Genomic DNA, 238259 nt, shown 5'->3' with positions numbered 1-238259 from the left:
TATAGAAACGATCACAACATTTATATCGGACCCAATGAAAGGTCTAATCAGAAACTGCCCGCGGGCTCCTTTCACCAAGCTGCCGCCAATGACCTCACAGACAGGCAGCAAATTCAACTGAAACTATTGTATTGGCAAACAGGTGACTGAATGCTCGTGTATTTCAACTGCTATAGTCCGGGATATGTGAAATATGTCTGAGTTTATATGAAGGTTTATACAGGGATCTATCTTCTCGCAAGTCAAATTATTTTCCCAATGCAATCGAGGGTAATCTTCAGGTAACTAGTGTATCTCTCATGGCGTTGCTCAGGGTGAATACAATCTGGTGTGGGGGGTCAATGATTACTGTGATTGAAAAATGTTAAATGGTGATTTTATTATGCACCATTATAGGAGTGTTAATATTATAGGGCTCAAATTCTATGAGCATGTGCAGATTTGCATAGAAGCTGTAATCAGTGGCCTTGATTATAATTAAAAATTCATCTAACTATGTAAAAAATAAAATTTAAAAAAAATAATAAACCCCGGTGGGGGACACGGGCTGCTCACACCCCGAGTGTGGCCCCAGGCCCCATTATTAAAACACTCAACATTATCCGCCTCCCCACAACTACCCGCCAGTTTAAGACTCAAACTCCGGGACAACCAGGAAGTGCTGGGAAATCCCCAGCGAGACAGGCAGTGCCTGTAAATGGAGGAGAAATGGTGACTGGTCAGGGAGCGTCTGTAAATGGAGGAGAAATGGTGACCGGTCAGGGAGCATCTGTAAATGGAGGAGAAATGGTGACTGGTCAGGGAGCGTCTGTAAATGGAGGAGAAATGGTGACCGGTCAGGGAGCATCTGTAAATGGAGGAGAAATGGTGACTGGTCAGGGAGCGTCTGTAAATGGAGGAGAAATGGGAACTGGTCAGGGAGCGTCTGTAAATGGAGGAGAAATGGTGACTGGTCAGGGAGCGTCTGTAAATGGAGGACAAATGAGGACTGGTCAGGGAGCGTCTGTAAATGGAGGACTGGCAGCTCAATATTCCGGGGTATAGAATCTTCAGGCGAGACAGAGGCGGGTGTAAATGAGGAGAGGGTGCCGCAATATTAATCAAGGAGTCAATTACTGCAGTAAGGAGGGATGATATCTTAGCAGGTTCCTCTAATGAGGCCATATGGAGAGAACTTAAAAACAAAAAGGGGGCAAGCACTTTGCTGGGAGTGTACTATAGGTCCCCAGTCAGGGGGAGATAGAGGAACAGATATGTAGGCAAATCACAGAGAAGTGTAGAAATAATAGCGTAATAATAGTGGGGGATTTCAACTTCCCCAGTATTAACTGGGATAGTCAGAGTGTGAAAGGCTTAGAGGGTGCGGAATTCTTAAAGTGCATCCAGGAGAGCTTTTTGAGCCAGCATGTAGAAAGTCCTACAAGAGAGGGGGCGGTACTGGACCTAATTCTAGGGAATGTAGCTGGACAAGTGGTAGAAGTGTCCGTAGGAGAGCATTTTGGTGACAGTGACCATAATTCGGTGAGATTTAAGGTAGTCATGGAAAAGGAAGATGGACCGGAAATAAAGGTTCTAAATTGGGGGAAGGCCGATTTTAATATGATAAGGCAGGATCTGGCCAAAGTGGACTGGGATCAGCTACTTAGAAACATAGAAGATAGGAGCAGGTGTAGGCCATTCGGCCCCTCGAGCCTGCTCCACCATTCAATGAGATCATGGCTGATCATCCAAATTCAGCACGCTGTCCCTGCCTTCTCCCCATATTCCTTGATCCCTTTAGCCTTAAGAAATATATCTAACTCCTTGAATATATTTAATGAATTGGCCTGCACTGCCTTCTGTGGTAGAGAATTCCACAGGCTCACCACTCTCTGGGTGAAGAAATTCCTCCTCATCTCTGTCCTAAATTGCTTACCCCTTATCCTTAGACTGTGACCCCTGGTTTTGCACTCCCCGACCATCGGGAACATCCTTCCTGCAACTAGTCTGTCAATGAGATCCCCACTCATTCTTCTAAACTCCAGCGAGTATAAGCCTAATCGACCCAATCTCTCCTCATACGTCATACGCCATCCCAGCGTATCAGTCTGGTGAATCTTCGCTGCACTCCCTCCATGGCAAGAACATCCTTCCTCAGATAAGGCGACCAAAACTGCACACAATACTCAAGATGTGGTCTCACCAAGGCCCTGTACAACTGCAGCAAGACATCCTTGTTCCTGTACTCGAAGCCTCTCGCTACGAAGGCCAACATACCATTTGCCTTCTTAACCGCCTGCTGCACCTGCATGCTTACCTTCAGCGACTGGTGCACAGGGACACCCAGGCCTCGTTGCACTTCCCCTTCTCCCAATCTATTGCCGTTCAGATAATAATCTGCCTTCCTGTTTTTGCCACCAAAGTGGATAACCTCGCATTTATCCACATTCTACAGCATCTACCATGCTTCTGCCCAATCACCCAACCTGTCCAAATCATACTGGAGTTTCTCGGCATCCTCCTCACAGCACACACGCCCACCCAGCTTTGTGTCGTCTGCAAACTTGGAGATATTACATTTAGTTCCCTCTTCTAGATCATTTATATATATTGTGAATAGCTGGGGTCCCAGGACCGATCCCTACGGTACCGCACTAGTCACTGCCTGCCACTCGGAAAAAGAGCCGTTTATTCCAACTCTTTGCTTCCTGTCTGCCAACCAGTTCTTTATACAAGTCAGTACCTTGCCCCCAATCCCATGTGCCATAACTTTACATGCTAATCTCTTATGCGGGACCTTATCGAAAGCCTTCTGAAAGTCCAAATACACCATATCCACTGGTTCTCCCTTATCTATTCTACCAGTTACATCCTCAAAAAATTCCAGTAGATTAGTCAAGCACGATTTACCTTTTGTAAATCCATGTTGACTTTGTCCGATCCTGTCACTGTTTTCCAAGTGCTCTGCTATTACATCTTTTATAATGGACTCGAGCATTTTCCCCACTTGTAAAAACCCCTCATCAGAGCAGCGGGAGTCTTTCAGAAAGGAAATAGAGAGAATACAATGCCAGCATGTTCCCGTAAAGGTCAAGGGTGGGACCAACAAGCCCAGGGAACACTGGATGGCAAGGGATATACAAGAATGGATTAGGAAAAAAAGGGAGGCTTTTGGCAGATACAAAGAACTAAAAACAGTGGAAGCCCTAGAGGAGAATAGAAAGTGCAAAGGTGGGTACTTAAAAAAGAAATTAGGAGAGCGAAGAGGGGGCATGAAAAAACACTGGCGGGCAAAATAAAGGAAAATCCCAAGGTGTTTTATAAGTATATTAAGGGCAAGAGGATAACCAGGGAAAGAGTAGGGCCCATTAGGGACAAAAGTGGCAATCTGTGTGTAGAGCTGGAAGAAATGGGTGAGGTTTTAAATGGATATTTTGCATCTGTGTTCACTATGGAGAAGGACGATGTACGCATAGAAACCAGGCAGGGGAATTGTGATTTACTTGAACAAATTAGTATTGAGAGGGAGGAGGTACTAGCAGTTTTAGCGGGCTTAAAAGTGGATAAATCCCCAGGCCCAGACGAGATGTATCCCAGGTTGCTGTGTGAGGCAAGGGAGGAGATTGCAGGGGCTCTGACACAAATTTTCAGAACCTCTATGGCCACAGGGGAGGTGCCAGAGGACTGGAGAACAGCTAATGTAGTACCATTATTCAAGAAGGGTAGTAGGGTTAACCAGGGAATTACAGGCCAGTGAGCCTAACATCAGTGGTAGGGAAATTAGTGTAAAAAATTCTGAGGGACGGAATTAGTCTCCACTTGGAGAGGCAAGGATTAATCAAGGATAGTCAGCATGGCTTTGTCAGGGGGAGATCATGTCTAACCAATTTGATTGAATTTTTCGAGGGGGTGACTAGGTGTGTGGATGAGGGTAGTGCGGTTGATGTAGTCTACATGGACTTCAGTAAGGCTTTTGTCAAAGTCCAGCATGGGAGACTGGTCAAGAAGGTAAGAGCCCATGGGATCCAGGGCAATTTGGCACATTGGATCCAAAATTGGCTTAGTGGCAGGAGGCAGAGGGTGATGGTCGAAGGTTGTTTTTGTGACTGGAAGCCTGTGTCCAGTGGTGTACTGCAGGGATCGGTGCTGGGTCCTTTGCTGTTTGTAGTGTACATTAATGATTTCGATATGAATGCAGATGACACGAAAATTGGTGGATTGGTAAATAGCGAGGAGGGAAGCCTCAGGCTACAGGACTATATGGACAGGTTGGTTAGATGGGCAGAACAGTGGCAAATGGAATTTAACCCTGAAAAGTGTAAGGTGATGCATTTTAGGAGGACTAACAAGGCAAGGGACTACACAATGAATGGTAGGACCCTCGGAAGGACAGAAGATCAGAGGGACCTTGGTGTGCATGTACATAGATCCCTGAAGGCAGCAGGACAAGTAGATAAGGTGGTTGAAATGGCATATGGGATACTTGCCTTCATTAGCCGAGGCATAGAATATAAGAGCAGGGAGGTTATGATGGAGCTGTACAAATCGCTAGTTAGGCCACAGCTGGAATACTGTGTGCAGTTCTGGTCGCCACACTATAGGAAGGATGTGATTGCATTGGAGAGGGTGCAGAGGAGATTCACCAGGATGTTGCCTGGGCTGGAGCGCTTCAGCTATGAAGAGAGACTGGACAGGCTGGGGTTGTTTTCCTTAGAGCAGAAAAGGCTGAGGGGGGACCTGATTGAGGTGTACAAAATTATGAGGGGCATAGATAGGGTAGATAGAAAGGAACTTTTCCCCTTAGTAGAGGGGTCAATAACCAGGGGGCATAGATTCAAGGTAAGGGGCAGGAGGTTTAGAGGGGATTTGAGGAAAAACTTTTTCACCCAGAGGGTGGTTGGAATCTGGAACTCACTGCCTGAAAGGGTGGTAGAGACAGGAACCCTCACAACATTCAAGAAGCATTTAGATGAGCACTTGAAACGCCATAACATGCAAGGCTACGGACCAAGTGCTGGAAAATGGGATTAGAATAGACAGGGCTTGATGGCCGGCACAGACATGATGGTCTCTTTCTGTGCTGTATGACGCTATGAGAAATAGGGACTGGTCAGGGAGCGTCTGTAAATAAAGGAGAAATGGAGACGGGTCACGGAGCGTCTGTAAATGGAGGAGAAATGGTGACTGGTCAGGGAGCGTCTGTAAATGGAGGAGAAATGGTGACTGGTCAGGGAGCGTCTGTAAATGGAGGAGAAATGGTGACTGGTCAGGGAGCGTCTGCAAATGGAGGAGAAATGGAGACTGGTCAGGGAGTGTCTGTAAATGAAGGAGAAATGGTGACTGGTCAGCGAGTGTCTGTAAATGGAGGAGAAATTGTGACAGGTCAAGGAGTGCCCCTCACCAAAATTGTGAGATATTACAGAAGAAAAGCTTATAAGGAAGGACAGAGTATTGGAAAGGTTAGAGCCAGAGTTAGCACCTTCTGGGAAGGAGAACCAGTGAGTGTAGAACTGAACCCAGCCAGAGTCAGCACCTTCAGGGGAGGAGAGAGAGGGGAACCAGTGAATGTAGAACTGAACCCAGCCAGAGTCAGCACCTTCAGGGGAGGGAGAAAAGTTGGCTGAAAGGAAAAATGTTGGAGATGGTGCAATGGGTTTGAATTTCAGCACAGGGAGGAGGGAGAGTGTGTGGGACGGAGATTTACAGCTTTTGGGAAACGAGAGGAAAGAATGTTCAATAGAAACTAAAATTGTCTGTTCTGAATTTCTATCCTTTACTTAGAATGATGACTTTTGTAAACTCCTTTTACAGGGTATTAGAAGGGGAGGATTTGCAGATGGGAAACTCAAACCAATCATCACATCAAGATCTGACAGAGTCACTCCATTCATCAGGACCTGACTATCATCAGCCTTTGAATGTGGAAGGAGAAATGTTTCTCTGTTCTGTCTGTGGGAAAAAATTTCAAACATCAGTGTGACTGGAAAAGCACCGAGACACACACACCCGAGTGAGAGTGTTCCAGTGCACTGACTGTGGAAAGAGCAGTTACACAGCCTGAAAAAAGATCACACTGTTCACAGCGGGGAGAAACCGTACACGTGTTGTGTGTGTGGACGAGGCTTCAACTGATCATCCAACCGGGAGAGACACAAGGACACTCGCACCATGGAGAAACCGTGGAAATGTGGGGACTGTGGGAAGGGATTCAATGCCCCATCCCAGCTGGAAACTCATCGACGCAATCACACTGGGGTGAGGCCGTATACCTGCTCCGTGTTTGGGAAGAGATTCACTCAGTCATCCACCCTGCTGAAACACCAGCGAGTTCACACTGTGGAGAGGCCATTCACCTGCTTTGAGTGTGGGACGGGATTCATTCAGTCATCTGACCTTCAGACACACCAGCGAATTCACACTGGGGTGAGGCCGTTCACCTGCTCCGTGTGTGGGCAAAGTTTTGCTCATTCAGCCAACCTGCTGACACACCAACGAGTTCACACTGATAAGAAACCTTATAAATGTTCTGACTGTGAGAAGGGCATTAAAAGCACAAAAGATCTGCTGACACACCAACGCACTCACACTGGGGAGAGGCCGGTCCCCTGCTCCGTGTGTGGGAAGTGATTCACTCGTTCATCCAACCTGCAGACACACCAACGGTGCACATGTGACTGCGGGGCTGGATTCTGCTGTTAATCACATCCAGGAGTGAACCATGCTCATTCTGACAGTTGGGGTTTGTTTCAGCTGATGTCAGTAACCCCTATAACTGGGCTGGAGTTTAATCTGTATCAATGTCAATTAAATGAGCTTTGTTTCACACACACGCAGTGTGTCGGGTCCTTGATATCTCGACAATAAGACGAGCTGATTGAGGACTTGTTACAAACTGAGTGGAATCATCTGAGAACTGAGTTCCCACAACTTGTTAAAAGATGGATCTACAAGATGTCCAAGTCTGACAGGACAGAAAATTCTATTATATCACAGGGTCCACTTCAACCCTCCAGGGCAGTGAGTCCCTGTAACATTGGATTTTAACCTATGGGAAATATTCTGATAATCTGTTATTGTCACGGGGCAAAGCAGCCTTGTTACTTTAACATCAATTTAATCAAACTCAATGGACAATCTGATCTCCAAAGGGAAACGTCTCCTTAAAGCTGACGGTGTCGGCAGTTCTGCAGCTCATTTCTCAGTGTGAGCGTGTCAGAATGAAAAGCTTTAACAACAGCCGATGTTTCACAAAGGGAGACCTCACCAGACCAAAGGCCATTGGTGGAGTTTAATGGGCTGTTTGTGTCACTGGGCTACAGGAGGCCATTTTAAACCAAAGGAAAACTGGTCACAGCAAACAGAGAGTTTAACAGACTGTCCCTGGTCCAGTCGAACCCCCACCTTCTCTCTCTCACTATTTATGGGCACTGCTGCAGTAATTGCTCCTCTGACCTTTCCTCCCTTGTCCCTCCTACACCCCTAATACATGGCCCGACACAATCTCCCTCCCCCTACATCCTCACTGTGCTGGAATCCATACCAGTCTCCCCATCTGCTCCTTGTTCTCTCCCTGGATCCTAAAACTACTGAACTCACTCTTCCCCTCCTGAAGTCTACAGGCTCTAAAACTGAAGCTTGGTGTCCCTCAGTCCCGACTCCTTGATTTACCTCCCCTTCTCTCCTCCTCTTTCCCCCTTGGTTGTGTTCCACACTCTGGGCCTTGGGCCTTCCCCGGGGATTCTCAGTATGAACAGGTGGGATGTGTTTAGAGACAGGGTGTCCCGGCTCTCCACCTTTAAAGGGACAAGGAGACGACCAGCTGGGCTGAATGGCCCTGCTTTATGACATCACTGCAGTGCCTAGCAACCAACCTCCCTGAGCCCTGCTCATTATGGGCTGGGTTTAGCTCAGTGCTGTTACAGGAAGGGAAACAGGAGCAGGATTCGCCCCGTGTGGAGCCCAGGATTAATGGGGAGAGGTACAGGATCAATTTATACCTTATTGAGTGAGAAATGTCATTGTCCCGGACACTCCCTGTCCCTCGGTATCTGTGTCGGGGAGCGGCTGATGGGTTTACTCTGTATCTAACCCGTGCTGTACCCGACTGGAGAGTGTTTGATGCTGACACTCGGGGCTCAGCTCCACGAGCACAACATTTAACCCAAAGATGATCTGATAAACCCATCAGCTTCTCCCCTGGACACAGGTCCTGAGGGACAGGGAGTGTTTCTGATATTTTGGTCAGTGTCGTTGATCAAGTTTAAACACCTCGCTCACACCTCCTCTCACCCTGCTTTGTTCTAATGAGAAGTGCCCCAGTTTCTCTCGTCTCTCCTCCTGGGAAAGAGAAGTTCGCCTCAGTTAGAAACTCAAACAGGCGCTTCACTGCAGACAGGTCATCATGAGGAAACATTTCTTTACCCAGCGAGTTACTATGATCTGAAATGCACTACCTGAAAGGGTGGAGGAAGCAGATTCAAGAGTAACTTTCAAAAGAGAATTGGATAAATATTTGAAGGGAAAACATTTACCGGGATATGGGGAAAGAGCAAGGGAGTGGGACTAATTGGATAGCTCTCCCAAAGAGCTGGCACAAGCACGATGGGCCGAATGGCCGCCTTTTGTGCTGTATCATTCTATGATTCTCTGATAACTAAAGCCTCTCATCCATGGTATAACCTCAGTGAATTTATTCTGCAGCCTCACTGTGGTCCCGACATCCTTCCCAGTGTAAGATGCCCAAAACTTATTCTAACTGCAGCCGAACCGATGATTTTGTTTTCTACGCCCCATTTATAAAAAGCCTCGGGTAACATTTTTAAACCACTTTATAAACTTGTCCTCCAACTTTTAAAGATTTGTGTATCTGATCTCCTGTAGATTTTAGAGATATTACCATAACATGGCTAAAATACATTGACATCAAATGTCTGATATAATGTGTATTATGGGAAAGAGAAGTTTAGTCTGAGTTAGAAACTCAAACAGGCGTTTCACTGCAGACAAGTCACCATGGCAACACTGATAAGACATTCCATTCACTGAATCGACTGGTTGGAATCTGTAATCAGATCAGGGGAAAGAACAGGGTTTGTCTGTTATTAACCACAATATAAGCTTAGAATCATAGAATGGTTACAGCACAGAAGGAGGCCATTCAGCCTGTCGAGCCCGTGCCGGCTCTCTGTAAGATCACTTCAGCTAGTCCCACTCCCCCGCCCTTTCCCTGTAACCCTGTAAATGTTTTTCTTTCAGATACTTATCCAACTCCCTTTGAAAGCCGTGATTGAGTCTGCATCCACCACCCTTTCAGGCAATGCATTCCAGATCCTAACCACTTGCTGCTTAAAAAATTTGCTCATATCGCCTTTGGTTCTTTTGGCAATCACCTTAAATCTGTGTCCTTTGTTTCTCACGCTACAGACCCATCTCCCTTATCCTGTAATGGACCAGGGTTCCTGGGGACAGACCCCACAGACCCATCTCCCTTACCCTGTAACAGACCAGGGTTCCTGGGAACAGACCGCACAGACCCATCTCCCTTATCCTGTAACAGACCAGGGTTCCTGGGGACAGACCCCACAGACCCATCTACCTTATCCTGTAACAGACCAGGGTTCCTGGGGACAGACCCCACAGACCCATCTCCCTTATCCTGTAACAGACCAGGGTTCCTGGGGACAGACCCCACAGACCCATCTCCCTTATCCTGTAACAGACCAGGGTTCCTGGGGACAGACCCATTTCCCTTATCCTGTAACAGACCAGGGTTCCTGGGGACAGACCTCACAGACCCATCTCCCTTATCCTGTAACAGACCAGGATTCCTGGGGACAGACCCCTCAGACCCATCTCTCTTATCCTGCAACAGACCAGGGTTCCTGGGGACAGACTCCACAGACCTATCTCCCTTATCCTGTAACAGACCAGGGTTCCTGGGGACAGACCCCACAGACCCATCGCTCTTAAATTGCAACAGACCAGGGTTCCTGGGGACAGACCCCACAGACCCATCTCTCTTATCCTGCAACAGACCAGGGTTCCTGGGGACAGACCCCACAGACCCATCTCCCTTATCCTGTAACAGACCAGGGTTCCTGGGGACAGACTCCACAGACCCATCTCCCTTATCCTGTAACAGACCAGGGTTCCTGGGGACAGACCCCACAGACCCATCTCCCTTATCCTGTAACAGACCAGGGTTCCTGGGGACAGACCCCACAGGCCCATCTCCCTTATCCTGTAACAGACCAGGGTTCCTGGGGACAGACCCCACAGACCCATCTCCCTTATCCTGTAACAGACCAGGGTTCCTGGGGACAGTCCCCACAGACCCATCTCCCTTATCCTGTAACAGACCAGGGTTCCTGGGGACAGACCGCACAGACCCATCTCCCTTATCCTGTAACAGACCAGGGTTCCTGGGGACAGACCCATCTCCCTTATCCTGTAACAGACCAGGGTTCCTGGGGACAGACCCCACAGACCCATCTCCCTTATCGTATAACAGACCAGGGTTCCTGGGGACAGACCCATCTCCCCTCCCAATGGTGACTCAAAGATATTATGTAAACCTTCACCTGAATGGGTCTGATTCACCGATCCCCACCCGGTCAGACAGACTCTGTCTGAAGGAGACTCAGATAAAGTCCGATCTTCATCTTTCGTATGATAGTAACAAAGCAAATCAAATCTCAATATCTAAGTCAGATATCCAGGCCAAAGCTTCCTGTGAAACAGTGTGGGTATCTTGTCGGCTGCCTGTGAAATTCCTCTGAGGGCAGTGCTCAATGATGGGCTCCAGGGTCTGATCAGGAGCTCCACAGTCACATGATGGGGATGCTTTAATCTTCCATCTATGGAGAAGGTGGCAGCATCTACCATGACCGTTTCTGAGGCAGTTGATGGTTGTCCACTGTTTGCGAGGAAGGTTTGATCCGATGACTATTAAACGCTCCCCAGGTTGCAGGTTCTGTGGCTGATCCCAGCCCTCGCCCTCTCCGTTCGTTCTCAGAAGACTTTGTCCCGAGTTGAGAGTCTCTCTGGAGATGGTGCTGGAGTCGATGGGGTTTGAAACATTCACTCAGTGGGTCTCCTCACTGTGCTCTCACCCTCCACCTTTAATGATCACCAATGGGATTGGGTCTGTCCCTTTTGAACCATTCAGGGTTCTGGGCAGGGGGTCCATTGCCCCCCTGGTGTTTCCATTGACTGTCGAACCCTTAGCTGTGAGTCTATGCACTTCCCCAGATACCTGAGGGATTCGAGTGTTGGGAGAGAACACAAGGAGTCTCTTTATACAGAGGGTGTCCTTCTTTCACCCGACTGGGCATCAAGGGGTGGAGGAGGTGAACCCGGGGTGGGGGGCTGATGCTGATCTGGACTTGTGTGGAGGGAATGAGATATCGGGGCTGAAACTCCACTCCTGGTCCATCGCTACCACTGGTGCATTTCACCCGGTGAATACGGCGGACTCCCCGGGTTTACACTCTCCCCTCATTTAAACATAGATGGTGCAGTGTGGGAGGTGAGGGAGGAGTCTGCTCATTCCCGGGGCAGATCAGACAAAGTGCTTTGAGTGGTGGGTCCAGCAGTGAAACTGAAACCAAACCAAAGGGAACAAATAAAGATCCAATCCAAGGGAACAAGCAACGGGACAATGGGAAGAAACCACAACCGGCCCAAAAGTGGGATAATCTCCCCAAGAGGTCGGTGCGGACAGTTAGAAACTCCTCCTGGTGACTGTGTGCCTGCAGGACTCGGCTTCACTTCAGTGTTTAAAGGCACAGAGCGCTGGCCTCACACCCAGGGGGCAATGTGTGGGAATTCCAGGGGCAGCGAGGACATGCCCGGAAATACCCCGGAGCAGTGAAAGCCAACTGGGCCCCAGGACAAGCTCATCGGAAAACCCAGGTCAAGGGCAAATTCAAAACGCAGTTTGCAGGCGTGATGCTCTATTCACATATCGAAGGTGAGAGAGATGCTGTGGGACACACACTAAGCCCAGTAGCTGAAAGTGATTAACAGACTGGGTTTGTGTTTAGTGATCCCGGACGTGTTACCGATACCTTCCTGGATACCAAGGCTGGGAGAGGCACTCTGGAATGTATGGGGAGCTGGGACTTGTCCCTGAGAGTAACCGAAGGTATGAGAACTGAAATAATCTAGAGTTAGAAAGCAGAAAAGGCCCAAAAATGGAGCAGTCGGTAACAGGACATCAATTAGTCTCTTATCTTGGAGAAATCAAATACTCGACACACTGTGTATTTGAAGCAAAGTTGATTTATTTGACATATATAAGAATATTAATCTCTAGCCCAGTTATAGGGTTATTAAGATCAGCAGAAACAAACCCCAAATGTCATAATGAACATGGTTCAATTCTGGATGTGATTAACAGCAGCAATAATAGCAGAATCCAAGCCCTGCAGTCACTTGTGAACTCGCTGGTGTCTCAGCTGGCTGGATGAACGGGTGAATCCCTTCCCACACACGGAGCAGGTGAACGGCCTCTCCCCTGTGTGAACTTCCTGGTGTGTCAGCAGGTTGGATGAACGTTTGAATCTCTTCCCACACACGGAGCAGGTTAACGTCCTCTCCCTAGTGTGAGTATGTTGGTGTCTCAGCAGATCCTTTTTGCTTTTAAAGCTATTCTCACAGTCAGAACATTTAAATGGTCTCTTCTCAGTGTGAACAAATTGGTGTTCAGTGAGGCTGGAAGAGTTAGTGAATCCCTTCCCACACTCAGAGCAGGTGAATGGCCTCTCCCCAGTGTGAACTCGCTGGTGTCTCAGCAGGGTGGATGACTGAGTGAATCCTTTCCCACACTCAGGGCAGGTGAACGGTCTCTCCCCAGTGTGAACGCCTTGGTGTTTAATCAGTTCCTCAGAGCTTTTAAAGTAGTTCCCACAGTCAGAACATTTAAACAGACTCTCATCAGTCTGAACTCGCTGGTGTTTCGGCAGGTTAGGCGATTGAGTGAATTCAATCCCACACACGGACCTATTGAACTGTGTGGCAACAGTGTGAACACCTTGGTGTCTGAGCATGTTATATAACAGACTGAATCCCTTCCCACACACGGAGCAGGTGAACGGCCTCTACCCAGTGTGAACTCGCCGGTGTGTCAGAAGGTTGGATGACTGAATGAATCCCTTCCCACACATGGAGCAGGTGAACGGCCTCTCCCTAGTGTGACTGCGCCGATGAGTTTCCAGCTGAGACTGGTAACTGAATCCCTTCCCACAGTCCTCACATTTCCACGGTGCGGGTGTCCTTGTGTCTCTCCAGGTTGGACGATCAGTTGAAGCCTCGTCCACACACAGAACACGTGTACGGTTTCTCCCCGCTGTGAACGGTGCGATGTTTTTTCAGGCTGGGTAACTGGTTAAAGCTCTTTCCACAGTCAGTGCACTGGAACACTCTCACTCGGGTGTGTGTGTCTCGGTGCTTTACCAGTCACACTGATGTTTGAAATCTTTCCCCACAGACAGACCAGACAAACATTCCTCCTTCCACCTTCAAAGGCCGATGATATTCGGGTCCTGATGAATCGAGTGACTCTGTCAGATCTTGATGTGATGTTTGGTTTGAGTTTCCCGTCTGTAAACCCTCCCCTTCTAACACCCTGTAAAAGGAGTTTACAAAAGTCATCACTGTAAGTACAGGATAGAAATTCAGAACAGACAATTCTAGTTTCTATGGAACATTCTTTCCTCTCTTGTTCCCCCAAACATGTGGTCCAATCAAACTAAACCTGGGACTGTACATGGGGATTGCAACCCTGGGACTGTACATGGGGATTCCAACCCTGGGACTGTACATGGGGAATCTAAACATAAGACTGTACACGGGGATTCTATTCCTGGGATTGCACATGGGGATTCTAACCCTGGGACTGTACATGGGGATTCTAAACCTGGGACTGTACATGGGGATTCTAACCCTGGGACTGTACATGGGGATTCTAACCCTGGGACTGTACATGGGGATTGTAACCCTGGGACTGTACATGGGGATTCTAATCCTGGGACTGCACATGGGGATTCCAAACCTTGGACGGTACATGTGGATTCTAACCCTGGGACTGTAGCTGGGGATTCCAAACCTTGGACGGTACATGTGGATTATAACCCTGGGACTGTACGTGGGGATTATAACCCTGGGACTGAACATGGGGATTCTAACCCTGGGACTGTACATGGGGATTCTAACCCTGGGATTGTACATGGGGATTCTAACCCTGGGACTGTACATGGGGAATCTAACCCTGGGACTGTACATGGGGATTCCAACCCTGGGACTGTACATGGGGATTCCAACCCTGGGACTGTACATGGGGAATCTAAACATAAGACTGTACACGGGGATTCTATTCCTGGAATTGCACATGGGGATTCTAACCCGGGGACTGTACATGGGGATTCTAACCCTGGGACTGTACATGGGGATTCTAAACCTGGGACTGTACATGGGGATTCTAACCCTGGGACTGTACATGGGGATTCTAACCCTGGGACTGTACATGGGGATTCTAACCCTGGGACCGTACATGGGGATTCTAACCCTGGGACTGTACATGGGGATTCTAATCCTGGGACTACACATGGGGATTCTAACCCTGGGACTGTACCTGGGGATTCCAAACCTTGGACGGTACATGTGGATTATAACCCTGGGACTGTACGTGGGGATTATAACACTGGGACTGAACATGGGGATTCCAACCCTGGGACTGTACATGGGGATTCTAACCCTGGGACTGTACATGGGGATTCTAACCCTGGGATTGTACATGGGGATTCTAACCCTGGGACTGTACATGGGGAATCTAACCCTGGGACTGTACATGGGGATTCCAACCCTGGGACGGTACATGGGGATTCCAACCCTGGGACTGTACATGGGGATTCTAAACTTAAGACTGTACACGGGGATTCTATTCCTGGGATTGCACATGGGGATTCTAACCCTGGGACTGTACATGGGGATTCTAAACCTGGGACTGTACATGGGGATTCTAACCCTGGGACTGTACTTGGGGATTCTAACACTGGGACTGTACATGGGGATTCTAACCCTGGGACTGTACATGAGGATTCTAACCCTTGGAATGTACATGGGGATTCCAACCCTGGGACTGTACATGGGGATTCCACCCCTGGGACTGTACATGGGGTTTCCAACCCTGGGACTGTACATGGGGATTCCGGCCCTGGAACTGTACATGGGGATGCTAACCCTGGGACTGTACAGGGGGATTCTAACCCTGGGACTGTACATGGGGATTCTAACCATGGGACTGTACATGGGGATTCTAACCCTGGGCCTGTACATGGGGATTCTAACCCTGGGACTGTACATGGGGATTCTAACCCTGTGACTGCACATTGGGGATTCCAACCCTGGGACTGTACATGGGGAGTCTAACCCTGGGACTGTACATGGCGATTCTAACTCCGGGACTGTACATGGGGATACTGACCCTGGGACTGCACATGCGGATTCTAACCCTGGGACTGTACATGGGGATTCTAACCCTGGGACTGTACATGGGGATTCCAACCCTGGGACTGTACATGGGGATTCCAACCCTGGGACTGCACATGGGGATTCTAACCCTGGGACTCCACATGGGGATTCTAACCCTGGGACTGTACATGGGGATTTCAAACCTGGGACTGTACATGGGGATTCTAGCCCTGGGAGTGTACATGGGGATTCTAAACCTGGGGCTGCACATGGGGACTCTAACCCTGGGACTGTACATGGGGATTCTAACCCTGGGACTGTACATAGCGATTCTAACCCTGGGACTGTACATGGGGATTCTAACCCTGTGACTGCACATTGGGGATTCCAACCCTGGGACTGTTCATGGGGATTCCACCCGTGGGACTGTACATGGGGATTCCAATCCTGGGACTGTACATGGGGATTCCGGCCCTGGGACTGCACATGGGGATGCTAACCCGGGGACTGTACATGGGGGTTCTAACCCTGGGACGGTACATGGGGAATCTAACCCTGGGACTGTACATGGGGATTCTAACCCTGGGACTGTACATGGGGATTCTAACCCTGGGACTGTACATGGGCATTCTAACCCTGGGACTGTACATGGGGATTCTAACCCTGGGACTGCACATGCGGATTCTAACCCTGGGACTGTACATGGGGATTCTAACCCTGGGACTGTACATGGGGATTCCAACCCTGGGACTGCACATGGGGATTCTAACCCTGGGACTGCACATGGGGATTCTTACCCTGGGACTGTACATGGGGATTTCAAACCTGGGACTGTACATGGGGATTCTATCCCTGGGAGTGTACATGGGGATTCTAAACCTGGGGCTGTACATGGGGATTCTAACCCTGGGACTGTACATGGGGATTCTAACCCTGGGACTGTACATAGCGATTCTAACCCTGGGACTGTACATGGGGATTCTAACCCTGTGACTGCACATTGGGGATTCCAACCCTGGGACTGTACATGGGGATTCCACCCCTGGGACTGTACATGGGGATTCCAACCCTGGGACTGTACATGGGGATTCCGGCCCTGGGACTGTACATGGGGATGCTAACCCTGGGACGGTACATGGGGAATCTAACCCTGGGACTGTACATGGGGATTCTAACCCTGGGACTGTACATGGGGATTCTAACCCTGGGACTGTACATGGGCATTCTAACCCTGGGACTGTACATGGGGATTCTAACCCTGGGACTGTACATGGGGATTCTAACCCTGGGCCTGTACATGGGGATTCTAACCCTGGGACTGTACATGGGGATTCTAACCCTGTGACTGCACATTGGGGATTCTAACCCTGGGACTGTACATGGGGATTCTAACCCTGTGACTGTACATGGGGATTCTAACCCTGGGACTGTACATGGGGAGTCTAACCCTGGGACTGTACATGGCGATTCTAACTCTGGGACTGTACATGGGGATACTGACCCTGGGACTGCACATGCGGATTCTAACCCTGGGACTGTACATGGGGATTCTAACCCTGGGTCTGTACATGGGGATTCCAACCCTGGGACTGCACATGGGGATTCTAACCCTGGGACTGCACATGGGGATTCTAACCCTGGGACTGTACATGGGGATTTCAAACCTGGGACTGTACATGGGGATTCTATCCCTGGGAGTGTACATGGGGATTCTGAACCTGGGGCTGTACATGGTGATTCTAACCCTGGGACTGTACATGGGGATTCTAACCCTGGGACTGTACATGGGATTCCAACCCTGGGACTGTACATGGGGATTCCGGCCCTGGGACTGTACATGGGGATGCTAACCCGGGGACTGTACATGGGGATTCTAACCCTGGGACGGTACATGGGGAATCTAACCCTGGGACTGTACATGGGGATTCTAACCCTGGGACTGTACATGGGCATTCTAACCCTGGGACTGTACATGGGGATTCTAACCCTGTGACTGTACATGGGGATTCTAACCCTGGGCCTGTACATGGGGATGATAACCCTGGGACTGTACATGGGGATTCTAACCCTGTGACTGCACATTGGGGATTCTAACACTGGGACTGTACATGGGGATTCTAACCCTGTGACTGTACATGGGGATTCTAACCCTGGGACTGTACATGGGGAGTCTAACCCTGGGACTGTACATGGCGATTCTAACTCTGGGACTGTACATGGGGTTACTGACCCTGGGACTGCACATGCGGATTCTAACCCTGGGACTGTACATGGGGATTCTAACCCTGGGACTGTACATGGGGATTCCAACCCTGGGACTGCACATGGGGATTCTAACCCTGGGACTGCACATGGGGATTCTAACCCTGGGACTGTACATGGGGATTTCAAACCTGGGACTGTACATAGGGATTCTATCCCTGGGAGTGTACATGGGGATTCTAAACCTGGGGCTGTACATGGGGATTCTAACCCTGGGACTGTACATGGGGATTCTAACCCTGTGACTGCACATTGGGGATTCCAACCCTGGGACTGTACATGGGGATTCCACCCCTGGGACTGCACATGGGGATTCCAACCCTGGGACTGTACATGGGGATTCCGGCCCTGGGACTGTACATGGGGATGCTAACCCGGGGACTGTACATGGGGATTCTAACCCTGGGACGGTACATGGGGAATGTAACCCTGGGACTGTACATGGGGATTCTAACCCTGGGACTGTACATGGGGATTCTAACACTGGGACTGTACATGGGCATTCTAACCCTGGGACTGTACATGGGGATTCTAACCCTGGGACTGTACATGGGGAGTCTAACCCTGGGACTGTACATGGCGATTCTAACTCTGGGACTGTAGATGGGGATACTGACCCTTGGACTGCACATGCGGATTCTAACCCTGGGACTGTACATGGGGATTCTAACCCTGGGACTGTACATGGGGATTCCAACCCTGGGACTGCATATGGGGATTCTAACCCTGGGATTGCACATGGGGATTCTAACCCTGGGACTGCACATGGGGATTTCAAACCTGGGACTGTACATGGGGATTCTAACCCTGGGACTGTACATGGGGATTCTAACACTGGGACTGTACATGGGCATTCTAACCCTGGGACTGTACATGGGGATTCTAACCCTGGGACTGTACATTGGGATTCTAACCCTGGGCCTGTACATGGGGATTCTAACCCTGGGACTGTACATGGGGATTCTAACCCTGTGACTGCACATTGGGGATTCTAACCCTGGGACTGTACATGGGGATTCTAACCATGTGACTGTACATGGGGATTCTAACCCTGGGACTGCACATGGGGAGTCTAACCCTGGGACTGTACATGGCGATTCTAACTCTGGGACTGTACATGGGGATACTGACCCTGGGACTGCACATGCGGATTCTAACCCTGGGACTGTACATGGGGATTCTAACCCTGGGACTGTACATGGGGATTTCAAACCTGGGACTGTACATGGGGATTCTATCCCTGGGAGTGTACATGGGGATTCTGAACCTGGGGCTGTACATGGGGATTCTAACCCTGGGACTGTACATGGGGATTCTAACCCTGGGACTGTACATGGGATTCCAACCCTGGGACTGTACATGGGGATTCCGGCCCTGGGACTGTACATGGGGATGCTAACCCGGGGACTGTACATGGGGATTCTAACCCTGGGACGGTACATGGGGAATCTAACCCTGGGACTGTACATGGGGATTCTAACCCTGGGACTGTACATGGGCATTCTAACCCTGGGACTGTACATGGGGATTCTAACCCTGGGACTGTACATGGGGATTCTAACCCTGGGCCTGTACATTGGGATGATAACCCTGGGACTGTACATGGGGATTCTAACCCTGTGACTGCACATTGGGGATTCTAACCCTGGGACTGTACATGGGGTTTCTAACCCTGTGACTGTAGATGGGGATTCTAACCCTGGGACTGTACATGGGGAGTCTAACCCTGGGACTGTACATGGCGATTCTAACTCTGGGACTGTACATGGGGATACTGACCCTGGGACTGCACATGCGGATTCTAACCCTGGGACTGTACATGGGGATTCTAACCCTGGGACTGTACATGGGGATTCCAACCCTGGGACTGCACATGGGGATTCTAACCCTGGGACTGCACATGGGGATTCTAACCCTGGGACTGTACATGGGGATTTCAAACCTGGGACTGTACATAGGGATTCTATCCCTGGGAGTGTACATGGGGATACTAAACCTGGGGCTGTACATGGGGATTCTAACCCTGGGACTGTACATGGGGATTCTAACCCTGGGACTGCACATTGGGGATTCCAACCCTGGGACTGTACATGGGGATTCCACCCCTGGGACTGCACATGGGGATTCCAACCCTGGGACTGTACATGGGGATTCCGGCCCTGGGACTGTACATGGGGATGCTAACCCGGGGACTGTACATGGGGATTCTAACCCTGGGACGGTACATGGGGAATGTAACCCTGGGACTGTACATGGGGATTCCACCCCTGGGACTGTACATGGGGATTCCAACCCTGGGACTGTACATGGGGATTCCGGCCCTGGGACTGTACATGGGGATGCTAACCCTGGGACGGTACATGGGGAATCTAACCCTGGGACTGTACATGGGGATTCTAACCCTGGGACTGTACATGGGGATTCTAACCCTGGGACTGTACATGGGCATTCTAACCCTGGGACTGTACATGGGGATTCTAACCCTGGGACTGTACATGGGGATTCTAACCCTGGGCCTGTACATGGGGATTCTAACCCTGGGACTGTACATGGGGATTCTAACCCTGTGACTGCACATTGGGGATTCTAACCCTGGGACTGTACATGGGGATTCTAACCATGTGACTGTACATGGGGATTCTAACCCTGGGACTGCACATGGGGAGTCTAACCCTGGGACTGTACATGGCGATTCTAACTCTGGGACTGTACATGGGGATACTGACCCTGGGACTGCACATGCGGATTCTAACCCTGGGACTGTACATGGGGATTCTAACCCTGGGACTGTACATGGGGATTCCAACCCTGGGACTGCATATGGGGATTCTAACCCTGGGATTGCATATGGGGATTCTAACCCTGGGACTGTAAATGGGGATTTCAAACCTGGGACTGTACATGGGGATTCTATCCCTGGGAGTGTACATGGGGATTCTAAACCTGGGGCTGTACATGGGGATTCTAACCCTGGGACTGTACATGGGGATTCTAACCCTGGGACTGTACATAACGATTCTAACCCTGGGTCTGTACATGGGGATTCTAACCCTGGGGCTGTACATAGCGATTCTAACCCTGGGACTCTACATGGGGATTCTAACCCTGGGACTGTACATAGCGATTCTAACCCTGGGACTGTACATGGGGATTCTAACCCTGGGACTGTACATGGGGATTCTAACCCTGGGACTGGACATGGAGATTCCACCCCTGCCACTGTACATGGGGATTCCAACCCTGGGACTGTACATGGGGATTCCACCCCTGGGACTGTACATGGGGATTCCAACCCTGGGACTGCAAATGGGGATTCTAATCCTTGGACTGTACTTGGGGATTCTAACCCTGGAACTGTACTTGGGGATTCTAATGCTGGGACTGTACATGGGGATTCTCACCCTGGGACTGTACTTGGGGATTCTAATGCTGGGACTGTACATGGGGATTCTAACCCTGGGAGCGGACATGGGGATTCTAACCCTGGGAATGTACATGGGGATTCCAGCCATGGGACTGTACATGGGGATTCCAAACCTGGGATGTGCACGGGGATTCCAACCCTGGGAATGTGCACGGGTATTCCAACCCTGGGACTGTACATGGGGATTCCAACCCTGGGAGTGTACATGGGGATTCCAACCCTGGGACTGTACATGGGGATTCCAACCCTGGGGCTATCCATGGTGATTCAAACCCGAGGATTTACATGGGGATTCTAACCCTGGGACTGTACATGGGGATTCTAACCCTGGGACTGTACATGGGGATTCCAACCCTGGGACTGTACATGGGGATTCTAACCCTGGGACTGTACTTGGGGATTCTAACTCTGGGACTGTACATCGGGATTCTAACCCTGGGACTGTACACTGGGATTCTAATCCTGGGACTGTACTTGGGGATTCTAACCCTGGGACTGTATATGGGGATTCTAACTCTTGGACTGTACATGGAGATTCTAATCCTGGGACTGTACATGGGGATTCTAACCCTGGATCTGTACATGGTGATTCTAACCCTGGGACTGTACATGGGGATTCTAACCCTGGGACTGTACATGGGGATTCTAACCCTGGGACTGTACATGGGGGTTCCAACCCTGGGACTGTACATGGGGATTCCAACCTTGGGACTGTACATGGGGATTCCAACCCTGTGACTGTACATGGTGATTCAAACCCTGGGACTGTACATGGGGATTCTTACCCTGGGATTGTACATGGGGATTCTGAACCTGCGGCATTACATGGGGATTCTAACCCTGCGACTGTACATGGGGATTCAAACTCTGGGACTGTACGTGGGGATTCTAACCCTGGGACGGTACATGGGGATTCCAACACTGGGACTGTACATCGGGATTCCAACCCTGGGACTGTACCTGGGGATTCCAACTCTGGGACTGTACCTGGGGATTCCAACCCTGGGACTGTACATGGGGCTTCCAACCCTTGGACTGTACATGGGGATTCTAACCCTGGAACTGTACATGGGGATTCCAACCCTGGGACTGTACATGGGGATTCCAACCCTGGGACTGTACATCGGGATTCCAACCCTGGGACTGTACCTGGGGATTCCAAACCTGAGACTGTACATGGGGATTCCAACCCTGGGAATGTACATGGGGATTCTAACCCTGGGACTGTACATGGGGATTCTGACCCTGGGACTGTTCATGGGGATTCTAACCCTGGGACTGTACATGGGGATTCCAACCCTGGAACTCTACATCAGGATTCTAACCCTGGGACTGTACATGGGGATTGTAAACCTGGATATGTACATGGGGATTCCAACCCTGGAACTGTACATCTGGGGTCTAATCCTGGGACTGTACTTGAGGATTCTAATCCTGGGACTGTACATGGAGATTCTAATCCTTGGACAGTACATGGGGATTTTAACCCTGGATCTGTACATGGGGTTCCTAACCCTGGATCTGTACATGGGGATTCTAACCCTGGGACTGTACATGGGGATTCTAACCCTGGGACTGAACATGCTGATACTAACGCTGGGGCTGTACATGGGGATTCATCCCTGGGAGTGTACCTGGGGATTCCAACCCTGGGACTGTACATGGGGATTCCGGCCCTGGGACTGTACATGGGGATGCTAACCCTGGGACTGTACAGGGGGATTCTAACCCGGGAACTGTACATGGGGATTCTAACCCTGGGACGGTACATGGGGAATCTAACCCTGGGACTGTACATGGGGATTCTAACCCTGGGACTGTACATTGGGATTCTAACCCTGGGACTGGACATGGGGATTCTAACCCTGGACCTGTACATGGGGATTCTAACCCTGGGACTGTACATGGGGATTCTAACCCTGTGACTGCACATTGGGGATTCCAACCCTGGGACTGTACATGGGGAGTCTAACCCTGGGACTGTACATGGCGATTCTAACTCTGGGACCGTACATGGGGATACTGACCCTGGGACTGCACATGCGGATTCTAACCCTGGGACTGTACATGGGGATTCTAACCCTGGGACTGTACATGGGGATTCCAACCCTGGGACTGCACATGGGGATTCTAACCCTGGGACTGCACATGGGGATTCTAACCCTGGGACTGTACATGGGGATTTCAAACCTGGGACTGTACATGGGGATTCTATCCCTGGGAGTGTACATGGGAATTCTAAACCTGGGGCTGTACATGGGGATTCTAACCCTGGGACTCTACATGGGGATTCTAACCCTGGGACTGTACATGGGGATTCTAACCCTGTGACAGCACATTGGGGATTCCAACCCTGGGACTGTACATGGGGATTCCACCCCTGGGACTGTACATGGGGATTCCAACCCTGGGACTGTACATGGGGACTCCGGCCCTGGGACTGTACATGGGGATGCTAACCCGGGGACTGTACATGGGGATTCTATCCCTGGGACGGTACATGGGGAATCTAACCCTGGGACTGTACATGGGGATTCTAACCCTGGGACTGTACATGGGGATTCTAACCATGGGACTGTACATGGGCATTCTAACCCTGGGACTGTACATGGGGATTCTAACCTTGGGACTGTACATGGGGATTCTAACCCTGGGCCTGTACATGGGGATTCTAACCCTGTGACTGCACATTGGGGATTCTAACCCTGGGACTGTACATGGGGATTCTAACCCTGTGACTGTACATGGGGATTCTAACCCTGTGACTGCACATTGGGGATTCTAACCCTGGGACTGTACATGGGGATTCTAACCCTGTGACTGTACATGGGGATTCTAACCCTGGGACTGTACATGGGGATTCTAACCCTGTGACTGCACATTGGGGATTCTAACCCTGGGACTGTACATGGGGATTCTAACCCTGTGACTGTACATGGGGATTCTAACCCTGGGACTGTACATGGGGAGTCTAACCCTAGGACTGTACATGGCGATTCTAACTCTGGGACTGTACATGGGGATTCTAACACTGGGACTGTACATGGGGATTCTAACCCTGGGACTGCGCATGGGGATTCTAACCCTGGGACTGTACATGGGGATTTCAAACCTGGGACTGTACATGGGGGTTCTATCCCTGGGAGTGTACATGGGGATTCTAAACCTGGGGCTGTACATGGGGATTCTAACCCTGGGACTGTACATGGGGATTCTAACCCTGGGACTATACATGGGTATTCCAACCCTGGGACTGTACATGGGGATTCCGGCCCTGGGACTGTACATTGGGATGCTAACCCGGGGACTGTCCATGGGGATTCTAACCCTGGGACGGTACATGGGGAATCTAACCCTGGGACTGTACATGGGGATTCTAACCCTGGGACTGTACATGGGCATTCTAGCCCTGGGACTGTACATGGGGATTCTAACCCTGGGACTGTACATGGGGATTCTAACCCTGGGCCTGTACATGGGGATTCTAACCTTGGGACTGTACATGGGGATTCTAACCCTGTGACAGCACATTGGTGATTCTAACCCTGGGACTGTACATGGGGATTCTAACCCTGTGACTGTACATGGGGATTCTAACCCTGGGACTGTACATGGGGAGTCTAACCCTGGGACTGTACATGGCGATTCTAACTCTGGGACTGTACATGGGGATACTGACCCTGGGACTGCACATGCGGATTCTAACCCTGGGACTGTACATGGGGATTCTAACCCTGGGACTGTACATGGGGATTCCAACCCTGGGACTGCACATGGGGATTCTAACCCTGGGACTGCACATGGGGATTCTAACCCTGGGACTGTACATGGGGATTTCAAACCTGGGACTGTACATGGGGATTCTATCCCTGGCAGTGTACATGGGGATTCTAAACCTGGGGCTGTACATGGGGATTCTAACCCTGGGACTGTACATGGGGATTCTAACCCTGGGACTGTACATAGTGATTCTAACCCTGGGACTGTACATGGGGATTCTAACCCTGTGACTGCACATTGGGGATTCCAACCCTGGGACTGTACATGGGGATTCCACCCCTGGGACTGTACATGGGGATTCCAACCCTGGGACTGTACATGGGGATTCCGGCCCTGGGACTGTACATGGGGATGCTAACCCGGGGACTGTACATGGGGATTCTAACCCTGGGACGGTACATGGGGAATCTAACCCTGGGACTGTACATGGGGATTCTAACCCTAGGACTGTACATGGGGATTCTAAGACTGGGACTGTACATGGGCATTCTAACCCTGGGACTGTACATGGGGATTCTAAACCTGGGACTGTACATTGGGATTCTAACCCTGGGCCTGTACATGGGGATTCTAACCCTGGGACTGTACATGGGGATTCTAACCCTGTGACTGCACATTGGGGATTCTAACCCTGGGACTGTACATGGGGATTCTAACCCTGTGACTGTACATGGGGATTCTAACCCTGGGACTGTACATGGGGAGTCTAACCCTGGGACTGTACATGGCGATTATAACTCTGGGACTGTACATGGGGATACTGACCCTGGGACTGCACATGCGGATTCTAACCCTGGGACTGTACATGGGGATTCTAACCCTGGGACTGTACATGTGGATTCCAACCCTGGGACTGCATATGGGGATTCTAACCCTGGGACTGCACATGGGGATTCTAACCCTGGGACTGTACATGGGGATTTCAAACCTGGGACTGTACATGGGGATTCTATCCCTGGGAGTGAACATGGGGATTCTAAACCTGGGGCTGTACATGGGGATTCTAACCCTGGGACTGTACATGGGGATTCTAACCCTGGGACTGTACATAGCGATTCTAAACCTGGGACTGTACATGGGGATTCTAACCCTGGGGCTGTACATAGCGATTCTAACCCTGGGACTCTACATGGGGATTCTAACCCTGGGACTGTACATAGCGATTCTAACCCTGGGACTGTACATGGGGATTCTAACCCTGGGACTGTACATGGGGATTCTAAACCTGGGACTGGACATGGAGATTCCACCCCTGCCACTGTACATGGGGATTCCAACCCTGGGACTGTACATGGGGATTCCACCCCTGGGACTGTACATGGGGATTCCAACCCTGGGACTGTAAATGGGGATTCTAATCCTTGGACTGTACTTGGGGATTCTAACCCTGGGACTGTACTTGGGGATTCTAATGCTGGGACTGTACATGGGGATTCTCACCCTGGGACTGTACTTGGGGATTCTAATGCTGGGACTGTACATGGGGATTCTAACCCTGGGAGCGGACATGGGGATTCTAACCCTGGGAATGTACATGGGGATTCCAGCCATGGGACTGTACATGGGGATTCCAAACCTGGGATGTACACGGGGATTCCAACCCTGGGACTGTACACGAGTATTCCAACCCTGGGACTGTACATGGGGATTCCAACCCTGGGAGTGTACATGGGGATTCCAACCCTGGGACTGTACATGGGGATTCCAACCCTGGGGCTATCCATGGTGATTCAAACCCTAGGATTTACATGGGGATTCTTACCCTGGGACTGTACATGGGGATTCTAACCCTGGGACTGTACATGGGGATTCCAACCCTGGGACTGTATATGGGGATTCTAACCCTGGGACTGTACACTGGGATTCTAATCCTGGGACTGTACTTGGGGATTCTAACCCTGGGACTGTATATAGGGATTCTAACTCTTGGACTGTACATGGAGATTCTAATCCTGGGACTGTCCATGGGGATTCTAATCCTGGATCTGTACATGGTGATTCTAACCCTGGGACTGTACATGGGGATTCTAACCCTGGGACTGTACATGGGGATTCTAACCCTGGGACTGTACATGGGGGTTCCAACCCTGGGAATGTACATGGGGATTCCAACCCTGGGACTGTACATGGGGATTCCAACCCTGGGACTGTACATAGTGATTCAAACCCTGGGACTGTACATGGGGATTCTTACCCTGGGATTGTACATGGGGATTCTGAACCTGCGGCTTTACATGGGGATTCTAACCCTGCGACTGTACATGGGGATTCAAACTCTGGGACTGTACGTGGGGATTCTAACCCTGGGACGGTACATGGGGATTCCAACACTGGGACTGTACATCGGGATTCCAACCCTGGGACTGTACCTGGGGATTCCAACTCTGGGACTGTACCTGGGGATTCCAACCCTGGGACTGTACATGGGGCTTCCAACCCTTGGACTGTACATGGGGATTCTAACCCTGGAACTGTACATGGGGATTCCAACCCTGGGACTGTACATGGGGATTCCAACCCTGGGACTGTACATGGGGATTCCAACACTGGGACTGTACCTGGGGATTCCAAACCTGAGACTGTACATGGGGATTCCAATCCTGGGAATGTACATGGGGATTCTAACACTGGGACTGTACATGGGGATTCTGACCCTGGGACTGTACATGGGGATTCTGACCCTGGGACTGTACATGGGGATTCTAACCCTGGGACTGTACATGGGGATTCCAACCCTGGAACTCTACATCAGGATTCTAACCCTAGGACTGTACATGGGGATTCCAACCCTGGAACTGGACATCTGGGGTCTAATCCTGGGACTGTACTTGAGGATTCTAATCCTGGGACTGTACATGGAGATTCTAATCCTTGGACTGTACATGGGGATTTTAACCCTGGATCTGTACATGGGGTTCCTAACCCTGGATCTGTACATGGGGATTCTAACCCTGGGACTGTACATGGGGATTCTAACCCTGGGACTCTACATGGGGATTCTAACCCTTTTGCTGTACATGGGGATTCTAACCCTGGGACTGTACATAGGGATTCTAACCCTGGATCTGTACATGGGGATTCTAACCCTGGGACTGTACATGGGGATTCTAACCCTGGGACTGTACATGGGGATTCCAAACCTGGGACTGTACATGGGGATTCTAACCCTGGGACTGTACATGGGGATTCTAACCCTGGGACTGTACATGGGGATTCTAACCCTGGGACTGTACATGGGGATTCCAACCCTGGGACTGTACATGGGGATTCTAAACCTGGGACTGTACATGAGGATTCCAACCCTGTGACTGTACATGGGGACTCTAATCCTGGGACTGCAGATGGGGATTCTAAACCTGGGACTGTACATGGGGATTCCAACCCTGGGACAGTGAATGGGGATTCCAAACCTGTGACTGTACATGGTGTTTCCAACCCTGGGACTGTACATCGGGATTCCAGCCCTGGGACTGTACATGGGGATTCCAACCCTGGGATGTACACGGCTATTCCCATCCTGGCACGGTAAACGGGGATTCCTACCCTGGGACTGTACATGGGGATTCCAACCCTGGGACTGTACATGGTGATTCGAACCCTGGGACTGTACATGGGGATTCTAACCCTGGTACTGTACATGGGGATTCTGACCCTGGGACTGTACATGGGGATTCTCACCCTGGGACTGTACATGGGGATTCTCACCCTGGGACTGTACATGGGGATTCTAACCCTGGGACTGTACATGGGGATTCTCACCCTGGGACTGTACATGGGGATTCTAACCCTGGGACTGTACATGGGGATTCCAACCCTGGGACTGTACATTGGGATTCCAACCCTGGGGCTATCCTTGGTGATTCAAACCCTAGGATTTACATGGGGATTCTAACCCTGGGACTGTACATGGGGATTCTAACCCTGGGACTGTACATGGGGATTCCAACCCTGGGACTGTACATGGGGATTCTAACCCTGGGACTGTACTTGGGGATTCTAACTCTGGGACTGTACATTGGGATTCCAACCCTGGAACTGTACATCTGGGGTCTAATCCTGGGACTGTAATTGAGGATTCTACTCCTGGGACTGTACATGGAGATTCTAATCCTTGGACTGTACATGGGGATTTTAACCCTGAATCTGTACATGGGGTTCCTAACCCTGGATCTGTACATGGGGATTCTAACCCTGGATCTGTACATGGGGATTCTAACCCTGGGACTGTACATGGGGATTCTAACCCTGGGACTGAATATGCTGATTCTAACCCTGGGACTGTACATGGGGATTCAACCCTGGGACTGTACCTGGGGATTACAACCCTGTGACTGTACATGGGGATTCCAACCCTGGGGCTGTGCATGGGGCTTCCAACCCTTGGACTGTACATGGGGATTCTAACCCTGGAACTGTAAATGGGGATTCCAACCCTGGGACTGTACATGGGGATTCCAACCCTGGGACTGTACATCGGGATTCCATCCCTGGGACTGTACCTAGGGATTCCAACCCTGGGACTGTACATGGGGATTCCAACCCTGGGAATGTACATGGGGATTCTAACCCTGGGACTGTACATGGGGATTCTAACCCTGGGGCTGTACATGGGGATTCCAACCCTGGAACTCTATATCAGGATTCTAACCCTAGGACTGTACATGGGGATTCTAAACCTGGATATGTACATGGGGATTCCAACCCTGGAACTGTACATCTGGAGTCTAATCCTGGGACTGTACTTGAGGATTCTCATCCTGGGACGGTACATGGAGATTCTAATCCTTGGACTGTACATGGCGATTTTAACCCTGGATCTGTACACGGGGTTCCGAACCCTGCATCTGTACATGGGGATTCTAACCCTGGGATTGTACATGGGGATTCTAACCCTGGGACTGTACATGGGGATTGTAACCCTGGCACTGTACGTGGGAATTCTAACCCTGGGATTGTACATGGGGTTTCTAACCCTGGGACTGTGCATGGGTATTCTAACTCTGGGACTGTACATGGGGAATCTAACCCTGGGGCTCTACATGGGACTCTAACCCTGGGACTGTACATGGGGATTCTAACCCTGGGACTCTACATGGGGATTCTAACCCTGTTGCTGTACATGGGGATTCTAACCCTGGGACTGTACATAGGGATTCTAACCCTGGATCTGTACATGGGGATTCTAACCCTGGGACTGTACATGGGGATTCTAACCCTGGGACTGTACATGGGGATTCCAAACCTGGGACTGTACATGGGGATTCTAACCCTGGGACTGTAAATGGGGATTCTAACCCTGGGACTGTACATGGGGATTCTAACCCTGGGACTGTACATGGGGATTCTAACCCTGGGACTGTACATGGGGATTCTAAACCTGGGACTGTACATGAGGATTCCAACCCTGTGACTGTACATGGGGACTCTAATCCTGGGACTGCAGATGGGGATTCTAAACCTGGGACTGTACATGGGGATTCCAACCCTGGGACAGTGAATGGGGATTCCAAACCTGGGACTGTACATGGTGTTTCCAACCCTGGGACTGTACATCGGGATTCCAACCCTGGGATGGACACGGCTATTCCCACCCTGGGACTGTAAACGGGGATTCCTACCCTGGGACTGTACATGGGGATTCCAACCCTGGGACTGTACATGGTGATTCTAACCCTGGGACTGTACATGGGGATTCTAACCCTGGTACTGTACATGGGGATTCTGACCCTGGGACTGTACATGGGGATTCTCACCCTGGGACTGTACATGGGGATTCTAACCCTGGGACTGTACATGGGGATTCCAACCCTGGGACTGTACCTGGGGATTCCAACCCTGTGACTGTACACGGGGTTTCCAATCCTGGAACTGTACATGGGGATTCCAACGCTGGGGCTGTACACGGGGATTCCAACCCTGGGACTGTACATGGGGATTCTAACCCTGGGACTGTACAGGGGGATTCTAACCCTGGGACTGTACATGGGGATTCTAACCCTGGGACGGTACATGGGGATTCTAACCCTGTGACTGTACATGGGGATTCTAACCCTGGGACTGTACATGGGGATTCTACCCCTGGGACTGTGCATGGGCATTCTAACCCTGGGACTGTACATGGGGATTCTAACCCTGGGTCTGTACATGGGGATTCTAACCCTGGGCCTGTACATGGGGATTCTAACCCTGGGACTGTACATGGGGATTCTAACCCTGTGACAGTACATTGGTGATTCTAAACCTGGGACTGTACATGGGGATTCTAACCCTGTGACTGTACATGGGGATTCTAACCCTGGGACTGTACATGGGGAGTCTAACCCTGGGACTGTACATGGCGATTCTAACTCTGGGACTGTACATGGGGATACTGACCCTGGGACTGCACATGGGGATTCTAACCCTGGGACTGAACATGGGGATTCTAACCCTGGGACTGTACATGGGGATTCTCACCGTGGGACTGTACATGGGGATTCTAACCCTGGGACTGTACATGGGGATTCCAATCCTGGGACTGTACCTGGGGATTCCAACCCTGTGACTGCACACGGAGTTTCCAACCCTGGGACTGTACATGGGGATTCCAACACTGGGGCTGTACACGGGGATTCCAACCCTGGGACTGTACACAGGGATTCTAACCCTGGGACTTTACATGCGGCTTCTACCCCTGAGACTGTACATGGGGATTCCAAGCCTGGGACTGCACATGGGGATTCCAAACCTGGGACTGTACATGGGGATTCAAACCCTGGGACTGTACATGGGGCTTCTTACCCTGAGACTGTACATGGGGATTCAGCCCCTGGGAGTGTACATGGGGATTCTCGACGGTACATGGGGATTCTAGACGGTACATGGGGTTTCTAGCCCTGGGACTGTCCATGGGGATTCTAATCCTGGGGCTGTACATGGGGATTCTAACCCTGGGACTCTAAATGGGGATTCTAAACCTGGGACTGTACATAGGGATTCTAACCCTGGGACTGTACATGGGGATTCAATCCCTGGGACTGCATATGGGGATTCCAACCCTGGGACGGAACATGGGATTCCATCCCTGGGACTGAACATGGGGATTCTAACCCTGTGACTGTACATGGGGATTCTAACCCTGGGACTGTACATGGGGAGTCTAACCCTGGGACTGTACATGGCGATTCTAACTGTGGGACTGTACATGGGGATACTGACCCTGGGACTGCACATGGGGATTCTAACCCTGGGACTGTACATGGGGATTCTAACCCTGGGACTGTACATGGGGATTCCAACCCTGGGACTGCACATGGGGATTCTAACCCTGGGAGTGCACATGGGGATTCTAACCCTGGGACTGTACATGGAGATTCCAACCCTGGGACTGTACATGGGGATTCTAACCCTGGGACTGTACATGGGGATTCTAAACCTGGGGCTGTACATGGGGATTCCATACCTGGGGCTGTACATGGGGATTCTGACCCTGGGACTGTACATGGGGATTCTGACCCTGGGACTGTACATGGGGATTCCACCCCTGGGACTGTACATGGGGATTACAACCCTGGGACTGTACCTGGGGATTCCAACCCTGTGACTGTACACGGGGTTTCCAACCCTGGGACTGTACATGGGGATTCCAATACTGGGGCTGTACACGGTGATTCCAACCCTGGGACTCTACACAGGGATTCTAACCCTGGGACTTTAAATGCGGCTTCTAACCCTGAGACTGTACATGGGGATTCCAAGCCTGGGACTGCACATGGGGATTCCAACACTGGGACTTTACATGGGGATTCAAACCCTGGGACTGTGCATGGGGCTTCTAACCCTGAGACTGTACATGGGGATTCTGCCCCTGGGAGTGTACATGGGGTTTCTAGATGGTACATGGGGATTCTAGACGGTACATGGGGTTTCTAGCCCTGGGACTGTCCATGGGGATTCTAATCCTGGGACTGTACATGGGGATTCTAACCCTGGGACTGTAAACGGGGATTCTAACCTTGGGACTGTACATAGTGATTCTAACCCTGGGACTGTACATGGGGATTCAATCCCTGGGATTGTATATGGGGATTCCAACCCTGGGACGGTACATGGGGATTCCATCCCTGGGACTGTACATGGGGATTCCAGCCATGGGACTATACATGGGGATTCCAAACCTGGGATGTACATGGGGATTCCAACCCTGGGATTGTACACGTGTATTCCAACCCTGGGACTGTACATGGGGATTCCAACCCTGGGAGTGTATATGGGGATTCCAACCCTGGGACTGTACATGGGGATTCCAACCCTGGGGCTATTCATTGTGTTTCTAACCCTGGGATTTACATGGGGATTCTAACCCTGGGACTGTACCTGGGGATACTAACCCTGGGACTGTACATGGTAATTCTAACCCTGGGACTGTACATGGGCATTCTAACCCTGGGAATGTACATGGGGATTCTAACCCTGGGACTGTACATGGGGATTCTAACCCTGGGACTGTACATGGGGATTCCAAACCTGGGACTGTACATGGGAATTCCAACCCTGGGACTGTACATGGGGATTCCGACCCTGGGACTGTACATGGTGATTCAAACCCTGGGACTGTATATGGGGATTCTAACCCTGGGACTGTACATGGGGATTCTGAACCTGGGGCTGCACATGGGGATTCCAACCCTGCGACTGTACATGGGGAGTCAAACTCTGGGACTGTATGTGGGGATTCTAACCCTGGGACGGTACATGGGGATTCCAACACTGGGAATGTACATTGGGATTCCAACCCTGGGACTGTACATGGGGATTCTAACCCTGGGACTGTACATGGGGACTCCAACCCTGGGACTCTACATGGGCATTCTAACCCTGGGACTGTACATGGGGATTCTAAACCTGGGACTGTACATGGGCATTCTAACCCTGGGACTGTACATGGAGATTCTAACCCTGGGACTGTATATGGGGATTCCAACCCTGGGACGGTACATGGGGATTCCATCCCTGGGTCTGTACATTGGGATTCCAACCCTGGGACTGTACATGGGGATTCCAAACCCTGGGAGTGTACATGAGGATTCCAGCCATGGGACTGTACATGGGGATTCCAAACCTGGGATGGACACGGGGATTCCAACCCTGGGACTGTACACGTGTATTCCAACCCTGGGGCTGTACATGGGGATTCCAACCCTGGGAGTGTACATGGGGATTCCCACCCTGGGACTGTACATGGGGATTCCAACCCTGGGGCTATTCATGGTGTTTCTAACCCTGGGATTTACATGGGGATTCTAACCCTGGGACTGTACACTGGGATTCTAATCCTGGGACTGTACTTGGGGATTCTAATCCTGGGACTGTATATGGGGATGCTAACCCTTGGACTGTACATGGAGATTCTAATCCTGGGATTGTACATGGGGATTCTAACCCTGGATCTGTACATGGTGATTCTAACCCTGGGACTGTACATGGGGATTCTAACCCTGGGACTGTACATGGTGATTCTAACCCTGGGACTGTACATGGGGATTCCAAACCTGGGACTGTACATGGGAATTCCAACCCTGGGACTGTACATGGGTATTCCAACCCTGGGACTGTACATGGTGATTCAAACCCTGGGACTGTACATGGGGATTCTAACCCTGGGACTGCACATGGGGATTCTGAACCTGGGGCTGCACATGGGGATTCCAACCCTGCGACTGTACATGGGGAGTCAAACTCTGGGACTGTATGTGGGGATTCCAACCCTGGGACGGTACATGGGGATTCCAACACTGGGAATGTACATCAGTATTCCAACCCTGGAACTGTACCTGGGGATTCCAACCCTGGGACTGTACCTGGGGATTCCAACCCTGTGACTGTACATGGGGATTCCAACACTGGGACTGTACATGGGGCTTCCAACCCTTGCACTGTACATGGGGATTCTAACCCTGGAACTGTACATGGGGATTCCAACCCAGGGACTATACATGGGGATTCCAACCCTGGGACTGTACATCGGGATTCCAACCCTGGGACTGTACCTCGGGAAACAAACCCTGGGACTGTAAATGGGTATTCTAACCCTGGGACTGTACATGGGAATTCTAACCCTGGGACTGTACATGGGGATTCTGACCCTGGGACTATACATGGGGATTCTAACCCTGGGACTGTACATGGGGATTCCAAACCTGAACTCTACATCAGGATTCTAAGCCTAGGTCTGTACATGGGGATTCTAAACCTGGAACTGTACATGGGGATTCCAACCCTGAAACAGTACATCGGGAGTCTAATCCTGGGACTGTACATGAGGATTTTAGCCCTGGTACTGTACATGGAGATTCTAATCCTGGGACTGTACATAGGGATTTTAACCCTGGATCTGCACATGGGGTTTCTAACCCTGGATCTGTCCATGGGGATTCTAACCCTGGGACTGTACATGGGAATTCTAACCCTGGGACTGTACATGGGGATTCTAACCCTGGGACTGTACATGGGGATTCTAACCCTGGGACTGTACATGGGGATTCTAACCCTGGGACTGTACGTCGGGATTCCAACCCTGGACCTTTACCCGGGCATTCCAACCCTGGGACTGTTCCTGGGGATTCCAAGCCTGGGAATGTACATGGGGATTCTAACCCTGGAACTGTACATGGGGATTCCAACCTGGGACTGTACATGGTGATTCCAACTCTGGGACTGTACGTCAGGATTCCAACCCTGGGACTGTACCTGGGGATTCCAACCCTGGGACTGTACATGGGTTTTCCAACCCTGGGACTGTACATGGGGATTCTAACCCTGGGACTGTACATGGGGATTCTGACCCTGGGACTGTACATGGGGATTCTAACCCTGTGACTGTAAATGGGGATTCTAACCCTGGGACTGTACATGGAGATTCTAATCCTGGGACTGTACATGGGAATTTAACCCTGGAACTGTACATCGGGATTCAAATCCTGGGACTGTACTTGAGGATTCTAACCCTGGGAATGTACATGGAGATTCTAATCCTGGGACTGTACATGGGGATTTTAACCCTGGATCTGTACATGGGTTTTCTAACCCTGGATCTGTACATGGTGATTCTAACCCTGGGACTGTACATGGGGATTCTAACCCTTGGACTGTACATGGAGTTTCTAATCCTGGGATTGTACATGGGTATTCTAACCCTGGATCTGTACATGGTGATTCTAACCCTGGGACTGTACATGGGGATTCTAACCCTGGGACTGTACATGGGGATCCTAACCCTGGGACTGTACATGGGGATTCCAAACCTGGGACTGTGCATGGGGATTCCAACCCTGGGACTGTACATGCGGATTCCAACCCCGGGACTGTACATGGTGATTCAAACCCTGGGACTGTACATGGGGATTCTAACCCTGGGACTGTACATGGGGATGGTGAACCTGGGGCTGTACATGGGGATTCTAACCTTGCGACTGTACATGGGGATTCAAACTCTGGGACTGTACGTGGGGATTCTAACCCAGGGACGGTACATAGGGATTCCAACACTGGGAATGTACATCAAGATTCCATCCCTGGGACTGTACCTGGGGATTGCAAACCTGGGACTGTACCTGGGGATTCCAACCCTGTGACTGTACATGGGGATTCCAAACCTGGGGCTGTACATGGGGCTTCCAAACCTTGCACTGTACATGGGGATTCTAACCCTGGAACTGTACATGGGGATTCCAAACCTGGGACTGTACATGGGGATTCCAACCCTGGGACTGTACATCGGGATTCCAACCCTATGACTGTAGCTGGGGATACCAACCCTGGGACTGTACATGGGGATTCCAACCCTGGGACTGTACATGGGGATTCTGACCCTGGGACTGTACATGGGGATTCTAACCCTGGGACTGTACATGGGGATTCCAACCCTGGAACTCTACATCAGGATTCGAACCCTAGGACTCTACATGGGGATTCTAAACCTGGAACTGTACATGGGGATTCCAACCATGGAACTGTACATCGGGAGTCTAATCCTGGGATTGTACTTGGGGATTCTAACCCTGGGACTGTACATGGAGATTCTAATCCTGGGACGGTACATAGGGATTTTAACCCTGGATCTGTACATGGGGTTTCTAACCCGGGATCTGTACATGGGGATTCTAACCCTGGGACTGTACATGGGGATTCTAAGCCTGGGACTGTACATGGGGATTCTAAACCTGGGACTGTACATGGTGATTCTAATCCTGGGACTGTACATGGGGATTCTAACCCTGGGACTGTACATGGGGATTCTAACCCTGGGACTGTACATGGGGATTCTAACCCTGGGACTGTACGTCGGGATTCCAACCCTGGACCTGTACCTGGGCATTCCAACCCTGGGACTGTACCTGGGGATTCCAACCCTGGGACTGTACATGGGGATTCCAACCGTGGGAGTGTACATGGGGATTCTAACCCTGGAACTGTACATGGGGATTCCAACCCTGGGGCTGTACATGGTGATTCCAACAATGGGACTGTACGTCAGGATTCCAACCCTGGGACTGTACCTGGGGATTCCAACCCTGGGATTGTACATGGGGATTCTGACCCTGGGACTATACATGGGGATTCTAACCCTGGGACTGTACATGGGGATTCTGACCCTGGGACTGTACATGGGGATTCTAACCCTGGGACTGTAAATGGGGATTCCAACCCTGGAACTCTACTTCGGGATTCTAACCCTAGGACTGTACATGGGGATTCTAAACCTGGAACTGTACATGGGGATTCCAAACCTGGAACTGTACATCGGGATTCTAATGCTGGGACTGTACTTGAGAGTTCCAACCATGGGCCTTTACATGGAGATTCTAATCCTGGGACTGTACATGGGGATTTTAACCCTGCATCTGTACATGGGTTTTCTAACCCTGGATCTGTACATGGTGATTCTAACCCTGGGACTGTACATGGGGATTCTAACCCTGGGACTGTACATGGGGATTCTAACCCTGGGACTGTACATGGGGAATCTAACCCTGGGAATGTACATGGGGATTCTAACCCTGGGGCTGTACATGGGGATTCCACCCCTGGGGTTGTCCATGGGGATTCTAACCCTGGGACTGTACGTGTGGATTTTAACCCTGTATCTGTACATGGGGATTCTAACACTGGGACAGTACATGGGGATTATAACCCTGGGACTGTACATGGGGATTCTAACACTGGGAATGTACATGGGGATTCTAACCCTGGGGCTGTACATGGGGATTCTAACCCGGGGACTGTACATGTGGATTCTAACCCTGGGACTGTACATGGGGATTCTAACCTTGGGACTGTACATGTGGATTCTAACCCTGGGACTGTACATGGGGATTTTAACCCTGTATCTGCACATGGGGATTCTAACCCTGGGACTGTACATGGGGATTTTAACCCTTGATCTGTACATGGGGATTCTAACCCTGGGACTGTACAAGGGGATTCAACCCTGGGACTATATATGGGGATTCCAACCCTGGAACTGTATATGGGGTTTCCAACCCTGGATCTGTATATGGGCATTATAACCCTGGATCTGTACGTGGGGATTCTAACCCTGGATCTGTACATGGGGATACTAAACCTGGGACTGTACATGGGGATTCTAACCCTGGGACTGTACATGGGGATTCTAACCCTGGGACTGTACATGGGGATTCTAACCCTGGGACTATATATGGGGATTCCAACCCTGGAACTGTATATGGGGTTTCCAACCCTGGATCTGTACATGGGCATTATAACCCTGGATCTGTATGTGGGGATTCTAACCCTGGATCTGTACATGGGGATACTAAACCTGGGACTGTACATGGGGATTCTAACCCTGGGACTGTACATGGGGATTCTAATCCTGGGACTGTATATTGGGATTCTAACCCTGGGACTGTACATGGAGATTCTAACCCTGGGACTATACATGGGGATTCTAACCCTGGGACAGTACATGGGGTTTCTAGCCCTGGGGTTGTACATGGGGATTCTAACCCTGGGGCTGTACAATGGGATTCTAAACCTGGGACTGTACATGTGCATTCTAACACTGGGATTGTACATGTGGTTTCTAGCCCTGGGGCTGTACATGGGGATTCTAACCCTGGGGCTGTACACGGGGATTCCAACCCTGGGACTGTACATGGGGATTCTAACCCTGGGAATGTAACTGGGTATTCTAACCCTGGGACTGTACATTGGGGCCTAGAAATTGGGTTTTGGCTTAGCCAGTGCTTTAGCGCCGGAAGTTAGTGCTGGCGCTAAGTCCCCCTGCGCGCGCCAAAAATTCAGTAGCGCCGCGCTCAAACGGCTGCCGGCGCTACTGAAGGGTCTTAGCGCCTGGAAAAGGGCGCTAAATGCCGTTTAGCGCCGCAATTCCGGCGCTGCGGCACCCGATGCGGTGCGGCAGGCTGGGGAAGTGCAGGCCTCCTCCTTCCATTAAGGAGGAGCTGCCTGCACCCGGCTGCGGCCCGCGCAAATCTGTTTAAAAATGAGCCCGGCACCTCGGACAAGTGCCGGGCTTGCATCTGTTCCGGGGTGGGGGGAGAAGTCCGGGGAGGGAGCTGCGGGCAGGCGGCTGGCGGGAAAGCGGCCGGCCGCCGCGGGGCCTTTAATGCGCCGGCGCAAACACATGTTGGACTCTGTTGCCAGAGTCTTAGTTGCGGCTGCCACGGGCGAGGCGGCCGCAACTGAATTTCGGCGCTGGGGCCCGTCAGCATGGCAACCGGGACGCTGCGCACACCGATGACGTCATCGGTGCCGGCGCAGCGCTACCGGTGCAACGCCGCTTTAGGGCCCCAGGGAATTTTTCAACTGGCCATAACTCTGGCGCTAGTCCCTCTAGCGCCTCAAAAGCGGCGATAAGACTAGTGAATTTCTAGGCCTGGGTTTCTAAACCTGGGACTGTAGATTGTGATTCTAACCCTGGGACTGTACATGGGGAGTCTATCTCTGGGACTGTACATGGGGATTCTAACCCTGGGAATGTACATGGGGATTCCAACCCTGGGACTGTACATTGGGTTTCTAACCCTGGGACTGTACATGGGGATTCTAACGCTGGGACTGTACATGGGGTTTCCAACCCTGGGACTGTACATGGGGATTCCAAACCTGGGACTGTACCTGGGGATTCCAACCCTGGGACTGTACATGGGGATTCTAACCCTAGGACTCTACATGGGGATACCAAACCTGGGACTGTACATGCGGATTGTAATCCTGGGACTATACATGGTGATTCTAAACCTGGGACTGTACATGGGGATTCTAACCCTGCGACGGTACATTGGGATACTGACCCTGGGACTGTACATCGGGATTACAACCCTGGGACTGTACCTGGGGATTCCAAACCTGGGACTGTACCTGTGGATTCCAACCCTGGGACAGTACATGGGGATTCCAACCCTGCGACTGTACAGGGGGATTCTAAACCTGCGTCTGTACACGGGGATTCCAACCCTGTGACTGTACATGGGGATTCCAACCCTGGGACTGTACATGTGGATTCCAACCCTCGGATTGTACACGGGGATTCCAACCCTGGGACTGTACATGGGGATTTCAACCCTGGGACTGTAGATGGGGATTCCAACCCTGGGAATGTACATGTAGATTCCAACCCTGGGTCTGTACATGGGGATTCCAACCCTGGGACTGTAAATGGGGATTCCAACCCTGGGACTGTAAATGGGGAGTCCAACCCTGGGACTGTACATGCGGATTCCAACCCTGGGACTGTACATGGGGATTCCAACCCTGGGACGGAACATGGGGATTCCAAACCTGGGACTGTACATGGAGATTCTTACCCTGGGACTGTACATGGAGATTGTAATCCTGGGACTGTACACGGGGATTCTAACCCTGGGACTGTACACGGGGATTCTAACCCTGGGACTGTACATGGGGATTCTAACCCATGGACTGTACATGGGGATCCTAACCCTGGGACTGTACACATGGATTCTAAACCTGGGACTGTACATGGGTATTCTAACCCTGGGACTGTACATGGAGATTCTAATCGTAGGACTGTACTTGGGGATTCCAAACCTGGGACTGTACACAGTGATTCTAACCCTGGGAATGTACATGGGGATTCTAAAGCTGGGACAGTACATGGGGTTTCTAACCCTGAGACTGTACATGGGGATTCTAACCCTGGGACTGTACATGGGGATCCAACCCTGGGGCTGTACATGGGGATTCCAACCCTGGGACTGGACATGGGGCTTCCAACCCTGAGGCTGTACATGGGGATTCTAACCCTGGGACTGTACATGGGGATTCCAACCCTGGGACTGTTCATCGGGATTCTAACCCTGGGACTGTACACGGGGATTCTAACCCTGGGAGTGTACATCGAGATTCTAATCCTGGGACTGTACTTGGGGATTCGAACCCTGGGACAGTACATGGGGATTCTAACCCTGGATCTGTAAATGGGGATTCTAACACTGGGACTGCACATGGGGATTCTAACCCTGGGATTGCAAAGGGGATTCTCACCCTGGGATGGTACATGGGGATTCAAACCCTGGGACTGTACCTGGGAATTCCAACCCTGAGACTATACATGGGGATTCCAAACCTGGGACTGTACATGGGGATTCTAACCTTGGGACTGTACATGGGGATTCCAACCCTGGGACTGTACACAGGGATTCTAACCCTGTGACTTTACATGCGGCTTCTAACCCTGAGACTGTACATGGGGATTCCAAGCCTGGGAATGCACATGGGGATTCTAACCCTGGGACTGTACATGGGGATTCCAACCCTGGGACTGTACATGGGGATTCAAACCCTGGGACTGTACATGGGGCTTCTAACCCTGAGACTGTGCATGGGGATTCTGCCCCTGGGACTGTACATAGGGCTTCTAACTCTGGGACGGTACATGGGGATTCCATCCCTGGGACTGTACATTGGGATTCCAACCCTGGGACTGTACATGGGGATTCCAACCCTGGGAGGGTACATGGGGATTCCATCCCTGGGACTGTACATTGGGATTCCAACCCTGGGACTGTACATGGGGATTCCAACCCTGGGAGGGTACATGGGGATTCCAACCCTGGGACTGTACACGGGGATTCCAACACTGGGACTGTACATGGGGATTCCAACCCTGGGACTGTACATGGGGATTCCAACCCTGGGAGTGTACATGGGGATTCCAACCCTGGGACTGTACATGGGGATTCCAACCCTGGGGCTATTCATGGTGATTCTAACCCTAGGATTTACATGGGGATTCTAACCCTGGGACTGCACATGGGGATTCTAACCCTGGGACTGTACATGGGGATTCTCACCTTGGGACTGTACATGGGGATTCCAACGCTGGGACTTTACACAGGGATTCTAATCCTGTGACTTTACATGTGGCTTCTAACCCTGAGACTGTACATGGGGATTCCAAGCCTGGGAATGCACATGGGGATTCTAACCCTGGGACTGTACATGGGGTTTCCAACCCTGGGACTGTCCATGGGGATTCAAACCCTGGGGCTGTACATGGGGCTTCTAACCCTGAGACTGTGCATGGGGATTCTGCCCCTGGGACTGTACATAGGGCTTCTAACCCTGGGACGGTACATGGGGATTCCATCCCTGGGACTGTACATTGGGATTCCAACCCTGGGACTGTACATGGGGATTCCAACCCTGGGAGGGTACATGGGGATTCCAACCATGGGACTGTACATGCGGATTCCAAACCTGGGATGTACACGGGGATTCCAACACTGGGACTGTACATGGGGATTCCAACCCTGGGACTGTACATGGGGATTCATAGAGATAGGAACAGGAGTAGGCCATTCGGCCCTTCGAGCCTGCTCCGCCATTCAATGAGATCATGGCTGATCCTCGTCTGAGATCATAGCTGATCTTACCAGTTCAGTACCCCGTCCCCGCCTTTTCTCCGTAACCCTTAATCCCCTTAGCCTTCAGAAATATATCCAATTCTCTCTTGAAAATATTTATTGAATTAGCCTTCACAGCCCTCTGTGGCAGGGAATTCCACAGGCTCACCACTCTTTGAGTGAAGAAATTCTTCCTCATCTCTGTTTTAAATGATTTGCCCGCTATTTTTAGACTGTGGCCCCTGGTTCTGTGCTCCCTGGCCATTGGAAACATTCTCTCTGAATTCAGCCTGTCCAGGCCTGCCATAATTTTATATGTTTCGATGAGATCCCCTCTCAATCTTCTAAACTCCAGTGAGTACAAGCCCAAACTATTTAATCTCTCTTCGTAGGTCATTCCCGCCATTCCAGGTATCAGCCTGGTGAATCGCCGTTGCACTCTTTCCATGGCAAGAACATCCTTCCGCAGATGGGGCGACCAAAACTGTACACAATACTCCAGATGCGGTCTCACCAGCACCTTGTACAGCTGTAGTAAGGTATCCCTATTCCTATACTCGAACCCCCTTGATATGAAGGCCAACATACCATTTGCCTTCTTAATCGCCTGTTGCACCTGCATGCTCTCCTTCAGTGACTGGTGCACAAGAACACCCAGGTCCCTCTGCACTTCCCCATCTCCCAATCTATTGCCATTTAGATAATAATCTACCCTCCTGTTTTTACCCCCAAAGTGGATAACCTCGCATTTATCCACATTATAGTGCATCTGCCACGTATCCGCCCATTCCCCCAACCTGTCCAAATCGCACTGTAGCCTCCTGACATCCTCATCAGAGCCCACCCCTCCTCCTAGTTTAGTGTCGTCAGCGAATTTGGAAATATTGCATCCAATTCCCTGATCCAGATCATTTATATATATTGTGAACAGCTGGGGTCCCAGGACAGATCCTTGCGGCACCCCGCTGGTCACTGCCTGCCACTCTGAAAACGAGCCGTTTATTCCAACTCTCTGTTTTCTATCCGCCAGCCAGTTCTCTATCCACGTTAATACTTTGCCCCCAATCCCATGAGCCTTAATTTTGCATGACAATCTTTTGTGTGGAACCTTATCGAAGGCTTTCTGGAAGTCAAGGTACACCACATCCACTGGCTCTCCCCCATCTATTTTACCAGTTACTTCCTCAAAAAATTCCAGCAGATTAGTCAAACACGATTTACCCTTTGTAAATCCATGTTGACTCTGTCCGATCCTTTCCCCATTTGTCAAGTGCTCCGCTATTTTATCCTTAATAATGGACTCTAGCATTTTGCCCACAACCGATGTAAGGCTTACTGGTCTATAATTCCCTGCTTTCTCTCTACCCCCCTTTTTAAATATTGGGGTAACATTAGCTACCCTCCAATCCACGGGTACTGTTCCCGAGTCAATGGAGTTCCGGAAGATGATCCTTAGAGCATCTGCTATCTCCAGGGCCACCTCCTTAAGTACCCTAGGATGTAGTTTATCAGGCCCCGGGGATTTGTCGGCCTTCAGTCCCCTCAACTTACCCAACACCATATCCCTAGAGATACTAATTTCTGTCAGCTCCTCCCTCTCATTAGTCCCTATGTTTGCCGATATTCCTGGGAGGTTATTTGTGTCCTCCTTTGTGAATACAGAACCAAAGTATGAGTTTAATTGGTCTGCCATTTCCTTATTCTCCATTATATATTCTCCCGAATCGGACTGCAGGGGACCGACTTGGGATTTTACCAGTCTTTTCCTCCTGATATACCGATAAAAGCTTTTGCAGTCTGTCTTTATTTTTGCTGCAAGTTTACTTTCGTATTCTATTTTCCCCTTCCTGATTAATCCCTTTGTCCTCTTCTGCTGTATCCTGTACTGCCCCCAATCTTCCGGTCTGGTGCTTTTTTTTGCCAGTTGATATGCCCTTTTTTTTGATTTTATGCTGTCCCTAATTTCCCTCGTTATCCACGGTTGAGTCACCTTTTTAGGTTTATTTTTATGCCAAACCGGTATAAACATGTTCTGGAATTCTTCCATTCTATCTTTGAATGCTTGCCATTGTCTATCCACTGTCAATCCCCCCAGAAACAACACCCAATCAATCTTACCCAATTCCCGTCTCATACCCTCGTAATTCCCTTTATTTTAGTTCTGGACCTTAGTCTCTGATTCAATTTCCTCACTCTCCATCTCGACTGGGAGTGTACATGGGGATTCCAACCCTGGGACTGTACATGGGGATTCCAACCCTGGGAGTGTACATGGGGATTCTAACCCTGGGACTGTACATGGGGATTCTAACCCTGGGACTATACTTGGGGATTCTAACTCGAGGGATGTACATCGGGATTCTAACCCTGGGACTGTACACTGGGCTTCTAATCCTGGGACTGCACTTGGGGATTCTAACCCTGGGACTGTATATGAGGATTCTAACCCTTGGACTGTACATGGGGATTCGAATCCTGGGACTGTACATGGGGATTCTAACCCTGGATCTGTACATGGTGATTCTAACCCTGGGACTGTACATGGGGATTCTAACCCTGGGACTGTACATGGGGATTCCAACCCTGGGACTGTACATGGGGTTTCTGACGCTGGGACTGTACATGGGAATTCTAACCCTGGAACTGTACATCGGGATTCTAATCATGGGACTGTACTTGGGGATTCTAACCCTGGGACTGTACATGGGGATTCCAACCCTGGGGCTCTTCATGGTGATTTTAACCCTGGGATTTACATTGGGATTCTAACCCTGGGACTGTACATGGGGATTCTAACCCTGGGACTGTACATGGGGATTCTAACCCTGGGACTATACTTGGGGATTCTAACTCTGGGACTGTACATGGGGATACCAACCCTGGGACTGTACATGGGGTTTCCAACCCTGGGAGTGTACATGGGGATTCTAACCCTGGAACTGTACATGGGGATTCCAACCCTGGGACTGTACATGGTGATTCCAACTCTGGGACTGTACCTGGGGATTCTAACCCTGGGACTGTATATGGGAATTCTGACCCTGGGACTGTACATGGGGATTCTATCTTTGGGACTGTACATGGGGATTCTAACCCTGGATCTGTAAATGGGGATTCTAACCCTAGGACTGTACATGGGGATTCTAACCCTTGATCTGTACATGGGGATTCTAACCCTGGGACTGTTCAAGGGGATTCAACCCTGGATTTGTACATGGGGATTCTAACCATGGGAATGTACATGGGGATTCTAACCTTGGGACTGTACATGGGGATTCCAACCCTGGGACTGTACATGGGGATTCTAACCCTGGGACTGTACATGGGGATTCTAACCCTTAGTTTATATATGGGGATTCCAACATTGGGACTGTACATGGGGTTTCCAACCCTGAATCTGCACATGGGTATTATAACCATGGATCTGTACGTGGGGACTCTAACCCTGGATCTGTACATGGGGATACTAAACCTGGGACTGTACATGAGGATTCTAACCCTGGGACTGTACATGGGGATTCTAACCCTGGGACTGTACATGGGGATTCTAACCCTGTGGCTGTACATGGGGATTCTAACCCTGGGACTGTACATGGGGATTCTAACCCTCGGACTATACATGGGGATTCTAACCCTGGGACTGTACATGGGGTTTCTAGCCCTGGTGCTGTACATGGGGATTCTAACCCTGGGGCTGTACAATGGGATTCTAACCCTGGGACTATACATGTGGATTCTAACCCTGGGACTGTACATGGGGATTCTAACTCTGGGACTGTACATGTGGATTCCAAACCTGGGACTGCACATGGGGATTGTAACCCTGGGACTGTACATGGTGATTCTAACCCTTGGACTGTACATGGGGATTCGAACCCTGCGACGGTACATTGGGATTCTAACCCTGGGACTGTACATGGGAATTCCAAACCTTGGACTGTACCTGGGGATTACACACCTGGGACTGTAACTGGGGATTCCAACCCTGGGACAGTACACGGGGATTCCAACCCTGTGACTGTACACGGGGATTCCAACCCTGGGACTGTACATGTGGATTCCAACCCTCGGACTGTACATGGGGATTCCAACCCTGGGACTGTACATGGGGATTTCAACCCCGGAACTGTAGATGGGGATTCCACGCCTGGGACTGTACATGTGGATTCCAACCCTGGGTCTGTACATGGGGATTCCAACCCTGGGATTGTAAATGGGGATTCCAACCCTGGGACTGTACATGGGGATTACAACCCTGGGACTGTACTTGGGGATTCCAACCCTGGGATTGTACATGGGGCTTCCAACCCTGGGACTGTACATGGGGACTCCAACCCTGGGACTGTAGATGGGGATTCCAACCCTGGGACGGTACATTGGGATTCCAACCCTGGGACTGTACATGGAGATTCTAACCCTGGGACTGTACATGGAGATTCTAATCCTGGGACTGTACATGGGGATTCTAACCCTGGGACTGTACACGGGGATTCTAACCCTGGGACTGTACATGGGGATTCTAACCCATGGACTGTACATGGGGATTCTAACCCTTGGACTGTACACATGGATTCTAACCCTGGGACTGTACACGGGGATTCTAACCCTGGGACTGTACATGGAGATTCTAATTGTTGGACAGTACTTGGGGATTCTAACCCTGGGACTGTACACAGTGATTCTAACCCTGGGACTGTACATGGGGATTCTAAGCCTGGGACTGTACATGGGGTTTCTAACCCTGAGACTGTACATGGGGATTCTAACCCTGGGACTGTACATGGGGATTCCAACCCTGGCACTGTACATGGGTATTCCAACCCTGGGACTGTACATGGGGCTTCTAACCCTGTGACTGTACATGGGGATTCTAACCCTGAGACTGTACATGGGGATTCCAACCCTGGGACTGTACATCGGGATTCTAACCCTGGGACTGTACACGGGGATTCTAACCCTGGGAGTGTACATGGAGATTCTAATCTTGGGACTGTACTTGGTGATTCTAACCCTGGGACAGTACATGGGGATCCTAACCCTGGACCTGTGCATGGGGATTCTAAACCTGGGACTGTACATGGGGATTCTAACCCTGGGACTGCACATGGGGATTCTAACCCTGGGATTGAAAAGGGGATTCTAACCCTGGGATGGTACATGGGGATTCAAACCCTGGGACTGTACCTGGGAATTCCAACCCTGAGACTGTACATGGGGATTCCAAACCTTGGACTGTACCTGGGGATTACACACCTGGGACTGTACCTGGGGATTCCAACCCTGGGACAGTACACGGGGATTCCAACCCTGTGACTGTACACGGGGATTCCAACCCTGGGACTGTACATGTGGATTCCAACCCTCGGACTGTACATGGGGATTCCAACCCTGGGACTGTACATGGGGATTTCAACCCCGGAACTGTAGATGGGGATTCCACGCCTGGGACTGTACATGTGGATTCCAACCCTGGGTCTGTACATGGGGATTCCAACCCTGGGATTGTAAATGGGGATTCCAACCCTGGGACTGTACATGGGGATTACAACCCTGGGACTGTACATGGGGATTCTAACCCTGGGACTGTGCATGGGGATTACAACCCTGGGACTGTACTTGGGGATTCCAACCCTGGGACTGTAGATGGGGATTCCAACCCTGGGACTGTACATGGGGATTACAACCCTGGGACTTTACTTGGGGATTCCAACCCTGGGATTGTACATGGGGCTTCCAACCCTGGGACTGTACATGGGGACTCCAACCCTGGGACTGTAGATGGGGATTCCAACCCTGGGACGGTACATTGGGATTCCAACCCTGGGACTGTACATGGGGATTCTAACCCTGGGACTGTACATGGAGATTCTAATCCTGGGACTGTACATGGGGATTCTAACCCTGGGACTGTACACGGGGATTCTAACCCTGGGACTGTACATGGGGATTCTAACCCATGGACTGTACATGGGGATTCTAACCCTGGGACTGTACACAGTGATTCTAACCCTGGGACTGTACATGGGGATTCTAAGCCTGGGACTGTACATGGGGTTTCTAACCCTGAGACTGTACATGGGGATTCTAACCCTGGGACTGTACATGGGGATTCCAACCCTAGCACTGTACATGGGTATTCCAACCCTGGGACTGTACATGGGGCTTCTAACCCTGTGACTGTACATGGGGATTCTAACCCTGAGACTGTACATGGGGATTCCAACCCTGGGACTGTACATCGGGATTCTAACCCTGGGACTGTACACGGGGATTCTAACCCTGGGAGTGTACATGGAGATTCTAATCTTGGGACTGTACTTGGTGATTCTAACCCTGGGACAGTACATGGGGATCCTAACCCTGGACCTGTGCATGGGGATTCTAAACCTGGGACTGTACATGGGGATTCTAACCCTGGGACTGCACATGGGGATTCTAACCCTGGGATTGAAAAGGGGATTCTAACCCTGGGATGGTACATGGGGATTCAAACCCTGGGACTGTACCTGGGAATTCCAACCCTGAGACTGTACATGGGGATTCCAAACCTGGGACTGTACATGGGGATTCTAACCTTGGGACTGGACATGGGGATTATAACCCTGTGATTGTAGAAGGGGGCCCAACTCTGAGGCTCTTCTGTTACAATTGTGTGGGATGCAATCTGTAAGCTCTGCACCTACCTGCACCTTTAGGAGAGATGGTGAGAAAACCGATGTGTGGAGAGTGAGAATAACATAAACGAGTCAGTGTGTTTCTCACGAGGGCACTAAGACCCGGTTGGTAACAGACCCTGATGCCCGGCCCCGCTTTGTTCCTGTACCAAGATGGCCATGCGTGAGCTGTGCTACTTCCTGAATTATGTGGGCTCGATACTGAACAGTCCCGCCTTCCTGCACAAAGATGGCAGCTGTAAACCTGGTCCTTTTACCGGGAGAAAGCCCGAATCTGCAACCGGGGAACTTTACGTTATTTTTTGGAACTTGGAGCCTACACCAGTTGTTTATGCAGCCTCCACGCCCACCCACCGGCTCCCTTACTCCCCTACACCCTCCTGCCTCTTACCAGCTGCCCGGGGCCCATCTCCACCATCGGTCCTTCTCCAGACTGTCTCCCGTAAAGCGCACTGCGCATGTTCCAAACATTGCTCGGAATTGTGCCTGTGCACTGGGCTCCTGCAGTCTGGGTGCGGCACATTCCCCACCACCCGGAATGCTGGGTAAAAGCCCCCCCATTGAAAGACCATATTAGTGAATAGAACATGATTTACTGTGATTGCATTGAGGACTGAACCATGTTCATTCTCGTAGTTATGTGTCCCCTCGTGGGGGAATCTAGAACTAGGGGGCATAATTTCAGAATAAGGGGGTACCCTTTTTAATCGGAAATGAGGAGGAATTTCTTCTCTCAGAGGGCCGTGAATCTTTGGAATTCTCTTCCCCAGGGAGCTGTGGAGGCTGGGTCATTGAATATATTTAAGGTGGAGATAGAGAGATTTTTGAACAATAAGGGAGTGATGGGTTATGGGGAGTGGGCAGGGAAATGGAGCTGAGCCCAAGATCAGATCAGCCATGATCTCATTGAATGGCGGAGCAGGCTCGAGGGGCCAAATGACCGACTCCTGCTCCTACATCTTATGTCCTTATGGTTCATTTCTGCTGATCTATAACGGTGGCATAGTGGTTAGCACTATTGCCTCACAGCACCAGAGACCCGGGTTCGAATCCGGCCTCGGGCGACTGTCTGTGTGGAGTTTGCACATTCTCCCCGTGTTTGCGTGGGTTTTCTCCGGGTGCTCCGGTTTCCTCCCACAGTCCAAAGATGTGCGGGTTAGGTTGATTGGCTATGATAAATTGACCCTTAGTGTTAGGGGGATTAAATACGTGGGGTTACGGGGATAGGGTGGGATTTGTGTTGGTGTAGCGGTTACGGGGATCGGGTGGGATATGTGTCGGTGCAGGCTCGATGGGCCGAAATGGCCTCTATCTGCACTGTGGGGTTTCTGTGATTCTGTGAATACTTGGGCTGAGATTAATATTCTGTATAAATATTGAATACATCAGCTTTGTTTCAAACACTAATATAAAAGGAAAATGCTGGAAACACTCAGCAGCTCGGGCAGCATCCGTGGAGAGAGGAGCAGAGATAACGTTTCAGGTTGGTGACCTTTCATCAGAACTGGAAAAAGTTAGAGATAACTGGTTTTAAGCAAGTGAAGAGGCAGGGAAAGGGGGGAGGAAAGACCAAAAGGGAAGGTCTGTGATAGGGTGGAAGGCAGGAGAGATTAAATGACAAACAGGATGATAGTACAAAGCAAAAGGAGATGGTAATGGGACAAGTAATGAAACAAAAGATGAGTCGATAAGAGGTGTAAATGGGAATGGCAGAATCATCAACAACTGCCATGTGAAGAAATAGGGGCCGAGGTTATGGTCTGAAATAGTTGAACTCGATGTTGGGTCCAGAAGGCTGTAAAGTGCCTAATCGAAAGATGAGGTGCTGCTCCTCGAGCTTACATTGAGCTTCATTGGAACAGTGTAGTAGGCTGAGGTCAGAGTGGCAGTGGAGCAAAAAATTAAAGTGACAGGCAACCGGAAGCTTGGGATCACACTTACAGACTGAATGGAGGTGTTCCTCAAAGCGGTCACCCAATCTGCATTTGGTCTCCCCAATGTAGAGGAGACTGCATCGTGAGCAGCGAATACAGTATACTAGATTGTAAGTGTGATGAAATATTCCATTCACCACTGCCTGTGACTGAGATCGGTTTCAGTGTCATTTCCCTTCCCCCAGACCTCATTGTATTGTGTACTGGAATGTGCTGTATTGTATACTGGAATGTGCTGGAATGTGCTGTGTGTAGGGCTCCGCCCATACCTGGCCCCGTTTGTAAGCTAGTTCAGTCTGGCCTCAGTCTCCAGAAGGAAAACATCTCTCTCTCTTACGTGTTACGTTCTAAGTTAATAAAAGCCTTGTTTTTGTTCTGCTAACTTCGAGTCTCGGAATTATTGAGGCACATCAATTTTATTAACTTATTTTTCAACACTATGGATCAACTCCTGAAACCCGAACGTTTGGATTTGGATCAACATGCTCCGGACGCATCAGCACGCTTCGGACACTGGTTTGAGTGTATGGAATTCTTCCTGGACAATTCCGCAGCCGTCAAAGACGCTACGGACGCTGCGAGGATGAGACTCGTAATTCTGCGGAATTGGGTAAGCCACCGGGTTTACCCCCTCATCCAAGACGCCGAGACGTACCTGGCCGCCTGCGACATCTTAAAGGCGCATTACCAACAGCCTACGAATGAGGTGTATGCTAGGCACCTGCTCGCTACCCGCGCACAGCGACCTGGGGAATCAGTGGAGGAGTTCCTAAGCACCCTGAAAATGCTTGGCAAAGACTGCAACTGCTGAGATGTAAAAGCCGCAGTGTACACTGATGAGCTTGTTCACGATGCCTTCATCACAGGCCTCAGCTCCACTTACATCCGGCAAAGACTGCTGGAAAAAATGGGGTTGGACCTGAAACAGGCTGCGGACACCGCGCGATCCCTGGATGTGGCCCAGAGAAACTCGGACGCCTACTCTTCAGCCCGCGCCGTCCACGCCGCCACGTGTGCACCGAGGGCGCCGCCATCTTGGAAGGCATCTTCCCCGCCCGACAGCCCGACACCGGCTGGGCCCCGCTCTCCCCCCAGAAGCCCTACGACAGCCGCGACGCGTCAGGGACCCAACTGCTACTTCTGCGGGCAGCCAAAGCACACCAGAAACCTGTGCCCGGCGAAAGGCACCACCTGCTTTAAGTGCGGTAAGAAGGGGCACTTCGGGAAGGTGTGCAGAGGGAACCCCGCCGGAAAACCAACCGCCGGAAAACCCGCCACCGCCGCGTGTGCGCCGTGGGAGCGTCCATCTTGGACGCCATCTTGCCCGACCTCGTGGGGTCCGCCATCTTGTGAGCAGACAGCGTGGACGCCATCTTGTATCGATCAGGGCCCTACAGTGGCATCGGTCACAGTGGACCAGACCAGGCCGCACCCGCTATCCAGATCAATGGTGGACATCGAGGTAAACGGGTGCCGGGTTAAATGCTTAATTGACAGTGGAAGCACGGAGAGCTTTATCCACCCAGAACTGGCACAACAACTCTCCCTAAAGGTGGTCCCTACTCAGGGTACCATCTCTATGGCTGACAAAACCCAGACATCGACCATTCTGGGTTACTGCACGGTACAATTGTGCGTTAACCGAACTGTATATGATAATTTTAAAGTATTAATCATGAAGAACCTATGTGCGAGCGTGATCTTGGGCCTGGATTTCCAGTGCAACCACCAAAGCATCACGCTCAAGTACGGTGGGTCCCAGCCGCCCCTCACAGTGTGCGGTCTGGCTACCCTGAAGGTAAAGCCGCCTTCGCTATTCGCGAACCTTACCCCTAACTGCCGGCCAATAGCGACCAAAAGCAGGAGGTACAGCTGGGAGGACAGGCGGTTTATCGCGACCGAGGTAGACAGGCTCCTGAAAGAGCGCATTATTGAACGCAGCAACAGCCCGTGGCGCGCCCAAGTGGTAGTGGTAAGGGGTAGCGAGAAGAAACGGATGGTGATCGACTATAGTTAAACGATCAACAGGTACACCCTACTAGACGCCTACCCGCTACCCCGCATATCAGAAATGGTGAACCAAATCGCCCAATACCGGGTGTTCTCCACCATCGACCTCAAGTCAGCGTACCACCAGCTCCCTATCAGACCAGAGGACCGCCCGTACACCGCCTTCGAGGCGAACGGACGCCTCTACCAATTCCTCAGAGTCCCCTTTGGGGTGACAAATGGGGTCTCGGTCTTCCAGAGGGAGATGGACCGCATGGTCGATGACCACCACTTGCAGGCAACGTTCCCCTACCTCGACAACGTCACCATCTGCGGTCACAACCAGCAGGATCATGACTCGAACCTCGAGAGGTTCCTGAAAACCACACAAAAACTCAACCTCACCTACAACGAGGACAAGTGCGTTTACAACACCACGCGCCTCTGCATACTAGGCAGCGTGGTGGAGAATGGGGAAATCGGACCAGACCCCGACCGATTGCGCCCCCTACGGGAGCTGCCCCTGCCCAACACTCCCAAAGCCCTGAAAAGGTGCCTGGGGTTATTTTCTTATTATTCCCAATGGGACCCCAACTACTCCGACAAAGCCCGCCCCCTCTTGAAAGCATCCTCTTTCCCGCTCTCTGCTGAAGCCCACGCCGCCTTCAAAAGCATTAAGCAGGATATTGAGCGGGCCACGCTACAGGCAGTGGACGAGAACACTCCATTTCAAGTGGAAAGTGATGCGTCTGACTTCGCCTTGGCGGCCACCCTCAACCAGGCGGGGCGGCCCGTAGCTTTCTTCTCGAGGACCCTCCAAGGGCCCGAGATCAGACACTCCTCCGTGGAAAAGGAGGCCCAAGCCATCGTGGAGGCAGTGCGCCACTGGCGCCACTACCTAGCCGGCAAACGCTTCACCCTACTTACCGACCAGCGGTCGGTAGCGTTTATGTTCAATAATAAACAGAGGGGGAAGATTAAAAATGATAAGATTCTTAGGTGGCGGATCGAGCTCTCCACCTTCGAGTACGACATCATTTACCGGCCAGGGGCCCTTAACGAATCCCCTGATGCCCTCTCATGAGGGATGTGTGCCAGCGCCACTGGGGATCGGCTACAGACCCTCCACAACGACCTCTGCCACCCAGGGGTCACGCGGCTGTTCCACTTCATAAAGTCCCGTAGCTTACCCTACTCGATTGAGGAAGTTCGGTCCCTGACCAGGAACTGCCGCACTTGCGCTGAGTGCAAGCCTCGGTTCTACCGCCCAGATAGAGCCCACTTAATCAAAGCTACACGGCCCTTTGAGCGGCTCAGCTTAGATTTCAAGGGCCCCCTCCCGTCCGTCGACCGCAGTGTTTACTTCCTGAACATTGTGGACGAATACTCCCGGTTCCCATTCGCCTTCCCCTGCCCAGACATGACCAGCGCCACGGTCATTAAATGCCTCAACAGCCTGTTCTGCCTGTTCGGTATGCCGAGCTACATCCATACGGATAGGGGGGCGTCCTTCATGAGTGAAGAGCTACGCCAGTACATGCTGTCCAGGGGGATCGCCACGAGCCGTACCACCAGCTACAACCCCCGGGGTAACGGCCAAGTGGAGCGAGAGAACGGGACAGTATGGAAAGCAGTCACTCTAGCTCTAAGGACCAAGGGCCTCCCTATCTCCCGCTGGCAGGAAGTCCTCTCGGATGTGCTCCATTCGATACGGTCGCTATTGTGTACGGCCACTAATACCACGCCTCATGAACGAATGTTTGTCTTTCCCCGGAAATCCACCTCAGGCATATCCATGCCGTCATGGCTCTCCACCCCAGGTCCGGTACTCGTGTGAAGGCATGTGAGGGGCCACAAGACGGACCCTCTCGTGGAGCCAGTACACCTACTCCACGCCAACCCCCAATATGCATATGTCCGGCACGCCCACGGAAGGGAGGACACCGTGTCCATAAAAGACGTCGCCCCAGCCAGCATCGACAACAATCACGGCAATAGCGGCAATGACAATCACAGCAACTCTTACCCACCCACTACTCTTTCATCACCCCCGGAAGAACACCGACCAACGGCACCCCCACCAACTACCCCTTCAACAACCCTGGCGGCACCCCCGGCAGAGACCCAGGAGGCTACCGGGGACACCCAGCCGACACCCGCGGCACCGCAACAGCCACGTCGGTCGCAGAGGACTATCAAACCCCCGAACAGACTAAATCTATAGAAGGGGTGAATGTGATGAAATATTCCATTCACCACTGCCTGTGACTGAGATCGGTTTCAGTGTCATTTCCCTTCCCCCAGACCCCATTGTATTGTGTACTGGAATGTGCTGTATTGTATACTGGAATGTGCTGGAATGTGCTGTGTGTAGGGCTCCGCCCATACCTGGCCCCGTTTGTAAGCTAGTTCAGTCTGGCCTCAGTCTCCAGAAGGAAGACATCTCTCTCTCTTACGTGTTACGTTCTAAGTTAATAAAAGCCTTGTTTTTGTTCTGCTAACTTCGAGTCTCGGAATTATTGAGGCACATCAGTAAGAAGTACAAGTAAATCACTGTTTCACCTGGAAGGAGTGTTTGGGGCTCTGGAATGGGGGAAGGGAGGAGGTAAAAGGGCAGGTGGTGCATCTTGAATGTTTGAATGTGTGTTCTGTTTGAGTACACGGCTTGTGGGTGTTATAGACTGAACTGTTGTGTTTCACTTTACAATAATCTGAAATCACGGAAGCCCTCTCCTGGTCCCTCAATACCTCCTCTCTGGTGAAGAAGGCCCAGCAGTGCCTATATTTCCTAAGGAGGCTGAAGAGATGTAACCTGTCACCCCTGATCCTCTCTAACTTTTACCGCTGCACAATAGAGAGCATCCTGACAAACTATCACAGTATGGTATGGCAGCTGTAGCTACTATGACCGGAAAGCCCTGCAGTGGGTAGTCAAAACTGCCCAACGCATTACCGGCACCCGGCTACCAACCATAGAGCACATATACCAGAAACGCTGTTTACAGAGGTCACGGTCCATCATCACAGACCCTACCCACCCCAGCCACAGTCTGTTCACCCTCCTGCCATCTGGGAGACGCTACAGATGCATTCGCACCCGTACGACCAGATTTAGGAACAGCTTCTTTCCCAGGGCTGTCACCCTACTGAACTCCACAAATAAACTCTAAAGCCTGCACATCTGCCAATGCACTTTATTAGGGTTATGTTTATGTTAATGTATTACAAGCCAAATGTATGTTGAATGTTTAAATGTCTTAATCTAAATGTACACTCTCGGGAGCCGCAAGCCTACATTTCGTTGTACTGCACTTGTACACTAACAATGACAATAAAGTTGATTATGATTATGATATGATATAGAACTATCTTGCATAAGATTTGAAATCTGTTATTTTCTGTATCATTTAACATTTTTTGGATATGCTTTAGTAAAACGCCTTCACACATATTGCACATAATAGCCTTTGAAATGTTCTGATCTTTGTAATTGTCATTGCTGATTTTGATGGTCTCGTTGATTTAATCTCTTGTTACTAACATACCTTGCACTATTTCTTTAATCAAGATAATTGTTTCAAATACTTCCTTTATCAGGTCTTTAGCTCCTCCATTGATCCCTGTCAATAATCCATGGTTAGGCGCTGGGGTTAGGGTGTAGGTTTAGGGGTTAGTGGTTGGGGCTAGTGGTTATTGGTTAGGATTGGGGTTAGTGGTTGGGGCCAGTGGTTATTGGTTAGGATTGGGGTTAGTGGTTGGGGCCAGTGGTTATTGGTTAGGATTGGGGTTAGTGGTTGGGGTTAGTGGTTACTGGTTAGGGTTGGGGTTAGTGGTTGGGGACAGTGGTTGCTGGTTAGGATTGGGGTTAGTGGTTGGGGGTAGTGGTTGCTGGTTAGGATTGGGGTTAGTGGTTGGGGTTAGTGGTTACTGGTTAGGGTTGGGGTTAGTGGTTGGGGACAGTGGTTGCTGGTTAGGATTGGGGTTAGTGGTTGGGGGTAGTGGTTGCTGGTTAGGATTGGGGTTAGTGGTTGGGGTTAGTGGTTGCTGGTTAGGATTGGGGTTAGTGGTTGGGGTTAGTGGTTACTGGTTAGGATTGGGGTTAGTGGTTGGGGTTAGTGGTCACTGGTTAGGATTGGGGTTAGTGGTTGGGGTTAGTGGTTACTGGTTAGGGTTGGGGTTAGTGGTTGGGGTTAGTGGTTACTGGTTAGGGTTGGGGTTAGTGGTTGGGGTTAGTGGTTACTGGTTAGGGTTGGGGTTAGTGGTTGGGGTTAGTGGTTACTGGTTAGGGTTGGGGTTAGTGGTTGGGGACAGTGGTTACTGGTTAGGATTGGGGTTAGTGGTTGGGGTTAGTGGTTACTGGTTAGGGTTGGGGTTAGTGGTTGGGGCCAGTGGTTATTGGTTAGGATTGGGGTTAGTGGTTGGGGCCAGTGGTTACTGGTTAGGATTGGGGTTAGTGGTTGGGGCCAGTGGTTATTGGTTAGGATTGGGGTTAGTGGTTGGGGCCAGTGGTTACTGGTTAGGATTGGGGTTAGTGGTTGGGGCCAGTGGTTATTGGTTAGGATTGGGGTTAGTGGTTGGGGCCAGTGGTTATTGGTTAGGATTGGGGTTAGTGGCTGGGGCTAGTGGTTATTGGTTAGGATTGGGGTTAGTGGTTGGGGCTAGTGGTTATTGGTTAGGATTGGGGTTAGTGGTTGGGGCTAGTGGTTATTGGTTAGGATTGGGGTTAGTGGTTGGGGCTAGTGGTTACTGGTTAGGATTGGGGTTAGTGGTTGGGGCCAGTGGTTATTGGTTAGGATTGGGGTTAGTGGTTGGGGCTCGTGGTTATTGGTTAGGATTGGGTTTAGTGGTTGGGGCTGGTGGTTACTGGTTAGGATTGGGGTTAGTGGTTGGGGCCAGTGGTTATTGGTTAGGATTGGGGTTAGTGGTTGGGGCTCGTGGTTATTGGTTAGGATTAGGTTTAGTGGTTGGGGCTAGTGGTTATTGGTTAGGATTGGGGTTAGTGGTTGGGGCCAGTGGTTACTGGTTAGGATTGGGGTTAGTGGTTGGGGGTAGTGGATATTGGTTAGGATTGGGGTTAGTGGTTGGGGCCAGTGGATATTGGTTAGGATTGGGGTTAGTGGTTGGGGCTCGTGGTTATTGGTTAGGATTGGGTTTAGTGGTTGGGGCTAGTGGTTACTGGTTAGGATTGGGGTTAGTGGTTGGGGCCAGTGGTTACTGGTTAGGATTGGGGTTAGTGGTTGGGGCCAGTGGTTACTGGTTAGGATTGGGTTAGGGTCGGCCACTTGGCTCTTCGAGCCTGCTCCGCCATTCAATGAGATCATGGCTGATCTTCTCACTCATCTCCACTTTCCTGCACTATCCCCATATCCCTTGATTCCCTTAATATTCAAAAATCTAGCGATCTCTGTCTTGATATGCTCAACGGGTCAGAGAGTACTGCCAGATGATTACAGGTAATCTTTCTAACTGCCCTTTATCACACCTTGGACACACGAATCTCCATCAAAGACGGACACCTCAGCACTTCACTCTACCGCAAGCCCACGGACAACCTCAGGATGCTTCACTTCTCCAGCTTCCACCCTAACCACGTTAAAGAAGCCATCCCCTATGGACAAGCCCTGCGAATACACAGGATCTGCTCAGATGAGGAGGAACGCGATGGACACCTACAGACGCTGAAAGACACCCTCATAAGAATGGGATATGATGCTCGACTCATCGATCGACAGTTCCAATGGGCCACAGCGAAAAATCGCATAGGCCTCCTTAGAAGACAAATACGGGACACAACCAACAGAGTACCCTTCGTCGTCCAGTACTTCCCCGGAGCAGAGAAACTACGCCATGTTCTTTGCAGCCTTCAACATGTCATCGATGATGATGAACACCTCGCTAAGGCCATCCCCACGCCTCCACTACTTGCCTTCAAACAGCCACCTAACCTCAAACAGACCATCGTTCACAGCAAATTACCCAGCTTTCAGGAGAACAGCAACCACAACACCACACAACCCTGCCACGGCAACCTCTGCAAGACATGCCAGATCTTCAACACAGATACCATCATCACACATGAGGACACCACCCACCAGGTATATGGTACATACTCATGTGACTCTGCCAACGTTGTCTACCTCATACGTTACAGGAAAGGATGCCCCGGAGCATGGTACATCAGCGTAACCATGCAGACACTGTGACAATGGATGAACGGACACCGCACAACAATCGCCAGGCAGGAGTGTTCCCTCCCAGTCGGGGAACACTTCAGCAGTCAAGGACATTCAGCCTCCGATCTTCGAGTAAGTATTCTCCAAGGCGGCCTTCGAGACACACGACAATGCAAAATCATCGAGGAGAAACTGATAGCCAAGTTCCGCACTCATGAGGACGGCCTCAACCGGGATCTTGGGTTCATGTCACACTACATGTAACCCCACCTGACGTAGAGTCATCCAGACTCGAGTCGTCATTGGTTTGTTCTCTCTACACAGATGCGGCCAGACCTGCTGTGATTTCCAGCAAAAAAATAGTTTTTTGTTTGTTTTTTGTTTTTCATACGGACCATAGCATCTGCAACATTTGTCCCCTTGTGACCCCACCTCATTGTTCTTTGATGTAATGTTTTCCTGACTGAACTGTTTGGACACCATTCACACCTTTGATTGCTGTGATTATCTCTCTGCCGAGGTGTGATAAAGGGCAGTTAGAAAGATTACCTGTAATCATCTGGCAGTGTTCTCTGACTATATAAGTTGTGCCTATATGCATCTCTCCACTTCACCTGACGAAGGAGCAGCGCTCCGAAAGCTTGTGATTTTAAATAAAGCAGTTGGACTATAACCTGGAGTTGTGTGACTTCTTACAATCAAGTTAGCCTGAGAGAATACATGCAGCCCGACACTAATTAACTGAATTCTGACCACAGAAAGCACATTCTCCTCAAAACCAGATGGAACAGAAAGTTAAGGCGGAAACACTAGCAGATGTCACTTGGCAGCAACCTCGCCTCTGACTCTGAAATTTGTGGATTCAAATCCCACTGCGAGTTTCAGCCAATGAGGGAGCTCCGGACTGGGCCCCACCCACTGGGTGCCACAATCCCCGCCCCTCACACACTCCGATTGGTTGGAGGACCCACCGCCGGCTCAGTCCTCCAGCACCGCCCCGCTCTTCCTATTGGTCCGGAGCTCCCATCAATCACCCGGGCAGTGTGAGCTGAGCATGCGCGGACCTTGGCAGCAGCTGCTGACACATCAGGTGAGAGAGCTCAGGGAGCGGGTTCATCAACCCTGGGGGGATGTGGGCTGCTCACACCCCGAGCTCAGGGAGCGGGTTCATGAACCCCGGGGGAGGCTGCGAGATTCTCAGCAGCTCAGCTCAGCTCTGCTCGGTGCTGTGTGAACGGGCTGCTCCACACCCCAGCTGCTCACGGGGAATGCCAGTGCGGAGGGCCCAGTGCAGAAGGCCCAGGGTGGAAGACCCAGAGGAGAGTGTCCTAGGCGGGAGGCCCAGCACGGAGGACCCCAGGCGAGGGGCCTAGGGCGGAGCGGCTGATCGACAGAAGCGGAGTTGAAAGATGCTGTGGGTGACCATGCTGTACAGTTTCTAAAGGTGAAGAACGGTCTCCGGCCCGAATGAGTTCCAGCGGCCCCGTCTGTGCTCCGTCTGGTGGCAGCTGTGAGGCTTTGTTTCGGTGATGGGATCGGGTTTGTGTGCCGCCATTTGGTGGAGGAAAGACAGACTGTTCCCATCTATAGTATGGTGCTTGAGCAGCCATAAGATGGGAAAAGAGAACGGGATAAAAGTGAAAAAGGAGAAAGGAAAATAAAAGGCAAAACAAAGTAATATCGGCAAGGAATAATGAGTGTCTTGATGGCCGTGTCCTGTGAGTGATAACAGCAAGAAGAAGGAAATTTGAGTAGTCGTTTTCTTCTTTTACAGGATTTGAGAAAGTGGTCGGCTTCTTTTCTGTGGAAAGGTTGAAGACTGTGGACAAGGATCATGACATTATATGGTTGGATAACATCAAGTGAAAACAAGGAGTTATTAGAGTGCCAATAGGGCTGGCATAGAACTGGTATTTACTTGTTTTGTTGAAGAGGTTTCGGGTTCTGGTTAAAAGTAGTTTACTTGAAGTTTTAATTGATTTCTGATATGGTTATGGGGCTTTGTGTATCGTGGTGTTATTTAGTGTTAAAGCCTTCCTTAATCGAACGAACGAACGCTCAAGTGAACGCACGCATGCGGACACAAATAATACGCACGCACACATGCATACACAATGGAACTTACGTTTGACCGAATGAAGGGCCCTCGCTCCCTAGGATGAAAGTGGGCATCCTACTGGGTGAGCGTGAGGCCTGCCTGGATGGATGAACAAACTCACGCATGCATTCAGGTAGACAAATGACACGCACACACACAGACATGCACAATGGAATTTACGCTTGAGTGAACGAACGAACGGAGGAATGAATGGCCGAATGATTGAGCGATGCCAGTAGGACTGGTGTATATGGGTTCTTTCTTCTCTTGGTTTATTAAATAGTGGCAGTTGGTACTGTAAACATTATTGATTTACCTGTAAAAAATTATTATTGTATTTATATTGTTGACCATGAAGCTGTTTTTTGAGGCTTTATCCTTTTTATTGTGGTCCATGAATGTAATGGATTTACTATGTAATTGATGAGTTATATAGAAACTTAGAAACATAGAAGATAGGAGCAGGAGTAGGCCATCTGGCCCCTCGAGCCTGCTCCGCCATTCAATGAGATCATGGCTGATCATCCAAATTCAGTACCCTGTCCCTGCCTTCTCTCCATATTCCCTTGATCCCTTTAGCATTAAGGATTATATCCAACTCCTTCTTGAATATATTTAATGAATTGGCCTCTACTGCCTTCTTTGGCAGAGAATTCCACAGGTTCGCCACTCTCTGGGTGAAGAAATTCCTCCTCATCTCTGTCCTAAATGGCTTACCCCTTATCCTTAGACTGTGACCCCTGGTTCTGGACTCCCCGACCATCGGGAACATCCTTCCAGCATCTAGTCTGTCTAGTCCTGTTAGAATTTTATAAGTTTCGATGAGATCCCCTCTCATTCTTCTAAACTCCAGCGCGTGCAAGCCCACTCGACCCAATCTCTCCTCATACGTCATTCCTGCCATCCCAGGTATCAGTCTTGTAATGTATATCCCTTTAAGGGGGGAACTATCTTTTACAGCTCATGTATACTGCAGTACCGGCAGTGACCACACCTGTACATAGCACTGAGTAGTAATCTGTACAGATCAGTTCCCGTGTGAGCCACGTTGAGTAAACACCTGTTGTACCGTTCTCCTGCAGTCTGTGCCTTATTATACACAGACACAACATTGGCGACAAGGCAAGTTTGAACCTACCTGCAACTCTGCATCACCTCCCGGGGATTCGTTCCTGGAGATCAGTGGATTGGAGGTCAAGGCCACAGACTTGGGCGTCGACCATGGGCAACCGCCTAGTCATCCAGCAGAGACTCAAGAATTGCGGGGTAGGCTGTCGAGAGCCAGGCTTGGCTTGTGGTCCAGCGAAACGGTCTGGCAACAGGTAGTGCGCAGACCCTTCCCGGACAGCGGCGGGTTAGAGCCCGACCGAGCGGCACAGCAAAGGGCCGAGCAGCGTCGACGGGGGAGAGAGAGAGAGGGCAGAGCGCATAGGGTGCAGCCGGTGTTCAGGGGCTGAGCAGCGTCGAAGAGAGGGAGAGAGAGACGCGCAGAAACCCACGAGGCGCCGCCATTGCCACGAGGACCGCCGAGAGCGGCGTTGGCAGCAGCGCAGGAGAAGCGCGCAAAACCTACAGGGCGCCGCCATTGCCACGAGAACCGCCGGGAGTGGCATTGGCCGCAGCGGGGGAGGAAGGAAAGCACGGGAGATGCCATTTTAAGCCATTGGGAGATGCCATTTTAAACCACATCCAAAATGCCGAAGAGTGGCAGTATCACCGCGTTTGACAATGAAGTCGAAGATTGGACTACATATGTCGAACGAATAGAGGTATACTGCAAGGCAAATGAGGTGTCAGATGACAAGAAAGCGTCGGTATTGTTAAACTTAATGGGTGCAAAGACGTATGGTTTATTATGAAATCTAGTAACCCCAACGAAGCCAATGGAAAAGAGTTTTGAAGACATAGTAACGATACTACAGGAACATTTAAACCCCACACCGCTGCTGATAGCAGAAAGATTCAAGTTTCACAAACGGAACCAGCATAAGGATGAAAGCAATGCTGATTATTTAACAGAACTGCGCAAACTATCGAAACACTGCCAGTTTGGAGCGGGACTGGCAGATACATTAAGGGACAAGTTTGTGTGTGGGCTTCAAAGTGAAGGAACCCAGAAACGGCTTTTATCTGAAAAGGACCTTATGCTGGAAAAGGCTTTCAGCATTGCGATTTCATATGAAGCAGCAGCACGGGGCGCTGCAGAGATACAACAGAGACCGCAAGAATATGGCACAAACGAAATGTCATATAGAACAGAGAAGTGCTATCGCTGCGGCAAAACAACACATGACCAGAATGATTGCTGGTTCAAAGACAAAGTGTGCAGACAGTGTGGAAAAGTAGGACACATAGCACGAGTCTGCAGGTTGGGAAAGAAAACCAGCAATAAGAAACCCACCAAAGAAAAGTACAAGAAGGTACATAAGATGACGGAGAATAGTTCAGATGAACAGAAGAGTGATAACGACTCCGAAAGCAGGGAACTGAGTTGTCTGAAACTACATAATGTGATCACAACGGAGGATCAATGAACCATTTGGGTCACTCTCAAGATAGTAGGAGTCCAGGTAAAGATGGAATTGGACACAGGATCAGCCCTAACAGTCATAAACCGATGGGACTACGAGCGGCTATTCTCACACATACCCTTGAGAGACACAAAAATTATTTTGAAGATGTACACGGGGCAAAAAGTCTACCCCAAAGGAAAAATAAGGGTGACCGTTATATATAACGGTAAGGAAACACCAAAACTAGACCTGTATGTATTGCAAGATGGAGGACCACCATTACTGGGACGTGAATGGATCTGGAAAATACAACTGGATTGGCATTACATACAGGCACTGACTGTGGCTGACAAAAAGGATGATGACGTCACACCTGGGCGACTGTCAAAGATCCTAACTGACGCGAAAGAAGTGTTCCAGCAAGGACTCGGAACACTAAAAGGCATGACAGCGATGATTAAAATTGAAGAAAACGCAAGCCCAAAATTTTTTAAGGCCAGACCGGTACCTTATGCGATCCGCCCAGCCATCGAAGCAGAGCTGGAGAGTCTGGAACGTTCAGGTGTACTGTCCAAGGTAGACTGGAGTGAGTGGGCTACACCCATCGTCCCTGTGATGAAAAGGTCGTTGAGCAGCATGCCTGGGGAACCAAGGAAGGTTCGCATCTGTGGGGACTTTAAGGTAACAGTGAACCCGGTCCTTCGCACCGTACAATATCCACTTCCACGGATTGAAGATATTTTCGCCTCGCTATCTGGAGGGAAACGCTTCACTAAGATTGATCTGGCCCAGGCGTATCTGCAAATGGAGGTAGAAGAAAAATCAAAAAAATACCTCACAATCAACACCCATAAAGGTCTCTACCAATACAACTGGCTGGTATTCGGGGTAGCATCAGCTCCGGCTATTTGGCAGAGGGCAATGGAACAAGTCCTGCAAGGGATCCCAGGGACCCAATGTTATTTGGACGACATCCTGGTCACGTGCGAAAATAACAGTGATCACCTTGCCAACCTGGAGCAGATGCTCACTAGATTGCAGGAATATGGGCTCCGAGCTAACCGCCCCAAATGCGAGTTTTTTAGAAAACAGATCTCGTATTGTGGCCACGTTATCGATAAAGAGGGGTTACATAAGTCCCCTGATAAGATTGAGGCAGTAGTCAAGGCTCCAGCACCGGAAAATGTGTCACAACTGAGGTCGTTCCTCGGGCTGGTAAACTACTACCATAAGTTCTTGCCAAATTTGTCTACAATACTACACCCACTGAACACCCTACTGCAAACTGAGGTGCCATGGAAGTGGAGTGATGAATGTAGACGAGCTTTCCAGAAGAGCAAAACACTAATCACATCGAAAGAGGTATTGCCCATTACAACCCGGCATTACCAATTCGGTTGGCATGTGATGCATCACCCTACGGCATTGGAGCGGTGCTGTCGCACAAATTCTCGGACGGCTCAGAGAGGCCAATAGCCTTTGCGTCACAATCACTAACCTCAGCCGAGCGTAACTACGCCCAGATTGACAGGGAGGCCCTCAGCCTAGTGTGGGGAGTAAATAAGTTCAATCACTATCTGCACGGGCAGAAATTCACCTTGCTGACTGATCACCAGCCTCTTGTCTCCATTTTTAATCCAAAGAAGGGCGTTCCGGTGATGACTGCGCAACGACTACAAAGATGGTCACTTTTTCTAGGGGCGCACCACTATGAGATTGAATATAAGGGCACGAAACAGCATGGAAATGCTGATGGGCTATCACGCCTGCCACTGCCTACTGCGGAGGAAGCACCAGCAGTGGATCCTGTCGAAATATTCCATTCGACAATAGTTGAATACCTACCGGTAACTAACGCTTGTATCGAAAAGGAAACCCGAAATGACCCGACACTGTCTCGGGTATATGATTTGACGGTGAAGGGATGGCCAGCACATGGCGACTCACTGTTGCCAGCATTCTCGACAAGGAGAGAACAGCTGTCAGTGTGCCGGGGGACCTTGATGTGTGGATCTCGAGTGGTAATTCCACCCAAGTTAAGGGATAGAGTGCTCAATGAGCTTCATGAGGGTCATCTGGGAGGGGTAAAAATGGAAAGCCTAGCCAGGGCTTATGTGTGGTGGCCAGGAATCGATAAACAAATTGAGGACCTGACCAAGAGCTGCTCAGGATGCCAGAAAGTCCAAAATGCACCACCACAGGCCCCTCTACACCCATGGGAGTGGCCCTCATCTCCATGGCAACGGGTGCATATTGATTTTGCTGGTCCATTCACGGACTCAATGCTTTTAATAGCCATGGATGCGCACTCGAAATGGCCTGAGGTCATCAAAATGTCCTCCACCACCACGGAGAAAACTATTGCAGTCCTACGGACCATTTTTGCCAGGAATGGCTTGCCAGAACAGATTTGCTCCGACAACAGACCACAGTTTGTGTCCGAAGAGTTCCGGAGGTTCTTGAAAAAGAATGGGGTAAGGCATTATACATCCGCCCCGTATCATCCAGCCACAAATGGATTGGCTGAGAGGTTCGTACAAACCTTTAAGAAGGCAATAAAGGCTATGCACAATGACAACATTCCGCTGCAGCACAAGGTGGACAAATTCCTGTTCGCCTACCGGAATGCGACACATGCAGTCACCAACCAGGCCCCAGCCATGATGTTCTTTAACCGAAGGTTAAGATCTCACCTGGATTTGCTCAGACCAAATGTACGAAGAGATGTTGAGAGTAAGCAATTCCAGCACATCCATGAGAAGCCAACAAGGAGCTTCAATGTAGGGCAACCAGTCTTGGCCCCCGACTACCGAACAGAAAAATGGCAGCCAGGAACGATATGCACACGGCAGGGGCCACTAATGTACACAGTGGACATTGGGGAGAGCATCGTGAGACGCCATGCTGACCAGATCCTAGAGTCACAGGAACAAGTCAACCCCATGCCTCGCCCATACGTACCTGGTGATGAACCCGACGTACAGGTCACATCTACCCCAGAAACAGTAGCATCGGAAGCTGATGAACCAATCGATGACAGGGGGCCAGAATTGCCTCCGCACCAAGAGTAAGACACTCGGGAAAGGCGCTATCCAGAAAGGATCAGGAAGCCTCCCCAAAGACTGAATATATAAATAGACTATTTTCAGCTAATGTTGCATGTTAAAAGTGTTAATTGTAATTAGTTTGATATTTAATTGTTAAATGAGTGTTATGGTACTGTTAATCTAAAAGGGGAGGAATTGTAATGTATATACCTTTAAGGGGGAACTATCTTTTACAGCTCATGTATACTGCAGTACCGGCAGTGACCACACCTGTATATAGCACTGAGTCATAATCTGTACAGATCAGTTCCCGTGTGAGCCACATTGAGTAAACACCTGTTGTACCATTCTCCTGCAGTCTGTGTCTTATTATACACAGACACAACAAGCCTGGTGAATCTTCGCGGCACTCCTTCCATGGCAAGAACATCCTTCCTCAGATAAGGCGACCAAAACTGCACACAATACTCAAGATGTGGCCTCACCAAGGCCCTGTACAACTGCAGCAAGACATCCTTGTTCCTGTACTCAAACCCTCTCGCTACGAAGGCCAACATACCATTTGCCTTCTTAACCGCCTGCTGCACCTGCATGCTTACTTTCAGCGACTGGTGTACAAGGATGCCCAGGTCTCATTACACTTCCCCTTCTCTCAATCTATTGCCATTTAGATAATAATCTGCCTTCCTGTTTTTGACACCAAAGTGGATAACCTCGCATTGATCCACGTTATATTGCACCTGCCATGCTTCTGCCCAATCACCTAACCTGTCCAAATCATCCTGGAGTTTCTCGGCATCCTCCTCACATCACACACGCCCACCCAGCTTTGTGTCATCTGCAAACTTGGAGATATTACATCTGGTTCCCTCGTCCAGATCATTAATATATATTGTGAACAGCTGGGGTCCAAGGACTGTAAGGGTTGGGGACTTCTTTAAACTGGTTTAAAGTAATTTTCCTGGTCTTGCAGCCTTTGCCTGCACATCAGACCAATTCCAATAAAACCAATTTTAAAACAGCGGTTTCGAATCGCTACCCCACCTTCCAGTTCTGACTGCAGGGCTTATAATTATTGATATTAAAACAGACACGTAGTTTGGATGAGAGAAAAAAATCAAGTTTTATTAACTAAAAGAAACTATAATCAAAATATCAAACTATCCCACACAAACACAGTAATTACATTAAAACTATATAATGGGGGGTTGCAGACGGCGAAAACGAGGGATAAAATGACTACAATGTTATTTAAACAATCTTAGCAATTACCCTCAAATCACCACCCCCTAACTCCTGCTAGGTTGCCTTGTTGAGGAGTCAGAACACCCTGCTCACCTGTGGTCCAGCGAAGTAAGAGAGAGAGAGAGAGAGAGAGAGGCTCACCTATGGTCCCAGGAAGTAAAGAGAGAGATAGCTTCTCAGCAGCTATCTTTTATACCTGGTCAGGTCCTGCCGTTCTGCCCTGCAAGGGCTGTGTGCAAAATTCCCCGCCCAAAGGGTCCAATACACAAGAGAAAGCTGTGATTGGCTAACTCAAAGTGGTTAGACTGGGTTAATGTGTCTTCCGGAGCTCCCTGGGCTGAAACAAAAGAGAATGCAACAGCCCTATTGTCCAGTGCTGGGTGATTTAAAAACCCATTCAATTCCCATTAAAGGTACAAAAGTCTCTTCTGCAGTTTAGATGTATCCACTCGATATACAAACAAATGCTAATAGCATTCAATTGCTTTGTAAACAAAGCATTGTCCTTTGTCTTCGGCCATGTGGTGACAGCCATTTTTATCCCTGGAAATTTAAAAGCACGACGCCCAGGGATTCTTTAATCAAAAAAATTAATCTTCAGAACTGTAAATTATTGCGAATTCTTACAGGACCGATCCCTGCGGTACCCAACTAGTCACTGCCTGCCACTCGGAAAAAGAGCTGTTTATTCCAACTCTTTGCTTTCTGTCTGCCAACCAGTTCTCTATCCAAGTCAATACCTTGCCCCCAATTCCATGTGCCTTAATTTTACACACTAATCTCTTATGCGGGACCTTATCGAAAGCCTTTTGAAAATCCAAATACACCACATCCACTGGTTCTCCCTTATCTATTTTACCAGTTACATCCTCAAAAAATTCCAGTAGATTAGTCAAGCATGATTTACCTTTTGTAAATCCATGTTGACTTTGTCCGATCCAGTCACTGTTGTCCTTTTTCTTTTAACATTCAAGTACAACGGGTAATACCAAGCAAAAACAAAGAGTTACTAGATTGCCAATAGGACTGGCATAAAATTGTTTTTCACCATGGGTACCTGTACTGTTAATATTATTGGTTTATCTGTAATATTTACCACTGCATTTATACTGTTAACCCTAAAGCTGTTTTTAAGGCTTTGTTTTATTGTGGCTAATGAATGTAATGGATTTATTATGTAATTGATGAGTTGTAACAAGTACTACCAGATTTAAATAAATATGTTTGACTCAAAAAAAAAATGAACCGGGTGCTGCTGCAAAGGGAAGGAGTGAGAGTGAGTCTCTCGGAGGGGAGGAGGTGTCTGCGCCTGCAAGGACCACAGAGGTGCCTGGAGAGAGGGCGGGGAGAGAGAGTGAGAGAGTCTCTCTCGGAGAGGAGGAGGTGTCTGCGCCTGCAAGGACCACAGAGGTGCCTGGAGAGAGGGCGGGGAGAGAGAGTGAGAGAGTCTCTCTCGGAGAGGAGGAGGTGTCTGCGCCTGCAAGGACCACAGAGGTGCCTGGAGAGAGGACAGAGAGAGAGAGAGAGAGAGTCTCTCTCGGAGAGGAGGAGGTGTCTGCGCCTGCAAGGACCACAGAGGTGCCTGGAGAGAGGATGGAGAGAGAGAGAGAGAGAGTCTCTCTCGGAGAGGAGGAGGTGTCTGCGCCTGCAAGTGCCACAGAGGTGCCTGGAGAGAGGATGGAGAGAGAGAGAGAGAGAGTCTCTCTCGGAGAGGAGGAGGTGTCTGCGCCTGCAAGTGCCGCAGAGGTGCCTGGAGAGAGGACGGAGAGAGAGAGAGAGAGAGTCTCTCTCGGAGAGGAGGAGGTGTCTGCGCCTGCAAGGACCACAGAGGTGCCTGGAGAGAGGACGGAGAGAGAGAGAGAGAGAGTCTCTCTCGGAGAGGAGGAGGTGTCTGCGCCTGCAAGTGCCGCAGAGGTGCCTGGAGAGAGGACGGAGAGAGAGAGAGAGAGAGTCTCTCTCGGAGAGGAGGAGGTGTCTGCGCCTGCAAGTGCCACAGAGGTGCCTGGAGAGAGGACGGAGAGAGAGAGAGAGAGAGAGAGAGAGAGAGTCTCTCGGAGAGGAGGAGGTGTCTGCGCCTGCAAGTGCCGCAGAGGTGCCTGGAGAGAGGACGGAGAGAGAGAGAGAGAGAGTCTCTCTCGGAGAGGAGGAGGTGTCTGCGCCTGCAAGTGCCACAGAGGTGCCTGGAGAGAGGACGGAGAGAGAGAGAGAGTGAGTCTCTTGGAGTGGAGGAGGTGCCTGCGCCTGCAAGTGCCGCAGAGGTGCCTGGAGAGAGGACGGAGAGAGAGAAGAAGAGAGAGAGAGAGAGAGAGAGAGAGAGAGGAGAGAACACCTGAGGGGAGTTTCACCAACTGCCTCCCCTACCAGTTATTATTCTCCACCCTGGGGGAGAGAGGGAGGAGAGGAGGAAAGCAACAACAAATCCATCTGCTTGGAAGGAGGGAGAGCCATTGGAAAATCTACAGGTGGGTGTTTCATGATGCACTCTCCATAAGAGATTTTGTATTTTGGGTGGGGGGAGGAAAGAAGAAGGAGAAGAAAACATCAAGGGGTGTGTGTGAGTGTGTGTTGTAAAAACTAGGCCACACACACCACTAGCAAACACCCTTCCCTATTCTTGACCTGGGACAGCTGGAGCTGCCCAGGCGAAGTCCTCAATTAATTAACATCGTTAAGACCTGGTGGTGGACTGAGCCTGGGCGTCTCCAGCTTTATTTTCCCAGGTGAAGACATCTTCTCCCCCCACAAGAAGACCATCAATAGAGACTTATTTTTTTTTACAGCAGAGAGTGCACCCCTGCGAGCACCCACCCACCATCTTGAGTGGAGACCCAGCCCCTGCGGCCTCCCTCCTACCCACCCCCTTTCTCTCTCTCTCTTTGTCTCTCTCTGCATCTCTCTTTAAAGAGGCACCTCATCCTTTACTTATTAATTGCCCATTGAGCAGAGGAGAGAAGGCCACTCTCCAATCAAGACAACTAGGAGAGGGGTGCGCTGCATAATACTGCACCCTCTGCTCACAGAGCACACATACCTAGGCCATTAACACCACTAGGCCTGTGACTGGGGATGGGTGTCGCCTTTCAAAAATTAACCCCGAAATGATGACCCCATCTTCGCCAGCAATGGGGCCAGCAAGGTCATACGCGGGCGTAGCGGCCACAGCCATGGCTAATCCCACTGCTTCTGCTGCCCCGTCACCATTCCGTCACCTGACAAAAAAGCTCAGGGTGAGTGCCTACACTCACCCCGATATGTCTGTCGAGGCCTGCGTGAAAGCCATGGCCGGGGTTGTCAGCCCCATGGCCATCGTAGCGGCCTTGAAGATGTACGGCAAGGCTGTGTTCTTCCTGTGGTCAGAGCGGGTGGTGGCCCTGGTGGTATCAAGGGGGCTCACCGTGGGTGGGAATTTCCTGTTGGTGGACCCTCTTGAGGCCGCCGCGCAGAGGATCGTCCTCTCCAACGTCCCGCCCTTTGTTTCGGGTGAGCTCCACCTCCCCACCTGCGTCAACTGGGGGAGGTGAGGTAGGGGATCACGCCGATCCCACTCGGCTGCAGGCACGTCTTCTCCTTCCGGCACCAGCTCTTCCTTCAGCTGGCGCGGGAGGAGGAAACCGAAGGCGTGTTCATCGTACGCCACGAGGGGACCACCTACCGCGTCTATTGGACATTGCATGAGGTGCGGTACCATGCCTGTAAGGGGGTGGGGCACATAAGGTGAACTGCCCCGCCTCCAAGGCCGCGGGAACATCTGCGGCGGCCGAGGCTGGCATCGCCGCCGCTTCTCCCTCTGATACTGGCCGCGCGTCCACGGCTCCCGATGCGCGGGCGGCGCCGGTGGCCAACACCATCACGGCCTCCGGTGGGGGTTTGGGAGAGCGTCCGGCTGGGAGAAAGCCAAAGAAAAAGACGAAACACCTTAGGGCGGGTCCCCTCGTGGAGCGAGACAGTGAGGAGCTTCGGGAGCTCACCTCCACGTACCTGGCAGAAATAGCCACGGAATTCGAAAGAGGGGGGCCTCGTGCCCGGGGCCATGATCACAACCGCTGAGGTGGAACAACCAGGACCTGCGGCCGGCCTCGGGCCCGAGGAACCCAAAGAAAACCCTGTTCAGCACGGGGCTGGCGGGGAGGCCTTGGAAGACAAGGGGGTCTCCCAGCCTCCAGTTCCCTTCGGGATGAAAAGGAGGCGTGCATCTGAGGGGGAGGAGGAAGAGGAGAAGGACCAGGAGGAGCGAGGTCCGTCCTCGCAAGTGAAGTCATCGCTTGCCGTGGATGTTACGCCCCCTCCCACCGTCACTGCTAGTAACATTCGGCAGGAGCCGCCTGTCCCCCGGGAGGGCACGACAGTAGAGTCTTTCCTGGCTGTGCCTCCCGGGGTTAACATAGAGACATAGAAGATCGGAGCAGGAGTAGGCCATTCAGCCCCTCGAGCCTGCTCCGCCATTCAATGAGATCATGGCTGATCATCCAAATTCAGTACCCGGTCCCTGCCTTCTCCCCATATCCCTTGATCCCTTTATCTCTAAGAAATATATCTAACTCCTTCTTGAATATATTTAAAGACTTGGCCTCCACCGCCTTCTGTGGCAGAGAATTCCACAGGTTCACCACTCTCTGGGTGAAGAAATTCTTCCTCATCTCTGTCCTAAATGGCTTACCCCTTATTCTTAGACTATGACCCCTGGTTCTGGATTCTCCGACCATCGGGAACATCCTTTCTGCATCTAGTCTGTCCAGTCCTGTTAGAATTTTATAAGTTTCGAAGAGATCCCCTCTCATTCTTCTAAACTCCAGCGAGTATAAGCCCAATCGATCCAATCTCTCCTCATACGTCATCCCTGCCATCCCAGGGATCAGCCTTGTGAATCTTCGCTGAACTCCTTCCATGGCAAGAACATCCTTCCTCAGATAAGGCGACCAAAACTGCACACAGTACTCAAGGCGTGGTCTCACCAAGGCCCTGTACAACTGCAGCAAGACATCCTTGTTCCTGTACTCAAACTCTTTCGCTACGAAGGCCAACATACCATTTGCCTTCTTCACCGCCTGCTGCACCTGCATGCTTACCTTCAGTGACTGGTGCACAAGGACACCCAGGCCTTGTTGCACTTCCCCTTCTCCCAATCTATTGCCATTCAGATAATAGTCTGCCTTTCTGTTTTTGACACCAAAGTGGATAACCTCGTATTTATCCACGTTATATTGCATCTGCCACGCTTCTGCCCAATCACCCAACCTGTCCAAATCATCCTGGAGTTTCTCGGTATCCTCCTCACAGCACACACGCCCACCCAGCTTTGTGTCGTCTGCAAACTTGGAGATATTACATCTCGTTCCCTTATCTAGATCATTAATGTATATTGTGAATAGCTGGGGTCCAAGGACCGATCCCTGCGGTACCCCACTAGTCACTACCTGCCACTCGGAAAAAGACCCGTTAATTCCTACTCTCTGCTTTCTGTCCGCCAACCAGTTCTCTATCCAAGTCACTTGCCCCCAATCCTATGTCCCTTAACTTTACACGCTAATCTCTTATGCGGGACCTTATCGAAAGCCTTTTGAAAGTCCAAATACACCACATCTACTGGTTCTCCCTTATCTATTTTCCCAGTTACTTCCTCAAAAAATTCCAGTGGATTAGTCAAGCACGATTTACCTTTTGTAAATCCATGTTGACTTTGTCCGATCCTGTCACTGTTTTCCAAGTGCTCTGCTATTATATCTTTTATAATAGACTCTAGCATTTTCCCCACTGCCGATGTCAGGCTTACCGGTCTGTAATTCCCCATTTTCTCTCTACCACCCTTTTTGAATAGTGGGGTAACATTAGCTACTCTCCAATCCATGGGTACAGTTCCAGATTCCAGCGAATTTTGGAAGATGATCAGCAATGCATCTACTATTTCTAGGGCCACCTCCTTAAGTACTCTAGGACGAGACCCTGCTCGTGGGGGGGGTGGCGGGGGGGGCAGCGGAACTCCCCGCGGAACTCATAAATCCGGAATCGACAACTCCTGCCATGTCGAGCACCCTGGAGACTGGGGCGGGCGAGGCCATCAAGGCTGAGCCCGCCGGGGACATTCAGGCCATCCCCCGGGATCTGCTCGACTTGGTCCAGGACCTGGAAAAAAAGTCCCAGCCCGCTGGGTCGGTGTTTGATAGCGGTGAGGGGGAGGACCCCCTGACCCCATCTCTGACGCTGGCGCCGGGGGAGCTGGGGGCGCTGGGAATAATGTACTCCCCGGTTTCCCCGTACACCCCAGTGCCTGGGGCGGAAGGGGGGGAGGAGACCCCGGGTCGCTGCCTTCTCCCGATCCAGCGCCACCGGAGGAGCCTGGTGGGGACACCTCTGCCGCCGATCTTGGGGGTGAGGTCGGGGCAGAGGCGGGGGCGGCCGATGGTGATCCCCCGGAGGAGGGCGGGGATCCAGCGGGGGATACTGAGGACGAGTTAGAGTCCGTCGCCAGTGAGGTGGCGGATAGCCTTGCGCCACTCGCCGGGTCCTCCCTCATCCCCATTGAGGAACTCCGGGACTTTGTGGCCATGTGCCAGGGTCGCCGTAGCCAGGTTCAGCAGGCCCTCGAAAGATGGTCTGATCTGGCGCTGCTCGTCGGCTCCACCCGTGCCGCACTGAAAACTTTGGGCACGGGCGAGGGCGTGAGCCCAGCTGAGCAGCGTCGGATCCAAAAGTTCCTCACCGGGCTGAAAAGGGAGTGGCGGTCGACTAGCGGCCGCGCTCCCTCCTCCCGTTTGGTTTAGGTAGAGGTTGCACTATGCTCTTGTCATGAAGATAACCATAGCCAGCCTCAACAGTCCTGTTGCCTAAGAGGGGCGATCTCCGCCTATTAAATAACTGGCGCCCAGTCTCCCTCCTCAGTACGGATTAGAACATTTTTGCCAGGGCCATGCCTGCCCACCTTGGCACCGTGCTGGCCCACATGATCCACCCCGACTAGTCCTACACGCTCCCGGGCCAGACTGTCCACAATAACATCCATCTGGTCTGGGACCTGGTCCACCATTCCCAGAGGGCTTGTCTGTCGGTCGCCTTCCTTTCCCTGGATCAGGAGAAGGCGTTCGACAGGGTGGATCACGAGTATCTCTTCGGAACTCTGCACGCATTCAGGTTCGGGGTGCATTTCGTCGCCCGGATCCGACTTCTGTACGCCGCCACGGAGTGTCTGATAAAAGTTAACGGGTCTTTGACGGCGCCCCTTCGCTTCGGGATCGGGGTGCGTCAGGGATGCCCCATGTCCGGTCAGTTATATGCCGTCTGCGTGGAGCCTTTCCTGCGCCTCTTGCGGAAGAGGTTGACAGGACTGGCTCTGCAAGGGCCGGGCGTGGAGGTGGTCCTCTCGGCTTACGCCGATGACGTGCTCCTCATGGTCACGGATCCCGCTGACTTGCGGAGGATGCGAGAATGCCAGCAGATTTACTCGGACGCATCCTCCGCCAGGATCAACTGGGAGAAATGTTCTGGACTCCTGGTGGGCCAGTGGCAGGTGGACTCCCTGCTGGAGGAGTTCAGGCCCTTCGCCTGGAGCACCACGCACCTCCTCTACTTGGGAGTCTACTTCAGCCCCGCCAAGGACGCCTGGCCGGCGAACTGGCAAGAGCTGGAGGCCAAAGTCACCGCTCGCCTAGGACGCTGGACAGGACTGCTCCGAGTGTTGTCCTACAGGGTTCGAGCGCTGGTCATAAACCAGCTGGTGGCTGCCATGTTGTGGTACTGGTTGGTCACTTTGATCCCGCCCCCTGCGTTTGTCGCCAAGATGCAGAAGAAGCTCATCGACTTCTTCTGGGACAAAGGGAAGCACTGGGTCTCTGCTGCGGTTCTGAGTCTCCCGCTTAGGGAGGGCGGTCAGGCGCTGGTGTGCCTTCGCACCCGGGTGGCGACTTTCCATCTTCAGACCCTGCAGAGATACCTGTACGTCGAGAATCCTCCTCGATGGTGTGCGCTGGTGACGTATTTCTTCCGCCAGCTGCACGGCCTCAACTACGACATACAGCTCCTGTTTGTGGAATTGGGCCGTACGCGTGCCTACCTGCGGGAGCTGCCTGTCTTCTACCAGGAACTGCTATGGGTCTGGAACAGCGTCGCCTCCAGGCGGAGTTCTCCCGTCAGGAGTGGCGGCTCTCCTTCAGGAGCCGCTGCTCAGGAATCCGCACCTCCGTGACCGCTGGATCGGGTGGCTGGCGGAGGGCAGGGCTGTGCCTGGTAAGGTGACCAGGGTCAGGGACCTGCTCGATGGCGGAGGAGCGGGTTGGATGGTGCTGGAGGAGCTGGCGCAGCGCCTGTCCTGGGCCAACGTCCGGCTCACGGCCAAAGCCATCGAGACGCTGAAAGCGGCACTGGGCCCCGAATCCACTAGGTGTATCGAGGAGGCTCAGGCACGAGGGGCGATCCCGTCCGAACTGACCCCTGTTCGGACGGAATTCCTCATCGGCGCGCGGCCCCAAAACCCCTCTCAGGAACCGGCACCTCACAGCTTGAGCCATCTCGGGGAAATGCCCTCCGTGCCTTTTAATTCTGCGCGGAGGGGTTTCCTGTACGGGCTGCTCCTGCACACTCTCCACTTTGACATCTTCGCCTGCCATCCGGACACGCCTTGGCGTGCCATTTTGCCATCCGGCGGAGGCGGAGGTCCCCAATGGGGGGCTCTCTATGCGGGAGTCCTCCCTTTATCTATTGGGGACTTGGCCTGGAGGGTGTTGCATGGAGCAGTCCCGTGCAATAAGATTTTAAGTAAGTTCACGGACTCCCAGGCTGCTTGCTATTTTTGCGGCCTGGAGGAGTCCATGCTCCATGTTTATGTGGAATGTGAGAGGTTGCAGCCCCTGTTCCATTATTTGAAGGGGCTGCTCCTCGATTTTTGGCTGCACTTCAGTCCCACGCTCCTGATCTACGGCCACCCGGTGCGGAGGGGAGAGGGCAGGTCGGAGGACCTCCTTGTAGGACTGCTCCTGGGCCTGGCCAAAGTGGCCATAAACAGGTCCAGGCAGCGGGCGGTTGAGGGGGTCATTCGGCCCGATTGCCTGCCTCTCTTCCGCGGCTATGGTCATGCCCGGGTGGCCCAGGAGATGGAGCACGCGGTGTCCGCCGGCACACTTAAGGCCTTCCGAGACCAGTGGGCGCCGTGGGGACTGGAGTGCATCATCACCCCGGCCAATGTGATTTTAATTTAATTTGATACGTTTTAAAAATTAATCTAGTGTTTTTTAAGTTTCTTTACAGTCCATTTGTTCGGCTGGGAGAGTGGGAGGCTCCGCTCAGCGATGCAGAGAGCCCTACAGATGGAGAAGAATGTCGACCAGAGCCTGCTGGATCTGCATAAACTCTCCACTGGGAGCGCTGACCCTCATCTGTGTGAATTCCTGGAAACCCACTATCTGGATGAACAAGTAAAGATGATCAAGAAGCTTGGAGATCACACCATTAACTTGAAGAGACTGGGACCCCTGCCTTGTAGGCATGAGGGCTTGTGACTTTGTACAGAGAGCTGAGATTTGAGCTCTGTGAATGTCATTTACTGTCAAATGTTCAAAATTTCATTGAAAAATAAATAAATAAACCCCGGGGGACGCGGGCTGCACACACCCCGAGTGCGGCCCCAGGCCCCAGTATAAGAGCAGTGAACATTATCCTCCCGCAGGTTCCCGTTTCGTTCCGGCCCGAATCTCAACAAAGCGCCAAACTCTGGGACAGACAGGAAGTGAGTCAGGGAGCATCTGTAAATGGAGGAGAAATGGAAACTGATCAGGGAGCGTTTGTAAATGAGGGCAAAATGACTCAGTATTTTGGGGGTTGGTTTGTGTGAATAAATATATCAGTGATTTTATTGAGACTCTTTCTGTGCCCCAGCTCCTGTAAATACTGGCTGGAAAGGGGCCGGACTCTCAGGAGGCTCCACACCGCTGACTGCTCGTGTGTCAGTGATCTCCCATCAGATTAATGTGCATCTGCTGTGTGTGTGTTTAATAAAGTGCCCGAAGCCCTCACTGTAACACTCTCACATATCCCACCTGCAGTGTAATGTCCGTGCTGTGTGCTTCCTGTCCAATATCCCCCTGATCCCTGGCTCTCCTGTTGCACCAACTTGGTATAATGGGACAAGAAGTGCCAGCTCAAGTGATTCCCAAATCAGGGACGGAATGAAAGGTTCAGACATGTGGAATGTTAATCTTACACAATGTGTGAGATGCTGAGCACCCGCCCAACATTTCACCACCACACCTTCTTTTAAATAGTTTTATCAATCTCTCCTCCTCTGAAACCTTTGATTCGGGCTGGGGGTCCGGTCCCCAGAGGGACTGCACATTCGGTTTAATTCCCGGAGAGTTGATACATAGATGGGGCACACGGGTCACACATTGGACAGCAACTGATGAGTGTAGAACTGAACCCAGCCAGAGTCAGCACCTTCAGGGGAGGGGAGAGAGAGGGGAACCAGTGAGTGTAGAACTGAACCCAGCCAGAGTCAGCACCTTCCGGGGAGGAGAGGGAGGGGAACCAGTGAGTGTAGAACTGAACCCAGCCAGAGTCAGCACCTTCAGGGGAGGAGAGGGAGGGGAACCAGTGAGTGTAGAACAGAACCCAGCCAGTGTCAGCACCTTCAGGGGAGGAGAGAGAGGGGAACCAGGGAGTGTAGAACTGAACCCAGCCAGAGTCAGCACCTTCAGGGGAGGAGAGGGAGGGGAACCAGTGAGTGTAGAACTGAACCCAGCCAGAGTCAGTGTAAAGTCCGCACCTCAATAATACACGGACTTCGGGAGAACAGTTAACAGGTACTTTACTGAACAAGAGGCAGCTTGAAACTGAAACTACAGAAGCCTGCTAGGGCCTTTTATACAGGGGTGGTCACTGACGGTACTGCAGTCTAAGACCAGTTATTCCCTTAAAGGGACATACACAACAATTCCTCCCCTTTTAGATAAACAGTACATAACATTCATTTAACAACTAAATAATAACTAATTACAATTACAATTTTCACAGTAATATATACATCAACTGGAATAGTCATTTATAAGTTCAGTCTTTGAGGAGGCTTCCTGATCCGGACTGGATAGCGCCTTTCTCGAGTATCCTGTTCTGGCGGTGGAGTCAATTCTGGCTCATTGTCATTGGTTGGTTCGTCAGCTTCCAATACCCCTGCTTCTGAGGTAGACGCAATCTACTTCGGGCTCATTACCAGGTGCACATGCTTGTGGTACAGGTTTGGCTTGTTCCTGTGACTCTAGAATCTGATCAGCATGGTGTCTCACGATGCTCTCTCCAACGTCCACTGTGTACATTAGTGGTCCCTGCTGTGTGCATATTGTGCCTGGCTGCCATTTTTCTGTTCGGCAGTCGCAGGCCAAGGCTGGTTGCCCTATCTTGAAGCTCCTGGTTGGCTTCTCATTTATGTGCTGGAACTGCTTATCCTCAACATCTTGTCTTATGTTTGGTTTGAGCAAATCCACGCGACATCTTAGTCTCCGGTTGAAAAACAGTACGGCTGGAGTTTGGTTGGTTACTGCATGTGTCGCATTCCGGTAAGCAAACAGGAAGTTATCCACATAATTGCAAAATACTGCGGATGCTGGAAATCTGAAATAACAACAGAAAATGCTGGAAATACTCAGCAGGCCAGGCAGCATCCGTGGAGAGAGAAACAGAGTTAACGTTTCAGGTCTGGGACCCTTCATCAGAACTGGAAAAAGCTGGAGATGTAACAGATATTAAGCAGGTGCAGAGACAGGGGTGGGGGGGGGGTTAGGAGGGGAGGAAGAAATAGAAAGAACATCCTTTACCTTTGTAAGAGGCAGGAAAGATAAAATGCTGCAAATGGGAATGGCAAAAATCATACTGCATGAAAAATGGGGGCAGGGATAATTATCTGAAATTGTTGAACTCAATGTTGAGTCCGGCAGGCTGCAAAGTGCCCAATCGAAAGATGAGGTGCTGTTCCTCGAGCTTACGTTGAGCTTCATTGGAACAATGCAATAGGCCGAGGACAGAGAGATCAGAGTGGGAGTGAAGCGGTGAATTAAAGTGACAGGCGACCGGAAGCTCAGGGTCACCCGTACGGACTGAACGGAGGTGTTCCGCAAAGCGGTCGCCCAATCTGCGTTTGGTCTCCCCAGTGTAGAGGAGACCACATCGTGAGCAGCGAATACAGTATATTAAATTGCAAGAAGTACAAGTTAATCGCTGTTTCACCTGGAAGGGGTGTTTGGGGCACTGGACAGTGGGAAGGGAGGAGGTAAAAGGGCATGTGTTGCCTCTCCTGCGCTTGCACGGGAAGGTGCCAGGTGAAGGAGAAGGGCTGTTGGGGGTGATTGAAGAGTGGACCAGGGTGTCGCGGAGGGAGCGGTCCCTTCGGAATGCTGAAAGGGGAGGTGAGGGGAAGATGTGTTTGGTGGTGGGATCACGTTGGAGGTGGCGGAAATGGCAGAGGATGATCCGTTGAATGTGGAGGCTGGTGGGGTGAAAGGTGAGGACAAGGGGAACCCTATCGTGGTTCTGGGAGGGAGGGGCAGGGGTGAGAGCAGAAGTGCGGGAAATAGAACGGACACGGTCAAGGGCCGTGTCAACCACGGTAGAGAGGAATCCTCGGTTGAGGAAAAAGGAAGACATGTCAGAAGCACTGGTATGGAAGTTGGCATCGTCAGAACAGACGTGGCGGAGACGGAGAAACTGGGAGAAAGGAATAGAGTCCTTACAGAAAGCGGGGTGGGAGGAAGTGTAGTCCAGGTAGCTGTGGGAGTCGGTGGGCTTGTAGTGGATGTTTGTTGAAAGCCGATCGCCAGAAATGGAGACGTAGAAGTCAAGGAAGGGAAGGGAAGAGTCGGAGATGGACCATGTGAAGGTGAGGGCAGGGTGGAAATTGGAAGTAAAGTGAATGAACTTATCCAGTTCAGGGCGAGAGCAGGAAACGGCACCAATACAGTCATCGATGGACCGGAAAAAGAGGTGAGGGAGAGGACCTGAGTAGGACTGGAACAAAGAATGTTCCACATATCCCATGAACAGGCAGGCATAGCTGGGGCCCATGCAGGTTCCCATAGCAACACCTTTAATTTGGAGGAAGTGAGTGGAGTCAAAGGAGAAGTTGTTCAATGTGAGAACAAGTTCAGCCAGGCGGAGGAGGGTGGTGGTGGATGTGGACTGGTTGGGCCTCTGTTCAAGGAAGAAACAGAGCGCCCGAAGGCCGTCCTGGTGGGGGATGGAGGTGTAGAGGGATTGGACGTCCATGGTGAAAAGGAGATGGTTGGGGCCAGGAAACTGGAAACTGTTAAAGTGGCGGAGGGTGTCGGAAGAGTCGCGAATGTAGGTGGGAAGAGACTGGACAAGGGGAGAAAAAATAGAGTCAAGATAGGAAAAGATAAGTTCCGTGGGGCAAGAACAGGCTGAAACGATGGGTCTACCAGGGCAGTCCTGTTTATGGATCTTGGGAAGGAGGTAGAAGCGGGCTGTGCGGGGTTGGGGGACCATGAGGTTGGCGGCCATGGAGGGAAGATTTCCAGAGGAGATGAGGTCAGTGACCATGACCCCACTAGCAAACATCAAGCCATTGTTTCCAAGTATGCCAACCCCACACAGCCCGCTTCTACCTCCTTCCCAAGATCCACAAACAGGACTGCCCTGGTAGACCCATCGTTTCAGCCTGTTCTTGCCCCACGGAACTTATCTCTTCCTATCTCGACTCTATCTTTTCTCCCCTTGTCCAGTCTCTTCCCACCTACATTCGCGACTGTTCCGACGCCCTCCGTCACTTTAACAGTTTCCAGTTTCCTGGCCCCAACCGCCTCCTTTTCACCATGGACGTCCAATCCCTCTACACCTCCATCCCCCACCAGGATGGCCTTCGGGCGCTCTGTTTCTTCCTTGAACAGAGGCCCAACCAGTCCCCATCCACCACCACCCTCCTCCGCCTGGCTGAACTTGTTCTCACATTGAACAACTTCTCCTTTGACTCCACTCACTTCCTCCAAATTAAAGGTGTTGCTATTGGAACCCGCATGGGCCCTAGCTATGCCTGCCTTTTCGTGGGACATGTGGAACATTCTTTGTTCCAGTCCTAATCAGGTCCCCTCCCTCACCTCTTTTTCCGGTACATCGATAACTGTATTGGTGCCTTTTCCTGCTCTCGCCCTGAACTGGATAAGTTCATTCACTTTACTTCCAATTTCCACCCTGCTCTCACCTTCACATGGTCCATCTCCGACTCTTCCCTTCCCTTCCTTGACTTCTCCATCTCCATTTCTGGCGATCGGCTTTCAACAAACATCCACTACAAGCCCACCAACTCCCACAGCTACCTGGACTACACTTCCTCCCACCCCGCTTTCTGTAAAGACTCTATTCCTTTCTCCCAGTTTCTCCGTCTCCGCCGCGTCTATTCTGACGATGCCACCTTCCACACCAGTGCTTCCGACATGTCTTCCTTTTTCCTCAACCGAGGATTCCCCTCTACCGTGGTTGACACGGCCCTCGACCGTGTCCATTCTATTTCCCGCACTTCTGCTCTCACCCCTACCCCTCCCTCCCAGAACCACGATAGGGTTCCCCTTGTCCTCACCTTTCACCCCACCAGCCACCACATTCAACGGATGATCCTCCGCCATTTCCGCCACCTCCAATGTGATCCCACCACCAAACACATCTTCCCCTCACCTCCCCTTTCAGCATTCCGAAGGGACCGCTCCCTCCGCGACACCCTGGTCCACTCCTCAATCACCCCCAACGGCCCTTCTCCTTCACCTGGCACCTTCCCGTGCAAGCGCAGGAGATGCAACACATGCCCTTTTACCTCCTCCCTTCCCACTGTCCAGGGCCCCAAACACCCCTTCCAGGTGAAACAGCGATTTACTTGTACTTCTTGCAATTTAATATACTGTATTCGCTGCTCACGATGTGGTCTCCTCTACATTGGGGAGACCAAACGTAGATTGGGCGGCCGCTTTGCGGAACACCTCCGTTCAGTCCGTAAGGGTGACCCTGAGCTTCCAGTCGCCTGTCACTTTAATTCACCGCTTCACTCCCACTCTGATCTCTCTGTCCTCGGGCTATTGCATTGTTCCAATGAAGCTCAACGTAAGCTCGAGGAACAGCACCTCATCTTTCGATTGGGCACTTTGCAGCCTCCCGGACTCAACATTGAGTTCAACAATTTCAGATAATTATCCCGACCCCCATTTTTCATGCAGTATGATTTTTGCCATTCCCATTTGCAACATTTTATCTTTCCTGCCTCTTACAAAAGTACAGGATGTTCTTTCTATTTCTTCCTCCTCTCCTAACCGCCCCCCCCCCCCTGTCTCTGCACCTGCTTAATATCTGTTACATCTCCAGCTTTTTCCAGTTCTGATGAAGTGTCCCAGACCTGAAACGTTAACCCTGTTTCTCTCTCCACGGATGCTGCCTGGCCTGCTGAGTATTTCCAGCATTTTCTGTTGTTATTTTAGGAAGTTATCCACCTTGTGTTGTAGTGGTATGTTGTCATTATACATTGCCTTTATGGCCTTTTTAAAGGTCTGAACAAACCTCTCAGCCAATCCATTTGTGGCTGGATGATATGGGGCAGATGTGTAATATTTCACCCCATTATTCTTCAGGAACCTCCGGAAATTCTCAGACACAAACTGCGGGCCATTGTCGGAACAGATCTGTTCTAGCAACACATTCCTGGCGAAGATGGTTCTTAGGACTGCAATAGTTTTCTCCGTGGTGGTGGAGGACATTTTAATGACCTCTGGCCATTTCGAATGGGCGTCCACAGCAATTAGAAACATTGAGTCCATAAATGGACCAGCGAAATCAATGTGTACCCATTGCCATGGAGATGAGGGCCACTCCCATGGATGTAGCGGGGCCTGTGGTGGAGCGTTTTGGACCTTCTGGCATCTTGTGCATCTCTTGGTCATATCCTCGATTTCTTTATCGATTCCCGGCCACCACACAAATGCCCTGGCTAGGCTCTTCATTTTTACCCCTCCCAGATGACCCTCGTGAAGCTCATTGAGCACTCTATCTCTCAACTTGGGTGGAATTACCACTCCGGATCCACACATCAAGGTTCCCCGGCACACTGACAGCTGTTCCCTCCTTGGCGAGAATGCTGGCAACAGTGAGTCGCCATATGCTGGCCATCCCTTCACCGTCAAATCATAGGCCCGAGAGAGTGTCGGGTCATTTCGGGTTTCCTTCTCAATACTTGCGTTTGTAACAGGCAAACATTCGACTATGGTCGCATGAAATATCTCCACAGGGTCCACTGCAGGTGCTTCTTCCGCCGTAAGCAACGGTAGGCGCGACAGCCCATCAGCGTTTCCATGTTGTTTCGTACCTTTGTACTCTATGTCATACTGAGGTGCCCCTAGAAAAAGTGACCATCTTTGCAGCCGCTGCGCCGTCATCACTGGAACGCCCTTCTTTGGGTTAAAAATTGAGACCAGGGGTTGATGATCAGTCAGTAGGGTGAATTTCTGCCCGTGCAGATAGTGATTGAACTTCTTCACCCCCCACACCAGGCTGAGGGCCTCCCTGTCAATCTGGGCGTAGTTACGCTCGGCTGAGGTTAGCGAGCGCGATGCAAAGGCTATTGGCCTCTCTGAACCGTCACAGAATTTGTGTGACAGCACCGCTCCAATGCCGTACGGTGACGCATCACATGCCAACCGAATCGCTAGTGTTGGGTTGTAGTGGGCCAATACTTCTTTTGAAGTGATTTGGCATTTACATTCCTGAAAGGCACGCTTACACTCATCACTCCATTTCCATGTTACACCAGTTTGAAGGAGGGCGTTCAGTGGGTGCAGAATTGTAGGTAAATTCAGCAAGAACTTATGGTAGTAGTTCACCAACCCGAGGAACGACCTCAGTTGTGACACATTTTCTGGTGCTGGAGCCTTGACTACAGCCTCAATCTTGTCCGGCGACTTATGCAACCCTTCCTCATCAATCATGTGGCCACAATACGAGATTTGTCTCCTGAAGAACTCACATTTGGGGCGGTTGGCTCGTAGCCCATATTCCTGCAATCTCATGAGCACCTGTTCCAGGTTGGCAAGGTGTTCATTGTCATTTTCGCCCGTAACCAGGATGTCGTCCAAATAACACTGGGTCCCCGGGATCCCTTGCAGGACTTGTTCCATTGCCCTCTGCCACATAGCCAGGGCCGATGCTACCCTGAATACCAGTCGATTGTACTGGTAAAGGCCTTTGTGAGTGTTTATCATGTGGTATTTCCTAGATGCTTCTTCCACCTCCATTTGTAGATACGCTTGAGCCAGGTCAATCTTTGTAAAACGTTTCCCCCCAGATAGTGAGGCGAAAATATCTTCTATCCGTGGAAGCGGATACTTTACTGTGTGCAGGACTGGGTTCACAGTCACCTTGAAGTCCCCACAGATGCGAACCTTCCTTGGCTCCCCAGGTGTGCTGCTCAATGCTTTCTTCATTACAGGAACGATGGGTGTGGCCCACTCGCTCCAGTCCACCTTAGACAGCACCCCCGAATGCTCCAGACTCTCCAGTTCAGCTTCCACAGCTGGGCGTATCGCGTATGGCACCGGTCTGGCCTTGAAAAATTTTGGGGTTGCTTTATCCTCAATCTTTATGGTTGCCTTTACTCCTTTTAGAGTCCCAAGTCCTTGTTGGAACACCTCTTCCGCGTCAGATAGAATTTGTGACAGACGTCCAGGTGCGACGTCATCGTTTTTTTGTCAGTCACAGTTAGTGCCAGAATGGAATGCCAATCCAATTGTAGTCTTCGGATCCATTCACATCCCAATAATGGCGGTCCTCCATCTCGTAGTATATACATGTATAGTTTCTGTGTTTCCTTTCCGTTATATTCAACTGGCACCCTTATTTTTCCTCTGGGGTAGACCTTTTGCCCTGTGTATGTCTTCAATACAATGGACGTGTCCTTTAAGGGTTTGTGTGAGAATAGCCGCTCATAGTCTCATCGATTCATGACAGTTAGGGCTGATCCTGTGTCCAATTCCATCTTCACTGGGGATCCTGCTATCATGAGGGTGACCCAAATGGTTCGGTGATCTTCTTTTGCGATCACGTTGTGTAACTTTAAACAACTTAGTCGCCTGCTTCCGGAGTCCTTATCACTCTCCTGATCTTCTGAACTACTATCTGTCAGTTTCTTTACTTTCCTGTACTGTTCCTTAGTAGTTCGTGTCGTGTTGGTCTTCTTTCCCGACCTGCAGACTCTTGCTATATGTCCCATTTTCCCGCATTGCCTGTATATTTTGTCTTTAAACCAGCAGTCCTTCTGCTCATGGGTTGTTCTGCCGCAGCGATAGCACTTTTCGGCTCCATACGCCATTTCGTTAGCGCTGTATTCTTGTGGTTTCTGTTGTATTTCCGCAGCTCCCCGTGCTGCTGCTTCGTAGGATACTGCCACGCTGAAAGCCTGTTCTAGCGTCAGGTCCTTTTTTGAAAGTAGTTGTTTCTGGGTTCCTTCACTCTGGAGCCCGCAGACAAACTTATCCCGTAAGGTGTCTGCCAGTCCTGCTCCGAACTGGCAGTGCTTCGATAACTTGCGTAGTTCCGTAAGATAGTCAGCATTGCTCTCATCTTTGTGCTGGTTTCTTTTATGGAACTTGAATCTTTCTGCTATCAGCAGTGGTGCAGGGCTTAGATGTTCCTGTAAGATATGAACAATCTCCTCAAAACTTTTCTCCATTGGTTTAGCTGGGGTAATTAAATTCCGCAATAGGCCGTACGTTCTCGCACCCATCAAATTTAATAATACTGACGACCTCTTTCCATCAGCCACCTCATTTGCCTTGCAGTACACTTCAATTCTTTCCACATACGTGGTCCAGTCTTCTACCTCGTTGTCGAAAGCAGTGATACTGCCACTTTTCGGCATCTTGGGCGATTTAAAATGGCGCCTCCCGTGCTTTTGCTTCTTCCCCTACGGGATAAAATGGCGCCTCCCGCGCTTTTGCTTCTTCCCCTTACTGCCACACTGCTCCTAGTGTTCTACGGGGTAATGGCGGCGACCCGCAGCTTCGGCGCGTCTCGCTTTCCTTCCACCCCCCATTTAGTTCCTCTCCGCTGTCCTGTTCTCGAGCACCGCAGGTGCAGCCAGTTAGCGATTGCACGCAGACACGCTGGCGCCGGTCAGCTCTTAAAGGGGAGGTTCGATCTTGCATTGTAGCCCCCATAGTATGTGGCCACTCAAGGTTATGCCAGTGAAAAAGCAAACCAACTACAGAGTTCTGGGCCGAAGCCACAAGTACCTGTGCGAGCGCTGACTCAATGCAGAAAGCTCTCTCCCTTTGTCTCTCTGCAAATCTCTCTCTCTCTCACAGAAGGAGTGGTCCAAAAATGGCTACCACAAAGAATGCAGGAAGAGCCCCCTTTAAATAGCGCCCCCCCCCCAGCCCCACAGCGACTGGGAACCGTTCCAGTCAGCCAGTCGCTGGGAGTGCCAGGTGGAAAGGAGGCGGGCGCCACTGAAGTTCCGGTTCGGGGCGTCCCAAGGGCGTTGCACCATGAAATGACGTCAGGATCTGCGCGCGCAGCTGAGCGGGTGTTGCGGTTTAGCGCTGCCGCTAAATGTCCGCTCAATTTTGCGAGAGGTGCAGGTCTCGTCGCGCCCGGGTGCTAGCTGCATCGCGCCCCACTTATTGCCCTCTTAAGGCACTAACGGGTGGCGCTAACAACTGAATTTCTCCCCCAAAATGTTGCAAATGGGAGTGGCAAAAATCACACTGCATGAAAAACGGGGGCAGGGATTATTATCTGAAATTGTTGAACTCAATGTTGAGTCCAGCAGACTGTAAAGTGCCCAATCGAAAGATGAGGTGCTGCTCCTCGAGCTTACGTTGAGCTTCATTGGAACAATGCAATAGGCCGAGGACAGAGAGATCAGAGTGGGAGTGAAGCGGTGAATTAAAGTGACAGGCGACCGGAAGCTCAGGGTCACCCTTACGGACTGAACGGAGGTGTTCCGCAAAGCGGTCGCCCAATCTGCATTTGGTCTCCCCAATGTAGAGGAGACCATATCGTGAGCAGCGAATACAGTATATTAAATTGCAAGAAGTACAAGTAAATCGCTGTTTCACCTGGAAGGGGTGTTTGGGGCCCTGGACAGTGGGAAGGGAGGAGGTAAAAGGGCATGTGTTGGATCTCCTGCGCTTGCACGGGAAGGTGCCAGGTGAAGGACAAGGGCTGTTAGGGGTGATTGAGGAGTGGACCAGGGTGTCGCAGAGGGAGCGGTCCCTACGGAATGCTGAAAGGGGAGGTGAGGGGAAGATGTGTTTGGTGGTGGGATCACGTTGGAGGTGGCGGAAATGGCGGAGGATGATCCGTTGAATGTGGAGGCTGTTGGGGTGAAAGGTGAGGACAAGGGGAACCCTATCGTGGTTCTGGGAGGGAGGGGAAGAGGTGAGAGCAGAAGTGCGGGAAATAGAACGGACACGGTCAAGGGCCGTGTCAACCACAGTAGAGGGGAATCCTCGGTTGAGGAAAAAGGAAGACATGTCGGAAGCACTGGTGTGGAAGGTGGCATCGTCAGAACAGACGTGGCAGAGACGGATAAACTGGGAGAAAGGAATAGAGTCCTTACAGGAAGCGAGGTGGGAGGAAGTGTAGTCCAGGTAGCTGTGGGAGTTGGTGGGCTTGTAGTGGATGTTTGTCGAAAGCCAATCGCCAGAAATGGAGACGGAGAAGTCAAGGAAGGGAAGGAAAGAGTCGGAGATGGACCATGTGAAGATGAGGGAAGGGTGGAAATTGGAAGTAAAGTGAATGAACTTATCCAGTTCAGAGCGAGAGCAGGAAACGGCACCAATACAGTCATCGATGTACCGGAAAAAGAGGTGAGGGAGGGGACCCGAGTAGGACTGGAACAAAGAGTGTTCCACATGTCCCATGAACAGGCAGGCATAGCTAGGACCCATGCGGGTAGCCATAGCAACACCTTTAATTTGGAGGAAGTGAGTGGAGTCAAAGGAGAAGTTGTTCAATGAGAGAACAAATTCAGCCAGGCGGAGGAGGGTGGTGGTGGATGGGGACTGGTTGGGCCTCTGTTCAAGGAAGAAGCGGAGCGCCCTCAGTCCATCCTGGTGGGGGATGGAGGTGTAGAGGGATTGGACGTCCATGGTGAAAAGGAGACGGTTGGGGCCAGGAAACTGGAAACTGTTAAAGTGACGGAGGGCGTCGGAAGAGTCGCGAATGTAGGTGGGAAGAGACTGGACAAGGGGAGAAAAAATAGAGTCGAGATAGGAAGAGATATGTTCCGTGGGGCAAGAACAGGCTGAAACGATGGGTCTACCAGGGCAGTCCTGTTTGTGGACCTTGGGAAGGAGGTAGAAGTGGGCTGTGCGGGGTTGGGGGACTATGGGGTTGGTGGCCATGGAGGGAAGGTCTCCAGACGAGATGAGGTCAGTGACACACTTGGAAACAATGGCTTGATGTTTGCTAGTGGGGTCATGGTCCAGGCGGAGGTAGGAGGATGTGTTGGAGAGTTTGCGTTCAGCTTCTGCATGGTAGAGGTCGGTTCGCCAAACAACAACAGCACCACCCTTATCAGCAGGTTTAATGACAATGTTGGGTTGGATCGGAGAGAACAGAATGCTGCAAGTTCAGAGGGAGGTAGGTTGGAGTGAGAGAGGGGAGCAGAGAAATGGAGACGGACGATGTCGCAGCGGCAGTTAGCAATGAAAAGATCTAGAGAGGGTAAGAGGCCAGGGGGAGGGGTCCAGGTAGAACGAGAATTCTGAAAGTGGGAGAAAGGGTCAGCCGTGCGGGGGGAAGACTCCTGGCCAGAGAAGTGGGCACGGAGATGAAGGCGGTGGAAAAAGAGCTCAGCATCGTGCCGAGCTCAAAATTCATTCAGATGGGGGCGTAAGGGGATGAAGCTCAGGCCTTTGCTGAGGACTGATCGTTCGGGGTCAGAGAGGGGAAGGTCAGAGGGGATAGTGACAACACGGCAGGGGGTGAGACTGGAAGAAGGGATGGGATCAGAGGAAAGTAACGGGGAAGAAGGTTCCGGAGGGGCGTTGGAGTCCACGAGTTGATGAAGCTTGCGATCCTTTACATCGGAAAGGAAGAAAAAAAGTTTTTGTTGAAGCGTCAGATGATTAGAAGGATGAAATGGAACTGTGGACCCAGACAGCTTTGAGATAGAGTGTGAGGGTGCTGCTGAAGAGAGAGGTCGAGAGTGTTCATGTGGCGCCGCATGGCGTTGAGGGTGGATCTCAAGATGCGGCGAGAGCAGTAGTTCGAGGAGCGATGAATATCTTGGATATATTTGTAATCCTGGGTGGATCCGAAACACGAAGGGTGGAAGTTTAGTTGGAATCCACGTGGAATAAATCGGAACAAGAGACAGTTACTGAGGAAAATGATGTGGCTGTGAAACCGAGTCTTGGCAGATACCTGATCAAACACGAGAAGGGAAACTGAAAGCAATGAAGATGAACAAGGTTGAAGAGACAAACGGAAATCCCGTCGGAGAGAAGAGCAGAACTTCTTCAAGGTGGGCATTCCTGGAAGAGAGGTGGCAGTGAACCAAACACTAATATAATTGCAAAATACTGCGGATGCTGGAAATCTGAAATAACAACAGAAAATGCTGGAAATACTCAGCAGGCCAGGCATCATCCGCGGAGAGAGAAACAGGGTTAATGTTTCAGGTCTGGGACCCTTCATCAGAACTGGAAAAAGCTGGAGATGTAACAGATATTAAGCAGGTGCAGAGACGGGTGGGGCGGGGGGGTTTAGGAGGGGAGGAAGGAATTGAAAGAACATCCTGTACTTTTGTAAGAGGCAGGAAAGATAAAATGTTGCAAATGGGAATGGCAAAAATCATACTGCATGAAAAATGGGGGCAGGGATAATTATCTGAAATTGTTGAACTCGATGTTGAGTCCGGCAGGCTGCAAAGTGCCCAATCGAAAGATGAGGTGCTGTTCCTCGAGTTTACGTTGAGCTTTATTGGAACAATGTAATAGGCCGAGGACAGAGAGATCAGAGCGGGAGTGAAGCGGTGAATTAAAGTGACAGGCGACTGGAAGCTCAGGGTCACACTTACGGACTGAACAGAGGTGTTCCGCAAAGCGGTCGCCCAATCTGCGTTTGGTCTCACCAATGTAGAGGAGACCGCATCGTGAGCAGCGAATACAGTATACTAGATTGGGAGAAGTACAAGTAAATCACTGTTTCACCTGGAAGGGGTGTTTGGGGCCTTGGACAGTGTAGAACAGAACCCAGCCAGAGCCAGCACCTTCAGGGGAGGAGAGAGAGGGGAACCAGTGAGTGTAGAACTGAACCCAGCCGGAGTCAGCACCTTCAGGGGAGGAGAACCAGTGAGTGTCAAACTAAACCCAGCCAGAGTCAGCACGTTCAGGGGAGGAGAGGGTGGGAAACCAGTGAGTGTTGAACTGACCCCAGCCAGAGTCAGCACCTTCAGGGGAGGAGAGGGAGGGGAACCAGTGAATGTAGAACTGAACCCAGCCGGCGTAAGCACCGTCAGGGGTGGAGAACCAGTGAGTGTAAAACTAAACCCAGCCAGAGACAGCACGTTCAGGGGAGGAGAGGGAGGGGAACCAGTGAGTGTAGAACTGAAACCAGCCACAATCAGCACATTCAGGGGAGGAGAGGGAGGGGAACCAGTGAATGGAGAACTGAACACAGCCAGAGTCAGCACCTTCCGCGGAGGAGAGGGTGTGGAACCAGTGAATGTAGAACTTGAACCATCCAGAGTCAGCACCTTCAGAGGAGGAGAGGGAGGGGAACCAGTGTGTGTAGAACTGAACCCAGCCACAGTCAGCACCTTCAGGGGAGGAGAGGGAGGGGAACCAGTGAGTGTAGAACTGAACCCAGCCACAGTCAGCACCTTCAGGGGAGGAGAGGGAGGTAATCCAGTGAGTGTAAAACTGAACTCAGTCAGAGTCAGCACCTTCAGGGGAGGAGAGAGAGGGGAACCAGTGAGTGTAGAACTGAACCCAGCCAGAATCAGCACCTTCAGGGGAGGAGAGAGAGGGGAACCAGTGAGTGTAGAACTGAACCCAGCCAGAGTCAGCACCTTCAGGGGAGGAGAGGGAGGGGAAACAGTGAGTGTAGAACTGAACCCAGCCAGAGTCAGCACCTTCAGGGGAGGAGAGAGAGGGGTACCAGTGAGTGTAGAACTGAATCCAGCCAGAGTCAGCACCTTCAGGGGAGGAGAGGGAGGGGAACCAGTGAGTGTAGAACTGAACCTGTAATGTATATATACCTTAAGGGAGAGAACTACTTTTTACAGCTCCTGTATACTGTAGTACCGGCAGTGACCACACCTGTATATAAACCCTGAGTAGTGATCTGTATCGTTAGTTCTAGAGTAACCCTCATTCAGTAAACACCTGTTGAATCGTTCCCTGCAGTCTGATTATTGAAGGACACAACATTAAGATACACGGATATAACATTGGCGACGACACAGATTCGAACCTACCTGCAACTCTGCATCACCTCCCAGGGATTCGCTCCTGGAGAACAGTGGAAGAAGGTCGAGTCCAGAAGCACGGGCGTCGACCACGGGCAACCGCCCAGTCATCCAGCGGAGATTTGAGCATCACAGGGGAGGCTGTCGAGAGCCAGGCTTGCTTTTCCAGTCACGGTGGGCGTAGTCTATAGGCCTCCGAACAGTGGCAACTCGGTTGGACGGAGTATCAATCAGGAAATAGTTGAGGCTTGTAATAAGGGAACATCTACAATTATGGGGGATTTTAACTATCATATTAATTGGACAAATCAAATTGGGCAGGGCTGCCTTGAGGATGAGTTCATTGAGTGTATTAGGGATGGGTTTCTTGAGCAGTATGTAACTGAACCGACCAGGGGGCAAGCAACCTTAGATCTGGTCCTGTGTAACGAGACAGGATTAATTAAAGATGTCCTAGTAAAGGATCCCCTTGGAATGAGTGACCATACATGGTTGAATTCCATATTCAATTAGAGGGTGAGAAGGTTGGATCTCAAACAAGCGTGCTAAGCTTGAATAAAGGAGACTATGAAGGTATGAGAGTGGAATTGAGTAGAGTGGATTGGGAAAATAGATTAAAGGGTAAGACGATACATGATCAGTGGTGTACATTTAAGGAGTTATTTTACAACTTCCAAAAAATATATATTCCACTGAGAAGAAAAGGGTGTAAAAGAAAAGACAGCCATCCGTGGCTAAGTAAAGAAATTAAGGATAGTATTCGACTAAAAACAAGGACATATAAGGTAGCCAAATCTAGTGGGAGGATAGAGGATTGGGAAAACTTTAAAAGACAGCAAAAAATAACAAAAAGATTGACTAAGAAAGGGAAGACAGATTATGAAAGTAAATTAGCAAAAATTATGAAAACAGATAGTAAGAGTTTTTATAGTTATATAAAAAGAAAAAGGGTGGCTAAAGTAAATATTGGTCCCTTAGAGGATGAGACTGGGAAATTAATGGTGGGAAATATGGAGATGGCAAAAACACTGAATGAATATTTTGTCTCAGTCTTTACAGTAGAAGACACTAAGAATATCCCAACACTGGCCAAACAGGGGGCTAAATGGGGGGAGGAGCTAAACACGATCAAAATCACTAAGGAAGTGGTACTCGGTAAAATAATGGGACTCAAGGCGGATAAATCACCTGGACCTGATGGCTTACATCCTAGGGTCTTGAGAGAAGTGGCGGTAGGGATTGTGGATGCATTGGTAATAATTTTCCAAAACTCCCTGGACTCGGCAAAGGTCCCGGCAGACTGGAAAACTGCTAATGTAACACCCTTATTGAAAAAGGGCAGTAGACAGAAGGCTGGAAACTATAGACCGGTTAGCCTAACATCTGTGGTAGGTAAAATTTTGGAGTCCATTATTAAGGAGACAGTAACAGGACATTTGGATAATCATAATTTAATAGGACAAAGTCAGCATGGTTTTATGAAGGGGAAGTCATGTTTGACAAATTTGCTGGAGTTCTTTGAGGAAGTAACATATAGGGTGGATAAAGGGGAACCAGTGGACGTAGTGTATTTAGACTTCCAAAAGGCATTTGACAAGGTGCCACACAGAAGATTATTGCTTAAGATAAAAAATCATGGGATTGGGGGTAATATTCTGGCATGGATAGAGGATTGGCTATCTAACAGAAGGCAGAGAGTTGGGATAAATGGTTCATTCTCAGACTGGCAATCAGTAACTAGTGGTGTTCCGCAGGGGTCCGTGCTGGGTCCCCAACCCTTTACAATCTATATTAACGATTTGGAGGAGGGGACCGAGTGTAACATATCAAAGTTTGCAAATGATACTAAGATGGGAGGGAAAGTAGTGAGTGATGAAGACATAAAAAACCTGCAAGGGTACATAGACAGGCTAAGTAAGTGGGCAGAAATTTGGCAGATGGAATACAATACTGGAAAGTGTGAGGTTATGCACTTTGGCAGGAAAAATCTTAGAGCAAGTTATTATCTTAATGGCAAGAAACTGGAAAGTACTGAAGTACAAAGGGATCTGGGGGTCCTGGTGCACGAAACTCAAAAGGTTAGTATGCAGGTGCAGCAAGTGATTACGAAGGCCAATGGAATGTTGGCTTTCATTGCTAGGGGGATAGAATATAAAAATAGGGAGGTATTGCTTCAGTTGTACAAGGTATTGGTGAGACCGCACCTGGAGTACTGCGTACAGTTTTGGTGTCCATATTTAAGAAAGGACAAAAGAAAATGCTGGAAAAACTCAGCAGGTCAGGCAACATCCGTGGAGAGAAATTTGAGTTGACGTTTCGGGTTGGACCCTTCTTCTAAGAAAGGACATACTTGCTCTCGAGTCAGTACAAAGAAGGTTCACTCGGTTAATCCCGGGGATGAGGGGATGGACATATGAGGAGAGGTTGAGTAGATTGGGATTCTACTCATTGGAGTTCAGAAGAATGAGAGGCGATGTTATTGAAACATATAAGATTGTGAAGGGGTTGGATCGGGTGGATGCGGGGAGGATGTTCCCGATGATAGGTGAAACTAGAACTAGGGGGCATAGTCTTAGAATAAGGGGCTGCTCTTTCAAAACTGAGATGAGGAGGAACTACTTCACTCAGAGGGCGGTAGGTCCATGGAATATGCTGCCCCAAAAAGCTGTAGAAGCTACATCATTACATAAATTTAAAACAGAAATAGACAGTTTCCTAGAAGTAAAGGGAATTAAGGGTTATGGGGAGCGGGCAGGAATTAGGACATGAGTCTAGGTTCGGATCGGTCATGGCCCTGTGGGTAGCGGAGCGGGCCCAGGGGCCGTGTAGCCTGATCCTGCTCCTATTTCGTGTGTCTAATTCTGTTAGATTCAGGAGATGGTTCTGTGATAGTGGATTGGCGGTTAGGATCAGATCAGCCATGATCTTATTGAATGGCGGAGCAGGCTCGAGGGGCCGATTGGCTTACTCCTGCTCCTATTTCTTATGTTCTTATGTTCTTATGAAATTGGCTGGCAACAGGTACTGCGCAGACCCTTCCTGGACAGCGGCGGCTAGAGCCCGACCGAGCGGCACAGAAAAAGGCCGAGCAGCATCGACGGGGGAGAGAGAGAGGGCAGAGCGCACAGGGCGCAGCTGGTGTTCAGGACCGATCGGCGTCAACGGGGAGAGAGACAAGAGAGAGCAGAGCGCAGCCGGTGGTCAAGGGCCGAGCAGCATCAACGGGGGAGAGAGGCGCGCAGGAAAACGCGAGGCACTGCCATTGCCACGAGGACCGCAGAGAGTGGCATTGGCAGCAGCGCAGGAGCAGCGCACGAAACCCACAGGGCGTCACCATTTGCCACGAGGACCGCCGAGAGCGGCGTTGGCAGCAGCGCGGGAGACGCCATTTTAAGCCGCAGCGGGGAAGAAAGGAAAGCGCGGGAGACGCCATTTTAAGCCAGTCTAACCACACCCAAAAATGCCGAAGAGTGGCAGTATCACAGCGTTCGACAATGAAGGCGAAGATTGGACGACATATGTCCAACGCATAGAAGTATACTGCAAGGCGAATGAAGTGCCAGATGACAAGAAAGCGCTGGTATTGTTGAATTCAATGGGTGCAAAAACGTATGGCTTACTACGAAACATAGTAACCCCAGAGAAGCCAGTAGAAAAGGATTTTGAAAACATAGTGTCAATCCTACAGGACCACTTAAACCCCACACCGCTGCTGATAGCAGAAAGATTTAAGTTTCACAAAAGGAACCAGCATAAAGATGAAAGTAATGCTGAGTATTTAACGGAACTGCGCAAGCTATCGAAACACTGCCAGTTTGGAACGGGACTAGTAGATACTTTAAGGGACAAGTTTGTGTGTGGCCTTCAAAGTGAAGGAACCCAGAAACGGCTTCGATCAGAAAAGGATCTTACGCTGGACAAGGCTTTCAGCATTGCAGTATCACACGAAGCAGCAGCATGGGGTGCTGCAGAGATACAACGGAGACCACAAGAATATGGCACAAATGAAATGTCATACGGAACAGTGAAGTGCTATCGCTGCGGCAGAACAACACACGACCATAATGATTGCTGGTTCAAGGACAAAGTGTGCAGATAGTGTGGAAAAGTAGGACACATAGCAAGAGCCTGCAGGTCAGGAAAGAAAACCAGCAGCAAGAAATCTCCACAGGAGAAGTACAAGAAGGTACATAAGGTGACGGAGAGTAGTTCAGACGAACAGAAGAGTGATACAGACTCCGGAAGCAAGGAACTGGGTTGTCTGAAACTACATAACGGAGGATCACCAAACTATCTGGGTCACGCTCAAGATAGCAGGAGTCCAAGTGAAAATGGAATTGGACACAGGATCAGCCCTAACAGTCATAAACCGAAGGGACTACAAGCGGCTATTCTCACATATACCCTTGAGAGATACAAAGATTGTCTTGAAGGCGTACACGGGGCAAAAAGTCTACCCCAAAGGAAAAATAAGGGTGAACGTTATATATAACGGCAAGGAAACACCAAAAATTGACCTATATGTATTGCCAGATGGAGGACCACCACGACTAGGACGTGAATGGATCCGGAAGATACAACTAGATTGGCATTCCATACAAGCACTGACTGTAGATGCCAAATAGGATGACGACGTCACACCTGGATGACTGTCAAAAATGCTAACTGATGCACAAGAAGTGTTCCAGCAGGGACTCGGAACACTAAAAGGCATAACAGCAATGATCAAAATAGAGGAAAATGCAAGCCCAAAGTTTTTTAAGGCCAGACCGGTACCTTATGCGATCCGCCCAGCCGTCGAAGCAGAGCTGGAAGGTTTGGAACATTCAGGAGTACTGTCCAAAGTGGACTGGAGCGAGTGGGCTACACCCATCGTTCCTGTAATGAAGAGGTTGTTGAGTAATACGCCTGGGGAACCAAAGAAGGTTCGCATCTGTGGGGACTTTAAGGTGACAGTGAACCCAGTCCTTCACACTGTACAATATCTGCTTCTGCGGATTGAAGATATTTTTGCCTCGCTATCTGGAGGGAAACGCTTCACTAAGATTGATCTGGCCCAGGCGTACCTGCAAATGGAGGTAGAAGAAGCCTCGAAACAGTACCTCACGATCAACACTCATAAAGGTCTCTACCAATACAACCAGCTGGTATTCGGGGTAGCATCAGCTCCGGCTATTTGGCAAAGGGCAATGGAACAAGTCCTGCAAGGGATTCCAGGGACCCAGTATTATTTGGACGACATCCTGGTCACGGGCGAAAATGACAGTGATCACCTTGCCAAACTGGAGCAGGTGCTCACTAGATTAAAGGAATATGGGCTCCGAGCTAATCGCCACAAATGCGAGTTTTTCCAGAAGCAGATCTCGTATTGTGGCCACGTTATTGATAAAGAGGGGTTACATAAGTCCCCTGATAAGATTGAGGCAGTAGTCAAGGCTCCAGCACCGGAAAATGTGTCACAACTGAGGTCGTTCCTCGGGCTGGTGAACTACTACCATAAGTTCTTGCCGAATTTGTCTACAGTACTACACCCACTGAACACCCTACTGCAAACGGGGGTACCATGGAAGTGGAGTGACGAATGTAAACGAGCTTTCCAGAAGACCAAAGAGCATTGATCACATCAAAAGAGGTGTTGGCTCATTTCAACCCAGCACTACCAATTCAGTTGGCGTGTGATGCATCACCCTATGGCATTGGAGCGGTGCTGTCGCACAAATCCCCGGACAGCTCAGAGAGGCCAGTAGCCTTTGCATCTCGGTTACTAACCTCAGCCGAGCGTAATTACGCCCAGATTGACAGGGAGGCCCTCAGCCTAGTGTGGGGAGTAAAAAAGTTCAATCACTATCTGCACGGGCAGAAGTTCACCTTGCTGACTGACCACCAACCACTTGTCTCCATCTTTAATCCAAAGAAGGGCGTTCCGGTGATGATTGCGCAACGGCTACAAAGATGGTCACTTTTTCTAGGGGCGCACCAATATGAAATCGAGTATAAGGGCACGAAACAGCATGGAAACGCTGATGGGCTATCACGCCTGCCACTGCCTACTGCGGAGGAAGCACCAGCAGTGGATCCTGTCGAAATATTTCATTCGACTATAATTGAATGCTTGCCAGTAACTAACGCTGGTATAGAGAAGGAGACCCGAAATGACCCGACACTGTCTCGGGTATATGATTTGACGGTGAAGGGATGGCCAGCACATGGCGACTCACTGTTGCCAGCATTCTCATCCAGAAGGGAACAGCTGTCAGTATGCCAGGGGACCTTGATGTGTGGATCCCGAGTGGTAATTCCACCCAAGTTAAGGGAGAGAGTGCTCAATGAGCTTCACGAAGGTCATCTGGGAGGGGTGAAAATGAAAAGCCTTGCTAGGGCTTATGTGTGGTGGCCGGGGATCGATCAGCAAATCGAGGACCTAACAAAGAGCTGCTCAGGATGCCAGAAGGTCCAAAATGCACCACCACATGCCCCTCCACACCCATGGGAGTGGCCCTCATCTCCATGGCAACGGGTGCATATTGATTTTGCTGGTCCATTCATGGACTCAATGTTTTTAATAGCCATGGATGCGCACTCAAAATGGCCTGAGGTGATCAAAATGTCCTCCACCACCACGGAGAAAACTGCAGTCCTACGGACCATTTTTGCCAGGAACGGCTTGCCAGAGCAGATTTGCTCTGATAACGGACCGCAGTTTGTGTCCGAATTGTTTCGAAGATTTATGAAAAGGAATGGGGTAAGGCATTACACATCTGCCCCTATCATCCAGCCACAAATGGATTGGCTGAGAGGTTCGTACAAACCTTTAAAAAAGCAGTAAAGGCCATGTGCGATGACAACATTCCACTGCAGCATAAGGTGGAAAATTTCCTGTTAGCCTACAGAAATGCGACACATGCAGTCACCAACCAGGCCCCGGCCATGATGTTCTTTAACCGAAGGTTGAGATCTCATCTGGATTTGCGCAGACAAAATGTACGAAGAGATGTTGAGAGTAAGCAATTCCAGCACATCAATGAGAAGCCGACAAGGAGCTTCAATGTAGGGCAACCAGTCTTGGCCCGCGACTACCAAACAGAGAAATGGCAGCCAGGAACGATATGCACACGGCAGGGGCCACTAATGTACACAGCGGATGTTGGGGAGAACATTGTGAGACGCCATGCTGACCAGATCCTAGAGTCACAGGAACGAGTCAACCCCATGTCTCGGCCATACGTACCTGGTGAGGAACCCGCTGTATAACATTGTATATTAAAAATGTTAATTGTTAAATGAGTATTATGGTACTGTTAATCTAAAAGGGGAGGAATTGTAATGTATGTAATGTGTATATACCTTAAGGGAGAGAACTACTTTTTACAGCTCCTGTATACTGTAGTACCGGCAGTGACCACACCTGTATATAAACCCTGAGTAGTGATCTGTACACTTAGTTCGAGAGTAACCCTCATTCAGTAAACACCTGTTGAATTGTTCCCTGCAGTCTGATTATTGAAGGACACAACATTAAGATACACGGATATAACAGAACCCAGCCAGAGTCAGCACCTTCAGGGGAGGAGAGGGAGGGGAACCAGCGAGTGTAGAACTGAACACAGCCAGAGTCAGCACCTTCAGGGGAAGAGAGGGAGGGGAACCAGTGAGTGTAGAACTGAACCCAGTGGAGTCAGCACCTTCAGGGGAGGAGAGGGAGGGGAACCAGTGAGTGTAGAACTGAACCCAGCCAGAGTCAGCACCTTCAGGGGAGGAGAGGGAGGGGAAACAGTGAGTGTAGAACTGAACCCAGCCAGAGTCAGCACCTTCAGGGGAGGAGAGGGAGGGGAAACAGTGAGTGTAGAACTCAACCCAACCAGAGTCAGCACCTTCAGGGGAGGAGAGAGAGGGGAACCAGTGAGTGTAGAACTGAACCCAGCCAAAGTCAGCACCTTCAGGGGAGGAGAGAGAGGGGAACCAGTGAGTGTAGAACTGAACCCAGCCAGAGTCAGCACCTTCAGGGGAGGAGAGGGAGGGGAAACAGTGAGTGTAGAACTGAACCCAGCCAGAGTCAGCACCTTCAGGGGAGGAGAGAGAGGGGTACCAGTGAGTGTAGAACTGAATCCAGCCAGAGTCAGCACCTTCAGGGGAGGAGAGGGAGGGGAACCAGTGAGTGTAGAACTGAACCTGTAATGTATATATACCTTAAGGGAGAGAACTACTTTTTACAGCTCCTGTATACTGTAGTACCGGCAGTGACCACACCTGTATATAAACCCTGAGTAGTGATCTGTATCGTTAGTTCTAGAGTAACCCTCATTCAGTAAACACCTGTTGAATCGTTCCCTGCAGTCTGATTATTGAAGGACACAACATTAAGATACACGGATATAACATTGGCGACGACACAGATTCGAACCTACCTGCAACTCTGCATCACCTCCCACGGATTCGCTCCTGGAGAACAGTGGAAGAAGGTCGAGTCCAGAAGCACGGGCGTCGACCACGGGCAACCGCCCAGTCATCCAGCGGAGATTTTGAGCATCACAGGGGAGGCTGTCGAGAGCCAGGCTTGCCTTTCCAGTCACGGTGGGCGTAGTCTATAGGCCTCCGAACAGTGGCAACTCGGTTGGACGGAGTATCAATCAGGAAATAGTTGAGGCTTGTAATAAGGGAACATCTACAATTATGGGGGATTTTAACTATCATATTAATTGGACAAATCAAATTGGGCAGGGCTGCCTTGAGGATGAGTTCATTGAGTGTATTAGGGATGGGTTTCTTGAGCAGTATGTAACTGAACCGACCAGGGGGCAAGCAACCTTAGATCTGGTCCTGTGTAACGAGACAGGATTAATTAAAGATGTCCTAGTAAAGGATCCCCTTGGAATGAGTGACCATACATGGTTGAATTCCATATTCAATTAGAGGGTGAGAAGGTTGGATCTCAAACAAGCGTGCTAAGCTTGAATAAAGGAGACTATGAAGGTATGAGAGTGGAATTGAGTAGAGTGGATTGGGAAAATAGATTAAAGGGTAAGACGATACATGATCAGTGGTGTACATTTAAGGAGTTATTTTACAACTTCCAAAAAATATATATTCCACTGAGAAGAAAAGGGTGTAAAAGAAAAGACAGCCATCCGTGGCTAAGTAAAGAAATTAAGGATAGTATTCGACTAAAAACAAGGACATATAAGGTAGCCAAATCTAGTGGGAGGATAGAGGATTGGGAAAACTTTAAAAGACAGCAAAAAATAACAAAAAGATTGACTAAGAAAGGGAAGACAGATTATGAAAGTAAATTAGCAAAAATTATGAAAACAGATAGTAAGAGTTTTTATAGTTATATAAAAAGAAAAAGGGTGGCTAAAGTAAATGTTGGTCCCTTAGAGGATGAGACTGGGAAATTAATGGTGGGAAATATGGAGATGGCAAAAACACTGAATGAATATTTTGTCTCAGTCTTTACAGTAGAAGACACTAAGAATATCCCAACACTGGCCAAACAGGGGGCTAAATGGGGGGAGGAGCTAAACACGATCAAAATCACTAAGGAAGTGGTACTCGGTAAAATAATGGGACTCAAGGCGGATAAATCACCTGGACCTGATGGCTTACATCCTAGGGTCTTGAGAGAAGTGGCGGTAGGGATTGTGGATGCATTGGTAATAATTTTCCAAAACTCCCTGGACTCGGCAAAGGTCCCGGCAGACTGGAAAACTGCTAATGTAACACCCTTATTGAAAAAGGGCAGTAGACAGAAGGCTGGAAACTATAGACCGGTTAGCCTAACATCTGTGGTAGGTAAAATTTTGGAGTCCATTATTAAGGAGACAGTAACAGGACATTTGGATAATCATAATTTAATAGGACAAAGTCAGCATGGTGTTATGAAGGGGAAGTCATGTTTGACAAATTTGCTGGAGTTCTTTGAGGAAGTAACATAGAGGGTGGATAAAGGGGAACCAGTGGACGTAGTGTATTTAGACTTCCAAAAGGCATTTGACAAGGTGCCACACAGAAGATTATTGCTTAAGATAAAAAATCATGGGATTGGGGGTAATATTCTGGCATGGATAGAGGATTGGCTATCTAACAGAAGGCAGAGAGTTGGGATAAATGGTTCATTCTCAGACTGGCAATCAGTAACTAGTGGTGTTCCGCAGGGGTCCGTGCTGGGTCCCCAACCCTTTACAATCTATATTAGCGATTTGGAGGAGGGGACCGAGTGTAACATATCAAAGTTTGCAAATGATACTAAGATGGGAGGGAAAGTAGTGAGTGATGAAGACATAAAAAACCTGCAAGGGTACATAGACAGGCTAAGTAAGTGGGCAGAAATTTGGCAGATGGAATACAATACTGGAAAGTGTGAGGTTATGCACTTTGGCAGGAAAAATCTTAGAGCAAGTTATTATCTTAATGGCAAGAAACTGGAAAGTACTGAAGTACAAAGGGATCTGGGGGTCCTGGTGCACGAAACTCAAAAGGTTAGTATGCAGGTGCAGCAAGTGATTAAGAAGGCCAATGGAATGTTGGCTTTCATTGCTAGGGGGATAGAATATAAAAATAGGGAGGTATTGCTTCAGTTGTACAAGGTATTGGTGAGACCGCACCTGGAATACTGCGTACAGTTTTGGTGTCCATATTTAAGAAAGGACAAAAGAAAATGCTGGAAAAACTCAGCAGGTCAGGCAACATCCGTGGAGAGAAATTTGAGTTGACGTTTCGGGTTGGACCCTTCTTCTAAGAAAGGACATACTTGCTCTCGAGTCAGTACAAAGAAGGTTCACTCGGTTAATCCCGGGGATGAGGGGATGGACATATGAGGAGAGGTTGAGTAGATTGGGACTCTACTCATTGGAGTTCAGAAGAATGAGAGGCGATGTTATTGAAACATATAAGATTGTGAAGGGGTTGGATCGGGTGGATGCAGGGAAGATGTTCCCGATGATGGGTGAAACTAGAACTAGGGGGCATAGTCTTAGAATAAGGGGCTGCTCTTTCAAAACTGAGATGAGGAGGAACTACTTCACTCAGAGGGCGGTAGGTCCATGGAATATGCTGCCCCAAAAAGCTGTAGAAGCTACATCATTACATAAATTTAAAACAGAAATAGACAGTTTCCTAGAAGTAAAGGGAATTAAGGGTTATGGGGAGCGGGCAGGAATTAGGACATGAGTCTAGGTTCGGATCGGTCATGGCCCTGTGGGTAGCGGAGCGGGCCCAGGGGCCGTGTAGCCTGATCCTGCTCCTATTTCGTGTGTCTAATTCTGTTAGATTCAGGAGATGGTTCTGTGATAGTGGATTGGCGGTTAGGATCAGATCAGCCATGATCTTATTGAATGGCGGAGCAGGCTCGAGGGGCCGATTGGCTTACTCCTGCTCCTATTTCTTATGTTCTTATGTTCTTATGAAATTGGCTGGCAACAGGTACTGCGCAGACCCTTCCTGGACAGCGGCGGCTAGAGCCCGACCGAGCGGCACAGAAAAAGGCCGAGCAGCATCGACGGGGGAGAGAGAGAGGGCAGAGCGCACAGGGCGCAGCTGGTGTTCAGGACCGATCGGCGTCAACGGGGAGAGAGACAAGAGAGAGCAGAGCGCAGCCGGTGGTCAAGGGCCGAGCAGCATCAACGGGGGAGAGAGGCGCGCAGGAAAACGCGAGGCACTGCCATTGCCACGAGGACCGCAGAGAGCGGCATTGGCAGCAGCGCAGGAGCAGCGCACGAAACCCACAGGGCGTCACCATTTGCCACGAGGACCGCCGAGAGCGGCGTTGGCAGCAGCGCGGGAGACGCCATTTTAAGCCGCAGCGGGGAAGAAAGGAAAGCGCGGGAGACGCCATTTTAAGCCAGTCTAACCACACCCAAAAATGCCGAAGAGTGGCAGTATCACAGCGTTCGACAATGAAGTCGAAGATTGGACGACATATGTCCAACGCATAGAAGTATACTGCAAGGCGAATGAAGTGCCAGATGACAAGAAAGCGCTGGTATTGTTGAATTCAATGGGTGCAAAAACGTATGGCTTACTACGAAACATAGTAACCCCAGAGAAGCCAGTAGAAAAGGATTTTGAAAACATAGTGTCAATCCTACAGGACCACTTAAACCCCACACCGCTGCTGATAGCAGAAAGATTTAAGTTTCACAAAAGGAACCAGCATAAAGATGAAAGTAATGCTGAGTATTTAACGGAACTGCGCAAGCTATCGAAACACTGCCAGTTTGGAACGGGACTAGTAGATACTTTAAGGGACAAGTTTGTGTGTGGGCTTCAAAGTGAAGGAACCCAGAAACGGCTTCTATCAGAAAAGGATCTTACGCTGGACAAGGCTTTCAGCATTGCAGTATCACACGAAGCAGCAGCATGGGGTGCTGCAGAGATACAACGGAGACCACAAGAATATGGCACAAATGAAATGTCATACGGAACAGTGAAGTGCTATCGCTGCGGCAGAACAACACACGACCATAATGATTGCTGGTTCAAGGACAAAGTGTGCAGATAGTGTGGAAAAGTAGGACACATAGCAAGAGCCTGCAGGTCAGGAAAGAAAACCAGCAGCAAGAAATCTCCACAGGAGAAGTACAAGAAGGTACATAAGGTGACGGAGAGCAGTTCAGATGAACAGAAGAGTGATACAGACTCCGGAAGCAAGGAACTGGGTTGTCTGAAACTACATAACGGAGGATCACCAAACTATCTGGGTCACGCTCAAGATAGCAGGAGTCCAAGTGAAAATGGAATTGGACACAGGATCAGCCCTAACAGTCATAAACCGAAGGGACTACAAGCGGCTATTCTCACATATACCCTTGAGAGATACAAAGATTGTCTTGAAGGCGTACACGGGGCAAAAAGTCTACCCCAAAGGAAAAATAAGGGTGAACGTTATATATAACGGCAAGGAAACACCAAAAATTGACCTATATGTATTGCCAGATGGAGGACCACCACTACTAGGACGTGAATGGATCCGGAAGATACAACTAGATTGGCATTCCATACAAGCACTGACTGTAGATGCCAAATAGGATGACGACGTCACACCTGGATGACTGTCAAAAATGCTAACTGATGCACAAGAAGTGTTCCAGCAGGGACTCGGAACACTAAAAGGCATAACAGCAATGATCAAAATAGAGGAAAATGCAAGCCCAAAGTTTTTTAAGGCCAGACCGGTACCTTATGCGATCCGCCCAGCCGTCGAAGCAGAGCTGGAAGGTTTGGAACATTCAGGAGTACTGTCCAAAGTGGACTGGAGCGAGTGGGCTACACCCATCGTTCCTGTAATGAAGAGGTTGTTGAGTAATACGCCTGGGGAACCAAAGAAGGTTCGCATCTGTGGGGACTTTAAGGTGACAGTGAACCCAGTCCTTCACACTGTACAATATCTGCTTCTGCGGATTGAAGATATTTTTGCCTCGCTATCTGGAGGGAAACGCTTCACTAAGATTGATCTGGCCCAGGCGTACCTGCAAATGGAGGTAGAAGAAGCCTCGAAACAGTACCTCACGATCAACACTCATAAAGGTCTCTACCAATACAACCAGCTGGTATTCGGGGTAGCATCAGCTCCGGCTATTTGGCAAAGGGCAATGGAACAAGTCCTGCAAGGGATTCCAGGGACCCAGTATTATTTGGACGACATCCTGGTCACGGGCGAAAATGACAGTGATCACCTTGCCAAACTGGAGCAGGTGCTCACTAGATTAAAGGAATATGGGCTCCGAGCTAATCGCCACAAATGCGAGTTTTTCCAGAAGCAGATCTCGTATTGTGGCCACGTTATTGATAAAGAGGGGTTACATAAGTCCCCTGATAAGATTGAGGCAGTAGTCAAGGTTCCAGCACCGGAAAATGTGTCACAACTGAGGTCGTTCCTCGGGCTGGTGAACTACTACTATAAGTTCTTGCCGAATTTGTCTACAGTACTACACCCACTGAACACCCTACTGCAAACGGGGGTACCATGGAAGTGGAATGACGAATGTAAACGAGCTTTCCAGAAGACCAAAGAGCATTGATCACATCAAAAGAGGTGTTGGCTCATTTCAACCCAGCACTACCAATTCAGCTGGCGTGTGATGCATCACCCTATGGCATTGGAGCGGTGCCGTCGCACAAATCCCCGGACAGCTCAGAGAGGCCAGTAGCCTTTGCATCTCGGTTACTAACCTCAGCCGAGCGTAATTACGCCCAGATTGACAGGGAGGCCCTCAGCCTAGTGTGGGGAGTAAAAAAGTTCAATCACTATCTGCACGGGCAGAAGTTCACCTTGCTGACTGACCACCAACCACTTGTCTCCATCTTTAATCCAAAGAAGGGCGTTCCGGTGATGATTGCGCAACGGCTACAAAGATGGTCCCTTTTTCTAGGGGCGCACCAATATGAAATCGAGTATAAGGGCACGAAACAGCATGGAAACGCTGATGGGCTATCACGCCTGCCACTGCCTACTGCGGAGGAAGCACCAGCAGTGGACCCTGTCGAAATATTTCATTCGACTATAATTGAATGCTTGCCAGTAACTAACGCTGGTATAGAGAAGGAGACCCGAAATGACCCGACACTGTCTCGGGTATATGATTTGACGGTGAAGGGATGGCCAGCACATGGCGACTCACTGTTGCCAGCATTCTCATCCAGAAGAGAACAGCTGTCAGTATGCCAGGGGACCTTGATGTGTGGATCCCGAGTGGTAATTCCACCCAAGTTAAGGGAGAGAGTGCTCAATGAGCTTCACGAAGGTCATCTGGGAGGGGTGAAAATGAAAAGCCTTGCTAGGGCTTATGTGTGGTGGCCGGGGATCGATCAGCAAATCGAGGACCTAACAAAGAGCTGCTCAGGATGCCAGAAGGTCCAAAATGCACCACCACATGCCCCTGTACACCCATGGGAGTGGCCCTCATCTCCATGGCAACGGGTGCATATTGATTTTGCTGGTCCATTCATGGACTCAATGTTTTTAATAGCCATGGATGCGCACTCAAAATGGCCTGAGGTGATCAAAATGTCCTCCACCACCACGGAGAAAACTGCAGTCCTACGGACCATTTTTGCCAGGAACGGCTTGCCAGAGCAGATTTGCTCTGATAACGGACCACAGTTTGTGTCCGAATTGTTTCGAAGATTTATGAAAAGGAATGGGGTAAGGCATTACACATCTGCCCCTATCATCCAGCCACAAATGGATTGGCTGAGAGGTTCGTACAAACCTTTTAAAAAGCAGTAAAGGCCATGTGCGATGACAACATTCCACTGCAGCATAAGGTGGAAAATTTCCTGTTAGCCTACAGAAATGCGACACATGCAGTCACCAACCAGGCCCCGGCCATGATGTTCTTTAACCGAAGGTTGAGATCTCATCTGGATTTGCTCAGACCAAATGTACGAAGAGATGTTGAGAGTAAGCAATTCCAGCACATCAATGAGAAGCCGACAAGGAGCTTCAATGTAGGGCAACCAGTCTTGGCCCGCGACTACCAAACAGAGAAATGGCAGCCAGGAACGATATGCACACGGCAGGGGCCACTAATGTACACAGCGGATGTTGGGGAGAACATTGTGAGACGCCATGCTGACCAGATCCTAGAGTCACAGGAACGAGTCAACCCCATGTCTCGGCCATACGTACCTGGTGAGGAACCCGACGTACAGGTCGCATCTACCTCAGAAACAATAGCATTGGAAGCTGATGAATCAACTGACGACAGGGTGCTAGAATCGCCTCCGCACCAAGAGCGAGACACTCGGGAAAGGCGTTATCCAGAAAGAATCAGGAAGCCTCCCCAGAGACTGAATTTATGAATGGACAATTTTCATATAACATTGTATATTAAAAATGTTAATTGTTAAATGAGTATTATGGTACTGTTAATCTAAAAGGGGAGGAATTGTAATGTATGTAATGTGTATATACCTTAAGGGAGAGAACTACTTTTTACAGCTCCTGTATACTGTAGTACCGGCAGTGACCACACCTGTATATAAACCCTGAGTAGTGATCTGTACACTTAGTTCTAGAGTAACCCTCATTCAGTAAACACCTGTTGAATTGTTCCCTGCAGTCTGATTATTGAAGGACACAACATTAAGATACACGGATATAACAGAACCCAGCCAGAGTCAGCACCTTCAGGGGAGGAGAGGGAGGGGAACCAGTGAGTGTAGAACTGAACCCAGCCAGAGTCAGCACCTTCAGGGGAGGAGGGGGAGGGGAACCAGCGAGTGTAGAACTGAACACAGCCAGAGTCAGCACCTTCAGGGGAAGAGAGGGAGGGGAACCAGTGAGTGTAGAACTGAACCCAACCAGAGCCAGCACCTTCAGGGGAGAAGAGGGAGGGGAACCAGTGAGTGTAGAACTGAACACAGCCAGAGTCAGCACCTTCAGGGCAGGAGAGGGAGAGGAACCAGTGAGTGCAGAACTGAAACCAGCCAGAGTCACCACCTTCAGGGGAGGAGAGAGAGGGGAACCAGTGAGTGTAGAACTGAACCCAGCCAGAGTCAGCACCTTCAGGGGAGGAGAGGGAGGGGAACCAGTGAGTGTAGAACTGAGCCCAGCCATAGTCAGCACCTTCAGGGGAGGAGAGGGAGGGGAACCAGTGAGTGTAGAACTGAACCCAGCCAGAGTCAGCGCCTTCAGGGGAGGAGAGAGAGGGGTGTCGGATTCGCAATATTGGACTTTATATTAATAAGGGTCAAATGGCAGAAGAGGCCATGATTTTAAAGACTGTTTTAAAAGAAGCCCAGAAAAAAGGGGCATACAAAATGGCCACCATACCATGTGACCAGCTTATTGGGACACTTTAAAATGGTTCCTGCGCAAACTCAGACAGATTTGTGGATTCAACCCACAGTAAGTTCTGGAAGCCGTTCCTGAGAGAACGAAACCAGACCCACACGTATACATATGGATTCGATGTAGATCTAGTCAAGATCGGCCTGGAGACAGAGGCCATCTAAATGTTGCCCCAGACAAAAGGGGACAATTTCATATTCATGAGAACAGCACCCAGTGTAGTGTATGTGCTTTTAGTCAGAACTACTTTTTACAGCTCCTGTATACTGTAGTACCGGCAGTAACCACACCGATATATAAGCTGTGCGCATGCCTCTGTACCCCAGTCTAGAGATGACCCTCCTCCAGTAAAGACCTGTTGTTTGTTTATGTACAGCATCCATGTAATTATTTATCCACTAAACCACGGATCTAACAGTGGCGACGAGTGTTGATGCGAATCTACCTGCAACATACAAAAAAAAAAAAATTGTCAAGTCCAGGAACACGGGCGTCGACCGCGAGCAACCGCTCAGCAGTCAGGCAGAGATCCAACTTCGCTGGGGAGGCTGTGGAGAGCCGGGCTTGGTTCCCCAGCCACAACGAGCAGTAAGAGACCAACGACAGGTCCAGAGCAGATCCTTCCCGAGCAGCGGCGGCTGGAGCCGACCGACGGCAGAGAGAGAGAGCCGGGCAGCATCGACGGGGTAAGAAAGAGGGTGAAGAGAGCAGGGCACAGCCGGGTATTGATCACCGAGCGGCGTCGAGGAAAAATACTGCAAAACCGGAGAGAGAGAGGGTAAGAAACAACCGGGATCTAGACTGAACAGCGTCGACAAATATCAAGAGAAGAATGCGCAGAGCACAGCCAGGGATCACGGGCTGATCAGGGTCCACGGGGCGAAGCAAGGGGAGATGCCATTGAGCCGCGGAGAAGCAGGGAGAGCGCGGGAGGTGCCATTGAGCCGCGGAGAAGAAGGAAGAGCGCGGGAGATGCCACTTTGCGAAGCCGCAGCGGAGAAGATGGGCGAGCGCGGGAAGGAAGGAAAGCGCGGGAGATGCCATTTTGTGCCAGCGGAGAAGAAGGGGAAGCGCGGGAGGCGCCATTGGGGATAGTTAACGCACAACCAAGGATGCCGAAGAGTGGCAGTATCTCTATGTTCGACAATGAAGTCGAAGATTGGGCGACATATGTGGAACGTATTGAGGTGTACTGCAGGGCGAATGAAGTGCCAGATGCTAATAAAGCACTTGTTCTGTTAAATTCCATGGGTGCAAAAACTTATCGGTTACTGTGAAATCTAATATCCCCAGAGAAGCCGGTAAACAAGGATTTTGGAAGCATAGTAGAAATCCTACAGGACCACTTAAACCCCACACCGCTGCTGATAGCAGAATGATTTAAGTTCCATAAAAGGAACCAACACAAAGACGAAAGCAATGCTGAGTACCTAACGGAACTGCGCAAGCTATCGAAATACTGCCAGTTTGGAGCGGGACTAGCAGACACGTTAAGGGACAAGTTTGTGTGTGGGCTACAAAGTGAAGGAACCCAGAAACGGCTTCTATCAGAAAAGGACCTTACGCTGGACAAAGCTTTCAATATGGCAGTATCACAAGAAGCAGCCGCAAGGGGCACTGCAGAGATACAATGGAGACCGCAAGAATACGGCACCAACGAAATGACCTATGGAACAGGGAAGTGCTATCGCTGCGGCAGAACAACACATGACCAGAAAGATTGTTGGTTCAAGGACCAAGTGTGCAGGCAGTGTGGGAAAGCAGGACACATAGCAAGAGTCTGCAGGTCTGGGAAGAAAACCAACAGTAAGCAATCTCCACAGGAGAAGTACAAAAAGGTACACCAGGTGATGGACAGTGGTTCAGACGAACAGAAAAGTGACACAGACTCCAGAAGCAAGGAGCTGGGTTGTCTGAATCTACATAATGTAACTGAAATAGAGGATCACCAGACTATCTGGGTTACACTAAAGATAGATGGAGTCCAAGTGGAAATGGAATTGGACACAGGGTCAGCTCTAACAGTCATAAATCAAAGAGACTACAAGCGGCTATTTTCACACATACCCTTGAAAGCTACAGAGATTGTCTTGAAGACGTATACGGGGCAAAAATCTACCCCAAAGGAAAAATAAGGGTGAAAGTGACATATACAGGTCAGGAAATACCTAAAATGGATATATATGTATTGCCAAATGGAGGACCACCACTGCTAGGATGTGAGTGGATCCGGAAGATACATTTAGATTGGCATTCCATACAGGCACTGAAGGTGGAGGCCAAAAAGGATGACGACGTCACACCTGAACGACTGTCAAAAATGCTAACTGACGCAAAAGAAGTGTTCCTGGAGGGACTAGGAACACTAAAAGGAATAGCAGCAACAATTAAAATAGAGGATAATGCAAGCCCAAAGTTTCTGAAGGCCAGACCAGTGCCCTATGCGATCAGACCAGCGGTTGAAGCAGAGCTGGAAGGGTTGGAACGTTCAGGAGTACTGTCCAAAGTAGACTGGAGCGAGTGGGCTACACCCATCGTCCCTGTAATGAAGAGGTCGTTGAGTAATACGCCTGGGGAACCAAAGAAGGTCCGCATCTGTGGGGATTTTAAGGTGACAGTGAACCCAGTCCTTCACACGGTGCAATATCCACTTCCACGAATTGAGGATATTTTCGCCTCGCTATCTGGTGGTAAATGCTTCACCAAAATTGATCTAGCCCAGGCGTACTTGTAAATGGAGGTAGAAGAAGCTTCGAAACATTACCTTATGATAAGCACCCATAAAGGTCTCTATCAATACAACCGGCTGGTGTTTGGAGTAGCCTGGGCTCCGGCTATCTGGCAAAGGGCGATGGATCAGGTCCTGCAAGGGATTCCAGGGACCCAGTGTTATTTGGACGACATCTTGGTCACAGGCAAAAATGACGGTGATCACCTCGCTGACTTGGAGAAGGTGCTCGCCAGATTAAAGGAATATGGGCTACGAGCTAATCGCCACAAGTGCGAGTTTTTCCAGAAACAGATCTCGTATTGCGGCCACATCATCGATGAAGAGGGGTTACATAAGTCCCCTGACAAGATTGAGGCAGTAGTCAAGGCTCCAGCACCGGAAACTGTGTCACAACTGAGGTCGTTCCTCGGGCTGGTAAACTACTACCACAAGTTCTTACCAAATTTGTCTACGGTACTACACCCGCTGAACACCCTACTGCAAACAGGGGTACCATGGAAGTGGGATGACGAACGTAGATGAGCTTTCCAGAAGTGTAAAGAATTGATCACATCAAAAGAGGTGTTGGCCCATTTCAAACCAGCACTACCAATTCGTTTGGCATGTGATGCATCACCCTACGGCATTGGAGCGGTGCTGTTGCACAAATTCCCAGACGGGTTGGAGAGGCCAGTGGCCTTTGCATCTCGGTCAATAACCTCAGCTGAGCGCAACTACGCCCAGATTGACAGGGAGGCCCTCAGCCTATTATGGGGAGTAAAAAAATTCAACCATTATCTGCATGGGCAGAAGTTCACCTTACTGACTGACCACCAACCACTTGTCTCCATCTTTAATCCTAAGAAGGGCGTGCCAGTAATGACTGCACAGCGGTTACAAAGATGGTCCCTGTTTCTAGGGATGAATCAATATGAAAAAGAATATAAAGGCACGAAACAGCATGGGAACGCTGATGGGCTATCGCGCCTGCCACTGCCTATGGTGGAGGAAGCACCAGCAGTGGACCCTATCGAGATATTTTATTCGTCGATAATTAAACGATTGCCAGTAACAAACGCGGATATAGAGAAGGAGACCTGCAATGATCCAACGCTGTCACGGGTATATGAATTGACGGTGAGGGGATGGCCAACACATGGCGACTCACTGTTGCCAGCATTCTCATCCAGAAGAGAACAGCTGTCAGTGCCAGGGGACAGTGATGTGTGGATCCAGAGTGGTGATTCCACCCAAGTTAAGGGAGAGAGTACTAAAGGAGCTACATGAAGGTCATCTGGGGGGAGTGAAAATGAAAAGCCTTGCTAGGGCTTATGTGTGGTGGCCGGGAATCGATCAACAAATCGAAGACCTAACTAAGAGCTGCTTAGGATGCCAGAAGGTCCAAAATGCACCACCACATGCCCCTCTACACCCATGGGAGTGGCCCTCCTCTCCATGGCAACGGGTGCACATTGATTTTGCTGGTCCATTCATGGACTCAATGTTCTTAATAGCAGTGGATGCTCATTCAAAGTGGCCTGAGGTGATAAAGATGTCTTCAACCACTACAGAGAAAATGATTGCAGTCCTACGGACCATATTTGCCAGAAACGGTTTGCCAGAGCAGATCTGCTCTGATAATGGACCACAGTTTGTGTCCGACGCGTTCCAAAAATTCATGAAAAGGAATGGGGTAAGGTATTACACATCTGCCCCGTATCATCCAGCCACCAATGGATTGGCTGAGAGGTTCGTACAAACCTTTAAGAAGGTGATAAAGGCCATGTGCGACGAGGAAATTCCACTACAGCATAAGATGGACAATTTCTTATTAGCCTACCGAAACGCAACACATGCAGTTACCAAACAGACCCCGGCCCTGATGTTCTTTAACCAAAGGTTGAGATCTCGTCTGGACTTGCTCAGATGAAATGTGCGAAGAAATGTTGAGGACAAACAATTCCAGCACATCAACGAGAAGCCGACAAGGAGCTTCAATGTAGGGCAACCAGTCTTGACCCGTGACTATCGAACAGAGAAGTGGCAACCCGGAACGATATGTACAAGGCAGGGGCCATTAATGTACACAGTGGATGTCGGGGAGAACATTGTGAGACGCCACGTCGATCAGATCTTAGCGTCACAGGAAGGCGTCAACCCCATGTCTCGAGTACCTGGGGATGAACCCGACATACCGGTAGCATCTACTTCAGACCCAGTAGCTGTGGAACCTGATGAACTACCCGATGAAAGGGGGTCAGAATCGCCTCTGCACCAAGAACAAAAACCTTTGGAAAGGCGCCATCCCAAAAGGGTCAGGAAGCCGCCCCAAAGACTGAATCTATAAATGGACTTTTGTTATTAAATGTACATGTAAAAATGTAATTGTTATTTGAATATTAAGGGGGTATTATTAATCTAAAAAGGGAGGAATTGTAGTGTATGTGCTTTAAGTCAGAACTACTTTTTACAGCTCCTGTATACTGTAGTACCGGCAGTAACCACACCGGTATATACGCTGTGCGCATGCCTCTGTACCCCAGCCTAGAGATGACCCTCCTCCAGTAAAGACCTGTTGTTTGTTTATGTACAGCATCCGTGTAATTATTTATCCACTAAACCACGGATCTAACACCCAGGACTAGATAATGAGATCAGCAGGCCATTAAAAACAATGAAGGTAATTCCAAACCAGAGATGGGCCTGTTACCAGCCGTTTAAGACATTTTAAAATATAATGGCTACCCCACTGTGCTCGCAGCCCGCCAGAATTAAAACAAAGACTAACCTGATTTTGGGCGGGAAGTGAAGCCTCTGGAAGAAAGGTATATCTGGAGAGACTTTTTCGGCAGTTGAAACGAACAAGCTGGCAGCTGGAGGACATGTAGGTTGACACACAGACACGCAGGGTTGGAGAGCTGGAAACATGCAGCTTGAATCCGGACACCCAGAAGAAGGAGCAGTCAATCGCAGGCGTTCCACCCCGGGGAAGCACATCAGGAGATCATCGACCGTCCCCAGGCCATTGCCGGCACGAGAGGCCATCAACCCAGCTTGGGAGAAGAGACAAAAAAATAAAGGTCCCAAAAGAAGAAACCTTCCAGCCACCCCGGCTCGGGAGAAGAGAAAGGAAACTGAAGAAGTGATGGGAGCCAGCCCAAGGCTCCTCTAACCAGGGTCGAGCCGACGATCCTCGACCCCGCCGACATCCAGGCCCGCTGGTGTCCAGCCACCCCCGACCCCCACCTCAGGAGAGAGGTGTGGCGCAGCTTGCAGGGGCTCCACGATCCATGTGGAGACGAAACGCCTGAAAGGACCAAACACAGACTCGATTTTATTACGTCCGTGAATGATTGAGACACGGACAGCAGGAGTTGAACAAAACAAGTCTTTACTGATGGAAGTCAATAGTGAAACTGAAAACAACAGAGGCTCACTAGCGCCTTTTATACAGGGGTGGTCACTGCTGGTACTGCAGTCTGAGACCAGTTATTCTCTTAAAGGTACATACACAACAGATTTCAAAACCTTGCACTTCCTAGTGGGATTGGTGAGCATGTTTCTGGCCTTTCACAATCAGATCTAGATAGGTTTAATAAGGGGGTGGATTTAAGGGTACAATTAACATGAGTTGTTGTCCCTCGATGTTCCGTGTGTTTCCTTATGTCATAATGATCTTTGTAGAGTATAAGATGCCTGTATTTGCCTCAGTCAGTACTGTGTCGTTATGATTTGTTTGTGTGTTTTTCCCTCCCATGTACTCCCTTATCTGCTTGCATTTGATTTGATAATTTTCCTTATGCAATAAAATTTCATTTTGTTTCATCAAACTTGGTCTACACAAGTTTTCTCTACATTGTAGTTCCTGCTCCTAAGACCAGAGTATAGAATCTAAGGGGCGAGTGGGTCGAACCACTCAAGGTTTTACTGTGCAAGAGAGAGAGGCCTCTAGAGAGAGAAACCTCAGGGAAACCTCTCGAGGAAAACCCCTTACAGAGGAACCAGTGAGTGTAGAACTGAACCCAACCAGAGTCAGCACCTTCAGGGGAGGAGAGAGAGGGGAACCAGTGAATGTAGAACTGAACCCAGCCAGAGTCAGCACCTTCAGGGGAGGAGAAAGAGGGGAACCAGTGAGTGTAGAACTGAACCCAGCCAGAGCCAGCACCTTCAGGGGAGGAGAGGGAGGGGAACCAGTGAGTGTAGAACTGAACCCAGCCAGAGCCAGCACCTTCAGGGGAGGAGAGGGAGGGGAACCAGTGAGTGTAGAACTGAGCCCAGCCAGAGTCAGCACCTTCAGGGGAGGAGAGGGAGGGGAACCAGTGAGTGTAGAACTGAGCCCAGCCAGAGTCAGCACCTTCAGGGGAGGAGAGGGAGGGGAACCAGTGAGTGTAGAACTGAGCCCAGCCAGAGTCAGCACCTTCAGGGGAGGAGAGGGAGGGGAACCAGTGAGTGTAGAACTGAACCCAGCCAGAGCCAGCACCTTCAGGGGAGGAGAGGGAGGGGAACCAGTGAGTGTAGAACTGAGCCCAGCCAGAGTCAGCACCTTCAGGGGAGGAGAGGGAGGGGAACCAGTGAGTGTAGAACTGAGCCCAGCCAGAGTCAGCACCTTCAGGGGAGGGAGAAAATTCGACTGACAGGAAAAATGTTGGAGGTGATGCAATGGGTTTGGATTTCCGTGCAGGAAGAAGCGAGAGTCTGTGGGACGGGCATTTACAGCTTTGGGGAAGAAGAGAGGAAAGATTGTTCCACAGCAACTAGAATTGCCTGTCCTGAATTTCGATCCTGTACTTACAGTGATTACTTTTGTAAATTCCCTTTACAGGGTATTAGAAGGGAAGGATTTGCAGACGGGAAACTTAAACCAAACATCATGTCAAGATCTGACAGTCGCTCAATTCATCAGGACCTAAATATAATTGGCCTTTGAATGTGGAAAGAAATATGTTTGTTAGAATCTTTACACAGCCTGAAAACCTTCACACCGTTCACAGCGGGGAGAAACCGTACACGTGTTCAGTGTGTGGACGAGGCTTCAACTGATCGTCCAACCTGGAGAGACACAAGGACACCTGCACCATGGAGAAACTGTGGAAATGTGGGGACTGTGGGAAGGGGTTCAGTTACCCGTCTGAGCTGGAAATTCATCGACGCACTCACACTGGGGAGAGGCTGTTCACCTGCTCCGTGTGTGGGAAGGGATTCACTCAGTCATCCTACCTGCTGACACACCAGCGAGTTCACACTGGAGCGAGACCATTCACGTGCATTGAATGTGGGAAGGGATTCAGTCAGTCATCCCACCTTCTGAGGCACCATCGTATTCACACAGGGGAGGGGACTTTTAAATGTTCTGACTGTGATAAGAAATATAAAAGCAAAAATGATCTGCAGAACCACCAACGCATTCACACTGGGGCGAGGCCATTCATCTGCTCTGAGTGTGGGAAGTGATTCACTTTGTCATCCAACCTGTTTAATCATCAGCGAGTTCACACTGAGGAGAGGCCGTTCACCTGCTCTGTGTGTGGGAAGGGATTCACTCAGTCATCTAACTTGCTGAGACACCAGCAAGTTCACCAGTGATTGCAGGGGTTGGATTCTGCTGTTATTGCTGCTGTTAATCACATCCAGGACTGAATCATTTTCACCCTGACAGTGGGGTTTGTTTCTGCTTATATTAATAAACCCTATAACTGGAGATTAATATTCTGTATAAATATTTAATAAATCATCTTTGTTTCAAACAGTGTGTTGAATATTTGATTTCTGCATGATAAGAGACTTATGATGTTCTGATACCGAGTGTTCCATTTTTGGGCCTTTTCTTACTCTGGATTATTTCAGAAATCACACAACACCAGGTTATAGTCCAACAGCTTTATTTGAAATCACAAGCTTTCGGAGCGCTGCTCCTTCGTCACTTCACATGAAGGAGCAGCGCTCCGAAAGCTTGTGATTTCAAATAAAGCTGTTGGACTATAACTTGGTGTTGTGTGATTTCTTACATTTGTCCACCCCAGTCCAACAACGGCATCTCCACACCATGGATTATTTCAGTTCTCATCTAGCTCGCCTTCTACCACATTGTGATGAAATATTCCATTCATCACTGCCTGTGACTGTGGTTGGTTTCAGGTTCTCCCTTACCATTGTATTGCCTGTGACTGTGGTTGGTTTCAGGTTTCTCCTGACCATTGTATTGTGTATTGGAATGTATGGAATGTGTTGTGTGTAGGGCTCCGCCCATACCTGGCCTCTATGTAAGCCAGCTCAGTCTGGCCTCACAGACAGTACTGCAGACCTCCAGGGAAGATACCTCTCTCCACTGCGTGTTATCTTCTAAGTTAATAAAAGCCTTGTTTTGTTTCGCTAACATCGAGTCTCGGGATTATTGAGGCACATCAATTGTATTAACTTATTTTTCAACACAATGGATCAACTCCTGAAACCCGAACGTTTGGATTTGGATCAGCATGCTCCGGACGCATCAGCACGCTTTGGACACTGGTTTATGTGTATGGAATTCTTCCTGGACAATTCCGCAGCCGTCAAAGACGCTACGGACGCTGCGAGTATGAAACTCGGAATTCTGCGGAATTGGGTAAGCCACCAGGTTTACCCCCTCATCCAAGACGCCGACACGTACCTGGCCGCCTGCGACATCTTAAAGGCGCATTACCAGCAGCCTACGAATGAGGTGTATGCTAGGCATCTGCTCGCCACTCGCGCACAGCGACCTGGGGAATCGGTGGAGGAGTTCCTAGGCACCCTGAAAATGCTTGGCAAAGACTGCAAGTGCCGAGATGTAAAAGCCGCAGTGTACACCGACGAGCTTGTTCGCGATGCCTTTATCACAGGCCTCAGCTCCACTTACATCCGGCAAAGACTGCTGGAAAAAACGGGATTGGACCTGAAACAGGCTGCGGACACCGCGCGATCCCTGGATGTGGCCCAGAGAAACTCGGACGCCTACTCTTCAGCCCGCGCCGTCCACGCCGCCACGTGTGCACCAAGGGCGCCGCCATCTTGGAAGGCATCTTCCCCGCCCGGCAGCCCGACGCCGTCGGGGCCCCGCTCTCCCCCCAGAAGCCCTACGACAGCCGCGACGTGTCGGGGACCCAACTGCTACTTCTGCGGGCAGCCAAAGCACACCAGAAACCTGTGCCCGGCGAAAGGCACCACCTGCTTTAAGTGCGGTAAGAAGGGGCACTTTGGGAAGGTGTGCAGAGGGAACCCCGCTGGAAAACCAAAACCCGCCACCGCCGCGTGTGCGCCGTGGGAGCGGCCATCTTGGACGCCATCTTTCCCGACCTCGTGGGGTCCGCCATCTTGTGAGCAGACAGCGCGGACGCCATCTTGTCTCGATCAGGGCCCTACAGTGGCATCGGTCACAGTGGACCAGACCAGGCCCCACCCGCTATCCAAATCAATGGTGGACATCGAGGTAAACGGGTGCGGGGTTAAATGTTTAATTGACAGTGGAAGCACGGAGAGTTTTATCCACCCGGAACTGGTACGACAACTCTCCCTAAAGGTGGTCCCTACTCGGGGTACCATCTCTATGGCTGATAAAACCCAGACATCGACCATTCTGGGTTACTGCACGGTACAATTGTCCATTAACGGGACTGTATACGATAATTTTAAAGTATTAATCATGAAGAATCTATGCGCGAGCGTGATCTTGGGCCTGGATTTCCAGTGCAACCACCAAAGCATCACGCTCAAGTACGGTGGGTCCCAGCCGCCCCTCACAATGTGCGGCCTGGCTACCCTGAAGGTAAAGCCGCCTTCGCTATTCGCAAACCTTACCCCTAACTGCCGGCCAATAGCGACCAAAAGCAGGAGGTACAGCTGGGAGGACAGGCGGTTTATCGCAACCGAGGTAGACAGGCTCCTGAAAGAGCGCATTATTGAATGCAGCAATAGCCCGTGGCGCGCCCAAGTGGTGGTGGTAAGGGGTAGCGAGAAGAAACGGATGGTGATCGACTATAGCCAAACGATCAACAGGTACACCCAACTAGACGCCTACCCGCTACCCCGCATATCAGAAATGGTGAACCAAATCGCCCAATACCGGGTGTTCTCCACCATCGACCTCAAGTCAGCGTACCACCAGCTCCCTATCAGACCAGAGGACCGCCCGTACACCGCCTTCGAGGCGAACGGACGCCTCCACCAATTCCTCAGAGTCCCCTTTGGGGTGACGAATGGGGTCTCGGTCTTCCAGAGGGAGATGGATCGCATGGTCGATGACCACCACTTGCAGGCAACCTTCCCCTACCTCGACAACGTCACCATCTGCGGTCACAACCAGCAGGATCACGACTCGAACCTCGAGAGGTTCCTGAAAACCGCACAAAAACTCAACCTCACCTACAACGAGGACAAGTGCGTTTTCAACACCACGCGCCTCTGCATACCAGGCAGCGTGGTGGAGAATGGGGAAATCGGACCAGACCCCGACCGATTGCGCCCCCTACGGGAGCTGCCCCTGCCCAACACTCCCAAAGCCCTGAAAAGGTGCCTGGGGTTATTTTCTTATTATTCCCAATGGGTCCCCAACTACTCCGACAAAGCCCGCCCCCTCTTGAAAGCATCCTCTTTTCCGCTCTCTGCTGAGGCCCACGCCGCCTTCAAAAGCATTAAGCAGGATATTGAGCGGGCCACGCTACAGGCAGTGGACGAGAACACTCCATTTCAAGTGGAAAGTGATGCGTCTGACTTTGCCTTGGCGGCCACCCTCAACCAGGCGGGGCGGCCCGTAGCTTTCTTCTCGAGGACCCTCCAAGGGCCCGAGATCAGACACTCCTCCGTGGAAAAGGAGGCCCAAGCCATCGTGGAGGCAGTGCGCCACTGGCGCCACTACCTAGCCGGCAAACGCTTCACCCTACTTACCGACCAGCGGTCGGTAGCGTTTATGTTCAATAATAAACAGAGGGGGAAGATCAAAAATGATAAGATTCTTAGGTGGCGGATCGAGCTCTCCACCTTCGAGTATGACATCATTTACCGGCCAGGGGCCCTTAACGAATCCCCAGATGCCCTCTCACGAGGGATGTGTGCCAGCGCCACCGGGGATCGGCTACAGACCCTCCACAACGACCTCTGCCACCCAGGGGTCACGCGGCTGTTCCACTTCATAAAGTCCCGCAACTTACCCTACTCGATTGAGGAAGTTCGGTCTCTGACCAGGAACTGCCGCACTTGCGCTGAGTGCAAGCCTCGGTTCTACCACCCTGATAGAGCCCACTTAATCAAAGCTACACGGCCCTTTGAGCGGCTCAGCTTAGATTTCAAGGGCCCCCTCCCGTCCGTCGACCGCAATGTTTACTTCCTGAACATTGTGGACGAATACTCCCGGTTCCCATTCGCCTTCCCCTGCCCAGACATGACCAGCGCCACGGTCATTAAATGCCTCAACAGCCTGTTCTGCCTGTTCGGTATGCCGAGCTACATCCACACGGATAGGGGGGCGTCCTTCATGAGTGAAGAGCTACGCCAGTGCATGCTGTCCAGGGGTATCGCCACGAGCCGTACCACCAGCTACAACCCCAGGGGTAACGGTCAAGTGGAGCGAGAGAACGGGACAGTATGGAAAGCAGTCACTCTAGCTCTAAGGACCAAGTGCCTCCCTATCTCCCGCTGGCAGGAAGTCCTCTCAGATGTGCTCCATTTGATACGGTCGCTATTGTGTACTGCCACTAATGCCACGCCTCATGAACGAATGTTTAGCTTCCCCCGGAAATCCACCTCAGGCGTATCCATGCCGTCATGGCTCTCCACCCCGGGTCCGGTATTCGTGCGAAGGCATGTGAGGGGCCATAAGATGGACCCTCTCGTGGAGCCAGTGCACCTACTCCACGCCAACCCCCAATACGCGTATGTCCGGCACGCCGACGGAAGGGAGGACACCGTGTCAATAAAAGACGTCGCCCCAGCCGGTAACGACAACAACCACAGCAATAGCAGCAACAATGACCACAGCAACTCTTGCCCACCCACTACTCTTTCATCACCCCCGGAAGAACATCGACCAACGGCACCCCCACCAACTACCCCTTCAACAACCCTGGCGGCACCCCCGGCAGAGACCCAGGAGGCCACCGGGGACACCCAGCCGACACCCGCGACACCACAAGAGCCACGTTGGTCGCAGAGGACTACCAAACCCCCGAACAGACTAAATCTATAGAAGGGGTGAATGTGATGAAATATTCCATTCATCACTGCCTGTGACTGTGGTTGGTTTCAGGTTCTCCCTTACCATTGTATTGCCTGTGACTGTGGTTGGTTTCAGGTTTCTCCTGACCATTGTATTGTGTATTGGAATGTATGGAATGTGTTGTGTGTAGGGCTCCGCCCATACCTGGCCTCTATGTAAGCCAGCTCAGTCTGGCCTCACAGACAGTACTGCAGACCTCCAGGGAAGATACCTCTCTCCACTGCGTGTTATCTTCTAAGTTAATAAAAGCCTTGTTTTGTTTCGCTAACATCGAGTCTCGGGATTATTGAGGCACATCACACATCAAATCCCAAGCTTGTTCCATTTGATTACATGGCTTGTGGGTGTCATAGGCTGAGCTGTAGTGTCTCACTTTGCACACATCTGAAATTCCTTTGAACCACCCCTTTATAGAACTAGCTTGCATGAGAGTTGAAATCTGTTATTTGCTGTATTAATTATCACTTTTTTGGATCCATACTGCATGTGATAGTCTTTGAAATGTTCTGATCTTTGTAATTGTCATTGCTGATTTTGATGGTCTCGTTGATTTAATCTCTTGTTACTAATATACCTTGCACTATTTCTTTAATCGAGATAATTGTTTCAAATACTTCCTTTATCAGGTCTTTAGCTCCTCCATTGATCCCTGTCAATAATCCTTGGTCAGGGGCTGGGGTTAGGATGTAGGTTTAGGGGTTAGTGGTTTAGGCTAGTGGTTATTGGTTAAGATTGGGGTTAGTGGTGAGTCGATAGGATATTAGGCTTAGGAGATAGTGATTAAGGTTAGTAACTACTATTGACAATGCCTGTGTGACTAGATACACCCTTTTCATTCATTTTTTTTAACCTCACGCAGACGTGTCACAAAACAGCCTCATGAATTGTTCATTCAAGGAATCTTCTTTCTGGCCCGAGCCCAATTTCCTCCCTTTCACATCTCGACATTTCCCACAGAAAGTACATCAGGGACATTGGAGTTTGGGATTTCAGGACAAGAACAAATCATCAGCCTGCCTGAAAAGGGTTTCTGACAATAACCTGTCACCAGGCCCCACCAGTCACTATCTGATTCCACCATCGTATCTGTAGTGTATGTGCTTTAAGTCAGAACTACTTTTTACAGCTCCTGTATACTGTAGTACCGGCAGTGACCACACCGGTATATAAGCTGTGCACATGCCCCTGTACCCTAGTCTAGAGATTGCCCTCCTCCAGTAAAGACCTGTTATTTGTTTATGTACAGCATCCATGTAATTATTTATCCACTGAACCACGGATCTAACAGTGGCGACGAGTGTTGATGCGAATCTACCTGCAACATTAAAAATTAAAAAAAATAGTCGAGTCCAGGAACACGGGCGTCGACCGTGAGCAACCGCCCAGCAGTCAGGCAGAGATCCAACTTCACTGGGGAGGCTGTGGAGAGCTGGGCTTGGTTCCCCAGCCACAACGAGCAGTAAGAGACCGACGACAGGTCCAGAGCAGACCCTTCCCGAGCAGCGGCAGCTGGAGCCGACCGACGGCAGAGAGAGAGAGCCGGGCAGTGTCGACGGGGTAAGAAAGAGGGTGAAGAGAGCAGGGCGCAGCCGGGGGTTGATCACCGAGCGGCGTCGAGGAAAAATACTGCAAACCGGAGAGAGAGAGGGTAAGAAACAGTCGGGTTCCAGACTGAGCGGCGTCGACAAATATCAAGAGAAGAACGCGCAGAGCACAGCCAGGGATCACGGGCTGATCAGGGTCCACGGGGCGAAGCAAGCGGAGACGCCATTGAGCCACAGAGAAGAAGGAAGAGCGCGGGAGATGCCATTTTGCAAAGCCGCAGCGGAGAAGACGGGCGAGCGCGGGAAGGAAGGAAAGTGCGGGAGATGCCATTTTGTGCCAGCGGAGAAGAAGGGGAAGCGCGGGAGGCGCCATTGGGGATAGTTAACGCACAACCAAGGATGCCGAAGAGTGGCAGTATCTCTACGTTCGACAATGAAGTCGAAGATTGGGCGACATATGTGGAACGTATTGAGGTGTACTGCAGGGCGAATGAAGTGCCAGATGCTAATAAAGCACTGGTTCTGTTAAATTCCATGGGTGCAAAAACTTATGGGTTACTGCGAAATCTAATATCCCCAGAGAAGCCGGTAAACAAGAATTTTGAAAGCTTAGTAGAAATCCTACAGGACCACTTAAACCCCACACCACTGCTGATAGCAGAATGATTTAAGTTCCATAAAAGGAACCAACACAAAGACGAAAGCAATGCTGAGTACCTAACGGAACTGCGCAAGCTATCGAAATACTGCCAGTTTGGAGCAGGACTAGCAGACACGTTAAGGGACAAGTTTGTGTGTGGGCTACAAAGTGAAGGAACCCAGAAACGGCTTCTATCAGAAAAGGACCTTACGCTGGACAAAGTTTTCAGTATGGCAGTATGACACGAAGCAGCCACAAGGGGTGCTGCAGGGATACAATGGAGACCGCAAGAATATGGCACCAACGAAATGACCTATGGAACAGGGAAGTGCTATCGCTGCGGCAGAACAACACATGACCAGAAAAATTGTTGGTTCAAGGACCAAGTTTGCAGACAGTGTGGGAAAGCAGGACACATAGCAAGAGTCTGCAGGTCTGGGAAGAAAACCAACAGTAAGAAATCTCCACAGGAGAAGTACAGAAAGGTACACCAGGTGATGGACAGTGGTTCAGACGAACAGAAAAGTGACACAGACTCCGGAAGCAAGGAGCTGGGTTGTCTGAAACTACATAATGTAACCGAAATGGAGGATCACCAGACTATCTGGGTTACACTCAAGATAGACGGAGTCCAAGTGGAAATGGAATTGGACACAGGGTCAGCTCTAACAGTCATAAATCAAAGAGACTACAAGCGGCTATTTTCACACATACCCTTGAAAGCTACAGAGATTGTCGTGAAGACGTATACGGGGCAAAAAGTCTACCCCAAAGGAAAAATAAGGGTGAAAGTGACATATAAAGGTCAGGAAATACCTAAAATGGATATATATGTATTGCCAAATGGAGGACCACCACTGCTAGGACGTGAATGGATCCGGAAGATACATTTAGATTGGCATTCCATACAGGCACTGAAGGTGGAGGCCAAAAAGGATGATGACATCACACCTGGACGACTGTCAAAAATGCTAACTGACGCAAAAGAAGTGTTCCAGGAGGGACTAGGAACACTAAAAGGAATAACAGCAACAATTAAAATAGAGGATAATGCAAGCCCAAAGTTTCTGAAGGCCAGACCAGTTCCTTATGCGATCAGACCAGCGGTTGAAGCAGAGCTGGAAGGGTTGGAATGTTCAGGAGTACTGTCCAAAGTGGACTGGAGCGAGTGGGCTACACCCATCACTCCTGTAATGAAGAGGTCGTTGAGTAATACGCCTTGGGAACCAAAGAAGGTCCGCATCTGTGGGGATTTTAAGGTGACAGTGAACCCAGTCCTTCACACGGTGCAATATCCGCTTCCACGAATTGAGGATATTTTCGCCTCGCTATCTGGTGGTAAACGCTTCACCAAAATTGATCTAGCCCAGGCGTACTTGCAAATGGAGGTAGAAGAAGCTTCGAAACATTACCTTACGATCAACACCCATAAAGGTCTCTATCAATACAACCGGCTGGTGTTTGGAGTAGCCTCGGCTCTGGCTATCTGGCAAAGGGCGATGGATCAGGTCCTGCAAGGGATTCCAGGGATCCAGTGTTATTTGGACGACACCTTGGTCACGGGTGAAAATGACGGTGATCACCTCGCTAACTTGGAGAAGGTGCTCGCCAGATTAAAGGAATATGGGCTACGAGCTAATCGCCACAAGTGCGAGTTTTCCAGAAAGAGATCTCGTTTTGCGGCCACGTCATCGATGAAGAGGGGTTACATAAGTCCCCTGACAAGATTGAGGCAGTAGTCAAGGCTCCAGCACCAGAAAATGTGTCACAACTGAGGTCGTTCCTCGGGCTGGTAAACTATTGCCACAAGTTCTTACCAAATTTGTCTACGGTATTACACCCGCTGAACACCCTACTGCAAACAGGGGTGTTAAGTCTGTGTGTTATAATGAGAATTATTGCACAGACCAAAAGAGTAAATTTTAACAGGTCTTTACTAGTTGAAGGTCAGGGCGAAACTGCCCAATAAATCATTACACAGCACTTATATACCGGTGTGGTCACCACCGGTATTACAGTATACAGAAGCCAAGATAAAGTAGTGCAACCCTTAAAATAGTTCTCTTAAAGGTGGAACGGGTACATACACTCCAATCCTCCCTTTTTAGGTTAACAGTATATATTCCCATTAAACATAGCATCATAACATATATACGCAACTTCATGTAAAAACAGTTCACAGATTCAGTCTCTCTGGAGGCTTCCTGGCTCAGTCCGGATACCGCCTCGGTGGTGTAGTAGTTTTCGGTGGTGTAGTAGGTTCTTTTGGCAAGGTCGATTCGGCTTGAATGTCAGTGTCGGGTTCATCTGGTTCCAGTATCACCGGATCGGAGGTAGATACTATGGGTATCTCTGCTTCATCATTAGGCATATAGAGTTGTGGTGTAGGTTGTCCCTTTTCGGATGACGCTATGATCTGGTCAGCATGGCGCCTTATTATGCTTTCACCAATGTCCACGGTATACATCAGCGGTCCTAGTCATGTGCAAATAGTTCCAGGCTGCCATTTCTCGGTACGGTAGTCCCTGGCCAAAACTTGTTGACCTATCTGGAAGGTTCTAGTTGGCCTTTCATTCATGCCTTGAAATTGCCGGTTCTCTACGTCCTTTCTGATGTTTGGCTTGATCAAATCCAGCCGGCATCTTAGTCTTCTATTGAAAAACATCATGGCGGGAGTTTGGTTTGTGACCGCATGTGTTGCATTCCTGTACGCCAACAAGAAGTTATCTACCTTATGTTGTAGATTTATGTCTTCATTACCCATGGCCTTTATGGCCTTCTTGAAGGTCTGGACAAACCTTTCAGCTAATCCATTGGTGGCGGGATGGTATGGGGCGGACGTGTAGTGCTTAACCCCATTGTTTTTTAAGAACTTCCTGAATTCTTCGGACACAAATTGCGGTCCATTATCAGAACAGATCTGTTCCGGCAGCCCATTCCTGGCAAATATGGTCCTTAATACTGTGATGGTTTTTTCCGTGGTGGTGGAGGACATCTTTATTACCTCCGGCCACTTGGAGTGTGCATCCACCGCGATTAAGAACATTGAGTCCATAAATGGACCAGCAAAGTCGATATGTACCCTTTGCCATGGAGATGAGGGCCACTCCCATGGATGCAGAGGAGCTTGTGGTGGGGCGTTTTGGATCTTCTGGCATCCTAGACAGCTTTTGGTCATTTCTTCGATGTCTCCATCGATACCTGGCCACCACACGAACGCTCTGGCTAGGTTCTTCATTTTCACTCCACCCAGATGCCCCTCGTGAAGCTCCTTTAGCACTTTATGCTGGAGTTTGGGTGGAATCACCACTCTGGATCCACACATCAAAGTTCCTCGGCACACTGACAGCTGTTCTCTTCTTTGCGAAAATGCTGGCAACAGTGGTTCGCCATGTGCTGGCCATCCCTTCACCGTTAAATCATAGACTCGTGAGAGAGTCGGGTCATTTCTTGTTTCCTTTTCAATCGTAGAATTTGTTACTGGTAGACATTCCACTATGGTTGAGTGGAACATCTCCACTGGGTCCACTGTAGGCGCCTCTTCTACCGTTGGCAACGGTAGGCGTGATAAACCGTCAGCATTCCCATGCTGTTTTGATCCTTTGTATTCTATGTCATATTGGTGTGCCCCTAGGAAAAGGGACCACCTCTGTAGCCTTTGCGCTGTCATAATGGAAACGCCCTTTTTAGGGTTGAATATGGATACCAACGGCTGGTGGTCTGTCAGCAGTGTAAACTTCTGGCCCTGCAGGTAATGATTGAACTTCTTTACTCCCCACACCAGGCTGAGAGCCTCTCTATCTGTCTGAGCATAGTTGCGCTCAGCGGAGGTCAATGATCTGGATGCAAATGCGACTGGCCTTTCCGAGCCATTTGGCAACTTCTGTGAGAGTACTGCTCCAATACCATAAGGAGAAGCATCACAAGCTAAACGAATAGGTAGCGTTGGGTTGAAGTGAGCCAACACTTCCTCTGAGGTGATCAATGTCTTGCATTTGCGAAAGGCCTTCTTACAGTCCTCGCTCCACTTCCATGGTACTTCTTTCTGCAAAAGGGCATTCAGCGGGTGCAGCACCGTGGATAGATTTGGCAGAAACTTATGGTAATAGTTAATCAACCCTAGGAACGATCTCAACTGGGATACATTTTCCGGAGCGGGAGCCTTCACAACAGCTTCGATCTTGTCAGGTGACTTGTGCAGCCCCTCCTGGTCAATGACATGACCACAGTACGAGATCCATTTCTGAAAGAACTCACATTTCTGGCGATTAACTCGAAGGCCATATTCCTTCAACCTGGTGAGCACCAGTTTCAAATTTGCAAGGTGTTCCTCATCGTCATCTCCTGTAATCAGGATATCGTCCAAGTAACATTGAGTGCTTGGAATTCCCTGTAATACCTGCTCCATGGCCCTCTGCCAAATTGCCGGAGCCGAGGCCACTCCAAAAACCAGTCTATTATATCGATACAAGCCTCTGTGCGTGCTGATTGTGAGATACTGGCGCGACTCTTCCTCAACTTCCATCTGTAAGTACGCTTGCGCCAGGTCTATCTTGGTGAAGCGTTTCCCGCCAGCCAATGAAGCAAAGATATCCTCAATCCGCGGAAGCGGATAGTGCACCATGTGAAGCACCGGATTAACTGTGATCTTGAAGTCTCCACAGATGCGGACCTTCCCCGGTTCCCCTGGCTTGTTACTCGATGAACGCTTCATGACGGGAACAATGGGCGTGGCCCACTCACTCCAGTCCACCTTAGACAGCACTCCTGAACGTTCCAGCCCTTCCAGCTCAGCTTCCACAGCAGGTCGTATCGCATACGGTACCGGTCTGGCTTTGAAAAATTTTGGGTTTGCATGTTCTGCAATCTTGATTTTTGCCTTAATTCCTCTCAGTGTTCCCAGTCCCTGTTGGAACACCTCTTTAGCCTCATCCAATATTCTGGACAATCGTTCAGGTTTGACATCTTTTTTTCCGGAATCTACCGTTATTGCGTATAGGGAGTGCCAGTCCATATTTATTTTTCTGATCCACTCCCGTCCCAGAAGTGGTGGACCTCCCTCAGGTAGTACATATAAGTCCATTCCTTGGTGTTCTTTGCCCTTGTGTATCACCTTGACTTTTATCTTTCCGATGGGGTATACTTTTTGCCCCGTGTATGTCTGCAATACTATCTCCGTATCCCGTAGGGGAATATGTTTGAATAACTTTTTGTAATCTTGCTTATTCATGACCATCAACGCCGATCCGGTGTCCAATTCCATCTTCACTTGGACTCCTGCTATCTGCAGTGTGACCCAGATAGTTTGTCGGTCAGCTTCCTTACTCACGTTGTGAATTCTCAGACTACCCAGTTCCTTGCTGTTGGAGTCTGAATCCGAATTCTGTTCATCCGAACTCTTCTCAGCCACCTTATGTACCTTTCTGCACTTTTCCTGTGGTGGCTTTTTGTTGCTGGTCTTCTTTCCTGACCGGCATACTTTAGCTATGTGACCAAGCTTGCCACATTTTCTACATTCCTGGTTTTTAAACCAGCATTGGTTCTGATCGTGTGTTGTCTTTCCACAACGATAACATTTTGTTGTACCCAAAGCCATTTGATCTACGCTGAGTACCGCTGCCTTCAGCTGCATTTCCGCAGTGCCTCTCGCTGCGGCTTCGTGCGATGCTGCAATAGTGACAGCCTTATCAAGTGTAAGATCATTCTCTTCAAGTAGCCGCTTTTGTGTTCCTTCTTTCGACAACCCACACACGAATTTGTCTCTCAGTGCCTCTGTCAGGCTTTCCACAAGCTGGCAGTATTTCGCTAGCTTACGCAGTTCAATTAAATACTCCGCGTTGCTTTCCTCTTTCAGTTGCGTTCTCGCATAAAATTTAAATCGTTCCGCTAACATCAGCGGTGTGGGGTTCAAATGATTCTTCATGACAGCAACAATTTTAGCGAAAGTCTGATCCGCCGGTTTAGCTGGTGATAGAAGATGCTTCAATAGCCCGTATGTCTTCGCACCCATTGAGTTTAGTAAGGTTAGTGCTTTATCTTCATCTGATATTTTATTTGCCTTACAATATATCTCTATGCGTTCTACATACGTGGCCCAATCTTCAACATCGGGATCGAAATCCTCGCGATCTTCTTGAGAAACAAAAGAATTTTTTTTTTTTTTTTACAAAATGGCGGTTTCCCGCGCTTGTCTTCTTCCCCCGCCTCCGAAAATGGCGGCTTCCCGCGTTTGCCTTTCTCCCCCGCTGGCTGTAATGGTGATTGCCGTATTGCTGCGTTCGCCCTCCCCCAGCGGTTTTCAAATCGTGCCTCCCAGCCCCTCTTGCAGTCAGGTCCTTTCCCCCCGGCTGCGGCTGAGTTCTCCGCGGTTGTTTTTTATTTTCTCCCGCGCCTTACGCTGACCCGGTCGCTGCGCCTCGTGGCCTCGGTAGCTGCCCGGCCTTTTTCACCGGTCGCGGTCGAGCTCTCTCTCGACGCTGTTGCGTCTCCCAGCCCGCTTGCAGCCCAGTCTTTCGCACCGGCTGCGTTTGCATTCACCGCGGCTTCCATGCCTTACGCTGCCCCAGTCTCAGCGCCTCTGGCCCCGACTTCTGTCCAGCTCTTTTCCCCGGCCGTGGTCGAGTTCTCCGCCCTTATATCCTCTGTTTTTTTTTGTTATTTTCTCCCCTACTCACAGTCAACGTGGCCGACTTGCTGCTCGTCGCTGATCGGCTTACCCACCACCGTGATAGAAGGGATGATCACTGCCTGTTGCTGATGGAAGGCTTCGTGTCAGAATTCTTCCTTTGCTCTGCAGACCCGAGTCTTTTCTCAGCAGAATGATGAGGGCGGATGCCTCCTCTCGACGCCCGTTAAACTGCCTTGGATGTATCTCTGCCGCAGGGTAAGATCGTACTCGTCGCCACTGTTAAGTCTGTGTGTTATAATGAGAATTATTACACAGACCACAAGAGTAAATTTTAACAGGTCTTTACTAGTTGAAGGTCAGGGCGGAACTGCCCAATAAATCATTACACAGCACTTATATACCGGTGTGGTCACCACCGGTATTACAGTATACAGCAGCCAAGATAAAGTAGTGCAACCCTTAAAATAGTTCTCTTAAAGGTGGAACGGTTACATACACTACAAGGGGTACCATGGAAGTGGGATGACGAATGTAGACGAGCTTTCCAGAAGTGTAAAGAATTGATCACATCAAAAGAGGTGTTGGCCCATTTCAAACCAGCACTACCAATTCGTTTGGCATGTGATGCATCACCCTACGGCATTGGAGCGGTGCTGTCGCACAAATTCCCAGACGGGTTGGAGAGGCTAGTAGCCTTTGCGTCTCGGTCACTAACCTCAGCCGAGCGCAACTACGCCCAGATTGACAGGGAGGCCCTCAGCCTAGTATGGGGAGTAAAAAAATTCAACCATTATCTGCATGGGCAGAAGTTCACCTTGCTGACTGACCACCAACCACTTGTCTCCATCTTTAATCCTAAGAAGGGCGTGCCAGTAATGACTGCACAGAGGTTACAAAGATGGTCCCTGTTTCTAGGGGCGAATTAATATGAAATAGAATATAAAGGCACGAAACAGCATGGGAACGCTGATGGGCTATCGCGCCTGACACTGCCTACGGTGGAGGAAGCACCAGCAGTGGACCCTATCGAGATATTTTATTCGTCGATAATTGAACGATTGCCAGTAACAAACACGGATATAGAGAAGGAGACCCGCAATGATCCGAAACTGTCACGGGTATGTGAATTGACGGTGAGGGGATGGCCAACACATGGCGACTCACTGTTGCCAGCATTCTCATCCAGAAGAGAACAGCTGTCAGTATGCCAGGGGACAGTGATGTGTGGATCCAGAGTGGTGATTCCACCCAAGTTAAGGGAGAGAGTGCTAATGGAGCTACATGAAGGTCATCTGAGGGGAGTGAAAATGAAAAGCCTTGCTAGGGTTTATGTGTGGTGGCCGGGAATCGATCAACAAATCGAAGACCTAACTAAGAGCTGCTTAGGATGCCAGAAGGTCCAAAATGCACCACCACATGCCATGGGAGTGGCCCTCCTCGCCATGGCAACGGGTGCACATTGATTTTGCTGGTCCATTCATGGACTCAATGTTCTTAATAGCAGTGGATGCTCATTCAAAGTGGCCTGAGGTGATAAAGATGTCTTCAACCACTACAGAGAAAACGATTGCAGTCCTACGGACCATATTTGCCAGAAACGGCTTGCCAGGGCAGATCAGCTCTGATAATGGACCACAGTTTGTACAAACCTTTAAGAAGGCGATAAAGACCATGTGCAACGAGGAAATTCCACTACAACATAAGATGGACAATTTCTTATTAGCCTACCGAAACGCGACACATGCAGTTACCAACCAGACCCCGGCCATAATGTTCTTTAACTGAAGGTTGAGATCTCGTCTGGACTTGCTCAGACCAAATGTGCGAAGAAATGTTGAGGACAAACAATTCCAGCACATCAACGAGAAGCCGACAAGGAGCTTCAATGTAGGGCAACCAGTCTTGACCCGTGACTATCGAACAGAGAAGTGGCAACCCGGAACGATATGTACAAGGCAGGGGCCATTAATGTACACAGTGGATGTCGGGGAGAACATTGTGAGACGCCACGTCGATCAGATCTTAGCATCACAGGAAGGCGTCAACCCCATGTCTGGAGTACATGGGGATGAACCCAACATACCGGTAGCCTCTACTTCAGACCCAGTAGCAGTGGAACCCGATGAACTACCCGATGAAAAGGGGTCAGAATCGCCTCTGCACCAAGAACAAGAACCTCCGGAAAGGTGCTATCCTGAAAGGGTCAGGAAGCCGCCCCAAAGACTGAATCTATAAATGGACTTTTGTTATTGAATGTACATGTAAAAATGTAATTGTTATTTGAATATTAAGGGGGTATTATTAATCTAAAAAGGGAGGAATTGTAGTGTATGTGCTTTAAGTCAGAACTACTTTTTACAGCTCCTGTATACTGTAGTACCGGCAGTGACCACACCGGTATATAAGCTGTGCGCATGCCTCTGTACCCTAGTCTAGAGATTGCCCTCCTCCAGTAAAGACCTGTTGTTTGTTTATGTACAGCATCCGTGTAATTATTTATCCACTGAACCACGAATCTAACAGTATCTTCCTCCATTACCCGCCTTTCACCCTCACTAGAGCTGGTTTCACCACCATGACCATTCTCCATACTGAGGCTCTCTGATTCCCATTTATAGTCTCAGTGTAAGTGGTCCCTGGATTTGGTGTCTTGGTGTAAGTGGTCCCTGGATTTGGTGTCTTGGTGTAAGTGGTCCCTGGATTTGGTGTCTTGGTGTAAGTGGTCCCTGGATTTGGTGTCTTGGTGTAAGTGGTCCCTGGATTTGGTGTCTTGGTGTAAGTGGTCCCTGGATTTGGTGTCTTGGTGTAAGTGGTCCCTGGATTTGGTGTCTTGGTGTAAGTGGTCCCTGGATTTGGTCTCAAAGTTTAAGTGGTCCCTGGATTTGGTGTCACAGACAACAACAACAACTTGCATTTATATAGTGCCTTTAATGTAGTAAAGCATCCCATGTTGCTTCACAGGAATGTTTTCAAACAATATTTGACAGTGAGTCATATAAGGAGATATTAGGGCAGGTAACCAAAATCTTGCTCAAAGAGGTAAGTTTTAAGGAGCATCTTAAAGGAGGAAAGAGAGGCGGAAAGGTTTAGGGAGGGAATTCCAGAGCTTGACAACATAGGAACAGGAGTAGGCCATTTAGCCCCTCGAGCCTGCTCTGCCATTCAATGAGATCATGGCTGATCTGCGACCTAGCTCCATTTCCCCGCTATTGCCCCATATCCCTTAATACCTGTGGTTAACAAAAATCTATCAATCACAGATTTAAAATTAACCATTGATCTAGCATCAACTGCCGTCTGTGGGAAAGAATTGCAAACTTCTACCACCTTTTGTGTGTAGAAGTGTTTCCTAACTTCACTCCTGAAAGGTCTGGCTCTAATTTTTACACTCTGCCCCCTAGTCCTAGACTCCCCAACCAGCAGAAATAGATTCTCTCTATCAGTTCCCCTTAATATCTTGAAAACTTCAATCAAATCACCTCTTAACCTTCTAAATTCCAGGAAATACAACCCTAATTTGTTTAATCTCTCCTTGTAATTTAACCCCTGAAGTCCGGGTATAATTCTGGTAAACCTACGCTGCACTCCTCCCAAGGCCAACATATCCTTCCCAAGGTGTGGTGCCCAGAACTGCTCTCAGTACCCCAGGTGTGGTCTAACCAGGGCTTTGTATAGCTGTGGTGTAACTTCTACCCACTTGTATTCTAGTCCTCCAGATATAAAGGCCAGCATTCCATTAGCCTTTTTGATTATTTCCTGTACCTGTTCATGACATTTTAATGATCTATGTACCTGGGTCCCCAAGTCTCGTTGGACTTCCACTGTTTCTAGCTTTTCACCATTTAGAAAGTACTCTGTTCTATCCTTTTTAGGTCCAAAGTGGATGACCTCACATTTGCCTACATTGAAATCCATTTGCCACAGTTTTGCCCATTCACTTAATCTATTAATATCTCTTTGTAATGTTATGCTTCCATCTACACTGCTTACAATGCCACCTATCTTTGTGTCAAAGGCAACTTGCATATGTGACTTTCTATCCCATCATCTAAGTCATGAATAAATAAGGTGAATAGTTGAGGCCCCAACACAGATCCTTGCTGGACAGCGTTAGTCACATCCTGCCAATTAGAGTCCCTGCCCATTATCCCCACTCTCTGTCTCCCGCTACTCAGCCAATCTCCTAACCAGGTCAATAATTTGCCTTCAATTCCATGGGCTTCAACTTTAGCTAACAGACTCTTATAAGGGACTTTATTAAATGCCTTCTGGAAGTCCATCTAAATAACATCCATAGACATTCCCCTGTCCACTACTTCAGTTACCTCTTCAAAAAATTCAATCAGGTTCAGCAGGCATGACCGACCTTTCACAAATCCATGCTGGCTCTCTCTGATCAACTGAAAATTTTCACGGTGTGATGTTAGGCTAACTGGTCTCTATTCCCCTGATTTCCCTCTCTCACCATTCTCAAATAGCGGAGTGACATGCGCAATCTGACGAAATGGTTACCTAATCGAGAGAACTTTGGAAGATTATAGTTTGGGCATCTGCAATGTTCTCACTTACTTCCTTTAAAACCCTGGCTTGGAAACCATCTGGTCCTGGGGATTTGTTACTCTTTAGTGCCATTATTTTCTTCATTACTGTTATTTTGGTGAGTCCCCGTCCATGATTCAATATTAGTTTCCTTGGGATGTCCGGCCTGCTATCCTCTTCCACTCTGTCAATACTGACGCAAAATAATTATTCAACATGTCCACCTTTTTATTATCATTTACAATGTCACCATTATCAGTTTTCAAGGGGCCCACATTGCTCCTGACCCTCTTTTTCCTAATATAATTGTAATAAAAATTGTGTTGATTTTGATATTCCTTACAAGTTTCTTTTCATACTCCCTTTTTGTAGCTCTTACTGTCTGTTTTGTCACCCTTTGTTGTTCTTTGTATTTCTCCCAATCACCATGATTTGTGCTATTTATTGTATTTCTGTGTACTTGTTCTTTTAGTTTGATGTTGTCCCTTCTCTCTTTAGTCGTCCATGGCTGGGGTTTTTTGGTAAGTAGAGCTCTTGCCCCTCGGGGGTAGAAGCTGCTTCTGTATCACCGTAAATTATTTTTTGAACATCTCCCACTGATTTTCTGTTGTTTTACCCATTAACAGATTTCCCCAGTTTACTGTGGACAGTCTCTGTCTTATCCTGTTGAAGTTGCCCTGAACTAACACTAGAACCTTAGTAGCTGTTTCACATTTCTCCCTTTCAAACATAATGTGGAACTCGATCATGTTATGATCGCTGTTAGATAAATGTTCACTCACAGTGAGGCTGTTCACTAAATCTGGTACATTCCTAAATCTAATATGGCCTGTCCCCTTGTTGGTTCTAGGACATATCGTTGCAGAAAATTATCCTGAACACACACGAGAAATTCACCCGAGAAGACGATAGAGACCAAAGTGCCATTTGCCCCTCTCAGTGTGGCCCTGAAGGACTGTGTCCAGGCTGGAGTTCTGTTCCCGCCGTACGATCCTCCCCCAGATTGTCCTTTCTGAGCTCCAGCCAGGTGATGCTAAACACTCAGGTGGGAAAGAGAAAAATCTTCAACAACATGTTTAAAACAAAGCTGATTTATTTGACATATATGCAGAATATTAAACTCCAGCCCAGTTATAGGAGTTATTAACATCAGCAGAAACAAACCCCAACTGTCAGAATGAACACGGTTCAGTCCTGGATGTAATTAACAGCAGCAATAACAGCAGAATCCAACCCCTGCAGTCACATGTGAACTCGCTGGTGTGCCAGCAGGTTGGATGACTGAGTGAATCCCTTCCCACACACAGAGCAGGTGAACAGCCTCTCCCCAGTGTGAAGTCGCTGGTGTGTCAGTAGGCTGGAGTGCTGAGTGTATCCCTTCCCACACATGGAGCAGGTGAATGGCCGCTCCCCAGTGTGAACTCGGCGGTGTAGCAAAAGGTCGGATGACTGAGTGAATCCCTTCTCACACAAGGAGCAGGTGAACGGTCTCTCCCCAGTGTGAACTCGCTGGTGTCTCACCAGCTCTGCAGAACTTTTAAAGCTGTCCCCACAGTCAGAGCATTTAAAAGGTCTCTCCCCAGTGTGAATGAGCTGCTGTGTTCGGAGTGGGGATGAGTGAGTGAATCCCTTCCCACACACAGAGCAGTTGAACGGTCTCTCCCCAGTGTGAACTCGCTGGTGTGTCAGCAAGTGGGATGACTGAGTGAATCCCTTCCCACATATGGAGCAGGTGAATGGCCTCTCCCCAGTGTGACTGCGTCAATGAGTTTCCAGCTGGTATTGGTAATTGAATCCCTTCTCACAGTCCCCACATTTCCATGGTTTCTCCATGGTGCGGGTGTCCTTGTGTCTCTCCAGTTTGGACGATCAGTTGAAGCCTCGTCCACACACAGAACACGTGTATAGTTTCTCCCCACTGTGAATGGTGCAATGTTTTTTCAGGCGTGTAGCTGGTTAAAGCTCTTTCCACAGTCAGTGCACTGGAACACTCTCACTCGGGTGTGTGTGTCTCGATGCTTTTCCAGTCATACTGATGTTTGAAATCTTTTCCCACAGACAGAACAGAGAAACATTTCTCCTTCCACATTCAGAGGCCGATGATATTCGGGTCCTGATGAATGGAGTGACTCTGTCAGATCTTGATGTGATGTTTGGTTTGAGTTTGTGGTGTGTAAATGCTGCCCTTCTCAAAGCCTGTAAAAGGAGTTTACAAAAGCCGTCACTGTCAGTCCAGGGTAGAAATTGACAAGATTTTCTCCTCCTGGTTCCTGGCCAAGGGGGCCGTGCATGCGCCCTGCTGCCCCCTGAGCCTCTCAAGATGGCAGCCGTTACCCCGGGCCTGTCACCGGGAGAAAGCCCCGCAGCTGCCGCCCCGCTCGGGGCAAACGCCTGGCCCGGAGGCTCTGTTCGGGGCCTGAGACCCACCCCGGGTGTGTGTGAAGTGGATAATGTTGAGTGTTTTAATAATGGGGCCTGGGGCCGCACTCGGGGAGTGAGCAGCCCCCGTCCCCCCGGGGTTCATGAACCCGCTCCCTGAGCTCGGGGTGTGAGCAGTCCGCGTCCCCCCGGGGTTCATGAACCCGCTCCCTGAGCTCGGGGTGTGAGTGGCCCGCGTCCCCCCGGTGTAGTGTATGTAACCGTTCCACCTTTAAGAGAACTATTTTAAGAGTTGCACTACTTTATCTTGGCTGCTGTATACTGTAATACCGGTGGTGACCACACCGGTATATAAGTGCTGTGTAATGATTTATTGGGCAGTTCCGCCCTGACCTTCAACTAGTAAAGACCTGTTAAAATTTACTTTTGTGGTCTGTGTAATAATTCTCATTATAACACACAGACTTAACAGTGGCGACGAGTACGATCTTACCCTGCGGCAGAGATATATCCAAGGCAGTTTAATGGGCGTCGAGAAGAGGCATCCGCCCTCATCATTCTGCTGAGAAAAGACTCGGGTCTGCAGAGCAAAGGAAGAATTCTGACACGAAGCCTTCCATCAGCAACAGGCAGTGATCATCCCTTCTATCACGGTGGTGGGTAAGCCGATCAGCGACGAGAAGCAAGTCGGCCACATTATCTGTGAAGTAGGGGAGGGAAAAACGGAGGATATAAGGGCGGAGAACTCAACCACGGCCGGGGAAAAGAGCCGGACAGAAGTCGGGGCCAGAGGCGCTGAGACTGGGGCAGCGTAAGGCACGGAAGCCGCGGTGAATGCAAACGCAGCCGGTGTGAGAGACCGCAGCGAATGCAAACGCAGCCGGAGTGAGAGACCGGGCTGCAAGCGGGCTGGGAGACGCAACAGCGTCGAGAGAGACCTCGACCGCGACCGGTGAAAAAGGCCGGGCAGCTACCGAGGCCGCGAGGCGCAGCGACAGGGACAGCGTAAGGCGCGGGAGAAATTTTTTTTAAAAACCCGCGGGGAACTCAGCCGCAGCCGGGGGGGGAAAGGACCGGACTGCAAGAGGGGCTGGGAGCCACGAATTGAAAACCGCTGGGGAGGGCGAACGCAGCAATACGGCAATCGCCATTACAGCCAGCGGGAGAGACAGAGCCCGAGCGAGCGAGCGAGACCGAGCGAGCGGGAGAGAGAAGAGACCGAGCGAGCGAGCGAGACCGAGCGAGCGAGGGAGAACGAGACCGAGCGAGCGAGGGAGAATGAGACCGAGACCGAGCGAGCGGGAGTGACAAGAGACAGCCAGCGGGGGTGAAAGGCAAACGCGGGAAACCGCCATTTTAAAAAGGCGGGGAAGAAGACAAGCGCGGGAAACCGCCATTTAAAAAAAAAGTTAAAGAAAAATTTCTTTTTGTTTCGCAAGAAGATTGCGAGGATGCCTAAGCGTGGTAACATCAACGATTTCGATCCCGATGTTGAAGATTGGGCCACGTATGTAGAATGCATAGAGATATATTGTAAGGCAAATAAAATATCAAATGAAGATAAAGCACTAACCTTACTAAACTCAATGGGTGCAAAGACATACGGGCTATTGAAGCATCTTCTATCACCAGCTAAACCGGCGGATCAGACTTTCGCTAATATTGTTGCTGTCCTGAAGGATCATTTGAACCCCACACCGCTGATGTTAGCGGAACGATTTAAATTTTATGCGAGAACGCAACTGAAAGAGGAAAGCAACGCGGAGTATTTAATTGAACTGCGTAAGCTAGCGAAATACTGTCAGTTTGGGGAAAACCTGACAGAGGCACTGAGAGACAAATTCGTGTGTGGATTGTCGAAAAAAGGAACACAAAAGCGGCTACTTGAAGAGAATGATCTTACACTTGATAAGGCTGTCACTATTGCAGCATCGCACGAAGCCGCAGCGAGAGGCACTGCGGAAATGCAGCTGAAGGCAGCGGTACTCAGCGTAGATCAAATGGCTTTGGGTACAACAAAATGTTATCGTTGTGGAAAGACAACACACGATCAGAACCAATGCTGGTTTAAAAACCAGGAATGTAGAAAATGTGGCAAGCTTGGTCACATAGCTAAAGTATGCCGGTCAGGAAAGAAGACCAGCAACAAAAAGTCACCACAGGAAAAGTGCAGAAAGGTACATAAGGTGGCTGAGAAGAGTTCGGATGAACAGAATTCGGACTCAGACTCCAACAGCAAGGAACTGGGTAGTCTGAGAATTCACAATGTGAGTAAGGAAGCTGACCGACAAACTATCTGGGCCACACTGCAGATAGCAGGAGTCCACGTGAAGATGGAATTGGACACCGGATCGGCGTTGACGGTCATGAATAAGCAAGATTACAAAAGGTTATTCAAACATATTCCCCTACGGGATATGAAGATAGTATCGCAGACATACACGGGGCAAAGAGTATACCCCATCGGAAAGATAAAAGTCAAGGTGGTACACCAGGGTAAAGAACACCAAGGAATGGACATATATGTACTACCTGAGGGAGGTCCACCACTTCTGGGACGGGAGTGGATCAGGAAAATAAATATGGACTGGCACTCCCTAAAAGCAATAACGGTAGTTTCCGTAAAAAACAAAGATGTCAAACCTGCACGATTGTCCAGAATATTGGATGAGGGCATATGCAGCAGTGACAGTGACAAAGCCGAGAGTGAGAACTCGGCGAAGACAATCAGCTCAGACTCTGGAACTGATGATGGTAAGACCAGCCCATGTGCAAAAGACAAGTGTAAAATGGACTTGCAGACTAATGATGGATAAACGAAGGAGTGTATAAATGCTTCAGAAGATAACAAAGTATCAGAACAGACTTCCACTGAACAACAACAACACAGTTTGACAGAGAATTCTGAGTCTGTCCAGTCTACAGACATGCACATTTCTGAGGAACACCAGGCTCGAACTCAACTCAATTTCAAACTACAACAGCAATTAGAACAAATGATTCGCCGTTTTGAGCAAGAGATGAATGCAAAGAAAAAGTTCTTTGACACAGAGTGGGAGAATCTGGAAAGACAGCAGAAGCAGCTGATTGAGAAAATGGAACAGGAACACACAAACCGTCTGCGCGATGAGGCCAAACGAATCAAAGCTGAGCAAGAAAGGGAATATGTCAAATTCATCGATCAGTTGAAAGCTAAGAAGAAAGAGCACCCTTTTGTGAGCGGTGTCAGCAGTAATAAGCCACCCAGGGAATTGGTGGCAGAGGCAAAAACTGAAGATGCTGCAGAGATCAAGTTTGTTGCTGAAAGCGCTACTTCCAGAGCTTTGCTTCGAATTAAAGAATTGCCAGTTAAAATTGTGAAACCCTTTAGAGAGAAGATTGGCATGGAGAAACATCGTGTCATTTTTGAATGCAAGGTTTCCAGGCCAAATGCTGCTGTCAAGTGGTATTACAAAGACAAAGAGATTCATCCCAGTAATAAATATGAGATTGTGAGTGAAGATGTGTACAGGAAGCTCGTTATTAATAATGTCGCTTTTGAAGATGAAGGCAACTACATGTGCGATGCCATAGATGACCAAGTCACACCTTTGACTGCTGTGATTATCTCTCTGCCGAGGTGTGATAAATGGCAGTTGGAAAGGTTACCTGTAAACATCTGACATGATTCTCTGACTATATAAGCTGTGTCTTTATGCATTTCTCCACTTCACCTGAAGAAGGAGCAGCGCTCCGAAAGCTTGTGATTTCAAATAAAGCTGTTGGACTATAACCTGGTGTTGTGTGACTTCTTACATAGATGACCAAAGCACAGCAAAGTTATATGTAGAAGAGCAATCAATTGCCATCATTAAAACCATATGTGACGTGGACGTGACAGAGCCAAGTGACGGCATTCTTGAGTGTGAGCTTTCAGTTGCTGACGTGAAGCCTCCAAAATGGATACTAAATGGTGAAATTCTTCATGCTTCTGAAGATGTGGACATTGAGCATTGTGGCACTATTCATCGTCTCACTCTGAAAAAAACAACTTGTAAGATGACCGGCTTGCTGCAGTTTATTGCAGGGAAATCAAAATCTGAGGCGAGGCTGACTATTAAAGAGCCTCCGTCAAAGGTAGTCAAAGAACTACAGAACATTACAGTGGAAGAGAAGCATTCTGCTACTTTGAGCTGTGAGTTTACACCTACTCCCAAGATGGTCAGATGGTACAAAGACCAGAGCTTAATCGAATCTTTTGACCGATACAAATTTAAACAAAATAAGAATGTGATAGAGCTTACCATTACAAATCTCACACCCAAAGACTCTGGTGAATATAGCTGCAAATCAAGTAATGCACAGACCACAGCCACACTCACAGTTGAAGCTCCAAAAATAGAAATAATAAAACATTTGGAGGACGTAGATACTGAGGAGGACAGCAATCTAGTATATTCATGTGAGTTGTCCCATGATGATGAAGATGATGACTCATCTGAACCATTATCACCCCTACCAGGTCACGCACGTGGTCCCTCCGAACTGAGTCAAATCAGTCTGGAAGCAGAAAAACTTCCCAAGGTACTCGAGCCTTTAGAAGTCCACAATGCTGGTTCTGAAGTTACGAAAATTCAAGCTGTTAAGTCCAGTGAAGGACTATTAGATGAGTCACCCCAGCAACGAAAACCTACTACACCACCGAGAACTACTACACCACCGAGGCGCTATCCGGACCGAGTCAGGAGGCGCAGGAGGCGCCGCCTCAGAGACTGAATCTGTGAACTGTTTTTACATGAAGTTGTGTATATATGTTATGATGTTATGTTTAATGGAAAATATATACTGTTAAGCTAAAAAGGGAGGATTGTAGTGTATGTAACCGTTCCACCTTTAAGAGAACCGTTCCACCTTTAAGAGAACTATTTTAAGAGTTGCACTACTTTATCTTGGCTGCTGTATACAGTAATACCGGTGGTGACCACACCGGTATATAAGTGCTGTGTAATGATTTATTGGGCAGTTCCGCCCTGACCTTCAACTAGTAAAGACCTGTTAAAATTTACTCTTGTGGTCTGTGTAATAATTCATTATAACACACAGACTTAACACCCGGGGTTCATGAACCCGCTCCCTGAGCTCGGGGTGTGAGCGGCCCGCGTCCCCCCGGGGTTCATGAACCCGCTCCCTGAGCTCTCTCACCTGATGTGTCAGCGGCTGCTGCCAAGGTCCGCGCATGCTCAGCTCACCTTCTGTTGTTCAGGTTTAAAGGTTAAGCCCCGCCCCTCGCACACTCTGATTGGTTGGCGGACCCGCCGCCCGCTCGGTCCTTCAGCCCCGCCCCGCTCTTCCTATTGGTCCGGAGCTTCCATCAATCACAGGGCAGTGTGAGCTGAGCATGCGCGGGACTGACCGGAGAGGAGAAACCACAACTGGATCGACACAGCATAGCCAGAGCCGGCTTGTATCAGGGCGGGCGCTGGATGCGGAAGTCGCTCCCTGGCCGCCTGTGTAGGTCTTTTTGTTGTTTCAGTTTGAGCTGGAGTGGAGATGGAGGAGAAGATGCTGGGTTTAACCCCCAGTACTTCTGAGCCCAGGAGGACCCAACAATTTCCAATGTGGGACTGTCAAGGGAGGTGGATTCTGGGGGAGATCAGGTTGTTAAACAGACACTGTCCCTACAATGTAAAAGATTGTTTTAGGAACAAGTATTTCTGTAGAGGTTTTTAATCCAGTTGTTGTTAATTAATTCATGGGATGTGGGCATCACTGGCAAGGCAGCATTTATTGCTGATCCCTAATTGCCCTTGAGGTGGTGGTGAGTCACCTTCTTGAACCACAGAGGGCAGTTCAGAGTCAACTGCATTGCTGTGGGTCTGGAGTCACATATAGGCCAGACTGGCTAAGGACAGCAGATTTCCTCCCCTAAAGGATATTAATGAACCAGATGGGTTTCTACAACAACTTGATAGTTTCATGGCCACCATTACAGATACTAGCTTTTTATTCCAGATTTATTTAATCAACTGAATTTAAATTCCACAGCTGCCTTGGTGGGATTTGAATTCATGCCTCGCTGGATCATTAGTCCAGGCCTCTGGATTACTAGTCCAGTAACATTACCACTATGCTACTGTACCCCCACCCAGTTTACACATGCAGATTTTTTGAATTCATTCGTGGGATGTGGGCGTCACTGGCAAGGCCAGCATATGTTGCCAGTCCCCAGTTTCCCGTTGAGAAGGCGATGCTGGGCCTTCTTCTTGAACCAGTGCAGTCCGTGTGGTGAAGGTACTCCCACAATGCTGCCAGGTAAGGAGATCCAGGATTTTCACCCAGCGACGATGAAGGATCGGCGATAGATGTCCAAGTCTGGATGGTGTGTGACTTGGAGCTGAACTTGGAGGTGATGGTGTTCCCCGGCACCTTGTCCTTCAAGGTGGGAGAGGTCGCGGGTTTAGGAGGTTCTGTCAAAGTTCTTGTCGAGTTGCAGATATATAAAGTCCCTCTCCTTCCCCCCCTTTTGCTCCCACCTTTCTCCTCCCATATAGGCGAGAGACTTGCTTAGACCCATATGTGTGGCGGGTTCCCTTCCCTGAGGACATCAGTGAACCAGATGGGATTTTGTGACAATCCGGCAGCTTTCATGGTCACGTTTTCTGCTGCCGGCCCCACAAATGACCAGATTCATTGAGCTCAATTTCACAGCCTGCCTTTGTTTTTTTTGTGGATTCTCTCCCACGCTCTCTTTTTCCTGTTTTAAATTCATCTTACAGGGTATGAGGAGTGGAGAATTTGTGGACAGGAAGCTCAAGCCAAACATCACATCAAGATCTGACAAAGTCGCTCGATTCATCAGGTCCTGAATATCATTGGTGTTTGAACATGGAAGTAAAATGCACCGTTCACAGCGGGGAGAAACCATACACGTGTTCTGTGTGTGGACGAGGCTTCAGCCAATCATCTAGCCTGTCAAGACACAAGCGCAGTCACACTGGGGAGAAACCGTGGAAATGTGGGGACTGTGGGAAAGGATTCAATTACCCGTCTGAGCTGGAAACTCATCGGCGCAGTCACACCGGGGAGAGGCCGTTCACCTGCTCCGTGTGTGGGAATGGATTCACTCAGTCATCTGCCCTGCTGACACACCAACGCATTCACACCAAGGAGAAGCTGTTCACCTGCTCTGTGTGTGGAAGGGATTCACTCATTTCTCTGCCCTGCTGAGACACCAACGGGTTCACACTGATGAGAGAGACTTTAAATGCTCCAACTGCGAGAAGAGCTTTAAACGCCCTGAGGCACTGATGGAGCACCAATACATTCACACTGGTTACACACCGTTCAGCTGCTCTCACTGCGGGAAGAGGTTTGGGCGATCACGTGACCTGCTGACACACCAGCGAGTTCACACTGGGGAGAGGCCGTTCATCTGCCCCGAATGTGGGAAGGGATTCACTCAGTCATCAAATCTGCTGAAGCACCGGCGAGTTCACACTGACAAGGGACCTTTTAAATGGCTGGACTGTGGGAAGAGCTACAAAAGTTCCGGGGAACTGATGTGCCATCAACATGTTCACACTGATGAGAGACCGTTCAGGTGCTCTCACTGCGGGATTGGATTCAGGCGGTCATCTGAACTCACTGACCACCAGCGAGTTCACACTGGGGAGAGACCGTTCACCTGCTCCGTGTGTGGGAAGGGATTCACTCAGTCATCCGGCCTTGTGACACACCAGCGAGTTCACACTGGGGAGAGGCCATTCATCTGCTCCATGTATGGGAAGGGATTCACTCAGTCACCACATCTACTGGCTCACCAACTTGCTCACACCAATAAGAGACCTTTTAAATGTTCTGACTGTGGGAAGAGCTTTAAAAGCACAAAAGATCTGCTGACACACCAATGCACTCACACTGGGGAGAGGCCGTTCACTTGCTCTGTGTGTGGGAAGGGATTTAATTGATCATCCAGCCTACTGACACACCAGCAAGTTCACATGTGACTGCAGGGGTTGGATTCTGCTATTGTTAAACACGTCCAGGACTGAAACATGTTCATTCTGACAGTTTGTGTTTGTTTCTGCTGATGTCAATAAACCCTGTAACTGGGCTGGAGTTTAATATTCTGGATAAATCAACTTTGCTTTAAACACATTGTTGTAGTTTTTCATCTTTCCCATCTGAGTGTTTAGCATCACCTGGCTGGAGCTCAGAAAGGACAATCTGGGGGAGGATCGTACGGCGGGAACAGAACTTCAGCCTGGACACAGTCCTTCAGGGCCACACTGAGAGGGGCAAACGGCACTTTGGTCTTTCTCATCTCTCTTCACTGACAGCAAAGTCCCCATGTGAGTTAATCTTAAGGCCTGTAAGAAATGTGTCCCAGCCGCTCCCTTCCATGGTTCAGAGCTCCTAGGCACGGAACAGAAGGCTCCTTTACAACTGTGTTTAGAGTCAGGAAGAACGGCGAATGCTGGAAATGTGCTGTCAAATCAGAGATTGGTGTCAAACTGCGATCTGTTCCTGACTGAAAGTGAAACAGCAGGTTTAAGTTTCCAGTCAAAAAATGACTGTGGTAATTATTCTATGAAGATTTAACGTGTTTGTCTGACAGTCCTGACTCTAAATAAATCTTTTAATATAAATTGGTTAAAGTCTGCATTAAAATAGCAGAGGGAGGAGTTCACAGGAGCCTGTTAACTGCTGGTACAATTATACAACAGACATTTGATCTCCAGATAAAGAAGGACCTGCAGCGTGTTTCCAGGAATTCCCTGTTTTATTGATGTGTGCGTGTTAGACACCAGGATAACTAAAAATACACGTGGAACATCCATGGGGGTGCGATCCCAACAGTTACTCTGGGATCACTCCCGCTGTGGAACTCCACCACTGACCCTGCTGAAGGCTCAGGGAGTGGGGCCGCCAGGAGTGGGGCCTCCAGGAGTGGACGGTAGGAAGCTGGGTTTCGGCATCCTGACAAATACATGGTGAGGAACCAGAGGAATCCTTACTGAGGAACCGTCTGGGGTTTTACCGGCCAGCGTAGGTCTAGGGGTGAATGATCCCTGACTCGCCGAACTGTCTTACATTGAACCCAGTTTGTAACAAGATGAATTCAGTTTACAGGAGAATAGGGACAAATATCACCCAGAATTGAGGGAGTCAAAAGCAGCCATTAGAGAAGTTAAGAGATATTTGGAAAAGAAGATGGTGCACAATTGTGGTAATAATAGTAAAAGCTTTTCCAGCTACGTCAGGAGTCAGAAGACATAGTTACACAGAGTTACATAGAATTACAGAGTCTACAACACAGGAACAGGCCATTCGGCCCAACTGGTCAATGCCGGTGTTTCTGCTCCACACGAGTCTCCTCCCACCACTCTTCATCTAACCCTATTAGCATATCCTTCTATTCCTTTCTCCCTCATGTGCTTATTTACCTTCCCCGTGAATGTATCTGTGCGATTCGCCTCAACCACTCCTTGTGGTAGCACGTTCCACATTCTGACCTCTCTTTGGGTAAAGAAGTTTCTCCTGAATTCCCCATTGGATTTATTAGAGACTGTGTTATATTTATGACCTGTAGTTTTGTTCTCCCCACAAGCGGAAACATTTTCTCCAGGTCCACCCTATATAACCTTTTCATAATCTTAAAGACCTTGATCAGGTCACCCATCGGCCTTCTCTTTATTCTAGAGAAAAGAGCCCCAGCCTGTTCAGCCTTTCCTGATAAATATATCCTCTCAGTTCTGGGATCATCCTTGCAAAGCCTTTTTCCACCCTCTCCAGTGCCTCTATATCCTTTTTATAATATGGTGACCAGAACTGTTCACTGTACTCCAAGTGTGGTCTAACCAAGGTTCGATACAAGTTTAACATAACTTCTCTGCTTTTCAATTCTATCCCTCTAGAAATGAGCCCCAGACCATTGTTTGCTCCTGTTATGGCCTCATTAACCTGCGTCGCTACTTTTAGTGATTTGTGTATCTGGACCCCGAGATCCCTTTGCTCCTCTACCCCATTTAGATTCTTATTTTCCAAGTAGTTTGTGGCCTCCTTATTCTTCCTACCAAAATGCACCACCTTTCTTAAAATTAATTTGCTAATTGCCCTCCCATTCTGCAAGTTTATTAATGTCTTCTTGCATGTTGTCGCAGTCTTCCTCAGTATTAACTCTACCTCCCAATTTGGTGTCATCGATAAATTTTGAATTTGCACCTCTGATTCCCGAGTCCAAATCGTTTCTGTAAATGGTAACAGTGGTCCCACCGATCCCTGTGGAACACCACTTCCCACCTTTTGCCACTCTTAACCCCTACTCTCTGTTTTCTGTAACCAGCTTGCTATCCATAACAGTTTGTAAGATCGACAAGATGACCCAGGTCAGGCCGTGTGGAGTGAAGGGCCAGGCAGTAGAATGGATGAAAAGCTGGCTACAAAACAGAAATCAGTGGATTGGGTTAAGGGAAGTTTGTAGCGATCTTTCCATCCATTCTGCTGCCTGACCTTTGACTCCACACGGCCTGACCGTGGTCATCTTGTAGACCGCACATACTGCAGACACAGTGCACCAGTGGTGGAGGGGGTGGATATTGAATCCTGTGGCAGGGGCGCTGATGAAGTGGATTTCTCTGTCTGTGAGTTTTGAGGCATTGTTAGTGGCGTTTTTCACCACTTTCCTGCTTTAAATAAAAAACCTTGCTGCCAGTTTATTAAAGCCATTAACAGCCGCTCGGGTGGGACGCACCAATAATTGAGGCCTTGTTTCCCTCACAATGACAGGCTTGAACCCGAGTTAGAAAACATTTAGTAATTAAACCAGACTGGGCGGGGCCTAAGGTGCGAGTCAGTAACGGAAAATTGGTGGCCAGCGTACTTCACACCAGGGCTGAGGACCCGGGGACTCGGGTTTCTGTATCATTTATTTATTAATTTTGTTTATTGCCCAATCTCAATCAGACTGGCGGGCCATCTTGCTGTCCGGCGGAGGCGAGGTTCCCCAGTGGAGGGCTCTCTATGCGGGGGTCCTTCCCTGCACCATTGGGGATCTGGGGTGGAGACTGTTACAGGGAGCTGTCGTGTGCACAGTTTCTAAGTTCCTTTCCGGACTCCAATGCCAGATGTGATGTTTGCAGCCTAGAGGAGTCTATGGGCCGTGTATATACTCAGTGTGAGAGGTTGCAGCCCCTGTTTAGCTACCTGAAGGGGCTGCTCCTCAATTCTTGGCTACACTTTAGCCCCACACTCCTAATCTTTGCCCGCCCGGTGCGGAGGGGGGGTGGGTAAGTCGGAGGGTCTTCTCCTGGCTTGGCAAAAACAGAAATTTGTAGGCCCAGGATGGGCGGGGCCCATGGGGGTCACTCTGGCTGCCTGCCTCTCTCCCGTGGTCTTGTCCCTGCCCGGGTGGCCCTGGAGAGGGAGCAGGCGGTGTCCACCGGTTCACTTGATACCTTCCTCGACTGGTGGGCACGGAAGGTATCAAGAGGCGATAATCGATCCTCACAATCACATTGTGATGTAATTATTAATTGTGTGTGTGTCACAAATACATTTCTTCTATTTTGATACAAAAGCTCTACTAGACATGTTAAACTACTAGTTATTTAATGAGGGCTGCAGCTGCTGAAAGGTTGACTGTACTGAGGTTTGTGGCCAGAGCTGGCAGACGTGTTGTTCTGAAGTCTGATGTCTCACACCTGAAGAGTTTGTTTATGTCGTGTTGTAATGACCTTTTTCTGTTGCCTGGTGTCAGAAATAGAAATCAAATGGAGATGATGCCCCACTCTGTTAATCAACTCTGACACATTTCCATGCATTTCCTTTCTTAATTTACAAAGATCACAACTCCATTAGTGAACAATGGATTGCCAGTCTGCCAGTTTTTAGTGAGGCTTGAAAGGATTCGCTGTGAAGCTACACCTGCCCATCTGTCTGTGTGTCACTGTGTTTGGATTGTGTTAGTCAACAGTCCCAATATCTCGCCTACGTCCATTACAATTTTTGAAATGTTAGATTGTACTTGGAAGAAGTTGAGTTTGAATCTGACAATTCTGAAATTGGGAGCTGTTAATGATTTCTGTTTTTCACATAACTATATAGTGACCTGTCAAAGCAAATTAAAAGATGCTGCTATTTACTGAACACAACTGAATAATTCTACAAGGATGCTATTGCAGTCTTCCTCAGTATTAACTACATCCCCCAATTTAGTGTCATCTGCAAATTTTGAAATTGTACTTCTGATTCCCAAGTCCAAATCATTCATGTAAATGGTGAACAACAGTGGTCCCAGCACTGATCCCCGTGGAACACCACTTCCCACCTTCCGCCTGTCTGAGTAAATACCTTTAACTCATCCCGTCACTATAACTGGACTTGTCTCCATTCCCGTGCCGAGGGGATTGTTGTACCAGACGGGAGGGGCAACATTTGGGGATTCCCGATTCTCCACCAATTCCCATTCCCCTTCTTTCTGGTGGATAATGGAGGTGCCACTGTGTGTAATGTGCAAGTCAGTAAGAATTGTCAGCGAGGATTAATCAGCACTTTCTAATTGGAGATGTTAATCAGTGGAACCAAAGATCAATTTAGGATTGAGTTAAAAGTTCATAATTTTATTGTAAAATAATTCAGGGACTCTCATCAGAAATTAAGGGGAAAGATCAGACAGCGGTTCTTAAACAAACACTGCAGCCCCGACAAGTCAATCAGCTATATATCCAGAATATTAAACTCCAGCCCAGTTATAGGGGTTATTAATATCAGCAGAAACAAACCCCAACTGTCAGAATGAACATGGTTCAGTCCTGGATGTGATTAAGAGCAGAATCCAACCCCTGCAGACACATGTGAACTCGCTGGTGTGTCAGCAAGTTGCATGAATGATTCAATCCCTTCTCACACACGGAGCAGGTGAACGGCCTTGCCCCAGTGTGAATTCGCTGGTGTGTCAGCAGGTTAGATGATCGATTAAATCCCTTCCCACACACGGAGCAGATGAACGGCCTCTCCTCAGTGTGAACTCGCTGGTGTGTCAGCAGTTTGGATGACTGATTAAATCCCTTTCCACACACTGAGCAGGTGAATGGCCTCTCCACAGAGTGAACTTGCTGGTGTGTTAGCAGGTGGGATGACCGAGTGAATCCCTTCCCACAAACGGAGCAGGTGAACGTCCTCTCCCCAGTGTGGACTCGCTGGTGTAGAATGACGTTGGATGACTGCTTGAACCTCTTCTCACAGTGAGCGCAGCTGAATGGTCTCTCACCAGTGTGAACTCGCTGATGTGTCTGGAGAATGCACAAGCGAGTGAATCCCTTCCCACACACGGAGCAGGTGAACGGACTCTCCCCAGTGTGACTGCATTGATGAGTTTCCAGCTGGGACGGGCAATGGAATCCCTTCCCACAGTCCCCACATTTCCATGGATTCTCCGTGGTGCAGGTGTCCTTGTGTCTCTCCAGTTTGGACGATCGGTTGAAGCCTCATCCACACACACAACACGCGTACAGTTTCTCCCCACTGTGAATGGTGTAATATTTTTTCAGGCTGTGTAACTGGTTAAAGCTCTTTCCACAGTCAGTGCACTGGAACACTCTCACTCGGGTGTGTGTGTCTCGGTACTTTTACAGTTACACTGATGTTTGAAATCTTTTCCCACAGACAGAACAGACAAACATTGCTCCTTCAACATTCAAAGGCCGATGATATTCGGGTCCTGATGAATGGAGTGACTCTGTCTGATCTCGCTGTGATGTTTGGTTTGAGTTTGCGGTGTGTAAACGCTGCCCTTCTCACAGCCTGTAAAAGGAGTTCACAAAAGCCATCACTGTGAGTTCAGGGTAGAAATTGACAAGAATCTCTCCTCCTCATTCCTGGCCAAGGGGGCCGCGCATGCGCCCTGCTGCCCTGAGCCTCTCAAGATGGCAGCCGTTACCCCGGGCCTGTCACCGGGAGAAAGCCCCGCAGCTGCCGCCCCGCTCAGGGAAAATGCCCGGCCCAGAGGCTCTTGTTCGGGGCCTGAGGCCCACCGCGGGTGTTTGTGAAGCGGATAATGTTGAGTGTTTTAATAATGGGGCCTGGGGTCCCCCGTGTTTGCGTGGGTTTCCTCCGGGTGCTCCGGTTTCCTCCCACAGTCCAAAGATGTGCAGGTTAGGTTGATTGGCTATGATAAATTGACCCTTAGTGTTAGGGGGATTAAATATGTGGGGTTACGGGGATAGGGTGGGATATGTGTTGGTGTAGGGGTTACGGGGATCGGGTGGGATATGTGTTGGCGCAGGCTCGATGGGCCGAAATGGCCTCTATCTGCACTGTGGGGTTTCTGTGATTTCTGTGAACCCGCTCCCTGAGCGCTCTCAATAGCAAAATACTGCGGATGCTGGAACTCCAAAATAACAGAAAACGCTGGAAAAACTCAGCAGGCCAGGCAACATCTGTGAAGAGAGAAACAGAGTCAACATTTCGGGTCGAAACCCTTCTACGGAACGGAGAAGAAAAAGCAGGAATGAAACAGATTAAAAGGCAGTTTGAGGGCTGGGAAAATGGGGGAGGGGATGAAGGAAGAGACATTAAGAGATATTCAAGGTGAGACAAGATAGTAAGAGGACAGGTAAAGAAACAGACAATGGCTCTAGATGAAGTGTGAAATGCGCTGGCAGAGTGAAGGACAGCTGCCATGTGGGAGAGAGTGAAAAAAAAGGAAAAGGCACAAACCAAAAGTGTGGATAAAAAATATAAAAATATAATAGGGGCCGAGGAAGATGAGGTGCTGTTCCGATTAGGCATTTTACAGCCTTCCGGACTCAATATCGAGTTCAACAATTTCAGATCATAACCTCGACCCCGATTATATTTTTATTTTTTTTCCGTGCATGCTCAGCTCACTGTCCGACCAATAGGGAGCGAGCGGGGCGGGGCTGGAGGAGCGAGCCGGCGGCGGGTCCTCCAACCAATCGGGGAGCCCGAGGGGCGGGACTAGCGCCGGCTGATTGTCTGATCCGCAGGGCAGCGAGTTTCTCCAGTCCCTTGTTCAGGGCCCGGGGCCAGGGGAGACCGTGGGCCTTTACTCCCCTTATTGGACACAAGGCTCTTTGCCTCACAACGGGATGTCTCAGGTTTTACAATAGGCTTTTAAAATCCATGAATAAAAGCAGATAAACTTCGTGGAACAAAATATTTAACACTTCAGAGCAAAAAAAATGTTATTTTTCCTCTGTGGAATTTGTTAGTTTCAGACAATAACAACAACTTGTATTTATATAACGTCTTTAATGTAGTAAAATGTCCCAACACACTTCACGTTATAAAACAAAATTTGACACCGGGTACAAACCAAGCATATTCCCATAAGGAGGAAAGATGGGGCGTCCAAAGCTCGAGCTCCCGATGACAAAGGATGTAGAGGTTAGAATAAAACAGAAAAAGGAGGTTTACGACAAATGTCAGCTACAGAATACCGTCAAAAACCAGGAGAATACAGAGAGTGGGGGGAAATTGAAAAAGGATATATGAAAGAAAGACTTGCATTTATATAGCACCTTTCACGACCACCGGACATCTCAAAGCTCTTTACAACCAATGAAGTACTTTTGAAGTGGAGTCACTGTTGTAATGTGGGAAACACGGGAGCCAATTTGTGCTCAGGAAGCTCCCACAAACAGCAATGTGATAATTAGGGATGGGCACTAAATGCAGGCCTAGCCAGCCAGCGACGCCCACATCCCATCAATGAATAAAACATTTTTTAATTTTTTTTAAATGACCAGGTAATCTGTTTTTGTTATGTTGATTGAGGGATAAATATTGGCCAGGACACCGGGGATAACTCCCCTACTCTTCTTCAAAATAGTGCCATGGGATCTTTTACATCCACCTGAGAGAGCAGACGGGGCCTCAGTTTAAAGTCTCATCAGAAAGACAGCACCTCCAACAGTGCAGCCCTCCCTCAGCACTGCACTGGAGTGTCAGCCTAGCTTTATGTGCTCAAGTCCCTGGAGTGAGACTAGAACCCACAACCTTCTGACTCCGAGGCGAGTGTGCTACCCACTGAGCCACAGCTGACACAAGGGAGAGAATACAAGAAAAGATTAGTGGGTAATGTAAAAGGGAACCCAAAAATCTTTTATAAACGTATCAAAAGTAAAAGGATAGTTAAAGGAATGGTGGGGCCAATTAGGGACCAAATAGGAGCTCATCATACGGAGGCAGAGGGTGTGGCTGAGGTACTGAATGAGTACTTAGCATCTGTCTCCACAAAAGAGGATGAAGTTAATGTCGCAGTAGAGGAGGGGGGAGTAGAGAAATTTGATAAAAATAGATAGAAAGGAGGTGCTCAATAGGTTGTCATCACTCAAAGTTAACAAGTCACCCGGTCCAGATGCGATGCATCCAAGATTGCTGAGGGAAGCTAGGGTGGAGATAGCAGAAGCTCAGACTACAATCTTTCAATCTCCCTCAGATATATGGGAGTGGGGCCAGAGGACTGGAGGATGTCCAAAGATGTGCGGGTTAGGTTGATTGGCTATGATAAATTGACCCTTAGTGTTAGGGGGATTAAATACGTGGGGTTACGGGGATAGGGTGGGATATGTGTTGGTGTAGGGGTTACGGGGATCGGGTGGGATATGTGTCGGTGCAGGCTCGATGGGCCGAAATGGCCTCTATCTGCATTGTGGGGATTCTGTGATTCTGTGATTGCAAATTTTACACCCCTGTTTAAAAAAGGGGAGATAAACCTGGTAACTAAAGGCCAATCAGTCTAATGTCAGTGGTGGGTGAACGACTAGAGACCACCGTCAAGGACAAAATTACATAAGAACATAAGAAATAGGAGCAGGAGTAGGCCAATCGGCCCCTCGAGCCTGCTCCGCCATTCAATAAGATCATGGCTGATCTGATCCTAACCGCCAATCTACTATCACAGAGCCATCTCCTGAATCTAACAGAATTAGACACACGAAATAGGAACAGCATCAGGCTACACGGCCCCTGGGCCCACTCCACTACCCACAGGGCCATGTCCGATCTGAACCTAGACTCATGTCCAAATTCCTGCCCGCTCCCCGTAACCCTTCATTCCCTTTACTTCTAGGAAACTGTCTATTTCTGTTTTAAATTTATGTAATGATGTAGCTTCTACAGCTTTTTGGGGCACCATATTCCATGGACCTACCACCCTCTGAGTGAAGTAGTTCCTCCTCATCTCAGTTTTGAAAGAGCAGCCCCATATTCTAAGACTATGCCCCCTAGTTCTAGTTTCACCCATCATCGGGAACATCTTCCCCGCATCCACCCGATCCAACCCCTTCACAATCTTATATGTTTCAATAAGATCGCCTCTCATTCTTCTGAACTCCAATGAGTAGAGTCCCAATCTACTCAACCTCTCCTCATATGTCCATCCCCTCATCCCCGGAATTAACCGAGTGAACCTTCTTTGTACTGACTCGAGAGCAAGTATGTCCTTTCTTAAGTATGGACACCAAAACTGTACGCAGTATTCCAGGTGCGGTCTCACCAATACCTTGTACAACTGAAGCAATACCTCCCTATTTTTATATTCTATCCCCCTAGCAATGAAAGCCAACATTCCATTGGCCTTCTTAATCACTTGCTGCACCTGCATACTAACCTTTTGAGTTTCGTGCACCAGGACCCCCAGATCCCTTTGTACTTCAGTAGTTTCCAGTTTCTTGCCATTAAGATAATAACTTGCTCTACGATTTTTCCTGCCAAAGTGCATAACCTCACACTTTCCAGTATTGTATTCCATCTGCCAAATCTCTGCCCACTTACTTAGCCTGTCTATGTCCCCTTGCAGGTTTTTTATGTCCTCCTCACTCACTACTTTCCCTCCCATCTTAGTATCATCTGCAAACTTTGATATGTTACACTCGGTCCCCTCCTCCAAATCGTTAATATAGATTGTAAAGAGTTGGGGACCCAGCACTGACCCCTGCGGAACACCACTAGTTACTGATTGCCAGTCTGAGAATGAACCATTTATCCCAAATCTCTGCCTTCTGTTAGATAGCCAATCCTCTATCCATGCCAGAATATTAACCCCAATCCCGTGATTTTTTATCTTAAGCAATAATCTTTTGTGTGGCACCTTGTCAAATGCCTTTTGGAAGTCTAAATACAATACGTCCACTGGTTCCCCTTTATCCACCCTATATGTTACTTCCTCAAAGAACTCCAGCAAATTTGTCAAACACGACTTCCCCTTCATAAAACCATGCTGACTTTGTCCTATTAAATTATGATTATCCAAATGTCCTGTTACTGTCTCCTTAATAATGGACTCCAAAATTTTACCTACCACAGATGTTAGGCTAACCGGTCTATAGTTTCCAGCCTTCTGTCTACTGCCCTTTTTAAATAAGGGTGTTACATTAGCAGTTTTCCAGTCTGCCGGGACCTTTGCTGAGTCCAGGGAGTTTTGGAAAATTACCAATGCATCCACAATCCCTACCGCCACTTCCCTCAAGACCCTAGGATGTAAGCCATCAGGTCCAGGTGATTTATCCGCCTTGAGTCCCATTATTTTACCGAGTACTACTTCCTTAGTGATTTTGATCGTGTTTAGCTCCTCCCCCCCCTTTAGCCCCTGTATGTCCAGTGTTGGGATATTCTTAGTGTCTTCTACTGTAAAGACTGATATAAAATATTCATTCGGTGTTTTTGCCATCTACATATTTCCCACCATTAATTTCCCGGTCTCATCCTCTAAGGGACCAACATTTACTTTAGCCACCCTTTTTCTTTTTATATAACTATAAAAACTCTTACTATCTGTTTTTATATTTTTTGCTAATTTACTTTCATAATCTATCTTCCCTTTCTTAATCAATCTTTTTGTTATTTTTTGCTGTCTTTTAAAGTTTTCCCAATCCTCTATCCTCCCACTAGGTTTGGCTACCTTATATGCCCTTGTTTATAGTCGAATACTATCCTTAATTTCTTTACTTAGCCACTGATGGCTGTCTTTTCTTTTACACCCTTTTCTTCTCAGTGGAATATATATTTTTTGGAAGTTGTAAAATAACTTAAATGTACACCACTGATCATGTATCGTCTTACCCTTTAATCTATTTTCCCAATCCACTCTACTCAATTCCGCTCTCATACCTTCATAGTCTCCTTTATTCAAGCTTAGCACGCTTGTTTGAGATCCAACCTTCTCACCCTCTAATTGAATATGGAATTCAACCATGTTATGGTCACTCATTCCAAGGGGATCCTTTACTAGGACATTTTTAATTAATCCTGTCTCGTTACATAGGACCAGATCCAAGGTTGCTTGCCCCCTGGTCAGTTCAGTTACATACTGCTCAAGAAACCCATCCCTAATACACTCAATGAACTCATCCTCAAGGCAGCCCTGCCCAATTTGATTTGTCCAATTAATATGATAGTTAAAATCCCCCATAATTATAGATGTTCCCTTATTACAAGCCTCAACTATTTCCTGATTGATACTCCGTCCAACAGAGTTGCCACTGTTCGGAGGCCTATAGACTACGCCCACTAGTGTTTTTTTCCCCTTATTATTCCTTACCTCCACCCAAACTGTTTCATTATCCTGATCTTTTGAACCAATATCATTTCTCTGTATTACAGTGATTCCTTCCTTTATTAACATAGCCACCCCACCTCCCCTTCCTTCCTGCCTGTCATTCCTGATCGTTAAATAACCAGGTATGTTTAATTCCCAGGCATTGTCACCCTGCAGCCATGTTTCTGTAATGGCCACAAGATCATACCCATATGTAGTTATTTGTGCCATTAACTCGTCTATTTTGTTACGAATGCTACGTGCATTCAGATAGAGAACTTGCAAAGATGTTTTGTGACACTTAGTTCCTGCTTTTGCCCTTTTTATTACTTTACCTTTTACTCCATACCTTCTGCCCCTTCCTGACACGCTCTGGTTTTTAATTTCCCCACTGCTACCTAAGTCTATGACCTTCTCTGTTGTCATTTTTATTATTTGCTCTCTAGGAACCTCCCCCCCCACTAGTTAGTTTAAAGCCCTCTCTACAGCCCTAGTTATATGATCCGCCAGGACTCTAGTCCCAGCACTGGCCAAGTGAAGCCCGTCCCAACGGAACAGCTCCCTCCTGCCCCAGTACTGGTGCCAGTGTCCCAGGAAGCAAAACCCATTTCTCCAACACCAGTCTTTGAGCCACGCATTTAACTCTCTAATTTTATTTGTCCTAACCAAATTCACTCGTGGCTCAGGCCCTTGTGGTTCTGCTTTTTAATTTGGCCCCTAGCTGCTCAAACTCCCTCAGCAGAACCTCCTTCCTTGTCCTATCTATGTCATTGGTACCAACATGGACCACGACAACTGGATCCTCCCCCTCCCACTCCAAGTTTCTCTCCAGTCCAGAGGAGATGTCCTTAACCCTGGCACCGGGCAGGCAACACAGCCTTCGGGACTCTCGCTCTCGGCTGCAAAGAACTATCTATCCCCCTAACGATACTATCCCCTACCACTACAACATTTCTTTTAACTCCCCCCACTTGAATGGCCCCCCGCTCCACGGTGCTGTGGCCAGGTTGCTCATCCTCCCCACAGTCCCTGTTCCCATCCTCACAGGGAGTAAGAGCCTCGAACCTGTTGGACAAGTGCAAGGGCTGCGGCTCCTCCAACACTACCTCCTGGATCCCCGTACCTGCCTCACTTCTAGTCACACCATCCTGACCCTGGCCATGGACTACATCTGAATTAATTAATCTAATTGGTGTGACTACCTCCTGATACACAGAGTCCAGGTAACTCTCCCCCTCCCTGATGTGTCTCAGTGTTTGAAGCTCGGACTCCAGCTCTTCAACACGGAGCCGGAATTCCTCGAGCAGCCAACACTTACTGCAAATGTGATCACCGTGAGCATCAATGGTGTCCACCAGCTCCCACATATTGCAGCAGCAACACATCACCTGATCTCCCATTCTATGTAATTAATTAAATTTATTCTCACTTGGAGAAGCATGGGTTAATAAGGGGCAGCCAGTATGGATTTGTTAAAGGTAAATCGTGTCTGACTAACCTGATTGAGTTCTTTGTTAAAGCAATAGAGGGTTGATGAAGGTATTGCAGTAGATGTTGTTTATGTGGACTTTTAAAAGGCATTTGATAAAGTACCACATAAGAGACTTACTTGGAAAAGAGAAGCACAGGGAATTACAGGGCTGATGGTAATTTGGGTATAATTGGCTAAGGGAGAGGAGGCAGTGAGCAGTGCTGAGGGATGTTTTTCTGACTGGAGGGAAGTATGCAGTGGGTTCCCCCAGGGGTCGGGATTAGGATCATTGCTTTTCTTGTTATATATAAATGACCTGGACTTAGGTATAGGTGTAAAATTTCAAAGTTTATGGATGATACAAAACTTGGCAACGTAGTAAATAGTGAGCATAGTAGTAGCAGACTTCAGGAGGACAGAGACAGACTGTGAAATGAGCAGACACAAGGCAGATGAAATTAAATGAGGATAAGTGTGAAGTGATGCTGTAAGAATTCGCAATAATTTACAGTTCTGAAGATCAATTTTTTTGATTAAAGAATCCCTGGATGTTGTGCTTTTAAATTTCCAGGGATAAAAATGGCTGTCACCACATGGCCGAAGACAAAGGACAATGCTTTGTTTACAAAGCAATTTAATGCTATTAGCATTTGTTTGTATATCGAGTGGATACATCTAAACTGCAGAAGAGACTTTTGTATCTTGAATGGGATCCGTTTAAGAATTGAATGGGTCTAAATCACTTAGCATTCTGGACAATAGAGCAGTTGTATTTCCCGGAAGACACATTAACCCAGTCTAACCACTCTGAGTTAGCCAATCACAGCTTTCTCTTGTGTATTGGACCCTTTGGGCGGGGAATTTTGCACACAGCCCTTGCAGGGCAGAACGGCAGGGGGCTCACCAGGTATATAAGATAGCTGCTGAGAAGCTATCTCTCTCTTTACTTCGCTGGACCACAGGTGAGCAGGGTGTTCTGACTCCTCGGCAAGGCAACCTAGCAGGAGTTTGGGGTGGTGATTTGAGGGTAATTGCTAAGATTGTTTAAATAACATTGTAGTCATTTTATCCCTCGTTTTCGCTGTCTGCAACCCCCTGTTATATAGTTTTACTGTAATTACTGTGTTCGTGTGGTATAGTTTATTCTTTGGATTGTAGTTTATTTAGGTAATAAAACTTGATTTTTCTCTCATCCAAACCACTTGTTCCGTTTTAATATCATTAATTATAAGTTCCTCCACTCAGAACTGAAGGAGGGGTAGCGATTCGAAACTGCTGTTTGTAAGTTGGTTTAGAGTGCAGCAGCAAAAGGCTGTTGGCCAGGTAAATTACCATAAACCAGTTAAAAGCCCCCCCCTTACAATGCTCTTTGGGAGAAACAACAGGGAGAGGCTGTATAATATAAGTGGGACTATTTTGAGGGGGTGCAAGAGCAGAGGGACCTGGGGGGTCCATATTCACAAATCTTTGAAAGTGCCACAGCAAGTTGGTGAGGTGGTTCAGAAAGCGTATGAGATACTTGGCTTTGTAAATAGGGCCATTGAATACAAAAACAAGGAAGTTACATTAAACCTTTACAAATCACTAGTTCGGAACATAGGAACAGGAGGAGGCCATTCAGCCCCTCGAGCCTGTTCTGCTATTCAATGAGATCATGGCTGATCTGTGACCTAACTCCATACACCCGCCTTTGGCCCATATCCCTTAATACCTTTGGGTAACAACCTATCAATCTCAGATTTAAAATTAACAACTGATCTCGCATCAATTGCTGTTTGCGGAAGAGAGTTCCAAACTTCTACCACCCTTTGTGTGTAGAAGTGTTTCCTAATTTCACTCCTGAAAGGTCTGGCTCTAATTTTTAGACTATGTCCCCAGTCCTAGAATCTCCAACCAGCGGAAATAGTTTCTCTCTATCTACCCTCTCTGTTCCCCTTAATATCCTGAAAACTTCGATCAGATCACACCTTAACCTTCTAAATTCCAGGGAATACAACCCTAATTTGTGTAATCTCTCCTCGTAACTTAACCCTTGAAGTCCGGGTATCATTCTGGTAAACCTACGCTGCACTCCCTCCAAGGCCAATATATCCTTCCTAAGGTTTGATGCCCAGAACTGCTCACAGTACTCCAGGTGTGGTCTAACCAGGGTTTTGTACAGCTGCAGGGTTTTGGCCTCAGCTGGAGTCTTGTGTACAGTTCTGGGCACCACACTTTAGGAAGGATGTCAAGGCCTTGGAGAGGGTACAGAGGAGGTTGACCAGGATGGTACCAGGGATGAGGGACTTCCGTTATGTGGAGAGATTAGAGAAGCTGGGATTGTTCCCCTTAGAGCAGAGAAGGTTAAGAGAAGACCTAATAGAGGTGTTATAAATGATGAGGGGTTTTGATCGAGCAAGTAGGGAGAAACTGTTCACTCTGGCAAGTGGGTCGGTAACCAAAGGTCACAGATTTAAAATAGTTGCTAAAAGAACTAGAGGGAAATGAGGAGAATTGTTTTCACACAGAGGGTTGTTAAGATCTGGAACGCACCATCTGAAAGGATGCTGGAATCAGGTTCCACAGGAACTTTCAAACGGTAATTGGATATGTACTTGAAGAGGACTAGTTTGCAGATTGCTGGGGATAAAGCTGGGGTTTAGGACTAAATTGGACAGCTCTTTCAAAGAGCCGGCACAGACATGATGGGCCGAATCACCTCCTTCTGTGCTGTTAGATTCGATGATCAGTGTGAACACGCTGGTGTCCCTTCAGGCTCTTCAAACTTTTAAAGCTCTTCCCACAGTCAGAACATTTAAAGGGTCCCTTGCCAGTGTGAACAAGCTGGTGTTTCAGCAGGTTGGATGACTGATTGAATTCCTTCCCACACACGGAGCAGGTGAACGGCCGCTCCCCAGTGTGAACAAGCTGGTGTTGCTTCAGATCCCCGGGGCCTTTAAAGCTCTTCCCACAGTCAGGACAGTTAAATGGTCTCTCATCAGTGTGAGCTCGCTGGTGTCCCTTCAGATCCCCGGGGCTTTTAAAGCTCTTCCCACAGTTAGGACACTGAAATGGTCTCTCATCAGTGTGAACCAGCTGGTGTTCCTTCAGTTCCCTGGCGCTTTTAAAGCTCTTCCCACAGTTAGGACATTGAAATGGTCTCTCCCCAGTGTGAACAAGCTGGTGTCGCTTCAGATCCCCGGCACTTTTAAAGCTCTTCCCACAGTCAGGACAGTTAAACGGCCTCTCATCAGTGTGAACTCGCTGGTGATGCTTCAGTTCCCCAGGGCCTTTAAAGCTCTTCCCACAGTCAGGACAGTTAAATGGTCTCTCATCAGTGTGAGCTCGCTGGTGTCCTTTCAGATCCCCGGGGCTTTTAAAGCTCTTCCCACAGTTAGGACACTGAAATGGTCTCTCATCAGTGTGAACAAGCTGGTGTTCCTTCAGTTCCCTGGCACTTTTAAAGCTCTTCCCACAGTCAGAACACTGAAATGGTCTCTCCCCAGTGTGAACAAGCTGGTGTCGCTTCAGATCCCTGGGGCTTTTAAAGCTCTTCCCACAGTCAGAACATTGAAATGGTCTCTCATCAGTGTGAGCTCGTTGGTGTTTCTTCAGTTCCCCAGGGCTTTTAAAGCTCTTCCCACAGTCAGGACACTGAAACGGTCTCTCCCCAGTGTGAACAAGCTGGTGTCCCTTCAGATACTGGGCGCTTTTAAAGCTCTTCCCACAGTCAGAACACTGAAATGGTCTCTCCCCAGTGTGAACAAGCTGGTGTCCCTTCAGATCCCCGGCGCTTTTAAAGCTCTTCCCACAGTCAGAACACTGAAATGGTCTCTCATCAGTGTGAACTCGTTGGTGTTTCTTCAGATCCCCAGGGATTTTAAAGCTCTTCCCACAGTCAGAACACTGAAATGGTCTCTCCCCAGTGTGAACTCGCTGGTGTGTTTGCAGGTGGGATGAACGAACAAATCCCTTTCCACACACGGAGCAGGTGAACGGACTGTCCCTGGTGTGACTGCGCCGTTGAACTTCCAATGCAGACGGGGAACTGAATCCCTTCCCGCCGTCCTCACCTTTACCCGGTTTCTCCCCGGTGTGATGGTGCACGTGTCTCGCCAGGTCAGGCGATCGGCTGAATCCGCGTCCACACACTGAACATGTGTGCGGTTTGTCATCGCTGCGATCGCTGCTTTCTCCTTCCATGTGCAGAGGCCGATGATATTCAGGTCCGGATGAATCGAGCGACTCTGTCAGATCTTGACGTGATGTTTGGTCTGAGCTTCCCGCCTGTAACTGCTCCACTTCTATTACCCTGTAAAATGAGATCAGAAAAGGATCAGAGGCAAACTGTTGTTTAATTTCCCTCTTTCCAACCCTAGGGGCAGTGAAGCTGATTTTCAGGCTCCAGCTGCTGCACAGGTTGGATGAAAGGATCAGCAGTAATGGCGGCTGTAATACCCACAAGCCCCCGCGCTGCAGAAAGCGCTCTGCTGACTCTGAGTCCCGCGCATGTGCTCATGGCCCCCATGCTCTCCCTCCTGCTCCACAATCGCCCGTCCCGATCGGTTCACAACGCGCATGCTCAGCGCACAAAACCCCACGGTTGGAACTCCGGGCGCGCATGCGGAACTGCAACATCTGGTACGTGTGCGCGGCTCAGGTGGGGGCGAGTCGGTGTTTCGCCTCAACCGCCAGGGAGGTGCGCATGCGCAGGACGACCCAACATTCTTCCTGTCAGCAATCACTCCCTCGTTTCTTTAATAAAAACAGAAACTGCTGGAAATACTCAGCAGATCAGGCAGCATCTGTGGAAAGAGAAACAGAGTTAACGTTTCAGGTCGATGACCTTTCGTCAGAACTGCTTGTTCTTTAGTGTCAGCCAGTGACTCAGTTGGTAGAACTCTCGCCTCTGAGTCAGAAAGTTGTGGGTTCAAGTCCCACTCCAGAGACTTAAACACAAAAATCTAGGCTGAAACTCCAGTGCAGTGCTGAGGGAGTGCTGCATTGTCGGACGTGCCGTCTTTCAGATGAGACATTAAACTGAGACCCTGTCTGCTCTCTCAGGTGGATGTAAAAGATCCCATGACACTATTTCGAGAAAGATAGGCTTGTATTTATACAGTGCTTTCATGACCAGCAGACGTGTTGAAGTGCTTTACAACCAACGAGGTACTTTTGGAGTGTAGTCACTGTTGTAATGTGGGAAAGAGCAGGGTAGTTATCCCCGGTGTCCTAGCCAATGTGTATCCCTCAATTAACATAACAAAAAGATAGATTATCTGGTCATTATCACATTGCTGTTTGTGCGAGCTTGCTGTGCGATTATTGACTTCCGCGTTTCCTACATGACAACAGTGACTACACTTCAAAAGTACTTTATTGACTGTAAAGCGCTTTGGGATGTCCGGTGCTGGTGAAAGGCACTATCGAAATGCAAGTGTTTCTTTCTTCACTGGTCTCACCAGCGACCTCTTCTGGCTGATGGTTGATTGACAGCCAAGAGTCTGCGTATGCGCACGTGGGACGGCGGTTTGGGCCGAGTGCGGCACAGCGACCCCTCCCGGTCACCAGGGTAATAACCGCGCATGCCCAGAGGAGACCAACCCCCTCCCCCACTCGGAGCTGCGCCTGCGCATTCGGATCCTGTCGGACGGAGCATTCCGGGAAAGGCCTTGGTGTCGGTTCCAGAGTCGCGATCGGTGACGCAAAGTGAGTTTTCTCTGCTCCGATTGGGTGGAGAATCGCGCGGGGTGGGGGGAGGGGTGGATCGGGAGAGTATAAAGAGAAATAGAAAAACCTGAGAGTCCGCGAGGCTCCGGACCGAGCGGCGTCAGTTGGACGGAGCACGTGATCTCCTTGGGGACACGTTACCCGGGCCTACGGCCTGATTGACGGGAGCTTCCGACCAATAGGGAGCGAGCGGAGCGGGGCTGGAGGAGCGAGCCGGCAGCGGATCCTCCAACTAATCGGGGAGCCCGAGGGGCGGGACTAGCGCCGGCTGATTGTCCGATCCGCAGGGCAGCGAGTTTCTCCAGTCCCTTGTTCAGGGCCCGGGGCCAGGGGAGGCTGTGGGCCTTTATTCCCCTTATTGGACACAAGGCTCTGTCTCACAACACACTGGCTCAGGTTTTAATACAGACTTTTAAAATTCATCAATAATAGCAGATAAACCCCATGCTTCTGTAGAACAAACTTTCGAATATTTTATAGAATCATAGAATGGTTACAGCACAGAAGGAGGCCATTCGGCCCGTCGAGCCCGTGCCGGCTCTCTGCAAGATCACTTCAGCTAGTCCCACTCCCTGCCCTTTCCCCGTAACCCTGCACATTTCTTTACTTCAGGTACTTATCCAATTCCCTTTTGAAAGCCGTGATAGAATCTGCCTCCACCACCCTTTCAGGCAGTGCATTCCAGATCCTAACCACTCGCTGCGTAAAAAAGTTTTTCCTCATGTCGCCTTTGGTTCTTCTGCCAATCCCCTTAAATCTGTGTCCTCTGGTTCTCGACCCTTCCACCAATGGGAACAGTTTCTCTCTATCTACTCTGTCCAGAACCCTCATGATTTTGAACACCTCTATCAGATCTCCTCTCAACCTTCTCTGCTCTAAGGAGAACCACCCCAGCTTCTTGAGTCTATCCACGTAATTGAAGTCCCTCATCCCTCATCCCTGGAACCATTCTTGTAAATCTTTTCTGCACCATCTCAAAGGCCTTGACATCCTTCATAAAGTGCGATGCCCAGAATTGGACACAATACTCCAGTTGAGGCCGAACCAGTGTTTTATAAAGGTTCATCATAATTTCCTTGCTTTTGGACTCGATGCCTCTATTTATCCCGTATGCTTTTTTAACTGCTTTCTCAACCTGCCCTGCCACCTTCAATGATTTGTGCACACATACCCCCAGGACTCTCTGTTCATGCACCCACTTTAGAATTGTACCCTTTAGTTTATGTTGCCTCTCCTCATTCTTCCTACCGAAATGTATCACTTTGCATTTTTTGCATTAAATTTCATCTGCCACATGTCCGCCCATTCCAACAGCCTGTCTATGTCTTCTTGAAGTCGATCACTATCCTCCCCACTGTTCACTATACTTCCAAGTTTTGTTTCATCTGCAAATTCTGAAATTATGTCATTGATTGATATATATCAAGAAAAGCAGTGGTCCTAGTACTGACCCCTGGGGAACACCACTGTGTACCTTCCTCCAGTCCGAAACACAACCGTTCACCACTACTCTCTGTTTCCTATCACTCAGCCAATTTCGTATCCATGTTGCCAGTGTCCCTTTTATTCCATGGGCTTCAACTTTGCTGGCAAGCCGATTATGTGGCACTTGTCGAACACCTTTTGGAAATCCATATACACCATGTCAACTGCATTGCCCTCATCAACCCTCTCTGTTACCTCATCAAAAAATGTAATCAGAATCAGAGCGGCCGGGACGGCGGATGTGCAGTTAGGGCCCCGGCACCAGGAAACCTGAGCAGGGAGACAGAGGAAAGGGAAACAAGGATAAAAGCAAAAGACAGGAAGGAGAAAAACAAAAGTGGCAGACAGAGAAATCAAGGGTTTAAATCAAACGTGGCCACAGTAAATAATAATTCTAAAAGATCTAAGAGCATTAAAAAAACAAGCCTGAAGACTTTGTGTCTTAATGCGAGGAGCATTTGTAATAAGGTGGATGAATTATCTGCGCAAATAGAGGTAAACGAATATGAATTGATTGGGATTACGGAAACATGGCTCCAGGGTGGCCAAGGCTGGGAACTCAACATCCAGGGGTATTCAATATTCAGGAAAGATAGGCAAAAAGGAAAAGGAGGTGGGGTAGCATTGCTGGTTAAAGAGGGGTTTAACACAATTGTAAGGAAGGATAATAGCTCTGATGATGTGGAATCTGTATGGGTAGAACTGAGAAATACCAAGGGGCAGAAAATGTTAGTGGGAGTGGTATAGAGACCTCCAAACAGTAATGCGCAGGTCAGGGATGGCATTAAAAGGGAAATTAGAGAAGCGCGCAATAAGGGCACAGCAGCTATCATGGGTGACTTTAATCTACATATAGATTGGGCTAACCAAATTAGTGGAGGAGGAATTCCTGGAGTGTATGCGGGATGGTTTCCTGGATCAATATGTCGAGGAACCAACTAGAGATCAGGCCATCTTAGACTGGGTATTTGTGGTAAACCACTGTTATTGTTATTCACTGTTGTTGTTGTTGCACACTGTTGTACCTATGCATGCCTCAACATGTCTCGGCTGGCTCCACCCACAGGCCCAGGTATAAAGGTGATTGACCTGCAGCCCCCTGCCTTCTTGGAACCCAGTCAACCACGAGAGGCATGCTCTGTTCTTTGCTAATAAAAGCCTTTAGTTACTCTCCTAACTCTCCGTCTTTTATGAGTAATTGATAGCGCATCAATTTTATTAGCAAAAACAAAATGTCGACAAACGCTGAACAGCAGGCTGCTGCACCAAACGCTGAACAGCAGGCTGCTGCACCAAACGCTGAGCAGCAGGAGCTGCTGCGAGCCCTCAGACCAACATGCCTGGACCTAGACCCCCAAGAAGCGGGTTCGGCTACCAAATTCGCGCATTGGCTGCGTTGCTTCGAGGCCTACCTGCAAGCCTCAACTGTGACCCTGGACGAAAACAAGTTGGAAATCCTGGCCTCAAAGGTGAGCCACCAAGTTTATACAATAATCCAGGACGCGACGACCTACGCGGCGGCTATCGATCTGCTAAAAGGGCAATACGCACGCCCGGTAAATACGGTCTATGCCAGGCACCTCTTAAGATCCCGCAGACAGCAGCCCGGGGAATCGGTGGAGGCCTTCCTACGGGCACTACGGATACTCGGCCGAGACTGCGATTGCAAAGAAGTATCAGCCGCAGCACACACGGAGGGACTGATCCGAGATGCTTTCGTTGCGGGTCTAAGGTCCGACTACTCCCGGCAGAGACTGTTGGAAAAGGGAGAAATGGACCTGAGAAAGGCAGTGTCCCTCGCGCTCTCGCTCGACGCGGCCCACAGGAATATGGACGCCTTCTCCCCTAACCGCTCCGCAATGTGGACGCCACAACCTTGGGTCATGGGACCGCCACCTTCAACTGCTGCTGCGACGTCCAAGGCACAGAAATGTTATTTTTGTGGCCAGGCAAAACATCCCAGAGCACGCTGCCCGGCGAGAAATGCTACCTGCTCCGGCTGCGGGAAGAAAGGACACTATGTCAGCGCCTGCAAAGGTAAAGCCGCTAACGCCAGCAGCGCCGCGTGCGAACCGTGGGGGCAGCCATCTTGTGCTCCCCCAGCCGCGTGGGGATCGGGACCATGGGCGCCGCCATTTTGTCCGCCATCTCTGACGTCTCCAACTTCAACCACGGGGGACCCGGACTCAACCACCACCTCATCTGATGACCACATCGACTCGCTCGACCATACGCTGGCCTCCGTGACGCTGGACCAATCTCTCCCTCATCAACTGTCCAGGTCCATGATGGACATTACGGTAAACGGCCGCGCCACTACCTGCCTTTTTGACAGCGGGAGCACGGAAAGCTTTATCCACCCCGACACGGTGCGCAGTTACTCTCTCCCGGTCCTGCCGACGCGACATCGGATCTCTTTGGCTTCCAAAGCCCAAATCCCGTAAACTGCCCTACTCCATCGAGGAGGTCAGGACCATGACCAGGAACTGCCAAATCTGTGCCGAGTGCAAACCGCATTTTTATAGGCCAGACAGAGCAAGCCTGATCAAAGCCACGCGGCCCTTTGAACGGCTGAGCGTCGATTTTAAAGGGCCCCTCCCCTCCTCCGACCGCAATGTGTACTTCCTCAACATAATTGATGAGTACTCCCGTTTCCTGTTTGCCATCCCTTGCTCAGACATGACCAGTACCACGGTCATTAAATGTCTGAATGACCTCTTCGCCTTGTTCGGTTTCCCTAGCTATATTCATAGCGACAGGGGCTCATCCTTTATGAGCGACGAACTCCGGCAGTACCTGCTCTCGAGAGGTATCGCTACAAGCAGGACCACCAGCTACAACCCCCGGGGGAATGGCCAGGTGGAAAGGGAGAATGCGACGGTCTGGATGGCAGTCCTTTTAAACTTGAAATCTAAGGGCCTTCCGACCTCTCGCTGGCAGGAAGTCCTCCCTGCAGCGCTCCATTCCATTCGGTCACTGCTCTGTACAGCCACCAGTGCTACCCCTCACGAGAGAATGTTCTCCTTCCCCAGGAAGTCCACATCGGGGATCTCGTTACCGACATGGCTGACTTCTCCAGGACCCGTCCTACTGCGGAAGCACGTGAGGTCCCATAAGACGGACCCCCTGGTCGAGAGGGTGAGCCTCCTCCATGCCAACCCTCAGTATGCTTACGTGGTGTACCCGGACGGGCGGGAGGACACAGTCTCCATACGAGACCTCGCACCTTCGGGTGCTCCCGAAACACCTCCCTCGCCACCCACCACTACCCACGCCTACCCCCAGTACGCTTACGTAGTGTACCCGGACGGGCGGGAGGACACAGCCCCCACACGAGATCTCGCACCTTTGGGTGCCCCTGAAACACTACCGTTGCCATCCACCACTACCCACAACCCAACCCCGCTAGACGGCATGCCGCAGCCCCAGGACCCGTCATTGACCACCCAACCACTCAATGAGACGCCAGATTCAACGTTGGATGCTGCACCATCACCGCCGCCACCACGACGATCAGGACGGCATACAAGGCCACCTGATAGACTTACTTACACGAACCTTTAGTACACTTCACCCCGCCGGACTCAATTTTAAACAAGGGGTGAATGTGGTAAACCACTGTTATTGTTATTCACTGTTGTTGTTGCACACTGTTGTACCTATGCATGCCTCAACATGTCTCGGCTGGCTCCACCCACAGGCCCAGGTATAAAGGTGATTGACCTGCAGCCCCCTGCCTTCTTGGAACCCAGTCAACCACGAGAGGCATGCTCTGTTCTTTGCTAATAAAAGCCTTTAGTTACTCTCCCAACTCTCCGTCTTTTATGAGTAATTGATAGCGCATCAGTATTATGTAATGAGAAAGGATTAATTAGCAATCTTGTTGTACGAGGCCCCTTCGGTCGGAACGATCATAATATGATAGAATTCTTCATTAAGATGGAGAGTGAAATAGTTGACTCAGAGACTAGGGTCCTGAATTTAAATAAAGGAAACTACGATGGTATGAGGTGCGAGTTGGGTAGGATTGATTGGGGAATGTTACTCAAAGGGTTAACGGTGGATAGGCAATAGCAAACATTCAAAGATCGCATGGATGAACTACAGAATTTGTTCATCCCAGTTTGGCATAAAAATAAAACAAAAAAGGTGACTCAACTGTGGCTAACAAGGGAAATTAGGGATAGCATAAGATCCAAGGAGAGGACATATAAATTGGCCAGAAAAAGCAATAAACCTGAGGATTGGGAGCAGTTTAGGATTCAACAAAGGAGGACAAAGGGATTAATTAAGAGGGGGAAAATAGAGTATGAGAGTAAGCTTGCAGGGAACATAAAAACTGACTGTAAAAGCTTTTATAGATATGTGAAGAGAAAAAGATTGGTGAAGTCAAGCGTAGGTCCCTTGCAGTCAGAATCAGGGGAATTTATAATGGGGAACAAAGAAATGGCAGGCCAATTAAATACATACTTCGGTTCTGTCTTCACAAAGGAGGGCACAAATAACCTCCCAGAGATGTTGGGGGAACATAGGGTCTAATGAAAGGGAGGAACTGATAGAAATCAGTATTTGTAGGGAAATGGTTAGAGAAATTGACGGGATTGAAGGCCGATAAATCCCCAGGGCCTGATAATCTACATCCTAGGGTTCTTAAGGAAGTGGCCCTTGAAATAGTAGGGGGAGGGGGAGAGGGGGGGGGGGGAAGAGGGGAGGGGGAAGAGGGGAGGAGGAGAGGGGGAGGGAGGAGAGTGGGGGGAGGGGGGAGAGGGAGGTGGGAGAGGGAGGGGAAGGGGGAGGGAGGAGGGGGGAGGGAGGGGGCAGAGGGGGGAGGGAGGGGGGAAGGGAGGGCGGGGAGAGGTGGGAGAGGGAGGGGTGGGGAGGGGGTAGGGAGGGGGAGAGGGGAGGGGCGGAGCAAAGAGACACAGAGGGAAGGAGAGAGAGTGGGCGAGTGGCCCGCGGCCGCAAATTGAGCCAAGCCCCAAGAACGGGCATGAGCCGGCTTGAGGCTGAGAGAGACGGCCGGGCCCAGTTGCCGGTGTAAGCCTTCCCCTGCTTCCCGAGCCCCCCGCCCGAGCCGGCTTCAAGACCAGAGAGACGCCGCCGCTCATCAGTGCCTCAGAGCCGGCCGGTGCGCGACCTAGCGTGAGGCCCGGCCGGACTCAGGTTGCGCTACAGGCCGACGTTGACGCGCGCGCTCCGGGTCGACGTTGACGCGCGCGCTGACACCCGCCCCGCCCGCCTTTACTAAGGTGGCGGCGATCGCAGGCCGCTTGTTGAGCGGGACGGGAGGTGCCTAGCTCGGGCGTGGCTGGGCAGCAGAGGCCCAGGCTTCGAGGCCTGGAAAAACGGTGAAAGGTAGGAAAATTATAGAGGTTAGAGAAAGGATTTACAAATTAATTAACTTTTTTTTTAAAAAGCGTGTTTTAAAAGCAACTTTTTTTTTGCTGGAAATGTAGATTTGAAAAGAAACACACAGCAAGTGGCAAAATGGAATGAAGAGTTTGGAATCAAGATGGCGGCCACTCACCTCGGCTCAGAAGGATTAGGCCCACCCACACACGCACCGATTGGTCAACCGTCAGGTCACTGAAGTGTAGGATTTGTCAATCGTCCTGTCACTCGACTCTAGGATGGCCCGCCCGCACGCGCGACGAACCTGCCCCCGCGACGCAGCGATTGGTCGACCGTCAGGTCGCTCGACTGTACGATTGGTCGACCTTGACGTCACTCGATGCTAATGAGCGGATAATGAGCGGAATTTTGAACGTTTTTTGTATACCGTCGGCACAATTTTTGTCTGAGCGAAAAGTAAATACGCTTGTGACCATTCCGGAATCGTAAGCTTTCTCTTGATGTAACGCACGTGTAGGTATGCTCTATAACTTTTGAGTGTATAGCGGACATACAGACAGACGGAAGGACAGACAGAAGAGCAATTTTTATTATATAGATGAATTGGCCTCTACTGCCTTCTGTGGTAGAGAATTCCACAGATTCACCACTCTCTGGGTGAAGAAATTCCTCATCTCTGTCCTAATTGTCTTACCTCTTATCTTTTAACTGTGACCCCTGGTTCTGGACTCCCCGGCCATCGGGAACATGCTTCCTGCATCTCGTCTGTCCAGTCCTGTTAGAATTTTATAAGTTTCAATGAGATCCCCTCTCATTCTTCTAAACTCCAGCGAGTATTAGCCCAATCGACCCAATCTCTCCTTATACGTCATTCCTGCCATCCCAGGTATCAGGCTGGGTCTTCGTTGCACTCCCTCCATGGCAAGAACATCCTTCCTCAGATAAGGTGACCAAAACTGCACGCAATACTCAAGATGTGGTCTCACCAAGGCCCTGTACAACTGCAGCAAGATATCCTTGTTCCTGTACTCGAACCCTCTCGCTACGAAGGCCAACATACCATTTGCCTTAACCGCCTGCTGCACCTGCATGCTTACCTTCAGCGACTGGTGCACAAGGACACCCAGGTCTCGTTGCACTTCCCCTTCTCCCAATCTATTGCCATTCAGATAATAATCTGCCTTCCTGTTTTTGACACCAAAGTGGATAACCTCGCATTTATCCAGATTATATTGCATCTGCCATGCTTCTGCCCAATCACCCAACCTGTCCAAATCATACTGGAGTTTCTCGGCATCCTCCTCACAGCACACACGCCCACCCAGCTTTGTGTCGTCTGCAAACCTGGAGATATTACATTTAGTTCCCTCGTCTAGATCATTAATATATATTGTGAATAGCTGCGGTACCCCACTAGTCACTGCCTGCCACTCGGAAAAAGAGCCGTTTATTCCAACTCTTTGCTTTCTGTCTGCCAACCAGTTCTCTATCCAAGTCAATACCTTGCCCCCAGTCCCATGTGCCTTAACTTTACACGCTAATCTCTTACGCAGGACCTTATCGAAAGCCTTCTGAAAATCCAAATACACCACATCCACTGGTTCTCCCTTATCTATTTTACCAGTTACATCCTCAAAAAATTCCAGTAGATTAGTCAAGCACGATTTACCTTTAGTAAATCCATGTTGACTTTCTCCGATCTTGTCACTGTTTTCCAAGTGCTCTGCTATTACATCTTTTATAATGGACTCTCGCATTTTCCCCACTACCGATGTCAGGCTTACCGGTCTATAATTCCCCATTTTCTCTCTACCACCTTTTTTGAATAGTGGGTAACATTAGCTACCCTCCAATCCATGGGTACTGTTCCAGAGTCTATCGAATTTTGGAAGATGACCAGCAATGCATCTACTATTTCTAGGGCCACTTCCTTAAGTACCCTGTATGTAGATTATCAGGCCCATGGGATTTATCGGCCTTCAATCCCATCAATTTCCCTACCACCATTTCCCTACAAGTACTGATTTCATTCAGTTCCTCCCTCTCATTAGACCGTATGTTCTCCGACCTCTCTGGGAGGTTATTTGTGTCCTCCTTTGTGAAGACACAACCAAAGTATGTATTTAATTGGCCTGCCATTTCTTTGTTCCCCATTATAAATTCCCCTGGTTCTGACTGCAAGGGACCTACGCTTGACTTCACCAATCTTTTTCTCTTCACATATCTATAAAAGCTTTTACAGTCAGTTTTTATGTTCCCTGCAAGCTTACTCTCATATTCTATTTTCCCCTTCTTAATTAATCCCTTTGTCCTCCTTTGCTGAAACTGCTCCCAATCCTCAGGTTTACTGCTTTTTCTGGCCAATTTATATGTCCTCTCCTTGGATCTTATGCTATCCCTAATTTCCCTTGTTAGCCACAGTTGAGTCACCTTCTTTGTTTTATTTTTATGCCAAACAGGGATGAACAAATTCTGTAGTTCATCCATGCGATCTTTGAATGTTTGCCATTGCCTATCCACCGTCAACCCTCTGAGTGACATTCCCCAATCAATCCTACCCAACTCGTGTCTCATACCATCGTAGTTTCCTTTATTTAAATTCAGGACCCTAGTCTCTAAGTCACCTACTTCATTCTCCATCTTAATGAAGAATTCTATCATATTATGATCGCTCTGACCCGTCAGAACTGCTTGTTCTTTAGTGTCAGCCAGTGGCTCAGTTGGTAGCACTCTTGCCTCCGAGTCAGAAAGTTGTGGGTTCAAGTCCCACTCCAGAGGCTTGAGCACAAAAATCTAGGCTGACACTCCAGTGCAGTGCTGAGGAAGTGCTGCACTGTCGGAGGTGCCGATTTTTGGAGTAGACATTAAACCGAGGCCCCATCTGCTCTCTCAGGTGGACATCAAAGATCCTATGGCACTATTTCAAAGAAGAAAAGCAAAGAGAGGGCATGAAAAAATATTGGCAAGGAAAACAAGTGGAGCCTATTAGGGACTATAAAGGTAACCTGTGTGTGGAAGCGGAAGACACGAATATGGTTCTTAATGAATACTTTGCGCCCGTTTTCACAAATGAGAGGGACGATGTAGACATTGCAATCAAGGAGGAGGAGTGTTGCAGTGGGGACAGAGTTAAACTGACATCGCTGGCAGTTTCACTGAATGGTGTAATAAAGATCATACTTTGCAGTAATAAGCTTTTTCTAAGTTGCTGAATTGGCAGTGGAGATAACATAGCCGGACATGGAACCAACAGAGGTCAGAGGTGCAACAACAGCTTGACATATACTTTTCCGATAATAAAGGCAGTACTTTAATGTAACGCGGCATAGGCAACCAATCAGTGAAGATGCATGCGGGCCAGGATCCAATTGGGTGGCAGGAATGAATTGTGCATGAGATGGCCATGTGTATTGTAATGTATAAAAATGTAGTGTTTGCTGCACCAATTTGGAAAGGTCTGGCTAAGACAGAGCAGACTGTTTCCCCACCGGTGTAATAAAGACAACTTGACGATCGATCTAAAACCTTGTGTCGAGTGTTGGTTTAAAATACTCCACAACAATTGGCGTCACAAACAGGATTTGAACCTTTGCGGGGATAGACAGTACACATGGACCAGGGTCCCGCAGGGGTTCCACAACAGTCCAAATATATTCCACCGTGTACTGAGTCAAGCCTTAGACGGGTTAGACCTATCAAAGTACCAGAGCGCCCTACTCCAATATGTCGATGACATAATGATTGCATCAGAGGATGCCAAAGGACACATGGGAGCATTACTGGCCACCCTCCAGACACTTAAGAAAGCTGGCTTTAAATTGAACCCCAAAAAGGCACAGGTTGGACTGTCCAAAGTAAAGTATCTGGGGCACGAAATGAGCCAGGGGTATAAGGCCCTCCCGCAGGAACGAAAGGCAGCCATAAAAGACATGCCAAGGCCAGTGACGGTCCGGGGAGTGAGGAAAGTGTTGGGACTGTTTAACTACTGCAGGAATTTTATATCAGACTTTGCAGGGAAAGCAGAGCTGATTCAATGGTTAGTTAAAGGGGGAGACCCGCCACTGATAAGATAGAATGGGAATCGGAGCAGGACGAGGCTTATGCAAAATTAAAAGCAGCCCTGACGTCTGCACCCGTACTAGGATTGCCAAATGTAGTCAAACCATTCCATATATACTATAAGTATAGACGGGAACTTCTATAATGCTGTAGTCACCCAAGAGTACGGGGGAGATATGAGGCCAATTGCCTATTACTCCACCCAACAAACCCCCGTGGCTAAAGGAATGGCGAGATGCGTGGCGGCCCTCGACTGCGCCACATGGGCGGTGCGGATATGCGAGCCCGTCACTATGTCAGGACAGCTGATATTACACACGCAACACACAGTGTGGACCTGCTAAACACAGGCAAAATGAAGGCTGCATCAGACAGAAGGAGGGCAGCTTGGGAAGCAGTATTGATACCCGAGGACAGATCAGTCCAGATTATAAGGGAACATAGAGTCAACCCTGCAGAGGGAATGCTATCAGAGGGTGAGGCACACGAGTGTCAGTTAGTAATCGAAGAAGAGGTCAGAGGAACCATATCAGAATCGCCCCTTGAAAATCCCGAAAACACCTTTTATGTAGACGGATCTCGCCGATATATAAATGGGGAGCCACACACGGTTGGGCAGCAGTATCCGAGAACGGAGAAACAGTCGCAAAGGGAGGGCTTGAAGGAGGAACCTCAGCTCAAGTAGCAGAACCAGTGGCTCCCACGGAAGCATTGAAATTGGCAAAGGAAAACGAGTAAATATATACACAGATAGTGTGTATGCATTTGGGGTAGTGTATGATTATATGACAGCGTGGAATAGGAGAGGATATGTAACCTCCGGAGGAGGACAAATACAGCATGAGGAGGTAGTGAGAGACCTAGTAGAAGCGGTAAAAGGAGAAGAGGTAGCAGTGATAAAAATAAAGGCACACCACAAGATAGTGAGCGAGCAACAAAAAGGAAATATGCTAGCTGATCAAGCAGCAAGAGCAGCAGGTAGAATAACAGCAGAGGAAGTGAACATTAAAAGAATCCAAGAGGAGACCGAAATGGAGGAGCAGGAGCAGTGGACAAAGCGAGGCGCAGCCAAAGGTAGAGATGGAATATGGAAAAAGGATCACAGGGTGACCGGACTGACACCATATGAACTCAGGACTGGACGAGCAATGTGTCTGCCGGAAGGAGCAGCATCTGGTAGCGAGGGACTAGGACCCTTAAAAGATCAAATTAGGAAATACGTACAAACATTGGATAATCAATTGAAGGAGCTCAAACAAGAAGTTAAAGAACAACAAGACATCAGAGATAAAAATACACAAAAGCAGGGGGCCTCGGAGCCCCTACCCAAGGTGGGCGAGCAGGTATTTGTTAAAATATTGCCAGAGATCAGGATCCTCACCTAGATGGACCGGACCATTTGAGGTTATCATGACCAGCGATACGTGCGCATGTATAGATATGAGGGGAAAGGGTAGATAGAAACATTGGACCCAATTAAAACGGTACAACAATAACCCATCTGATCTTAAATCCCACAGGAACAATGGAATAAACACCGGAGATAAACTAACCTCTGGTGACGACCAGGCTTCTGCTTAATTTACAGGGAAACTTCACCATGAAGGTGGGATTACTGCTGGACACGAAATAAGCAAAGGGACATAAGAACATAAGAAATAGGAGCAGGAGTAGGCCAATCGGCCCCTCGAGCCTGCTCCGCCATTCAATAAGATCATGGCTGATCTGATCCTAACCGCCAATCCACTATCACAGAACCATCTCCTGAATCTAACAGAATTAGACACACGAAATAGGAGCAGGATCAGGCGACACGGCCCCTGGGCCCGCTCCACTGGCCACAGGGCCAGGTCCGATCCGAACCTAGACTCATGTCCAAATTCCTGCCCGCTCCCCGTAACCCTTAACTTCTAGGAAACTGTCTATTTCTGTTTTAAATTTATGTAATGATGTAGCTTCGACAGCTTTTTGGGGCAGCATATTCCATGGACCTACCACCCTTTGAGTGAAGTAGTTCCTCCTCATCTCAGTTTTGAAAGAGCAGCCCCTTATTCGAAGACTATGCCCCCTAGTTCTAGTTTCACCCATCATCGGGAACATCCTCCCTGCATCCACCCGATCCAACCCCTTCACAATCTTCAATGTTTCAATAAGATCGCCTCTCATTCTTCTGAACTCCAATGAGTAGAGTCCCAATCTACTCAACCTCTCCTCATATGTCCATCCCCTCATCCCCGGGATTAACCGAGTGAACCTTCTTTGTACTGACTCGAGAGCAAGTATGTCCTTTCTTAAGTATGGACACCAAAACTGTACGCAGTATTCCAGGTGCGGTCTCACCAATACCTTGTACAACTGAAGCAATACCTCCCTATTTTTATATTCTATCCCCCTAGCAATGAAAGCCAACATTCCATTGGCCTTCTTGATCACCTGCTGCACCTGCATACTAACCTTTTGAGTTTCGTGCACCAGGACCCCCAGATCCCTTTGTACTTCAGTACTTTCAAGTTTCTTGCCATTAAGATAATAACTTGCTCTACGATTTTTCCTGCCAAAGTGCATAACCTCACACTTTCCAGTATTATATTCCATCTGCCAAATCTCTGCCCACTTACTTAGCCTGTCTATGTCCCCTTGCAGGTTTTTTATGTCCTCCTCACTCACTACTTTCCCTCCCATCTTTGTATCATCTGCAAACTTTGATATGTTACACTCGGTCCCCTCCTCCAAATCGTTAATATAGATTGTAAAGAGTTGGGGACCCAGCACTGACCCCTGCGGAACACCACTAGTTACTGATTGCCAGTCTGAGAATGAACCATTTATCCCAACTCTCTGCCTTCTGTTAGATAGCCAATCCTCTATCCATGCCAGAATATTACCCCCAATCCCATGATTTTTTATCTTAAGCAATAATCCTTTGTGTGGCACCTTGTCAAATGCCTTTTGGAAGTCTAAATACACTACGTCCACTGGTTCCCCTTTATCCACCCTATATGTTACTTCCTCAAAGAACTCCAGCAAATTTGTCAAACATGACTTCCCCTTCATAAAACCATGCTGACTTTGTCCTATTAAATTATGATTATCCAAATGTCCTGTTACTGTCTCCTTAATAATGGACTCCAAAATTTTACCTACCACAGATGTTAGGCTAACCGGTCTATAGTTTCCAGCCTTCTGTCTACTGCCCTTTTTAAATAAGGGTGTTACATTAGCAGTTTTCCAGTCTGCCGGGACCATTGCCGAGTCCAGGGAGTTTTGGAAAATTATTACCAATGCATCCACAATCCCTAGCGCCACTTCCCTCAAGACCCTAGGATGTAAGCCATCAGGTCCAGGTGATTTATCCGCCTTGAGTCCCATTATTTTACCGAGTACCACTTCCTTAGTGATTTTGATCGTGTTTAGCTCCTCCCCCCATTTAGCCCCGTTTGTCCAGTGTTGGGATATTCTTAGTGTCCTCTACTGTAAAGACTGATACAAAATATTCATAGTGTTTTTGCCATCTCCATATTTCCCACCATTAATTTCCCAGTCTCATCCTCTAAGGGACCAACATTTACTTTAGCCACCCTTTTTCTTTTTATATAACTATAAAAACTCTTACTATCCGTTTTTATATTTTTTGCTAATTTACTTTCATAATCTATCTTCCCTTTCTTAATCAATCTTTTTGTTATTTTTTGCTGTCTTTTAAAGTTTTCCCAATCCTCTATCCTCCCACTAGATTTGGCTACCTTATATGCCCTTGTTTTTAGTTGAATACTATCCTTAATTTCTTTACTTAGCCACGGATGGCTGTCTTTTCTTTTACACCCTTTTCTTCTCAGTGGAATATATATTTTTTGGAAGTTGTAAAATAACTCCTTAAATGTACACCACTGATCATGTATCGTCTTACCCTTTAATCTATTTTCCCAATCCACTCTACTCAATTCCGCTCTCATACCTTCATAGTCTCCTTTATTCAAGCTTAGCACGCTTGTTTGAGATTCAACCTTTTCACCCTCTAATTGAATATGGAATTCAACCATGTTATGGTCACTCATTCCAAGGGGATCCTTTACTAGGACATTTTTAATTAATCCTGTCTCGTTACACAGGACCAGATCTAAGGTTGCTTGCCCCCTGGTCGGTTCAGTTACATACTGCTCAAGAAACCCATCCCTAATAAACTCAATGAACTCATCCTCAAGGCAGCCCTGCCCAATTTGATTTGTCCAATTAATATGATAGTTAAAATCCCCCATAATTATAGATGTTCCCTTATTACAAGCCTCAACTATTTCCTGATTGATACTCCGTCCAACAGAGTTGCCACTGTTCGGAGGCCTATAGACTACGCCCACTAGTGTTTTTTTCCCCTTATTATTCCTTACCTCCACCCAAACTGTTTCATTATCCTGATCTTTTGACCCAAATATCATTTCTCTGTATTACAGTGATTCCTTCCTTTATTAAAATAGCCACCCCACCTCCCTTCCTTCCTGCCTGTCCTTCCTGATCGTTAAATAACCTGGTATGTTTAATTCCCAGGCATTGTCACCCTGCAGCCATGTTTCTGTAATGGCCACAAGATCATACCCATATGTAGTTATTTGTGCCATTAACTCGTCTATTTTGTTACGAATGCTACGTGCATTCAGATAGAGAACTTTCAAATATGACATTACACGACAAGTACATGATGAAGAAGCACCATGTTTTAATGGAACAATCACATTCGGAGTCTCATCCACGGCTCCCAATACACAGAAAGAGACAAGCGAACCGAGGATGCTACAATGTCCAGATATGAAACCTGACCCATGAATGGACTAGTATTATTTACCGAGGGAGAACAATTGTACGGTAACGTGAGACACGAAATTGTACCGGTGCTAATGAACTTAACCATATTACAATGGCCAGGATATTGTGAAAGGTTTACTAAAACTAGAGAATTGTATGCATATATGATGAAGAATGTAATTAACCAAGCTGCTGATGTGACAGGGGCGACTAATTTTAGGGGATATGCTGCATTCCACCAAAGGATTAAGAGGAGCTTAGGAACCGATATACTCACGGGAATAAACACGGGGACATCATTCATTAATGCCCTAGATATACAAGGAGTCCAAAGTCATGTGGAACGACTACAAAGAGTAATACAGCAGATTTTTAGAGAAGGAAACTGGTTTGGTTCGACAAGGATCAGAGTTGGGAGGACATACAATAAGGAAATTACTCGAGGGAATCAAGGTTATAGAGGACCATGCCAGCATTATCAACAAACTAATCCATAGCGATGAGGAACAGGCAAAAGACGGGGTAGGGAGAGGCTTGTGTCATGCCTATGGCCAATGGATCACCGGACAGTTAAAACATAATCTGGCACAGATACCGCGAGGCGAGGTACCAGACTGGATTAACAGCACACAGCTCTATGGCCTGAGCCAGAATCCAGGCCCTCAGTGCTTGTACCCTCAAAGGGATGACCAGAGTATATCCAGTAATACAAAAATGTAAAGCAGAAGTGACAGCAATGATAGGCATGGTACTCCTGATACCAGTGGTGGGACTAGACACGACTCCATACCCACAGTACCAGGTAACAAACATAGGCATAGTGAGGGGTGAGACATACCTCCAATACTATCCAATTAATACCTATGCCAGCAGGAAGAATGGTACTATAAGAGGAGTCTCCCTAAACGGATGCCACGGGAAAGGCACGCTTACGATATGCCCACATTCGGTAGGAGAAGGCCCTAAGGATGAGTGCGGCTATAATAAGACAGAGGGGTGTGTGTTGGAATTATCACATGTTGATCACCATCACACCCGCTCGGGATATAGAGGCGAAGGGGAGTATTGTATAGGCACCACCGAGACTGAGAGTACCAATATAGTAACCTTGTATGTGCAATCACAATGCCTAACTTTTGCTTTATGCCAAAGATCCCTGTGACAATTGGACACACCAGATTGGTGTATGTACATTCAAGGAACGAGATAAAACTAAATGTGCCAGATAGTCTAAAGGACGAGTTGGTTAATTATGAAGATCCGGTCGGGGCCCCAATACCCCGCCTGCAAGAAATGAAAGAGGATTTAAGTAAGATGGTGAAACAATACATAGTGTTGCAAAGGAATCTTGGGGAATTAGAAAGGGACATAGAGGTAGAGCTACAGGAAGTCCCGTGGTATGAGAAGCTGTGGGATTGGGGAATGAATGTCAACATACACCCATGGATCCGCATCATTTCTCCTATATTAGTGACTAGCTGAAGTGCCCGGCGGTGCCGAGGCTTTTTCGAGGGCATGTTGTTGTTGGAAGAGAGAGAGAGCGAGCGACTGGGGGGGGGGCAGGAGGGAAAGGAGAGGGCGGGGGGGGAAGGGAGGCGGGGGGGGAAGGGAGGGCGGGGGGAAGGGAGGGCGGGGGGGGGAAGGGAGGGGCGGGGGGGGAAGGGAGGGCGGGGGTGGGAAGGAGAGGGCGGGGGGGGAAGGTGAGGGCGGGGGGGGAAGGGAGGGCGGGGGGGGAGAAAAGGGGGGGAGGGAGGGCAGGGTCGCGGCCCCCCCCCCCCCGAGGGTCGCGGCCCCCCCCTCCCCCCCCCCCCCCCCCGCCCCCGAGGTGAAGACCGCCGATTGCGGCTGTGCGAGACGGCCGGCGGGCCCGGTTGCCAGGGTAACGCTTGACGCTCAGCAAGCCCCGCCCCCCGGCCGAGCCAGAGAGAGACGCCGCGTCTCAGCTCCTGCTGCGCGCGCACCCTTTAGTAAGGTAGCGGCGCTGGGTTGAGGCCCGCCCCTCCAGCCTTCGAGTGGGGCCGGGAGGTGCCTAGCTCGGGCGTGGGTGCGGAGGAGAAGCCGAGGCTTCGAGGCCTACCTGGAAAAACGGGGAAAGGTAGGAAAATTAATGAGATTAGATAAGTTAATTCGTTTCTAAATCATTTTTTTAAAAAACAATATGTGTTTTAAAAGCAACGTTTTTTTTTAAAGACGCAGAAAAGCGGGAAAAAGGAAAAGTTTGGAATCAAGATGGCGGCGACTCGCCTCGGTTCAGAACGATAAGGCCCGGCCACACACGCACTGATTGGTCGACCATCAGGTCACCAAAGCATAGGATTGGTCAATCATCCCGTCACTCGACCGTAGGAGGGCCCGGCCGCACGTGGCAGCAAGCCGCCGTTACGATTGGTCGACCAAGGTCACTCTGTCGCTAATGAGCGGATAATGAGATGCTAATGAGCGGAATGTTGAAGGTTTTTTGGGATACCGCGGGCGCGATTTTAGCCCGGCCGAAACGTAAATACGCTTAAAACCGTCTCGGAAGCGTAAGCTTTCTTTGGAGGTAACGCGCGCGTAGGTACGCCCTGTAACTTTCGAGCGCATAGCCCGCCAGACGCACACGCGATGACAGACAGAATGACAGACAGATAGACAGATCGACCGATTATATCATATAATATAGACTAGACTAGCTGAAATGCCCGGCGGTGCCGAGGCTTTTTCGAGGGCATGTTGTTGTTGGAAGAGAGAGAGAGAGCGCGACTGGGGTGGGGGGGGGGGGAAGGGAGGGCCGGGGGGGGGGGAAGGGGGGGAGAGGGGGGGGGAGAAGGGAGGGGGGGAGAGAGAAGGGAGGGGGGGGAGAAGGAGGGGGGGAGAAGGAGGGGGGGGAGAAGGGAGGAGGGGGGAGAAGGGAGGGGGGAGAAGGGAGGGGGGAGAAGGGAGAGGGGGAGAAGGGAGGGGGGAGAAGGGAGGGGGGTGAAGGGAGGGGGGAGAAGGGAGGGGGGGGAGAAGGGAGGGGGGGAGAAGGGAGGGGGGAGAAGGGAGGGGGGGAGAAGGAGGGGGGAGAAGGGAGGGGGGGAGAAGGGAGGGGGGGGAAGGAGGGCGGGGGGAAGGAAGGGAGGGGGGAAGGAAGGGAGGAGGGAGGGAAGGTAGGGAGGGGGGAAGGAAGGGGAGGGGGGGGAAGGAAGGGAGGGGGGAAGGAAGGGAGGCGGGAAGGAAGGGAGGAGGGGAAGGAAGGAGGGAGGAGGGAAGGGGAGGGGGGAAGGAAGGGAGGGGGGAAGGAAGGGAGGGGAAGGAAGGGAGGGGGGAAGGAAGGGAGGGGGGAAGGGAGGGAGGGAGGGAAGGAAGGGAGGGGGGAAGGGAGGGAGGGCGGGGGGAAGGGGGGGGAAAAGGGGGGGGCGAAGGGATGGGAGGGCGGGGGCCCCCCCCCCCGAGAGTCCGCGGCCTCCCCCCCCGAAGGGTCGCGCCCCCCCCCACCGAGAGGTCGCGCCCCCCCCCCTCCCCGAGGGTCGCGCCCCCCCTCCCGCCCCCCGAGGAGGTGAAGACCGGCGATTGCGGCTGTGCGAGATGGCCGGCGGGCCCGGTTGCCAGGGTAACCGTTGACGCTCAGCAAGCCCCGCCCCCCGGCCGAGCCAGAGAGAGACGCCGCGTCTCAGCTCCTGCTGCGCGCGCACCCGAGGGTCGCGCCCCCCCCCCCCCCCCCCCGAGGTGAAGACCGCCGATTGCGGCTGTGCGAGACGGCCGGCGGGCCCGGTTGCCAGGGTAACCGTTGACGCTCAGCAAGCCCCGCCCCCCGGCCGAGCCAGAGCGAGACGCCGCGTCTCACCTCCTGCTGCGCGCGCACCCTTTAGTAAGGTAGCGGCGCTGGGCTGAGGCCCGCCCCTGCAGCCTTCGAGTGGGGCCGGGAGGTGCCTAGCTCGGGCGTGGGTGCGGAGGAGAAGCCGAGGCTTCGAGGCCTACTTGGAAAAACGGGGAAAGGTAGGAAAATTAATGAGATTAAATAAGTTAATTCGTTTCTAAATCATTTTTAAAAAAATATGTGTTTTAAAAGCAACTTTTTTCTAAAGACGCAGAAAGCGTGGTGGCATAGTGGTTAGCACTGTTGCCTCACAGCGCCAGGGACCCGGGTTCGAATCCGGCCTCGGGTGACTGTCTGTGTGGAGTTTGCACATTCTCCCCGTGTTTGCGTGGGTTTTCTCCGGGTGCTCCGGTTTCCTCCCACAGTCCAAAGATGTGCGGGGTTAGGTTGATTGGCTATGATAAAAAAAAAAATTGACCCTTAGTGTTAGGGGGATTAAATATACGGGGATCGGGTGGGATATGTGTTGGTGTAGGGGTTACGGGGATCGGGTGGGATATGTGTCGGTGCAGGCTCGATGGGCCGAAATGGCCTCTATCTGTACTGTGAGGTTTCTGTGATTTCTGTGAAAGCGGGAAAAAGGAAAAGTTTGGAATCAAGATGGCGGCGACTCACCTCAGTTCAGAACGATAAGGCCCGGCCACACACGCACCGATTGGCCCGGCGGCACACGCCAGCAACCCGGTGTACGATTGGTCGAGCTCGAGGTCACTCTGTCGCTAATGAGCGGATAATGAGATGCTAATGAGCGGAATGTTGAAGGTTTTTGTGATACCGCGGGCGCGATTTTAGCCCGGCCGAAACGTAAATATGCTTAAAACCGTCTCGGAAGCGTAAGCTTTCTTTGGAGGTAACGCGCGCGTAGGTACGCCCTGTAACTTTCGAGCGCATAGCCCGCCAGACGCACACAGAATGACAGACAGAATGACAGATCGACCGATTTATATATATAGAAGATAGTACAGTTAGTCATGGCTATAGGATGGGGAATAGTAGCATGCACCGCTTGTAAAAAGAAACGGACCAAACAAAGAGCTAAAGTGAGACGGAAAGAGTTGGAAAACACAAGTTTGCTCTAAACATGATGTTAATGCAGGGCCTCCCGAACCAGTGCCTGATCACCGCATGGGGCAGGAGGCACAGCGATGCTTATACATGTGGTTTAACTTGGGCAAGGGCCAAGTACCAAAAGGAGGGATTGCAGTGGGGAAAGAGTTAAACTGACATCGCTGGCAGTTTCACTGAATGGTGTATTAAAGACAATAATCTAATGGGCTTTTTGCAGTAGTAAGCTTTTTCTAAGTGGATAACATAGTCGGATGTGGAAACCATAAGAGACCTAAGAGGATGTAAGTTCTGTTCAGGCAGGAAAGTAAAACAATGAAAGAGGCCGAGAGAGGCAGGAAAGGAGGACAATGAGTCAGAAGTACAATGTTGATGAGACCCATTTGGCATAAACAAAGGTCAGAGGTGCAAAAACAGCTTGTGGGATAACGGCCGATAATAAAGGCGGTACTTTAATGTAACGCGGCATAGGCAACCAATCAGTGAAGATGCATGCGGGCCAAGGTCCAATCAGGTGGCAGGAATGAACTGTGCATGAGATGGCCATGTGTATTGTAATGTATAAAAATGTAGTGTTTGCTGCACCAATTTGGAAAGGTCTGGCTAAGACAGAGCAGACTGTTTCCCCACCGGTGTAATAAAGACAACTTGACTATTGATCTAAAACCTTGTGTCGAGTGTTGGTTTAAAATACTCCACAACAGTGTAGTCACGGACAAATTATTCTAAAGAGCTTTTAAAAGCTACAAGATGCGGGACTGAAGACGTTCCTCAAACGGAGGGGGGACAAATCCCAGGGACATGATGGTTTCCATCCGAGGATTCTGAGGGAAGCCAGGGGAAGGAATAACGGAGGGTCCCCGAGTATAAACTGGCTGGCACCTTTCCCTACATTACAACAGCGACAGCAATTCAAAATCAATGAATTGGCCGTGAAGCGCTTTGGGCATCCTGGGGTTCTGAAGGGCAGCGAATAAATGCACCCTCGCCTCTGAGTCAGAGGTTGTGGGTTCAAGTCCCACTCCAGAGACTTGAGCCCAAAAATCCAGGCTGACACTCCAGTGCAGTGCTGAGGGACTGCTGCACTGTCGGAGGTGCCGTCTTTCAGATCAGACGTTAAACCGACGCCTCGTCTGCTCTCTCGGGTGGACGTAAATGATCCCAGGGCACTATTTCGAAGAAGATTAGGGGAATTATCCCCCGTGTCCTGGCCAATATCTATCCCTCAATCAACATCACTAAAAAAACAGATTATCTAGTCATCACATTGCATAGAAACATAGAAAAATAGGAGCAGGAGTAGGCCATTCGGCCCTTCGAGCCTGTTCTGCCATTCAGTATAATCATGGCTGATCCTCTATCTCAATACCATATTCCCGCTCTCTCCCCGTGCCCCTTGATGCCTTTTGTGTCTAGAAATCTATCTATCTCCTTCTTAAATATATTCAGTGACTTGGCCTCCACAGCCTGCTGTGGTAGAGAATTCCACAGGTTCACCACCCTCTGAGTGAAGACATTTCTTCTCATCTCAATCCTAAATGTCCTAAATATCCTGGGACTGTGACCCCTCGTTCTAGACCCCCAGCCAGGGGAAACATCCTCCAGTCTGTCTAGCCCTGTCAGAATGTTATATGTTTCAATGAGATCCCCTCTCATTCTTCTAAACTCTAGTGAATACAGGCCTACTCGACCCAATCTCTCCTCATACGACAGTCCTGCCATCCCAGGAATCAGTCTGGTGAACCTTCGCTGCACTCCCTCTATGGCAAGTACATCCTTTCTTAGGTAAGGAGACCAAAACTGCACACACTACTCCAGGTGTGGTCTCACCAAGGCCCTGTATAACTGTCGTAAGACATCCTTGCCCCTGTACTCAAATCCTCTTGCAATGAAGGCCAACATACCATTTGCCTTCTAACTGCTTGCTGCACCTGCATATTTGCTTTCAGTGACTGGTGTACAAGGACACCCAGGTCTCTTTGTACATCAACATTTCCCAATCTATCACCATTTAAATAATACTCTGCCTTTCTGTTTTTTCTACCGAAGTGGATAACTTCACATTTATCCATGTTATACTACATCTGTCATGTATTTGCCCACTCACTCAACTTGTCTAAATCGCCTTGAAGCGTCTTTGCATCCTCCTCACAACCCCACCTAGTTTCGTGTCGTCAGCAAACTTGGAAATATTACATTTGGTTCCCTCATCCAAATCATTGATATATATTGTGAATAGCTGGGGCCCAAGCACTGATCCCTGCGGAACCCCACTAGTCACCACCTGCCAACTAGAAAAATAACCATTTATTCCTACTCTCTGTTTCCTGTCTGTTAACCAATTTTTAATCCATGCCAGTTTATTACCCCCAATCCCATGAGCTTTAATTTTGCACACTAACCTCTTATGTGGGACTTTAATCAAAGGCCTTCTGAAAATCCAAATACACCACATCCACTGGTTCTCCCTTATCTATTCTACCAGTTAGATCCTCAAAAAACTCCAGTAGGTTTGTCAAACATGATTTCCCTTTCATAAATCCATGTTGACTTTGTCTAATCCCATTGATATTTTCTAAGTGTCCTGTTATCACATCCTTTATAATCGAGTCTAGCATTTTCCCTACTACTGATGTTAGGCTAATAGTGGAGTTACATTTGCCACCCTCCAATCTGCAGGAACTGTTCCATAATCTATAGAATTTTGGAATTGCTGAGCACAAATTGGCTGCCGCTTTTCCTACAAGTGACTCCACTTCATTGGCTGTAAAGCGCTTTGGGACGTCCGATGGTCGTGAAAGGCGCTATATAAATGCAAGTCTTTCTTTTCTTTCTTTAAGTTCTTTGTTTCTCTTTTTCACTCCATTTTGACCCAGACTGTCTAGCAATGGAGGGGTTATCATAGAATCACAGAAATTTAGGGCACAGAAGGAGGCCATTCGGCCCATCGTGCCTGAGCCGGCCAAAAAACAGCTTTCCAGCCTAATCTCACTTTCCAGCTCTTGGTCTGTAGCCCTGCAGGTTACAGCGCTTCATGTGCATATCCAAGTACTTTTCAACTGAGATGAGGGTTTCTGCCTCCACCACCCTTTCAGGCAGAAAGTTCCAGACCCCGACCACTCTCTGAGTGAAAAAAGTTCTCCTCAACTCCCCTGTAATTCTTCTACCAATTACTTTAAATCTATGGCCCCTGGTTATTGACCTCGCTGATAAGGAAAATAGATTCTCCTCAACTGCCCTAGAGTCAGAGTTATACAGCACAGAAAGAGGCCCTTCGGCCCATCGTGTCCGCGCCGGCCATCAAGCCCTGTCTATTCTAATCCCATTTTCCAGCACTTTGTCCGTAACCTTGTATGCTATGGCGTTTCAAGTGCTCATCTAACTGCTTCTACCAATTACTTTAAATCTATGGCCCCTGGTTATTAACCTCGCTGCTAAGGAAAATAGGTCCCTCCTACCCACTCTAACCAGGCCCCTCAAAATTTTATACACCAAAGAGCAGTTAGTAACAGAGATTGGAGAAGTTTGGGGCTTTTTTTTTTGCACTGAAGCAGCGAAGGATGAGGGCCAGCCTGATGGAGGTCCTCAAGACCATGAGGATCATTGATCAAAGGCAAATGACAGATTCCTCTCTAGGCACCTCAAAGTCCGCATGCGCCGCACTTGTTGGGGTTTAGAACGCGCATGCTCAGGTGCAGCGGAGTCCCAGGACCAGCTGCTAGTGGGCATGCTCAGGGGCAGAGTCCCAGGACCAGCTGTTAGTGGGCATGCTCAGGGCAGCAGAGTCCCAGGACCAGCTGCTAGTGGGCATGCTCAGGGGCAGAGTCCCAGGACCAGCTGCTAATGCGCATGCTCAGGGGCAGAGTCCCAGGACCAGCTTCTAGTGCGAATGCTCAGGGGCAGAGTCCCAGGACCAGGGGCTAGTGGGCATGCTCAGGGGCAGAGTCCCAGGACCAGCTGCTAGTGCGCATGCTCAGGGGCAGAGTCCCAGGACCAGCTTCTAGTGCGCATGCTCAGGGGCAGAGTCCCAGGACCAGCTGCTAGTGGGCATGCTCAGGGGCAGAGCCCCAGGACCAGCTGCTAGTGCGCATGCTCAGGGGCAGAGTCCCAGGACCAGCTTCTAGTGCACATGCTCAGGGGCAGAGTCCCAGGACCAGGGGCTAGTGGGCATGCTCAAGGGCAGCAGAGTTCCAGGACCAGCTGCTAGTGGGCATGCTCAGGGGCAGAGTCCCAGGACCAGCTGCTAGTGGGCATGCTCAGGGGCAGAGTCCCAGGACCAGCTGCTAGTGGGCATGCTCAGGGGCAGCAGAGTCTCAGGACCAGCTGCTAGTGGGCATGCTCAGGGGCAGAGCCCCAGGACCAGCTGCTAGTGGGCATGCTCAGGGGCCCAGAGTCCCAGGACCAGCTGCTAGTGGGCATGCCCAGGGGCAGAGTCCCAGGACCAGCTGCTAGTAGGCATGCCCAGGGGCAGAGTCCCAGGACCAGCTGCTAGTAGGCATGCCCAGGGGCAGAGTCCCAGGGCTAGCTGCGAGTGCGCATGCTCGGGGGCGACACTCTGGGTAACGGTCGTTAACAGTTGTAGAGTCGAAATTACAGGCGGAAAGCGAGTTTTCTCAGCTGGACGGACGAGCGGAGAGAGACGGGGAAATAAATTACGGTAAACACAAACCTGGGAGTCCGAGGGTCCCGGGAAGCGAACGGAGCACATTCAGCCTCGCGGAACGATCAGACTTCCTCAGCGACACGTGACCGGACCCTCATGACGCCACCACCTCATGAACACGTGACCCGGGCCCGCTGCCTGATTGAGGTGAACTTCCGACCGATAGGGAGCGGGCGGGGCGGGGCTGGAGGAGCGAGCCGGCGGCGGGCCCTCCAACCAATCGGGGAGCCCGAGGGGCGGGACTAGCTCCGGCTGATTGTCTGATCCGCAGGGCAGCGAGTTTCTCCAGTTCCTTGTTCAGATGTATCGACGTCATACTGCATCTAGAGCAACCCAGCGCGCATGCGCAGTACGACATTGGAGACCGACATGCGGAGGAACTGAAGCCGGTCGCGCGATTCCGCAGCGGGTAAGAATCAGAGCCGCACGGGAGTAATGGACGGTTGCGGAGGCTTCATAAACAACTGGTGTGGGCCGCAAGCCCCGAATAATAACCTGAAGAACCCGTGTTTGCAGCTGCGGGGTTTTGTTCCGCGAGCAGACCCAGGTTAACGGTCGCCATCTTTGTAAAGGAGGGCGGAACGTTCCAGTGCGACGCCATTTTGACTCTGTAACCGAGCGCATGCGCGGCCATCTTTGTACAGGACAATCGAGTGGACGGGGGCTTCAGTGTCTGCTTCCAACCGGGTCCCAGTGCCCGGGAGAGACAAGCAATGTCTCAGTTATTGTATCCTCACTCTCCACACACTGGATTTCTCACCGTCTCTCCTGAAGGCGCTGGTAAGTGGCAAGCATAGAGTTTACATGTCATAGAATTGTAAGAGACGAGCCCCAGAAAGTTGTGGGTTCAAGTCCCACTCCAGAGACTTGAGTGCAAAAATCTAGGCTGACTCTCCAGTGCAGTGCTGAGGGAGTGCTGCACTGTCAGAGGTGCCGTTTTTTCAGATACGACGTTAAACCGAGGCCCCGTCTGCCCCCTCGGGTGGGCGTAAAAGATCCCATGGCACTATTTCGAAGAAGAGCAGGGGAGTTATCCATGGTGTCCTGGCCAATATTTATTCCTCAATCAACATCATAAAAAAAAAACAGATTATCTGGTCATCATCACATTGCTGTTTGCGGCAGCTTGCTGTGCACAAACTGGCTGCCGCATGTCCTACACTGCAACAGTGATTACACTTCAAAAAGCACTTCATTGGCTGTAAATCACTTTCGGACGTCCAAGGTCGTGAAAGGTGCTATAGAAATGCAAATCTTTCATTCTTAATGAGCTGCGCCCCCATGTACTGTCCCAGGGTTAGAATCCCCATGTACAGTCCCAGGGTTAGAATCCCCATGTACAGTCCCAGGGTTAGAATCCCCATGTACAGTCCCAGGGTTAGAATCCCCGTGTACAGTCCCAGGGTTAGAATCCCCATGTACAGTCCCAGGGTTAGAATCCCCGTGTACAGTCCCAGGGTTAGAATCCCCATGTACAGTCCCAGGGTTAGAATCCCCATGTACAGTCCCAGGGTTAGAATCCCCATGTACAGTCCCAGGGTTAGAATCCCCATGTACAGTCCCAGGGTTAGAATCCCCATGTACAGTCCCAGGGTTAGAATCCCCAGGTACAGTCCCAGGGTTAGAATCCCCATGTACAGTCCCAGGGTTGGAATACACATCTACAGTCCGAGGGTTGAAATCCCCATGTACAGTCCCAGGGTTAGAATCCCCATGTACAGTCCCAGGGTTGGAATCCCCATGTACAGTCCCAGGCTTAGAATCCCCATGTAGAGTCCCACGGTTAGAATCCCCATGTACAGTCCCAGGGTGAGAATCCCCATGTACAGTCCCAGGGTCAGAATACCCATGTGCAGTCCCAGGGTCGGAATCCCCATGTACAGTCCCAGGGTTGGAGTCCCCATGTACAGTCCCAGGGTTAGAGTCCCCATGTACAGTCCCAGGGTTGGAATCCCCATGTACAGTCCCAGGGCTGGAATCCCCATGTACAGTCCCAGGGCTGGAATCCCCATGTACAGTGCCAGGGTTAGAATCCCCATGTACAGTCCCAGGGTTAGAATCCCCATGTACAGTCCCAGGGTTGGAATCCCCATGTACAATCCCAGGGTTGGAATCCCCATGTACAGTCCCAGGGTTGGAATCCCCATGTACAGTCCCGGGGTTAGAATCCACATGTACAGTCCCGGGGTTAGAATCCCCATGTACAGTCCCAGGGTTAGAATCTGCATGTACAGTCCCAGGGTTAGAATCCCCATGTACAGTCCCAGGGTTGGAATCCCCATGTACAATCCCGGGGTTGGAATCCCCAGGTACACTGCCAGGGTTAGAAGTCCCAGGGTTAGAATCCCAATGTACAGTCCCAGGGTTAGAATCCCCATGTACAGTCCCAGGATTAGAATCCCCATGTACAGTCCCAGGGTTAGAATCCCCATGTACCGTCCCAGGGTTAGAATCCCCATGTACCGTCCCAGGGTTAGATTCCCCATGTACAGTCCCAGGGTTAGAATCCCCATGTACCGTCCCAGGGTTAGAATCCCCATGTACAGTCCCAGGGTTAGAATCCCCATGTACAGTCCCAGGGTTAGAATCCCCATGTACCGTCCCAGGGTTAGAATCCCCATGTACCGTCCCAGGGTTAGAATCCCCATGTACAGTCCCAGGGTTAGAATCCCCATGTACAGTCCCAGGGTTAGAAACCCCTTGTACAGTCCCAGGTTTAGAATCCAAATATACAATCCCAGGGTTAGAATCCCCATGTACAGTCCCAGGGTTAGAATCCTCATGTACAGTCCCAGGGTTAGAATCCCCATGTACAGTCCCAGGGTTAGAATCCCCATGTACAGTCCCAGGGTTAGAATCCCCATGTACAGTCCCAGGGTTAGAATCCCCATGTAGAGTCCCACGGTTAGAATCCCCATGTACAGTCCCAGGGTTAGAATCCCCATGTACCGTCCCAGGGTTAGAATCCCCATGTACAGTCCCAGGGTTAGAATCCCCATGTACAGTCCCAGGGTTAGAAACCCCTTGTACAGTCCCAGGTTTAGAATCCAAATATACAATCCCAGGGTTAGAATCCCCATGTACAGTCCCAGGGTTAGAATCCTCATGTACAGTCCCAGGGTTAGAATCCCCATGTACAGTCCCAGGGTTAGAATCCCCGTGTACAGTCCCAGGGTTAGAATCCCCATGTACAGTCCCAGGGTTAGAATCCCCATGTAGAGTCCCACGGTTAGAATCCCCATGTACAGTCCCAGGGTTAGAATCCCCATGTACAGTCCCAGGGTGAGAATCCCCATGTACAGTCCCAGGGTCAGAATACCCATGGACAGTCCCAGGGTCGGAATCCCCATGTACAGTCCCAGGGTTAGAGTCCCCATGTACAGTCCCAGGGTTAGAGTCCCCATGTACAGTCCCAGGGTTGGAATCCCCATGTACAGTCCCAGGGCTGGAATCCCCATGTACAGTCCCAGGGCTGGAATCCCCATGAACAATCCCAGGGTTGGAATCCCCATGTACAGTCCCAGGGTTGGAATCCCAATGTACAGTCCCGGGGTTAGAATCCCCATGTACAGTCCCGGGGTTAGAATCTGCATGTACAGTCCCAGGGTTAGAATCCCCATGTACAGTCCCAGGGTTAGAATCCCCATGTACAATCCCGGGGTAAGAATCCCCAGGTACACTGCCAGGGTTAGAAGTCCCAGGGTTAGAATCCCAATGTACAGTCGCAGGGTTGGAATCCCCATCTACAGTCCCAGGGTCGGAATCCCCATGTAGCGTCCCAGGGTCGGTATCCCCATGTAGCATCCCAGGGTTAGAATCCCCATGTACAGTCCCAGGGTTAGAATCCCCATGTACAGTCCCAGGGTAAGAATCCCCATGTACAATCCCAGGGTTCGAATCCCCATGCACAATCCCAGGGTTAGAATCCCCATGTACAGTCCCAGGGTTAGAATCCCCATGTACAATCCCAGGGTTAGAATCCCCATGTACAGTCCCGGGGTTAGAATCTCCATGTACAGTCCCGGGGTTAGAATCCCCATGTACAGTCCCAGGGTTAGAATCCCCATGTACAGTCCCAGGGTTAGAATCCCCATGTACAGTCCCAGGGTTAGAATCCCCATGTACAGTCCCAGGGTTAGAATCCCCATGTACAGTCCCAGGGTTAGAATCCCCATGTACAGTCCCAGGGTTAGAATCCCCATGTACAGTCCCAGGGTTAGAATCCCCATGTACAGTCCCAGGGTTAGAACCCCCATGTACAGTCCCAGGGATAGAATCCCCATGTACAGTCCCAGGGTTAGAATCCCCATGTACAGTCCCCGGGTTAGAATCCCCATGTAGAGTCCCACGGTTAGAATCCCCATGTACAGTCCCAGGGTGAGAATCCCCATGTACAGTCCCAGGGTTAGAGTCCCCATGTACAGTCCCAGGGTTACAGTCCCCATGTACAGTCCCAGGGTTGGAATTCCCATGTACAGTCCCAGGGTTAGAATCACCATGTACAGTCCCAGGGTTAGAATCCCCATGTACAGTCCCACGGTTAGAATCCCCATGTACAGTCCCAGGGCTGGAATCCCCATGTACAGTCCCAGGGCTGGAATCCCCATGTGCAGTCCCAGGGCTGGAATCCCCATGTACAGTGCCAGGGTTCGAATCCCCATGTACAGTCCCGGGGTTAGAATCCCCATGTACAGTCCCAGGGTTGGTATCCCCATGTACAGTCCCAGGGTAAGAATCCCCATGTACAATCCCAGGGTTAGAATCCCCATGTACAGTCCCAGGGTTAGAATCCCCATGTACAGTCCCAGGGTTAGAATCCCCATGTACAGTCCCAGGGTTAGAACCCCCATGTACAGTCCCAGGGATAGAATCCCCATGTACAGTCCCAGGGTTAGAATCCCCATGTACAGTCCCCGGGTTAGAATCCCCATGTAGAGTCCCACGGTTAGAATCCCCATGTACAGTCCCAGGGTGAGAATCCTCATGTACAGCCCCAGGATTATAATCCCCATGTATAGTCCCAGGGTGAGAATCCTCATGTACAGCCCCAGGATTATAATCCCCATGTATAGTCCCAGGGTTGGAATCCCCATGTACAGTCCCAGGGTTAGAATCCCCATGTACAGTCCCAGGGTTAGAGTCCCCATGTACAGTCCCAGGGTTAGAGTCCCCATGTACAGTCCCAGGGTTGGAATCCCCATGTACAGTCCCAGGGTTAGAATCCCCATGTACAGTCCCACGGTTAGAATCCCCATGTACAGTCCCAGGGTTAGAATCCCCATGTACAGTCCCAGGGTTGGAATTCCCATGTACAGTCCCAGGGTTAGAATCACCATGTACAGTCCCAGGGTTAGAATCCCCATGTACAGTCCCACGGTTAGAATCCCCATGTACAGTCCCAGGGCTGGAATCCCCATGTGCAGTCCCAGGGCTGGAATCCCCATGTACAGTGCCAGGGTTCGAATCCCCATGTACAGTCCCGGGGTTAGAATCCCCATGTACAGTCCCAGGGTTGGTATCCCCATGTACAGTCCCAGGGTAAGAATCCCCATGTACAATCCCAGGGTTAGAATCCCCATGTACAGTCCCAGGGTTAGAATCCCCATGTACAGTCCCAGGGTTAGAATCCCCATGTACAGTCCCAGGGTTAGAACCCCCATGTACAGTCCCAGGGATAGAATCCCCATGTACAGTCCCAGGGTTAGAATCCCCATGTACAGTCCCCGGGTTAGAATCCCCATGTAGAGTCCCACGGTTAGAATCCCCATGTACAGTCCCAGGGTGAGAATCCTCATGTACAGCCCCAGGATTATAATCCCCATGTATAGTCCCAGGGTGAGAATCCTCATGCACAGCCCCAGGATTATAATCCCCATGTATAGTCCCAGGGTTGGAATCCCCATGTACAGTCCCAGGGTTAGAATCCCCATGTACAGTCCCAGGGTTAGAGTCCCCATGTACAGTCCCAGGGTTAGAGTCCCCATGTACAGTCCCAGGGTTGGAATCCCCATGTACAGTCCCAGGGTTAGAATCCCCATGTACAGTCCCACGGTTAGAATCCCCATGTACAGTCCCAGGGCTGGAATCCCCATGTACAGTCCCAGGGCTGGAATCCCCATGTGCAGTCCCAGGGCTGGAATCCCCATGTACAGTGCCAGGGTTAGAATCCCCATGTACAGTCCCGGGGTTAGAATCCCCATGTACAGTCCCAGGGTTGGAATCCCCATGTACAGTCCCGGGGTTAGAATCCCCATGTACAGTCCCGGGGTTAGAATCCCCATGTACAGTCCCAGGGTTAGAATCTGCATGTACAGTCGCAGGGTTAGAATCCCCATGTACAGTCCCAGGGTTAGAATCCGCATGTACAGTCGCAGGGTTAGAATCCCCATGGACAGTCCCAGGGTTAGAATCCCCATGTACAATCCCGGGGTTAGAATCCCCATGTACAGTCCCAGGGTTAGAATCCCCATGTACAGTCCCGGGGTTAGAATCCCCATGTACAGTCCCGGGGTTAGAATCCTCATGTACAGTCCCGGGGTTAGAATCCCCATGTACAGTCCCAGGGTTAGAATCCCAATGTACAGTCGCAGGGTTGGAATCCCCATCTACAGTCCCAGGGTCGGAATCCCCATGTAGCGTCCCAGGGTCGGTATCCCCATGTACAGTCCCAGGGTAAGAATCCCCATGTACAATCCCAGGGTTCGAATCCCCATGCACAATCCCAGGGTTAGAATCCCCATGTACAGTCCCAGGGTTAGAATCTGCATGTACAGTCCCAGGGTTAGAATACCCATGTACAGTCCCAGGGTTGGAATCCCCATGTACAGTCCCAGGGATAGAATCCCCATGTACAGTCCCAGGGTTCGAATCCCCATGTACAGTCCCCGGGTTAGAATCCCCATGTAGAGTCCCACGGTTAGAATCCCCATGTACAGTCCCAGGGTGAGAATCCCCATGTACAGTCCCAGGGTTAGAGTCCCCATGTACAGTCCCAGGGTTGGAATTCCCATGTACAGTCCCAGGGTTAGAATCACCATGTACAGTCCCAGGGTTAGAATCCCCATGTACAGTCCCACGGTTAGAATCCCCATGTACAGTCCCAGGGCTGGAATCCCCATGTACAGCCCCAGGGCTGGAATCCCCATGTGCAGTCCCAGGGCTGGAATCCCCATGTACAGTCCCGGGGTTAGAATCCCCATGTACAGTCCCAGGGTTAGAGTCCCCATGTACAGTCCCAGGGTTGGAATTCCCATGTACAGTCCCAGGGTTAGAATCACCATGTACAGTCCCAGGGTTAGAATCCCCATGTACAGTCCCACGGTTAGAATCCCCATGTACAGTCCCAGGGCTGGAATCCCCATGTACAGCCCCAGGGCTGGAATCCCCATGTGCAGTCCCAGGGCTGGAATCCCCATGTGCAGTCCCAGGGTTAGAATCCCCATGTACAGTCCCGGGGTTAGAATCCCCATGTACAGTCCCAGGGTTAGAATCCCCATGTACAATCCCAGGGTTGGAATCCCCATGTACAGTCCCAGGGTTGGAATCCCCATGTACAGTCCCGGGGTTAGAATCCCCATGTACAGTCCCGGGGTTAGAATCCCCATGTTCAGTCCCAGGGTTAGAATCTGCATGTACAATCCCAGGGTCGGAATCCCCATGTAGCGTCCCAGGGTTAGAATCCCCATGTGCAGTCCCAGGGTAAGAATCCCCATGTACAATCCCAGGGTTCGAATCCCCATGTACAATCCCAGGGTTAGAATCCCCATGTACAGTCCCAGGGTTAGAATCCCCATGTACAGTCCCAGGGTTAGAATCCCCATGTACAGTCCCAGGGTTAGAATCCACATGTACAGTCCCAGGGTTAGAAACCCCATGTATAGTCCCAGGTTTAGAATCCAAATGTACAGTCCCAGGGTTAGAATCCCCATGTACAGTCCCAGGGTTAGAATCCCCATGTACAGTCCCAGGGTTAGAATCCCCATGTACAGTCCCAGGGTTAGAATCCCCATGTGCAGTCCCAGGGTTAGAATCCCCATGTACAGTCCCAGGGTTAGAATCCCCATGTACAGTCCCAGGGTTAGAATCCCCATGTACAGTCCCAGGGTTAGAACCCCCATGTACAGTCCCAGGGATAGAATCCCCATGTACAGTCCCAGGGTTAGAATCCCCATGTACAGTCCCAGGGTTAGAATCCCCATGTACAGTCCCAGGGTTAGAATCTGCATGTACAGTCCCAGGGTTAGAATCCCCATGTACAGTCCCAGGGTTAGAATCCCAATGTACAGTCGCAGGGTTGGAATCCCCATCTACCTTCCCAGGGTCGGAATCCCCATGTAGCGTCCCAGGGTTAGAATCCCCATGTACAATCCCGGGGTTAGAATCCCCATGTACAGTCCCAAGGTTAGAATCCCCATGTACAGTCCCAGGGTTAGAATCCCCATGTACAGTCCCAGGGTTAGAATCCCCATGTACAATCCCGGGGTTAGAATCCCCATGTACAGTCCCAGGGTTAGAATCCCCATGTACAATCCCGGGGTTAGAATCCCCATGTACAGTCCCAGGGTTAGAATCCCCATGTACAGTCCCAGGGTTAGAATCCCCATGTACAATCCCGGGGTTAGAATCCCCATGTACAGTCCCAGGGTTAGAATCCCCATGTACAGTCCCGGGGCTAGAATCCCCATGTACAGTCCCGGGGTTAGAATCCCCATGTACAGTCCAAGGGTTAGAATCTGCATGTACAGTCCCAGGGTTAGAATCCCCATGTACAGTCCCAGGGTTGGAATCCCCATGTACAATCCCGGGATTGGAATCCCCAGGTACACTGCCAGGGTTAGAAGTCCCAGGGTTAGAATCCCAATGTACAGTCGCAGGGTTGGAATCCCGATCTACAGTCCCAGGGTCGGAATCCCCATCTAGCGTCCCAGGGTTAGAATCCCCATGTACAGTCCCAGGGTTAGAATCCCCATGTACAGTCCCAGCGTTAGAATCCCCATGTACAATGCCAGGGTTAGAATCCCCATGTACAGTCCCAGGGTTAGAATCCCCATGTACCGTCCCAGGGTTAGAATCCCCATGTCCAGTCCCAGGGTGAGAATCCACATGTACAGTCCCAGGGTTAGAAACCCCTTGTACAGTCCCAGGTTTAGAATCCAAATATACAATCCCAGGGTTAGAATCCCCATGTACAGTCCCAGGGTGAGAATCCTCATGTACAGCCCCAGGATTATAATCCCCATGTATAGTCCCAGGGTTGGAATCCCCATGTGCAGTCCCAGGGTTAGAATGCCCATGTACAGTCCCAGGGTGAGAATCCCCATGTACAGTCCCAGGGTCAGAATACCCATGGACAGTCCCAGGGTCGGAATCCCCATGTGCAGTCCCAGGGTTAGAGTCCCCATGTACAGTCCCAGGGTTAGAGTCCCCATGTACAGTCCCAGGGTTGGAATCCCCATGTACAGTCCCAGGGCTGGAATCCCCATGTACAGTCCCAGGGCTGGAATCCCCATGTACAGTCCCAGGGCTGGAATCCCCATGAACAATCCCAGGGTTGGAATCCCCATGTACAGTCCCAGGGTGGGAATCCCAATGTACAGTCCCGGGGTTAGAATCCCCATGTACAGTCCCGGGGTTAGAATCTGCATGTACAGTCCCAGGGTTAGAATCCCCATGTACAGTCCCAGGGTTAGAATCCCCATGTACAATCCCGGGGTAAGAATCCCCAGGTACACTGCCAGGGTTAGAAGTCCCAGGGTTAGAATCCCAATGTACAGTCGCAGGGTTGGAATCCCCATCTACAGTCCCAGGGTCGGAATCCCCATGTAGCGTCCCAGGGTCGGTATCCCCATGTAGCATCCCAGGGTTAGAATCCCCATGTACAGTCCCAGGGTTAGAATCCCCATGTACAGTCCCAGGGTAAGAATCCCCATGTACAATCCCAGGGTTCGAATCCCCATGCACAATCCCAGGGTTAGAATCCCCATGTACAGTCCCAGGGTTAGAATACCCATGTACAGTCCCAGGGCTCGAATCCCCATGTACAGTCCCCGGGTTAGAATCCCCATGTAGAGTCCCACGGTTAGAATCCCCATGTACAGTCCCAGGGTGAGAATTCCCATGTACAGTCCCAGGGTTAGAGTCCCCATGTACAGTCCCAGGGTTGGAATTCCCATGTACAGTCCCAGGGTTAGAATCACCATGTACAGTCCCAGGGTTAGAATCCCCATGTACAGTCCCACGGTTAGAATCCCCATGTACAGTCCCAGGGCTGGAATCCCCATGTACAGCCCCAGGGCTGGAATCCCCATGTGCAGTCCCAGGGCTGGAATCCCCATGTACAGTGCCAGGGTTAGAATCCCCATGTACAGTCCCGGGGTTAGAATCCCCATGTACAGTCCCAGGGTTAGAATCCCCATGTACAATCCCAGGGTTGGAATCCCCATGTACAGTCCCAGGGTTGGAATCCCCATGTACAGTCCCGGGGTTAGAATCCCCATGTACAGTCCCGGGGTTAGAATCCCCATGTTCAGTCCCAGGGTTAGAATCTGCATGTACAGTCGCAGGGTTAGAATCCCCATGTACAGTCCCAGGGTTAGAATCCGCATGTACAGTCGCAGGGTTAGAATCCCCATGTACAGTCCCAGGGTTAGAATCCCCATGCACAATCCCAGGGTTAGAATCCCCATGTACAGTCCCGGGGTTAGAATCCCCATGTACAATCCCGGGGTTAGAATCCCCAGGTACACTGCCAGGGTGAGAAGTCCCAGGGTTAGAATCCCAATGTACAGTCGCAGGGTTGGAATCCCCATCTACAGTCCCAGGGTCGGAATCCCCATGTAGCGTCCCAGGGTCGGTATCCCCATGTGCAGTCCCAGGGTAAGAATCCCCATGTACAATCCCAGGGTTAGAATCCCCATGTGCAGTCCCAGGGTTGGTATCCCCATGTGCAGTCCCAGGGTAAGAATCCCCATGTACAATCCCAGGGTTCGAATCCCCATGTACAATCCCAGGGTTAGAATCCCCATGTACAGTCCCAGGGTTAGAATCCCCATGTACAGTCCCAGGGTTAGAATCCCCATGTACAGTCCCAGGGTTAGAATCCACATGTACAGTCCCAGGGTTAGAAACCCCATGTATAGTCCCAGGTTTAGAATCCAAATGTACAGTCCCAGGGTTAGAATCCCCATGTACAATCCCGGGGTTAGAATCCCCATGTACAGTCCCAAGGTTAGAATCCCCATGTACAGTCCCAGGGTTACAATCCCCATGTACAGTCCCGGGGCTAGAATCCCCATGTACAGTCCCGGGGTTAGAATCCCCATGTACAGTCCAAGGGTTAGAATCTGCATGTACAGTCCCAGGGTTAGAATCCCCATGTACAGTCCCAGGGTTGGAATCCCCATGTACAATCCCGGGATTGGAATCCCCAGGTACACTGCCAGGGTTAGAATCCCAATGTACAGTCGCAGGGTTGGAATCCCGATCTACAGTCCCAGGGTCGGAATCCCCATCTAGCGTCCCAGGGTTGGAATCCCCATGTACAGTCCCAGGGTTAGAATCCCCATGTACAGTCCCAGGGTTAGAATCCCCATGTACAATGCCAGGGTTAGAATCCCCATGTACAGTCCCAGGGTTAGAATCCCCATGTACCGTCCCAGGGTTAGAATCCCCATGTCCAGTCCCAGGGTGAGAATCCACATGTACAGTCCCAGGGTTAGAAACCCCTTGTACAGTCCCAGGTTTAGAATCCAAATATACAATCCCAGGGTTAGAATCCCCATGTACAGTCCCAGGGTTAGAATCCTCATGTATAGTCCCAGGGTTAGAATCCCCATGTACAGTCCCAGGTTTAGAATCCCCATGTACAGTCCCAGGGTTAGAATCCCCATGTACAGTCCCAGGGTTAGAATCCCCATGTACAGTCCCAGGGTTAGAATCCCCATGTACAGTCCCAGGGTTAGAACCCCCATGTACAGTCCCAGGGATAGAATCCCCATGTACAGTCCCAGGGTTAGAATCCCCATGTACAGTCCCCGGGTTAGAATCCCCATGTAGAGTCCCACGGTTAGAATCCCCATGTACAGTCCCAGGGTGAGAATCCCCATGTCCAGTCCCAGGGTTAGAGTCCCCATGTGCAGTCCCAGGGTTGGAATTCCCATGTACAGTCCCAGGGTTAGAATCACCATGTACAGTCCCAGGGTTAGAATCCCCATGTACAGTCCCACGGTTAGAATCCCCATGTACAGTCCCAGGGCTGGAATCCCCATGTGCAGCCCCAGGGCTGGAATCCCCATGTGCAGTCCCAGGGCTGGAATACCCATGTACAGTGCCAGGGTTAGAATCCCCATGTACAGTCCCGGGGTTAGAATCCCCATGTACAGTCCCACGGTTAGAATCCCCATGTACAGTCCCAGGGCTGGAATCCCCATGTACAGCCCCAGGGCTGGAATCCCCATGTGCAGTCCCAGGGCTGGAATCCCCATGTACAGTGCCAGGGTTAGAATCCCCATGTACAGTCCCAGGGTTAGAATCCCCATGTACAGTCCCAGGGTAAGAATCCCCATGTACAATCCCAGGGTTCGAATCCCCATGCACAATCCCAGGGTTAGAATCCCCATGTACAGTCCCAGGGTTAGAATCCCCATGTACAATCCCAGGGTTAGAATCCCCATGTACAGTCCCGGGGTTAGAATCCCCATGTACAGTCCCGGGGTTAGAATCCCCATGTACAGTCCCAGGGTTAGAATCTGCATGTACAGTCCCAGGGTTAGAATCCCCATGTACAGTCCCAGGGTTGGAATCCCCATGTACAATCCTGGGATTGGAATCCCCAGGTACACTGCCAGGGTTAGAAGTCCCAGGGTTAGAATCCCAATGTGCAGTCGCAGGGTTGGAATCCCCATCTAGCGTCCCAGGGTTAGAATCCCCATGTACAGTCCCAGGGTTAGAATCCCCATGTACAATCCCAGGGTTAGAATCCCCATGTACAGTCCCAGGGTTAGAATCCCCATGTACCGTCCCAGGGTTAGAATCCCCATGTACAGTCCCAGGGTGAGAATCCACATGTACAGTCCCAGGGTTAGAATCCCCATGTACAGTCCCAGGGTTAGAACCCCCATGTACAGTCCCAGGGATAGAATCCCCATGTACAGTCCCAGGGTTAGAATCCCCATGTACAGTCCCCGGGTTAGAATCCCCATGTAGAGTCCCACGGTTAGAATCCCCATGTACAGTCCCAGGGTGAGAATCCTCATGTACAGCCCCAGGATTATAATCCCCATGTATAGTCCCAGGGTGAGAATCCTCATGTACAGCCCCAGGATTATAATCCCCATGTATAGTCCCAGGGTTGGAATCCCCATGTACAGTCCCAGGGTTAGAATCCCCATGTACAGTCCCAGGGTTAGAGTCCCCATGTACAGTCCCAGGGTTAGAGTCCCCATGTACAGTCCCAGGGTTGGAATCCCCATGTACAGTCCCAGGGTTAGAATCCCCATGTACAGTCCCACGGTTAGAATCCCCATGTACAGTCCCAGGGTTAGAATCCCCATGTACAGTCCCAGGGTTGGAATTCCCATGTACAGTCCCAGGGTTAGAATCACCATGTACAGTCCCAGGGTTAGAATCCCCATGTACAGTCCCACGGTTAGAATCCCCATGTACAGTCCCAGGGCTGGAATCCCCATGTACAGTCCCAGGGCTGGAATCCCCATGTGCAGTCCCAGGGCTGGAATCCCCATGTACAGTGCCAGGGTTCGAATCCCCATGTACAGTCCCGGGGTTAGAATCCCCATGTACAGTCCCAGGGTTGGTATCCCCATGTACAGTCCCAGGGTAAGAATCCCCATGTACAATCCCAGGGTTAGAATCCCCATGTACAGTCCCAGGGTTAGAATCCCCATGTACAGTCCCAGGGTTAGAATCCCCATGTACAGTCCCAGGGTTAGAACCCCCATGTACAGTCCCAGGGATAGAATCCCCATGTACAGTCCCAGGGTTAGAATCCCCATGTACAGTCCCCGGGTTAGAATCCCCATGTAGAGTCCCACGGTTAGAATCCCCATGTACAGTCCCAGGGTGAGAATCCTCATGTACAGCCCCAGGATTATAATCCCCATGTATAGTCCCAGGGTGAGAATCCTCATGTACAGCCCCAGGATTATAATCCCCATGTATAGTCCCAGGGTTGGAATCCCCATGTACAGTCCCAGGGTTAGAATCCCCATGTACAGTCCCAGGGTTAGAGTCCCCATGTACAGTCCCAGGGTTAGAGTCCCCATGTACAGTCCCAGGGTTGGAATCCCCATGTACAGTCCCAGGGTTAGAATCCCCATGTACAGTCCCACGGTTAGAATCCCCATGTACAGTCCCAGGGCTGGAATCCCCATGTACAGTCCCAGGGCTGGAATCCCCATGTGCAGTCCCAGGGCTGGAATCCCCATGTACAGTGCCAGGGTTAGAATCCCCATGTACAGTCCCGGGGTTAGAATCCCCATGTACAGTCCCAGGGTTGGAATCCCCATGTACAGTCCCGGGGTTAGAATCCCCATGTACAGTCCCGGGGTTAGAATCCCCATGTACAGTCCCAGGGTTAGAATCTGCATGTACAGTCGCAGGGTTAGAATCCCCATGTACAGTCCCAGGGTTAGAATCCGCATGTACAGTCGCAGGGTTAGAATCCCCATGGACAGTCCCAGGGTTAGAATCCCCATGTACAATCCCGGGGTTAGAATCCCCATGTACAGTCCCAGGGTTAGAATCCCCATGTACAGTCCCGGGGTTAGAATCCCCATGTACAGTCCCGGGGTTAGAATCCTCATGTACAGTCCCGGGGTTAGAATCCCCATGTACAGTCCCAGGGTTAGAATCCCAATGTACAGTCGCAGGGTTGGAATCCCCATCTACAGTCCCAGGGTCGGAATCCCCATGTAGCGTCCCAGGGTCGGTATCCCCATGTACAGTCCCAGGGTAAGAATCCCCATGTACAATCCCAGGGTTCGAATCCCCATGCACAATCCCAGGGTTAGAATCCCCATGTACAGTCCCAGGGTTAGAATCTGCATGTACAGTCCCAGGGTTAGAATACCCATGTACAGTCCCAGGGTTGGAATCCCCATGTACAGTCCCAGGGATAGAATCCCCATGTACAGTCCCAGGGTTCGAATCCCCATGTACAGTCCCCGGGTTAGAATCCCCATGTAGAGTCCCACGGTTAGAATCCCCATGTACAGTCCCAGGGTGAGAATCCCCATGTACAGTCCCAGGGTTAGAGTCCCCATGTACAGTCCCAGGGTTGGAATTCCCATGTACAGTCCCAGGGTTAGAATCACCATGTACAGTCCCAGGGTTAGAATCCCCATGTACAGTCCCACGGTTAGAATCCCCATGTACAGTCCCAGGGCTGGAATCCCCATGTACAGCCCCAGGGCTGGAATCCCCATGTGCAGTCCCAGGGCTGGAATCCCCATGTACAGTCCCGGGGTTAGAATCCCCATGTACAGTCCCAGGGTTAGAGTCCCCATGTACAGTCCCAGGGTTGGAATTCCCATGTACAGTCCCAGGGTTAGAATCACCATGTACAGTCCCAGGGTTAGAATCCCCATGTACAGTCCCACGGTTAGAATCCCCATGTACAGTCCCAGGGCTGGAATCCCCATGTACAGCCCCAGGGCTGGAATCCCCATGTGCAGTCCCAGGGCTGGAATCCCCATGTGCAGTCCCAGGGTTAGAATCCCCATGTACAGTCCCGGGGTTAGAATCCCCATGTACAGTCCCAGGGTTAGAATCCCCATGTACAATCCCAGGGTTGGAATCCCCATGTACAGTCCCAGGGTTGGAATCCCCATGTACAGTCCCGGGGTTAGAATCCCCATGTACAGTCCCGGGGTTAGAATCCCCATGTTCAGTCCCAGGGTTAGAATCTGCATGTACAATCCCAGGGTCGGAATCCCCATGTAGCGTCCCAGGGTTAGAATCCCCATGTGCAGTCCCAGGGTAAGAATCCCCATGTACAATCCCAGGGTTCGAATCCCCATGTACAATCCCAGGGTTAGAATCCCCATGTACAGTCCCAGGGTTAGAATCCCCATGTACAGTCCCAGGGTTAGAATCCCCATGTACAGTCCCAGGGTTAGAATCCACATGTACAGTCCCAGGGTTAGAAACCCCATGTATAGTCCCAGGTTTAGAATCCAAATGTACAGTCCCAGGGTTAGAATCCCCATGTACAGTCCCAGGGTTAGAATCCCCATGTACAGTCCCAGGGTTAGAATCCCCATGTACAGTCCCAGGGTTAGAATCCCCATGTGCAGTCCCAGGGTTAGAATCCCCATGTACAGTCCCAGGGTTAGAATCCCCATGTACAGTCCCAGGGTTAGAATCCCCATGTACAGTCCCAGGGTTAGAACCCCCATGTACAGTCCCAGGGATAGAATCCCCATGTACAGTCCCAGGGTTAGAATCCCCATGTACAGTCCCAGGGTTAGAATCCCCATGTACAGTCCCAGGGTTAGAATCTGCATGTACAGTCCCAGGGTTAGAATCCCCATGTACAGTCCCAGGGTTAGAATCCCAATGTACAGTCGCAGGGTTGGAATCCCCATCTACAGTCCCAGGGTCGGAATCCCCATGTAGCGTCCCAGGGTTAGAATCCCCATGTACAATCCCGGGGTTAGAATCCCCATGTACAGTCCCAAGGTTAGAATCCCCATGTACAGTCCCAGGGTTAGAATCCCCATGTACAGTCCCAGGGTTAGAATCCCCATGTACAATCCCGGGGTTAGAATCCCCATGTACAGTCCCAGGGTTAGAATCCCCATGTACAATCCCGGGGTTAGAATCCCCATGTACAGTCCCAGGGTTAGAATCCCCATGTACAGTCCCAGGGTTAGAATCCCCATGTACAATCCCGGGGTTAGAATCCCCATGTACAGTCCCAAGGTTAGAATCCCCATGTACAGTCCCAGGGTTAGAATCCCCATGTACAGTCCCGGGGCTAGAATCCCCATGTACAGTCCCGGGGTTAGAATCCCCATGTACAGTCCCAGGGTTAGAATCCCCATGTACAGTCCCAGGGTTGGAATCCCCATGTACAATCCCGGGATTGGAATCCCCAGGTACACTGCCAGGGTTAGAAGTCCCAGGGTTAGAATCCCAATGTACAGTCGCAGGGTTGGAATCCCGATCTACAGTCCCAGGGTCGGAATCCCCATCTAGCGTCCCAGGGTTAGAATCCCCATGTACAGTCCCAGGGTTAGAATCCCCATGTACAGTCCCAGCGTTAGAATCCCCATGTACAATGCCAGGGTTAGAATCCCCATGTACAGTCCCAGGGTTAGAATCCCCATGTACCGTCCCAGGGTTAGAATCCCCATGTCCAGTCCCAGGGTGAGAATCCACATGTACAGTCCCAGGGTTAGAAACCCCTTGTACAGTCCCAGGTTTAGAATCCAAATATACAATCCCAGGGTTAGAATCCCCATGTACAGTCCCAGGGTGAGAATCCTCATGTACAGCCCCAGGATTATAATCCCCATGTATAGTCCCAGGGTTGGAATCCCCATGTGCAGTCCCAGGGTTAGAATGCCCATGTACAGTCCCAGGGTGAGAATCCCCATGTACAGTCCCAGGGTCAGAATACCCATGGACAGTCCCAGGGTTAGAGTCCCCATGTACAGTCCCAGGGTTGGAATCCCCATGTACAGTCCCAGGGCTGGAATCCCCATGTACAGTCCCAGGGCTGGAATCCCCATGTACAGTCCCAGGGCTGGAATCCCCATGAACAATCCCAGGGTTGGAATCCCCATGTACAGTCCCAGGGTGGGAATCCCAATGTACAGTCCCGGGGTTAGAATCCCCATGTACAGTCCCGGGGTTAGAATCTGCATGTACAGTCCCAGGGTTAGAATCCCCATGTACAGTCCCAGGGTTAGAATCCCCATGTACAATCCCGGGGTAAGAATCCCCAGGTACACTGCCAGGGTTAGAAGTCCCAGGGTTAGAATCCCAATGTACAGTCGCAGGGTTGGAATCCCCATCTACAGTCCCAGGGTCGGAATCCCCATGTAGCGTCCCAGGGTCGGTATCCCCATGTAGCATCCCAGGGTTAGAATCCCCATGTACAGTCCCAGGGTTAGAATCCCCATGTACAGTCCCAGGGTAAGAATCCCCATGTACAATCCCAGGGTTCGAATCCCCATGCACAATCCCAGGGTTAGAATCCCCATGTACAGTCCCAGGGTTAGAATACCCATGTACAGTCCCAGGGTTCGAATCCCCATGTACAGTCCCCGGGTTAGAATCCCCATGTAGAGTCCCACGGTTAGAATCCCCATGTACAGTCCCAGGGTGAGAATTCCCATGTACAGTCCCAGGGTTAGAGTCCCCATGTACAGTCCCAGGGTTGGAATTCCCATGTACAGTCCCAGGGTTAGAATCACCATGTACAGTCCCAGGGTTAGAATCCCCATGTACAGTCCCACGGTTAGAATCCCCATGTACAGTCCCAGGGCTGGAATCCCCATGTACAGCCCCAGGGCTGGAATCCCCATGTGCAGTCCCAGGGCTGGAATCCCCATGTACAGTGCCAGGGTTAGAATCCCCATGTACAGTCCCGGGGTTAGAATCCCCATGTACAGTCCCAGGGTTAGAATCCCCATGTACAATCCCAGGGTTGGAATCCCCATGTACAGTCCCAGGGTTGGAATCCCCATGTACAGTCCCGGGGTTAGAATCCCCATGTACAGTCCCGGGGTTAGAATCCCCATGTTCAGTCCCAGGGTTAGAATCTGCATGTACAGTCGCAGGGTTAGAATCCCCATGTACAGTCCCAGGGTTAGAATCCGCATGTACAGTCGCAGGGTTAGAATCCCCATGTACAGTCCCAGGGTTAGAATCCCCATGCACAATCCCAGGGTTAGAATCCCCATGTACAGTCCCGGGGTTAGAATCCCCATGTACAATCCCGGGGTTAGAATCCCCAGGTACACTGCCAGGGTGAGAAGTCCCAGGGTTAGAATCCCAATGTACAGTCGCAGGGTTGGAATCCCCATCTACAGTCCCAGGGTCGGAATCCCCATGTAGCGTCCCAGGGTCGGTATCCCCATGTGCAGTCCCAGGGTAAGAATCCCCATGTACAATCCCAGGGTTAGAATCCCCATGTGCAGTCCCAGGGTTGGTATCCCCATGTGCAGTCCCAGGGTAAGAATCCCCATGTACAATCCCAGGGTTCGAATCCCCATGTACAATCCCAGGGTTAGAATCCCCATGTACAGTCCCAGGGTTAGAATCCCCATGTACAGTCCCAGGGTTAGAATCCCCATGTACAGTCCCAGGGTTAGAATCCACATGTACAGTCCCAGGGTTAGAAACCCCATGTATAGTCCCAGGTTTAGAATCCAAATGTACAGTCCCAGGGTTAGAATCCCCATGTACAATCCCGGGGTTAGAATCCCCATGTACAGTCCCAAGGTTAGAATCCCCATGTACAGTCCCAGGGTTACAATCCCCATGTACAGTCCCGGGGCTAGAATCCCCATGTACAGTCCCGGGGTTAGAATCCCCATGTACAGTCCAAGGGTTAGAATCTGCATGTACAGTCCCAGGGTTAGAATCCCCATGTACAGTCCCAGGGTTGGAATCCCCATGTACAATCCCGGGATTGGAATCCCCAGGTACACTGCCAGGGTTAGAAGTCCCAGGGTTAGAATCCCAATGTACAGTCGCAGGGTTGGAATCCCGATCTACAGTCCCAGGGTCGGAATCCCCATCTAGCGTCCCAGGGTTGGAATCCCCATGTAGAGTCCCAGGGTTAGAATCCCCATGTACAGTCCCAGGGTTAGAATCCCCATGTACAATGCCAGGGTTAGAATCCCCATGTACAGTCCCAGGGTTAGAATCCCCATGTCCAGTCCCAGGGTGAGAATCCACATGTACAGTCCCAGGGTTAGAAACCCCTTGTACAGTCCCAGGTTTAGAATCCAAATATACAATCCCAGGGTTAGAATCCCCATGTACAGTCCCAGGGTTAGAATCCTCATGTATAGTCCCAGGGTTAGAATCCCCATGTACAGTCCCAGGTTTAGAATCCCCATGTACAGTCCCAGGGTTAGAATCCCCATGTACAGTCCCAGGGTTAGAATCCCCATGTACAGTCCCAGGGTTAGAATCCCCATGTACAGTCCCAGGGTTAGAACCCCCATGTACAGTCCCAGGGATAGAATCCCCATGTACAGTCCCAGGGTTAGAATCCCCATGTACAGTCCCCGGGTTAGAATCCCCATGTAGAGTCCCACGGTTAGAATCCCCATGTACAGTCCCAGGGTGAGAATCCCCATGTCCAGTCCCAGGGTTAGAGTCCCCATGTGCAGTCCCAGGGTTGGAATTCCCATGTACAGTCCCAGGGTTAGAATCACCATGTACAGTCCCAGGGTTAGAATCCCCATGTACAGTCCCACGGTTAGAATCCCCATGTACAGTCCCAGGGCTGGAATCCCCATGTGCAGCCCCAGGGCTGGAATCCCCATGTGCAGTCCCAGGGCTGGAATACCCATGTACAGTGCCAGGGTTAGAATCCCCATGTACAGTCCCGGGGTTAGAATCCCCATGTACAGTCCCACGGTTAGAATCCCCATGTACAGTCCCAGGGCTGGAATCCCCATGTACAGCCCCAGGGCTGGAATCCCCATGTGCAGTCCCAGGGCTGGAATCCCCATGTACAGTGCCAGGGTTAGAATCCCCATGTACAGTCCCAGGGTTAGAATCCCCATGTACAGTCCCAGGGTAAGAATCCCCATGTACAATCCCAGGGTTCGAATCCCCATGCACAATCCCAGGGTTAGAATCCCCATGTACAGTCCCAGGGTTAGAATCCCCATGTACAATCCCAGGGTTAGAATCCCCATGTACAGTCCCGGGGTTAGAATCCCCATGTACAGTCCCGGGGTTAGAATCCCCATGTACAGTCCCAGGGTTAGAATCTGCATGTACAGTCCCAGGGTTAGAATCCCCATGTACAGTCCCAGGGTTGGAATCCCCATGTACAATCCTGGGATTGGAATCCCCAGGTACACTGCCAGGGTTAGAAGTCCCAGGGTTAGAATCCCAATGTGCAGTCGCAGGGTTGGAATCCCCATCTAGCGTCCCAGGGTTAGAATCCCCATGTACAGTCCCAGGGTTAGAATCCCCATGTACAATCCCAGGGTTAGAATCCCCATGTACAGTCCCAGGGTTAGAATCCCCATGTACCGTCCCAGGGTTAGAATCCCCATGTACAGTCCCAGGGTGAGAATCCACATGTACAGTCCCAGGGTTAGAAACCCCTTGTGCAGTCCCAGGTTTAGAATCCAAATATACAATCCCAGGGTTAGAATCCCCATGTACAGTCCCAGGGTTAGAATCCTCATGTACAGTCCCAGGGTTAGAATCCCCATGTACAGTCCCCGGGTTAGAATCCCCATGTACAGTCCCCGGGTTAGAATCCCCATGTAGAGTCCCACGGTTAGAATCCCCATGTACAGTCCCAGGGTGAGAATCCCCATGTACAGTCCCAGGGTTAGAATCCCCATGTACAGTACCAGGGTTAGAGTCCCCATGTATAGTCCCAGGGTTAGAGTCCCCATGTACAGTCCCAGGGTTGGAATTCCCATGTACAGTCCCAGGGTTAGAATCCCCATGTACAGTCCCAGGGTGAGAATCCCCATGTACAGTCCCAGGGTGAGAATCCCCATGTACAGTCCCAGGGTTAGAATCCCCATGTGCAGTCCCAGGGTTAGAGTCCCCATGTACAGTCCCAGGGTTGGAATTCCCATGTACAGTCCCAGGGTTAGAATCACCATGTACAGTCCCACGGTTAGAATCCCCATGTACAGTCCCAGGGCTGGTATCCCCATGTACAGCCCCAGGGCTGGAATCCCCATGTGCAGTCCCAGGGCTGGAATCCCCATGTACAGTGCCAGGGTTAGAATCCCCATGTACAGTCCCGGGGTTAGAATCCCCATGTACAGTCCCAGGGTTAGAATCCCCATGTACAATCCCAGGGTTGGAATCCCCATGTACAGTCCCAGGGTTGGAATCCCCATGTACAGTCCCGGGGTTAGAATCCCCATGTACAGTCCCGGGGTTAGAATCCCCATGTACAGTCCCAGGGTTAGAATCTGCATGTATAGTCGCAGGGTTAGAATCCCCATGTACAGTCCCAGGGTTAGAATCCGCATGTACAGTCGCAGGGTTAGAATCCCCATGTACAGTCCCAGGGTTAGAATCCCCATGCACAATCCCAGGGTTAGAATCCCCATGTACAGTCCCGGGGTTAGAATCCCCATGTACAGTCCCAGGGTTAGAATCCCCATGTACAGTCCCAGGGTTAGAATCCCCATGTACAATGCCAGGGTTAGAATCCCCATGTACAGTCCCAGGGTTAGAATCCCCATGTACCGTCCCAGGGTTAGAATCCCCATGTCCAGTCCCAGGGTGAGAATCCACATGTACAGTCCCAGGGTTAGAAACCCCTTGTACAGTCCCAGGTTTAGAATCCAAATATACAATCCCAGGGTTAGAATCCCCATGTACAGTCCCAGGGTTAGAATCCTCATGTATAGTCCCAGGGTTAGAATCCCCATGTACAGTCCCAGGTTTAGAATCCCCATGTACAGTCCCAGGTTTAGAATCCCCATGTACAGTCCCAGGGTTAGAATCCCCATGTACAGTCCCAGGGCTGGAATCCCCATGTACAGCCCCAGGGCTGGAATCCCCATGTGCAGTCCCAGGGCTGGAATACCCATGTACAGTGCCAGGGTTAGAATCCCCATGTACAGTCCCGGGGTTAGAATCCCCATGTACATACCACGGTTAGAATCCCCATGTACAGTCCCAGGGCTGGAATCCCCATGTACAGCCCCAGGGCTGGAATCCCCATGTGCAGTCCCAGGGCTGGAATCCCCATGTACAGTGCCAGGGTTAGAATCCCCATGTACAGTCCCAGGGTTAGAATCCCCATGTACAGTCCCAGGGTAAGAATCCCCATGTACAATCCCAGGGTTCGAATCCCCATGCACAATCCCAGGGTTAGAATCCCCATGTACAGTCCCAGGGTTAGAATCCCCATGTACAATCCCAGGGTTAGAATCCCCATGTACAGTCCCGGGGTTAGAATCCCCATGTACAGTCCCGGGGTTAGAATCCCCATGTACAGTCCCAGGGTTGGAATCCCCATGTACAATCCTGGGATTGGAATCCCCAGGTACACTGCCAGGGTTAGAAGTCCCAGGGTTAGAATCCCAATGTGCAGTCGCAGGGTTGGAATCCCCATCTAGCGTCCCAGGGTTAGAATCCCCATGTGCAGTCCCAGGGTTAGAATCCCCATGTACAGTCCCAGGGTTAGAATCCCCATGTACAATCCCAGGGTTAGAATCCCCATGTACAGTCCCAGGGTTAGAATCCCCATGTACCGTCCCAGGGTTAGAATCCCCATGTACAGTCCCAGGGTGAGAATCCACATGTACAGTCCCAGGGTTAGAAACCCCTTGTGCAGTCCCAGGTTTAGAATCCAAATATACAATCCCAGGGTTAGAATCCCCATGTACAGTCCCAGGGTTAGAATCCTCATGTACAGTCCCAGGGTTAGAATCCCCATGTACAGTCCCCGGGTTAGAATCCCCATGTACAGTCCCCGGGTTAGAATCCCCATGTAGAGTCCCACGGTTAGAATCCCCATGTACAGTCCCAGGGTGAGAATCCCCATGTACAGTCCCAGGGTTAGAATCCCCATGTACAGTCCCAGGGTTAGAGTCCCCATGTATAGTCCCAGGGTTAGAGTCCCCATGTACAGTCCCAGGGTTGGAATTCCCATGTACAGTCCCAGGGTTAGAATCCCCATGTACAGTCCCAGGGTGAGAATCCCCATGTACAGTCCCAGGGTGAGAATCCCCATGTACAGTCCCAGGGTTAGAATCCCCATGTGCAGTCCCAGGGTTAGAGTCCCCATGTACAGTCCCAGGGTTGGAATTCCCATGTACAGTCCCAGGGTTAGAATCACCATGTACAGTCCCACGGTTAGAATCCCCATGTACAGTCCCAGGGCTGGTATCCCCATGTACAGCCCCAGGGCTGGAATCCCCATGTGCAGTCCCAGGGCTGGAATCCCCATGTACAGTGCCAGGGTTAGAATCCCCATGTACAGTCCCGGGGTTAGAATCCCCATGTACAGTCCCAGGGTTAGAATCCCCATGTACAATCCCAGGGTTGGAATCCCCATGTACAGTCCCAGGGTTAGAATCCCCATGTACAGTCCCAGGGTTAGAATCCCCATGCACAATCCCAGGGTTAGAATCCCCATGTACAGTCCCGGGGTTAGAATCCCCATGTACAATCCCGGGGTTAGAATCCCCAGGTACACTGCCAGGGTGAGAAGTCCCAGGGTTAGAATCCCAATGTACAGTCGCAGGGTTGGAATCCCCATGTAGCGTCCCAGGGTCGGTATCCCCATGTACAGTCCCAGGGTAAGAATCCCCATGTACAATCCCAGGGTTGGTATCCCCATGTACAGTCCCAGGGTAAGAATCCCCATGTACAATCCCAGGGTTCGAATCCCCATGTACAATCCCAGGGTGAGAATCCCCATGTACAGTCCCAGGGTTAGAATCCACATGTGCAGTCCCAGGGTTAGAAACCCCATGTACAGTCCCAGGTTTAGAATCCAAATGTACAGTCCCAGGGTTAGAATCCCCATGTACAGTCCCAGGGTTAGAATCCCCATGTACAGTCCCAGGGTTAGAATCCCCATGTACAGTCCCAGGGTTAGAATCCCCATGTGCAGTCCCAGGGTTAGAATCCCCATGTACAGTCCCAGGGTTAGAATCCCCATGTACAGTCCCAGGGTTAGAATCCCCATGTACAGTCCCAGGGTTAGAATCCCCATGTACAGTCCCAGGGTTAGAACCCCCATGTACAGTCCCAGGGATAGAATCCCCATGTACAGTCCCAGGGTTAGAATCCCCATGTACAGTCCCAGGGTTAGAATCCCCATGTACAGTCCCAGGGTTAGAATCTGCATGTACAGTCCCAGGGTTAGAATCCCCATCTACAGTCCCAGGGTTAGAATCCCCAATGTACAGTCGCAGGGTTGGAATCCCCATCTACAGTCCCAGGGTCGGAATCCCCATGCAGCGTCCCAGGGTTAGAATCCCCATGTACAGTCCCAGGGTTAGAATCCCCAATGTACAGTCGCAGGGTTGGAATCCCCATGTACAGTCCCAGGGTTAGAATCCCCATGTACAGTCCCAGGGTTAGAATCCCCATGTACAGTCCCAGGGTTAGAATCCCCATGTACAGTCCCAGGGTTAGAATCCCCATGTACAATCCCGGGGTTAGAATCCCCATGTACAGTCCCAGGGTTAGAATCCCCATGTACAGTCCCAGGGTTAGAATCCCCATGTACAGTCCCAGGGTAAGAATCCCCATGTACAATCCCAGGGTTCGAATCCCCATGCACAATCCCAGGGTTAGAATCCCCATGTACAGTCCCAGGGTTAGAATCCCCAAGTACAATCCCAGGGTTAGAATCCCCATGTACAGTCCCGGGGCTAGAATCCCCATGTACAGTCCCGGGGTTCGAATCCCCATGTACAGTCCCAGGGTTAGAATCTGCATGTACAGTCCCGGGATTGGAATCCCCAGGTACACTGCCAGGGTTAGAAGTCCCAGGGTTAGAATCCCAATGTACAGTCGCAGGGTTGGAATCCCCATCTACAGTCCCAGGGTCGGAATCCCCATGTAGCGTCCCAGGGTTAGAATCCCCATGTACAGTCCCAGGGTTAGAATCCCCATGTACAGTCCCAGGGTTAGAATCCCCATGTACAGTCCCAGGGTTAGAATCCCCATGTACAATCCCAGGGTTAGAATCCCCATGTACAGTCCCAGGGTTAGAATCCCCATGTACCGTCCCAGGGTTAGAATCCCCATGTACAGTCCCAGGGTGAGAATCCACATGTACAGTCCCAGGGTTAGAAACCCCTTGTACAGTCCCAGGTTTAGAATCCAAATATACAATCCCAGGGTTAGAATCCCCATGTACAGTCCCAGGGTTAGAATCCTCATGTATAGTCCCAGGGTTAGAATCCCCATGTACAGTCCCAGGTTTAGAATCCCCATGTGCAGTCCCAGGGTTTGAATCCCCATGTACAGTCCCAGGGTTAGAATCCCCATGTACAGTCCCAGGGTTAGAATCCCCATGTACAGTCCCAGGGTTAGAACCCCCATGGACAGTCCCAGGGATAGAATCCCCATGTACAGTCCCAGGGTTAGAATCCCCATGAACAGTCCCCGGGTTAGAATCCCCATGTAGAGTCCCACGGTTAGAATCCCCATGTACAGTCCCAGGGTGAGAATCCCCATGTACAGTCCCAGGGTTAGAGTCCCCATGTGCAGTCCCAGGATTAGAGTCCCCATGTACAGTCCCAGGGTTAGAGTCCCCATGTACAGTCCCAGGGTTGGAATTCCCATGTACAGTCCCAGGGTTAGAATCACCACGTACAGTCCCAGGGTTAGAATCCCCATGTACAGTCCCACGGTTAGAATCCCCATGTACAGTCCCAGGGCTGGAATCCCCATGTACAGCCCCAGGGCTGGAATCCCCATGTGCAGTCCCAGGGCTGGAATCCCCATGTACAGTGCCAGGGTTAGAATCCCCATGTACAGTCCCGGGGTTAGAATCCCCATGTACAGTCCCACGGTTAGAATCCCCATGGACAGTCCCAGGGCTGGAATCCCCATGTGCAGCCCCAGGGCTGGAATCCCCATGTGCAGTCCCAGGGCTGGAATCCCCATGTACAGTGCCAGGGTTAGAATCCCCATGTACAGTCCCGGGGTTAGAATCCCCATGTACAGTCCCGGGGTTAGAATCCCCATGTACAGTCCCAGGGTTAGAATCCCCATGTACAGTCCCAGGGTTAGAATCCCCATGTGCAGTCCCAGGGTTAGAATCCCCATGTGCAGTCCCGGGGTTAGAATCCCCATGTACAGTCCCAGGGTTAGAATCTGCATGTACAGTCCCAGGGTTAGAATCCCCATGTACAGTCCCAGGGTTGGAATCCCCATGTACAATCCCGGGATTGGAATCCCCAGGTACACTGCCAGGGTTAGAAGTCCCAGGGTTAGAATCCCAATGTACAGTCGCAGGGTTGGAACCCCGATCTACAGTCCCAGTGTCGGAATCCCCATCGAGCGTCCCAGGGTTAGAATCCCCATGTACAGTCCCAGGGTTAGAATCCCCATGTACAGTCCCAGGGTTAGAATCCCCATGTACAGTCCCAGGTTTAGAATCCAAATATACAATCCCAGGGTTAGAATCCCCATGTACAGTCCCAGGGTTAGAATCCCCATGTACAGTCCCAGGGTTAGAATCCCCATGTACAGTCCCAGGGTTAGAATCCCCATGTACAGTCCCAGGGTTAGAATCCCCATGTACAGTCCCAGGGTTAGAACCCCCATGTACAGTCCCAGGGATAGAATCCCCATGTCCAGTCCCAGGGTTAGAATCCCCATGTACAGTCCCCGGGTTAGAATCCCCATGGAGAGTCCCACGGTTAGAATGCCCATGTACAGTCCCAGGGTGAGAATCCCCATGTACAGTCCCAGGGTTAGAGTCCCCATGTACAGTCCCAGGGTTAGAGTCCCCATGTACAGTCCCAGGGTTGGAATTCCCATGTACAGTCCCAGGGTTAGAATCACCATGTACCGTCCCAGGGTTAGAATCCCCATGTACAGTCCCACGGTTAGAATCCCCATGTACAGTCCCAGGGCTGGAATCCCCATGTACAGCCCCAGGGCTGGAATCCCCATGTGCAGTCCCAGGGCTGGAATCCCCATGTACAGTGCCAGGGTTAGAATCCCCATGTACAGTCCCAGGGTTGGAATCCCCATGTACAGTCCCAGGGTTGGAATCCCCATGTACAGTCCCGGGGTTAGAATCCCCATGTACAGTCCCGGGGTTAGAATCCCCATGTACAGTCCCAGGGTTAGAATCTGCATGTACAGTCGCAGGGTTAGAATCCCCATGTACAGTCCCAGGGTTAGAATCCGCATGTACAGTCCCAGGGTTAGAATCCCCGTGTACAGTCCCAGGGTTAGAATCCCAATGTACAGTCGCAGGGTTGGAATCCCCATCTACAGTCCCAGGGTCGGAATCCCCATGTAGCGTCCCAGGGTCGGTATCCCCATGTAGCGTCCCAGGGTTAGAATCCCCATGTACAGTCCCAGGGTTGGTATCCCCATGAACAATCCCAGGGTTCGAATCCCCATGTACAATCCCAGGGTTAGAATCCCCATGTACAGTCCCAGGGTTAGAATCCCCATGTACAGTCCCAGGGTTAGAATCCCCATGTACAGTCCCAGGGTTAGAATCCACATGTACAGTCCCAGGGTTAGAATCTGCATGTACAGTCCCAGGGTTAGAATCCCAATGTACAGTCGCAGGGTTGGAATCCTGATCTACAGTCCCAGGGTCGGAATCCCCATGTACAGTCCCCGGGTTAGAAACCCCTTGTACAGTCCCAGGTTTAGAATCCAAATATACAATCCCAGGGTTAGAATCCCCATGTACAGTCCCAGGGTTAGAATCCTCATGTATGGTCCCAGGGTTAGAATCCCCATGTACAGTCCCCGGGTTAGAATCCCCATGGAGAGTCCCACGGTTAGAATCCCCATGTACAGTCCCAGGGTTAGAATCCCCATGTACAGTCCCAGGGTTAGAATCCCCATGTACAGTCCCAGGTTTAGAATCCAAATATACAATCCCAGGGTTAGAATCCCCATGTACAGTCCCAGGGTTAGAATCCCCATGTACAGTCCCAGGGTTAGAATCCCCATGTACAGTCCCAGGGTTAGAATCCCCATGTACAGTCCCAGGGTTAGAATCCCCATGTACAGTCCCAGGGTTAGAACCCCCATGTACAGTCCCAGGGATAGAATCCCCATGTCCAGTCCCAGGGTTAGAATCCCCATGTACAGTCCCCGGGTTAGAATCCCCATGGAGAGTCCCACGGTTAGAATCCCCATGTACAGTCCCAGGGTGAGAATCCCCATGTACAGTCCCAGGGTTAGAGTCCCCATGTACAGTCCCAGGGTTAGAGTCCCCATGTACAGTCCCAGGGTTGGAATTCCCATGTACAGTCCCAGGGTTAGAATCACCATGTACCGTCCCAGGGTTAGAATCCCCATGTACAGTCCCACGGTTAGAATCCCCATGTACAGTCCCAGGGCTGGAATCCCCATGTACAGCCCCAGGGCTGGAATCCCCATGTGCAGTCCCAGGGCTGGAATCCCCATGTACAGTGCCAGGGTTAGAATCCCCATGTACAGTCCCAGGGTTGGAATCCCCATGTACAGTCCCAGGGTTGGAATCCCCATGTACAGTCCCGGGGTTAGAATCCCCATGTACAGTCCCGGGGTTAGAATCCCCATGTACAGTCCCAGGGTTAGAATCTGCATGTACAGTCGCAGGGTTAGAATCCCCATGTACAGTCCCAGGGTTAGAATCCGCATGTACAGTCGCAGGGTTAGAATCCCCATGTACAGTCCCAGGGTTAGAATCCCCATGTACAATCCCGGGGTTAGAATCCCCATGTACAGTCCCAGGGTTAGAATCCCCATGTACAGTCCCAGGGTTAGAATCCCCATGTACAGTCCCGGGGTTAGAATCCCCATGTACAGTCCCACGGTTAGAATCCCCATGTACAGTCCCAGGGCTGGTATCCCCATGTACAGCCCCAGGGCTGGAATCCCCATGTGCAGTCCCAGGGCTGGAATCCCCATGTACAGTGCCAGGGTTAGAATCCCCATGTACAGTCCCGGGGTTAGAATCCCCATGTACAGTCCCAGGGTTAGAATCCCCATGTACAATCCCAGGGTTGGAATCCCCATGTACAGTCCCAGGGTTAGAATCCCCATGTACAGTCCCAGGGTTAGAATCCCCATGCACAATCCCAGGGTGAGAATCCCCATGTACAGTCCCAGGGTTAGAATCCACATGTGCAGTCCCAGGGTTAGAAACCCCATGTACAGTCCCAGGTTTAGAATCCAAATGTACAGTCCCAGGGTTAGAATCCCCATGTACAGTCCCAGGGTTAGAATCCCCATGTACAGTCCCAGGGTTAGAATCCCCATGTACAGTCCCAGGGTTAGAATCCCCATGTGCAGTCCCAGGGTTAGAATCCCCATGTACAGTCCCAGGGTTAGAATCCCCATGTACAGTCCCAGGGTTAGAATCCCCATGTACAGTCCCAGGGTTAGAATCCCCATGTAGCGTCCCAGGGTCGGTATCCCCATGTACAGTCCCAGGGTAAGAATCCCCATGTACAATCCCAGGGTTGGTATCCCCATGTACAGTCCCAGGGTAAGAATCCCCATGTACAATCCCAGGGTTCGAATCCCCATGTACAATCCCAGGGTGAGAATCCCCATGTACAGTCCCAGGGTTAGAATCCACATGTGCAGTCCCAGGGTTAGAAACCCCATGTACAGTCCCAGGTTTAGAATCCAAATGTACAGTCCCAGGGTTAGAATCCCCATGTACAGTCCCAGGGTTAGAATCCCCATGTACAGTCCCAGGGTTAGAATCCCCATGTACAGTCCCAGGGTTAGAATCCCCATGTGCAGTCCCAGGGTTAGAATCCCCATGTACAGTCCCAGGGTTAGAATCCCCATGTACAGTCCCAGGGTTAGAATCCCCATGTACAGTCCCAGGGTTAGAATCCCCATGTACAGTCCCAGGGTTAGAACCCCCATGTACAGTCCCAGGGATAGAATCCCCATGTACAGTCCCAGGGTTAGAATCCCCATGTACAGTCCCAGGGTTAGAATCCCCATGTACAGTCCCAGGGTTAGAATCTGCATGTACAGTCCCAGGGTTAGAATCCCCATCTACAGTCCCAGGGTTAGAATCCCCAATGTACAGTCGCAGGGTTGGAATCCCCATCTACAGTCCCAGGGTCGGAATCCCCATGCAGCGTCCCAGGGTTAGAATCCCCATGTACAGTCCCAGGGTTAGAATCCCCAATGTACAGTCGCAGGGTTGGAATCCCCATGTACAGTCCCAGGGTTAGAATCCCCATGTACAGTCCCAGGGTTAGAATCCCCATGTACAGTCCCAGGGTTAGAATCCCCATGTACAGTCCCAGGGTTAGAATCCCCATGTACAATCCCGGGGTTAGAATCCCCATGTACAGTCCCAGGGTTAGAATCCCCATGTACAGTCCCAGGGTTAGAATCCCCATGTACAGTCCCAGGGTAAGAATCCCCATGTACAATCCCAGGGTTCGAATCCCCATGCACAATCCCAGGGTTAGAATCCCCATGTACAGTCCCAGGGTTAGAATCCCCAAGTACAATCCCAGGGTTAGAATCCCCATGTACAGTCCCGGGGCTAGAATCCCCATGTACAGTCCCGGGGTTCGAATCCCCATGTACAGTCCCAGGGTTAGAATCTGCATGTACAGTCCCGGGATTGGAATCCCCAGGTACACTGCCAGGGTTAGAAGTCCCAGGGTTAGAATCCCAATGTACAGTCGCAGGGTTGGAATCCCCATCTACAGTCCCAGGGTCGGAATCCCCATGTAGCGTCCCAGGGTTAGAATCCCCATGTACAGTCCCAGGGTTAGAATCCCCATGTACAGTCCCAGGGTTAGAATCCCCATGTACAGTCCCAGGGTTAGAATCCCCATGTACAATCCCAGGGTTAGAATCCCCATGTACAGTCCCAGGGTTAGAATCCCCATGTACCGTCCCAGGGTTAGAATCCCCATGTACAGTCCCAGGGTGAGAATCCACATGTACAGTCCCAGGGTTAGAAACCCCTTGTACAGTCCCAGGTTTAGAATCCAAATATACAATCCCAGGGTTAGAATCCCCATGTACAGTCCCAGGGTTAGAATCCTCATGTATAGTCCCAGGGTTAGAATCCCCATATACAGTCCCAGGTTTAGAATCCCCATGTGCAGTCCCAGGGTTTGAATCCCCATGTACAGTCCCAGGGTTAGAATCCCCATGTACAGTCCCAGGGTTAGAATCCCCATGTACAGTCCCAGGGTTAGAACCCCCATGGACAGTCCCAGGGATAGAATCCCCATGTACAGTCCCAGGGTTAGAATCCCATGAACAGTCCCCGGGTTAGAATCCCCATGTAGAGTCCCACGGTTAGAATCCCCATGTACAGTCCCAGGGTGAGAATCCCCATGTACAGTCCCAGGGTTAGAGTCCCCATGTGCAGTCCCAGGGTTAGAGTCCCCATGTACAGTCCCAGGGTTAGAGTCCCCATGTACAGTCCCAGGGTTGGAATTCCCATGTACAGTCCCAGGGTTAGAATCACCACGTACAGTCCCAGGGTTAGAATCCCCATGTACAGTCCCACGGTTAGAATCCCCATGTACAGTCCCAGGGCTGGAATCCCCATGTACAGCCCCAGGGCTGGAATCCCCATGTGCAGTCCCAGGGCTGGAATCCCCATGTACAGTGCCAGGGTTAGAATCCCCATGTACAGTCCCGGGGTTAGAATCCCCATGTACAGTCCCACGGTTAGAATCCCCATGGACAGTCCCAGGGCTGGAATCCCCATGTGCAGCCCCAGGGCTGGAATCCCCATGTACAGTGCCAGGGTTAGAATCCCCATGTACAGTCCCGGGGTTAGAATCCCCATGTACAGTCCCGGGGTTAGAATCCCCATGTACAGTCCCAGGGTTAGAATCCCCATGTACAGTCCCAGGGTTAGAATCCCCATGTGCAGTCCAGGGTTAGAATCCCCATGTGCAGTCCCGGGGTTAGAATCCCCATGTACAGTCCCAGGGTTAGAATCTGCATGTACAGTCCCAGGGTTAGAATCCCCATGTACAGTCCCAGGTTGGAATCCCCATGTACAATCCCGGGATTGGAATCCCCAGGTACACTGCCAGGGTTAGAAGTCCCAGGGTTAGAATCCCAATGTACAGTCGCAGGGTTGGAACCCCGATCTACAGTCCAGTGTCGGAATCCCCATCGAGCGTCCCAGGGTTAGAATCCCCATGTACAGTCCCAGGGTTAGAATCCCCATGTACAGTCCCAGGGTTAGAATCCCCATGTACAGTCCAGGTTTAGAATCCAAATATACAATCCCAGGGTTAGAATCCCCATGTACAGTCCCAGGGTTAGAATCCCCATGTACAGTCCCAGGGTTAGAATCCCCATGTACAGTCCCAGGGTTAGAATCCCCATGTACAGTCCCAGGGTTAGAATCCCCATGTACAGTCCCAGGGTTAGAACCCCCATGTACAGTCCCAGGGATAGAATCCCCATGTCCAGTCCCAGGGTAATCCCCATGGGACAGTCCCCGGGTTAGAATCCCCATGGAGAGTCCCACGGTTAGAATGCCCATGTACAGTCCCAGGGTGAGAATCCCCATGTACAGTCCCAGGGTTAGAGTCCCCATGTACAGTCCCAGGGTTAGAGTCCCCATGTACAGTCCCAGGGTTGGAATTCCCATGTACAGTCCCCAGGGTTAGAATCACCATGTACCGTCCCAGGGTTAGAATCCCCATGTACAGTCCCACGGTTAGAATCCCCATGTACAGTCCCAGGGCTGGAATCCCCATGTACAGCCCCAGGGCTGGAATCCCCATGTGCAGTCCCAGGGCTGGAATCCCCATGTACAGTGCCAGGGTTAGAATCCCCATGTACAGTCCCAGGGTTGGAATCCCCATGTACAGTCCCAGGGTTGGAATCCCCATGTACAGTCCCGGGGTTAGAATCCCCATGTACAGTCCCGGGGTTAGAATCCCCATGTACAGTCCCAGGGTTAGAATCTGCATGTACAGTCGCAGGGTTAGAATCCCCATGTACAGTCCCAGGGTTAGAATCCGCATGTACAGTCCCAGGGTTAGAATCCCCGTGTACAGTCCCAGGGTTAGAATCCCAATGTACAGTCGCAGGGTTGGAATCCCCATCTACAGTCCCAGGGTCGGAATCCCCATGTAGCGTCCCAGGGTCGGTATCCCCATGTAGCGTCCCAGGGTTAGAATCCCCATGTACAGTCCCAGGGTTGGTATCCCCATGAACAATCCCAGGGTTCGAATCCCCATGTACAATCCCAGGGTTAGAATCCCCATGTACAGTCCCAGGGTTAGAATCCCCATGTACAGTCCCAGGGTTAGAATCCCCATGTACAGTCCCAGGGTTAGAATCCACATGTACAGTCCCAGGGTTAGAAACCCCATGTACAGTCCCAGGTTTAGAATCCAAATGTACAGTCCCAGGGTTAGAATCTGCATGTACAGTCCCAGGGTTAGAATCCCAATGTACAGTCGCAGGGTTGGAATCCTGATCTACAGTCCCAGGGTCGGAATCCCCATGTACAGTCCCCGGGTTAGAAACCCCTTGTACAGTCCCAGGTTTAGAATCCAAATATACAATCCCAGGGTTAGAATCCCCATGTACAGTCCCAGGGTTAGAATCCTCATGTATGGTCCCAGGGTTAGAATCCCCATGTACAGTCCCCGGGTTAGAATCCCCATGGAGAGTCCCACGGTTAGAATCCCCATGTACAGTCCCAGGGTTAGAATCCCCATGTACAGTCCCAGGGTTAGAATCCCCATGTACAGTCCCAGGTTTAGAATCCAAATATACAATCCCAGGGTTAGAATCCCCATGTACAGTCCCAGGGTTAGAATCCCCATGTACAGTCCCAGGGTTAGAATCCCCATGTACAGTCCCAGGGTTAGAATCCCCATGTACAGTCCCAGGGTTAGAATCCCCATATACAGTCCCAGGGTTAGAACCCCCATGTACAGTCCCAGGGATAGAATCCCCATGTCCAGTCCCAGGGTTAGAATCCCCATGTACAGTCCCCGGGTTAGAATCCCCATGGAGAGTCCCACGGTTAGAATCCCCATGTACAGTCCCAGGGTGAGAATCCCCATGTACAGTCCCAGGGTTAGAGTCCCCATGTACAGTCCCAGGGTTAGAGTCCCCATGTACAGTCCCAGGGTTGGAATTCCCATGTACAGTCCCAGGGTTAGAATCACCATGTACCGTCCCAGGGTTAGAATCCCCATGTACAGTCCCACGGTTAGAATCCCCATGTACAGTCCCAGGGCTGGAATCCCCATGTACAGCCCCAGGGCTGGAATCCCCATGTGCAGTCCCAGGGCTGGAATCCCCATGTACAGTGCCAGGGTTAGAATCCCCATGTACAGTCCCAGGGTTGGAATCCCCATGTACAGTCCCAGGGTTGGAATCCCCATGTACAGTCCCGGGGTTAGAATCCCCATGTACAGTCCCGGGGTTAGAATCCCCATGTACAGTCCCAGGGTTAGAATCTGCATGTACAGTCGCAGGGTTAGAATCCCCATGTACAGTCCCAGGGTTAGAATCCGCATGTACAGTCGCAGGGTTAGAATCCCCATGTACAGTCCCAGGGTTAGAATCCCCATGTACAATCCCGGGGTTAGAATCCCCATGTACAGTCCCAGGGTTAGAATCCCCATGTACAGTCCCAGGGTTAGAATCCCCATGTACAGTCCCGGGGTTAGAATCCCCATGTACAGTCCCAGGGTTAGAATCTGCATGTACAGTCCCAGGGTTAGAATCCCCATGTACAGTCCCAGGGTTAGAATCTGCATGTACAGTCCCAGGGTTAGAATCCCCATGTACAGTCCCAGGGTTAGAATCCCCGTGTACAGTCCCAGGGTTAGAATCCCAATGTACAGTCGCAGGGTTGGAATCCCCATCTACAGTCCCAGGGTCGGAATCCCCATGTAGCGTCCCAGGGTCGGTATCCCCATGTAGCGTCCCAGGGTTAGAATCCCCATGTACAGTCCCAGGGTTGGTATCCCCATGAACAATCCCAGGGTTCGAATCCCCATGTACAATCCCAGGGTTAGAATCCCCATGTACAGTCCCAGGGTTAGAATCCCCATGTACAGTCCCAGGGTTAGAATCCCCATGTACAGTCCCAGGGTTAGAATCCACATGTACAGTCCCAGGGTTAGAAACCCCATGTACAGTCCCAGGTTTAGAATCCAAATGTACAGTCCCAGGGTTAGAATCTGCATGTACAGTCCCAGGGTTAGAATCCCAATGTACAGTCGCAGGGTTGGAATCCCGATCTACAGTCCCAGGGTCGGAATCCCCATCTAGCGTCCCAGGGTTAGAATCCCCATGTACAGTCCCAGGGTTAGAATCCCCATGTACAGTCCCAGGGTTAGAATCCCCATGTACAATCCCAGGGTTAGAATCCCCATGTACAGTCCCAGGGTTAGAATCCCCATGTACCGTCCCAAGGTTAGAATCCCCATGTACAGTCCCAGGGTGAGAATCCACATGTACAGTCCCAGGGTTAGAAACCCCTTGTACAGTCCCAGGTTTAGAATCCAAATGTACAGTCCCAGGGTTAGAATCTGCATGTACAGTCCCAGGGTTAGAATCCCAATGTACAGTCGCAGGGTTAGAATCCCCATGTACAATCCCAGGGTTAGAATCCCCATGTACAGTCCCAGGGTTAGAATCCCCATGTACAGTCCCAGGGTTAGAATCCCCATGTACAATCCCAGGGTTAGAATCCCCATGTACAGTCCCAGGGTTAGAATCCCCATGTACCGTCCCAAGGTTAGAATCCCCATGTACAGTCCCAGGGTGAGAATCCACATGTACAGTCCCAGGGTTAGAAACCCCTTGTACAGTCCCAGGTTTAGAATCCAAATGTACAGTCCCAGGGTTAGAATCTGCATGTACAGTCCCAGGGTTAGAATCCCAATGTACAGTCGCAGGGTTGGAATCCTGATCTACAGTCCCAGGGTCGGAATCCCCATGTACAGTCCCCGGGTTAGAAACCCCTTGTACAGTCCCAGGTTTAGAATCCAAATATACAATCCCAGGGTTAGAATCCCCATGTACAGTCCCAGGGTTAGAATCCTCATGTATGGTCCCAGGGTTAGAATCCCCATGTACAGTCCCAGGGTTAGAATCCCCATGTACAGTCCCAGGGTTAGAATCCCCATGTACAGTCCCAGGGTTAGAATCCCCATGTACAGTCCCAGGGTTAGAATCCCCATGTCCAGTCCCAGGGTTAGAACCCCCATGTACAGTCCCAGGGATAGAATCCCCATGTACAGTCCCAGGGTTAGAATCCCCATGTACAGTCCCCGGGTTAGAATCCCCATGTAGAGTCCCACGGTTAGAATCCCCATGTACAGTCCCAGGGTGAGAATCCCCATGTACAGTCCCAGGGTTAGAGGCCCCATGTGCAGTCCCAGGGTTAGAGTCCCCATGTACAGTCCCAGGGTTAGAGTCCCCATGTACAGTCCCAGGGTTGGAATTCCCATGTACAGTCCCAGGGTTAGAATCACCATGTACAGTCCCAGGGTTAGAATCCCCATGTACAGTCCCACGGTTAGAATCCCCATGTACAGTCCCAGGGCTGGAATCCCCATGTACAGCCCCAGGGCTGGAATCCCCATGTGCAGTCCCAGGGCTGGAATCCCCATGTACAGTGCCAGGGTTAGAATCCCCATGTACAGTCCCGGGGTTAGAATCCCCATGTACAGTCCCAGGGTTAGAATCCCCATGTACAATCCCAGGGTTGGAATCCCCATGTACAGTCCCAGGGTTGGAATCCCCATGTACAGTCCCGGGGTTAGAATCCCCATGTACAGTCCCGGGGTTAGAATCCCCATGTACAGTCCCAGGGTTAGAATCTGCATGTACAGTCGCAGGGTTAGAATCCCCATGTACAGTCCCAGGGTTAGAATCCGCATGTACAGTCGCAGGGTTAGAATCCCCATGTACAGTCCCAGGGTTAGAATCCCCATGTACAGTCGCAGGGTTGGAATCCCCATGTACAGTCGCAGGGTTGGAATCCCCATCTACAGTCCCAGGGTCGGAATCCCCATGTAGCGTCCCAGGGTCGGTATCCCCATGTACAGTCCCAGGGTAAGAATCCCCATGTACAATCCCAGGGTTCGAATCCCCATGTACAATCCCAGGGTTAGAATCCCCATGTACAGTCCCAGGGTTAGAATCCCCATGTACAGTCCCAGGGTTGGTATCCCCATGTACAGTCCCAGGGTAAGAATCCCCATGTACAATCCCAGGGTTCGAATCCCCATGTACAATCCCAGGGTTAGAATCCCCATGTACAGTCCCAGGGTTAGAATCCCCATGTACAGTCCCAGGGTTGGTATCCCCATGTACAGTCCCAGGGTAAGAATCCCCATGTACAATCCCATGGTTCGAATCCCCATGTACAATCCCAGGGTTAGAATCCCCATGTACAGTCCCAGGGTTAGAATCCCCATGTACAGTCCCAGGGTTAGAATCCCCATGTACAGTCCCAGGGTTAGAATCCACATGTACAGTCCCAGGGTTAGAAACCCCATGTACAGTCCCAGGTTTAGAATCCAAATATACAGTCCCAGGGTTAGAATCCCCATGTACAGTCCCAGGGTTAGAATCCCCATGTACAGTCCCAGGGTTAGAATCCCCATGTACAGTCCCAGGGTTAGAATCCCCATGTACAGTCCCAGGGTTAGAATCCCCATGTACAGTCCCAGGGTTAGAATCCCCATGTACAGTCCCAGGGTTAGAATCCCCATGTACAGTCCCAGGGTTAGAATCCCCATGTACAGTCCCAGGGTTAGAACCCCCATGTACAGTCCCAGGGATAGAATCCCCATGTACATTCCCAGGGTTAGAATCCCCATGCACAGTCCCCGGGTTAGAATCCCCATGTAGAGTCCCACGGTTAGAATCCCCATGTACAGTCCCAGGGTGAGAATCCCCATGTACAGCCCCAGGATTATAATCCGCATGTATAGTCCCAGGGTTGGAATCCCCATGTACAGTCCCAGGGTTAGAATCCCCATGTACAGTCCCAGGCTTAGAATCCCCATGTACAGTCCCAGGCTTCGAATCCCCATGTAGAGTCCCACGGTTAGAATCCCCATGTACAGTCCCAGGGTGAGAATCCCCATGTACAGTTCCAGGGTCAGAATACCCATGGACAGTCCCAGGGTCGGAATCCCCATGTACAGTCCCAGGGTTAGAGTTCCCATGTACAGTCCCAGGGTTGGAATCCCCATGTACAGTCCCAGGGCTGGAATCCCCATGTACAGTCCCAGGGTTAGAATCTGCATGTACAGTCGCAGGGTTAGAATCCCCATGTACAGTCCCGGGGTTAGAATCCCCATGTACAGTCCCAGGGTTAGAATCCGCATGTACAGTCCCGGGGTTAGAATCCCCATGTACAGTCCCGGGGTTAGAATCCCCATGTACAGTCCCGGGGTTAGAATCCCCATGTACAGTCCCGGGGTTAGAATCCCCATGTACAGTCCCGGGGTTAGAGTCCCCATGTACAGTCCCAGGGTTAGAATCCGCATGTACAGTCGCAGGGTTAGAATCCCCATGTACAGTCCCAGGGTTAGAATCCCCATGTACAATCCCGGGGTTAGAATCCCCATGTACAGTCCCAGGGTGAGAATCCCCATGTACAGTCCCGGGGTTAGAATCCCCATGTACAGTCCCGGGGTTAGAATCCCCAGGTACACTGCCAGGGTTAGAAGTCCCAGGGTTAGAATCCCAATGTACAGTCGCAGGGTTGGAATCCCCATCTACAGTCCCAGGGTCGGAATCCCCATGTAGCGTCCCAGGGTCGGTATCCCCATGTCGCATCCCAGGGTTAGAATCCCCATGTACAGTCCCAGGGTAAGAATCCCCATGTACAATCCCAGGGTTCGAATCCCCATGTACAATCCCGGGATTGGAATCCCCAGGTACACTGCCAGGGTTAGAAGTCCCAGGGTTAGAATCCCAATGTACAGTCGCAGGGTTGGAATCCCGATCTACAGTCCCAGGGTCGGAATCCCCATCTAGCGTCCCAGGGTTAGAATCCCCATGTACAGTCCCAGGGTGAGAATCCACATGTACAGTCCCAGGGTTAGAAACCCCTTGTACAGTCCCAGGTTTTGAATCCAAATATACAATCCCAGGGTTAGAATCCCCATGTACAGTCCCAGGGTTAGAATCCTCATGTATAGTCCCAGGGTTAGAATCCCCATGTACAGTCCCAGGGTTAGAATCCCCATGTACAGTCCCAGGGTTAGAATCCCCATGTACAGTCCCAGGGTTAGAATCCCCATGTACAGTCCCAGGGTTAGAATCCCCATGTCCAGTCCCAGGGTTAGAATCCCCATGTCCAGTCCCAGGGTTAGAACCCCCATGTACAGTCCCAGGGATAGAATCCCCATGACCAGTCCCAGGGTTAGAATCCCCATGTACAGTCCCCGGGTTAGAATCCCCATGTACAGTCCCAGGGTTAGAATCCCCATGTACAGTCCCAGGGTGAGAATCCCCATGTACAGTCCCAGGATTAGAGTCCCCATGTGCAGTCCCAGGGTTAGAGTCCCCATGAACAGTCCCAGGGTTAGAGTCCCCATGTACAGTCCCAGGGTTGGAATTCCCATGTACAGTCCCAGGGTTAGAATCCCCATGTACAGTCCCAGGGCTGGAATCCCCATGTACAGTGCCAGGGTTAGAATCCCCATGTACAGTCCCAGGGTTAGAATCCCCATGTACAATCCCAGGGTTGGAATCCCCATGCACAGTCCCAGGGTTGGAATCCCCATGTACAGTCCCGGGGTTAGAATCCCCATGTACAGTCCCGGGGTTAGAATCCCCATGTACAGTCCCAGGGTTAGAATCTGCATGTACAGTCGCAGGGTTAGAATCCCCATGTACAGTCCCGGGGTTAGAATCCCCATGTACAGTCCCAGGGTTAGAATCCGCATGTACAGTCCCGGGGTTAGAATCCCCATGTACAGTCCCGGGGTTAGAATCCCCATGTACAGTCCCGGGGTTAGAATCCCCATGTACAGTCCCGGGGTTAGAATCCGCATGTACAGTCGCAGGGTTAGAATCCCCATGTACAGTCCCAGGGTTAGAATCCCCATGTACAATCCCGGGGTTAGAATCCCCATGTACAGTCCCAGGGTTAGAATCCCCATGTACAGTCCCAGGGTTAGAATCCCCATGTACAGTCCCAGGGTGAGAATCCCCATGTACAGTCCCGGGGTTAGAATCCCCATGTACAGTCCCGGGGTTAGAATCCCCAGGTACACTGCCAGGGTTAGAAGTCCCAGGGTTAGAATCCCAATGTACAGTCGCAGGGTTGGAATCCCCATCTACAGTCCCAGGGTCGGAATCCCCATGTAGCGTCCCAGGGTTAGAATCCCCATGTACAATCCCAGGGTTAGAATCCCAATGTACAGTCGCAGGGTTGGAATCCCCATCTACAGTCCCAGGGTCGGTATCCCCATGTCGCGTCCCAGGGTTAGAATCCCCATGTACAATCCCAGGGTTCGAATCCCCATGTACAATCCCAGGGTTCGAATCCCCATGTACAATCCCAGGGTTAGAATCCCCATGTACAGTCCCAGGGTTGGTATCCCCATGTACAGTCCCAGGGTAGGAATCCCCATGTACAATCCCAGGGTTCGAATCCCCATGTACAATCCCAGGGTTAGAATCCCCATGTACAGTCCCAGGGTTAGAATCCCCATGTACAGTCCCAGGGTTAGAATCCACATGTACAGTCCCAGGGTTAGAAACCCCATGTACAGTCCCAGGTTTAGAATCCAAATATACAGTCCCAGGGTTAGAATCCCCATGTACAGTCCCAGGGTTAGAATCCCCATGTACAGTCCCAGGGTTAGAATCCCCATGTACAGTCCCAGGGTTAGAATCCCCATGTACAGTCCCAGGGTTAGAATCCCCATGTACAGTCCCAGGGTTAGAATCCCCATGTCCAGTCCCAGGGTTAGAATCCCCATGTCCAGTCCCAGGGTTAGAACCCCCATGTACAGTCCCAGGGATAGAATCCCCATGTACAGTCCCAGGGTTAGAATCCCCATGTACAGTCCCCGGGTTAGAATCCCCATGTAGAGTCCCACGGTTAGAATCCCCATGTACAGTCCCAGGGTGAGAATCCCCATGTACAGCCCCAGGATTATAATCCCCATGTACTGTCCCAGGCTTAGAATCCCCATGTAGAGTCCCACGGTTAGAATCCCCATGTACAGTCCCAGGGTGAGAATCCCCATGTACAGTCCCAGGGTCAGAATACCCATGGACAGTCCCAGGGTGAGAATCCCCATGTACAGTCCCAGGGTTGGAATCCCCATGTACAGTCCCAGGGCTGGAATCCCCATGTACAGTCCCAGGGCTGGAATCCCCATGTACAGTCCCAGGGCTGGAATCCCCATGTACAATCCCAGGGTTGGAATCCCCATGTACAGTCCCAGGGTTGGAATCCCAATGTACAGTCCCGGGGTTAGAATCCCCATGTACAGTCCCAGGGTTAGAATCCCCATGTACAGTCCCAGGGTTAGAATCCCCATGTACAGTCCCAGGGTTAGAACCCCCATGTACAGTCCCAGGGTTAGAACCCCCATGTGCAGTCCCAGGGATAGAATCCCCATGTACAGTCCCAGGGTTAGAATCCCCATGTGCAGTCCCCGGGTTAGAATCCCCATGTAGAGTCCCACGGTTAGAATCCCCATGTACAGTCCCAGGGTGAGAATCCCCATGTACAGTCCCAGGGTAAGAATCCCCATGTACAGCCCCAGGGTTAGAATCCCCATGTACAGCCCCAGGGTTAGAATCCCCATGTACAGTCCCAGGGTTAGAATCCCCATGTACAGTCCCAGGGTTGGAATCCCCATGTACAGTCCCAGGGTTAGAATCCCCATGTACAGTCCCAGGGATAGAATCCCCATGTACAGTCCCAGGGTTAGAATCCCCATGTACAGTCCCAGGGATAGAATCCCCATTTACAGTCCCAGGGTTAGAATCCCCATGTAGCGTCCCAGGGTTAGAATCCCCATGGACAGCCCCAGGATTATAATCCCAATGTACAGCCCCAGGGTTAGAATCCCCATGTACAGTCCCAGGGTTAGAATCCCCATGTGCAGTCCCAGGGTTGGAATACACATCTACAGTCCCAGGGTTGAAATCCCCATGTACAGTCCCAGGTTAGAATCCCCATGTACAGTCCCAGGATTGGAATCCCCATGTACAGTCCCAGGGTTGGAATCCCCATGTACAGCCCCAGGATTATAATCCCCATGTACAGTCGCAGGATTAGAATCCCCATGTACAGTCCCAGGATTAGAATCCCCACGTGCAGTCCCAGGGTTAGAATCCCCACGTGCAGTCCCAGGGTTAGAATCCCCACGTACAGTCCCAGGGTTAGAATCCCCATGTACAGTCCCAGTGTTAGAATTCCCATGTACAGTTCCAGGGTTGGAATCCCCATGTACAGTCCCAGGGTTGCAATCCCCATGTACAGTCCCAGGATTAGAATCCCCATGTACAGTCCCAGGGTTAGAATCCCCATGTACAGTCCCAAGGTTAGAATCTTCGTGTACAGTCCCAGGGTTAGAATCCCCGTGTACAGTCCCAGGGTTAGAATCCCCGTGTACCGTCCCAGGGTTAGAATCCCCATGTACAGTCCCAGGGTTAGAATCCCCATGTACAGTCCCAGGGTTAGAATCCCCATGTACAGTCCCAGGGTTAGAATCCCCATGTACAGTCCCAGGGTTAGAAGTCCCAGGGTTAGAATCCCAATGTACAGTCGCAGGGTTGGAATCCCAATGTACAGTCCCAGGGTCGGAATCCCCATGTAGCGTCCCAGGGTTAGAATCCCCATGTACAGTCCCAGGGTTAGAATCCCCATGTACAGTCCCAGGGTTAGAAACCCCATGTATAGTCCCAGGTTTAGAATCCAAATATACAGTCCCAGGGTTAGAATCCCCATGTACAGTCCCAGGGTTAGAATCGCCATGTACAGTCCCAGGGATAGAATCCCCATGTACAGTCCCAGGGATAGAATCGCCATGTACAGTCCCAGGGTTAGAATCCCCATGTACAGTCCCAAGGTTAGAAACTTCGTGTACAGTCCCAGGGTTGGAATCCCCATGTACAGTCCCAGGGTTAGAATCCCCATGCACAGTCCCAGGTTTAGAATCCCCATGTACAGTCCCAGGGTTAGAATCCCCATGTACAGTCCCAGGGTTTGGAATCCCCATGTGCAGTCCCAGGGTTGGAATCCCATGTATAGTCCCAGGGTTGGAATCCCCACGTACAGTCCCAGGGTTAGAATCCCCATGTACAGTCGTAGGATTAGAATCCCCATGTACAGTCCCAGGATGAGAATCCCCACGAACAGTCCCAGGGTTAGAATCCCCATGTCCAGTCCCAGAGTTGGTATCCCCATGTACAGTCCCAGGGCTAGAATCCCCATGTACAGTCCCAGGGTTAGCATCCCCATGTACAGCCCCAGGATTATAATCCCTATGTATCGTCCCAGGGTTGGAATCCCCATGTACAGTCCCAGGGTGAGAATCCCCATGTACACTGCCAGGGTTAGAATCCCCATGTACAGTGCCAGGTTTGGAATCCCCATGTACAGTCCCAGGGTTAGAATCCCCATGTACAGTCCCAGGGTTAGAATCCCCATGTACAGTCCCAGGGTTAGAATCCCCATGTACAGTCCAACGGTTAGAATCACCATTTACAGTCCCAGGGCTAGAATCCCCATGTATAATCCCAGGGCTGGAATCCCCATGCACAGTCCCAGGGCTGGAATCCCCATGTACAGTCCCAGGGCTGGAATCCCCATGCACAGTGCCAGGGTTAGAATCCCCATGTACAATCCCAGGGTTGGAATCCCCATCTGCAGTCCCAGGGTTGGAATCCCCATGTACAGTCCCGGGCTTAGAATCCCCATGTACAGTCCCGGGGTTAGAATCCCCATGTACAGTATCCGGGTTGGAATCTGCATGTACAGTCCCAGGGTTAGAATCCCCATGTACAATCCTAGGGTTAGAATCCCCATGTACAGTCCCAGGGTTAGAATCCCCATCTACAGTCCCAGGGTTAGAATCCCCGTGTACAGCCCCAGGGTTAGAATCCCCGTGTACAGTCCCAGAGTTAGAATCCCCGTGTCCAGCCCCAGGGTTAGAATCCCCATGTACAGTCCCAGGGTTAGAATCCCCATGTACAATCCCAGGGTTAGAATCCCCATGTACAGTCCCAGGGTTAGAATCCCCATGTACCGTCCCAGGGTTAGAATCCCCATGTACAGTCCCAGGGTGAGAATCCACATGTACAGTCCCAGGGTTAGAAACCCCTTGTACAGTCCCAGGTTTTGAATCCAAATATACAATCCCAGGGTTAGAATCCCCATGTACAGTCCCAGGGTTAGAATCCTCATGTATAGTCCCAGGGTTAGAATCCCCATGTACAGTCCCAGGGTTAGAATCCCCATGTACAGTCCCAGGGTTAGAATCCCCATGTACAGTCCCAGGGTTAGAATCCCCATGTACAGTCCCAGGGTTAGAATCCCCATGTACAGTCCCAGGGTTAGAATCCCCATGTCCAGTCCCAGGGTTAGAACCCCCATGTACAGTCCCAGGGATAGAATCCCCATGACCAGTCCCAGGGTTAGAATCCCCATGTACAGTCCCCGGGTTAGAATCCCCATGTACAGTCCCAGGGTTAGAATCCCCATGTACAGTCCCAGGGTGAGAATCCCCATGTACAGTCCCAGGATTAGAGTCCCCATGTGCAGTCCCAGGGTTAGAGTCCCCATGAACAGTCCCAGGGTTAGAGTCCCCATGTACAGTCCCAGGGTTGGAATTCCCATGTACAGTCCCAGGGTTAGAATCCCCATGTACAGTCCCAGGGCTGGAATCCCCATGTGCAGTCCCAGGGCTGGAATCCCCATGTACAGTGCCAGGGTTAGAATCCCCATGTACAGTCCCAGGGTTAGAATCCCCATGTACAATCCCAGGGTTGGAATCCCCATGCACAGTCCCAGGGTTGGAATCCCCATGTACAGTCCCGGGGTTAGAATCCCCATGTACAGTCCCGGGGTTAGAATCCCCATGTACAGTCCCAGGGTTAGAATCTGCATGTACAGTCGCAGGGTTAGAATCCCCATGTACAGTCCCGGGGTTAGAATCCCCATGTACAGTCCCAGGGTTAGAATCCGCATGTACAGTCCCGGGGTTAGAATCCCCATGTACAGTCCCGGGGTTAGAATCCCCATGTACAGTCCCGGGGTTAGAATCCCCATGTACAGTCCCGGGGTTAGAATCCGCATGTACAGTCGCAGGGTTAGAATCCCCATGTACAGTCCCAGGGTTAGAATCCCCATGTACAATCCCGGGGTTAGAATCCCCATGTACAGTCCCAGGGTTAGAATCCCCATGTACAGTCCCAGGGTTAGAATCCCCATGTACAGTCCCAGGGTGAGAATCCCCATGTACAGTCCCGGGGTTAGAATCCCCATGTACAGTCCCGGGGTTAGAATCCCCAGGTACACTGCCAGGGTTAGAAGTCCCAGGGTTAGAATCCCAATGTACAGTCGCAGGGTTGGAATCCCCATCTACAGTCCCAGGGTCGGAATCCCCATGTAGCGTCCCAGGGTTAGAATCCCCATGTACAATCCCAGGGTTAGAATCCCAATGTACAGTCGCAGGGTTGGAATCCCCATCTACAGTCCCAGGGTCGGTATCCCCATGTCGCGTCCCAGGGTTAGAATCCCCATGTACAATCCCAGGGTTCGAATCCCCATGTACAATCCCAGGGTTCGAATCCCCATGTACAATCCCAGGGTTAGAATCCCCATGTACAGTCCCAGGGTTGGTATCCCCATGTACAGTCCCAGGGTAGGAATCCCCATGTACAATCCCAGGGTTCGAATCCCCATGTACAATCCCAGGGTTAGAATCCCCATGTACAGTCCCAGGGTTAGAATCCCCATGTACAGTCCCAGGGTTAGAATCCACATGTACAGTCCCAGGGTTAGAAACCCCATGTACAGTCCCAGGTTTAGAATCCAAATATACAGTCCCAGGGTTAGAATCCCCATGTACAGTCCCAGGGTTAGAATCCCCATGTACAGTCCCAGGGTTAGAATCCCCATGTACAGTCCCAGGGTTAGAATCCCCATGTACAGTCCCAGGGTTAGAATCCCCATGTACAGTCCCAGGGTTAGAATCCCCATGTCCAGTCCCAGGGTTAGAATCCCCATGTCCAGTCCCAGGGTTAGAACCCCCATGTACAGTCCCAGGGATAGAATCCCCATGTACAGTCCCAGGGTTAGAATCCCCATGTACAGTCCCCGGGTTAGAATCCCCATGTAGAGTCCCACGGTTAGAATCCCCATGTACAGTCCCAGGGTGAGAATCCCCATGTATAGCCCCAGGATTATAATCCCCATGTACTGTCCCAGGCTTAGAATCCCCATGTAGAGTCCCACGGTTAGAATCCCCATGTACAGTCCCAGGGTGAGAATCCCCATGTACAGTCCCAGGGTCAGAATACCCATGGACAGTCCCAGGGTGAGAATCCCCATGTACAGTCCCAGGGTCAGAATACCCATGGACAGTCCCAGGGTGAGAATCCCCATGTACAGTCCCAGGGTTGGAATCCCCATGTACAGTCCCAGGGCTGGAATCCCCATGTACAGTCCCAGGGCTGGAATCCCCATGTACAGTCCCAGGGCTGGAATCCCCATGTACAATCCCAGGGTTGGAATCCCCATGTACAGTCCCAGGGTTGGAATCCCAATGTACAGTCCCGGGGTTAGAATCCCCATGTACAGTCCCAGGGTTAGAATCCCCATGTACAGTCCCAGGGTTAGAATCCCCATGTACAGTCCCAGGGTTAGAACCCCCATGTACAGTCCCAGGGTTAGAACCCCCATGTGCAGTCCCAGGGATAGAATCCCCATGTACAGTCCCAGGGTTAGAATCCCCATGTGCAGTCCCCGGGTTAGAATCCCCATGTAGAGTCCCACGGTTAGAATCCCCATGTACAGTCCCAGGGTTAGAATCC

General features: G+C 50.3%; 3 pseudogenes; 1 reads left to right on the top strand and 2 right to left on the bottom strand.

The window, feature by feature from the left end:
* Positions 1-12410: 12410 nt before the first annotated feature.
* On the bottom strand, positions 12411-152178 carry LOC147119008 (uncharacterized; annotated as a pseudogene).
* Positions 117490-146496, top strand: LOC147119010 (uncharacterized; annotated as a pseudogene).
* Positions 150955-151920, bottom strand: LOC147119009 (uncharacterized; annotated as a pseudogene).
* Positions 152179-238259: the final 86081 nt, after the last annotated feature.

The sequence above is a fragment of the Somniosus microcephalus genome, chromosome 4 (assembly GCF_052327205.1).
Source record: "Somniosus microcephalus isolate GS21.2 chromosome 4, FLI_Smic_1.0, whole genome shotgun sequence".
In the NCBI taxonomy this organism is placed as follows: Eukaryota; Metazoa; Chordata; class Chondrichthyes; order Squaliformes; family Somniosidae; genus Somniosus; species Somniosus microcephalus.
Note: the sequence above shows the minus strand (reverse complement) of the source record. Positions and strands in the feature narration are given on the sequence as shown.